Genomic DNA, 288358 nt, shown 5'->3' on the forward strand with positions numbered 1-288358 from the left:
CTAATTACATCTGCCGAATGATAAATACCTGTTCACAAGGGCCTGAAAGGGGTCTGCAACCTCAGTTCCCACACTTTGGCATCCTTGAAAGTGAACAAATGAACAGATAGAATTTGGAAGACGGTGTCCTGGGAACCGGAGAAGAGTTAGGCGTGTCACAATAATACTCTAGTGACCAACACTGCTGAGAAGTAAGGTCAGGTCAGATACAGCAGGAGTCTGTTGGACTTAACAACTAACCGTGGTGAGTGTTAGCATAGGGAGCTGTAAGAAAGGCAGAGGAAGCCAGGCCTCAGGCACACAATACAGACAGTGTAGATTTTGGGGTGCCTGAGCAAATGCTGAGGCTCCAAGGATAATTCGTGGTGCTTTGATTCCTGGGTATGAAGAAACAATGATGATATCATAACCCTCTAATCATTGTGTCTCGAAGGGAAGAAGTTTGCTTTGATCTGAGACAGGTCTGTCATGTAGTTCAGACTGGCTTCAAACTCTTGGGGGAGGTCCTGTTCAGCCTCCTAATGTTGGCATTATTGCTGGGGGGGTCCTGCTTCAGCCTCCGAATGTTGGCATTATTGCTGGGGGGGTCCTGCTTCAGCCTCCGAATGTTGGCATTATTGCTGGGGGGGGTCCTGCTTCAGCCTCCGAATGTTGGCATTATTGCTGGGGGGGAGGGGGTCCTGCTTCAGCCTCCGAATGTTGGCATTATTGCTGGTCTTAAGATTTCACAAAGTTCTTCATTTTTCTTTTTCCTGGAACTCACTTTGTAGACCAGGTTGGCCTTGAACTCACAGGAATCCTCCTTGGTGTGCTGGGATTAGAGGTGTGCACTACCACGCCCAGCTGGAAATCTCGGCATTTTGACTTAGCCTAGGTATCCTGGGCCACACGCCTAGCAGACTAGAGTTATTCGACAGGAAGTTTCCTCACCCTGAAGGGACGAAGGGAAGACTGGGTGCCTGCCGAGACGTCACCTATCTGAAACCTGAGATAACTCTGGAGGAATTACTGTCTCTGAGACTGGGCTTGTCCCGCACCCTGGGTGCTGGTGACCGAATGCAGGTCTGGCGTGTGAGAGGCTGCTCCTTTGGGGAAGCAGGACTTAGTGCTGGGGTAAGAGCTCATCAGTGTCAGGTGGGGACTTTGTCCCATCAGAGCCTAGAGCCACCTGGGATTCAAAATGCAAGTTCCTTCTTTCTGAGCATTGATTCCCAATGTGCACAAGTTCTATAAAACTCACCCAAAATTCCCCCAGCAGAAAGACCTGGGCCACTTAGGATGGTTAGAAATCGTTCTATAAGCCATCTTCAAAGTCTCAATAAATTCAACTAATTTAAAACAGGCTTAAGATATGGTAAGTTATTTTTCATTCTTCCATAGGATCAATTCCATGAGACTGATGTGCAGTGCAGATCATAGTTGGCAATCTTAAAAAGTGTTTTATAAAGGAACAAACAAGAAATTGGGTAGTTTGGGGGGGGGGTTGGTTGTTTGGTTGATTCCTGTTGTTTTCCTAGGGCTTAGGAACAAACCTTATATTTGCTAGGCAAATATTTTACCACTGCACTATGCATCTTTAGTCCTCAGCCACCTCCCCTTAAAGGAGACAGGATTTGACTCTGCTACCTACAGTGGCTGCAAATTCCTGGCCTACAGCAAGATTCCTACCTTGGCTTCCTTACTAGCTTGTTTGAAATGGGAAATTATTGGACTCTCCCCTCAAAACAGTAGTGGATTTTTTTTTTGCTGTCTATATCCTGAGAGCTTCTTTAAGCTGTGTGTGTATTTTAGAGCACAGTGTGTTATATACATCAGAGATGACTTTGAAATATACAAAGGTTCTCTTTCTCAGAAATATAAATTTTAGGCTTTATATTATTTTCAAAATGTCAGAATAACCTGCAGAAAGCAAGCATCTATCAAAACTTCAAACTATCAGCTAGAAATTCTGTTTATCTGAATTTCTCTGTTTATCTGAGACAGGCTCAGTGTAACCCAGTCTGGTATTGAACTTTGCTGTACAGGCTTAAGGTGACCTTGAACTCTTGATACCTCCCCAGAGCTGGGTTCACAGGCTTACAACTAATAGTAGTAGTGTAAACTAATAGGCTTGATTTCTTTCACTTTAATGTACATGAAATTTTCTCTATATCTTTTTGTAAAGATTTTTCTTTATTATTTTTAATGATGTGTATGTTTGTCTTTGTGTGGTTATGTGCGCATGAGTGCAGGCGCCCGTGGAGCCATCCGATACCCCAGAGGTAGAGCGGTAGGAGGCTGTGAGCTGCCTGACAGGGATGCTGGGAATCAGACATAGGTCCTGTGCAAGAGCAGTGAGTAGAAATGCTATCGTAGGCTGGTTTAGCTTTGACCCCAGGGAGCAGCAAAGGATGAATCCTGGAGCCTCCTTGCCTCTGCTGGAACACTGGATCACAGGAATTCCGGGCCAGGCCCAGACACGTGTGCTTATGACCATGGCTTTGTGAGAGGTAGAGACTGCTTTGTTCTCTTGTTCGTGCATCGTGTGGCCATTTGCTACCTTTTGTAGTTTACATTGGTTTTAGAGGTTTTTCTATGTTGAAGTATCATAAGGATTGCACTGAATCTGTACTTCACTAGTGTAATAGGAACCTTTTTTCCAGCCAGTTTGGTGTTTTATCACCATGCCTATCCTTCCACTGTGGCCTCTTGGTCCAGTCCATGAGTGTGGGATGGGACATCTTTCCATTTTCCGTGTGTGTGGATTTGGAGGTGGGATTTAGCCAGTCTGGCAAGTGTTAACTGTGTTCTTCCCACTGAGCCCTAGCTCCTTTCTGAATATTCTGTTAGAGCATAGACATAGAGCTGCTTTTCTGTGTGCTTGTTTTTAATTATTATTTAAAAGTGGTTTGTACACCATCTCATTGTATAGCTCTAGCAGGCCTTGCCTAAAACAAACTATGCAGACCAGGCTAGCCTTTAAGGTGGATGAGCTTTCCTTCCTCTGCCTTCCAAACACAGAAATGAGCCACCACGCCTGCCTGTGTGTTGATCATCTTTATTTTACAACTTTACTGAATTTATTAGTTCAGATAGGTTTTGAGTAGAGCCTTTAAGATTTTTTCTTTTTAAAAAACATAGTTAACATATGCCATCTTATATGATCTGCAGTGAAAATTAACATCTTTATTTTCAATTTGGATGGATGCCTTTTCTTCCCTCCCTTCTTCCTTCTCTCCCTTCATTTTTCCTTCCTTCCTTGTCTAATATCTTAGGCTAGGATTCCTGAACAAGTTATTTTAAATATTATTTATTTTATTGAAAATAGCTTTTTTTCATACAATATATTCTAATTATAGGCTTGCCTCCCCTAACTTCTCCCAGATCCTACTTCCCTGCCCACCCAAATCCACACCCTTTCTCACTTTCATTAGAAATCAGATAATGATGATGATAATAATAATATAATTATAATAAAAGATAAAATAAATAAAAACAAACCCAAATAGAACAAGAAACAATCAAGCAGGGGGGAAAGAGTCAAAACAAAGCACAAGAAACACATACAGCTGCTAGAACACATGTATTTGCACACACAGTGCTAGAACACGTATTTGCATACACAGTGCTAGAAGACATGTATTTGCACACACAGACAACTCATAAAAGAGATGGCTCAGTGGATAAGAGTGCTCTCCTAGAGGTCCTGATTCAATTTCTGGCAACCACATGGTGGCTCACAACTGTCTGTAATGAGATCTTGTGCCCTCTTCTGGCCTGCAGGCATATATGCAGACAGAACACTATACATAATAAATAAATAAATCTTTTTAAAAACATTAAATATAAGCAAAAGATCACAAGGTTAAAAAATATTGCCCAGATTTATGAGATTAAAAACCCTCCAAAAGTACTGCTGAGTTTGTTTCTTGTTGGCTGTCTACTGCTGGAGCCTGCTTAGGAGTGGCTTGAGTTTTACCTCCTTGGAGAAAACTGAATTTTCCTTTGCAGGTGGTTATTAACTGAATATAGCTTCTTGGTTAAGTAAGGGCACATGTCTACTTCCCTCTCAGCACTAGGACCCCATCTGGCTGAGTTCTCCCCTCCCACCATCTGTCCATAGCTGCATTCTGTTCCCCTTCATAGGGAGCTCTATCCCTCCCCTATAGCATCTTACTCTGTATCTAACCTGTGGTTATGGATTGTGTCTGCCTTACTGAAGGCCAAATAGCAAGGTCCACCTACAAGTGAGTACATACCGTATTTGTCTTTGGGGTCTGGGCTACCTCACTCAGGATGAGTTTTTTTCCTAGCTATTTCCATCTGCCTGTGAATCTCATTATTTCATTTTAACAGCTGGTTAATATTCCATTGTGTACACATACTATATTTTTATCTATCTATTGACAGACATGTAGGCCGTGTCCAATTTCTGGCTGTTATGAACATGGATAAGTGTCTGTGCAGTAGGGTGTAGATGGAGTCCTGTGGATAATGCCAAAGACTAGCGTCGCTGGTTCTCCTGAGGAACCATAACACTGATTTCCACAGTGGCTGCACAAGTTTGCACTCAACCAGCTATGCATGCGCGTCCCCTCACCTGCATGAGCTGCCATTTGTGGTGTTGATCGTGTAAGATGCAATTTCAGGGTCGTTTTGACTACATTTGCCTGATGGCTAAGGATGTTGAGCATTTAAGTGTTTCTCAGCCATTTGTTTCATCTTTTGAGAATTCTGTTTAGATCAGTATCCCATTTTTTATTGGGTTGTTTCCTTGATGTCCAATTGTTTTAGTTCTTTATATAATTTTAGTTATTAGCCCTCTGTGAGATGTGTAGCAGTTGATAAAAATCTTTCCCCCTCTGTAGGCTGCCACTCTGTTTGAAGATGGTGCCTTTTATCACACAGAAGCGTCTCTGTTTCTTGAGGTTCCATTTATTAGTTGTCGATCTTCATGCCTGTGCTAATGGTGCTCTGTTCAGGAAGTCTTCTCTGTGGCAAGGAGTCAAGGCCATTGGCCACTTTCTCATCTACCAGATTCAGGGTATCTGGCCTCATGTTGAGGTCCTTGATTGATCCATCTGGAGTTGAATTTTGTGTGAGATGATAAATATGGATCTATTTGAGCTGGTGGTGGTGGTGGCACACACTTTTAATCCCAGCATTTGGGAGGCAGAGGCATCTCTGTGAGTTCAAGGCCATCCTGGGCTACAGACGACAAGTTCTAGGACACAAAGGCTATACCAATAAACCCTGTCTTGAAAAAACAAACAAACAAAAAGGATCTACGTGCAATCATCCAGCTTGACCAGCACTATTTGTTGAAGATGCTCTTTTTCTCGCTGTGTATTTCTGGCTTCTTTATAATAAATCCAGGGGTTCACAGGTATGTAGGCTTATGTCTAAGTATTCCATTCAGTTCCAATTATGTGTCAGTTTTAATGGCAGTGTCATGCTGTTTTTATTACTATAGCTCTGTAATGCATGCAATTTAAGATTAGAGGTGGTGCTAACGACTCTAGCAGCTCTTTGATTGCTCTGGATTGTCTTTAAGTTTTTTGGTTTCTTTGTGTTTCCATCTGTCTTCGCTGGCCAGCAGGTGTTTTCCTCTTTGGTGTGTGTGTGTGTGTATGTGTATGAGTGTGCATGTCTTTGTGTCTCCCCATGCATATGGAGATCAGAGGACAACCTTGGATGTCATTCTTGCATATGCTCTCCTCTTTGAGACAAGATCTCTCACTGGAGCAAGTGCACAGAGAGCCCAGGAGTCTCTTGCATTCACTTCCCCAGCACTGAGATTCACAGTCTCCTTCCACCACTGCATCTTTCCAGTGAGGGACTGACTGAGCTATTGCCTCAGTCCCCGAAGCTTCTTTCTTTTTAAGGATGCTTTAAATTTTATTTTATTTTTTATTCATGTGTATCTATATAAATTTTATTTTCCATTCATGTGTGTGTCTATATAACATGGGTACAGGTGCCCACAGAGTCCAGAAGAGGATGTTGGATGCCATGGAGCCGGAGTTATGTTGTGAGCCACCCAATACTGGTACAAGGAACTGAACTCCGGTCCTCTGGAGAAACAGTACATGGTCTTAACCACTGAGCAATCTCTCTAGCTCCTGCAGTTTCTTATAATAAATGTTCTGTGTCTGCACTGTCCAATGTACAGCCGCTAGCCAGATGTAGCCACTTGGAGGTAGCCAATAATATGATCACCTTCAGTGCTGTATCAATCTTCAGCCAATTTGGGATTTTGTGTCTCTATGTTGCTGGGGAGCGAACTCGGAATCTCACATACAAGGTGTGTGCTCTTCCACTGAGCCATGTCTCCAACTCCTCATACAGTTTTAGAGTAAAGAAAAGAAAAAAAAAGAATGGCAATTGGTAGAAGGCAAAAAGGCTAGTAATTGCAAATCATCCTAGACCATAGAGTAAGTCTGAGGTAAGCTGGGATACATAAGGCCTTGTGTCCCCCAGAAACCCCCACCCCCTGTGATTCAAGCACTTGGGAGGTAAAATCAGTAGGATCAAGAGTTCTAGATCATATTCAGTTTCATGAGTTTAGGCTACATGAGACCTTGTCTCAAAACCCAAAAAGAAGAGGACACTATGTAAGCCACAGCCTAGGAGAGGGTATTTGCAGTACATAGCCACAAAGGTTTTGTGTTGAAGGTACATGAAGATAGTTACAGACGACCTGGTAGGAATATCATCACAACTCCTCAAATGTGCTTGACAGACAATGCCATGTGACCAAGTAACATAAAAAGGGGCTCGTATCATGGATCATCAGAGTAACAGCAATTAGCATCACACGTTAGCCTCGGGCACTTCAGATGGCTAATGTAGAGACAGGAGGCTCACACAGATGATGTGGCTGGAGGCTGGTTTGCCCGTTTTGAAAAGCAGGTGGTATCTTTTAGGTTGGATTGCTGCATGTGATTTAGTAATGTCCCTTCTGGGTTTATACATGGTTTACACACACACACACACACACACACACACACACACACACACACACGCTGCTCCCTTCTGGGTTTATACATGGAATAAACACACACATACACACTACCCACATCTTAACAGCAGTGTCAAGCAACCCTAACGTTTCAATAAAACAGATCAGGTAGGTGTGGCAGCACATCCTGTAATTTCTGTATTTGGGATGCTGAAGCAGGAAGATTTCTGCAAATTTGAGGATGCTCTGGTCTACACAGTGAGACCCTGCTTCCAGAAAACTAAAAAAGGAAAGAAAAGAACATTTCTACTCTAGTAAATTAGTGTACATCAAGGTAAATAATCAAACAACACCTGGATAAGCTTTATAAACATGAGGAAAGAAGCCGAATGATGTATAAACAATACATAGTAAATAATGCTGTGTCTATGCTAGGCTTGAAGCGTTACATTTAACATGAGAAGTAAAATTATCAGATGGAGTAAACTAAGATTGATAATGACCTCAAATAATTCAGTTCAGTGTGGTGGTCTTCCATCTTGTCTGTACATCAGAAATGCATGGGAACTTCAGAAACTAAAACTGATTCTTATACTAGAAAGAAAGAAAAGACAATTGCCATGTGATCTAACAATCCACTGTTACATTCTGGTTATACATTTTTAAAAAAAAAAGAAAAGGAAGAAGAGGAAGAAGCATAGGCTTGAAAGGTTGCATATCTGTTGACAGCAACACTGCACAGCTGTCTTAGAATACTTGTGTGTTCAGGGAGCGCTGTATAGCTCCAGAAGTGGAAGCAGCTTGTTGATGCCAGTGGATGAAGGTAAGCAGTGCCGTGCCTAAAATGGAATCTCGCTCAGCTTTGAAAGGAAGGAGGGGCTAGAGAGATGGCTGAATGGTTAAGAGTTCTTAGCTGGGCAGTGGTGGCACACACAGAGGCAGCGGATCTCTTGAATTCAGAGTCAGCCTGATCTACAGAGTGCATTCCAAGATAGCCGGGACTACACAGAGAAACCCTATCTCAAAAAACAAAAACAACAGCAAAAAGAGTTTTTGCTGCTTGCTACTCTTCCAGAGTTCAATTCCAAGCACCCATGTCAAATGGCTTATCATCCAATGCCTTCCTGACTTCTGAGGGCACCTACTATATGGGTACATACTCAAACACACACACATGCTTATAAAAAAAAATGAAAATCAAACTTTAACAAAAACTCAGACTGGGGTCATATGTAGCTCAGTGGTAGAATTCTTACATAGTATGAACACTGCCCTAAGTTCATACAGCACCACAAAAAGTAAGTATGTATGGGGTGGCAGCTGGCACACATCTGTGATCCCAGTCTCACAAAGCTGAAACTTCCATGAGGGATTTCCATACCATCCTCATTTTCCCCTCCCTCCTCTTTTCCCTTTCCTTCCTCCCACCTCCTGTCTGTCCACCTCCCCATCCACTCCTTCTCCATCTAACCCTGTCTCCATTCAGAGAGGGGCAGGCCTCCCATGAGACTGAACAAAGAGTTTGGCACATCAAGCTGAGGCAGGACCAAACTCTCCCTTCATCAAGGCTGGACCGGGTAATCCAGCGTGGTGAACAGGTTCCCAAAAGCCAGCTAAGCACCAGGAGCAGGTTCTGATCTCACAACTAGGAGGCCTTACAAAGAGACCAAGCTACACAACTGTCGTATACATGCTGAAAGCCTAGGTCGGTCCCATGCAGGCCTTCCTGACTGTTGGTCAGAGTCCACGAGCTCCCACTTTCTATTGCAAATTTCATGAGGTCTTTTTTTTTTTACAGCTGAGTAGTACTCCATTGTGTAAATGTACCACGTTTTCTTTACCCATTCCTTGGTTGAGGGGCACCTAGGTAGTTTCCACGTTCTCCCCCACAATGTGGAATACCACTGCTATGAACATAGTTGAGCAAGTGGCAGGACCCCTATTTCAAAGGAGAGGGGAAAAAAATCTGATGTTCTGTAAGCACGAATGAACCTTGAGGATTTTGAAGTAAAATAAGCCGCATATTTAAAAGTTTAATGTGTCTGAAAGGTGGCTCAGCAGGAAAATGGGCTGGCTGCCAAGTCTGATGATCCCTGGGGCCCTCATGGTGAAAGTAAAGAAATGATGGGCTCCGCATGCACACACGCACACTCATATGTGTAATTATAAGAGTGTGTGCATCCACATGTGTCCAGAGCGCTGTGTCGTAGAAATAAAAGTGAGCACAGACAGGAGTGGATATCAAGGGTGGGGAAGGTAAGAATCAGTGAGGTGGGGATTGTTTAATGGATTTAGGACTCGAGTACTGTGAAATGAAAACATTGGAGATTGGCTTCCAGAAAAGCCTGAATATAAGCATCAGTATTGGACTAAAGACTTAAATACTTAAGATGGATTTACCGCAAGATGCACGATCCTGAGGCAGCACTGCCAAACCAATGCTGACTTCATGCCTGTGGCTCTTGGCTTAGCTTTAAGAGGTCTAGAAGTGGACAGCCACTTCTCCTTGTGCTTGTGTGCACAGGGAGCTGTGCATGTTCCCAGCATCTGCCCTCTATGTAGCAATGACACAGTCTAAGCATCTTAGATATAACAGTGTGCACCAAAGAGCTGCATCTCAACACTTGGCATTTCTCTTCCTGATGCATTGGGTTTCCACTTTTCTTAGTTTTATTGTTGTTGGTGTTGAGGCTTGGACCAGGGCCTTGCCCTGACTAAGCCCAGGTATTGCCACTGAGGTATGCTCCCAGGCCCTATGTTTGGGGTTTTATTTTGTGTCTCCAAATGTGTGCTTGTGCCATGGACCATGTGTGGACATTAGAGGACATGTAGCAAGAGTTAGTTCTCTCCCACAGCATGGAACTCAGGGATCAAACTCATGTCATCAAGCTGCCAGCGAGTATCTTTACCTGCTAAGTCGTCTTGTTGGGCAAAGCATTGTTGTTGTTGTTGTTGTTGGTGGTGGTGGTGGTGGTGGTGGTGGTGTGTGTGTGTAGTAAAAGCCAGAGGATAACTTGTGGGTATTGATTTGAATTAGGATTTTAAATAAAATAGTTAGAAAATTTGTGGGGGATTAGCTAAAAATCTTTTTATTTCCCCCACATTCAATGAACAATTACAGAATCCCTATAGCCCAATGGTACCTTAACATTCCTGGTACTTCTTTTTATTAGGAATCTGTAGACTTTTCCTGCTAAGACCTCAATTTATATTTTTGAAGAACAAAAAAAATTCTGTGAAGTGTGGAATTTAAACCATCTAAGACTAAAACATACACAATGAAACAATGTATACTGTTTGTATAAAAAAGGTTAGTATTTGTTAAAAATTTTGTCCTTTTTGATTTTGGCCTAAGATGTGGTGGGATTTTTAGAACAGAGGATACTTTTGTTTTTGAGACAGGATTTCACTATGCAGCCTTGGGTGGCCTGAAACTCACTATGTAGACCAGGCTGACCTTAAACTTACAGAGATCTGCCTGCTTCTACTTCCCGAGTGCTGGGACTAGAGTTGTGCACCACCACTGCCTGGCCTAGACGTTTGTAAATGAACATTTAAACAACTATAATGTGTTTTTGAATCAATGTGTCTTAGCTGTGTGTGACTGTTGCACCTGCAATCCTAATACTCAGGAAGCTTAGCTGAAGGGCATACAAGATATGACATGAGACCCGGTCTCAGATAATGGCAGCAGCAGCAACACAAGCCTGGCATGGTGGTGTCCTTCATAGTGAGCTCTAGGCCAGCCTCAGAGACATAGTGGAGCCATCTCAAAGTCCTGAAAACAAAGCAACAAAACCACTCTTTCTCTTGAATAAGTACTTTGGACTCTTACAAACAGCAATTTTTAAAGTACTCAGTTTTTCTTTTTTTCTTTTTCAGGACATGTACTTGTAGACAACATTAAAACACCAGGATCTTAAGTGGTTGAGAATGTCTCTGCCAAGTCGACAGACAGCGATTGTTAACCCCCCTCCGCCAGAGTTCATAAACACTAAGAGAAATGGGCGGCTGACGAATCAGCTGCAGTTCCTGCAGAAAGTGGTCCTGAAGGCTCTCTGGAAGCATCAGTTTTCCTGGCCCTTCCAGCAGCCCGTGGACGCTGTGAAACTAAAGCTGCCTGTGAGCATTTTATGAGATGTTAATTTTTAATTATTCTTTATTCCTCTGTGCGTGCTCATTTCAAGATACATGTGGAAGTAAGATGATAACTTGGGGGTACCAGCTCTCTCCTTCAACCCTGGGTTCCAGGGATTGAACTCAAGTTGTCAGTGCCCATAGGAACAGTACTGTTGCCTGCTGAGTTATCTCATTGGCCCAGACCTCAGGTACTGGGAATCTAGGCAGGAGGGGAACCTTCTAGAAGTCCCAAAGCAAAGTAGAAGTGGATCAGAAAGGAGCAAACTCACTACTAAGTTAGAACAAGGTTTCCTTTCCAGCCTATGTTGTTTGCATAAAGCACCCCCATTAAGGATAGATGTTTGAAATATAGGAGAGAACAGTCACTGAGATGCAACAGCCAAGTTCACTTCCAGGCCTGCAGGTGTCAGAGCCCCTACCCCACCCACGTAACTGCACAGGGAGGGTCTCCTGTGGGAAGTTGTGGGATGGGTGGGGGCATGGAAGATGCTCTCCTAGAAGCAACTCTTGACACTTTCCTTTAATGAAACTTCTAACCCTGTTCAAGCCCTTCTCGGAGAATGTCCAGACTGATAACTTCCCTCCAGAGGTAAGCTTTGGAGGGAGCAGTTGTGAATTGTAAAGACTTATTAAAAAGCATGGGCACTTGCAAGGTAGGAAACAACGTCCAACTTTTTGCTGCTGTCCTGTGCATGCCAGGCTAGCCGGCATAGCTCCACCTTCCACCTCCCGTGGGAGAACTGAGATTACAGATGTGCTGCCTTTTTATGTGGTCCCGGGGAACGGAGTGAGAACTGATGGGTATGCAATGGGCATGTCAGGAATCCAATGCCCTCTTCTGGTCTCTGCAGGCACCAGGCACACGTGCTTCACAGACACACATGCAGGCAAAGCACCCAGACACATAAAATGTTTTAACTTAATCTTTAATATTATAAAATATGTATAATTAGACACCAGATTATTGAGCACCCTGAAGACTGTCCTAAGTGTTCTGCCCACTTTCAACATGAAACTTGATGTGTGGACACCGACATTCACACTCTAACAGCATGTCACAGCAGCTTTCTGAGAAGAGGGATCGCCAGTCTACCTCTTGAGAAGGCTTTATTTATACTACTCAGAGTCTGGCTTGTACAGCCTGTCCCACTCAGCTTTGGGCTTCACTTGAAGGTTTTAGTCATGTAGTAGCAGCGCAACCTGTGATGAAGTCCGGCGTCAGACACGTCAGTTTATAAATACTGCCCCCCATTCTCTTCTTTTTACATTTTTCAAAAATAAATGTTTTAAATCTTGCCTTTGCCAGTCTTCGAAATGTCTTCTTTGTTTGCTCACATGCGTGTATGTACATTCAGCAAGGACAACTTTGGGGAGTCATTTCTCTCACTCCACCATGTGGGTCCTGAGGCACCAAGAGGCGATCAAGCTCAGGGGCCGCATGCTTACTTAGAGCCAGCACCTCCGTGCTGCCTTTCCTCTGAAAAGTGACATTGTGACAACCAGCTTTGGTTTCCAGGACTCCAGGCTCTGGCTTCCAGGTAGTGCTAGAGATTTACAGTTTTAGGAATTGTTGAGTCAATAGTTACGTGTAATTTTACCATACTGAAGCCAAGGCCTCAGGCACACTAAACAAGTATGCCTGCCACCGAGCTACAGCTCCAATCTGTTGTTGATTTATCGTGGTGCTGAGGATGGAGCCAAGAGGCTCGTGCATGTTGATGAGCTCCCTACCACCCAGCTACGCCCTAGCCTCATTCTAACGCCATTACCTTCTTCAAACCATAGGACTATTACAGCATCATAAAAGCCCCAATGGATCTAAATACAATTAAGAAGCGACTGGAAAATAAGTATTATGTGAAGGCTTCTGAATGCATAGAAGACTTCAATACAATGTTTTCCAACTGTTATTTATACAACAAGGTATGTAAACTTGACATTATGCTGCCTAGTCTATTCTGTTATGTATACAGAGTGTATAAGTATTATGATTTCATATTCCAATTCCTGACTGGGAATACTTGATGTGTTGAGGGGAGGGGCAGTTTGAAACAAGGTTTCCATTTGCAGCTGGCCTCAAGGTCTTCGTGCCTCAGCCTCTGCAGTACTGGGATTACAGGTTTACGTAGTGTGTGAGCTCATGCAGAGGTCAGACGTGCCTCAGCCTCTGCAGTGCTGGGATTACAGGTTTACGTAGTAGTGTGTGAGCTCGTGCAGAGGTCAGAAGAGCTTTCAGGAGTCGTTCCTCCTTTGCATATTTTCAGTTAATTGTTTCTGGTTGGATTTCATAATTTTCATATTTCAATATATTTCCTTAATTTATTTTTTTCAGCCTATTGATGGTATTTTTGCCTGAATAGCTAAACTAGCCTATGCTTAAAAAAAAAAAAAACAAGGGAAGGAAGGAAGGAAACAAACCCAAAGCCAAACTGGTAGCTCACCTATAACCCAGTAACCGGGAGGCTGGGGCAGGCGGCTTTGCGAGGAACAGTATGAGACCTTGTCCCGATAAGAAAGAAAGAAGAGCAGCACCGGTGGTGGTCTGGCTCTCTGTGACAACCTGGTGTCATTTAATTTACTCTTGGTTAAATTTCCTACCTACTGCCTAAGTAGCAAAGTACGTTACAGCCTCCGTAGTGCTGAGGACTGAACCCAACCAAGTGGAGTCCCTTTCCCAGAGTTTCTGTCTTAGAAATGCTTCAGTCGGGCTGCTGCTTTCTCCTTGGCAGTGAGGTGACACCAGAGGAAAATGACAGGGAGAGCAGATTCAATTCCAGGCAGTGTGCATGCATGGTCCTTTAGTCACTCAGATGGAGAAGTGCTTTGCTCCAGGGGAGACATCTGTTATAGTGACACCGCTTTTGTGTTGCTGGATTGGTTAGATTGCATTTTTTTTTTTTGTTTTTGGCATTCAGAAATCACCCTGCTCCTTTTTAAAAGACAAGGTTTGCTAGAATTTAAGCTCTTTCCTGTTCCACTATTTCTAACTAGAGGAGATAAGTCCTAGCTCAGAGTGCTGTGGCACATTCTAGAAATAAATGTGATGCAGCAGCCACCTATGTATCTCAGCATACCTTCTAACGTGTCTTCTAGTCTGAAGATGACATTGTTCTCATGGCCCAAGCTCTAGAGAAGTTATTTGTGCAGAAATTATCTCAGATGCCACAAGAAGAACAAGTTGTGGGTGGTAAGGAAAGAATAAAGAAAGGTAAGTCAGAGTAAATAGTTGACACTGACTGTTTACGTGGAGAGTAGTGTTGTGTGTGTACGTGCAAGAGAGAGAATAGAACATAAATAAAAATAAAAATTATTAGCCTTCAAAGGACAGAGGCATGTGGAAGTCCTTGACGACCAGGTGGTTACAGTGCGAGAGTGTGCCGTCTTGCTTGTCACATGATGTCACCCAGTCACTCAGAGCTGCCGCTGCAGTGGGTGAGAGAAACACATGGTCGAGAACGACATGTTACCGAGTTTAAGATTCCTTTTCTTTCCCCTCTGTCCTGCTGCCAGCTCCCATGGATGTAGACTGAGTGCTCTTAGCCTGCTGAGCCGTCACTCCAGCTCCAGGCATTTTATTTAGTTTTTAAATCTACTCTGGATATTAATCTCCTGTGTGATAAACAGCTATCTTTCCACTTTGTTAATTATTTCCTTTGATATATAGAAGCTTTTAAATTTGAAATGATCTTGTTTGTTAGTTTCTGTTATCACTTTTTGAAGGACTGTGGTCCTATTAAGACATTGTCTGTGCCTCAGGCTGGAAGGGCTGGCCTTTCTGCCACACCTGCCTTCAACTTAACTTTTTCAAAATTGTACTTTAGAGATTTCGCTATTTGGGAGTTTTCAGCTTTAAAGACTTTTGATCTCTCGGGATTCCAGCATCTTAGACCAGATTGTCAGCAACAGTGAACTGGGCCTACTTTGCCAACGGAAGTAGAAGTGGAGAAATGGTCTTGTGTGCCTATCATGACTTTGGTTCACACTTCCCTAGATGCGCAACAGAAGACACCAGCTTCCTCAGCCAAGGATCAAGTCCCCTCCAAAGCAGCATTTAAGCGGCAAGAGATTTCTTCTGGGTTTCGTGAGCTCTCCCTCTCTCCCTTAAACATGGGGCATGAAGCTCCCCCCACCTCTGACTCACAGACTGTAGTCCAAGTAAGTTTGTGTTTGTGTGTGTCTGTCTGTGTGTGTGTGTGTGTGTGTGTGTGTGTGTGAGAGAGAGAGAGAGAGAGAGAGAGAGAATGTGTATTTACATGTGTGCAAAAGAGCGTATTATATGTGTATGTACGTGAGAGTGTGTGTGAGTGTGAGTCACAACGGTTACCTTGGAAGATAGAAAAGAGCATAAAATCCCCTGAAGCTGAAGTTTCAGGCAATTTTGAGTCTGCTGTGGATGCTGCACACCTGTCTATGCATGTTGTGGACAGAGCCCTCTAATATTAACCACAGTTTACAGGGTTTCTAAAGTAGGATCTTGACAGTCTTCCTATTATAAGCTGTCTACTCTGATCCAGATTTGGTGGTGTAGCCCTGGAGTGCTAGTGCTCACGGCTAAGGCAGGAATCACAAACTGGAGAACAGTGTGGACGGCATTTAAGTTTGAGGACAGCCTGGGCTACAGAGAAAGCCCTCTCAGAAACAAGCAAAACAAATTATCCATAGTTACACTGGTGGTTTTTGTTTTTCTTTTAATGTAGCAATTACAATTGTAGATAGTTTTTTTGTTTTGTTTGGAGGCAAGATCTCACTATTAGTGGACCTTTTCTGGAATCCTCACTCCTGGTGCCTCAAGCCCATCAACACTGTGGGCCATGCCGCCATACCTGACACACACAGCTGTGTTTTAAATTGTGTCTCCCAGCTCATTTCATGCTCTCAGAGACATTACTGGTATAGCTATGACTTTGATTTTCCATTTTTCACTAGTCTTTAAGGTTTGTGCAAGATTGTTCTTCAGATTATGGGAAGGGAACATCAGAGTTTTTGTTCTGTCTGTAAAAGGGGAATTAACTTCTACTGACATTAGTGTGTGATGCAGTTTTCTGCTTTACCAATGAGTGGTGTCTCCTTAAGGGTCACTTGTTGTTGAATTTGTTCAGATCACAAAGGGTGTGAAGAGGAGAGCAGACACCACCACTCCGACCACTTCCACAGTTAGAGCAAGCAGCAAGTCTCCTCAGACGACCAGAGAAACGAAGTCAATGAGCATTTCGGTGAAAGAGAACATACTGAAGAGTGTTTTGCCAGACTCTCAGCAACAACACAGAGTTTTAAAAACAGTCAAAGTAACTGAACAATTGAAGTACTGCAGTGAGATTCTTAAAGAAATGCTGGCCAAGAAACACTTGCCGTACGCGTGGCCCTTCTATAGTCCTGTGGATGTTGATGCTCTGGGGCTCCACAACTACTATGACATTGTCACAAGTCCCATGGATCTCGGAACTATTAAGGTAAAACACTGCCTGAGTGGGAAGAGCTTTCTTTTCTTTTCTTGATTGTAAAAGTATTTCATCATGGCAAAGAAAGCTAATCTAATGTCCAGAGAATTGTGAAGAAAAATTACATCACCAGAATTCTAGCACCTGAAGTGGATCGTTGGGATGTTAAACATCTTTTCTTATTTCCTGTGACCACCTCTATTTACAGGCCAGTGGAGAGCAAATTAGGTCCTCAGTCTTGCGCATCTCCTCAGCCCTGGTTCTCTTTAAAGCACAGTTTTGTTTCTTCATTTTTATCAATACAGTAAAGTTTGTCAACATGTTACTAAACTTTGTGTTTGCCCTCATTTCTCGTATTCTGCTGTCCCCTCACATTAGTTCAGTTAGTGTCATTCTTTAAGAGTTCATAGATAGCAAATTCAGTTCATATATAGATGAATCATGAATGATTCTTTACCTGAATATAGAATTCAGAATGATAGCCATTTTCTCTCAGCACGTGGAGAACTTTCCAGCATCTATCTGCTGTCAAGCAATTTACCTTCCTTTGTACATAATTTGCCTTCCTCTCTTTAGCTGGCTTCTCATTTATCCATCTTGTACTGGAAATTAACCCTTTCGGTCTGAAGATCCATGCCATAAGTTTTTAACAGTTATGTCCTAAAAAGCACATTTTACCTTCTCACATATGCAAGCTCAGTCCCTAAGGTTAGAGGGATGAGCTAGCAGTGGCACACACCTTTAATCCCAGTACTCAGGAGACAGGGACAGGCGGAACTCTGTGAATTCGAGGCCAGCCTGGTCCACAGAGCAAGTTCCAGGACAGCTAGGACTCCTGAGAAACCCTTTCTTGAAAAATAAACAAACAAAAAGAGGAGTACTATCTTAAATACCGTATGTTGAAATAAATAGGAGTTTATAGTTGTAGGGTGTTTCAAGTGGAGAAGGTAACCTGTAGAATGGCTAGGTAGTAAAGCAAACAATTCAGAACAGTATCTTTGTATGAGCTTGTATGTACGGAGGATGTGAGGGAAACCTGAGTCTTAAGGAAAAGCACCCATTAAACATGAGTACTACCTCATGACTTTGAGCTGTGTACACACCAGTTAGAAGGCCATTAGAGGGATGTCAGCTTTAATGTATCTCTGAAATCATTTTCAGTTGTCACTGATATGATTGGTAGAAAATTATGTTCTCGGGGATGTAGAATGCCTCAGTGGTTAAAAGCACATACTACTCTTGTAAAGGACCTGTGTTCAGTTCCCAGCAACAACACAGTGGCTTACAACTGTCTTCAACTGCAGTTTCAGAAGACCCAGTACCTTCTGGCCTCAGTGGACACCAGGCATGCACATAGCACACTGACATGCATACAAGGAAGACACCTATATACACAAAGAAAGTTTTAAAAGAAAATTAACCAGGTATGGTGGTGCACACCTTCAATCCTAACTCTTGGGAAGCAGAAAAAGGCAGATCTCTTAGTCCAAGGCCAAGCCTGGTCTACATAGTGAGTTCCAGGACATCCAAGGCTACATAGAGAAACCCTGTCTCAAACAAAAACAAAATAGTTACATCTATCCCAGGCTGTCTCATGATCCACCCTCCTCAGCCTTGTGAATGCTGGGATTACAGGCATGAACCACTACACTCCTGGAACTAGCTCTTTGAGACCAGGCTGGTCTTGAACTCACAAGATCTGCCTGCCTCTGCCTCCCAAGTGCCAAGTGCGGGGATTAAAGGTGGGCACCACCACCGCCTGGCGACCTTGCTGTTTTTTTCATTTAAAATGAACCTTGAGTAATTCCCCAGTTCATGGTCTGTGAATTACCCACTGAGGCACGCGTGTGCTCAATGGTGTGTAGGGTTTTCTTTCCAGCTTCTTCCTGTCTATAATATCTACTCTATATCCTACCTTCTTCATGCAGCAACCTGAACCTGGAACCCACATCCCTGTTACTCTTCTGTTTTTAACACCCTTGCTTTATTACTATAAAACTGCCCAGTCAAGACAGTCTGGAAGCACTGCTTGCCCATCCATTCTGCCTAGAATGCCTCTTTCATTCTCTTTTGCTGATTTCTTTTCCAAGTGTAAAATCTGAAAATAAAGCACAATGGTTGACGTTTGTTAAATAAAAAAGGTAAGTGTCCTTCTTCGTTTCCTTCCTCCCTCCCTCCTTCCATGTTAGCATATAAAGAAGCGGGTTCCTTTGTTCATTTGTTGGAACAGGGTTTCATGTAGCTCAAGCTGACTTCAAACTTGCTGCATAACTGAGAAAGACCTTAAACTCCTGATCCTCCTGATTCTACCTCCAAGAGCTGAGTTTACACACATGTGTATCATTGGCCGTGACATTGTCATGCATGTACATCTTACACTTTGTTCGTGTTTGCCACCCTGTGCCGCCCCAGGCCTTCGGTTTGCTCTTTCTGCAGCCTTTCTAGAGAGGTTCTCTACTTTCCTACTGTGCATATACATACACATGAATGGACACAAATTTAAATCTGGATTCTTGGTGTGAGAGAAAACATGATGTTTGTCTTTCTGTCTTATTTCTCTTAATCTCCAGTTCTGTCCATTTTCCTACAAAGTTTACAACTTCATTCCTCTTTAGAGTTGAGCACAGCTCCATTGTGGGTGCCACATTTCCACCAGTCACCCATGGATGGACATCTCAGGGGGTCCACACCTTGTGTGTCATGCACAGAACAGCAACATCCATGACTTCACACGTGTCATTGGGGTGTGATATAGAGGCCTTTGTGGACTTACTCACATGCTGGTCATGGTCATGTTCTCTTGTTTTTTTGAGGACACTCCATGCTGACATGGAAAGCCTATACCAATTTACATTTCCACAGCAATGTATAAGGCTCGCTACTTTGCTGCATCTCTCCCAGTGTGTGCTGTTTGTTTCCTTCTGACTGGGGTAAGATAAAAAAATCCATGTAGTTTTATTTTTACTTCCTCAGATGGATAAGGATATTGAACACTGTCAAATATTTATTGGCTATTTGGCTGTCTTCCCTTAAGAACTCTCCATTAGATTCAGTAGTCTGTTTGGGATGAAGAGAGGGTTTTGTTGTGTGTGCATATGTGTGTGGGGGGAGACACTAGCTGTCTGTCCAGTGGCCTGATGTGTGGTCAGCCAGGGTTTTCTTTCATCTCACTGGGTATCTATTTCTTCACTCTGCAGACAATTTCCTCTGCTTCATAGAGCTTTCTGATACCACACCATGCAAACTACCATTCTTGCTTCTCATGTATTAAGCTGTTGGAGTACTTCTTTCAGAATGCATTTTATGGTGGGCCCCCTACCCCACATGCTTGTGTGCACACACACAGTTTCCTTCTCTGTAAATTCATTATTGGTGTGCTAGAAAAACTATTGGTTTTTTTATGTCACTTCTGTATCCTGCTGCATTGCTTACAGTATGTATGAGGCCTGAGGTTTCCGGTGAGTCTTTTGTTGTTGTTGTTCTTAAATTGTATTTATGAATTAATACAAAACATTCCAGACCAATGCGTCTTAATCCTCCTCCTCCTCTTCATCCTGGTTAATCTGGAAGTAGCGCAGCTCATAGCTCTCTTTGCTGTTGGCGACAACACGCAACCAGTCTCGGAGATTGTTCTTCTTCAAATATTTTTTGGTGAGATATTTCAAATACCTTTTGAGAAAGGTACCTTGGCAGTGACAGTGATCTTGCTCTTGCTCTGTTCGATGGTCACAACCCCTCCGCCAAGATTCCTAGCTTTGCCGTTCACCTTGATTCTCTCCTGGAGGAACTGCTCAAAATTAGCAGTGTCCATGATCCCATCTTCTACAGGGTGGGTGCAATCAAGGGTGAACTTCAAAACCTGCTTCTTTTTTTGCCCCCCTTCACCACAAGCTTTTTCACGGGCGCCATGGCGGCATAGGAGGCAGAAAGGGAGGGGGCGCCTCCCGGTGAGTCTTGATGGGCTTTTAAGTAGAGGGCAATCTGGTCCTCCCTTCCCTACTGGTACCTATCTTGTTTTCTTCTGAGATTAAAGTGCGGTACTGAGTGTGAGTGAAAAGAGTGGGTTCCCTTGTCTCCTTCCAGATTTGGGGATTCCTCTGTTCCCTGTGTAGTAGGAAGCTGGTTGTGGGTCATCCTCTCAAGCTGTCTTCTTGGGTTTGACTGAGAGAATGGTGACCTTTGCCCAAGGCCATATGGACTCCTCCTCCTTTTCACTTTCTCTGGAGTCGCTGACCTTCCTTCCCTCCAGGTCTGTGATTGACTTCTTTCCTTTGTTTTTCTGTTTTTGTGTCTTCCTTAAGGTCCTGATCATTTTTACTAGTAAACTTTTGAAATCTTCACACAGTGTCTTTGAACTCAGCAGTTAAGGAAAGGTACACTCTTTTTGGAGATGTCTTCTTGCTGTCTACTGGTTTTGGGTGTTGTGATTTATACATCTGTTTGTTTGATATCTCGAGTTTAATTTGGTTTTTTTTTTCTTAGTGAACAGTCTGCCCTTTAGGGCTCAATTCCCCACAGCACCAGGACAGGAGAAAACAACTTTTAAACATGAGATTTAGAAGTGCAGTGAAAATTGATTAAAGATCACTAATATATCATTAATAGTCAGGAAATGGCAAAGCTAATGTAGAGTATGTTTAAAGTTAAAAACAATAATTAAATGTGAAAATAGCGAATGAATGAGGCTATGGTAGGGGCAGAGAAAGAGGAGAAGTAAAAGCAAGGATGAAGGAAAGAGGAGAAAGTACATACTAGGGGAAAATTTTTTAAATGGAAAAAATTACTCAATAACAAGAAAATAAGTTATATAATGTTAGTGGAATAGAAAATTAAGAACTTCAAGGTTTTTTTTATACATCAGGTAAAATCAGGAAAAAGAGAAAAGGGACATCTAATTTTTAAAGTGACTTTTAAAAAGGTAATGAAATCAGAGCATTATTTCTTAAAAATTAGAAAAACCATAGGGACAGATGGATGGCTAAGCAGGTAAACTTGCAGTCTGTCTTGAGAACCTGAGTTTGACTCCTGGGACACACACAGTAGAGGAGGAAACTGACTCCCACAGGCTGTCCTCTGGCCGCCACATGGGAGTCATGCATGCCGCGGTGAGCCAAAGCCAGAAGTGGTGGCTTCTTTCCTGACCATTGGAAACTGAGGTGGCTAACTGCAGGGACAGAGCAGCTGACTTTGTGACCTCTAATGGGTCTCGTGTGCTGTGTCCATCAGAGCTGCCATCACCTCAGTATTTTCCTATCTTTGAAAACCAGTGATCTCCGTTGTCAACTGCACACTTTAGTCTGCACTGAGCAGGTTCTCCTACTCTCTGGAAACTCCTGGCCCATGGGTAGCTAGCGTCCTGGCCCGAAAGTTTCTTCCAAGCACACTGAGAGAAGGAAAAGCGACCAGTGCTGAGATCTGCAAGGGCATCAGTCCCTAGCTGGAGGGGTGTGGCTACAGACACAGATTTGCCCACTGGAGCAGCGGAGGTCTTGGGCCAGATACACGGACCTCACGGCAGATAGGTGGCCCCACACGGCAGATAGGTGGCCCCACAAGCTGATCCACCCCTTGACCTTAGGCTCAGGTCTTCTCTGGACATGGCACTGCCGGGTCAGGTCTCTTGTCACTCACACTCTTGGTGTGTACTGTGCCCCTGTTGTCAGCAGCCGTTCCTAGAGTTGTCTCCCACGTTAGAGCTATGACAGATTGAATTCAAGCTCTAATGAGATCTAGGCACGGCCCTCTGAGCCATGGGACTTCTCCCACAGCAGACCCCTCCTGCCTAAAAGGTCATTCTCCCAGAAAGGGCCACAATTGGATTTGAGGCTTGTGAGAGCCGTGGGTTTATCCCGTGGATAGAACGACCAAGTATGTCTCACTGGGGCTGCCTGGCTTATCTTCTGGATGTAGCTTCTGCTTCCTCTCTGCTAACCAGGGAGCCATATTGCTGGACCCGTGTTTGTCCTTGGCTTCTTTTTGCTGTGTTGCCCATCGGTTTCTCCATAGTTTTCAGCTGCCCTATCATTCTGTTTATGATTTTCAAAAGTTTTTCCTCTCTTTGGAATTAAGTCTAATTTTTTTTATTATCTTGACACTCTACCATCTTATACAGAAGTTGAAAGTATTTTCTGTCATTTTTCTGCATTTCTCTTTATGTCTAAATTGCTTCATGTGAATTGACTTTACTTGCCTTGAATCCTTCTAATTTTTCTTTTATTAGGGGAAAATGGACAACCAAGAATATAAGGATGCACATGAATTTGCTGCAGATGTCAGATTAATGTTTATGAACTGCTACAAATACAACCCTCCAGATCATGAAGTCGTGGCAATGGGTAGAATGCTTCAGGTGAGCCTTTACTCACGGCGAATGCTCTGTGCTCTGAGCATGTCACAACAGGGACACCTCTGTCCTTAAATAGTACTAAACAGTTTACAGAGGATGTATTCAACTGTAGAGGTTTAAAATTCCTGGAGTTACAACCTTTAGTAGCGCATTTTAAAATGAAGAAGCCGACTGTGCAGAAGAAACTGATGCCTCATTAGTGAGAGAGGGCAGTCAGTTCCTTGCAGAGTCAACTGAGCACCTGGCTCGCTTTAGAAAAGGGCCCAGTCTTGAGTCATTAAAAGGTTGAATATTTACGATATGGCTTACCTAACTACCCAGCCCTTGATCTGGTTCCCTTTGTAATATGAGAGGTCAATACTGCTGAGAAATGGGGAGGAAATTTGCCAAGACAGACAGACAGACAGGAAGAAGTGTCATCTTGCATTTCTTCTGGTGTCTTAAAGAAGCCTGCCCCAGATATGCCCGTGTGTGTGCTTTTAAAATGTTCTAATTGTATTAAATCAGAAATGGAGAAAACCAAACCAGGTGGCACACGTCTACAATCCCAGCACTCTGGAGGTGGGCCGGAGGATTTCAAGTTCCAGCCTAGCTGGACATGGTGAAACTGTCTCAAAATAAACCAAAAAAAAAAAAATGAACAGGCTAATTTTCCATTATAGGATGTTTTTGAAATGCGTTTTGCCAAGATTCCTGACGAACCTGCTGAGAGCACTCACGCACATCGCCTTACGACAAGCAGTGTGAAAGCCCTCGGCAGAGAGAGCAGCAGCGCGGCCTCCTCCGAGGACTGCTCTTCTGAAGACTCCGAGGACGAGCGAGTGCAGCACCTTGCCAAGCTTCAGGAACAGGTAGTGTTCCTGTGGTCCCTGGGCTGCTGGTCCTGGACAGACGCGTAGGTTTACAGCTGCTGTATTTAAGTCGCTCACTGTCTATAACTTTAGTTACTGCCAGGCAGGTTTGCCATGTCTAATATTTCCTACTAAAATATCTATATGCTATTCAATTCTAGAGCCACGTCCTTTTTCCTCCTCTTGGAAACTGTCTTGTCTACCCTGGCTTGTAATGAACTTCTGATCTTCTGCCTCCACCTCAAGTGTTGAAATTGTTGGTGTGTACCATGATGTCTGGGAATTTTTTACAATTCTATTTACATTCCTAGTCTGAGTGATTGATTCTTATTGAAATGTATTATAGCACAATGTGGGATCTTTTATAAATGAGACCATTTGCTACTTTCTATGATAAAACTAACCATGTTCTGAGATCCTATGAAGCGTAAATCTAATTAATCTTATCAATAAAAACCAGGAGTCAAATATTGGGGTAAAACCTAAACAATCAGAGGATGAGAGGACCAGCCACCAGGGACCTTCCTCTCCCATTCCTCCAGTCCAAAAGGCTGGGATCCTGTCTCCACCCTGCCTTGTCACTTCCTGTCTCCTCTCTGTACAGACCTCCAGACCTCTATGGTTAAATAGTGGCTAGCTCTGCCCTCCTATCTCCAGGCAAACTTTATTTGTCAGAACACAAACAAAATATCCCACAACACTCATGCCTGAAGACTGGGATTGGAGAGGTGACTCAGCAGTTACAAGTTCTGGCTGTTCTCCCAGAGGGCCTGAGTTCAATTTCTAGCATATCTATATCTGGCTAATCACAACCACCTGTAACTCCAGCTCCAAAGGGACCAATACCTTTGACTTTCACAGACACTTGTATATATGTGACCACACACACACACACACAATTATTTAAAAAAAAAAACCTTTTGAAAGAAACCTTAACACCTTGAAATGCTAACTGTTCTTGGGCTGTGTTAAGTTTATCACCATACTATATCTGTCTGTCTGTCTGTCTGTCTGTCTATCTATAATGATAGCTTCAAATCTAGGAGCTTGCATGGGCAAGTGCTGTGTTGTTGAGCTATGTTTTCAGTCCTCCTGGACCAGTTTTAGATGGTAAGAGTTTAGGTTGAGCATGAGATAATGTTTGAAGTTTTATACACACCCTTCAAATTGCTGGACTTCTAAAATGAAGCAAAATCTTGGAGGAAGCAGAACATGAGCTGAATTTCACAAAGGGGGGATGGGATGACTTTGGAGTAGCATGTTTTTCTGGTGGCTTCAATGATCCATGAATGCCTAAAGGCTTTTGGTTTTTTTTTTTCCTTTTCCAGCTTAATGCTGTTCATCAGCAGCTACAAGTTCTGTCCCAAGTTCCATTACGTAAGCTAAAAAAAAAGAATGAGAAGTCTAGAAGGGCACCGAAAAGAAAAAAGGTTAATAACAGAGATGAAAATACAAAGAAAAAGCTTAAACTAATTAAACAAAAAGAAAGGCCCAAGAGCAAGTAAGTACGTTCAGCGGGAATTGGTTTTGCCCGAAGGGTAGCTTGGTAATAGATTGCGCTTTTTTAGCCTATGCAAAACCCTGGTTTCCATCCCCCTACCTAGATTAGTTGATTAGGATGAAACAAATGTATAATTCTATTACAGTCAACCAAAAAAGAAGAAACCACCTTTGAAATCTGACGATGAAGACTTCGCGAAGCCCATGAACTATGATGAGAAAAGGCAGTTGAGTCTGGACATAAACAAACTTCCTGGGGAAAAACTTGGGCGCATAGTTCATATAATACAGTCAAGGGAGCCTTCCCTGAGAAACTCCAACCCAGACGAGATCGAGATTGACTTTGAGACTCTGAAGGCATCAACACTTAGAGAATTGGAAAAGTATGTCCTCGCCTGTCTACGGAAGCGGTCACTGAAGCCCCAAGGTAAACCATGCTCTCCCGGCCACGTCCAGTCCCTTCCCAACCCTTACTGCGAGGCCCCGCCCACTCCGCCCGGCCCCGCCCCGCCCTCTCTCACGGTCGCCCCCTCCCACAGTGAAGAAGGTCGTCCGCTCTAAGGAAGAGCTCCATTCCCAGAAAAAACTGGAGCTGGAAAGGCGGTTGCTGGACGTCAACAACCAGCTGAACTGTAGGAAACGGCAAACAAAACGTCCAGCAAAAGGTAGATGGCGGTTTCCCAGTGCCCGCCGGCAACCGCTGACTGGGGGTTAATGCTCCCTGTTTTGCAGCCGAGAAGCCGCAGCCCCCGCCCACGCCGCCGCCACAGCCCGGGCTGGGGAGCGGGTCCCGCCTGAGTGACAGCAGCAGCAGCTGCGGCAGCAGCAGCAGCAGCGACAGCAACAGCTCGGGCTCCGCGAGCAGCAGCAGCGACTCGAGCTCCTCCGACAGCAGTGACTCGGAACCAGGTTAGCTGGCCCCAGGCGCCCGCCGGTGGGGGGAGTGGCCTTCCCGTAGAGTCAACGGGACCCTGCTTGGGAGGAGGACCTGTGCTTGGGTGCCGTGATCCTTATTAAAACGGGTTACTCTTTCCTTAAAAGAGATACTGCATGAAAGGCGTATAGGAGGTGACTTGCAGGTCTGACACGTCAAAGGAAGCTTACTCCCCGCAGGGCGCTACCTAGGAAATGTACTGGGTTTAAAGCAGGGAGTGTTGCGTTGCTTTAAGCACTTTTGAGATTCTGGGAACTTTATTTGGAAAATCTCAGTGTGTTCCCAGTGCACTTCGGGGCACTCCAAAGTTGTAAGGTATGTCCTGTTTGGACACCGCTCTCTGAGTTGAACTGTCGTTTTGAATTAAGCCACTCATCTCAATATTTGTAGGGCATATATTTCACTTTATCTGTTTCTTAACTATAGAGTATCATCTTTCATCTATAGGAAAATAAATTCTCTTGTACAAGGTGCCAGTTGTGTTGAACCAGGTCGCTCATGCTTCGTTTGTTTTCCATTACTAGTTCCATAGCTGGCATGTGGTCACTGCCCACTACCGTGATGCTGGCTTGGCAATGCTGATGTATTTTAACCGAACAGCAAATGCAGGATTCAGGGCACTTTCTTCCCTAAAATTTGCTTTATTGTAAATAAGATTTTTTTGTGTGAGGTTCATTCCTCCTTTTTAATTGAAAAGAACTCTACAGAAACTCCAGCTAGAGGGCGTTCTTTCTGTGTAGTCCACAGTCAAGATTCTGCTGGCTCGCAGTAACTCTGTCTTCCTTTGGTTTTGTTTCGTTTGTTTTTCTGTGGCTATAATTACTGCATCTGGTTTTCACGTTTCTGAGTACGTAGTGATGAACAAAAATTTTGTAAAATTCAAAAAGAAGTTTTACTTTGATTAGAATTTGTCATTCTGATACATTTTAAAAATCACTTAGAGCTCTTTTATTATGAGGTATTTCTTATATTTGACTTCTAAGCATAAAACAATATTGGAAAAAATCCAAGTTGCATTTAGTATTTTAAATTGTAACAATTTACAATTGTAATTTCATTGAATAAAGCATTTGTGACCTAATAAGTTACAGCACTTTGTCTTTTATTTGTAGGATAAAACTATTATTCTATTAGTTTGAATTATTTAACTTTTAAAATTCAATAAATGCTTTGTGTGTTAGAAAAAATACCATATAATAATTTTTCGATGTAGGTACTTTAATAGTTAGAATATTTTCTTTTTTTCCTTTTTAGTTTTATTTTTTGGTCCAACTCTCACTATGTAGCCTTATCTTGCTTTGTAGACCAGATTGGACTTGAACTCAGCAATCCTTCTGCATCTGTCTCCCAAATGCTGCGATTGCAGGTGTGCTGTACCATACCAACTCTTCATAGAATTTTCTAGTATGTTACTTGAAGAGAAAATGTATCACTTATATGTTCTTTAAATGGTGCAATATCTATTTTCTGACTTTAACAGAACAGCTCATTCTCAGAATTCTAATCTTAAAACATTGCTAAATTTGTATTTTATGACCAGCATTCGTGGTTGCTGTCATGTTTCTCAGAGAGCTTTTGTTTTGTTCTGTGGTGTAGGAAGCCAGGCCAGTGGTGCTGTGTGTAAGCTATGTCCTCACTGAGTTTCCTGGGTCGCTCTGGACTTATTCTGTAGCCCAGGCCGTTCTTGAACTTGCAGTAAATTTTGTAAAATGGGACAGAATTTTTGCTCTGGTTAGAATTTGTCATTCTGATAGATTTTTAAATCATTTAGAGCTTCTGTTCAGAAGTATTTCTTATATTTGACTTCTAAGCATAAAATAATACTTTAAAAAATCCAGGTTGCTTTTATGACCCCAAGTAGTGAAGTCATAGGTCTGCACTCATAGACTGACTCAGAAACTGTTTTAAAATGTACATTTTAAAAATAAAAATAGCCAATTCTCTCCCTGCCTCTGGTCCTAGAGATTGACAGTCTCTCTGATGTAGCGGGCAAGCAGTTTAAACACTGAGCTGTATATAAACCTCAGACCACCTAATGAATCTGTGACTTGTTACACTGAGATCCGTTTCTGCTCAGTGGGTGCTGTAAATTGTTTCTTGCTGTTGCTTGAGATGGAATCTCACTGTGTCGCCCAGGCTAGACTCAGACTCTCGTTATTCCTCTTGCAGCCTATCTACTTTTTGGGGGAAACCCTGTTTAACTGTATGGTAGATTATGAGTAATTTTCTTTGTAAAGGTGTGAAAAGCACAGCTGTCCTTGCACATGGCAGTCTTAGCTCTGATGACAAACACGTTGCCGACCTCCACTGTTTGGTGGAAATGGGTTATTTAACCCCCAAAAGGTGAAAATCCGGTGTATTAACAAAGACATGTAATAAGAGTGGAGCTAGGCATAGTCGCACTTCCGTGTAATCCCAGCACTGAGGAAGCTGAGGCAGGAGGGCTATGAGCTTAAGACCAGCATGGACGAGTAATGATACCTTGTCTCAAGAAAATTACACTGCAAGGATCAATAAGATTTTCTGTGATTTGTTTAGAATGGATACAGTGTACTGTGGTGATCTCAAGAGTCTAGGTAACAGAAGCAGTTTTTCTGGAAGCTTTGGTGACTTATATACTTTATTATTAAGCTAATCCTTATTTTTAATTTATGTTTTAATACTTGTCATACTGCATTTGTTAAAATTTTCTTAGCATATGTTAATTATATTTAATAATGGGTTTATTATGACATTTTCATACATGTGTATATTTTGATTACACTCAACCACCTTCTGTGTCTCCCCTTCCCACTCCTGCTCATCCCCTTCCTCTCTCCCCAATTGTCCCTTCTGTGTGTGTGTCTGAGTATATATGTACATGGATGTGCGCACAAGTGTGTGTCCATCCCATTGAGTGCCATTAAGGGTGAAACTTTACCCTCAAAAGAAAAAAAGGTATGAATCCCTCACTGGTGGTTACCCATTGGGGAAGCTGTCTCTTCCAGTAAAAGGTGGGGCCTCACAGCTCCTTCCCCTTCCACAGCAGGGGATCACTGGCTCCGTCCTGTGGCTTGACTCTAGGCAATTTTGTTTCCTTTAGTTACAATGCTTTACAGCTTGAGGTGTCTGGGCAGACTCAGCTTTCCCTTCTGATTCCTCCGCTTCTATTCCTGTTGTGTTATGGGTTGGTTCCGCTTCAGTGGTGCGCTGCTTAGGTGTGGCAGACATTTTAAAAGTAATGACCTAGTTAGGGTTTCTGTTGCTGTGATGAAACACCGTGACAAAAAGAAGTTGGGGAGGAAAGGGTTTATTTGGCTTACACTTCTATATCGCTGTTCACTATTGAAGAAAGTCAGGACAGGAACTCAAATAGGACAGGAATCTGGAGGCAGGAGCTGATGCAGGGGCTGTGGAGGGCACACTTTACTGGCTTGCTTGCCATAACTTATTCAGCCTTCTTACAGAACCTAGGACCATCAGCCCAGGGGTAGCCCCACCCATAATGGCCTGGATCCTCCCCATCAATTCTGATTAAGAAAATGCTTCACAGGTCTGCCTAAAGCCTGATTGGATAGAAATGTTTTCTCAGTTGCGGCTCTCTCCTTGCCAGCCAGCATCTCTGACCCTCGTCAGCTTGATACACAAGCACATCACTGTTCAGCCACAACCTTCCTTTCTTGTTCATCCCCAAGATCTTGCATTGATATGAACATCGCAATATAAAATATTCCAAATTTTAAAGGGTCCACAGTGTTTAAAAATTCAAATGTTTAAAAGTTTAGTCTCTTATCCAAACTTTCTTTTAAAATCCAAAGTCTTTGTAAAACTTTTCAAAAGTTTAAAGTCTCAACTGTGGGCTCCTGTAAAATAAAAAATAACTTCTCACAACTCCAGCTGTCTATTAACACAATGTATGGTGTCTCAGATCCACTAGTGACCTTCTGGGCTCCTCCAAAGGGCTGGGCTCACTTCTCTGCCTCCACCCGCTCGGCACAAAGCTTGTCCTCTAGGCCCAGGATGCTCCACTCCACTGCTGCTGTTCTTGGTGGCCACATCATGGTGCTGGCATCTCCAAAATGCTGGGGTCCCTGCTGCAGCTGGGTTGCACTTTCACCAACAGCCTTTTCTTTTCATGGTGCCAGGCCTCGACTTCTCTGCAATGGCCCCTTCAGTCCTAGGGCTTCCACTGCAGCTTGAGCTACACCTTCCAAATGGCTTCCTCTGGCCTCTCAGAGCCAAGCCTCAGCTGCTCCCCATGATTCCTTCATGCCTTCAGAACCAGTACCATTTGGGTGACTCTTGACTAATTTGACTGCCAGCACAAGAGACAACCTTGACCACCTCTGGAACACAGCTTGTGGTGCTGACTCCAAGAAAATACTCTTCAGAAAACGTTACTTCGGTAATGCTGGTCTCTTCTTATTCTCTGCTAATTTCTTAGCCCCAACTGACCAGCATCAGTTGTTCCAGTAAAGCAAAAATTTACTTCAGTGGTTCTGGTCTCTTGCTAACCACAGCTGTTTCTTCAGCCCCGGTTAACCAGAACCACATATTCCTGACTCAATACCAAATGAGCCTCATCACATCGTTAAGGGGCTCTCAAACCTCCCTTGGAGACTTGACAAGCCAGGTCTCCCTCGTCTACACTGCTCTCGGCAATCTTGTCTTCCATGCTCCACACAACAGCTCAGCAAGCTTTACGCATTCAGAAGCTTTTCTTACCCAAACTCCCATGTCATTTTTCATCATGGAGGAAAGTTGGGGCAGGAACTCAAGCAGGCAGGAACCTGGAGGCAGGAGCTGGTGCAGAGCCCGTGGAAAGGTGCTGCTTACCTTCTTGCTCCCCGTGGTTTATAGAATCAGGACCACCTGCCCAGGGATGATACCACGCACAGCAGGCTGGGCCCTCCCCATCAATCTCTCATTAAGAAAATGCTCTACAGGCCTGCAGCACAGTCTTTGGAGGGGTATTTTCTCAGCTGAGGCTCCCTCCTCTCAGGTGACTGTAGCTTGGGTCAAATTAACAAAACTAGCCAGCATAGGCGATACTACTGAAAACTTCATGAGTGTTATAAGGCGCACTAAGGCTGTTTGTTCTGAATCACCCAAAAAGCCCATTATTTGTACATTTTTAATAACATACTCATTTTTTTACCTGATTAAACAGGACTAATTACACAGTAGAGTACAGATTTCCAAGAAATGTCTTGTTGAAACATCTAGGAGATTGAGTTAACTATCATTTCAAGCAAGATATTAAATCTGTTTCAAGATAAAGACTTGCTAAAGACATCCTAAATCCTAAAATGAGGATGAGACCCTGTAGGCCAGAGGTACTTAGTTCTACATTACAATGTGGTTGGATCATTTGCATTTTCTTTTTGCCTGAAATCAACATCTGCAAACACTCATGTACAGATAAATCAAGGACATTTAAATTTATTTTTCATACTGGTCACTATATCAAGTGTCAGATTCAATACGTAGAAGAGGCTTGAAAATGAAGCTGACTCGGCACAGCCTGTGTTGGCTGCACTGGCGCTCACGGGAGCCGCTAGAACAGTTTGGAAACTCAGTGAGCGGATGTGGCACATGGAGAACATATAACCAGTTCCTTTATCCTGTGACTTAATCCAGGTATCGAGAAGAGCCCTATGGCTCAGCTCACTGATCGCAGTACTTCAGCCACACAGGTAGTGAAGGCAGGAGCATCAGACTCTCAGGGCTCCAGGACAGCCCCAGCTGCTTGAGACTCTGGCTCAACAGTTAAACAAAACCAAATAAAATAAATAATAAAAAATAAAAATAAATATAATAAAATAAATAAAATACTAGTGCTTCTGTTTGGAACCTTATAGGAAATGATCTGAGAAACTACATAAGTGTAAGCTCAGACACTTAGTGTAGAGTATTTGAAGATGTTTAATGTGGTTGATGTACAGGTAACCAAAGCATCTCCATAGTAATAACATCAGCTCTGTCTTTTGTCAGTGGTTTCTAAGTAGGAATGAAGTAACTTATCACTTCACTGTCATCGAGGTTTTCTGCAGAAGCACAGAGAATGTGATCAAGTTTCTTTCAATTAAAGTCTTTTGATTGAAAGGATTAGAAGGGTGTAAAAAGATAAAAGCCAAAGCTCCAGGCTTAATACAATAAAAATAAAATAAATAAAAACAGGTTCATACACTGAGATGTATTGAAGTTGGACCTTGCAATAATCATTTCTGTCCTGTGCATTTTTTATTTTTTTCTACACAGCTAGGTCTTCCTGGATAAATACATTATCTGTAATAGTACGTCTCAGCTTGGCAGTGTGAGAATGACTTTTTCTAATACTGTGTCTGAGTCTGAGGTGGAATAGACAAGGGAAACAGGTATGCATAGACTTAAAAATGTACCAGGGACTGGGGTGGTTTGCAGTTTAGAGCCATGGTTGCTCTTCCAGAGGACCTGGGTTTGGTTCAGAACCCACATGTGGCTCACAACACTATGTAAATTAACTGGATAGTCATCCACATGAAATAATTAAATCCTAGGACTTCAAAGGGCTATCGTGTTTGAGAATAACTATAGTTGTCTGGTCTTTGTGGCTTTCTGTTTTCTAACTAAAGTTGAAAGACTCAGTGTAAAAGGGGCAAGGTTTTATGACTGGTTTGTTTTCAGTGTTAAAGAAAACTCCAAATACTGCAAGGAAAATAGCCGAAGGCTCTTAGTGCAGGACCAGTTGTCAGGGTTTGTCTACCACTAGAATGTTGTCTTGGCAATGCCTTTGGGTAAATCCTCCCACACCTCAGGACCTGCTGTCTCTGTAGAATAAGATGGAGCTACCGCAGTGAGTTCAGTCATTTCCATGGACTGTTAGAATGGAACATGGTTTCTCTAATCTCATAAGTTTGGTAATTATTTCTTGTGTGTGTGACATCATATTCTGGTTTTGCCTTGTGATTTTGAGTTTGTATTCAACCTATTGGGGTTTTATTCCAAACCAGCTTGCTGGTGATGTTTGTTGTCTCTGGAGCACAGGCCTCAATGCTTTTATAGGTAAACAGGTACTGAATAAACCTGCTAACCAACTCTGCCAATCCAGCTATTTTATTTTAACTGTAGTAAGTTGTCTGTGTAGTTTAGAATAAGAACTTTATAATCAAAATTTTAAGTTAAGTTTTTGAGAGATATGAAATTCAAACACAACATACATCATATGCATTTGACTTGTGGTTCATGTACATTACTCAATGAGAGTTTCTTAATATAGGTATGCATTATTGTTTAGAGGCCCCAGAGAATTTTTTTGGTAATAGATACATGATCATAATTGTTGTCAACTTAATTGGTGTTTCCCAAATCTGGTAGATTGTTATTACTCATTGAAATATATTGTTAAGCTTAATAGCCAAATATTCACTGTGTTCCTGGGAGGCAGTTACTTAAGATTAGGATAAGAAGCACAGCCCTGAGCTGTAGGCGCTCATTTTTCACCTGCTTGTATTCTGTACAGCATTGAAATATCAAAAATGCTATAGTATAGTGTTAAAAATACCATATGTACTAGATAATTTTAAAATATCTAGTTAGTGTCTCCAGATCTTGAGGTACTAATTTTTATAAGCCTAAATGTTAGTTTTACATGCCATAAAACTAAGGAGAAGTTCATCAGCTTTTCTTAGCAGGACACCAGTGTGGTCTGTCATGTTCTTATTCCCGAAGGTGTCTACATTGTAGGACATTGTAGTTTAGGTGCATGATTGAGTAGCTAAGATTAACAGATATGTGTTGTTATAACATTATATTAATGATATAATATATTCATTATATTAATGAAATGTGTTTTTGTTTTTTGTTCAAAGCTGAAACTGTAGTTTCTTTAAGTGTGAAGGATCTTAGATCTCTCTATCCTCAGTGTGTTCAGTGTCTCCCAGTCACCCCTCTACCCAATCCCAACACTAAAATCAATCTTGGCTGAGTGATACTGGCTCGTGTCATTTTGAATACTTGAATTATTTAAATTAAAGCACAGCTTTGAGTGCTATTTAGCAATTTTAACAGTGTCCAGCACAAATATTTTAAGAGAGGAAAGAACAGTAACACGTCCAGTGGAAACTGACGGCATCTCAGGGGGCAGAAGGTAATTACTACATTAGAGTGTTGTAAGTGTTGACCAGCCTTGGCACACTTGGGCTTGAACCAGATACCCTTCAGGTGGTTAATGACGACTGGCTTGGAGCAATGAATGATTACCAACCAGTCTGCCGCTTCACCATGTAGCAGAGGCTGTGCCGGGGAGGATATGGCACCACACTTGGTTGTACAATAATAGAATGGAACCTTGTCTCGCCATGACAGGCAGAAAGGGCTTTTATATTTACTTCTACTGCCAAGTGTCAGCTGAACAGACATTTCTAGGGGAACGGAGGCCCTGTGAAACCCATTGCTTCCCTGGGGGGCTGTAGGTGATAGAGGACTCACCTAGGAAGCATGAACACAGCCCTGGATACCACCGCAAGCATCATACACACCAGGTGTGATGATATACCCTGCTGTCCTAATACTTAGGAGGTGGAAGCAGGAGGATGAGCAATTCAAGGTCATTCTCAGCTACAGACAACTCAACTCATTTGTTTGTATCTAGTAGAAACTGCCAAGTAGTTTTCAGATAGAGGGTTGATAATTAGGTGGATCCTAGTCTAGCAAGGGTATCAGATATGTCACTTAATAAGTTTATCCTGTATATCCTCACAGACAATAGTAACTCTTTGTTTCTCTTGGTGTGTTCTCAATGACTTAACATAAGCTCTGGATAGCTACACTGTGGCCCCTTAGTTGGTGTAATTGGTACTGTTGTCTGAAAACTTGGGCTCTGTTTTGTAACTTTCTTTTTAAATTCTCACTGAAGTTCCTTATAGTGAAAGAACACACTTAGTTTTTTCCTGAATGTAATCCAAAGTGGAATTTTTGAATAGGTATTTATTCCATCATGAACAATGAAGATTGGGGGAAATATCTTTTCCCATTCAAACCAAATTGGCCTAGTTTAAATAGGGCAAAATCTGCGGTTGTAAGAATTTCTTGGTATGAGAGATTAGTATTAAAGGCAATCTTTTGAAATGAGCCTTTTCTTTGTTTTCTTATGAGCCCCAAAAGTTTTATTTAACTTCTTTCCTTGAAAAACATTACAAAAATATATTTAGGGTGTCTGACATATTTTTGATATATGCATGCATCTTAGAACAATTTAATTAATAACATTAACTTACCTGCCAGTACATATTTTCTGTATTGAAAATACTTAAAATCTACTATGTTAGCATTTTTTAATATGCAACTTGTTATCAGCCATAGTCACTTTATAACAGAGCTCCTGAACCTGGTCTTCTGTCCACCTGAGAACTTGTGCCTTTTGATTGACGCCCTGTGACCAGGGAGTTGGGTCCCTTTGACTGACGCCCTGTGACCAGGGAGTTGGGTCCCTTTGACTGACGCCCTGTGACCAGGGAGTTGGGTCCCTTTGACTGACGCCCTGTGACCAGGGAGTTGGATCCCTTTGATTGATGCCCTGTGACCAGGGAGTTGGGTCCCTTTGATTGATGCCCTGTGACCAGGGAGTTGGGTCCCTTTGATTGATGCCCTGTGACCAGGGAGTTGGGTCCCTTTGTCTGACGCCCTGTGACCAGGGAGTTGGGTCCCTTTGTCTGACGCCCTGTGACCAGGGAGTTGGGTCCCTTTGACTGACGCCCTGTGACCAGGGAGTTGGGTCCCTTTGGCAAGTTGTCAGTGTTAGACTTCTTCATTTCTAATATGGAAAAGTTGTACTTGGTAGGTTTTTTTTTAAGCTTATAAATGTTGAAATAATTGTCTATATAAATTTTCAGAAATATTTCCTAAATTTACTGACACAAAACAGAATGATTTGCCTCCAAAAGAGAATATAAAGGTAAGCTGAGTCTTTTAACGCCAACGTTGGAAACAGTGTAGTCCTGTAACTGTGGGTGTAGTAGTAACTTCCTTTAGAACTTGGCGGGGGGGGGGGCAGTACTGGGCATGCTTGTGCCCATAAATGGTGTCACCGTTGAGGAAGCTGAGGAAGGAGGACCAAAGGTTTCAGCTAGCCTGCGTTGTATAGCAAAAGATTCAAAAAGAAAAAAATAAATCATGTTTTTACATTTAAAAAGTCACTTTTTAAAATGTTATTGATATTTATTGAGCTCTACATTTTTCTCTGCTCCCCTCCCTTCAACTGTCTCCCAAGTTCCCCATGCTCTCAATTTACTCAGGAGATCTTGTCTTTTTCTACTTCCCATGTAGATTAGATCTATGTATGTGTCTCTTAGGGTCCTCATTGTTGTCTAGGTTCTCTGGGATTGTGATTTGTAGGCTGGTTTTCCTTGTTTTATGTTTAAAAACCACCTATGAGTGAGTACATGTGATAATTGTCATTACCTCACTCAAAATGATGTTTTTTATCTCCATCCATTTGTCTGCAAAATTCAAGATGTCATTTTTTTCTGCTGTGTAGTACTCCATTGTGTAAATGTACCACATTTTTCTTATCCATTTGGTCGAGGGGCATTTAGGTTGTTTCCAGGTTCTGGCTATGACAAACAAAGCTGCTATGAACATAATTGAGCACATGTCCTTGTGGCATGATTGAGCATCCTTTGGATATATTCCCAAAAGTGGTTTTATTGACATCCAAAATGGCTATACCAGCTTGCACTCCCACCAGCAATGCAGAAGTGTTCCCTTTTCCCCACAACCTCTCCAGCATAAGTTGTCATTAGTGTTTTTGATCTTGGCCATTCTTACAGGTGTAAGATGGAATCTCAGAGTTGTTTTGATTTGCATTTCTCTGATGACTAAGGATGTTGAGCATTTCCTTAAGTGTCTTTCAGCCATTTTAGATCCCTCTATTGAAAGTACTCTGTTTAGGTCTGTACTTTATTTTTTTATTGGCTTATTTGTTCTTTTGATGACCAATTTCTTGAGTTCTTTGTATATTTTGAAGATCAGACCTCTTTCTGATGTAGGGTTGGTAAAGATCTTTTCCCATTCTGTAGGCTGTCATTTTGTCTTGTTGACTGTGTCCTTTGTTTTACAGAAGCTTTTCAGTTTTAGAAGGTCCCATTTATTGTTTCTTTCAGTGTCTTACTACTGGGGTTATATTTAGGAAGTTGTCTCCTGTACCAATGCTTTCAAGTGTACTTCCTACTTTCTCTTCTATGAGATTCAGTATGGCTGGCTTTATGTTGAGGTCTTTGATACATTTGGACTTGAGTTTTGTGCATGGTGATAGATATGGATCTATATTCATTCTTCTACATGTTGATATCCAGTTATGCCAGCACCATTTGTTAAATATGCTTTCTTTTTTCCATTTGATATTTTTTGCTTCTTTATCGAAGATCAGGTGTTTGAAGGTGTGTGGATCAATATCCGGGTCTTTTATTCAGTTCCATTGGTCCTCCTGTCTGTTCTTATGCCAATACCAGGCTGTTTTCAGTACTGTAGCTCTGTAGTAGAGTTTGAAGTCAGGGATTGTGATGCCTCCAGAAGTTCTCTTATTGTACAGGATTGTTTTGGTTATCCTGGATTTTTTTGTGTGTGTGCTTTTCCATATGAAGTTAAGTACCGTTCTTTCTGGGTCTGTGAAGAATTTTGTTGGGCACTGTGTTGTATCTGTAGATTGTTGTAAGATTGCCATAAAAAAATCAGTTTTCAATTCATCAACTAGGTGTTGAAAGTCTTCTTCTTTAAGGATGTGAACTATAAAAATGCTTGACTTCCTCTTCCTATGAGATAATAACTTATATGTCAAACAGTTATGTAGCAAGAGCGCCCACTTGTGCATCCGGCCGCCTGGCTAGCTTAGTCCTGCAATAACCACACAGAAGTTGTATTAATTAAAACACTGCTTGGCCCATTAGCTCTAACTTCTTATTGTCTAATTCTTATACCTTAATTTAACCCAATTCTATTAATCTGTGTATCGCCATGTGGCAGTGGCTTACCAGGTAAAATTCCCAGCATCTGTCTCTGGCAGCTCCATGATGACTCTCTCCAACTCTGTCGTTCTTCCTCCCAGCATTCAGTTCCATCTTCCCTGCCTACCTAAGCTCTGCCCTACCAACAGGCCAAGGCATCTTCTTTGTTCATTAATGGTAATCACAGCATGTGGAGGGGACTCCCACATCACAGTTAAAGTAGAGCAGGTTCTGGAAACTCCAGCTCAACCTCAAGATTACGGATACGGGAAAATCCTTGTGTCTTGGTGTACAAAACTGGCTGTGCAGAGCCCTGTGCAGAATTTCTAAACAAAAACTGGAGGGCGTGAGCCTTCAGGGTTCTGAAGATCTAAGGTCATAGGCCTTGAGCACGCCATTTAAACTCCCTCAGCTGAGGTCTGCTCATCCGCAGAGTCTCCCTGAGCATGTCTGTGTGACTTGGGTAATACATTTTCAAAAGGTATCATTAAAGCATCATGAGTCTGTTGCTACCTCTCGTGCGGTAAGAACTCTGAAGGATAACTTGACCTTTGTCTAGCAGATACAGTTTTCTGTGCAAGACACAGCCCCTGCTGACCCTCGGCTTGCTCAGCAGGCTACACCATGTGCAGCACCAGGGAAGCAATCACAGCAGGGGCATGGCTACGATGTGTTGGGACATCTGCAGACCACGGAGAAGACTGTGTCTGTGCAGGCTCAGTCCCTTTCAGGTAAGAACCACAAGGAAGCCCCTCAGGCTGAGGCCATACGAGAACAGCCAGGTCCAGGCTGAACCTGTCACTGAGGCACGCTGTTAGGAACTGTCTGCTTTACATACATGAGCACTCACTGTATTTATAACAATTATAGCCAATTTGTTTGGGTATATAGATGACGAAAAATCTCTTTGACTACCCAAGCTTGACATCATATTTTAACTGCCTTAGTAAATGCTGGTCTAATACCTACGTGGAAAATAGTAAGCTGCAATGTGTCGGTTAAACACAGTAGGTTTTCTGTTTTTCTTTTCCAGTCAGTCACATGTACTCCAGACTCTCCTTGTTCTCTGTGTACCCAGAGATGACCTTGAATTCCAGATTAGGAGGAGCACAGGGCTTGATTCTCTTGTTGCTTCCAATGTGAGACTCCATGCTGTTCTGTTTTGTCTTTAACTCAAATCACAGCCATCATCCTTGTGGTTAAGAAAATGGAGATCAGAGAGAAAAATTAATCAAGCACTAGGCTTGTAGCTCAATGTGAGACTATATGGTTAGCATATATGAGGTCCCTGGTTCATTTCCCAGTACAAACAAACAAACACACACACAAACCCTGAAAACCATAAATAAGAGACAATGAGGAAGACAGACTGGTGGGCCAGCTAAGGCAGGGCCAAGTGTGTCCAGAGGATTAGTGACGTCCCCGCTGAAGTCCCGGGGTAAAGCATTGTGTCCCGTCCTGGAGAAATAAGATGTCGTTCTATGTCACGGTCTCAGTGCTGTCCTAGTGGTTAGACTTGGGCTGGGGAGATGACCCAGAGGTTGAGAGCACAGAGACCGTTCTTCCAATGGTCCTGAGTTCAGTTCCCAGCAACCACATGGTGCCTCACAACCTTCTCTGGCATTCAGGCATACATGCAGACAGAGCACTTATACCTTTAAAAAATACATAAATAAATAAAATTTTCAAAAGGAGAATTTAGGCGTTTTATTCCTATGAAACTAGGAACTTTTAACAGAAACATAGCAAAAAAAAAAACCTACTTTATGGGCTAAGGGGAGTTGCACTTGCCTAGCATGCGTGAGCCTGAGGTTCAGTACCCAGTACTGGGAAAAGGAAAGAAAAGGTTTATAAAGGAGAAGTGGGTTGAGGTGAGGATATTCTCAGTAGTTAGGACCAAGAAGTCTAAATCAAGTTGCCGCGACTAAAACCAATGCCATGGCCTTGGAAGGATATGAGTTAGAAGGTGGTTTTGCAGCGGAGTGTGTAGACTTCGGGAGCATGAATGGCAAGCCGAGTGTCTAGTAGTTGGAAATGAGAGGCGTATCTAACTGGGTACACAAAAGGCAGAAATGGGCATCTGGGACTAACAGGAGTCTAATATCATTTAAGCATTGCCACAAATAATTAAGATAAATTAGATGTAATTTAGGAATCCATGAGGGTGAAGAAAGAAAGGAAAATGTATAAACTAAGAAAAGAGTGGTTAGAAACAAAATTCTCAGAGAGAAAATCTTAGTGAAAAATTAACAAATTAAAAGTTATAGTTCAGATGCCATGATGTGCCTGCAGCCTAAACTCCCAAGAGCTGCTGCAGCCAGACAGGAGCAGGCGTGAGAAGGAGCCTCCCCTGGCTACTCCACTGCAGAGCATGCAAGAAGGTGGAGGGAAAGGAGAGGCCTGAGCTGACAACAAGGGACCCTGCTTTTCCAAGCATATGTTCTTGAACTCAAAGGCTTGAATGTCTGAAGTCAGATTAGTAAGAAGTAAGCAGAATTGGGAGAGGCTGCTGTTTTGCTGGAGCATGTCTATAGACAAGTGGAGAGGGTAGCATCACCCCCGAAAAGGAGGGAAACAAGAACAGAACACAGCGCTCTTTATTCCCATTTTAAGAGAACACCCTACCTCTGTCAAGCTTTGCATGCCTGAATCTCCGGGAAGGGTAACCAGCTGTGGGCAGCACGGTGCATAAGGCATTTTCTCTGGATGTTTGAGTGTAATGTCTGCTAGCTGTGGGTGGTGGTATGCCCAAGGGAAATTGTAGATGAACAGAAATTATAAAACTATGATGTTTACTTTTCTAGAGTTTAATGTCAGTGTAAGTCATCTTTTGCTTAAAAATTACTTAAAAATTTGACTGATGACCAACTTTCTTTTTAAAGGCAAGCCTTCACTATGTAGCTCAGGCTGGCCAAGAATTCATTATGCAGAACAGGCTGGCCTTAAACTCACAGTAATCCACCAGTCTCTAACTCATCCAGAGATTAACAATTTTATTCTTGAAATTTCTTATTAAAAATGGTTTAATATTAGCTTTAACCCTCTTTGCCATCATTTCCATATGAAATGAATTTTTTCTCTCATTAAGTTGAAAATTTTTGTCATAAAAGTTGACAAAAATTATCGTTATAGTTTACCCTTTCCCCATCTCATAAACATCTCCATTAAATTCTACTCAACTTTCAAGACAAACAGTAAGCTGTCATATCAGTGTGACATCACATGGACATAAAAAGGTAAATGAGAGAAGTGGAAGAACTAATAAAAGCAGAGCCAGTAAGACAGAAGTCGGACAGACACAGGCAGAGCTGCTTAATTTCCCTGGTAGACAGCATCTGAGCTACACACTGCCATAGAAGATTCCCTGAAGACACCTGTGACTGAGCATTCCAAATGGAAGAAACAGAATGTGTGAAGGCTTATAGGACGCAATCCCCAGATTTCGTCTTTCCCTTTTTAATCAGTGGTAACAACACATCACCACGTGCTGACAAGTGGAGAATCATCCTAGAATGGCCTTCACTTTCCGCATTCACACTCCATCCTTCCTGCACTGGATCCGCTGCAGCTGAGAAGGGGATGCAGTCCTGTACTTCCAGCTCTTCTCCCCACTTCTCCATTTCCCTGTGGCTTAAGAAAATGCATGCGTAGCCGGGCGGTGGTGGTGCACGCCTTTAATCCCAGCACTTGGGAGGCAGAGGCAGGCGGATCTCTGAGTTTGGGGCCATCCTGGTCTACAGGAGCTAGTTCCAGGATGGGCTCCAAAGCTACAGAGAAATCCTGTCTCAAACAACTCCAACTCCACTTGAACCTCTCCCTTGTCTTCTTCCAGTTCCATATCCTCTTCTTCTATTTAAAAATAAAATCCACTGAGTCCAGTTACTGCTGATTAGTATAGGCTCATCCACTAGAGAGAGCATGGGCAACCATGTTCAATCAGTAGCCATACTACCAAACAGCCCCTATCCACTGCCATCTGCTCCTCAGCCAGGGGTGGGGCCTGTGAACCCCGAGTTCCCTTGCTGGGATGCTGACTGGCTTGTGCGACAGCCCTCCCCAGTGCCCCCCTCCCACTCTGCACTACCTTATCTACGGTCTTTCCCAAGGGGAGTTGAAGTAAGCACAGTCTTTAGAGTGAGCTCTCACAGTCTGAATTCTCAGCACTTTGAACAGTTATGTTTCTCTGCATTGCTGCCCACTACAAAAAGATTTCCTAACCAAGGTTGAGAGCACATATTTATGGGTGTAAACACAAATAATGACAAGACAATACAACCCATTTAACAAAATAGCAGTAGATTCTCCCCTGTGGTCTTTGGTGTCTTCAGCCATGAGCTTTTGACTAAGTTTACACTGCCAGGTATGAATTCTTCCCGTGGGGCAAACCTCAGCTGTCTAGAAGCAGTGGTCACCCCAAACAGGCACACACTATTGCCCCCGTGGGCACACTCTGCCAGGCACACTATTGCCCCCGCGGGCACACTCTGCCGGGTAGCCTGATGTGATGCTGTGTGTTGTGTCTTCACTCTCACCGGCCTGTCTAGATAGTGCCGTCTTCCACCTTCCTAGAAGCCTTTTGTGTTGGTCTGTTCCCTTTTACTCACTAGGGGTAAGGCAGGATTTTCATAACTAGCTTAACCTAATCCAGATCCACCTCTGCAGCTGAAAACAGTCCACAAACTGGAGAGCGCCATACCGAGAACAGCGCGCTCCACATCACGGTTGTCGGCCGTGATGCTATCTACTCTCCATGTTCCCAAAACAAAACCCAGCAAATAATATAGAAAGTTATAATGCATAGAAACGTAGTCATTTTATTTATTTCATCTGCGTGTGTGTGTGTGCGTGTGTCTTTCATTACTTTGTTTTCTTTTTTCTTAATCAGGATCTTATAAGTAGTTGAAGCTGACCTAGAATCATAACCCTCCTGCCTCAACCTCTTGACTGTTGGGATTAAAGGCATATGCCAGTGTATCTGCCTATTTTATTTTTATGATGTCTGACATGTAAGGAAAAAAAAATTAGACTCTAGATAAATGACCTGAAGTATTTCCACTATGCCTTTCTAAAGGGTGTGTGCTTCTAGGTGATTCCAAACAAGTCTGGAATGGCCCCCCTGTGGTGCGTACCTCTGCTGAGAACCCCGCGATGCTCGAGCCAGACTACCACGCTTATGTGCAGAAGGTAAAATGCGACTTTTTCAAATGTTGAAAGCATTTAAGATCTAATATGAATTTTATGAAAAATTTATAAACACTAAAGTAAGATTGGATCCCTAAACCTAACTTTTGCTCATGTCAAAAAAAAAATACATGTTAGCAAATGTGCCTCCCACCTGTGTAATCAGTCCTAGCCTGGAGGAAGACCATCCTTAGAGTCTGTGGAAGAGGTCCCAACCTTCATAGCACACACTGGCAGCAATTTTTTTGATATTTCTTCTAGATGTTTGGGCTACTCTATGAGTTCCTGTTCGAGGCATCTGAGACGAATTTTCAAACTGTGAAGGCACTGAATCTCTTCCCTCCTTAGAAGTACTCAGGGCACTACTTCTTAATGCTTAAGATTATCTCACAGTTCCCTCTGTGAATGTGCAGAAGAGAACCACATTGAAACCATGTACAACCTTGTTGTTTTAGTTTGCTCTTAGATAACGGAGTTTAAATTATCTGTTTTCCCCAACTGAAGTCAGAGTCCACGAAGGTCTTTCCATCCTTAACCTGCTTTATTACTAAGTAAGAAGATACCGTTTTCCTTCCAAAATGTGATTGATATCTATAAACACAGGCTGAATCGAATGTCTGTCTATTATTTTAGGATATAAAGATCAAGAACGTGGAGTCCTGGAGAAGTTTGGGCAAGCCAGTGAGGTCATCAAGTGCCCCAAAGTCCTCAGACGAGCTCTTCAACCAGTTCAGAAAAGCAGCAATAGAAAAGGAAGTGAAAGCCCGGACCCAGGAGCAGCAGATGCGGAAACACCTGGAACAGAATCCACAGGAACCGAAAGCACCTCCAGAGAATCAGAGGTCTGTGGCTGGTTGGCCTTAATAAGGCCGGGGAGACATAGAAATGGCTGTGTCAGCTCACTGCAAGTCAGTTGCCGGGTAGAACACACAACAAATTGTAGTTACAAAAAGTATATCTTATCAATAGTTCTCTAAATGGTTATGTCTGTTTTTTAAAAGACAGAAATAGCTGAGAAATCAAGCTAGTAAAGATGGAAATGTTACCAAATTCTAACAGCCTTTTTCCCCAAACTGCCTGTAGTAATAGGAGCGGCGGGACTGCGTCCCCAGCACCCCGGCCACCTGGCTAGCTTATACACCGAAATAACAACACACAAATTGTATTCATTTAAACACTGCTTGGCCCATTTCTATCTAGCCTCTTCTAGGCTAATTCTCGCACCTGGACTAGCCCATTTCCAATCATGTGTGTAGCACCCCAAGGTGCGCTTACCGGGAAGATTCTAGCCTACATCCATCCTGGGTTGGAGCTGAATCGTGTGTGTCTCTGAGAGCAGAGCTATCGCATCTCTGCCCGGGAGCAAGCGAGTCTGAGCTCACTTCCTCTTCCTCCCAGCATTCTGTTCTGTTTACTCCTCCCACCTATGTTTTAACCTATGAGGCCAAGCAGTTTCTTTATTGCTTAACCAATGAAATCAACAGATTGATATATGACACTCCCACATCTACTGCCTTCCAAGTTTTTCTGTTCTCATGTAGGAGGATAGTGCTGTGTGTGGGCCATGGCTTTCAAAACCTTTCTTTTTTTTTTGTTGTTAATATAGAATACCCATCATAACCTGTCTCAGTCACATCAGAAGTAATTCAGGGGGTGGGGGACATAGCTAAGTTAGTGCACTCTTTGTCTAATGTGCCCGAGGTCCTAGACTTGGACCCTATGTGGTAGCGTTTGCCTGGAATCTCAGCAGTGGGGAAGGGGAAGGTAGGAGGATCAGAAGTCATCCTTAGCTACAGAGATGTCACATAATAAGGTCCTGTCAAGAAAGGAAGGAAGGAAGTAGAAATGGGAGTAGCGGTGGAGAAAAGGAACTCTGACAACCTGGGACCCATTCATTTCTTTTTGTTTTCATTGTTTGATCATGTCTTTGTTTTAAAAAAAAAAAAACTTAAGGAACTTGAAACCTACTTTGAGCCCTCCTGTTTATTTAGGGAGCTCGGGAATGGATTGGCTGTAGAATCCTCATCACATCAGATGGAAACCAAGTGTCATGGAGAAGAGAGGGAAGAACAGCAGCCATCAGAAGCTCAAGACCAAAGCAAACTCTGGCTTCTCAAAGACCGGAACTTAGCAAGGGAGAAAGAGCAAGAGCGGAGGAGAAGAGAGGCAGTAAGTACACTCTGACTTTCTGAGTTAACTAGGGCAGGAGACAGCGCATTGGCGTTGCTCGTGGTCAGACACAAGTTGGACGGAGAGCGGGCAGCTTTTGGAACCACTGGGCTAACTGCGCTCTCTGTACTAGACTTCTAAAGTTTCCCTGTGACTTAAATTCCTCCTTTAAAAATGGAATAATAATTCCCATTTTGAAGTAAATTAACATGCACTGAGCACATAAGAAAATGCCTGGCATGTAAATGAAGTAATTCACCATCTACTGCTGCTGCCTTAAAAGCCTGCAGATCCCTTCAGACGTGCCATGGCTTCCCAGTCAGTGTTTCTTGGGTCTCTTTAGTTGATGGCTAGATTAAGAAATCTGGAAAGAACCAGACAGTAGTGGGGCACTCGGGAGGCAGAGGCAAGTGGATCTCTGAGTGTGGGGCCAGCCTGGACAGCCGGGACTGCACAAAGAAACCCTGTCTCGGGGGGGGGGGGGGGGAGGATTGGAAAGAAAGGAGATGACGGTAGACAACATACAACTCGGTCACATGGAGTCAGATGTCTTCAGCGGTGCGGCTCATCACCCACCTGGGTCTCTCATGCTCCGGCTTAAGTGTCAAGTGTTGTGTGACATGTCTGTTTACACCATAAGGACACTAATGACAGACCAAAGAAACCACTGCAGGCAGATCTAGCTTGGTGAATCCATGAGTCTGTCTGTAGTTTTCACAGGAGCAAGCCTGGGTGAGGGGTTATTCATAGGAGCATGGCCACTTAGAGGCATCTGTACACTTCCCATCTCCAGCAGTTATTACTGCTGCTATATCCTCAGGAGGGGACATGTCCTTCACCTGAGAGCCTCCTCTGCCCTGATCTCATGAGAGTCTCCTATGCAGGAGTAATAACCGCTCTCTACCTCCCACACCAATGTGTCATGTCCAGAGGGCAGACTTTAGCGACACTGCTGCCATTGGTGCCAGCACCAGCTTATCGCCGGAAACCGGAGTTCCCAAAACCCATGGCTGGAGGCTGGAGAGATGGCTCATTGGGCAAAGCACTTGGTGTGCAAGGATGAGTGCAGATCCCCAGAACCTACGTAAGTGCAGGGAGTCAGTGAGAGACCTGCCTCACTATGGAAGATGTATTCAATGTCAACCTCTGGCTTTCACGTCCATGTGTGCTCCCACGCAGCCACACACTCCCTAAGTCTGTAGTGTTCATTAGTATTTACTCTCTACCTTGCATGTTTGTACATTTTATTATCATATATAAATTATATGTAGTTTCATTATGAATATGTCTTGGTCATATTCACACCCCACAACCTGCTCCTGACTAAAACCCTTTCTTTCCCACTGGTCTTTTTGTCAATAGCTTCCCTTCTGTTTTCATGAAAATCTAGCTTCTCCATATTCCATCCTCTCTCTGGTGTGTTTGTTTTTCCTGTCACACATGATCTCACTCTTAATAGTTGAGGGTGCTTCATTGTAGACGGTCAGTGTGGTGGACGTTCAGGTTTCTGTGGTGACTGATTCCTTTGGGTGCGTGCCCAGGAATGGCGGAGCTGTGCATTTTTAGTTTTTTGAAGACTATCCATGCTGACATCCATAACGTCTGTACTCTGCATCCTTGAGACACGTGGCTTCTGTTTCTTGCTGATTGCTGCTCTGTATGTGGTGAGAGAAAGCTCGGTGTGGTTTTGATTCCCACAGTGGCTAAAGATGTTCTGCATTCGCTGGCCATTTGAACTCACTCTTGAACTCCCCTTTATGGCTAGATATCCGTGTTCTCATTTACATGTTGAATTATTTTTCCAAACAAAATCTTCCTTCTTCCCTCCCCACTTTCGTCTCTCACAGCTGGAACCTTAGCCTGAATTCTTTTTGAACTCCCCATGCTCTTGCCTTAGCTTCTTGAATGCTGAGACTAGAGGCCTTGGCCTCAAGCAGAAATGAATGGCATTTAACAATGTTATACAGAGATTATTTGTCAGGTGAAACCTGACCGCGACACCATCACAACAGTCACGCCCTTGTCAGCAGACATGTGTCTAAGTGAATGTCATGTGTGCACATCTGTCTACAATGAAGCATTCTCAACTATTAAGAGTGAGATCATGTGTGACAGGAAAAACAAACACACCAGAGAGAGGATGGAATATGGAGAAGCTAGATTTTCATGAAAACAGAAGGGAAGCTATTGACAAAAAGACCAGTGGGAAAGAAAGGGTTTTAGTCAGGAGCAGGTTGTGGGGTGTGAATATGACCAAGACATATTCATATATGATTATTTGAATCATATATTGTTTGTAGTGCTGCAGATCAAATTCAGGGTTTTACACCTGTTATGAATACCCTCTAGCACTGAACTTCCTCCTCTGTAGAACTTTCTACCATGATAAGCATGCTCTGTTGTCTGTTTCAGACATTTCTCCTAAGACCTGGCCTTAGTCACCTTCCAGTCCTCTTACAAGAGTCTAGCGTCCCTAACACCTCCACTCAGTCTAATGTCGTTCCTTATATCCTAAGGACTTTTCAGGAGCTTGACTAGCTTGACTAAGGACTACCTAGAACATTTAACAGTGCCCAAAGTTCACCTTATGCCCGTCTCCTTCATCAGCCCTATAGTCTTCCATCTGGGTTTGGCTGAAGTGTGATCGGGACCACAGAGAAAGGAATATCAAGTGGTGTTTTAAGTCATGATCCCTAATATTTATTAGTGGACAGATTGATTCTCTATTTGTAAGTATTCTACATGAATCTATTTTATCTCAGATAGATATGAATTTAAAATAAAATTCTACATGCAACCTTTAAAATAAAATTTTTCGAGCCAGGCAGCGGTGGCACAAGCCTTTAATCCCAGCACTTGGGAGGCAGAGGCAGACAGATCTCTGAATTCAAGACCAGCCTGGTCTACAAGAGCTAGTTCTTGGACAGGCTTCAAAGCTACAGAGAAGTCTTGTCTTGAAAAACCAAAATAAATAAATAAGAAAAGAATTTTTCATTTTTACTTAACTATAACAAAGGTTTCATTACACTTTCTTGCTGTGTTCCAGTGTGCCTGTATCTAGAGAGCATCGCATGATCCCCAGACCGGGACACTTTCTCAAGCTCCTACATGACAGGCTAAGATCAGCTTTGAGGAACTATTTAGTCTAGACAGTTGGCCTAGGACAGCTGAGCACTAAAAGGTCCTGATTTAAGTTTTGTTAGTGTTTGTTCATTTCTAAGGCAGATTTTGAGAATTTCTTGCAGTCTGTTAGAGTCAGACATGTCCCACCCTTCTCTGTGGTGCTAGAAAAATAAGTCTTTTATTATCCCTTCAGTAGGGAGGCCATAGCTCTAAATCTTGAAAACAACCACATCCAAGAAGCCAACCAGCTGGGCAACAGACTAGAGCTTTGTGTCTCACTGGTCTACTGCTGTGGGGAGGGCCGAGCCCTTTACATTACAGTGTCTGCTGTGACTTCACCTGGCCAGGAGCATGTAGAAAGTCTTGAAGGACTCCCTTGGACACACCCTAGAGCACTCCTACTGTCCTCTCTCCTGCCCCTCGCCCCTTCTCCTCCTATCATGCTTGTACTAAAATCTGTCCTAAAAGCTTCCTTAATAAACTCCAGCTTTTCTTGATGGGAGAAACTTGGGAATGTAGTAACCATGCTTCTTTTGTCTGACTTAGCATTTTCTGCACTTTACTCCTTTCCTAACGATTGCTGATATGCAAATGAGCACTGTTTCTGCACCGCCCTGCAGTCTGATCCCGTGCTTATAAATAGATCTCTGGCGGCTGGAGAGATGGCTCAGTGGTTAAGAGCATTGCCTGCTCTTCCAAATGTCCTGAGTTCAATTCCCAGCAGCCACATGGTGGCTCACAACCATCTGTACTGAAGTCTGGTGCTCTCTTCTAGCCTGCAGGCATACACGCAGACAAAATATTGTATACATAATAAATAAATATTTAATAAATAAATAAATAGATAGATCCCTGGGTTTCAGACTAGGTGCCGGAATCAATGAAAACCATAGCTTTTACATTATATGGTAGCGTTCCCACACACAGGGATTGAACTGCTAAAATTAAACATTTTAAAAGATGTGTGTGTATGTTTGTTTGTGTGTGTGTGTGTGTGTGTGTGTGTGTGTGTGTGTAGCATGTGCTCACAGAGGCCAGAGGAGCCAGTCTGCCTGGTTAGAGTTATAGGCAGTTGTGGACCACCTGACAATGGGTGCTAGAAACTGAAGTCAGGTCTTTTGTCTGAGCAGTGCATATCTTTAACCACTGAGCCATTTTCCCAGCCTGGTTAAGGCAGCTTCTGTCCCTAGTGTTGTACTGGTTACAGGGACAAGCAAGAGTTGTGCTTTCGGCTTGCATTCTTACTACTGCTTCCGTAAGTATTGAAATTCTCTTCTCGTTAGAGAATCAAACTTACTATTTTTGGTATTGTGTCATTTTATTACATCTGTATATATTAAAAGTTATACATATAGTAATTAAGCTAATTATTTAATTTTGTATGAAACATTTCTAAGTGTGAAAGTGTTTATATAAAGCTGTAATAAAGGCATGCATCTTAACTAAGAAGAATCTTCTTCTCTTGTCTGCAGATGGCGGGTACCATTGACATGACTCTTCAAAGCGACATTATGGCAATGTTTGAAAATAACTTTGATTAAAATTCAGTTTTAAATTAACTATCACCTTTAAATTAATGGTACAAATATTTACAATGCACTGGTAAAGTGATTACTTTCAACCACCAAGATACCAATCACATATTGTTTTGACTGCCCTAAAATAATTAAATATTTTTTCACTTACATTTTTAATAAATATGTTCATTTTAAATACATAATTTATAAACAGTTTTATAATTTTGATCTCTAAAAATGAATAGATTTTTATTATTCTACCGAGGACTGTCAACTATGTATTATAGCCCTGATCTAAGCAAGTCCGAAAGGGATCATCTGATTGGAAAAAATGAAGAATATATAAAAGAATATAAAAACGGGTTCTGTTGAGTTTTTAACTTTTATTTATTTATCTGAACCAGTTTGCTTGTTTGTTTGAGGCAGGGTCTCATATACCCCTCCTGCCTTACCGCTCAAGTACTGGTATTACAGGAAAGAGGTTTTTCTGTCAGAATTACCTGGAGTCTAACAAGTGATACCTTGTTTCTCTATGAATCACAATGTCAGAGACTCTACTGGTTCCATGTTTAAAATCCACACTGACTTTTGTTTTAAAGCATTCTTAGCTATGATTTGAAACAAAGTGGCAGCTTTGTGTGCACCAGCTTCTGTAGGAATGTGTTCACGTGTCTTAAAATGTGTAGTGATGGCAGTGAACATTTGCCCAATTATGGGAAGTCATAGTCTACGAATCATTTATGTTTTGTCATTTTCAAACCGGAGTCAAATCTAAACCTTGTATAGTCTCCTTTAATTTTAAACCTCTTGATGCATAACCTGATGTAGGCCCTGTTGTGATATTGTCTGAAGTAGAAATTCCACGTGTGCCCAAACTGCAGCACATGCCTGCCATAGTCCAGTGCTTGGGGCAGAGGCCCTGCTGCATGCTCCAAAGCGAGAGTGTGTGCGTGTGTGTTATTTTATTATACCCTTTGCTCATTGTTTTCATTTAAAATAATTTTCTCATACACTACATTCTGATCATAGTTTGCCTGCCCCCAACTCCTCCCAGCTCTCCACCCACACAACTTCACCCTTCTTTCTCTTGCTCATTGAAAAACAGGCAAATAAAGCAGACAAGCCAGAATATAAATAAATAGGTAAAAAAAAAAGACAAAGTAAAAGAAATACATACACACAAACCACAAAAAAATGCAAAATCAGATAAAAATACAAGCAAAAGACCAGTAAGACAAAAAAAAAAGCCCAAACAAAGCAATATCAAACCAAAATGTCTACAGAAATACCACTGGGTCATCCTACTGCTGGGCATGGCCAACCCTTGAGTGTGGTTAATATATCATGAGTCTCCATTGAAGAGAGCTAATTTTTCCTTCACAAGCAAGAAGATGTCAGTTGCAGCTAATTTCTTGGCTAGGGGTGGGACCCATGATCACTTCCTCCTGTTAGTGCTCAAACCTTGTCTGGCTTGAACCTGTGAGTATCCTGTCCATGCTGGCACATCTCTGAGTCATACGTGTGTCAGGCCCGGTGTGCTGCAAGACACCTTCTCCTTGGATTCATCCATCCCCTCTGGCTCTTACACCTTCCCACCTCCTCTTCCACATCGTTCCCTGAAGGGAGAGGTTGATGGAAACACCCCATGTGTGAGTCTCTGTGTTAGCTTCCATCTGCTGCCTGAGGAAGCTTCTCTGAGAATGGCTGAGCGAGGCACTGGTCCGTGGGTCTAGCAGAATCTATGCTCCTTTAGAAGAACAGTGGTAGCTGGGTTTCCCCTAGGACCTTGGCCTATCTTGCCTCAGGTTGTTAGTCATCCAAGCATGTCAGGCGTGAGTTCCATCTCAGGAGTGGGCCTCAAATCCAGTCAGACAATGACGTTTGCTCCCACAACATTTGCGTCACTGTTGTGACAGGGTGTCATCGGGGATGTCTTCATTGTGGATCCCTGGGTTTGTAGCTGGGTTGGTGTTTGCCTTTCTCTTCTGGTAGCAAGGATGAAAGCTCTAGTTAGGCACCAGCGCAACTTCTTCATGGTCAGTGACATGCATAGGTGTTGTCTTTATCATCAATTTGATTCCCTTCATATATGTGAGCATATGAAACGTCAGGCTGAAGTTTGCCTTCTTGTGCTCTGTAGAGCTGGATTAGTAGGTTGATTCTGCTTAAACTTTGTTTTAGTGTGGAATATTTTTCTTTATCTGTTGTGATTGGAAGTTTTGCTGGGTATAGGTATCTATAGAGATATGTAGATCTATAGATCGAAAGTTTTGTCTGGAGTGGCATCTGCCATCTTCTAGATCTTGTGGGGCATTTGTCCAGGCCCTTCTGGCTTTCAGAGTCTCCACTGTGCACTCAGTTGTTGTTCTAACGGGTCTGCTTTTGCATGTCACTCTTAATAATCTTGCTTTGTTCTGTACGTTCAGTGTTTTAATTATCATGGGGGTTTCTCTTCTGGTGCTATTTGGTGTCTCCTATGCACTTGATAGAACCTCCTTCTTTAGGTTGTGGAAGTTTCCTCTTATGATTTTGTTGAAAGTCTTTTCTGTGCCTTTGACTGTGGGTTACTTCTTCTTTCTCTATTCCTGTTATTCATAGAGTAAATCTTTTCTTAAGCTTCCATATTTTGAGGATGTTTTGTGCCTAGATATTTTTAGATTTGACATTTTTCTTTGGCTGAGGTATCCATTTCTTCTACTTTGTCTTCAACACCTGGAGAATCTCTTTGCCATGTCTTCTACGTTGTCTTCAGCACCTGGAGAGTCTCTTTGCCTTGTCTTCTACGTTGTCTTCAGCACCTGGAGAGTTTCTCTGCCTTGTCTTGCACTCTGGTGGCAAGGCTCACCTCTCAGGGTTTTGTTTGACTTCCTAAGTTTTCCCTTTTCAATTTTCCACTTGAGTTTTCTTTATGCTTCTGTTTGCACTTTCAGGTCTTGAACGGTTTTATTCGTTTCCTTCTACTGTTTGTGTCTCCATATCTTCTTTGGGGTCCTTAATAATGTTCATAATTGCTACTTTGAAGTCCTTGTCTTGTATTTCAGCTGTATTGCCTTTCTCATGTCCTGCTGGAGTAGGGTTACTGGGTTCTGCTGGAGGCATCTTGGCTTGGCCATTTGTGTTTGTGTCTAGGCATCTGGGGTTAGGGTGTTTGAGTTGCCTGTAGATGTTGATATCTGGTCTTGTTTTTGTTGAATGAGTGTTGTTCCATTCCTTGGTTTCTGCTGCCTTCTCTGGGTGTTAGGAGAGTGTGGTAGCTGTGGGTTCCCTCGTACTGAGGGAGTGCTTCTTAGGTCAGTGGGTGGCAGAGAGGAACAGAGATGGACTACTGAGAACCGCTTCAAGAAAGATCCAAGGGATCCTCTGCACATCTAGAGGTATAAATAGTATAAAGATCACTTTTCCTCTAAGCTTCATCTCAAAAGAGAGCCCCTAACATTTGATGCAGACAGTTTTGCCCAGGTACTGAAGGAGAGAACAGGGGAGAGTGTTGAAGGGAGAGAAGCAAGGCTCGAGACAGACGTGCGAGCGTGGGGGTGAGAAAGGTTTGCCAGGCCTTAACTTCAGTTCTGACATGGCCTCTCAAAATGTATTTCCTGATCCCTAACATTTTTTTTTTATTGAGAAAAGGAAAAAAAAGTATCTGCCTCCCCCCAGCCTCCCATTTCCCTCCCCCTCCTCCCACCCTTCTCCCCCTCTCCCAAACTCCTCTCCCCCTCCCTCTCCAGTCCATAGAGCAGTCAGGGTTCCCTGTCCTGTGGAAAGTCCAAGGTCCGCCCCCCTCCGTCCATGTCCAGGAAGGTGAACAGCCAAACTGGCTAGGCTCCCACACAGCCAGAACATGAAGTAGGGTCAAAACCCGGTGCCATTGTCCTTGGCTTCTCATCAGCCCTCATTGTTCGCCATGATCAGAGAGTCCAGTTTTATCCCATGCTTTTTCAGTCACAGTCCAGCTGGCCTTGGTGAGCTCCCAGTAGATCAGCCCCATTGTCTCACACACAGTTGGGGGATCCAAGAGTTTGCCATTTCTAGTGCCTGCCAGTTAAATTAACATAGTCACCACACGTAAAACCAGATGGAGTACCAAATGTCTTTTCTTTTTGGCCCAAATATTTCCTTTTTTCTTATCTTTTTGTTTTCCATTTTAGCATCTTTTATTCCCTAAAAATTGAAGCCTTCAGTGGTAGTTGGAGAGATCTGTGGTTTGCTTGAGATTTCTGTGCTGCTTCTAGGAGTAGCTCAGCACTCCAAGCTCTGCATTTATCCTGCACAGTTTCAGGAACATGTGTGGGCTCAAGAACATGCATGGGTGGATTCAAGAAACTTCCCAATAAGGTTCCTTACAACCCGGGAGCAGAGCATACTGTATGTTGTCTTGAGTTTCCCTGTGAGGCCATTGCACATTCTACAGAAATTCCTGTCATCTTTTCCTTGTTGAGCTGGAAAATGACTGGCTCTTATCTTTGACATCTTTATGATCACGGACTCATAAAACTTCTAAGCCAAAAAGAGGCAACAGGCACAGAAAAGCACTCCAGAATTAAAGATGATTCTGTGTGCAAGGGTTTTGCCCATGTGTGTTGTTTGCACCACTTGCATGCCCAGTACCATGGAGACCAGAGGAGAGAGACACATGCCCTGGAGCTGGAGTTACAGGTACCATGGAGACCAGAGAAGAGAGACTCTACATGCCCTGGAGCTGGAGTTACAGGTACCATGGAGACCAGAGGAGAGAGACTCTACATGCCCTGGAGTTGGAGTTACAGGTACCATGGAGACCAGAGAAGAGAGACTCTACATGCCCTGGAGTTGGAGTTACAGGTACCATGGAGACCAGAGAAGAGAGACTCTACATGCCCTGGAGCTGGAGTTACAGGTACCATGGAGACCAGAGGAGAGAGACTCTACATGCCCTGGAGCTGGAGTTACAGGTGGTTTAAGGGCTGTGTGTACACTGAGAACTGAAGTCAAGTCTTCAGCAAGTGCTCTTAACTGACGAGCTTCAGCAGCCCAGAATTAGATATTAGAAGAGCATCAAGAAAAATAACAAAAAAGAAATCATGGCTGAGCGCTAGTAAATGAAGAGTTCTGACCAAATGTTGTGAAAACAGTAGAGGCTCTCCAGCAGTCAGCTCAGAGTGTACTGTAGACCAAACCAAAGGGATGCTAAAACTCCTTACAAGAACACAAAGCCATACCTCAAAGAGCATAAGGGATCATTTATCCTGAGCCAGAGACAAGTGATCAAACTGCCCCAACTAAGAGTCGACCAACATGGAAGTGATGGCATGAACGCCTACAGTCACCAGACAGAACGGGCTTTAGGCTGCTTCTGTACATTGCTGTGTTAGTTTACAGTGGGAGGACCCTTTGTCGCATGTTTTAGATCTTACAGCTTCTCGGGACTGGTCTTGCTAATACATTCCAAAGGTTTTTATCTGATAGTTGAGAAGGGTGTTAGGCCAGATACACAGGTGGGCCAAAGGTAGTCCAAGATAATCTGTCTACTGATCTGCAACATCCTCCTCTACATAATAACATTCTTAGTCAATCATCCTGGTAGGAGCTTTTGAATTTCTGAAGCACCCAGAAGTCCAGCGTGCTATCCATTGAACCATACAGCCCATCTTTATCATGATGAGATTTTGACACATGTGGCTTTTTCTGAGGGCTTCGGTCCATATGACAAAAGAACAAAGCACAATGAATGCTTTCAGTTCGTATCCTTGGTCCTCCGCTCACCCAAGTCCCTGCCTGGCAAAAGACTGTCAAAACTGACTATAGTCTCTTATTTGGCGGTTATTTTAAGATACTTTTGCTTATCTTAAGCTAGTAGTAGGTTGTTCTAACAACTCCCTGGCCCACCTCTCAACTCTATTTGGTTGTATTTATTTGATATAACTCAAACTCTTATGAACTCTGCCTGCTCTGCACCCACAACGCTGAGGATGACTCAAGAAACCTTGCGACCTTGCTAACTGCAGCCACTTTCCAGTTCTCAGTGAGCTGTCATGTTGGCCACAAGTCTAAGAGTGTCCATCATTTGTTCATTGTCCCTGAAGTCAGCTAAACTTCACATCTCCCCTCCCTTCAGGAGAAACCATAGGACAACAAACACCACCACCAGTCTCTGAGTCTCTGCCACTTATTTCTTCCTGCTGCATGGAGAGCTGCAGGAGGAGTACCGAGGCTGCAGGAGGAGTACCGAGGCTGCAGGGGGAGCATCGCGGCTGCAAGGGGGAGCACTGTGGCTGCAGGGGAAGCATCGAGGCTGCACGGTAGCACCACAGCTGCAGGCACCCTGTATGTCCTCCTGCTCCTTTCTCCCAGGACGTGGCTGTAACAACTGTGGCTTCCATTGCCAGCATCCTTCCTGGGGCTAACTGCCAACATACAGATGGATTTTTCTAAAAGATGAAGTTGGGGGTGGTGTCATTTCCTTCTTTATATCGGTTCCGCACTTTCTTGGCCCATTTGTTTAAAGCTTCTTTCTTTACAGAAATTTTTAAAAACAAATTAAGACAGGGCTGGAGTCATAGCTCAGCACTGAAGTAACTAACTTACATGGACAAAGTCCAGGGTTCAAAGCCCAATACTAGCAGAACTACTTATATTTTAAGACCAAACCTTAAAATTTTAAATTTAGGGATTTGTAGGGTAGTCTATGGGAAAGATAGACTATTATGTAGAGACATTAGGGAAGTTTATGTTCTGTCCAATGAGATTATAAATCTCATTCAAATATGGACACATGGAAGACTCGATTAACTGGTTTTTACAAAAAATATGGTGATTTTGCTTTCTTCATACTTCATGATTTTACACATAAAACACAGCTTTGCTTCTGGTAAAAGACATGGCTTGTTCTGGATCCATGGGTTAGCGGTGCCCAGAGCATCTGTCTGTACCTTCCAAGGAGGATTCATCTGCTGGGCACAAGGATACCAGGTCAAACAGAGGTGGGCAATGCACAGCTATTAAAATTGTAAGGATAGCCCCAAGATTCCCGATTCTCCTGCCTGTACCTCCTGAGTGCTGACAAAACATGCATTCACAATCACACTGGGTTTTGTGCATTTTCGTACACTTAAAATCCAGACGTACCTCTGTGCTGGAATGCCGTGCTTATTAGTGCAGTTTTGTCTGTGGTCAGAGGTAGGAGGTTCTGCCTTCCTTCCTTCCTTCCTTACTTCCTTCCTTCCTTCTTCCATATAACTTGCCCTTGATGCTCACAACTCACTAAACTTCCACATGAGACTTAGGGCCTCTTTATCTGACTTGTAGTACTCAAATGAGCTGAAACACCATGAGGATTTTAAGTTAGATCAGATTAGAATTAAATTCAGAAACTTAGCAATTTTCTTTTCAGGCTTATACGTACACCCTGCCTGTAACTCTCCCCTCCCCTCCCCTTGAGGATTTCCAGTCTTAAAAGAGGCAGAGGAGTTCTCTCTGGTCTTCCACCCCCAAATCAGCTGTGTACAGAAACAGAAAGCAACTGAGATAGATACAGGAGAAATTGGAGTTCCCTATTGAGGTTCTTAGTTTCAGTATTAAAAAACAAGCCCAACCTGAAGCACCAGGACAGTTTATTAGTGTCTACCCAGAAGCCTCAGTGCAGGCAAGCTATGAGTCTGCCAGATAGGTGGATTTACACAAAAACACCTGAGCAGAGGAGAAGGTAAGCAAAGGCTGTGATCATTCACAAGTTGGGGGAGGAAGCTCGAAGCCTTAGTGAGTCCTGAATCCTGGCTGGCCAGAGGCAGAAACAGAGTCGGGGTCACCACTGACGAAGATCAAGAAATGTCTCCCACTGCAGATGAATGACAGCAACAGAAGCAGCACGAAGAGTGGGAAACAATGCGCAGCACAGGGACGGGCGCAGGACAGCAATCGGCACAGGGACGGGCGCAGGACAGCAATCGGCACAGGGACGGGCGTAGGGCAGCAATCTGCACAGGGACGGCTGTAGGACAGCAATCGGCACAAGGACAGCTGTAGGACAGCAATGGGCACAGGGACAGCCGTAGGACAGCAGTCGGCACAAGGACAGCTGTAGGACAGCAATGGGCACAGGGACAGCCGTAGGACAGCAGTCGGCACAAGGACAGCTGTAGGACAGCAATGGGCACAGGGACAGCCGTAGGAGAGCAGTCGGCACAAGGACAGCTGTAGGACAGCAATGGGCACAGGGACGGGCGCAGGACAGCAATCTGCACAGAGACGGGCGCAGGACAGCAATGGGCACAGGGACGGGCGCAGGACAGCAATGGGCACAGGGACGGGCGCAGGACAGCAATCGGCACAGGGACGGGCACAGGACAGCAATCGGCACAGGGACGGGCGTAGGACAGCAATCGGCACAGGGACAGCTGTAGGACAGCAATGGGCACAGGGACAGCCGTAGGACAGCAATCGGCACAGGGACGGGCGTAGAACAGATTTCTGTGAGTTCCAGATCTTCATGGCTAGTTCCAGGTTAGCCAAGGCTACCTAGTGAGATTCTGTTTCAAAAAGAAAGCAAACAAAAGCAAAACAAACTGTTTATTAAGGCACAGCTTCATCGTCTACAGACACTCCACGGTTCGTTGTGTGTTTGATGACAATGCAGGTTTAGTAGGTAAAGCCGCTTGCCACCCAGCCTGACTGCCTGAGTCTTAGCCCCAGGACTGAGGAAGGGGAGGTCCTACTGCCACAAGTTCTCCGACATCCACATATATGTCTACCTACTGTATACACACCATGTAATTTTTTAAAACCTGAAATACTTGCCACCCAACCTCTTACTGAGAATGTTAGAAAGTTTGCCAACCATTAATTAAAAGATCTAACACATATCTAATGAGAATCCCTGCAACCAACCAGGAATAACAAAAGTCATTTTTTGAGCAAACAACAATTTTGATTTTCTTAAAATTGAGAAAAATGACTTCTTGAAGATATCTACCTGTGTGTGTGTGTATGTGTGAGAGAGCCTGTGTGAGAGAGATTTGGTTTGATTCTTCTTTGTTTTGTGCATGCATAGGGGTGTGTGTGTGTGTTAGCTAGAGATGTGGGGATTTGGGTTGTCATTCTTTCCAGCACTAAAGTGTGTGCGAATCCTGTATGTTTTCTCATTGTGTATCTGAGCACAGCTTTTCTCATTAGTCAGTATCCTTAGGGGTGAGCTGGTCATCTGTAAGGTGTGTCAATCATGGCTGCTGCTGGTGCCATGTCTTTTTGCTCTGTTCTGAACTGTTTGCCACAGGAGAGTGTGCACTGGTGAGAATCTAAGTTTGTGAGATATTGGTTTTTGCATGTGAGGGGAGGGAAAGCTGCCACGTGTGGTTCATTGCTGACTGCAGCATCCTTCACACTGAAGATCACGTTCTGTGTGAACGGTAAGGATGACACGCCTTTGCTGAAAACAGGACACAGCAAAACCATCAAACGGCGTGGAATGCAAGCAGCACTTTGTCACAGAATGTCAGCCCTCGATGCACACTAGGGTGACCCCATTCTGTTTCCAGTTACTCCACCTAGATCACGTGGCCTCTGCCGTGGATATGCCACAAGACAATAAGATCAGGTGAGCAGATGGAAGCTTTTTGTTTTGTTTTGTTTTTGCATAGTGAAAGCAGAGTTTGCATAGATTTTTTTTTAAAAAAAGGAAAGTGAGAGAGAATTCTGAAGAGTGGGAGGGGATTAGAGGGAAGAATCTTAGTTACTTTTGTGTTAGTTACTTTTCAGTTGCTGTGATAGGCAATACAAAAGAGTTTATTGGGGACTTGCAGTTTCAGAGGCAGACAGGCATGAGACTGGAGCGGTAGCTAAGAGCTTACATCCTGACCCACAAGTATGAGGCAGAGAGACCTAATTAGAAATAACGTGGGCTTTTGAAACCTCAAAGCCCAACCCCAGTGACACACCTCCTCCAGCAAGGCCACACCTCCGCATTCTTCCCAAACAGTTCCACCAACTAAGAACAAAATATTCAAACTGAACCTATTGGGGCCATTCTCATTCAAACTACCAAATTGATCATGGAAAGGTTTTTAACAGCCAGGCTTGAAAGAGGCATCACACACTCACAACCCAATCTCTTGGTTACACCTGACTGGAATTCTGGAAAATTGAGAGTAACACACAGCCATTGCTAGCTCTTGGCCTCATGAGAGGTTAGGAGATTTGTATGGATAATGAACATGGAGAGACATTCAGCTTCTTAGATATTGAGGAAAACAAAACTGAAGCCATATATGATAATAATCTTAACTCATTGTTAGCTAAAATAATATTTTTACCATCACATGTTGGGGAGGATTAAAGGGAACTCATACACCACCAGGCCAGACTCAATGCACATAACCATTCTGTAAAATACGCTCTTTTGTAAAAGCAAATAGTTGTATATTCAACTCTCTTCAATTGTTATGTAGTACAAAGAAACCATTACAGACTAGGATATATGAACAAGAACATATAAAACACATACAAACAAGGATCCTAAGAAGAGAGGAAAAGAGAGATAAAGAAAAGACACAACCCCAGTCCTATAGATCAATGCAATAGCATGGAGTGGAGACCCCAGAAATGAAACTAAAGATCCGTGGCAAAGATGCAATCCAATAGACAGAAACTCAATAGACATGAATTCAATACACATGAACTCAGTAGACATGAACTCAGTAGACATGAACTCAATAGACGTGAACTCAGCAGACGTGAACTCAGCAGACGTGAACTCAGCAGACATGAACACAGTAGACATGAACTCAGTAGACATGAACTCAACACACATGAACTCAACACACATGAACTCAGTAGAGACAGGAAGGCTTTCCAACAAGTGCCATAGGAGAGTTTAAGATACATGAATGTCAAGTAAAACCTCACATCTTATACAAAAACTGTATAATGAACAATATTATGATGATCACAAAACTTAAAAATCTTTATGCTCCATTGGCTGGGCCACGAGTTTTTAGATTGTCATGAAAAGGATGAATAACAAATGGGAAAACTGACAAATTTGACTTTACCAAGATTAAAGCTTTTCCCCCCTGAAAAAAATACAAATAAGGAGAATGAGAGGCTACGTTGTGTTCAATAAGGGTTTGTAATAATTACGACGAACTGTCAGATGCATCTGTGAGAAAGCCTACACAACAGAGGATGAAAGTGTCTGCAGGAGAGCCCAGCACTGGTGCATGCGGGCCCCTGCTTCCACTGTGGGGAAGGAGAGCAACACTGAGTGAAGACTTGTCTAGACGCCCTGTCAAAGAAGAATGATGTGACATGTGGCCACACGGAAGAGGCCCAATACTAATCACCATTAGAGAAATGAACGCACACTAAGTTTTATCCTTTTTATTGAGCATTTAAGTCAGTATACAAAATGGTAAGTTTTCTTATGGCATATCCAGGCATATGTGTTAGCTCGTCCTAATTCGTCAGCCTCCCCAGCCACCCTCTCCCATGCTTGCCCTCTGCAGCTCCCTTCCTTACTGAAGACAGTGTCTCCTTCCACTGGGAATCAGTGTTCTCTCTGTGCCTCCGGAATGGCTGAAATTAAGAGCTCAGTACCTAGTGCTGTCAAGAATGGGACTCAGCAAAGACTCAGATTGTAGGTTAATTCCAAAATTGTATGGTCACTTTTTTTTTGAAGCAGGAATTGAACCCAGGGCTTTATGAATTCTGGTTTAGGCTGTAAGGCCTCTACCCCTTGAGCAGCCAGCCATTCTGAAAACCAGTCTGATTTATCTCAGGAAGCAAAGTTCCACCTTGGCCTGACCCTACAATCTCATTTCTGGGTGAAATGAAAAAATAAAAATGTTCACACAAAAAGCATTTTATGTAGATATAGTTATAACAGTCCTAAGTTATACAGATGGGGAAAAAGGACAGAGATGGCTCAGCAATTAAGAGTACGACTTTTCAGAGGACTTGGATTCAGTTCCTAGCAGGATGGGAGGAGGACACAGACTCATAGCCAGCTGTAACATCCCCTCCAGAAAATCCAATGCCTCTTCTGACCTCTGGACACACCTGGAGACACCACACACACACACACACACACCCTGGAAGGGAGTGGAGGGGAAGGAAGGAAGAATGGGGAAATAATGTTTCTTAACTGGGGTCTTGATAAACTATTGTGGGACCTGCACCAATGGGGGTAGGAAGAGGAAGGGAAGTTGGGGGGATTAAGGAGGAGAGAGGGTGAGGGAGGACACCTTCCTTGCTAAGGGCAGGGGAACAACCAACTGGTTGCCTGCACGTTGGTCTAAAGTGCAGTCTTTTTTCTGGTGGGGCTGGTAACTTCGAAAAAACAGTTAAGTTGAAGTTGAACAGTTAACATCTGCAAGAGACTGTCAAGGGTACCTACCTGAAGAAACAATGACCGCAGTTTAGTACAAAAGTCCCTCCCTCCCTCCGTGGTTCTGGCATCCAGAAGGCCTGAGACACTCCAGGTTGTCTGGGAACCAGGGTTTGAACCTGTTCAGAGCAGGACGCTTTCGGCGGGGCCCCCAGCATCGGCGCTAGCGAAGTGGCACGGGAGGGCGGGCGGGCGGACTGAGGACAACCCGGGCCTCGCTCGCTCTGCGCGGTCCCCGAGGCCTGGGCGCGCGGCGTGTGCTGGGCCAGGTGGACGGGCGCGCGGGGAGGGCGGCAGGCGCGGGAGGGACGCCGCAGCTCGGCTCCCGCAAGGCCGCCCCATGGCCCCGCCGCGCCCGGCCCGCCTGGTGCCCGCGCTGCGCGCCCTGCTCTATTGGTCCCTGGTGTACGGCTACTGCGGGCTGTGCGCCTCCGTCCACCTGCTCAAACTTTTGTGGAGCATCGGCAAGGCACCAGCGCAGACCTTCCGCCGGGCGGCCCGGGCACATCCGCCCGCGTGCCTCAGCGACCCCTCTCTGGGTACCCACTGCTACGTGCGGATCAAGGTGAAGGCCGGCGCGCGCCCGGAGCGCGGGGAGGGAGCCTGACGCGGGCGAGGGCCGTGGGAGCCGCGGGCTCCAAGGGCGCTGGGCTGATTCTTCCCAAATGCTTCCCGGCTATGGGGGGGGGGGGGGGACCCCAGGGAAGACAGGGGGGACAGGGCTGGGGGTTGTACAGGGGCTCAATTTATGTCTGTCCGCTTTCTCCTTATCGCGTGTGTGGGGTGGGGGCGGGAGGGAGGCTATTTCTTTGTGGAATTTCTCTAACCGGAGGATCCTCCTCCTGCCGAAGCAACTCAGAATAATTCTACCCCCCTTTCCTACTGCAAGGAGAAGCCGTCTCCTGTCATCCTTTCTGTCTTTTAGGGCTCGGATCAGCTGCAGAACAACGCTCCTGGCGATGTCCTGCTGTCTTAGGTTTGTCCAGGTTTTTTGAGATGGAGCGAACGGACAGTTCTTTGGAAAGTCATTTCTGATTTCAGATGACCTAGGCAGAAACAGAAAAGAAATGGTGTGTGTTTGTGAGCAAGGCCGATGTGAGCACTCAGGGACCCGAGGGATGGAATAAAAAGTAGGTGTCCACTTTCCTTAGTAAAGCTTCCTTCGCTCGTCATTGACAGTACTTGTCCCAACTTCGGTCACAGCCCACAGACGTTCTATTTCCTGACGCCAGGTGGTGGAGTGAAATCGTCCCTGTGACACGCACTGCACTCTGACTCACGAGCCTCTCAAAGGCAGCATACGAGGAGATATTTATGTTACTGAGTCCTGACTTTCCGTCAGCAGCTAAATTCCCCAGCAACTGGGATTCAGAAAGGCAGGAGAAGCCTGAAAGATGAAAGAATCAAATGCCGTCACGTTTGGTAAAAAAAAAAACAAAACAAAACAAGTAAAAACAGAAAAATGAACCCGACCAACGGACTTAGAACTTAGTATAATTCATCATTATAATTATCGACCTGGCAAATACCTAGTACAGTAAAGTAGTGATTAAATCCAGTCCGACGGCCATAACATCTCATTCTTCAAGATTCAACCACCACTAAAACATTTTTAAAGAGATAATAGCAAAGTCGCATGTGCTAACTTCTGACTTATGGAGAAAATGTAACCTATGGACCATCGTGAGTTCCTCAGAATGCCTTTCTTTTTCCTTAGAAGGAGAACCAAGAAATAGACACAATGGTAATTCTAGTCAGCTAGTCACTACATTCCTCTCCACCTCTGTTTATTTATTTAGCGGTGCTACAGCTGCAACCTTCCCAGCTACCTTTATGACTTGCCTGACTTGTTTGGACCTCATTTGCGGGAGGGGATTGCGGAACTGAGAACCCCAGGTCTTAAAAAAGCAGGCGCTCTACCGCTGCACCAGGGCCTCATTTTCTAAATCTGTAAACGACAGGGTTAAATGAAATGACCGGCCAGACTCTTTCACGTCAAATTCCAGGGTCCATGCTCAACTTTTGACTTCCACTATCGTTCATACTTTCAGGGATTTTGCTTCTTTTCCCTTTCTTTTCTGTTTTACTGTTCCTTGGTGTTTGCTGCTCTTGTTCCCGTTCCCTTCCTTTTCCTTGGGCTAGCTTATCTTCCACGTGCTCAGTGAAGTCTGCTGTTAGAAGCACACACGGGAGGAACAGGCAGCGAGGGGACCATATATGAAACACTCAAGATAAAGTGTGGGAAGGAGATACCTAAAAATAAGAGAAGGGGTGTGAATTACGTAACTTCTGACGGGCAAGCTAAGCAGAGTACACGAGATAGTCTTAGCAAAATTGAAATTCAGATCAGAATTATTTACATATCCTGCAGGGGATGAAACATGACACCTCACTAAGACAAAAGCTACACTGTGATGTTGCTTCAGAAGCTCAAAATACATACATTGGCCTCAAAATACATACACAGAACAAAGGAGAGGGGTATTCTAAGGGAATACCCCAAAGGTGAATTGGTCCATTTATCCTATTGTTAACTCACGTTGTTAAATTAATATTTATTTCTTAATGCTAAAATAATTCAAGTGAGAATGTTTTCAGCCTAATGGAAATTCTAAACGTCTTAGTTTGATGATGCTTGTTACCACAATCTGCGTACTTCCCACTTTCAGGATTCGGGACTGAGATTTCACTATGTTGCTGCTGGAGAAAGGGGCAGACCCCTCATGCTGCTGCTTCATGGATTTCCGGAATTCTGGTAAAGTTACCGACTAACTTCTTCTCCTTCACGTTAGCACTCAGCAGCCTGGCTTGGTTCACTTGGTGATGCTGTAAAAGAATAGGATTTTTTTCCTTAGGTTGGGAACCTGGTGTGAGGTGCCATGTATTGAGCCAGCCCAGGATAGAAGGTAGAAAGGCAAGACAGCAACAGAGGGTGAATTTGTGCTTAACCCCACGAGGTCAGGATCGCTCATGCCATAATCATGTCTAACAAGTTCTACTCTTGATACTTTACAATCAGGGTTAAATGTCATCTTGAGTTTTGCAGAGACAAACAGTCTAACTGTAGAACTTACCACAGATGACTTTCTTGTAAGGACAGATCATTTCCCAGGGTGGTGAGTGACTCCTGAAGTCCCTGAAACCACATCAATGGTTTCCCTCCTAATCTAAAAGCATAAATACATATGACCATCCTAATTATTTCAAGACAACATCTTGCTGTGTAGCCCAGGCTAGCCTTAAACTCAAACCTCTTCTCGTCCAGCCTCTAGCTGTCACACTTCCTTTTAGGGAAATTTAAAAAGTCTTCTAATGTTTCAATTTTCTGAAATTTCAAGTTATAAAACAGCTTCTGCAGAGCAGCTACTCTGGATATAATAAAATACAGCCCGGGTGAGGGAAGGAGGACTTGGCAGGAAGCCCAAGGCTTTGTTGAGAAGGCATGACCACAGGAACATATGAATGTAGGCTCTATTACAGACCTAAATGTTTTAAAGTAAAAGAGAAAATTCCTCTAGCAAAAAATTCATAGTGCTTTCTATTCTAGTCTATTTGTGTTATTAGAATAAATATGTATATGGTTAGAATAAAATACCAGAACAGAAATTTACTTCCTACAGTTCTAGAGGCCAAGATGTTCAAGATTAAGTCCTTGGGAGATTCAGTGTCTGTTAAGAGCCCAGTCCCTTTTCTCAAAATGCTGCCTGATTGCTTTGTCCTTCCAAGGGACTGATATCAATCATATCCTCATGCAGTAGAAGGATAGGGAGGGCCTAGCTAATTCTCTTGAGTGCTTAATTTAATATCATATATGAGGGATCTGACCTCATGACTCAGTTCCTCTTTAAAAGCCTCTCTCAATACTATTGGGGTTTGAAAGGAAATGGCCCCCAAAGAGAGTGGCCTTCTTGGAGGAAGTGTGTCACTGTGGGGGCGGGATTTGAGGTCTCTTTGGCTCAAGCTTCCCTCAGCATGGCTGTCAGCTGACGTCCTGCTGCCTGCGAGTCAAGCTGTAGCACACTCTCAGTTCTGCACGCCTCCCTGCTCCCCACCATGATGATAAGGGACTGGACCTCTGAAACTGTAAGCCAGTCGCCCCAATTAAATGTTTTCTTTATAAGAGCTGCTGTGGTCATGCTGTCTCTTCACAGCAATGAAAACCTAAACTAAGACAACTGCCATTTTGGCAAATTGTTTCAGTATATGAATTCAGGGGTATTTACACTGGCAATATCAGTGATGGAGGTGGGTATTTCCCATTCTCTAATGATCCTAAAGGACCTAAATAAAAACAGACATAAGTAACACCCAATTATGAAAAACAGTGTATTAAAAAGAGATAGAAGAGAATGAGGTGAGAATAAAGTGTTTTTGTTGTTGATTTTTTTGGTTTGTTCATTTGTGACAAGATCTTTCTTTGTAGCTTTGGAGCCTGCCTCAGAACTCACTCTGTAGACCAACTGGCCTCCAACTCACAGAGATCCGCCTGCCTCTGCCTCCCGAGTGCTGGGATTAAATGTGTGTGCCACCACCACCCAGCAAGAAAGTCCTTTTTGCTGGCAGAGGGGTATGACCTTCAGATGGTTCATGAACTAAATAGGTTAGGGAGTGTTTTTTAAAAAAAAGGTGTTTTCCAGGTTGACACAAAAGTAGAATATTAGCTAACATTTGAAAAGCTAAAATCTTTCTCTTACTGTCCCATGGTATCTGGAATTCTACCATTACAAATTCTTCATTTTGTTTAGAGCCTTGAAGATATTGTGTCCTGATTTTAAAGCAAACTCTGAGAGTTTATCTGGAGGTTTTACCAGGCATGCACAACTTCCCATATACCACTGACCAGAGAAAGGCCCTGCTCTATCAGAAGGCTCCACGTGGAGTGGCAAGGAAGGGCTCAGGTGTCCCACCCAGGCAGACAGATCAGCCACATCGACACTGGTAATAAATAGGGTGACAGAGTGTCACAGCCAGATTGCTTCTGCAGCCTTAAATGCGTCTTGCTCGAGGAATATTACCTTTAGACAATTTAGTCATTATTTATGGATGAGAGGGAGCCTGTGGACTATCCATAAATAGTCTATCCACAGTCTACCCATCACCCGATTTCTATAGTGCAAGAGGCCTGTAGGTATCATCCAGAGAAGATCTCTACCCACTCAGGGTTTAGTTGAATGGATAAACATGGAATTGTCTTCTTTTCCTCCATCTGGAAACAACCTAATTAAGAAGGAGAAAAACACCCAGTGTAACTGAGACATGTATAGGGAATTGCATCACAGAGTGCATGACATGACCACATACTGTTGTACATTATTCTGAAGCATGAATCAAATTTTCCCAGAATGGCAAAGGCAGGGAGTTCACTTATGGTCACAGGAATGTCCTGGTTGGGTTTTGTTGCCAGCTTAAAGAGGGGACCTCAAGTGAAGAATTGTTAAGAACAAATCGGCCTGCGGCATGCCTATGAGAGATTTTCTTAATTGCTAATTGAGGTAGGAGATCCCAGCTCATTATGGGCAATACCATAGCTAGACAGATGGGCCTGGGCTAGGTAAGAAAGCTAGCTGGTTACAAGAGAGGGAGGAGTCTTCTTCCAAGGTTCCTGCTTCAGTTCCTACACCAGCTTCCCTTGGTTATGGACTGTTACCAGAACTGTAAAGTGAAACAGACCGTTTCCTCCCCAAATTGCTTATGGTCAGAATGTTTTTTATCACCATAACAGAAAAGCAAAATAGAACAGGGATCTAAAATATCACTTAGAATATTTTTGCAGAGGTGTTGTGAGGATAGAATCAAAATGTGTAAAACCCTTCACGTGGGCCCAGTCAATACTCAAAATCTGTTCATTTGGGGACTGGGAAGATGGCTCAGTGGGTGAAGCACTCACTGCTCAAGTATGGGGGTCCAACATCCTCTCTGGTCTCTGCAGACACTCAATCACACAGACACACAAAAGTAAAGAAAATAAAAAGAAACCCTTACAATAGTTTCTAACACCTAGAGTACCATACAGTCTAATGTACTATCTATACTTACCGTTGTTACCTGAGACTGGTGAGCAGTGGCAGTATTTAATGTGTACTGTTACATGGGGACATGAAACAGCAGGGTCTTGCATCTGCTTTCTTAAATGCACAGGAAGCGTTAGAGAAGATAACAGATCTGTGGGAACTTTAGCTAAATCAGCCCAAACTAGGGCTGTTTGACAGAAGATGGTATTTCTCTCCCTCTGCCTCAATCTGCATCTCTTTTAAAAATATTTTTGAGCTGACCCAGGCAATTTCTACGAGTTGCCTCCATCTGCAGCTGCCTGGAATGCTGCCATCCCTCCCGTGCAGAGGCCAGTGTGCACGCCTCATCCTGATCTCAGCATGACGGTGGCGGCCTCAGCCTCCACGGAAAGGACAGAAAGGATGCTCCATACCTCAAAGTGTCTGGCGTGGAAAACCAGGATCCTGAATTTTTTTTAACAAAAGTAGCAGGGGAAGAGGCTGTCTTGTTGTTTGTTTCCTCTGCGATTGTCTAGAGGTGTCAGCAAAGCTAAGCATGGTGGCACATGCCTATGATTCCAGCATGGACAGGCCAAGACAAAAGGAGCCTGAGGCCAGCTGGGTCTAAGCAGTGCTAGTGCCAGGCCTGACTTCTAATAAGTTCCCATTCAGGAAACCAATAACAAAACCACTGTTTCTCTCTCTCTCTCTCTCTCTCTCTCTCTCTCTCTCTCTCTCTCTCACACACACACACACACACACACACACACACACAAATGTTTTTAGGATAAAAAGTATGAAAATAGTTTTGTTTCAGTATCATAAGGGTTGTAGTCTTTGCGGCGTGTGACAGAGGGATTATGTTTGCTTTGTTTATATGAACAACAATGCCATCTGTCACTACAGGGATTTCAATTTTCATTTGTGGCTGAAATGTGAGTCAAATTTGTTACTATTTATGAATTCCAGAAAAAAAAGATGTTTAAATTATTCTTCAGAGGCTGGTAGGAGGCTTGGTAGGTAAGGTGTTTGCTGTGTGAACATGACAGCCTGCGCCCAAGGCCCAGGACCCATGTAAAAGGCAGACACCACACACAGGATGCCAGCATGGAGGCAGACACAGGCAGGTCTCTAGTTCACTGGCTGTCCAGTTTAGACTGATCTGCAAGGATTAAGCCAGTGAGAGACCCTGTCTCAAAACAAACCAAGGTGGAGTCTGCAAAGATGGCTCATCAGTTAAGCTATTGCTGCTCTTGTAGAGGACCTGAGTTCAGTTCCCTGAAACCACATCAAAGAGACCATAGCTACCTGTAACTCCAGCTCTAAGGCACCTGAGACTCTTCTGGACTCCACAGACTCCTGTGGTCATATGCACATACCCTTCTACACAAGCACACACACACACACACACACACGTACATATCTATACATTCATGCATTTGCAACTATAACCATATAAGCGTGCACATACACACAAAAATTATTCTTCTGAAATTTGTTAATATGTTGACATCTCCCAAGCTCTCAGAATTGATTAGAATGTTCTTTTGTCCTCACACATTCATAGCAATAGTTTCATTTTTCAAAATAAATTTTAGTTAATTTATAATATTACTAGGTGTCACTGTGACAAATATATGATATTATCATATTTGGTCATGTCTGTCCTGTTAAATTCCTTTGCTCCTTGTCAAGTCTTCCCTTGTTCCCCTCCTTTCTCTAAACAATCCTGTCTTCATGTCATATATAATATATTGCTCATATATAGACATGATATAAAGAGAGGGGAGGGGAGGGAGAGAAAATAAAAACATGCAATATTTGCTTTTCTGGGAATGACTTGTTTTGCTTAGCATGATGTATTCAGTTCTATCATTTTCTCAAAAACAGGACGATTTCATTCTTCTTTATGTGTAAATAAGGCTAATATGTCCTTGAGTAGATACACCATGTTTCTGCATCCATTCATTTTTTGGTGAGCATTCCCCTTTGCATTTCACAAGAGAACCACAGAAAAGTGCATCATAGCCCCTGGAGTCAGAGTTACAGACACTTACCAGATGCCCAGGGTGGGTTCTAGGAACCAAACTGGCCCTCTGTAGGAATAGTGCTCTTAAATGCTAACTGCCAACATCATTGTTCTGTTGGATTCTTTTAGTTTTCAGACCTTTTCTTTTCAACCATAATTCCAACTGTTGAAGTTACTGAGTTATTATTGTTGTATTATTGAATAATTTGAATATTGAATATTAAAAATTGATTATTGAATAATAAATAATTGAATAATTTCAATTGTTGAAATTACTAAAAACAAAATACTGAACCCTTTTTGACTGTGGAGTAAGGTTCATTTTCAAAATGGCAAAGCCACCTGGCTCTACAGTATGAAAGTATTTTGTTTATATTACCCTGCCAAAGCATTGAGCCAGATTGTTGCCGATTCCAACAAAATTCTTAAGCTTATCTTCCTTATTATTATTTTAAAGGGTTAAGACATTTTATTTCATATAGAAATTCAATCTGGGCTGGGTGGTGGTGGCACACGCCTTTAATCCCAGCACTCGGGAGGCAGAGGCAGACGGATCTCTGTGAGTTCGAGGCCAGCCTGGCCTACAAGAGCTAGTTCCAGTACAGGCTCCAAAGCTACAGAGAAACCCTGTCTTGAAAAACAAAACAAAAGAAAATAAAAAGAAATTCTATCTGTAAAGTAACTATTCTTAGTATGGTTAGAAAATATATATCAATTTTGTATGTAATACTTCGTAGTTTCTGTAAATTCTGATCCCTTGCTCTGAGTTTCTGGAAATCGGAAGGAGATGAGTGTACCTAATGATGATGAAGGGAGGCTCTTTCTCACATGGCTCTCTTTTCCCTGTCATAACATGCAACTATATAACTTTTTTTAATAAGAGGGGTTTTTTTTGGTTATTTTTGAGATAGGGTCTTATGTAACCAGAGCTCACCATGTCACTGAGGATGACTGAACTTCCTTAAATTTTTTATTTATTCAATTTTATGTATGTAGGTATATATTAGTGAAATATGGGCTTTCAGTGTCCACAGAAGGCAGAAGTAGGCATTAGATCCTCTAGAAATGAAATTATGAATAGTGACAAGCCACCCTGTGGGTGCTGGGAATAATACCCACGTCTTCTGGACTGGCAGCCAGAGCTTTTAATCACTGAGCTAGCTTTCCAGCCCCTACATAGTTTTTTAAAGAATCATTTCTGACTCTTTTCCCCTTAGGAAGTCTTTACTGTTCTTGTTTGTTGGTTGGTTTTGAGACAGTGTCATGCTGACCAATCAGAATGGTTTTGAGACAGGGTGTCACTATGCTGACCAGTCACCAGAACGGTTTTGAGACAGGGTGTCACTATGCTGACCAATCAGAACAGTCTTGAGACAGAGTATCATTATAATGACCAATCAGAACGGCTTTGAGACAGGGTATCACTATGTTGACCAATTAGAATGATTTTGAGACAGGGTGTCATTATGCTGGCCAATCAGAACCGTTTTGAGACAAAGTGTCATTGTGCTGACCAATCAGAATTCCTGCATTAGCGCCTCAGTGCTCTGATAATGTTGCTCTTACTATTAGTCGACGTTTATTTATTTTTGTGCGTGTGCATGTATGTGACATGGCACACGCATGGAGGGAGAGGAGAAGCTGTGGGAATGGAGTTTGTTCTCAGGGTCCAGCTCAGGGAGTCAGTCAGTCTTTACCCACAGAGCTCCCCAGGTCCACGTTCTTAACGTTTCTTTTCCCCCTAGGTATTCTTGGCGCCATCAACTGAGAGAATTTAAAAGTGAGTACAGAGTCGTTGCGCTGGATTTGAGAGGATATGGAGAGTCAGACGCACCTACTCATCAAGAGAGTTATAAACTGGACTGTCTAATTGCAGACATAAAGGATATTTTAGACTCTTTAGGTAGGTTAGCCTTTTGAATATTACTTATGTGTGTTTCTGTGTCTGTGTGGGTGTATGCACACATGTGTTTGTAGGGACCTGCAGAGTCCAGAAGAGGCACTGGAATCTTTGGAAGTCACAGATGTCTGTGAGCCTGCTCTGCACACTGGGATCCACATTCTAGCCTTCTGATGGGACAATAAGCACCCCTAAGCCTAAGTCATCTCTCTAGTCCCAATTTAGCTTTTTTTTTTAAAAAGAAATCATTAATTATTTTTAAAAGATCTATTTATTATTTCTATTTTTGTGTTTATAAGGGTTTTGCTTCCATGTATGTACGTACACCATGTGCATGCCTGGTGAGGCCAGAAGAGGGCACCAGATCCCCAGGACTGGGATTAGGGTGGTTGTGAGCTGTTCTGGGGCTGGGAACAGAACCTGGGCCTTCTGCAAGAACAGCAGGTACTCTTCATTGCCCGGCCATCTCCACAGTATCATCGTTAACTCTTTCAGTACTGAATAAACTGTGAACTGGCCACGTATTTTCTCGGGAGGATGTTCTATATCTAGCTGACCTAGATATAAATTATCAATGTCCTGGCCACATAATTCTGAGTATGCAGCACACACTGTCTGTGTGAGGAACTTAAATTCCTGTACCCTGAGCATTCAGCTAAGAATGACTTTCAGACCTGTGTTTAAAAACAGACCTTGCTTATGGCTACAGCTATTGTTCAGTGATAGGCTGCCTGGTTAGCATGCCCAAGGTGCTGGGTTCCATCCCTGGTATATTGAGAACAGAGAACCACAGACCAACAGACAAACATTTCCTCTCTTTTTCAGGGAGAATAAGGGGAGGGTAATCCCTTTGGACTGGGACAAAAATAGATAAAGACATACTGTTTATCACTTAAAGAAAATTATGCTCAGAAAGTTTCTTTCTTCAGAGCATATACCTAGATATTCATTATAAGATGCAGAGGCACTTACATGGTCTCTCTTGTATCTGTCAACTACAGCAATCCCGTGTGAGAACCCCTGCCCCAAATTCTGGGAAAGACAGCCATGCCATGTATTCCTATGATCAGGGTTCTCCAGGCTTCTACAGCCTGGGTGTGGGTCCACACGGGACCCTGGGTGTGGGTCCACACGGGACCCTGGGTGTGGGTCCACATGGGACCCTGGGTGTGGGTCCACATGGGACCCTGGATGGGGGTCCACACGGGACCCGTTCGCTTCTCTGTATGAGTTGAGTTGGGCCCAAGCCAAGGAGATAGGAGCAGACGGGGTCTTCTGGTGACAGTAGAGCTGGTAAGAGGCTGAGCCCAGCCACGTGGTGCAGCTCAAGTTTTGGCTGACAGCCCACAAGGCAAAGCAAGTCACAGGGTCACCTGAACAAAAGGTCAAGTCATACAGCTACCAAAGGACCAAAGCCAGTCACACGGCCACGCCTAACATCAAAGGGGCACACAGTGTATTTCTTGTACAATACCCATCCAATCTACAGACTTCACTTTTACTAAAGCAAAACAACCATGTGCTGCCTTTCATGTGCTTATTTACGTTTATATTGAGAGGGACACATGGTTGTGGAGGTCAGACAACACCTAAGACTCAATTCTCCATCATCTCCTTCCACCACGTGGGTTTTGGGGGCCAAACTCTGGTCCTCAGGCTTGGCAGCAAGTGCCCTTCTCTGCTGAGTCATCTTGTTGGCCCAGCCCTTAGTGTGTTAAAATAACACGGGGGGGGGGGGGAATCACTAAATCAAGACGGTAAGAGTATCATGATATAATTAAATTATAGATCCGGTCAGCAATTCTAGAGGGATGGTTGGATGGAACATGAGCGCCTTCAGCAGTGGGTTTGTTGTTGTTGTTGTTATTGTTTAGTTTAGTTTTTATTTTTTCTGAATCTGACATAATTACACAGATTCTGGCATTGATTTTAAGTATATATGCTTCATTCAGATTTGCCAATAATTCAGTTAGAATAGGCTTAAATTGGTGATCACAAAGCCCTATAGCCAAATCGATAATAGAAACGAGAAGACTGTGTGTATGTGTGTGTGTGTGTGTGTGTGTGTGTGTGTGTTGGGGGGTGATGTTTGCAAGTGTGTGTGCATATGTGTGTTACTTAAGTCATGGTGAGAAATGCCAGAAAGGAATTACAGACGAGTCTTATCCATATGCACAAAGGAAAGCCTTTAGGGATCTCTCGTAATCAATACCCTAAGCCTAACTCACATCATCATTATGATTACCTTGTCGCTTAATGACAGGCTCTGCTCTGAAGAACGCATCATTAAGCAAGCCTGTCGTTATGCCGATTTCACAGTGTGCTTACACAAGGCCAGGCGGCATCCATCAGTCCTTGACTGTGGCCTTCGTACAATCAAGATTAGCAAGCAAGAAAGGTGTATGGCATTCTTGCTGGCAAACCACAACATACTGTTTTATAGTAAATGGTTAGAGGAAGGACACTCTAAAGCAGCAATAAAAAGAGTAGTATATTAATAATATGAACCATGCGCTGTATCACTAAGACAGCTAACATTGAAACTCTACCCCCAAATAATCCTATTTATGACCTACTTACGTGCGGTCTCTACCACAGCTTCCGGACACAGGTCCATAAAACCAAAACACAACTATTTCAGATTTCTTAAGAATACTTTTTTCCCCCTCTAACTCCCTCTGGCCCATCACATTTCCTTTTTTCATGTACTCCTCATTAATTCTATTTTTTTTTAAACACACTAAGTCCAATTAGCACTGACGTCTGCACATGGTGTGGGGCCCAGCGCCCAAAGCATGGGCAACCTAACAGCAGTCACAGCCCTAAAAGAAAAGTGGCCCCAGTCCCAGAAGCCATTCTTTGCCCTCAGCCAGTCCTGCTTCAGAACCCTTGCTTGCCAGTAGCTCAGGAGGGGTACAGCCCCGGGAGCCACTCTCCTTTCTACAGTAAGTTCGCTGGCCGGACAGTGCGCAGGCGCAGCAGCTGCCTCGTCGTGTCTAGAAGACGGCATTGCACGGTGCCTTTCTCCGTCCTCCCGCGTCATTCTTTCACTCCCTCTCCCTTGCTGCTTCCTGAGCTGTGGTGCGGATGGGTTGACATAAAAGTCCCACTTGGAACACTCAGTCACGTGTTCTCAGCACTCGGACTGGCATCTAATGTACAAACAAGTTTTGGAATTACTGGGCTCAGTAGCTCCTTGTTTTAGTTCTTGAAACAGTATGGCCTTGGACACCTGCTTCTGATATCCAAACATACTGGAATTATAAGTGTGGGCACATGCATGAACACACACACACACACACACACATACACTTTTTAAAGTGTATAACTTGTAGGAATATTGGGTGAGGTAAGGTAAGCATGATCTCAGGAATGTAACTCTTATGGGAGATAGCGATGTCACCACTTCATTCTTTACTGTGATGTCAGCATGCTTTTCTTGGTCCCAGGGTATAGCAAATGTGTCCTGATTGGCCATGACTGGGGAGGCATGATTGCCTGGCTGATTGCCATCTGTTACCCTGAGATGATAATGAAGCTCATTGTCATTAACTTCCCACACCCGAGCGTATTTACAGGTGAGTTCCCTATCACCACTGACGTTTTGGATTAAAAACAGCAAAGTTTGGTTAGCATAATCTTTTAATGGTGGAGTGAAGCCTGGGCATGGTGGTTCCCATCTGTAATCTCAGCCCTTGGAAGTCTGAGGCAGGAGGACAGAGAGTTCAAGGCCAGCTTGAGCTACACAGTGAGACTCTGCCTCAAAGATAGGTAATAAATAAATCAATCGCTAGATAAAGTGAACCAACTAAGCCAAGATGGCACATGATACATGATGGCAGATACATTAATTTATTTGTTTGGTTTTTCAGACAGGGCCTTACATTGTAGCCCAGGCTGACCTAAGCCCAGGTCTGACATGTGTCTCTGTGTGTGTGTGTGTGTGTGTGTGTGTGTGTGTGTGTATGTGTATGCGTGTGTGTGATTGTGAGTGGGGGGAAATCAAGCCCAGGTCTCTACAATTGCTAGTGAGGCACTCTATCACTGAACTACAAGGCCAGCCTAATACTTTGTTTTAAACTTTCCTGGGGAAAAATGTAAGAAAATTTAGCTTCTTATTTTCTTGTATAATTTCCTAATTTTTTGAACACCATTTCACTTAACTTGGAGAGGACTAAGGGAGGAAATGTTGGCAGTGCTTTGAAAGTCACACATCCTGGCAAAAAGAAATTCTCCTCTTTCCTGGGTGCTTTAGCTGTTGGACGCAAATCTATTTCTAATTCTCAACGGTTTGACCTCCTGACCTCAGGACTTCTTTATTCTCTTAAAATTATTAAAGACCTCGGGGAGACTCTGTTTACCTGTTATATCTATAAGTGGTTACTACTTAGGAACTTAAAACTGGGATAATTAAATATATTTATATATCCATTAGTTTTAAAAATTTATTGCAGATTCACATAAACACTGCAATTTGATGAAAACTAAGTAGACTATACAAAAGGACTAATACACTAAACAAGAACTAGTGAAAAGAATGTTGTTTCAAATTTTACAAATCTTTTAATTCTGGCATAACAGAAGACAGCTGGCTCTCTGCGTCTGCCTCCAGTCTGTTGTGATATGTTCCTAGAGCAGAAGAGAGAGAAGAAATCTGGGCACACACAAATTTGCCAGCACCCTGTCTTCTTTCACTGGTCCATGTCCACTCCCACTCCCAAATTCATGGCCCCCTCTTCTTTTTCCTTTTTTGATTATTTCTTTATTTAAATTTTTTCATTTTACATACGAACCCTAGTTCCCCCGCCCATTCTCTTCCCTCCCACCTCTTCCCATCCCACCCACCCACTCCTCAGAGGGGGTAAGGCCTCCCTTGGGGAGTCAAGAAAGTCGGCCATAACAAGTTGAGGCAGGACCAAGGACCCCCCCCCCCACACACACACACTTGTATCAAGGCTGAGCAAGAAAGACAAATATACTCACTCATAAATGGATTTTAGGGTGTGCGTGGGGATCTTGTTCTAAACACAAGTTTTATCGTGTTTAATAGGAAAGACTCATATTTGATGTTTCTTACAACACTACCAAGCATTTGCAGACAATATGCCTGGATTTGTTTTCCAGTTAAACTGGTCAGTTAATCAGTTAAATTGATTTCTCTTGATTTAAGTGAAAAAACTTCCACCTTCACAAAAAAAGGTAGCACAGCAGTAGTACCGTTACCATCAAACGATGTTCCTAAGACTCCCAGACACGTGAGTATAGTTACAAAATGAGAAATAAAATCACACCTCCGTAGCAAGATGGAGCTCAGTACCAGGTCGGGTAAACACTCCCCATTCCTGTGGTCAGCGCCTCCTGATTGTCTTCAGTGTCTTGCCAAGCTCTTCCCTTGCCACGCCTACCGAATCAGGCTCCTCCTCCCCATGTACACCAGCCACGCCTTCTTTCTGCTTCTTGCAGATGTCAACCCCAGGACCCATTTGGCTGTTCCTGGATGCCCGTGCTAGATTTTTGCAAAGCTGGCTCCCTCTCACCACGGAACACGAAGCCTGCCTGCCACAGGCCACATTGAGAGCCTTCTCTAGCCACCTCCCTTGATCTCCCCACCCTCTCTATCACTCTTGTTACCTTGTTCTGTTTTCCTTACGCTGTGCAGGGCTGGGGTTTGAACCCAGAGCCATGTGCACGTTAGACAAAGCGCTCTGCTAAGTATTAGCAAGGGCACAGAGAAATCACCAGACTGGACCACTCCGAGGGCAAAAAGAAAGGTTTATCGGGGACCAAACTTTCAAGGCTATCTCTGGGGTGTGTGTGTGGGGGGGGGGGGGGTGGACAGAGAGAAGAAAAAATGTCACAAACCAAGCAGGCTTTATATGACAGTGTGTGTTGGCAGGTGGTCTTTGAGCTGATTGGCCTGTTTGGATTGACGGGGAGCTGGATGCCCTTGCCCAGGGAAGTTGATCTTTGGGGGCAGATGAAGGGGGGTTCCTGGTAAACAGATCCCTGATTTCAATCTTTCGTTTCGTTTTTCAAGGCTGGGTTTCTCTGAAACTGTGGAGCCTGTCCTGGAACTCACTCTGCAGGCCAGGCTGGCCTTGAACTCACAGAGATCTGCCTGCCTCTAGAGAAGGCTCAGCCTTTAAAGGCGAGGCTCACAACCAAAAATATAACAGTCTTCTCTTTACCCAATAACAATCCTTCTGTTTACCAAGCCAAAGCCCTTCTGTGTAGGACATTGTCACCAGCACTGCCATTTTGAGGGGCACACTTTGGGCCTCACACCACCTGCACCACTGACCGTGGTGCAATTTTAAGATGTTTTCTCTGCAGAAGACCCCCCCACTTATCTGTTTGTTCCCTGATAAACCCCTGACAGTTGATTCAAAAACTGTCATTGATTGAGTAATTTTCTAGATACATGAATAAAGGTGTAGGAAATGATCCAGTTCCTATTGAAGGTCAGAAATAAAGACTTCAGTCTCAATCTGTCTAGAAGAAAACTCCTTTAAATAATGGGATACTGCATCACCATAGATTCCTAAGCAAATTGTTAGGTGTGGGATCATGACCTCGGAGGTCAAGCAGCATAGTCCCGCCTCCCTGCTGAGTGAAAGCTTCTTAGGGAGGAACTTCCTTTTTGTTTAAGGAGTACACATTTTCTATACACTGGAAATATCAACCAAAATAAAAGAGCAAGGGTGTACGGAAAACCATGCTTTCTTTAATGGGATTGCCTAAAAAGTGAAGTTGGTGTAAGACGTTCCCTCAGTAGTAACTAATTTCCAGCTCCTGGATGATGTCTAACACAGCACTTTAATTTCAGACTACATACTGCGGCACCCCGCCCAGCTGCTCAGATCTAGCTTTTATTACTTCTTCCAAATACCATGGTTCCCAGAATTTATGTTCTCGATTAATGATTTCAAGGTAAGTCAAACAAATACTTTATTATTATCATTATTATTTTTGACAAGCATTTTAATGAAAATTAATATTTAAGAATGAAATTAAAATGTTAATTATTAGATGTTTTAGTTACTTACTGTTCTATTGCCGAGAAGGGACACCATGACCAAGGCGATTTATGAAAGACAGCAATGAATTGGGGGTTTTTTTAGTTTCAGAGACTCAGTCCATTTTCATCGTGGCAGAGAGCATCGTGGTAGATAGGCAGGCAGGCATGGTGCCAGAGCGTAGCTGAGAGCTCTTATCTGTAGGAAGAGAAAAAGAGACTGGGCCTGGTATGGGCTTTGAGACCTTACAACCCACCTCATAGAGATAACCTACTCCAACAATAACAAGTTCTTAGCTCCTAATCCTTCCAAAATCAGACCCTCCAACTGGGGACCAAGATTCCAACATACGAGTCTATGGGACCATTCTCAGTTAAACCACACAGTAGGTTTAAGGACTTTCTCTCAGGCTTCCTTATCTCTGTATCTCTATGGTTGTGTTTGGACGCCAGGCTGTCAACTGCACAGGAGCTTGTATTGCTCCTGTCTAGGAGTCTTCATCTGCTTGTTTTCTCCACCAGTTAAAGAATGAAAAGGCAGGAAAAAATCTTGAACAAGAGGAATATCAAAGCCGGGCGGTGGTGGCGCACGCCTTTAATCCCAGCACTCGGGAGGCAGAGGCAGGCGGATCTCTGTGAGTTCGAGACCAGCCTGGTTTACAGAGCTAGTTCCAGGACAGGCTCCAAAAACCACAGAGAAACCCTGTCTCGAAAAACCAAAAAAAAAAAAAAATTGTCTTAAAAAAAAAAAAGAGGAATATCAGCAGAGAAATCTCAAACTCAGCTAACAAGAGCAGAGAACCAGCAGCTGAAGAAAGACATCTATTAGACATGAGGAAACACACAGTAAAACGACAATGGGGAAACCAAGAACTCAGTCTCCTTCTTGAACACTGCGGCTTTTAAGTCTCTGAAAGGTCTTCCTCCCCCGATTTAGGGTTGGTCAGTCTGAAGAAGAAAGACAGGATAGCTAATTGGCCCACAATGGTTGTGTAAGCGTGTGCTGATGTGGCCATGAACTTGTGGAGACAGTCCATCAGGGGCCTACCAGTGTGAGAAAAGTCCTCGAGGCCTTTGTTTTAAGCCGCCAGGCTTTTGTATCCAGTCGGGAAGATGAAGGAGAAGCTGGTTATACTTTTGTTACCAGCATGGCCTCTGTAAGCCTTTTAGGGAATCTGCTCAAGTCCCAGTCCTTCATTATAGGTGAGCATCTCTCCACCTCTGACAGAGAAGAAGGCACTCAAGAGAGAGAGCTTGACAGCAGCAGAAATGGAAGCCCCAGAAAGGAAGGAAACCCACACACAGAGAAATACTGGATATTGCTCCCAGGAGCTAGTGGACCATATACTCAGGTGTCTTAGGAGCTTGTGGAATGCTTCTCTGATGTCTCAAACAGTATTAGCTGTTGGGGAAATTTTTTTAAAGTAATAATAAGATGACTGGAGATAATCCCATGCATAACTTTGACAAGCGAGGGACCTTTGCTGAGGTTGAGTGAGGTTCTGGAGAATGAACCCAATTACCTCAAAGCTTTGAAAATGCTAAATACATCTAACTACTGAATGCACCACAGCCAATCAGGGCCTTTGAAAATACACAACTCTGATACCACTATCAAACCTAGCCAAATAAATAGGAACCCCTCAATGTCGTGTAATATGTGTTCAAATTGTCTGAACCAAATAATGGCCACAGGTATTGTATTTAGTTGTTATGTTGATTTGTTTTGCTTTTCTTCCCTTTTCTCTTCCCTCCCCTCTGCTTCCCTTTCCCTTCTTCCTTTTATTTTTTAAGAGATTCACTATATTTCTCAGGCTGTTTTTAAATTTTGGGGCTCAAGAAATCTTCGTCCTCCTTGGTAGCTGGGACGACAGGGTCTGGCCAACATATCCAGCTGCTATGACTTTTAAAATTGTTTCAAGTTCCTTGTTTCTTTGCTTTTCTCTTAATGGGGATGGTGGCACACACCTGTAATCCCAGCACTCAGAAGGAAAGGCTGAGGTGGGAATGTGGCGGGCAGAGGGCGGCAGAGGGCGGCAGAGGGCGGCAGAGGGCGGCAGAGGGAGTGAAGACTACCACAAATCTGAGTCCTGCCTGGTCCACACAGTGAGTGCCAGTCAGGTCAGATCCTATCTTAATAAACTAACAAGCAAACTTGAAGTTGAAGCAATTAGGTTGCTCGCCCTGAGGGAGGATGCCTAGTTGGGATTTCCTAGCTGCTTCCATATGCTGTCCCACTTGACCCTATAGCCCTGGTTTTTCCTACTTTATAGACGCTGGCTGATCTGAGGCTTAGTTATATTGGATTTTAATTTGATAGGGATTTTCAAAAGGTAGTACTATACATTTCCTTGTACATCCTCTCAGCCAAACCTGTTATATTTGGTTGTCTCCACAACTTCCTGGCACTCTGCCAAATTGATGTTGCTATTGATCATGTAGTTTTATTATTTCAGTACAGTATGCAAAATGATAATTTTCTAATTCTGTCATTCTTTCTGTTTTTATCAACTGGAACTTTTCACATCTTTTGGTGATTTTTAAATAAAAAATAAGAGGATGGATGCTCCATGCCATGAGTATATATTTGACATGCCAATAACTACCAGTCATTGTTATTTCTGAGGTCCATATTATTCCATAGAAGACAAGTGGGAGTCCCCAAATCTTGGTTCCTGTATCTCTGATATATAATCACTTAAAATGATGATAGTTGATATTTAACTTAGGAATCTGTTACTTCCTGTCCCAGTATGGAATCATCCGTCTACCTAAGAAACTGTTATTCTATCTAGTGGGAGGTGGTATTTCAGACCACAGTTTGAATGTCAAGGTGATCATTTTATGGGGTTTCTGTCAGCAGAGATTGCTTGTTCATTTTCCAGCCTCCCAGACTCGAATAATCACACAGAAACTATATTAACTGCAACACTGTTTGGCCAACAACTCAGGAGTATTTCTAGCTAACTCCTTTATCTTAAATTAACCCATTTCTATTATTCTGTGTATCATCACAAGGCTGTTCTGGCATCTTTCTCCTTTGGCAGCTGCATGGCGTCTCCTTGACTCCACCCCTCTCTCTCTCTCTCTCTCTCTCTCTCTCTCTCTCTCATGTTTCTATGTAAACAGTTGTAAATGTCAATGTTGTGAATCATCCAGAAAGGAGATCAAGAAAGGATAAGGCCATGAGGAAGGATGGAATTTAGGAGAAAGAACATGCCACTTGCAAAGAGGATATAAGTTAACTGTTTTTCTAATTTCAACTAAGTTGTGTGGTTTTTTTTTTTTGAGATAACTTAATTATAGCATTTCTCCCTTCCTTCCTCACTCCACTCCCTCTGTATGCCTCTCCCCACTCCTTGAAATGTTTGGTCTCCTTTTCACTACCATGTATGTACATACATCTATCTTGCTAACTATAACCTATTCATTCCACATAATGTTACTGTATGTTTGTGGAGCTGACCATTTGGCGCTGGACAACCATTGGTGTGCTCTTTTCTAGGGAAGAACCATTCCTCTCACTCCCAGCTCTCCTCATTTGCCTGGAGTTCTTTGAGTAGGGTGAGGTCTTGTGGGCTTTTCCCTTACCAGCTGGCACGGCCATTGGTGTCATCCTTGTTCAGCTCATGTTAAAGCAGTCACGTTGGTGAGACATTGTGTGTAGCTTCTGTGTTACTAGAAAACACAACCTCACAGCAAACTCCCTGACCCTCCGGCTCTTACAGTCTTTCTGCCTCCTCTTTGACAATGTTCCCTGAGCCTTGGATGTGGACATATTTTGTAGATGTATCCCCTGGGACTGGGCTCCATAACTCTGCATTTTGATTGGTTGTGATGTTCTGAAGTGGCCTCTGTCTGTTGCATGATGAAGCATGAAGACTGTATATACTTACCTGTGGGTATAAGGACAAACATTGATGCATTGTTGTTAGGGATTATGCTGGTTTAGTAAATTAGAAGTTGTAGATCCTCCTTCAAAAACCATGACTTCACTAGCTTAACTGAATAGTTAACTAGGTTTCCAGTTGTTGAACAGGTCTTAAGTCCGATTAGAGAGCAGTTGGTTACCACCAAGGTGTGTGTGCCATCATTGCACCCATCATGACATACCAATCCTTAATGTGGTTTCACATGCCACAGCTGGGTAGAATTGCTGGCACTTCCCTCCTTTGGACATCTGTGTGGTGCCTGCTGGGACCATGAAAGCTACATCTCAGGGAGGGAGAATTCAGTTCAGTTCAGGCTCAGGGGTCTCTGTGCCATGTTTCTGAAGTATATGGTGTCTTCTGCACTAAGGATTTATCTTCCACCTTTTGGCAACAACCAAGGGCAACAGCAAAAGCCTGAGTGATTTGGGAATCTCTTAGACTGAAAAAATGGCATCTCATGTTTGGTATTGGGATTTTTGTGAGGTGGTCTTTGGCTTTTGGAGGAAGCATTGTCAATCAAAATCTAAATATATGTGTATGTTTATATATATGCAAACGTCTATATTTACATGTATATAATACACGGGGTAACATGTATTATAGATTTTATTGTTTAGGTAAATAGTTAATAGTATGATTCTTTGCATCTTTATTGTTAATTTATTCATCTCCCTCCCCCTCCCCTGAAGAAAACCTCCTTTCCCATTTTCCTATCAGATCACCTCTAGCCTGCTATTCCCCCTCTATTGCTTCCCAGCCCCCAATCCTAACTAATCCCCCTAATGGTCCTGTTTACTTTCCTGGTTTCTTAGCTACTATATACTCACATCTGATGATTTGGAGCTAGGAGTCTCCAGTAAGAGGGAACATGTGATGTTTGTCTTTTGAGTCGGTGTTACCTCATTCATTGGGATTTTGTCTAGTTCCATCAGTTGTGTGTGTGTGTGTCTGTGTGTGTGTGTCTGTGTGTGTGTCTGTGTGTGTGTCTGTGTGTGTGTGTCTGTGTGTGTGTCTGTGTGTGTCTGTGTGTGTGTCTGTGTGTGTGTCTGTGTGTGTGTCTGTGTGCGTGTCTGTGTGTGTGTGTCTGTGTGTGTATGTGTCTGTGTGTGTATGTGTGTCTGTGTGTGTCTGTGTGTGTGTCTGTGTGTGTGTCTGTGTGTGTGTGTCTCTCTGTGTGTGTGTGTGTGTGTGGTAGGAAAGTACATAAAAATTCAATTGATAGAGGAAGTGTAAAACCTTAGTTGAAGCTCCAGGGCTTCAGAAGGTGCATTCTAACTATATAGAAGTTCACTGAAATATATAGTTTGAGACTGGGCAAGTGTTTGTTTTAGCATCTACCTTACTCTAGCCAAGAGAAGCTTTATTTGTGAGTTTATCACAGAAAGTGATTATTTTTCTTACACAGTGAGCAGTGGTAGACAATGGACCCTATTTTGTACCATGGTGTTCCATTTATTTTGTTCATCTTCTCACTCAGTAGTAGCCTAGCGATTACTCCCGGGAAACACAGAGACAGCCTACATCTTTACCTGTGGTGCTCAGAGCACTTTGTACACTACCGTGTGACTGTACTAGAACTTATTCAACAAGTCCTCAATTGATGGGGATTGAGTTTTCCTGCTTATTTTCAAATAACATGATTAATCACCTCATATATAATGGCACCTCACATTTTTGCAAGGATGTTTTTGTGTAGAAGGATTTACATTAGAAACGGCTCCATTGTTATTATTTGTGTGTGTGGTGGATGTGAAGGTGAGAGAATGACATGCCTTAGTCGGTTTTCTTCTACCAGGTGTGACTGGGACTCAGACCCTGGCTGTCAGTTGCCGTGCACTTAGAAGCGATGGTATACAATGGTGCACTCAGAAGCGATGGTATACAATGGTGCACTCAGAAGTGATGGTATACAATGGTGCACTCAGAAGCGATGGTATACAATGGTGCACTCAGAAGTGATGGTACACAATGGTGCACTCAGAAGTGATGGTATACAATGGTGCACTCAGAAGCGATGGTATACAATGGTGCACTCAGAAGTGATGGTATACAATGGTGCACTCAGAAGTGATGGTATACAATGGTGCACTCAGAAGTGATGGTATACAATGGTGCACTCAGAAGTGATGGTATACAATGGTGCACTCAGAAGTGATGGCTCCTCCTGACATGTTGCTGAATCACTGAAGCAATTCAATAGCTTTCAGTTAGGACTTTAAGAACGAGTTGCACCAAGCCGACTTGGAAACTTTAGCAAACGTGATGACTAACAGTTATTTCTTTAAACTCCATTCACTTATGAAACTGGTGGGAACGGTGGTATAAACTAAGTTGTGACATAAACTGTGTTTCTTACTCTGGCTTGAACAGCTTTGTAAGAAGGACCTTCCTGGCCACTAAGCAGTAGTTGGAATAGTAAGGAAGGCATTTTGGTAGGTGTACTACCTGGCAGGGTCTCATAGAATGTGAATAGGCACCAAGATAGCACACTGTTCAAGAGGATGATATTCACAAAGAGATTGAAAAGTTAGAATAAAAACCTAACAAAGCAGAAATGTGAAATGCATCTATAGGGAATGAAACCTTGAGATGGAGCAAAAATTAGGAGTTGTCACTTCATATAAACAACCACCATATAAACAATGAAACCTTGAGATGGAGCAAAAATTAGGAGTTGTCACTTCATATAAACAACCACCATATCTCCCATCAACCACCATATCCCCCCATTAACTACCGTACCACCTCTCCCATTTTTTTTGAGACAAAGCTGCATAAAAGCCAGGATGACCTTGACTCACTCGTACACAGAAAAGATGACGTTGGCCTCTGGTCCTCTTGACTCTACTGAAATGCTGGGGGGACAGGCTTGTGCTGGCTACTGTGCTCGGTGTAAGCAGTACTAGGGATTGAGCCACATTTCTGTGCACGCCGGCCGAGTACTCTACCAACTGAGCTACACTGTCGGCCCCCGATCCCGTTAAAGTGAGAGCTTCAGTTTAAATTCCTCTCTTTTGGCTTCAACCAGGCTCTGAAGCACCTGTTCACCAGCCGGAGCACTGGCATTGGAAGGAGAGGACGTCGGCTGACCGCGGACGATCTGGAAGCCTACATTTATGTCTTTTCGCAGCCCGGGGCACTGAGTGGCCCAATTAACCATTATCGAAACATTTTCAAGTCAGTATAATTTATCTTGGGTTAAGTAAAATAGTTCAATTTAAAGAGATAATATTTATTTTATTCTAAATTAAATGTACCTCTTATTCCCCAGATACAGTACATTCTCTCTCTCTCTCTCTCTCTCTCTCTCTCTCTCTCTCTCTCTCTCTCGTGTGTGTGTGTGTGTGTGTGTGTGTGTGTGATAGTGTTCATACTCTACAGAGCCCATGTGGCAGAGAGAAGACAACCTTGGGGGGGGGGGGTCGGTCTTCACCTTCTATCCCCTTGTTGGAAGCCGAGTCTTCGTTTTCTGCTACATAGCCCAGACTAACTGAGCCGTGAGCTTCCAGGGACTCTACGTAGAAACGCTGGGATTGCAGGTGTTATTCTACTTGTTGACCTGAACTCAGGGCCTCATACTTGTGTGGCCACCACGGAGCCATCACCCCAGCCCCAAACACAATATTCTGTTTCTCTGTGAAATAGTCCTGGCTGTCCTGGAACTCGCTTTGTAGACCAGGCTGGCCTTGAACTCACAGAGATTCGCCTGCCTCTACCTCCCAAGTACTGGAATTACAGGTGTGTACCAACACTACTGCCTTGCTCATAGAAAATTTAAAACATGAAAAAATAGAGAATAATATAATAGATCTCCCATGTGGTCATTTGTTGCGGGAGGTCCTCCCACTCCTCCAGCCTATCACCTCTGAGGTACCAGCCCATTGGGGCGTGGTTTCTCTCCCTTTAAAAAAGCGGCCACTTCCCTCTCCTCTCTCTCTTCACTTCCTGCTCCGCTGGCGACTAGACTCCTTTCCTGGTTGCGTAGAGAGCTGTCGCGTAGAGACTGACCTCACTTCCTGTTCCTCCCAGCGTTCTGTTCTGTTTACTCCTCCCACCTATCCTCTAACCAATAAAATGGGCCAGGGCAGTTCCTTTATTAGCCAATGACCTTCCTCCATCAGTCATTGCTTTTTTTATCCATAATTCTATCCACTTATTCTTTCCTTTTGAGTAGATTCATTTTTATTATATTGCAATGCTCATGTATTAATTCACTCAGGAAACATTTTTAAGAACATTTTATGTCCTTGGCTGTGAACACTCAAGGTTGAGTAAAACAAGACAAGGACGCTGAGCTCACAAATCTTGCCCCATGTAGAGAAAACAGACATGAAATAAACAATGGCCATAATGAGCCCATGTAAGTCACAAACACACAGAGAAGCTTTGAAAGGGAGAAAGAGGTGAAAAGTGAGGAGACAATGCTTGAGCAAAGAAGCCAAGTCCAGGCCAAGGCCAGGGGACTAGAAAGAGAAAAGGTGAGGACTAAGGCTGTGTGGGAAGTGGATGTAATTTTATGTAGCACAGTCAGGGTCCACATGGCAGCATGGGTCCAGGTGGCAGCATGGGTCCAGGTGGCAGCATGGGTCCACGTGGCAGCATGGGTCCACGTGGCAGCATGGGTCCACGTGGCAGAATGAGTAGGGTCCATGTGGCAGGAGCTCAGGACTGAGAGGACAAGAAGAGCATGGAAGTATTTTCAGTAACTTTAAACCAGGATTTGTGGGGTGGATTACCAACTCAAAAGAGTCAGGAAAAGGGAAAAGAAGCAGGGAGAGAGACAAGATAACCGCAACAATGGTAGCACCCAGGCATGGTGATGTAAGGTGTGCAATCCCAGCTCTGGAAGGGCTGAGGCAGGAGGATCATAAATGCAAGGACAGCCTGGGTTACCCAGTAAGACCATGTCTAAACAGACAACAATCTGAGTATCTCAGTGTCATGGTGTCTTTCTTACCACTTGAGAGAGAGGGTCTCTAAAATGTCAAGAACTCCCCACACCCAGAAAAGTGTGTTTGAAGTGGCAGTGAGAGAAAAGACGCTCTTGTATTTCTGTCCTTTCCTAAACTCTCTGCTTGTTCTCACTGTGACCGCCCACTGGGAAGACCTGTACCCAGGAGAAACTGTTATCTCCAGGAGATAGGAAGCCCACGAAAGGCAAAGCTTATGACTTTGTTCGTTTGGGTTATGTTGTTATTTTTCTTTAGAGAGTCTCACTGTGTAGCCTTGGTTGGCCCTGTACAGAATTCAGTTTTATGAAAGCTGAAGACAGTTGATTTTTTGTGTGAGTGTATGTGCAGGTTGCGTGTTCCTGAGTGCTGAAGACAGCCCGGGATGCCCCCTTAGGGCCATGCACCTTTCTTTTTGAGCTTGTTTCTTACTGCGCAGCTGGGGCTTGAGGATTAGATCAGACTGGAAAGTCAGCAGGCCCTAGGGAACCTCCTGCCCTGGCCTCTGCTGGTTATAAATGCAGCTGCCGCCTTAGGTTTTACCTGACGCTGGAGATTCAAGTCAGCTCTTGACTGGTAAACTTTTACTAGATTTTACTAGATTCCTTTGAGGGTTTGTTTGTTTGGTTGCTTGGTTGGTTTTATTTTGTTTTGTTTAGGGGTTTGTTAATTTGTTTTGAGATAGGGTCTCAACTTTGGCCCATGCTGTCCTGGAATTCACTATGTAGCCCAGGTCAGCCTTGAACTTGAGGCATTGTCCTGCCTCTTGAGTACTGAGATTGCATTCACCAACACACTCTGCATAATTGGATCAGTTTGACTGCCCAGTGTGGTGATCGACATTTTTCATTATCGCTTCCCAGGGGAGCTTTTAAAGACATTTCCCCCAAAATTACTCTGCCCCATGAAAATTCAGTATGTTTGTGTACTCTGTGCATATTCAGGTTTTATGAATAAAATGTGAGGTTCTTCTACCCTCCCAAGCCCATTTTTACCCCGTCAGTGAGAGACAGTATGTCTCCTGTGAGGGGCACTTCGCCATGCAGTGCTCGGAAGGATGTTCTCAGGTCGATGCGTTTGATCTTTCAGTTGCCTGCCTCTCAAGCACCACATGGTGACGACGCCGACACTGCTCCTGTGGGGAGAGGAAGATGCATTCATGGAGGCCGAGATGGCTGAAGTCACAAAGGTTTACGTTAAAAACTATTTCAGACTCACCGTTTTGTCAGAAGGTAGCCATTGGCTTCAGCAGGACCAACCTGACATAGTGAACAGGCTGATATGGGCATTCCTGAGGGAAGACAGGAGAAGAGAATGACCTTCTCCTGTGAAGAGCCTATAAGGGAATTGCAAAAACCTCCTAAAACTCGTTCATCAATTTACGTTTTATTAGGAAAACTCACCTGTTTTAATATGCTTGATTATAAATAAATATAGTGAAATATGGTATTGAAAAAAAATCTATGTAATTTTTTCACTATATCTGCACAGAGAAATGCCTGCCTTAAAATACACAGTTGTACAAAAAGGTAACCAAGGAAAATGGCTCAGGTTTGGCTTCTTGTTTTCTTTGTTATACTAACATGTGGTGCCTTTTGCAAACATACATGAACATGAGCTGTGCCGTAGGGCGAAAGGCAGATCTGCAATGGAAAACATTTTAATTTCATTGTTAAAACAATGTTTTCTTTACTGGTTTTTTTTTTTTTGGTCAATAAAAATCCCATCATTAAATCCTGTGTATTTATAATATATAAAGGAATTTGAATGTAAACTTAGCCAGATGAGTATTTCTGAAAATGTGTCTTAAGTTTATCTATGATGAAGGATTAAACTAATTGAAACTGGTACAAGCTACATCAACCAAGTAGGAAAATATCTTTTTACACCTTCAATGCAGTAAGAAATGAATACTATTATTCCTTTACACACTAGAATCCAAGTTTTATAGGACAAGATTTTTAATTTTTATAAATCTGATGTACATCATCTAGAATAAAGGCCTACTGCACTGTAGACTTGCAGATAATTTCTTAGTGAACAAATGCAGTCTCAAGACCCCAGTAGATCCCAAACTGTAGATGAACCAAACCCTATATGATAAACACCTTTCTCATCTTCATTAAGCCCTCACTGTTTACTGTGTCTGGTCTGAAAATCAAATTAGCATTGATCTCTTTTTCTCTCATGTTCACAGTACATTTTTTTCATCTGTCATGGAAAACAAAAAAGTTTAATTGAAAACTTTTTCAATTAAAAGCAGTTCTATGGCTTTGCTTTGGCATTTTTGGGGCCATTAGTGAGTGAAGTTAGGTCACACTGGGCAAAACACAGATCTTATTTACACAAGTGCTGCACACCAGGGCAGCCGATCTGAGAGTGGAGAGGACTGAGCCCCGTTCGGGCAGACTATCCTGGACAGAGATGACTTACATCCCTAGAAGGCAGGAAACTGAATAGTGGGAGATTTTATCACACCACTCAGACTATTGTACAACTTAAAAGATTTAAGCATTATTTCTGTGTTTTTCACTGAATATTTTTAAACCCTGGTGGACCGCAGACACCTGAGACCATGAATGAGGGGCAGGGATTAACTACTACAATACCATGTTACAATCTAATACTACACCACATCAGGCACATGCAATATGAAAGAAAGATGGTGTAATAACTCTTTCTAAGAGCCGTATACAGAATGCAATTAAAGCTGAAAGAGGGGCTAAAGAGATGGCTTGGTGGTTAAGAGCACTGGCTGCTCTCCCAGAGGACCGGGGTTCAATTCCCAGCACCCACATGGCAGCTCACAACTGTCTGTAACTCCAGTTTCAGGGGATCTGACACCTTCACACCAATGCACATAAAATAAAAATTAGTAAATTATTTTTCTAAGGAAAGAAAGCTGACAGAGTAGAAACAACATCATAGAACGGGAAGACACAGAAGAGGGCAGTGTGACTGATGTCACTGCTGTCCACTGCCTTGGGATGTCCTCTTTGGCAAAGGAGGCAGTGATTGGCACTTGACAAGTCACAGCACCTTAGAGACACTTCCTTCATGACAGACGGTCCCAGTAGTGACAAGAGAGTGTAGAGTGTCCTCGGAATTCTCATTGCCATAGCAACCTCGATGTACAATAAAAACTCAGTTTGTTTACGAACATTTTGTCGGAGCCTCATGACAAAAGTAGAAGGTAGGGAGTAAGCTCTTTCTTTGAAAGACAGTAGAGTAAGTTCTAACAGGTGACTTTGCCGATTCCCCGTGTATTAATGTTGGCACCTGGAAGTGGCCTTCCATGTAGCTCACACCTTGCTTTGGTATCCATAACATCTAATATATGTCATTAGATGGAAACTCTGGGGCCTAAATTATCATTTTAGTTCTGGGAAAAGGAATCCAAATTAGAAGTTAGCAAACATAGCAGGAACCCTCAATACGGCACTCCTGGATTCTAGAATGCCACCAGGTCTAGAAGAAAAGCCCCGTTCACACTAACTGGGCTTCCCTCTTTATGACGTCTCAAGGACAACAGTAATGAAGGGACATGTCCTGGACACTGTTGACACAGCAAAGCCGTTCTTATCTTAATCAAAGCCTTATTACTGGCCAAGTTGATGTTACAGGCTTTTTTCTTCTCATATATTATCAATTTAGAGTGTTGACTGGTTCATATTAAGTAATATTAACATTGCAAACCTCACATACCATGACCAATTCTGGCCTATTAGAATTAATGTACTCTAATTTTCCTTTCTAAATTAATTTTCTAAGTGATGGGTTTCACCATGGCATTTCACTCACATATGTCACACTTTTTCCTCATTTACCTTCCTCCTCTACTCCCATCCCTTGTGCCCCTGCTCCTTCCTGGTCCCCTTCCTTCCCTACAAGGTCCTCTGCTCTCAAGTCACAGAGTCCACTATTCTCTCTTTCCCACCTCTCCCTAAATTCCTATGTGTGTGGAAAAGTACTCCTAACACAGATGTTTAAGGGGACACTATTCACACTTCTTAGCCTAAAGAGATAGGACCATCGGCCTAACTCAATCAATCTGTAGGGACAATGGGTGAATCTCACTAGTTTTCAAAGCAGCCCATAGCAATATTACTGGCAATATCACTTAAATTTGAAAGTTGATATTAGTATTTATTCATTTAAATTAATAAATATAAATTAGTAAATGTATATGATTAGTACCAGACATTGTTATGTGAAATTTTTTTAACCATATATATCAAAACAACACACCATGATTGTTCTCTTGATGAGATTCTAATTTCCCAGTGGGTCTTTCTTCTAATTTTAGGAATTAGAAGGGAATGCATCATTTCCTATTAACCAGAAATTGGCTTTAAGGGTGCTAATCACGTGCAAACAGAAGCAGCACTCGAATGTGGGAGAAGGGATACTCATAGGCTGAGAAGCAGGCTTCATGGCTCACCTGACGGAGCGCAGACGGACCACAGACACCACCGAGTTGGAGGTGTGGGACAGCGAGTTCGCTGGGGAAGTGAACAGGTCCTTATTCCCACCCGCGGTGGCCAACCCCTTCATACAGCAGACTCACCTCAGTGCTTGGCGCTGGGCCCGCATTATCCTCCTGGGCACGGTGCTGGTACCTGTGCGTGTGTCCTGCATCGCCTTCCTCTTCCTCCTCCTCTGGCCTATGGCCACGCTCTCCACCATTAACTTGTCTACTCGACCTACCAAGCCCATGAAAGGCTGGAGGAAGCATCTGATGAAGCCGGCCCTCCGGTTCTTGTTCCGCGTGACGTTCTTTTTTGCTGGGTTCCTGGTTAAGGTCAAAGGGAAAAAGGCCACCAGAGAAGAGGCCCCCATCTTCGTCACTGCACCGCACTCCAGCTTCTTTGATGCAATCGCCGTTGTTGTGGCAGGGCTCCCTTCCGTGGTCTCTGCGAGCCACAATGTGCAGATCCCATTGGCTGGGAAATGCCTCCTGTCCACTCAGCCTGTGCTTGTGAAACGAGAAGATCAGAATTCTAGGAAGACTACCAGGAATGAAATCCTGACTCGAGTGTTATCCAAAATGAAGTGGCCACAGATTCTGATTTTCCCGGAAGGAGTGTGCACCAATCGCTCCTGTCTTATCACCTTTAAACTGGGGGCCTTCTCCCCAGGTGTCCCTGTGCAGCCGGTGCTGCTTAGGTACCCCAACACGGTGGACACGGTGACCTGGACCTGGCAGGGATTCACAGGCATCCAGGCCTTAATGCTAACTCTGAGTCAGCCCTTCACTTGGGTGGAAGTGGAGTTTATGCCTGTTTATAGCCCAAGTGAGGAAGAAAAGAAAGATCCCATCCTTTTTGCCAACTCAGTCCGAATCAACATGGCAAATGCTTTGAAACTCCCTGTGACAGATCACACTTTCGAAGACTGCAGACTGATGGTTTCTGCTGGTGCCCTTCAACTACCCATGGAAGCTGGTTTGGTGGAATTTACAACCATCAGCCGGAAATTGAAATTAGACTGGGACAATATCCACAAGCACTTGGACAAATACGCCGAGATTGCAGTCGCCTCAAACGGAGGCAGGATTGGAATTGAAGAGTTTTCGAATTATCTGAAACTCCCAATTTCAGAGCCCCTACATCAGCTGTTTTCTCTCTTTGACAGGAATCATGACGGCACCATCGACTTCCGGGAGTATGTGATAGGGTTAACAGTCCTGTGCAACCCTGCCAACACGGAGAAGATTCTGAAAATGTCGTTTAAGCTTTTTGATCTTGACGAGGACGGGTACATAACGGAACAAGAGCTAACAACTATTCTCCGGGCAGCATTCGGAGTGCCAGACCTAGATGTTTCCGTACTCTTTCAGGAGATGGCTGGCAAGGAGTCAGCTCAGGTTTCCTACGCGGCCTTCAGGAAATTTGCCCTGAAGCATCCAGTATATGCCAAGCTATTCAGTTCATACCTAGACCTCCAAGCAGCCTATGTATACAAGCAGTGAAAGTGCATCCGCAGCATTAAAAATGTTCAGGTCGTGTTGGAAAGAGGGGAAGAACTTGTAGGCAGAAACTATAATCAAAATGAAAATTATCGTTTGAGGAAAAGCGTAGACAGAAGTTTCTGTCCCCCAGTCCTGCAGCCGCTCAGTCCCAGCAAAAAATAAAAATGTTTATATTAATTATAAACTGTTTGGCTTATTAGCTCAGACTTATCATTAACTAGCACTTACAACTTAACCCATAATTCTTGTCTATGTTTAGTCACATGGCTTGGTACCTTTTCTCAGTGAGGCATTCTCATCTTGCTTCCTCTGCATCCAGCTGGTGACTGACTCTCTGCCTTTCCTCTTCACAGAATTCTCCTAGTCTGGTTGCCCCACCTATACTTCCTGCTTGGCTACTGGCCAATCGGTATTTTATTAAACCAATACGAGTGACAAATCTTTACAGTGTGCAAGAGCATAATCCCACAGATTTCCCCCTTTTTTCTTTTCAAAACAAGGCCCTAAATCTAATCTCCTTTCTTTAGTTTTTTTACCCTAAACATTATCCATAACAGAAAAGGTCAGTGGTTTTTACTCTAAGTGGCACAGATACTGTTCTTGGGAAAGAAAGGGTTTATTGACTCATGTTCTGATCACAGCCCATCACTGAGGAAAGCCAGGGCAAGCGCTCCAGCAGGCGCAGAGATGGGAACCAGGGAGAGCAGCTGCTTCCTGACTTGAGTGGCTCACGCAGCTTGCTTTCTATACAACATAGGACCACTGAGAAGGGAAGGCACCATTCACAGTGGGCTGGGACTCCCATATTAATCATAAATTCAGAGAATGTACCCCAGACTTGTCCACAGGCTGGCCTAGTGGAATAATTCTTCAGCTGCAGTTCTCGCTTCCCAAATGACCCTAACTTTGTGTCAAGATGGAAGAAACTAACCAACACAGATATTTAATTACATTTAAAATATACTTGAAGAATTATTCCAATTAGGCTTTTATAATATCTTTTATCCCCCTTAAGATAATGTTTGTTGGGCACAACGGTACATGCCTGTAGTCCCATCTACACAGAAAGTAGAGGCAGGAGCATGGCTTTGCAACTTAACAAATAGACTCGAATTTAAAAAGATTTATAACTGGCTTCTTTTGTGGGTTTCCTTTAAATTGATAATAAGTGGGCCTCAAGTTCCTGGTTTTTTTTTCATTTTTAAACTATTTTAATAAGACTAAAAACTGTAGATGGAAGACTTTTCTCTATGTTGCCCAGTCCCACGGGACTGTTTTCTCTCTACCCACCGGGTCCTGCTTGCTAGATCCTGCAGCTGCTTATGAAACAACCACTCTGAGGCCTAATATTAGTTACAGTTTTTTTGGCCAATGGCTTAGGCTTCTTACTATAAATTAACCCATTTCTACTAATCTGTGTGCTGCCATGAGGCTGTGGCTTTCCGGAGCCAGCATGTTACTCCTTCGGCAGCTGCAGGGCGACTCCTCGACTCTGCCTACTCTATCTCTGTTTGGATTTCCTGCCTGGCTTTATTCTGCTAAGCCATCGGCTGAAACAGCTTTATTCATCAATCGATAAAAGCACCACAGAGACAGACGGACATCTCACGTCAAAGAACCTCAAGAGGGGATCCTGATTTGCCAGGTATCATCTAATGGCTCCCCTGGGACTCCCTATAATTTCTGGTAACATATTTCTTGCCTTTAAAATTTTTAATTGGCAGAGAAAACATACCTAGAAGGCATTAAAGAGACTCTCTATCCTCCTGTAGAGGTATTTGCTAGAGCTATTCAATGTTGCTTTCCTCACAATATCTAGGGCATGAAATCAGTGTACATGACCACCAACAGAAGAACTGATAATGAAAACACATGTATACACGTGAAGGCATGGCAAAGAAACCACAGAAATGGCCACTCAATGGTCAGGGGGAAAGTTTTGTGCATGGAGGCAGGGGTAAGAGAGAGAGAAAAGAACAGCTACAGGCATCTGGAAGAGCCCAGAGCAGAGAGAAAAAGCAGATTGGACACGGCCAGGGTTATCTGCTAGAGAAGAGAGAATAGTTAGGGGCAAGGGGAAAACATCTTGCTTTTATGTAGAGAATGAACGGGTATCTGGGAGGTGCGAAGTCTGTATTGTATATCAGGTACTTGGGAATAGGGAACTGAGGGGGCTGAAGGCTAGCATGGATTTTGATGTGTTGATGGGTGCTGCAGGTGTGTGCCTACAGAGAACCGCACATCCCAGAGGCGAGGGGAATGACTCCTTTTGGTATACAAGGAATCTGTTTAACAACTTCCTGAGATATTCTGTCTTTAAGAGACAGAAATTTTTCTATAGGCCATCTTGAGCTAAGTCTAGGCTCAATTTTGGACCAAGTCAGTGGGCCTCCTCTTTGGGAGGTGCTTGGGGTACCCTTTGGACCTAACAATACATAAGAGAATTTTATTCAGCTGTAAAAAAATGAAATTATGTAATTTACTGGTAAATGAACGGAATTGGGAAAATATATATGGTAGTAACTCAGGTTCAGAAAATGAACACGGTTTACAAACTGCCAACATGGCATGGTTAAGGAAAAGGTTTTTATTAAAGATCTGAGGGAGAGAACAGTCAGCAGTATCGGAAGAGTCCAGAGCACAGACAGACAATAGCAGACTGAACATGGCCAGCAGATTGGACCTGGCTGTGAGAGAAGCAGGAACAGAGTGAGAACAGGAGCGAGAGCAAGAAAGAGAAAAAGGAGCATGGCCAAACAGCAGGGTTTAGCTGGTGGGAGTGGAAGCCTGAGTTGGAGACGTTTACGACCTCGAGGAGGTAAGAAGAGGTAGGATGCTAACATGGACTCCAATGTATAACAGGTAATAATAATGGAGTATGGGGCCAGCATGCTAATAGACACCAAGGATAGCCATTGTCTCTTCTGCCAGTGATAAGGGAAATGGCTCCTTTTGGCGGAGGGAAACTTGGCTTTACAAGTTCCCGAGGAATGCTGACTTTTGTTGAACCAATGTAATTTGGGGGAATGGAGTTTCCTTTGGACCTACCACATTCAAGTTTGCACGAATAAAAGCAGATCCTAGCTTGGAATCTCTAGAGTCGTGTGGGAAGCCTTTCAAGAGGGGCAAACATAGTGGTAATAGGAAAACAGAAATGGGGAAAGGGAGTAGAGACCCGTAAATAGTGGAAGGGTTAAGTCTCACGTTTTTCTTAACAGGAAACATGTATTACTCAAAGCTGAGCTTTAGTAAGGTATAACGAACATAGTAAAGCTTTTAGACACGCAAAAATTGCTTAGTCAGGAACACTCAAGGCTGCTCCTGAACCAGAAGCCAGCGACGTCACGTACTCAAGATGACCAGACACAGGCCTAGAACCCATGACGCCCACTGGACAGTCTATAGACAGAGACCAAGAGCAATGCTCTGCATATCTGGAGAGAATGTCACATCTATCTGCCTTGCAGCTGGAGACTCCCAAAATCCTGACCCTCGACCTCTGAACCCGACCTTTGCACAGGCGACCTAAGACTCACGACTGGAAAAGTCTTGTGACCCCCGTCCTTCATAGATAAAGAGGATGGAGGGCGCAATCCTCCATAAAGCATTTTAAAGAACAGAATAAAGCTCTCAGGACTTCCTCCTCCCGAGACTAGGCGGCCCTCGGAGAGCCGACATAAACAGAGCGACTGGGCCTACGCACAGCGCCCGGGTCACGTGACCGCGGGCTCCTGGTACCGCGTCCGCCGCGTTTTGGGCCCGGCTGCAAACAAGACGGGGCGGGAACTTTCCTTCTGGGGGCGGGTTCCGCGGCGAGCCAGTGAGAGCGGGAACGCCCCCCATCCCGGTCCCGCTGGGCCTGGCTCGCCGGGTTCCGTGGCCGACGATGGCCCACTGTGCAGCGGGCGGCGCGCCCCCCGCGGTGCTCCCGAGGTCCCCCGGACTCGGCAGGAAGGGGGTGCCCAGGAAGGGTCCCGGAGAGCGGCGCAAGCTGAAGGCGGTGGTGTCGGAGCAGCTCAGCCGCGACGTGCTCAGGTAGGAGGCGGGATCCGCGCAGCTCCCTCCCTCCCTCCCCGCCTCGCTCCTTTCTGAGGCACCTGTGGGGCGCTCGCTTTCTCCCCGAGGGGGCTCTGCCCGGCGTCAGGAGCCAGTCTCGAGCGTTGCGGACCGCACACCACGCCGCATTCAGAAGGAAACACACACACACACACACACACACACACACACACACACACGGAGGGGGGGTGTTGTTGAGGTCGGACTGTGTCCAGGCCCTGAAACGTAAGCCGTGTCTTTAAAAAGTTGTAAGAAAATGATACAATTAGGAAAACGAGTGTTTACTTTGAAATGAAGGGCAGAACAACAGTCAACATTCCTCTAACAGGGACCCGAGCAGGGTCACAGTTACCATTCTGTCCTAGTCTGCCATCAAGTGCCCCCCCCCCCCCCCCCCCCCCCCCCCCCCGATCTCAGGAAAAGCTTGATTCTGCCACGTGGGAAAATGACCCTGGGTAACAGCTATTCTGAAAAACTCCACTGATGTATTTAAATATCTGCTGTGCAAAGGCCTCGTCTGCCCAAGTGGCCAGGCTTGCACTGTCTCCTCTGTTTAAACCGATCAAAGTGCAACCTGGGGCTAGGACTTGAATTAAGGAAGGCAGCAGAGGTGAAACTCGATTAGCCTGAGGTGTGTCTTTTCAAGGACAGCTCTTCCTTGGGCGTTGAGTAGCCCGACCAGACAAGTGTGGCGAGTGTTTTCTCACTGGGAAGACTATTTCTCACTGGGAATGGGAACGATGTTGGTGAAGGGAACCAAATTCAGGTTCTCTGCAAGACAGTATGTGCTTCTGACCTCTGAACCATTTCTCTGGCCCTTATTCCAAAATCAATCACTTTCTTTCTTTTTTGTTGTTCTGTTTTGTTTTATAGGGGCCTCAACATTGGGCTCCATATTTTACCGAGAAAACTGAGGTTTTCTTTTCTGAATTCATAGTCTTGTTGATAAAAATAATTTAAAGAAAGACCTCAATAGGCAAGTTGTATATCTTGACAGGTGCCTGGGTCTGAGAAAACTGTCAGGCTCCCCAAAGGAGGACAAGTACCAAGTGATGTGTGGGGTTTTTCCAGAGAAGAGTGAGAAAGTCTAGAGCGTCTGGGCCAGTGTCTAAAAGAAAAGGATAGAGTCCAGCGGCGGCGGCACATGCCTCCTGCTGTCAGGAGGCAGAGGCAGGTGAATCTCTCTGAGTTTGGGCCAGCCTGGTCTACAGAGTTGAGTTTCAGGGCAGACTCCAAAGCTACAGAGAAACCCTGTCTCCAAAAACAAACAAACAAACAAGAAAATAAAAAGTAAAAGTTAGCTTTGAATTTGGACCCAGACAAGCAGACAAGCTGCTCTCTGTTGTCAGGGAGAGCCTGCCTGCCAGAGATGACCACTCTGACAGAGTTTATAGCCAATTGAACGAATTCAGTCTTGCCAGCTGGGACTACGCTTAGGGAATCTAAGCATTTAGAGCAGGGGGCTTTTAAAGAGAGAACCTGCAGCTGCAGGGATATGTAGCTAGAAGTATTCTCCATCCTGCTGGCCCCCATGGACTGGTTTTTCTCCGCCCACCTGTTCCTGAAGCCGCTTATGAAATAACCATTCTGAGGCTTATTATCAGTTACAATTGTTTAGCCAATGTCTTAGGCTTCTTACTGACTACCCATTTTTATTAATCAGTGTACTGCCACCAGGCTGTGGTTCACCAGTATGGCTACATGATGTCTCCTTGACTCCGCCTACTATCTCTATTTCTCTTTGGATTTCCACCTAGCTTTACTCTGCTAAGCCCCTGGCCTAAACAACTTTATTCATCAACCAATAAAAGCAGCACACATACAGAAGGACACCTCACATCAGAGGGAGTTTTCCACAAGCAAGCACTACAGTAGAACTTAAGTGGTTAGCTGCAGGGGGAGGTTTTCACAGTTTAGCAGAAGCTAAGTTAGCTGGGCATCTTGACTTCAGGGTCCTAGAATAGAATTGGGTAATTTTTCATGTGATTTTCTACCAAGGAGACCAAATTCTAGTTACACCTGGAATGGCCTCAGCAAGAACACAAGGTGGAGGATCTCTGCAGTGTCTTGTCCTGCCACACTGCCATCAGGCTGCTAGTGGCCACACTGAGGGATGGACTTCTGGGGAGGAAAAGTATGTCACCTCGCTAAAACTCCTTCCCTGGGAGAGGGACGGGGTGCATTCTTAGAGTGCTACCTCTTGGTCCCAGATTATCATGGTCTCTTCCTGTAGGAGTTACCTTGCTTAACTAACATATTAAGCTAATGTTGGCTCAGATACAGTCCAGTTCAGATGAGATGAAGGTATTGGGGTATATGGTTTTAAAAAGATAAGGTAATATAAGTAGATTTGACTTTGTCCTGGTCACAAACTAGTGGCTTCTGAAAGAAAGGAACCTGAGTTGAGAAAATGAGAAAATGCCTTCGTAAAGAGAAGTCAGAAATAAGTCAGCTAGGACTTAGGATAGCTGAGGGTTCCATACCGAGAGCGGGAGTGGAAAAGTTAGCAGGGTTGTTGTCTGAACACATGTGGGCGAGCTGAGGAAGGGAGGAGCAGAAAGTGGATCTTCAGGAGACTCTGTCTGGAACATCTGAAGAGATGACTTGAGGAGAGACTGGGCTAGCCACTACAGACTAAAGGTTGTGGATCTTCAGGAGGCTCTGTCTGGAACATCTGAAGAGATGACTTAAGGAGACTGGGCTAGCCACTACAGACTAAAGGTTGTGGCATCAGCAGCATCCGGTTATCCAAACCAAATTTTTCTACCTTCACTTCTATACCTAATCAGCTCTGGTTTTATTTTGTGTATGTATTTTAATTTCATCCTCTCTGTCACTGCTGACTATTGACTGGTTTCTGAAAGACCATTTGCCAGACATTCAGGCTGTTGACTCTCCTCCAGTAGAAGGGTCTGTAAAGTTCCTCACCTCCTATTCACTTTCATGTCTGCAACTGCAGAGCGAGATTCCAGGATGTGCTTTTTGCCTTTAAAAGCCCCTGCTGTGTGCCACACCCAAAGCACCCTATGGATCAGGTTGTAAAGAACAAAGCCAGAAACCCCCTTCCAGTTTCTTTTCTAACCAACTCTCACAAAGTCTTTAAAGGTCACATTTAATCCAGGTGTCTCACAGGCGGTCTTGTGTGGTGTGGTGTCTTGTCTGGGGTGGATGGGGTTGGGGTCACGGAGTGTACTTGCTGTTGAATGTATTATCCTCTTTCAATTTCCGGACCTGGTTTTCTCCTCTGTGCTTAGGGCTCCACGGGGTGAGCACGATGTTTTAGTCTTCTCGTTGTCTGTGTGCTCTCAGCATGTAGTTCACACTCAGTGCTTATGGTGACCACACTTAGGAGGAATCTGAAATGCTTTCTATAGGTTATGCTCCGATTTGAATATTTGTTGTCTCTGAAATATAAGTTAAATTTAACTGTCATTGGAGGTCCTTAAGTTGTGATTAGGCCTTGAGGGTTCCATTCTGTGGGTGAAGCTGGGTCCTTTATTAAATTATTAAATTAAGACTGAATTTGGGACTAGGGAGAACCCACATAAAAAGCTGGATGTGGTAGACATTGTAGTCTTAGTACCTGAAAGGCAGACAGGAGGCTTCTGGGGGCTTACTGGCCAGCCCACCAGTCAGTGAGCCAGCCTCTGCTTCAGCAGGCGGAAGTCGCTATTGAGGAAGATCCTTGAAGCTTTGACCTGCGCGGATGGGTGGATGCATGCACGCTGGCCCTTTTTTGGTCTTGTTTGCTGTCCTACCTTCCGCCTTGTATGGTGAAGCCCTTGCCAGATGTCAGCATCTTGAGATCAGAAGCTGCCAGCCTCTAGAACTGTGAGCCAATAAACTTGTGTGTTGTAAACACCTTGTCTGTGGTATACTGTCACCACTGTCACATCAGTGTAAGACGGACTACAGCAGGGCAGCAAAGAGAAAGATGGAAATACGCTGGGCCTCTGCTCCAGCCTGCCGGGTGAGCCGGCGAGCACTGACGTTTACTGATGTTGCTTCCTTGTTCACTTTAGAAGGGGTGGTAGGGTTGTCAGGGAAACTCAGTTTAAGTCAGTGTGAGTCAGATTTTTAACTTACAGAAAATGCAAGATACACTTGCAACTGATACAAGTGATTTTATAAAATAAAAAAATCTTTATATTTGCAATATATGTGTGTATATGTATGTATATGTTGCCTATTTTAAAAAAATGTAACAAGTACTCTGGTTAGCATCTGCTAAGAACAGGATTCCCCAGTGCTATTTGGCTACCACACGTATCTAACTTTTGTTGTTTTGAGGCAGGGTCTAATGTGGGCCAGATGAACACAGCTGAAAGAGACCTAGCATAATCCCCAACTCCTGATTCTCCGTCTTCCACCTCTGGTGTGTCTGGAATTCCAGGCATGTGAGAATCAAATCCAGGGCCTCCAGTATCCTAGGCTGATATCCTCCTCAACTGGCTACCAGTTGGAAAGCTTACTTGTTCACTTTAGGAGGGGTGGTGGGGTCATCAGAGAAGCTGGATGGGAGAGAGGAACAAATGTAGTGTATAATTTGAGTTTTCAGCTAAAATTTGAGAAAACAGTTCTTTTGTTGTTGTTAAGCTTTGAATCAATTTGATTGTAGTATATTATTGTATGTATTCTATTTTATCAGAAGATAATATGCCCAATGTATAAAAATCCAACTGTACAGCAGATGTGTGTGTCAGAGAAAATAGCCAGGTTTGGTGCTCTCCGTTATGGAGTGGGCTTGTAAGAGCATTCTCTGTAAAGTTACCTCAGTTGTCAGACTTCGTCTCCTGGGAACTTGCCGCATGAGAAGACTCCGCTCGGTGTGGGCCTCTAGAGTAGGAAGTCCCACGTCACCAGCAGCAGAGCTCAGCACGACACACTTTGTAAACATTAAGCTAGTTACCTTCGAAAAGACTCTCTGTGAAAAAAACTGACCAAGCTAAACGTGTTTGCAGAGTTTCGAAAGCTTCTGTACTCGGCGGCATTTGTCTCCTTTAATGTAAAATGGGGTCCGTGGACAAGCAAACACTGAGCCCCCTGTCTCCTGACAACAGACAGCTTTGCCCTTTGGGAATTCATTATCTTGTGATGCACGAACACAATGAGGCAGTGACAGAGATGCTGTAATAGAGGCATGGACCTAGCCTGATGGGATTGGGGAAGGAGCCATTAGCTCCATCTTAGGGGAGTTTGAGTGTCATTGGCTGCTTTCCAAGCTTTCACGGTAATGGGCCTCTTTACCCAGTCCATGATCCAACTGTGGTACTCTGGTGTGATTGCCTGTTACATCCTGCAATACAGAAGTCCTCTGAGAATCATACCTTGATGACACTGGTGATGTGGTTGGTGAGACACAGTAGTTAAGTTTGTAGAGAGCAGAAATACATAGTTAGTAAAAAGAGGCAAATAGATAGATGATGAAATTTTCTATTTTCCAGTTTATGTGCTCATGAAATCAGTGGGCTTTGCTATAAGGACATGCGTGCACTAGGGATTCAAGTGGGTTTATCTCCTGAGTGTCATTTTTGAATAATAGATTACAGCATGATTAACTCTGTTTGGTGGGGATGGGAAAGTGTGTAAATGTCACATTCTTGACACCCAAGGCTGCATTTCAGACTTGGTGATTAACAAAAGTGTGACAGTTTCTCTCAGCCACACTGTCTCCGTGGGTGGACGCACCCCTTGCGGTCCTGACTTCCTTGCTCATCTTCTCCCTCTTTCTGCTCTTCATCTGGACCTTGGGAGCTCAGTCCAGTGCTCCAGTGTGAGTCTCTGTCTCTATCTCCATCCATCGCCGGATGAAGGTTCTATGGTGATATGCAAGATATTCATCAGTGTGGCTATGGGATAAGGCCAGTTCAGGCGCCCTCTCCTCTGCTGCCCAAGGACCTAGCTGGGGACATCTCCTTGGACACCTGGGAACCCCTCTAGAGCCAAGTCTCTTGCCAACCCTAAAATGGCTCCCTTAATTAAGATATCCTCTTCCCTGCTCTCATATCCACCCTTCCTCCATCTCAACCATCCTGTTCCCCCAAGCTCTCCCAAATCCTCCCCTTCTCTCTTCTCTCTCCTCATCTCCCTGAATTATCTATTGTTATGTCTTGTTTCTTGGTGCAGACTGTATACATTTTTGGTTCTGTTTAAGCATGATTTTTGAACAGTTGATTCATTAATAGTCAGAAGCTAAGTTAACTTTCTGCTCTGTATTTCCATTATAAAACTCTAGAAGGTACATTTTAAAGGAAAATCAGTGTAAGTAGCTGTCTTAGTTATGGTTCTATTGCTGTGAAGAAACACCATGACAAAGCTGCTAGGGGAGGAAAAGATTTATTGGGCTTCTACTTCCACATTGTAGTCTCACAGAAGGAAGTCAGGACAGGAACTCACACAGGGCAGGACCGCAGAGGCAGGAGCTAATGTGGAGGCCGTGAAGGGTACTGCTTACTCCTTACTCTCCATGGCTTGTTCAGCCTCCTTTCTCACAGAACCCAAGGCCACCAGCCCAGGAATGGCATCACCCACCTTTCTCTAGTTAAGAAAATGCCTCCCAGATCTTCTCAATCGAGTTGTCTTCTTTCAGAGGACTCCAGCTTGTGTCATTGACATAAAAATAGCCAGGACAGTAGCAGAAAATAAGATGTATTAGTAGAATTAAGAAAATATTTTCAAATGTTTTTACTTTTTTTAAAAAGTGAAATCCTCTTTGTTTTGATTAAATTTTAAGAAAATCAGTCAGAACCAGTATTAAGTGTAGTGTTCTTTAAAATGAACTCAAACAAATCCAGGTTTTCTATTAAATTGTTTCTGTAAGGTTGGTTTCTCTGACCGTGATTGGCCAGCTTCACGTGAGGCGCTCCTTCGCCATCCGAGCCATCTTGCTTGGCCTCTGCTATTTACTTATGTGTTTCTAGGTTTGTAGGTTGTTTTAAACCCATTATCTGTTTTGAGGTCACTAACCCAACTGTAACCGTTTTCCCTAACAGGCTTTTAAGGGAAGAGATTCACACGGACACTGTTCTTTCTGTCGGTGGCTCTCTGTTCAAAGTGCACAGGGCAGTCCTGCTAGCCAGAGCTCCTGGCTTTTATTTCCACGTCAATGGACAGACGCCAAGTGGCTTAACAAATGAGCTTGTTCCTGTGGACAATGTTGACGCTTCAGAACTGAGAGCGTTTTTACAGTAAGCACCTCGTCTGCTTTCCTCTTACATTTGAATGTGATAAACAGTTGGCTTTTTAAAAATATTTGTGCATACTTTCCTTATGTAATCTAAGGAAAACCTATTCATTTAAACTGTTCTGTTAATATTAGTGGCTTAGTATTGGCAAAGATATACTCAAGACTGGTCCTCAGCCAGATGCTGTGTATGTTTCTGTGATCTCAGCAATAGGAGATATTACATTAGTGTTAGTTTTTATTTGCCCTCGTTAAAAGTGATGGAGAGATGGCTCAGTGGTTTAGAGCACTGACTGCTCTTGCAGAAGCCCTGTGTTCAATTCCAAGCTTGTGTACGGTGGCTCACAACCATCCTAACTCTGGTTCCAGGGGATCCAACACCTTCTTCTGACCTCCATAGGCACCAGGCACACACATGGGGTGCAGACACAAATGCACGCACAACATGCATGGACGTGAAATTATATATGTGATTATACATATATAAATGATAGGGAAGAGGCAAGTCATGGTGACACACACCTTTCGTCGCAGCACTTTGGAGGCAGAGACAGGTGGGTCTTGTGAGTTTGAGGCCACCCTGATCTACGTAGTGAATTCAAGGACAGCCGGGCTACAACAGTGGAAACCCGGTCTCAAAAGAAAGAAATGCAAGAAAAGATTGTGTTACATACCAAGATTGACTCAGAGGTGGTGTGCGGGGATGAAGAGAGCTCCGCCTCGCAGTTCCTCTCAGCTTCCGTTTCTCAGCATAAGGAAGTCAGGACAGCTTGCTCTGTACTTTGCTCCCTTTCATGGGGACCTGTGCTAGAGATTTAATAACCCTATGAATGCCAGTAGCCGTGGTGTGCTCATGATATCTGTGTTAGGGATTTAATAACCTTATGAATGCCAGTAGCCGTGGTGTGCCCATGATATCTGTGTTAGGGATTTAATAACTCTATGAATGCCAGTAGCCGTGGTGTGTCCTTGGGATCCGTGCTAGGGATTTAACTCTGTGAATGCCAGTAGCCATGGTGTGTCCTTGGGATCCACTCTAGAGATTTAATAACCCTATGAATGCCAGTAGTCATGTGTCTGTGTCATACAAGCTCTTGGAACTGGACTGTCAGATACATATCAGTACACACGTGATAGCTCAGCAGGGCTTTGCGGATAGAAAGTGCTTATATATTGGCCCCAAATTTTTTAGCAGATTACATTGAAATTTGTCATTAACATGCATCCTAAACTAAAGGGCATAGTAATAATAGAAAACATTGATTTAGATTTCCTTTTTTTTTTTTTGAAACAGGGTCTTCCAGGGCCTGTAGCCCTGACTGGCCTGGAGCTGGCTATGTAAACTAGACTGGACTTAAACTCACAGGCTGTCTGTCTCTGTCTCCTGCATGCTGAGTATTAAAGACATGTACTACCGTGCTTGGTCTGATTTAGACTATTTTTTTTTGTTGCTTTATTTTATTTTATTTTATTTTTGGTTTTTTTGAGACAGGGTTTCTCTGTAGCTTTGGAACCTGTCCTTGAACTCGCTCCAGTAGACGAGGCTGACCTCAGAACTCACAGAGATCCGCCTGCCTCTGCCTCCCGAGTGCTGGGATTAAAGGCGTGCGCCACCACCGCCCGGCTTAGACTTTTTTTAAAAATTGAAATTATGATAAAACAGAATTTTGAATTTTTGCTATATGAAGTTCACTTGTTTTTAGTGGCTATCCTTTCCCCTGCTCCGGGAAGCCCCTAAACTGCTTACTCTACAGTGTACATTGGCGTGCACTCAGGAGTATACAGGGTTTAAACTCTGACTCGGCGTCCTCTGAGAGCAGTGCTTAAGGCTCACACCAAGATCACAAAATAGCTTCGATTTCCCAAGAAGTTTTAACCTGTGTATGTTGTGAAAGAGAAAGAAAGGGGCCTTGGAGTTTTCAGTCCAACAGTGGCAGAGCCGGTGGTAGCTCAAGTGCCACAGTTAAGCTGCTGACACAGCACAGAGGTCTCCTGTCTTCTCTCTCTTTTATTAGCTGTGTTTTCTGCATTTCGGGTGGATGTTTAACCCAGGGCTTTGTTCATGTTAAGCATAAATTCTACCACCGAGGTACATGTTCCAGCTATGTTTATATTTTTATTAATTATTTATTGAGAGGCAATCTATCTGTGTTGCTCAGTCTGTCCTGAGCTCTGCTCAGGTGATCCTCTTGTCTGAGGTTACAGCGGATGCCTCTTAGCACTAACCATGGATCCTTTAAGAAAGTATTTCGGAGATCACATTGAGCTTGTAGTCTTGGTACTGTGGTGTCTGGAGTCTCTGCATTTCAGGAAAGACTGCCCCTTCCAGGGTCAGCTGACTCCTCCTCCGTGCAGCAGGTGATTTGCCTTGAGCACACCTTTGATTTGCAGACCAGCCAATCAGACCTTCTCTTCTCCACCTGGTTCTTACATTTTAGCATTCCCCTCTCCCCCACCATGTCCCAGGCCAGGGAGCAGATGGCAAGAGCACACACAGCCTTTCCTCACGTGCCTGCATTATCCAAAGCACCAGATCTTAGCCCTGCTCACGTGCCGCCTCACCCCACTCGCACAACAGAAGCCACAAGTGAGGCTTTTGTCTGTGCTTCCTTGTTCTCCTACCTCCTGACCAACTCTTGCTTTCCCATATGGTCCTATGTGGCATGTTAGTGCATGGATGCACTCACCTGTGCCTTGCCTGCAGGGGCCAGAGGAGGACATCAGTGTTTTCCTCTCGAACTCCACTTATTCACTTGAGACAAAGTTTCTTACCAAATTGGAAACTTGCTGTTTTGGCTAGGCTGGCCGGCCAGCAAACTCCCAGGATGCACCTGTTGCCACCCACTAACTTTGGTTATAGGCATTTGCAGCCATGATTGGCCTTTTATGTGTGGCCTGGGAATCTGAACTCTGGTCCTCATGCATGTGCAGCAAGTGCTCTTACCCACCAAGCCAGCTCCCTGGCCCCTCAGATCGATAACCATTAGCTCGTCCATCTTAGTTCTCATCATGCTTAGTGCTAAGTTTCTGCCTTAGCGATGTGGTTTCCTATGTGGTTTTGTCCTTTATTCTGTCTATATAGTATATAGTACTGATTTTCTTTTGTTTAACCACTCCTGAATTCCTGCAATACATTGTCATGGGCTATACTCTATAATCCTTTTATATGTTGCTGCTGTTTTGTTGAGAGTGTTTTCCTTTCCTTTCCCTTCTTCTTTTTTAAAGCAGGGTCTCTCTATGTAGCCCCAGCTGTCCTGAAACTTGCTCTATAGACATCACTGGTCCCGAACTCATTGAGATCCTCCTGCCTCTGCCTCCCAAGTGCTAGAATCAAAGGCATGCGCCACCATGCCCAGCTGCGTGTGTTTTTCTTATACTAAGAATGAACAGTGGCTTATCTATAACTTTGTCTGCTTTTATACCAGCAATACTGTCTGTACAGAATGAATTGGAACATGTTTCCCTTCTGGATTTTGGAAAAAAAATTGTGAAAGATTTCATGTTAATCTTTAAAAATTTGGTAAGGTCTAGCAATGAAGCCATCTAGTCCTGGTTTTCTGTTTGTTTGTAGGGCCTCACGCGTGTTAGACAAATGCTATGCTATCCTGGACATGGTGATACATGCCTGTAATGCCAGAACATGAGAGGTCAGACGTTCATAGGTCACCCTCTGCTACATAGCGAGTTCAAAACCAGCCTGGGGTACAAGAGACCGTGTCTCAAACAAAAAGACCAGTAAAAAGGAGTCACCTTTATTTTAATTAATATTTTATATTTTGTCTTTTAGGATTGTATATTCGTCAAACAAAAGCATAAAAAGTTATGAAGAGGAAATTCTCAAAAAAATGAAAGTGGGAAGTGTTGTGCCAGAAAAGAAGCCCGACGTTGGCTTTCAGGAGTGTGGAAATTTGTCTGATTCTTTTCTTGGGAAGTGCGAAACTCAAGAGGATTTTACTGGTGGAGGCGGCAGTTTTATTTCCAGTGGTGAGATACTTTGCTGGATTTTTATGAAACTTTATAACCATGAACTTAATTATATTCTGATGTAGTAGAGAAAAGCAGCTTGTCAAGCTGCTCCCGGTTCTGTTGTTGTTTACTGAGCGTGTAGAAAGGGTTACATACAATTCCACATTACCGCTTCTCATTCTAGTGGTCAACAACACATAAGTAAGTTGTATATATGGTCACTGTGCAAGGTACTACGGGGCGTATGGTGTTAGTGCATAGGTACTATAGCGCGTATGGTGTTAGCGCATATGGTGTTAGTGCGTAGGTACTACAGCGTGTGTGGTGTTGGCGCGTATGGTGTTGGCGCATAGGTACTATAGCGCGTATGGTGTTAGTGCGTAGGTACTACAGCATGTGTGGTATTGGCCCATAGGTACTACAGCGCGTGTGGTGTTGGCGCATAGGTATAACAGCGCGTGGTGTTGGCGCGTGCGTATGGTGTTGCATTTTGAAGACAGTGAGTGTTCTTGTGGAAATGGGTATCAGAATGCTTGCAGTTGGGAGTCAGTGAGAATTAGCTATTACTTGATGGAGAGAAGAGATTACTTAGACAGGCCAACTTTCCAAAGGGAAGCCTTAGTGCTCTGGATCATAGAGTAGACCTGCTGTTGTTCATGGAACACCTTAGTGCCAGGAATCTGCCATCAAGTCCATGCAATACTGTAAAGAGGCCTCACATTACCCTTCCTGTGCAGGGAACAACCAAACTGATTGAATCCTGGTTAAAATTCTTTCTTTTTACATTCACAATACCTAATTATGAATAAACGAACATTCTTGATTTTGAAGTAGGCCCATTCATATGTTTAGTCTCATTTAGTCTCTGTAAGCCCTAAGAAGTGGTTACAGATGGATGATTTTGTTGTTGATACCCAGAGATTATAAGGGACAAATGCCACACAGACAAGTCCGTGTCTGACAGCTGGTCGTCCTGTTGATAGAGCTGTGCAAGCCCACACCGGAGTTCTTGAAAAGGCTCATCTACCCCTCGACCCCTTTCTCCATTATGCCAGGGAAAACGTTAGGATCCCTTCTGCACGGAGTTATAGTCCTGTTAATTACTTGATGCTTTCCCCAAAGAAATGTGCACTGCCAGCTCTGTATCTTAACTCCTGAGATGTCGTTCTGGTCGCTGCTCACCACGTCTTTTAATTGTGTGCCTATTTTGTGTTCCTTCCCTGAGCCTCGTAGGCAGGGCCAGGTGAATGAGTGCGGGTTGTGTGACTGAGTTGTGTGACTTGGGCTCCTGCTTCCAGAGGAAGTTGGTGGTGGAGGTAACTTCTGTTTTGTTTTATTCTAGGGATCAGGGAGTTTACACTGTTGGGCAGGTAACACTGAGCAGTAACCCCAGCCTCCTTATGCTTTTGAGACAGTGTCTAAGTTACTTAAGCTGTCCTTGAACTCATCCCAAAGCCCATGCAGGCCTTATACTTGCCATCTTCCTGCCTTTAGCAGGGATACAGACCTGTGTGGGCCTATGCTGTCAGGCTCTGAAGTAGTACACTTTAGTTGAATCCCAAGGGGGGGAATTAACACAACAAAGCTACCTCAAGAGAGGAGTCCCTGCAGAGTAAACATGACTGGCTGTGCCTGGAAACAGGAAAAAGTGGGGCCTGTGCTTATTTGGTACCTGGGAATGGGAAGGCTTAGGGCACAGAAAGGGATGCAAGTAAAGATTATAGGAGGGTTGTTATTCACAGAGGATTGGTCCTAGGGCCTTCTCTCATCCAGGATACCAAAATCTGTTGATGCTTACATCCCTATATGAAAGGAATTGTTTTTAAATCACTTTCCTTCCTTCCTTCTTTCCTTCCTTCCTTCCTTCCTTCCTCCCTCACTCCCTCCCTCCTTCCCTCCTTCCTCTGTCCCTCCTCTCCTCCCCTCCCCTCCTCTCCCCTCCCCCCTCCTCTTCCCTCCTCTCTTTGTGGTGTTCTCTTTTCCTTTTGGTGGTGCTAGGGAATGAGTGCAGGACCTTGCTCCTGTAGGCTATTATTGCTGAAGACTGTTACTGAGCTGTACCCCCGAGAGCATTTTCATATCTCCAGCATTCAGATAATTTGATCTCTAGTCCTGCACTGCCCAGTGGTTGGAGGAGTTCAGTCTTTCTAGAGACTTCCATCTTGAGGTTATCTAGGGGCAGTGATCTAGATAGCCTAAAGTAGATAAGTCTAAAGTGCTGATTTATGGATAATAACAAAGACGCTTTTATCACTCAAAGAATTCTGAGAATCTTAGGAGCTCTCCCAGGAACTAGGGGGATTAGGACCAAGTATATATTTTATGCCCACTGCTGCAGTGTTTTCAAATTCAGTAGACTATTGGGATACACTGATGAAAGTTGTGATACTTAGTACTTAGGGTAACCATTGAAATTAACTTGATTTTCTATTTCTGTCAAGAAATCTTTTTCATATTTCCCATTAAATTATGTGGCTTACATTTTTGAAGGAATTGTAGAAATAGCATCTCCCCTTGCTTGCTTAGCTCTTCTGATGCGTGTGCAGTAGTGGATGCGTGTGCAGTACCGGGTGCGTGTGCAGTAGTGGGTGCGTGTGCAGTACCGGGTGCGTGTGCAGTAGTGGATGCGTGTGCAGTACCGGGTGCGTGTGCAGTAGTGGATGTGTGTGCAGTACCGGGTGCGTGTGCAGTAGTGGGTGCGTGTGCAGTAGTGGATGCGTGTGCAGTACCGGGTGCGTGTGCAGTAGTGGGTGCGTGTGCAGTACCGGGTGCGTGTGCAGTACCGGGTGCGTGTGCAGTAGTGGATGCGTGTGCAGTCTCGGATGCGTGTGCAGTACCGGGTGTGTGTGCAGTCTTGGATGCTTGTGCAGTAGTGGATGCGTGTGCAGTACCGGATGTGTGTGCAGTACCGGATGCGTGTGCAGTCTCGGATGCGTGTGCAGTACGGGATGGGTGTGCAGTACCGGGTGCGTGTGCAGTATTGGATGTGTGTGTAGCTTTAGATATGCATGTATTAGTTAATACACTATTCACTAAGTATTGACTGAGGATCTGCTTGTCAGGCACTGTTCTAGCTGAAATATATTTCCAGCTCTTTGTACCTTATGTTCTGGTTGGAGAACTTATTGTGGGCCAGGATTGACAGCAAACATGGTAAAGAAATGGAAACGATGGTGTATATGATAGAGAAAGGGTCTGGGAAGGATAATGGTGGCAATGTAATTTTTATATGATCATCAGGTTCAACTTCATTGAATAAGTGATGGTTGAAAATTTGTATAAGGTAGGGAGGCTAGTCATTGAGGTGTCTTGGCGAAAAGAAGCCTGAAGGTGACAATGTCCCAGGTTGGAGATAGGAGGAAAGTTCAATGTAGAAGTAAAGTCGCAGGCACTGCAGTCAGGAAGGCAGTGGGGAGTCAAGTGCTGTGGGAGCCGACTGCACAGGGCTGGAGACTGAGGTTTACTGTAGGATGTGGAGCCGACTGCACAGGGCTGGAGACTGAGGTTTACTATAGGATGTGGATGGAGCCGACTGCACAGGGCTGGAGACTGAGGTTTACTGTAGGATGTGGAGCCGACTGCACAGGGTTGGAGACTGAGGTTTACTGTAAGATGTGGAGCCGACTGCACAGGGCTGGAGACTGAGGTTTACTGTAGGATGTGGAGCCGACTGCACAGGGCTGGAGACTGAGGTTTTACTCTAGGAGAAATGAAATGAGCAATAGGAGTTTTTTAAATGTTGCTTTTTTATGTTATGTGTGTGAGGGCATTGGTTCCCCTGGAACTGGAGCCCCAAGTGGTTGTGAGCCACTGTGTTTGTGCTAGGATCTGAACCCGAGTCCTGGGAGAGCAGCATGTTCTCCACCACTGATCCCTCCAGCCCCATAGGATTATTGAACTGGTTTGATTGTGCTCTGGACGCTTTGCTAGAAATCGGTTGTGAGGATCCAGTTGGACCCGGGTGTATCAGTTGATGAGCCGCGGGCGGAGTGGCTGGGTCTGGGTCCTTCAGAGTGCACACATAGTTTTTCATTGTCGTTTCTACACTGAACTTGGTTAGTAGTAATCTGTTAAGGGACCAGTCCTCATCAGATATGCTTGTTAAGAGAAACCATTTAGATCAAGTAAATTTAGCTAAGTTTAGCTGAACAAAGAACATTTCATGAATTAGACAGCACTCAGAGCAAACTGGACAGTTTTAGAGATTGTTTTAGATAAAGAAGGAGGAGAGGCCTGGCAGGCTGGCTCGTGAAAGGAGCTCACACACAGTTGTTCCCTTCAGAAGTCAGCTTTTAGAAGGTGCTGAGACCATAGGAGTCATCATCCAGCCTGCAGTGAAAAAGCATTAAAACCAGAAGCAACACAGATAGAGTCGTAACATAAAGACTTCTCTCTGTCGTTTGGAGAGGATTCCTGAAAGGGATAACTTGGAGTCAAAGTAAAAGAGTCGCCCTGGTGAGCATGGGCAGAGCAGAGAGTCCAGAGAAATACCAAGAGCAGAGGGAAATATCAGACCTTTTACATGTTAGGGGCTGGTGGGCATGGGCAGAGCAGAGAGTCCAGAGAGATACCAAGAGCAGAGGAAAATATCAGACTTTTTACGTGTTAGGGGCTGGTGGGAAGCTTCATGCCTGTATGTTGGGGTGGGATAGCCTAATGTGAGAAAGCACGGAGGAGCTAGGCACCATGAACTCGGAGCGTTTGGCTACTGCGTTAGTAACTTTTCTGTTGCTGTGATAAGGTGTTCTGAGAAGAGCAGCTTGGAAGGAAAGGGTTTGTTTGGGATACAGCCCCTCAGTGTGAGCCATGGCAGCAGGGGCGTGGCGCCAGCCTGGGAGTCAGGAAACAGTGATTATGGTTTGTCTGCACACAGGAAGTGGGACCAGAGTATAAAACCTCAAAGCCTGCCTGTCCCCAGTCATGTCCTTCCTCCAGCAAGGCCTCGTTCCTAAAGGCTCCGTAACATTCTCAACAACACAGGAACTAGGGGCCAGGTGCTCACATACATGAGCCTGTGGGTAGAGCATTTCATATTCAAACCACGAGAGCCAGGTACTGATTAGGACACAGCACACCAGGGTGGGCAGCTTTATTTCTGACTTAGAAAGAACCACAGGGACAGACCCGTGACCTAACATGGAACATGGAGATAAAGAACCGCAGGGACAGACCCATACCCTAACATGGAACATGGAGATAAAATACAGAAGGAGCATGATCAAGTAGCTGAAGCATGATGAATAAAAACTCAGAGAGAGAAATTGGGGTTCGACCTGACTATCTGAAAACTAAAGCATCCAACCGCTGGCTCTCACCTCTACCTCAGTCTGAACTGGCGATCCTGCCTCCAGGAATCTCAGAATGAGACTGAGTGAGAGCTGTCTCCTCTTCTTTTATAATTCTCCCTAGGGCTGGGATTAAAAGCATGTACTACCTGGTTTCTGTGGCAAACTAGGGTAGCTACTGGGATTAAAGGTGTGTGTTACCACTCCCTGGTCTGTAAGGCTGACCAGTGGGGCTGTTTTACTCTGATCTTCAGGCAAGCTTTATTTATAAAATACCATTGAAATACCACTACACACAGCTACACCTTACCTCTGTAGACCTAGTCCGATCAGTCGACTGCCTGTGACCGGGTTAGGTTTGGCTGTGTTACCAAAAGCATATACTTCCGAGTTAGGCTTTACTTTACTGAGTGAGATGGCATTCATTGTATAGGATCTCAGAGTATGGAAATAATGTTGGGCCATGTTTGATTTAGTACAGTGTAACACACACATGCTGTGCTGTTTCAGATCTGTATCATATCTGTGAAATATGGTATGTCATTTATTCATTGAGTATTTTCTCTTTTATTATGTATATTTATATTTTTTTATGTCTTCATGCTATGTATGGTGCTGACTCCACAGTAAACTATTTATCTTCCTGTTGACTTCAGTTGAGTCTCTGCCCACCTACGTGACATGCCAGCCAGAGGCTCATGAGGTAGCTTGCACTAGTCATCTCTCTGTCATAGCAAAATGCCTGGGACAATTAATTTATTAAGGGAAATGATGGCAGAATGGTACTAGGGAAATGGTTCCATGGTTAAGAGCACCTCATGCAGAGGACCGAGTTTGTTTGTCAGCACACATTTTCTTAAAATAAATTTTATTTATTTTACATCTCAGCCAGAGTTTCCTCTCCCTCTTCTCCTTCCTGTCCCCTCTTTCCCTCCCACTCCCCAATCCACTCCTCCTCTATTTCTGTTTGGAAAAGGGCAGGTCTCCCGTGAGTATCAATACAACATGGCATATCAAGTTGTGGTAAATCTAACCACCTCCCCATGTGTTAAGCCTGGACAAGATGGCCCAGTATGCAGAGTAGGATCTCGAGGCCTGTAAAGGAGTCAGAGACAGCCCCTGTTCTCACTGTAAGGAGTCCCACAAGAGGACCAAGCTACACAACTATAACGTATGTTCGTTGTGTCTCTAGGTCAGTCCCATGCAGGCTCCCTGGTTGTTGGCTCAGTCTCTGTGAGCCCCTGTGAGCCCCTGTGAGCCGGAGAGTTTTCTCCTGTCCTTGACCTCTCTGGCTCCTGCGAGTCTTTCTCTTCTGCAGGGTTCCCTGGACTCCTCAGCCTGATGTTTGACTGTAGGTCTGCCTCTGTTCCCATCAGTTGCTGGATGACTGGGCACCAATCCAGTCACAGGAGATGCCAGATCAGACTACAGTGGTCTAAACTGGGCTCTTCCTTGTAGATCCCTGGGACATTCTCTTGCACCAGGTTCTTACCTGATCCCGCAGTGCCCCCTTCCCAGTAGTCACTTTTGGTACTCTCCCTCCATCTCCACCTCCACACCCGCAAACCTGGTCACTCTTGTTCCCATCCCAGCCTGCTCTCAGTCCACCTATGAATTCTCTTCTAGTTCCCCTTTCCAGGGAGATCTAGGCATCCCCCCATGAATCTCCTTTTTACCTAGCCTCCCTGTGGCTGTGGATTGTAGCATGGTTATCCTTTAACTTATAGCTGCTATTCACTTATGAGTCAGGAGATATATACCATGGATGTCTTTCCCAGTCTAGGTCACCTCTCTCGGGATGATTTTTATCTAGTGCTATCCATTTTCCTTCAAATTTCCTGGTGATCTTGTTTTTAACAACTGATTAATATTCCACTGTGTAAATGTACCACATTTTCTTTATCCATTCCTTGGTCGAGGGGCATCTAGGTTGTTTCCAGTTTCTGGCTGTTACAAATAAAGCTGCTATGAACATAGTTGAGCAAGTGTCCTTTTGGTATGATTGAGCGTCCTTTGAGTGTATGCCCAAGAGCATTATAGCTGGGACTTGTGGTAGGCTGATTACCGGTTTTCTGAGAAACTACCACACTGACTTCCAAAGTGGCTGTACAGGTTTGCATCCCCACCAGCATCCTCTCCAGCAGGAGATGTCACTTGTACTTTTGTTCTTAGCCATTCAAAGAGTAAGATGGAGTCTGAGTCATTTTGATTCACATTTCCCTTATGACTAAGGATGTTGAACATCTCCTCAAGTGTTTCTCTGCCATCTGTGATTCTTCTATTGAGAATTCTCTGTTTAGATCTGCATCCCATTTAATTGGATTATTTGCTTTGTTGATACCTAGTTTCTTGAGTTCTTATATAATTTGGAAATCAACCCTCTGTCTGATATGGGGTTGGTGAAGATCTTTTCCCATTCTGTGGGCTGCCGTTTTGTCTTGTTGATGGTGCCCTTTGCCTTACAGAGACTTTTCAATTTCACGAGTCCCATTTGTTAATTGTCACTCCCAGTGTCTGTTCAGGAAGTTGTCTCCTGTGTCAGTGCGTTTGAGATATTTTCCACTTCCTCTTCTATCAGGTTCGGTGTATCTAGATTTATACTGAGGTCTTTAATCCACTTCGACTTGAGTTTTGTGCAGGGTGATAGACATGGATCTATTTGCATTCTTCTACATGCCAGCATCTAGCAGACCAGCTATTTTTAATTGTACACTTTTGGGTTCTTGTCAAAAATCAAGTGTCCATAAGTGTGTGGATTTACATCTGGGTCTTTGATTCCATTTCATTGATCCACTTGTCTATTTTTATGTCAATACCATGTGGTTTTTATTACTGTAGCTCTGTAGTAGAGCTTGAAATCAGGGATGGTGATACCTCCAGAAGTTCTTTTATTGTACAGAATTGTTTAGTTATCCTGGATTTTTTTGTTTTCCTTATGAAGTTGAATATTATTCTTTCAAAGTCTGTAAAGAATTGAGTTGTGATTTTGATAGGGATTGCATTGAATCTGTAGATTGCTTTTGCTAAGATGGCCATTTTTACTATGTTAATTCTGCCAGTCCATGAGCCCTTCCATCTGGCCCAGGGCAAGACAATTTTAATACAGAATTCTACCAGAGTTTTAAAGAAGAACTAATGCTAGTACTTTTCAAATTATTCTGTAAAATAGAAACGGAATGAAAATTGCCAAATTCCTTCAGTGAGGCCATAGTCACCTGATACCCACACCACACAGACTCAACAAAGAAAGAGAATTACACAGACCAGCTTCACTCATGAACATTGATACAAAAATACTTAATAAAATGCTGGCAAACTAAACCCTAGAACACATCAGAACAATCATCCACCATGACCAAGTCGGCTTCATTCCAGAGATGCAGGGATGGTTCAACATAGAAAACTCTCAATGCAATCCACCATATAAAGAAACTGAATTCAATAGGTGAAACCAATCATCTCCTTAGATGCTGAAAAAGCCTTTGACAAAATCCAGCACCCCTTCATGATAAAAGTCTTGGAGAGATCAGAAATACAGGGACATACCTAAACATAATAAAAACAATATACAGCAAGCCAATCACCAACATCAAATTAAATGGAGAGAAACTCAAAGGAATTCCACTAAAATTAGGAACAAGATAAGATTGTCCACTGTCTACATACCTATTCAATATAGTACTTAAAGTTCTGGCTAGAACAATAAGGCAACTGAAGGAAATCAAGGGAACAGAAATTGGAAAGGAAGAAGTCAAAGCACCATTATTTGCAGGTGATATGATAATATATATATATATACATATACATATGTGTGTGTGTGTGACCCCCAAAACTCTACGAGGGAACTCCTACAGCTGAAATACCAGCACACAGATCTTGTGACTCACCAACAACTACCAATAACTCCAGATGTTGGTGAGCCAATGCCCGGCTTCTGTGAACACTGCACTGTACTGTATTGCACTACACACACACACACACACACACACACACACACACACACACACACTTGGGCTCATGGTTGTGGATTTCAGACCCTTACTGTGTACCTCTGGTAGACAGTGGGCTGAATGATAGAGCACACGGCTGGCAGAACAGACTGCTGACCTCATACCTGGGAAACAGAAGAGGAAAGGAAGGCCAGACTGAAAATCCGTTGACAGAGGGATGGCCTTGAATGCAAAAAGTCCTGGGTTTATGGCCAGTGCCACATAAACCAGGCATGGTGCAGTCCTGTAATCTCAGCAGACCGGAGGTAGAGGCAGGAGACTCATGAGCTGTGTGGTCGAGGACAGTGTGGCTGTGTGAGATTCTGTCTCAAGAAACAAAACAACAACAACATGGGTACGGGGAAGAGAAGCAAGGGTCTGACTCTTGATTTCAAGTGAATTTAGAGCCTCCCTCTTGTTCCCACCCCGACAGTGACTGCAGTATCCCCAGGAGAACCACCCTGTGTGCAGGCCTTTACAGAGGTCAGTCAGTCAGTGTCCAAGCTGTAGTTTAGGGGTAAGGAACGGAATATTAGAAAAGACCAATGCTGCAGAAATTTCTCTTGCTAATTCAGTTATTCATGAAGTAGGTTTGTTTGGGCATATAGTATTGATATATTTGAACCTAACTGTATTTTAAGGTATATTTATATTTAATACATATTTCAAAGTAGGAAATATAAATGATTTAAATTTCTACTTTATATTGAATTAAGGATGAAGAAAACTACTTGGAAACATTAGAAAATGAAATTTAGTGATGTTTATAATATTAAAGGAGCTACTTTTTGTCTTTTCTTTTAAAGATAACTATGACCTGGAGCCTGCGTCTGAATTAGGAGAAGATTTATTGAAACTGTATGTGAAGCAGTGTTGTCCGGACATTGGTATCTGTGTTGATGGACAGAGTTTCCGCGCTCACAGGTAAGGACGTTGGTTGGTTGAGCTGTGGTGTCGCAGCAGAGAAGAGCAGCGCTGTTCCTGTCTCAGTCCTGCAGACCACAGGGCTCCACAGTCGCCGCTCAGGTGGCGTCAGACTGGCCTTGTGCCTGCGGCTCACACTAGTGTCAGCCTCAGCAGATCTGCTCAGAGCCACATGAAGCTTAAGACTTAATCAGAAGAAAATGTTCTGCCTAAAATAGGTTTAAAATCCACTGTCACAGAAAATGTAGTTAAATGCAGGGTTTTTTTTATTTTATAGGTATTATAGTAATATAATTTCTACATGAATAGTATATGTTTTATTGAGTGCCTTGATCACGTTCCACTCTGATTTGGGGTTTCAGGCTGAACCGTCTCCAGGGGCCATCATCTCTGCCTTGGGAGTACCGCCATTGGTCTTGGGTTTTAGTCTTATCCATGTATGACAGGCACTTTATCCGCTAAGCAATCTCAGCCCAAGAAGCAGTGTTCAAGACTCAGGATCCCTTGGCAGCATGTTAGACTGCAGGACGATCTCCCAAACTCAGAGATCCCGTCGACTGGCCAGCTAACCGATAGCAGTGCCCTGACTCTTAGTTGCCATTGAATGAGACTGTTTATTCTCAGAATTTGATGTTTCCTCTCTGGAAACATGTACTTTGTAAATCATAGGTACATACATATAAATACTTTTCCTCATTTATATTAGCGTCGTTGTCATCATTGTTATTGTTGCCAAAGTTTAGCTATATAGCCCGGATGAACCTCAAACTCAAATTCTCTTACCTCAGTCTCCTGACTACTGGGGTAATAGACACTCATAACTACACTGAGCACTTTCTGAATTCTAATGAAACCTGGTTATTGTGCCAGAACACAGAACTTAATAGAGAATAGGTAACATGTTTTCCATAACCGTGCTGTGTGTGTATGTGTGTTTGTGTGTGTGCAACACTTGTACATGCAATTTTGTGTGTCTGTCGTCTGTCTTTTGTCAACACTTTTAAAACTTGACTTCATTTTGTACCCAGTTTTTTTCTTGAGGCCATATGGGCACCAGAGTTCTGCTTGTGGATTCCTAAAGCTGTTCCTGCCGCAGAGGGAAGCAGAACCCATGACTGTGACCGTTTGCAGCTTGTTGCTAGCGCTTGCATCTGGCCTCTGTGTGCACTGACTAAGAGGCCATTCAAGAGCTGGAGCTAGAACGTTAGGTTCGTGAGCCACCATGTGGGCACAGAGAACTGGACTCAGGTCCTCTGGGAGAGCAGCCAGTGCTCTTAACCCCTGAGATATGTCCATGGTTTGTACGTTATGACAGTTCTGGTTTTCATTTATGGTCTGTTTCGTCCACCTAACAGTAAGAAGGAAATTTGAATTAATAGAAAAGCAGTTTCCTAAGGATTTAAAATCTGACTTGTTCCTGCTTAGTTTTTTATATTATGATAGAAATTCTGAACCATGTTATCTTCCCAGCTAAAATTTGAACACTTAAAAAAAATTAAAAAAAATTTGAACACTTGTGTTTAGTTCATAGTAATAATCATATTCAAAGTACAAGTAGTAAGAACAGTAAGTGTGGAGTAAGAGGCCGTGCGGATTGAATCAGATCGTCACACAAAGCACACCTACGTGTGGCTGGCATATTATTACAAGGCTTTAAAGCAGATGTTAGCTGGTGTACACACTAACTATCTGGAAAAGTACGGTTCTGTCTGGTACACCTCCCCCACTGCCCGAGTAGGCAGACTACAGGTATGAGACAAGAAGAAGATGTGAGATGGTCATGTTGTAAGCCTAAGATATTTACTGTCTGGATTTTCACAGAATAAATTTGCTATCTTCTGTCATTATAGGAGTTATAATGAGTGATATAGTTATATATGTACTTAGTGAATTAATTAGAAGATTTCACAATTCTGTTCAAAAGGAAGTTATTAATATCTTAGTATTAATTACTTTGTTAATGGAACAGTGATAACTTAGATATATCTGTATTATAGAGCAAAGGGAAAGAGGTGAACCCTGGTCCCACTAGCCCTTGAGGAGGTTCTGAAGAGGACTCTCTAAAAGCAAAAAGAGGTGCTTGGTGCCTGAAGCAAACGAGGCACACAGAGTAGGGGATCTCTGCTGAGCTCTGCTCAGGTTCCCCAGGGGCCCTCTGGAAACCTTGCTGGCCACATTCAGCCGAATGCACACGCCCAGGGGATTGTTTTCCTATCGTGCTTTGCTTCTGTCTTAAGGTTGTACCTTCCACAATTCACCTGGTTTATTTCCAGTGTGTCCATCCATCCCATTTGGACTTGCCAATTTGATGACATAAATTAATGAAAACTGTATAATCCAACAATATGTAAAGATAAATAAAGTTTTATTCCAGTGATAATCTCATGTAGATGCTTTGAAAAGATGCTTAGGGAAGGGGTACTTAAAACATTGGTATTGGGTTTAGTTCAAACAGTATAAGGTGGGAAGAGAGGTTCTGAGACGAAGCCAAGCGTTGCACCCAGACAGCTCACCAGTTTAACCCCTTCATCATGTTAGAGAAATCGTGGTGTGCACATGTTTCTTTCATTCTTGCAAGAAAAGAGAGGCGTTGATTAGTGAGTCATCATTTTTAAAGAAAGTTTGCCTGATAGTGAAAGACGCGTGAGGTGCTGTGGGGACCCAGAGCCTGCGCCTGAGCTGCCTTCTCCTTGTGCACTCGTCAGGTTCAGTGTCTGTGGCGTGTGCAGCTTGTTCTGGAACCCTGATCATTTTGATTAATCAGAATTTGGCTTTATTGTATCGGCAGATAAGGACATTTGTTACACTTTACAATTCATCTGAAGAAGGCAGTCCCAAGAAAGCCGCCATCCAAAGATATTCTCTGAGATCTTTGTCAAGAAGCCTAGTGCATAATGGCAGCATCTTGGAAAGTGTTTGCCCTCTTCTGGGCTTACATTTAAATAAAGTGAAGTCTACTTTTTTCCACCACGCTCCCTTAAAGCAAGAGTGCTTAAAAGTCGTCTCCTCAAGAGCCTTTTTTGGAGTCTTACAGGCCATTGTTCTTCCTGAGATAGTGAGTCCAGTTCATCTGACATTAGGAAGTACTGAGTAGCGTTGTACTGAAGTGGCAGAAAGGGGAATTAGGGCATTTCATAGAGCTGGAAGCAGCATTGCCAGTTGAAATTAAATTTAGTCAAAAGAAGAAAATCATTTTTGACATGTTGGAAAATAAAAAGGATGCATCAGAGATTCTAATATGCCTGCCATCCGTGGCGTTGTTTCTTTAACCGGAGGCAGATGTCCTAATTAAAAAGGAATCTTCTGTAGGTTTCTATTTCAAGGTCAGAGTAATCACTTAAACCTTAGATGCTTTTAATGCTTTCTCTGGAAAGAGCTAGCACACTGAGAGAGTTCACCTCTTGTGGTGCAGACACAGATTAGATTAGATTGTAGGAGATGTGCACAGAAACTGAGAGAGACCTGGGCAGTAAGCCAGAGAACCCTGAGGGCCCTTGAGCTCTGGTGCTGATTTGACCTTGGTTGAAGGGACTGGGCTCTGTGCTCCTTAGGCTGCTGTCCCGTCTGGGGACGTTCCCATAAGGCTCTTGGGAAATGTCCAGCAGATTCACCCAGAGATTCAAAGGCACCTTAACCTCCGCTGTGCTGAGTCACTGGCGAGAATGACTTAAGTATGAGAAGGTGGCCTCAGGGTCAGTGTGGTTTAGAGTCCAGAGTGCTGGGCTGTGTCAGCGTCAAAGGGATGCCCTCTCTAGAACGTCCACATGTTAGTCGAGATACGCTATGTGCCTACGCATCTTTGTGATTGGGCTTAGCCAGTGGAGCTGTGTAGGTGGGCCATTAGAGTTCTACCATGTTATTTATGTGGAGTTTTCAGTGAATTGGGCATGGTGGTGCGTATCCAATTCCAGCACTCAAGTGATGAGGCAGGAGGGTCATCAAGTATACGCAGCCAATCCCAACCAGCCAGTTCTAGGTAAACCTGAGAAATTCAGTGAAACCTCTCTCTCAAATAATAAATAAATAAATCGCCCTGAAACAGTTGTTTGTCGAGCACTCACAGACTGATGTTCGTAAAGGAGAAGGGATGGAGCGCACGCATCTAAACTCAGTGGGTTATTGTAGTCAAAAAGCTGCCAAGGCAAAAATGACTTTGTTTGTTTGGGAGTTTTTTGTCTTATTTTGGTTTCGGTTTTTTGAGATAGGGTTTCTCTGCATAGTCCTGGCTATTTTAGAACTCACTCTATAGACCAGGCTGTCCTTGAACTCACATAGATCCACCTGCCTCTGCCTCTCTGAGTGCTGGATTCAAAGCATGCACCACCACTGCCCAGCACTGTTAACGTTGATGATTTCTGTGGACTGGGGTTGAAAGGGAACAAGAAAAGAACTGAAGACTTCATCTTACACAGTTCAGGGGAGAGGTGCTGCAAACATCTTATAGCTTAGAAATCTGGCCATTTGACTTTCCGTGCTTTAGGAAGGAATCATAAACTGTAATGCTCGTAATCTGTTCTTATAGACTCAGTCGTACCTTAGAGATTCTGCCTTTGTTATACTTTATGCTTTTCGTCTTGTTCTAGTTTGTGTGTGTGTGTTTCTTGTTTGGTTTGTTTTTTTTTTTTTTTTTTTTTGCTCTGCAGTCTTGCCTGGGATTCTCTCTGTGCACCAGACTGGCAGTCTTGCCCTCTCTTCCTGTCTTTGCCTTCCCAGTGCTCAGACTGCAAACATGTCCCCATGCCTGGCTTCTGTATTTGTAAAGTAGAATTCTTAGATCATTGATATGAACCTATGAGTCTTTTTTTTTTCCTTTCCCTGTGTGTGTGTGTTGCATTTTGTTACAAATATTCTTTCTGCAGGTACACTGACGTCAACGTTGAGTATCATCCTCTTGCTGCCCACCATATTCTTTTAAGTGCATTTATTATTAGTGTATATACACATACGTGCATGCCATGGTCTGTTGGTAGCGATCAGAGGACAGTCTGTGGGCGTAAACTCCCTCCTTTTGCCATGTTAGTCCCAGGGACTGAATTCAGGACATCTAGTTTGGCAGCAAGTGCTTTTACCCACTGAGCCATCTTGTAGGCCTTCCACCTTGTATTTTGAGACAAGGTCTCTGACAGATCTCACTGTGTAGCCCAGGCTGGCTTGGAACTCACTCTGTAGACCAGGCTGGCCTGGAATTCACAGAAACCCACCTCCCTTTCTCTTGAGTGCTGGAATTAAAGGTGTGAGCCAGTGGGCTCAATGACACACTGTATTTTTCTTTTTTTTTCTTTTTTAACTTAAAGATGTATTGCTGGGCAGTGGAAGTGCATGCCTTTAATCCCAGTACTCAGGAGGCAGAGGCGGGTAGATCTCTGTGAGTTTGAAGCCAGCCTGGTCTACAGAGTGAGTTCCTAGATAGCCAAAGCTACACAGAGAAACCCTGTCTTGAAAAACCAGAAAAAAAAAAAAAAAAAACGGAGTAATAAACAGTGTGGAGGCAACTTTAAAAAAAATGTATTTCCTAATTTTTTTTAAAGTTCTTCACCAATGTATTGTATGGAGTGTGTTTAACTGTCAAATATTAGGAAATTTTTCACTATATCTCTGTTACTGATTTCTTGTTCAACTCCATTGCAGTCCAAGAACATTCATTATTTCAGTTCAATTAAATGCAGAGACTCTTCTGCTAGCACAGAATGTGTCTGGGGAGTTCGCTCCTGTACTTGAGAGTTGTGTGTGCCTTTTGTGCTCTGAGAGAATCTGTGTCTTTGGGCAGGAGGGATGGCTCAGGAGTGGCTCACTGCCCTCGGTGGCTTAGTCCCAGGTGATCTGATGCCCCTTCTCAGGCACTGCGTTCACCTGTGCATAGACACACGCAGGCAAAGCACTCATACACGTAAAATAAAGATAAATGACATAAAACAATCTCTGCTTACTCCAAAGTTAAAAGATTTTCACCTGTTGTTTTCCTTTCTGTGGAGATGTTGTAATATTAACTTGTACCTTTAATGGAGGTTCTATTTTCCTTTGTTTTCTGTGAGTGGTGTGAGGCGTCGGGGTTCATTTCTTCAAACATTCAGTGCCCTTATTTATAAAGCTGTCTTTCCTAACACCACTGAGGAAGACACACACACTCTCTACACATACACACTATCACACACACACTCCATATACACACACACTCTACACACACGCACTCTATACACACACACACACTCTACACACGCACTCTATACACACACGCACTTTACACACACACTCTATACACACTCTACACACACTCTATACACACTATACACACACTTTATACACACACACTACATACACACACACTCTACACACACACTCTATACACACACTTTATACACACACACTACATACACACACTCTACACACACTCCACACACGCACTGTATATACACATACTACACATGCGCACACACACTACACACTCTATACACACTCCATACACACTTTGTACACACACACACACTTTTAACCTGTTGATCTAATTTAGCCTTACATCAACACCACAACATCTTGATGACTGCTGGTTTTTAGTAAGTGATGTCGTGTTGTTTGAAATTTTACTTACCATTTTTTCGTTTTCTTGGTGCTTGCTTGTTTGAGGTATGTTTCGTATGTGTGTGTGTGTGTGTTTTCACTGAAAACACTTGGCAAATCTAGAAATGAGATGAAAAGTCAAGTCAGTGGATGACTTTTGTTTTCTATTAGGTCTTTCTGAATTAGTCCATTATGTTCTATGTAAGTTTAGCATAGAAGTCTTGCATTTTATTTATTTATTTATTTGCTATATTTGTTCTTGTGTTTTTCTCTTTGCCATACTAATATAAGAGGAATCCCTCACCCCTTCACTATTATGTTGTTTTGTTTCTGGGTGATTTCTTGACATTTTACCAAAGATTTACACTGTGACCTGTGTCCTAGTTATGGTTTCTGTTGCTGTCATGAAACGCCATGACCAACGCAACTTGGGGAGGAAAGGGCTTACTTTTCTTATGTTTCCAAATCACTGTTCATCACTGAAGGAAGTTAGGACAGGAACTCAAGAAGGGCAGGAACCTGGTGGCAGGAGCTGATGTAGAGGCCATGGATGGGTACTAATTACTGGGTTGCTTCCCTAATGTGCAAAACATTCCCACACCAGTTTGGATTCAAAGGGTTATTTATTTGAGGGGGAAAAACTACACGGCAGCCAGGAAAGGAGTCTAGTTGCTAGAGTAAGAGAGAGAGAGGAGGGCTGCTGCTGCTTTTTAAAGAGAAAGAGACCACGCCCCACTGGGCTGGTATCTCAATGGCTATTGGCGAAAGGAGCAGAAGGAGCTCCCGCAGCACTTCCTGTGGCTTGTTCAGCCATCTTTATTATAGAACCCAGGACTACCCGCCCAGGCATGGTACCACTCTTTAGGCTGGGCCCTCCACCATCAATCACTCATTTAGAAAATGCCCCACAGGCCTGCCTGCAGCCCAGTCTTACAGAGGCATTCTCTCAGCTGAGGTTCTCTGTTGTCCAGTGAGTCTGGCTTGTCTTTCACTGGCATGAAACTAGCCAGCACAGGCCTGTGACTCCTGCATGGTGTAAGTTTAGCATAGACCGTTCTCTTGCTTTGGGATGGCAGGTAGACTTGATCACGTTGTCATAGTCAAGGGTGGGCTGACGTTACAAGGACAGGCTTGTTTCCTGATCTCTTTGTCCTAGAGTCTTAGAGTTTGACCTTGAGGATTCAAACTTGAATCCAGGGTTGTCTACCAAAACTCCTTTTTAATATGCCAGGTTGTCATAGTGCCTGTCAGTGAAGTCTGCCAGGATGCTGCCCTGCCTCTCCTCCTTCTAACTACTGCTCACTTGGGCGGTCTCCCTGGTGGGAAGTTCAAATGCTGAGTCTCCATCTCCTTGTCTGTCTTTTCTCTTATATATCTAACAGCCGTGGTCATAGAGATACCTTTAACTCATGCTTGTCTAGTACATGTACACAGGTGTGTGTGCAGCCATATGTGCGAGTCAGCCATTGCCGAATGCCCTTCCCTTTCCCTCTTCTCCACTCCAGCCCATCCCCCAACAGAGTGCAATCCTGTTCTGTACATCTTAGTCAGTGCACATTCTTAGACCTGTAGTAAAACCCAATGTAGATAAAAATCTGTGGATATTTAAAACTAAATAATTGATTAATATTTTTTGAGAAAACATCATGAAAATTCAAAAGGAAATCTCCCTTCTGTCACTTCCTCAGACTAGAATACAGCATGTACTGAACACAACTGTGATGATTCTAAGCCGGAGCTCAGAACCTCTGCTGCAAAGTCTTTCTTTAAAAAAAAAAAATCACAAACAGTGATTTTTACATCTTTCCCTTTTTTGTAAAATTTATTTTTGTTTTATGTGTGTGAGTGTTGGGCCTACATGTACCTGTGGGCACCATATGTGTGCCTGGTGCGCCCAGGCCATAAGAAGATGTCTGATGCCCTAGAACTGGAGCTGTGGACGGCTGTCAGCTGCCTGTCAGTTTGGGAACCCACCTTGGGTCCTCTACAAGAGCAGCTAGAGCTCTCAGCCCCTGAGCCATTTCTTCATCCCCTATCTCTTTGTTATTGATGTTCCCGAAAGTTAGGAAATACATCTTTGGTCTTCATTTCTCCATTTGTAAATGGCTTATTTTCTTAGTCCTGTAAATATAAAGAGCTTTTAAGACAACGTGTTTAAGTGATAATAAGGGCACTGTAACTGGTGTTTTACTCAACTTAATTTGTTTATTGGTTCCATATTTTGCGACAGGGTCTTATGAGGTAGTCCAAATTGATTTTGATCCTCCTGCCTCAGCTTTCCAAGTGCAGGATTATAGGTGTGTGCCGTTAAGCCTGGCTTTTGAGTTAATGTTTTAAACAAACATCGTGTTTAGATATTTAGATGTTTATAATTTGTGTTACAGGAATTATATCAGTGAATATAAACAGGACAAATAAGACTGTGTTCACATAGGCTGAAATGAGGAGTTTGATAGGAGCTCCACTTGGACAGTGTGTGAATGCTCACTTGGTTTCCTCCTTTTTCTTTAGGGCCATTTTAAGTGCCAGGTCCAGTTATTTTGCTGCCATGCTGAGTGGCTGCTGGGCTGAAAGCTCCCAAGAGTGTGTTACTCTTCAAGGGTAAGTAAGTAACATTTCTGAGGCCGCGGTACTGGACTCAGTCACCAAGGGCACACAAAGCATTCATGCTCCGTGTGTTCAGTGGAACTCAACACTGACTTTCTGAAACAGCAGTAGAGGGCGTTCAGTAATAGAGATTGGCCCTGTAACAGATACCAGAATCGAGTGCCTGAAATAACAGACCCGTGTCCTCACAGTTCAGAGTGTCAACAAAGCTGGCGTCCTCCACGCTTTCCTTAGGTGTGGACTACCACTTTCCGCATCTCACGCGGCCTTTGCTGTGTGTGTCTCTAAAAACGCTGACCCTGTCCTACCTCGGCTCCATCTCTGCCATATCTTCAGCTTGCCACGTGCTGAAGGTTGGGACGTCATCATTTGAATTTGGGGAGGACACAGTCGCTTTATAGTGGGGACATTCTGATTATGGGGTATTCTAATAGTACACTGGAAAGTTTATATCTGTGGCTAAGTGGGGTGAAAAGGTAGATTTATTGGTGACATTATCAGTGTTGAAAAGCAGCTTAGGGGACTGGAGAGACAGTGCAGTGGCTAGAGCCCTCCCTGCCCTACAAAGATCCTTGTCAGTTCCCAGCTCCCATGTTGGACAGTGCACAGATGTGTGCAACTCCAGCTCCAGGAATCTGATGTCCTTTTTTGGACTCCGTGGGCACCAGCACACAGAGACACATAAATAAAAATTTTTAAAAATCTTAAAAACAATACAAAATGACTTGAAAAATCTATATTCATACTGATGCTATCTCTTTCTTTGAAATGGATTTAAAACGTCCTCTGAGTGTTGGAAAGGTGGAGCCAGCAGGAGCCAGGTCTCTTCAGGGTGGTGGTTGTGAGGGCAGTTACTCTGTGTTAGTTTTGGAAATTGACCCAGGGCCTGCTTTATGTAGTTTAGGTATCTTTTCTTTAATTGTCAGTATATCCTAGTAAAACTGAATTCAGTGAGAATTCAGATTAAGGAATAATTCTAGTTTAATTTAGAATTCAACTTTTTAAAGCCTTTCTCTACATTTATGGTGTGTGTGCGTGTATGTATGTATGTGTCTGCATACACATACATGTACGTACCACAGCATATGTGTGGAGTTAAAGGACATCTTTTAGGAGGCTGCTCTTTGCTCCCATGGTGGGGTCAAGGACTCAAACTCAGATTGTCACCTTGCATGGCAAGGGTTTTACCTACTAATTCAACTTCCTGGCTTTCATTTAAAATGACATTTGTTTTGTTGCTAAAGGCCAAAAAACTATATTGATTAAGGGATTCCTCAGCAAAACAAGTAAACAAAACCCCAAATAAAACAAAACAAAGAAAAAAACCCACAAGAAACACATACACACAAACCAGACCCATAAAAACACAAAATTGGAAGCTAAATATCCAAGCAAAGGAACTGAGACAAAAAGTGCCCAAACAAAGCAATATCAGACAAAAAAACTATAAAATACCATTGAATTCATTTCTACTGCTGGGCGGGACCTACCCTGAGTGTGGTTAATATGCCTGGTGAGACTCTAGTGGAGAAATGAATTTTTCTTTGCATGCTGGTATCAATTGCACACAGCTTCTTGATTAGGGGTGGGAGTTCATCTTCACCTCATCTGGCTTAAACCTGTGCGGGTCCTGCGTGTGCTGTTACAGTCTCCGTAAGTTCATATGTGCATCACTCCTGTTGTCTCCTTGGAGTCATCCATCCCCTCTGGCTCTTACATCTTCCCACCTCCTCTTCCACATGGTTCCCTGAGCCCTGAAAGGAGAGGTTGATGGAGACACCCCATTTAGGGCTGAAGGTTCCAAAGTCTCACTTTCTGCACGTGGTCCATGTGTGAGTCTCTGTGTTAGCTTCCGTCTGCTGCCTGAGGAAGCTTCTCTGAGAATGGCTGAGCGAGGCACTGGTCCGTGGGTCTAGCAGAATCTATGCTCCTTTAGAAGAACAGTGGTAGCTGGTTTTCTCCTAGGACCTTGGCCTATCTTGTCTCAGGTTCTTGGCCACCCAGCATGTCAGGCATGAGTTCCATCTCTCGGAGTGGACTTCAAATCCAGTCAGACAGCTGCTGGTTATTCCCAAAGCATTTGTGCCACTGTTATGCCCACGTGTCCTATGCCTGCATTGGGTCATCACTGTAGATCACAGGGTTAGTGCCTGGGGCGATGGTTGCTTTAGTATCATGCAAAGTGCCTTCCAGTACTGTGGGCACTCATCTGTAGGGGCGGAGGCTCTAGTTAGGTGCCAGCTCAACTGTTTGTGTTCAAGTGACATAGGTAAATGTATTACTACCTGTTTGTGGAGAAGAGCCAATAGCCAGGGTAGTTTGGTGTTTCCGTGGGGCCCTTTGGCCAACAGCTCACTTAGGGTGTAATCTGTTCCTGACCCTGGAGGATTCAGTTGGTGGCAAACGATGTCTAATTGAGGCATCATCCCCCTGTTGTATCTGTTTTAAGATGTTCTGGGTTCTTCTTGGCCCTTAGTCCCTCCCAGTTTTCCTCCCCCCTCCCCACTATTAGTTCTCCCACTCCAGCCCCCACCACCCCTCTCATATCTGTGTGTTTGTTCTCTCTTCCTCAGGAAATCCCCCCTCCTTCTAGTCCCTTATTTAACGTCTTTGGTGATCTAGATTGTAACATGCTCAGGGTGATTGCTGCTGGCTCCATCCATTTGCTCCAGCTTTATAGTTTCATTTTAACAGCTGAACTTTTAACTTTATTTTATTAATATTTTTTCTTTATTTTATATACCAATCGCAGTTTCTCCTCCCTCCTTTCCTACCACCCCCAGTCCCATCTACCCTGTCCCATCCACTCCTCCTGGTCTCCATTCAGAAGGGGGCAGGCCTTCTAAGGCTTGAACAATAAATGGATCTTGTGAGACCGAAAAGCTTCCATACAGCAAAGGACACTGACCTTTGAGGAAAGAGACCATCTACAGAATGTGAGAGGGTATTTACTAATTATACATCTGACAGAAAGTTAGTATTTAGGTTATACAAAGAACTCAGAAGAGCTGAACATCAAGAAAACAATTCAGTTTTAAAATGGAATATAGAACTAAAGAGAGTCCTTAGAAGAAAACCACAAATGGCTGAGAAACACTTCAAAATGTTCAACATCCTTACCCACCAGGGAAACACAAACTAAAACCACGCTGAAATTTCCTCTTACTCTTCTCGGAATAGCCAAGATCAGTGAAAGGTGACAGCTCATGAGGGTGAGGCATAAGGGGAACACTCAGCCATTGCTGGTGGGAGCGCTAGCTTGCCAACCACTGTGGAAATCAGCGTGGCCATTCCGCAGAAGGCTGAAATAAACCCACTGAAAGACCCAGCCGCACAACTCTTGGGCGTACGACCAAGGAACTCTGCACCTTACTGTAGAGATCCTTGCCCATCCAGGTTCATTGCTGTCACGGCCACCCTCGTCCCGCAAGGATGACGCGACCACCGGAGCTCTTCTCACTGCAGTTTATTCCATGACTTTATTCACTTTCTCTCTCTCTTCTCTCCTTCCTCTCCTTTTCCTCTCTCTTTCTTCTCTCTCTCTTTTCTTTTTGACCTCTCTCCTCCTCTCTCCAGGCAAACCTCTCTCTCTGGGCAAACCTCTCCCAGCCCTTAAGTAGGCATGGGCTGCCAACCCCGAACTGCCAGGTGGGCACTGCCCATAGGTTCACGCATATGCAGGCAGCTGATGATCATTGCGTGATCATAGCATAGGTCAGGCCTTAGCCATCTCAGGAGTTGATTATACATCTCCATCAGGTGTGACACCACGCAGCTCGCTACACATTGCTGCTCTCACAGTGGTCAGAAATTGAAATGACCGAGATGTCCGGGTGATGAAAATATTGTACATTTACACAGTGGGACATTGCTCAACTGTTGAAATGAAATTCACAGGCAAATGGATGGAATGAGAAACAATCATCCTGAGTGGGTTAACCCAGACCCAGAGAGACAAACATGTATGTTTTCTCTTTATTTAGAGTACCCACAGAGGTTAGGTAGCTAGGAAGGGACCAGGGGAAAGAAGGGATTTAAGGGGATGTAGAATACGGTGTTGTAAAAGAGATAACAGGGAAATTAGAACAAGGGAATTGAAAGGGTAGGGGAGGACAAGTACACTTGGAAATATGGGGAGGGATAGCTAACACTAAAAACCTTTGAAAAAGCCAAAATAAAACCTGCCACTGTAGCCAGGCGGTGATGGCGCATGCCTTTAACCCCAGCACTCAGGAGGCAGAAGCAGGCGGATCTCTGTGAGTTCGAGGCCAGCCTGGTCTACAAGAGCTAGTTCCAGTACAGGCTCCAAAGCTACAGAGAAACCCTGTCTCAAAAAACCAAAACCAAAACAAAACAAAACCAACACCTACTACTGTAGAAGCTTCCTAATATATAGACATATATAAAAGGATTGTAAAAGGCTCATCATATGATGAAGAAGACAATATCCCAACTAGGTATCAAATGATTCCAAATAAAAACCACAGTACCATGAGTGGGCTACACATTTTTGAATCTTTGACCAGAGGAGTCCCTTAGACTCTCCCCAGACTAGTCCCTCTGTGACTTCATAGTAAGGCCTGTTCCTGAAGACCCTGCACACCAAGCACAGAACATGGGAAATGGAGCTAGTGCTCAGCTGGAAACTCCACCCCCATTGGCTGTGGTGCTAAACCTACAGCCAGGGGAGAAAACAGGCCTCAGTCTCGCCCAGCTATGAACCTTGGGAGCTGTAACGATGACCTGCCCGGAAGATCATCTACCAGTGCTATGGGAGTAACCAACCACGTTTAAAATTTAATTTAAGGCCCACTCCATGAGATGGAACTCATACCTGATATTGTTAATGAGTCTGGGACTAGACAGGTTATGAGGCTTAAGAACATGCTTTTATTGTGCTGTATTAACACAGCAATAAAATGAGTCCTGTGGCATTCTGCTGTACCTGTAGGTCGGTGCATTGCTCGGCCCTCATCAGAGAGCCTTGCTCTTGCAGTAGGTGGTGATTTACAGAGACCCCTCATCAGAGAGCCTTGCTCTTGCAGTAGGTGGTGATTTACAGAGACCCCCCACTGGGCAACATGCAGAGAGTGAGAGTCCTGGGGTACTCAGCCCTGAACGGGGTGAGGGGCAGGAAGATTTTAAGGGCCAGAATGATTCGTGATTTTGAGGAAACAGCATTTCCTAGACAGCAGAGCAGGTGCCCATCCAGACTCAGAGACTATGACAACATGCACAAGGCACACACAGGCTCTGGCCAGACAGAACCCCAGGAGAAGAGGCAATGGACAGAATCCTACCCCATCCAAGAAGTTGTTCACGAAGGACAGCTGCTGGGAGAAGGGGGTCCATTATCTTCAATGGAGTGGTCCCAGCCATACTCCAGGAGAACTTGCAAGCATAAATCATGGTTTTCAGTGGTTTTTCTCTTATGTTTTTGTTGTTGTTTTAAGAGAAAAAAGAACATGAAATTGGGGAGGAGTTGGGGGAATACAACAGAATATGATAAAAAATAAAATATACTATGTGAAATCCTCAGAAGACTAAGATAAAAACCTCAAAAACATATAACAATTTAAATTTATGTAAAAATCCATAGCTGCTAGTAATGTTTTCATTGGTTTAAGTTTTTTTAGATTTATTTTTATTTTATGTATATGAATGCTTTGTATATGTACATATTTGTATATGTATATTGTGTATACTTGTGTATGTATACATATGTGTGTATGGGTATATGTATATGAGTATACCATGTGTGTTCTGGTGCCTGTGGAGAGGGTGTCAGATCCCCTAGAATTGGAGTTAAGGATGGCTGTGAGCCTACATGTAAATACTGGGAACTGACCCAGGCCTCCTTAGCCTCTGAGCCAACTCTCCGATCTTTGTTTCGTTTTTTGTTTTTTGTTTTTTTTTATTTAGAGTTTCACTGTGTAGCCCTGGCTGGTTAAAAACTTACTACATAGGTTGTCTTGAACTCAGAGATCTGTCTGTCTTTTCCTCCCAACTACTGAGTTTTAAAGGTATGCACTACCATGCCTAGCCTCGTGACTAAATTAATATTATAATACGTGAGGTTATTAGAAGAATAAAGGTTAGAACTTCATGTTTATGGAAAAATAGAATGTATCATTGATATTAATTAAACCTTAACTGTTTGTGGATTTGAGTGTTGTTTCTTCTTGCAGCATAACCCAGGGAGAAATGAATGTTGTGATGCATTTCATGTATGGGGGGACTTTGGACTTTCCGGACAAAACTAATGTTGGGTATGTATTACTTTTTTTTTTACTTTTGGTTTTTGCTTTATTTTTTTTTAATTTATTTTTTTTAATTTATTTATTTATTAAGGATTTCTGCCTCCTCCCCGCAACCGCTTCCCATTTCCCTCACCCTCAGGAAGGTTAAACATAAAAGCTATATAGGTTCTATTTTGTTGAACTATTTTGCAGAAAGTCAATAAAATAGAAGCTTCACTTTTATTGTCTATTTTGATTGTGTTTGGAGGGATGTTTGAAAGCACATTAAATGTGAGTCTGAAAAGATGTCTCTGTGGTAAGAGTACTTGCTGATCTTGAGGAGGCTCACAGCCATCTACAGCCTGGATCCAGAAGAACCTGTGCCCTTTTCTGGCTCCAAGGGCATCAGGCACACGTATAGTATACAGATACACATGCAGGCCAAACACTCACATACACAAAAGAAGACTTTTAAAAAATATGTAGCCTTTAGAGCACTTTTAATCTGTGTGTCACTGAGGTGTGAGAGGAATTTGAGACATCTCCAAATTCTTCCTTCTTCCTTGCCACAAAGCAAATCCTGTGTCAGTGCCAACAGTTTTGACCCATGTACATAAAGCAAAAAGTTGAGTTATAATTTAGATCTTTTTTCTGGACATTCTGTATTATCGAGAAATTATTGTGTATTATACTTTGATTTTGCAGTTGAGAATTATCAGCTAACGTCTGTTTACTTCAGTCAGATACTGAACGTGGCTGACATGTATGGCCTGGAAGGATTAAGAGAAGTAGCCATCTACGTCTTGAGAAGAGACTACTGTAACTTCTTTCAGAAGGTAATGTTAAGTCTAACACATCACCCAGTCTTCATGTACCCGCTGTGCTTAAAAACGCCACCGTCTAACTAATGCAGTCTTGTTGAGAAATAACCTGAGCTGTGCTTGTGAAAATCAGAAATTAACTGTAATCGTTTTAAGCAAAGTCAGGTCGATGTGCGGATCTATTGACAGTACATAAGGGATCCTGTATAATTCAGAGATAGAGTACAGGACTCTCGGCACAGGAGAAGGAAAGCTGTTCCTGTCTTTTCCACAGGCCACACAGAGGCTTTATTGGTTCTTTCCCTTCCTCTGCCACGTCTGCATGTTTCCCTGGCTGATTTCTGGGGGTTGAACATGTTTTTGTTCTCACAAGTTGACTGTCTAAAGGGAGATCCTGTGCTATTCTCATAAGTTGGCTGTCTAAAGGGAGATCCTGTGCTATTCTCATAAGTTGACTGTCTAAAGGGAGATCCTGTGCTATTCTCATAAGTTGGCTGTCTAAAGGGAGATCCTGTGCTATTCTCATAAGTTGGCTGTCTAAAGGGAGATCCTGTGCTATTCTCATAAGTTGGCTGTCTAAAGGGAGATCCTGTGCTGTTCTCACAAGTTGGCTGTCTAAAGGGAGATCCTGCTCTGTGCATTTTGTGCTTTTGGCGTCTTTTCTTTAATAGACTTTGTGAATGTAAGTTAATCCATGTATTTATGCTTTTTCTTAATTTGTACATTTTCTATAATTCATTGAGCATGTATTTATTTAATAATGAACAAAAACAACTCTTAAAAGATTTATTTATTTTTTCTCATTAGGTACTTGATGCAATATTACCCATTGTCTGACTTCTAGTGTGATTATTTTAGTAACATTTAAATCAGTTTTTATGTTGGGCAGGACTTTTCCTATCTCCCTGAACTAAAGTCAAAGGCCATTCCCTCCCATCTTAGGTTCTGTTTAATCTCAGAAGGTGGTCATAGCTCTGCCAGGCCCCGTCTGTGGGAATTAGACCCAGAGAATGGAAGAACGGAAGATTGAACCACTCTCTACTCCACATTCTTAATTTCCTCAGTTTTGTCCATGAGAGCAGGAAAGGCTGGAGGCAGATATTACAGTGACATTAAAGCAGCAGATTTGGCAGATACAGTTTAAAGTAATAGCTGGGAAAACCGCTTTGTGTCAGTTTCTATTCTGAGCTGAGCTACATTGTAAAAGTCCTTTCTCTAAGTAATCTTTGCACACAGTTGCCTCTTAATATGTTCACGAGTATATGAGTTAAATGCTGCTTCTTGAATTGTATTTCAGTAATCTACTTAGTATTGTTTTTAATTTGACGGATCATTTGCTGACACTGTAATGAGTTTGAGGGCGGCACAGGCACACAATGGTGTGAGAACCCAGGCCTCACACGTAAGTGAAAAAGGGGGTGTTTTCCTTTATTGAAGTTCTGTGGAACACCCTCCCGTAGACTGCTGCTGTGATATTGAGATGATTCCTAAACATGGCAGCTTTTGTAGACCTTAGTATTTTTGTAATGAAGTTTTGAATGTTACCACTTTTACCTTCAGTCTTCATTAACGTATCACAGTGACTTAAATCTCATAAACTTCTAATAAAATCCCCCGTTGTGCACATTTGGATGTATGTGATGGACAGCTGGCCCCAGATCTGCTAAACCTAGGCTTACTCTTTTCAGTAATTTGCTACCCAGCATTCTGTATAGTTGGATATATTTGGACTTCCTTAGTAGGTTGTGGAAGGCTTTTCATTTTGATTTTTTTTTTACAACTAAAATATATTGTAATCAATAATCTCAACATGCCTTCCCAGATTCCACAGACAGGTTCTGTCATTTGTCTCTGGAAACCCTCTGTCATCAGCACGTCATTTCTGTTCTAATCATTTTAATAGAAATTGCTCTTGCTATATATTAAATAGTAGGTTTTGTGTTATATAGGGCTTGGTTGTTCCTAAATAAAGTTGGACTTAGATTTTTTTAATTCCTGTGATGCTTTATGGTTTCTCAGACGTCTGGTGCTTTTAGGGTGTCAAGTATGTGTATCAGGTTCCTTCTGTCATACTGATTTGCTGTCCTTTATGAGGTGGATCAGAAAGCCAGGTCATTTTATTTCAGGGAATTACCACTATATAATATATATAATGATGTAACGTCTAGTTTTAGGAAAGCCTAGAGTATCAGTTACCTTAAAGGGATCATGTTTAAGAAAAACATTAAGGGGCTGGAGAGATGACTCAATGGTTACGAGCACTGGCTGCTCTTCCAGAGGACCCGGGTTCAATTCCCAGCTCCATGTGGCAGTTCAGACACCTGTAACTCCAGCTTCAGGCATCTGCACCCTCTTCTGACCTCCACTGGCAAGACACCTATACACGAAGAGATAAAAGAACAAATAAAATTTAAAAACAAAAGCATCAATGGTCAGAGCACAATATTACATTCGGTTATTTATCTTTCTTAGTTTGTGAGACAGGATCATGTAGCCTGGGCTGCGGCTAGGACTAACTGCTTACTGTCCCCTCCGCGGTACTGGCTTTACGGGCATCCACTAGCAGGCCTGGTCTATGCAGTGCTAGGGTTTGAATCCACGGCTTCATGCATTTTAGACAAGCTCTCTTCCAGCTCAGCTACACCCCAAGCCCTGCATTCAGTTCTTAATTCCTAATGTAATACTTTAACACTTGAAAAATCAAGCTAATAACGGTTCATAGTTTAAAAGCCTGAAATCACTGCCCTGGTCAGAGGAAATGTTTGTTACACATTTGAAAGTATGCTGTACGGATAGGCTGTTGATCATCTGTAGTGTTCTGCACACTCACAGTTGCAGCTAACAGATGAGTGTCAGTTTTCTCAGATTGTTAGGTGTAAGCAAGGCTCAGTGAAACCACCTAACTAGACTGGCGCTGGGTAAGAAGACAGGTTTATGGGAACCTGTCGTTAGGGGGAGTCCAAAGCCGCCACGGCTACCGTGGGACAGGGGGTGAGGGTAGCAGGAAGGCATGGAAAGCATTTCCAGTTATAAAGGTAGCTCCGGCGAGGAGGAAGCGGTAAACTGGAACAGCATGATGGTTAGGGTAGCAGTGGAGGGGTGTGGTTTGCAGGCCTAAGAGACCTGGCAGCTCTGATGTGTGTGCATGTTAATAGGGACCAGTAGGGACCAAGGAGCTTTGATGTCCGTGCTCATGCCATACACATCCGTGATGGGTCTTGTCTCTTGCTGCCCCTCCTTAGACTTCTTCATCCTTTCTCGTGGTCCCCTTTCTATTCTGATGTCCAGCAGAAACATACATATGCACACGCTTGCACACTCACAGATGTAAATGACTTTAAAATTACATCTGCATGTGAGAGAAAGCTTGTATTACTTATTGTTCTGAGACTGAATTGTTTAATTTCACATAATAATCTCCTGAAAGTGAAATTTCAGATTTCTATCAAATTTTGAATTGTATGCATTTATTCTATAGTTTAAGTATATAAATCTGATTTTTTATGAACCAAATACTTTCAGCCTCTGTAAATTAAGAAGACTGAATATGATATTTTCTGTCAATTTTAGCCCGTTCCCAGAACATTGGCATCGGTTCTAGAATGCCTAATTATTGCTCATTCCGTTGGAGTGGAAAGTCTTTTTGCTGACTGCATGAAGTAAGTTACCTTATGCAGTGCCGCTATTATTGTGTGTCCTTTATATATGTATACATAGTATATACTCTTACTCTCCAGCGTTTGCGGGCAGTTTTAGTCTTGGTCTGTTTTTTCCACACAGTTCAGGTGCTTAACGAGTTGTATCAGTTGAGAAGTGTGGGTTTAGGTGTCACCTGAGGTGCATGGCGTCAGTTTCACTGGAGAAGAGCCAGGCTGTGTGATGTGCACACAACCAGCATGGGTTTCAGTGTGTGTTTCTGTGCATCGTGGCAGGCAGAGGAATGACCCACGAGGAGGTGAGAGTGAAGACACCATTCAGCCTCATTTAGTCAATGGACCAAACTTAGGGAGTCTAGGCCCAGGCAGTTTATCGTAAGTTGTTTAAACGCAGTACAGTTTGGAAAAGAGTTTCATTCCAGTTCCAGGTGCACAATGAGGCTTACGGTGTGACTACTTGGAAACTCCTGTACAGAGTGCACGTGCCCACGAGGGTGGGTTCTAAAGGGTCTAGAATCTGGTGTGGTCTCTGACCAAGGTAGCAGAGAGGTCAGCAGGCTATAAAGTACCGTGACCCCCCTAAGGATGGGTTCTGTTAACAAGGAGATGGAGATAAAGGTCTAAGGAGGGAGAGTCTGGGGTAGACGGTCTGGGAGGATTTGGGGAGGTCTGGCCCCACATAGAGTGAAGGTCACTGGGTCATTAACAACATCCACTCCCAGCCTATTTCCTCCTCTGAAGACACAGCCCTGTGTGATTAACATTCCTGGTTTCTCTAGTGTTTATCTATGAGTGTGATGACCTCGTGCCCTCTACATTTCTGAAAGTGAGCACAGTTAAGTCCATCTTGGATCCCAAAAGATTAAGTGAGGGTCAGTCATAATATTTGGTCTATGTGTGTATGATTGAAAACAAAATGCTGACTTTTAACTTTTTTCCTGGCTCTAACTTGGGTTGTTTAATTTTAACAGCTGGATCATAGACCATTTTGCAAGGTTTTGGTCAGAAAGAAGCTTTGCAAATGTTCCTCCTGAAATTCAGAAAACTTGTCTCAACATGCTGATCCAGTCCTTAGTGAGTATAACCTTAACAAATGCTTTTTGTGAGCCATCCGAAAGTTTATTCAGTGATTCCAATGCAGAAACAGAATGTTAATGTTTCTATAGAAGCAAGATGAGAGTCACAGTTCAGATAACTCAGGACCAAAGTGGAGATCCCAGCCCTGAGACCCTGTTCTTGTGAAGCCACTCTCCAGTGCTCAGGCAGGCTGGGCCGCTGTGAGCTCCATGTGCATTGGCCCAGCAGAACAGGAGACTCTGCACATAATACCTGACCTTTCTCAGTGGCTTAATTTTCCCAGGGATTCACTTTACCTGGGGGCAAGTTGGTTGGTTGCATTAGGCTGCTTCCCTCATGGAAAAGATACATTTGTTGTTTCTGGAATAGATGCTTACCCCGGACCTGGATTTATGTTCCTGACTCACTGTTTCTGCTAAGAGTGCTCTCCGTGAATGTTTATAGACTTCCTTGCCTGTCATCTTTGTGTTCTACACAGTACAGCAATGACTAAGAAATCCACATCACAGACATGAGAAGCTGTGGACTCAAGCATGTGAAGTCATTGGACTTACAACTCTCCCTGTTATCTGTCTGGTGGAAGAGGTGTGGCAGTGCCTTACCAGGTTGAGGTTGTGTCTCTTAAGACACAGTATGTGCTCCACAGCTCTGGATTTAAGGCACTGTTTATCTTGTAGTCGAAATTCATGTGTCCAGAAGTCAAGATGGGGAGGCGGGAATGTCCCCTCAGAATTGCTCCTCGTGACCCATTAGCAAAATTTTGCCTCTCTTCTCTGCAACTTTGGACTCTACTGATCTAGAGACCTTAATACAGAGAGAAGGATGCTTCTGTTGGGAATACTGAGCTGGCAGTTGAGACAACCCTCCTCTAGCTGGCTCGTAAATCCATATAAAGAAGTAGAAGGAGTTTGGCTGTTCAGGGGAGACTGAGCTGCCCTCTCCAGTGTGGGTAAGGAAGACTGCATCTGAACACATCTAGATGCAGCACACCCAGGTTCTATGTGTAACTCATTAGGAAATAGCAACAATTTATGCACAGTGACAATAAGGGCCCAGGGTTGTTAGCAATGGAAGTCTGGCCTATTCTGCCAGATTAGGAGCCACACAGCAGAGGCAGCTGCTGAAATCCAAAGGAACGTAGAGTCCGGAGTGGAGGGGGTGATTATAAAAACATCCTATAAAAATATAGATGAGAATGTTTTCTTTTTATACTCACATCAGTAAATGAATAAAAATCGGTAAATTCTAAAGATATTAATGTTTAGGATTATGTCAATTTAATTTAAAAGTTAGATCAAGCCTTAAAATAGTACCCAGCATACATTAGGTACTTGGTATATATTGTCAAGTAGATGGATGAATGAATGAATGAATATATACCTGAGACCACAGAGACCAAAGTAAATATGACTGGACTAAGAGAGGTGGTTTGAGCCCAGGACAGAATGGTCTCAAACGTGAGAGTAGTTTGGGCTGTGGCTGATGGGGCCCAACAGTGCTTCTTCTGGGATAGAGAAGACGAGCCTGACACAGATCAGAACGCTACTACAGGAGGTTTGACTGAATGGAATGTCCTGTAATGGTGTGGTTTTGGTTTTTCATAAGCAGTAGATGAGTTTAGTTGAAGAATAAGCCCATCATCCCCTGCTGTCCGGCTAGTACAGTGCCAAAGATCAAACACTGAGTAAATGTGTCCGACTTCCTCATCATAGTTCAAGTGACCTTCAGGTCACTTCTCAGTGATCCAGGTCTCAGTCCAAGTCTTTAGTAGAATCCAAGACTCACAGTATTGACCCATCAACTCTGTTTCTAGGAATGTATCCTATATCTCTATTTACATATGTATAAAATGTATCATATGCAAGTAGCTCATTGTTACATAACAATAAAACAATTGGAAACTGTGTATAGAAGTAGAGTATTGTTTATTTTGCCTATTTCTAGACAAGCAAGTATCTAATGCATTCAAGTCCTATTATACCCTATCCCCACTTTTCCTCCTCACCAGGTCCTCATCCCAGATTCACGTCCCTTTGTTTTGTTTTACCTGGAAACCCGCTGGGTTTACCCAGAGCTACTTGTCCTCAGGCATGGTTAGCTCACTGAAGACAGTGATTTCCTCTCTTCCAGCAGCCTGGGACTGCCAAGTGCTCCCCAGGGCAGGTTGGCATGAGCCCCACCCTCATGTATGACTGAGTATTTATGGGTCCAGCTCTGTGCAGACTTTTATGAGGACCATGACCATGTCATGCAGTGCTTTTGCTCTTTCTGCCGCCTCTTCAGTGATGCACCCTGAGCTTGGGAGTAGGTGATTTGAGTATCCAGTTGAGGGCTGAGAATAGTGAAAGCTAATACACTTTCTGTACTGACCCAGTTCTGTAGTAGGCCCTACAGTAGTGGTGAGCAAAACCAGATGTTGAACACACAGTACATATGTTCATATTCAAATAATTTTATCTGAATTAAGTGCTTTAAAGGAAAAGCATGTGTAGAAGGAATGTGATAACGGTGTAAGGATCGGGGAAGAGATTGCTTTGATTGAGTTCTCAGTAATTAAAGAATGTCCAGCATCCATGCTAAGTACTCTGGCTTCCATTGCATTGCTGTGTAAGAAACCCATCCCACGGGAAATGACTAAAAACTAGATTTGTTATTTCCAAAATGGTTGACCCTTTGCAGATATTCTCTAAGATGGCTCCCATTGCCAGCAGGAGCTGTCGGCTGAGCTGCCGCTGGGCCACTCCTCATAGTCTTTGTGGATGAAGCAAAGATAACAGATAGCTTCCTGCAATTTTGTTTTTTATGGGAAATATCCCAACAAATCAAAAGGATTTGATTTGCCTACAAAATTATAGTATTGCCGCCTAACTTCTCCAAATGCTTTTAAAATTCCAGAATCACAGGAATGCTGCCTTCCTTCTGATGGAGAGCGACCGGCTCATCATGGGCTTACCTAGAGTAAGGTGGACGGAGGCAGCATTGTCCATGGCGTCACAGCTGCAGGAAGAGTGTGTGGCATTTATTGTAGAGAACTTCTCAAGCATCATCAAGAGTGAAAATTTCACCCTGCTCCTACAGGTACTGTGTCTACTGTGTTCTCCACGCGTGTCGTCTTGGGTCTGATTTTAATTGCACAAGCGCTTTGATTACAATACTCTGTTGAGTAAATTCCACAGCAGATGGCATGTTTGCAACAGATTTGGAGCAATGGTGGACAGGACTTATTTTGGCTCACAGATGAGAAAGCAGAAGCGACAGGTTTGAGTGCCCTGGCAAGGCTTGTTGTTACTTGGGCCAGCTCTTTTCCTCTGTCACCATGGCCACATTTTAAAGTCTCAAGTTGTAAAGATGATGGTTCTCTAAAATTTATTTTCATAAGGAACTGCTTGCTCTAAAATTAGTCACTGAATAATGATGTAGTCTTTATCTCTAGGTATTACTATTAGGCTATATCAGCTCCTGAAAACTGTGTGCGTGCGTGTGTGTGTGTGTGTGTGTGTGTGTGTGTATGTGTGTGTGTTTAAGGGCATGCACATGTGTATGGGTGTGTCTGTGCACATGTCTTTTATGTATATGTGTGTATGCATGTGTGTCTTGTGTGCATGTTTGCATGTGCATGTATTGTGAGTGTGTTGGCATTGCATGGGGGGCATGCTCATGGAGTCTTTGAACAGAAAAAATGTGTTTTGAGGTGATGCTATGTATCCAGCTGTGACAGTTATACTGCTGTTAACTAGACTTTGACATTTATTGTGTATTTTACATGTACTTCATTAAATGTCAAATTCTGTGTTTTATAGTCACAAGCCATGAGCAGCACAGCTCATCTGTTGGACAAAATTTTTAAAGCAATTGAAGACAATATCACCACTGGAAATAGCTGCACCCTCCTTATGAGCCTGGACGTGCTACTGAGTTCCGAAAGCACAAAGGAAATGGTACTGAGCGGGACAGGACTCACTGAGATGTGTAATGTTGTGGATGGTTTGAGGTTTAAGTTGCACGTGCACAGGTCAGTGTAGTTAGGTACTGGACTCCTTGGGACTTGATAGTTTCTATATCTATTTGAAATATTTCCTAATATTTTTTTCAATTATGTTCGTTTTCAAATCAACTTTTTATAAAACTTAAGAATCAGGCAGTTTGGCCTCTGAGCGCAGCTTGGGACTTAGCAGTTATCTGGCACAATGTGACTTTGGTATTTTTCTCTGATAATTACAATAAACTTATATATATATATAGATATAGATATAATGCATATTAGTATTTTTAATCACTAATGTCTTTTATTTTATGGTATTAGTAATTCTTTTTTCTCAAAACAAATTTTATTTTTAAATTAGATTGAGTAGGAAAAATAAAAATTTAAATGTCACTTATTTTTAAAATGCAATTAATTGGTGACAATAGATAATTAAGAATTTTTGTCATTTTTATTCTATAAGAATAAAATATTTCATCAAATTTATTATTATTACATAGAGTATTTGACCTTGTCATGTCATAGTTGATATGAGAGGTTGTGGAAGGTATTCATATAAAACCCATTGCTGTTTAAAATCCTGTTTAAAGAGTAGATTTAGCTTCATGTTCACTATAACATCCTGCTAACGAGTAAGCCTTCATAAATAGCATGTGCTCGGTAATCTTAGAAATGTAACTGATGACATCACTGATCTAGCTTGGGAGTAAGTAGATTCAGGAAGGAATAATGACTGGTTGCTATGACAATGTGGCTCTTACCAGCTGCTGATTTGTTGCTGGAACACAGGGCTTTACGTGCAAGGTCCAAGCTGTGCGTGACAAGCTGTGGGCCTTCCTGGTTCAGTCTTTCTACGCTGTTCGTCACACGGAAGGCTGGCAGCGGATGCACATAGACGACCAGCAGAAAATCCAGGCAGGTATGTTGTTCTTCCGAGATTTATTCTCAGGTTGTGGTCTCTGTGAGAGCAGACATTGTTAAGGCGTTCTGAATTCCAGTTAATTAGCAGCTGAGAGCTTCTGTCAGTAATGGAGCACTACCCAAAACTAGTGGGGATGCGTTGGGCTGCTTTCTCTGACGTTCTTAGAAAGGAAATTAATTTTCATGTATGGAATTAGCAATTTTTCATCCTTATCTCTATTAGCTACAATATTCTAGCCAAACTTGCTAAGAAGAAAAAATCCTTGTGAAGAGCTGTGTAAAAGGATCAGTCTGTGCAGTCAGATCACCGAGCAGGCTCTCTCCCCTCTGCAAACATATTTCACTGGGAAGCTTGCCGTCTCTTTCACAAGAACCTTTCCTTGTGGTTTTGCCGAGATCAGATGGCTTTATTTTACGAGTGATTGGTTCAGGGATGCAGTGTGCGCTACTGCGGAGGGTCCCTCGGGAGCCTCACAGTGATCTCTGACATTTCCTAGGCGCTGTTTGAAACATCAGCATTCAACAAAAGATGTATATCTGTCGGAAAGTGTGTGTGGTAAAAACATGGAAATAGAATTATGAGGGTGTGGAGCTAAAATGGCTTCGTGACTATTTTTAGGTTAAAGCAGGTGCCTCCGAAATAACACTGCCGTGGCAGCAGCTCCTGCCGTGCTCCGCAGCTCCTGCCGTGGCAGCAGCTCCTGCCGTGCTCCGCAGCTCCACTTTTTTTCTTTGACATTAAAGCTCAAAGACTGTATTTTATGGAACAGACATTTAGTTCTATGAAACATGGAAGCCGTGTGTGATAAAATATATCTCAGCTGTATAAATTCCTAAGTGATATATTCACGGTGAGACGTGCTCACTAAAGCAACCTGACGTAATTTAAAGAGCAGTTTTCAAAGGTGTTTATTTTTTGTGTAATAAAAATCATAAAACCTTTAGAAATTGAACACTTTCTCCGTGTGACTTTTCTGTGCTGGATTTCAGACTAGCTTTTCCTCCACAGTCTGCAGTGTGCAGGAGCAGGGAGCTGCGTCCCTTCAGTGGGTGTCCTTCGAGCTCGCTTCTGATTGGTAGCAAACTTTGTTTTTCTCTTTTTAGAGGATTCACAGCTAAGCTGAAGCTCAGTGTTCTTTAATCTTTCACGGCACGTATTAAGAGTCTGTGTGAGTTTGCACGTCTCACAGATGTGCCCAGACCATCGTCAGTAGTGATGCAGTTAATCACCGCACGCTGCATCAGGGTGATCTAAGTTGATCTAAGTCCTGGCCTGCGCGTGGTCACTGTTTTGGGTCAGCCTTGCTCTGACGTTCTTAGTTCTTGCTGAGCTGCTGACTGGAGGAGAATTCTGTTCATCTCTCTGTGCTATTGTGCTCTCATTTGATTGCTGCAGGTCAGACTTTGGAATAGAAATCGTAGATGCTTGACAGCCATTTTACTAAAAATGAAACACATTTGAGAAATCACAGGTGTCGAAGAGCCTTTAAAGTAAAATCTCAAGCTCTGTGAACCTTGAAAATCTGCACTGAACTCTGCCCTTATCGTGTTATTTCTGTGTATTTCCTGCTGTCATTCTAGTTCTTAAGAGTGTGAGCACGCGTCTCCCAGTAATTCCACATAAACTAACCTGTAAAGTGAGTTATGTAGCTCCAGTGAGAGCGGGGTGAACTCGAGGGTCGTCCCCTGCTGTGCTCTCTGTTCTGGAGAACTGCATCTGTGCCTTCTCTGACCACTATTGTCATCAGTCTGTAAAGCCAGAAAATAGTTTTAATTTCAGCGGAGTATTTTGGGGGTATTGGATATTCTCTCATTAAATTATGTATAAAACATAGTTTTAACTTTAGAAACTAAATAAAACCAGTTATTTAAAAATTTATAGCTTGTGAAAAGTCTGGATCTTTAAGTGAATATATGTGAGTTTACATTTTTATTCATAAGCTTTAAAAACAAAATTTTCTGGACCAGAGAATAAGATTGAAGAATAGGTTCTTTATTCTGAAATGTGATGATAAATTGTCTTGTATACTAGTTTGCTTCTAAATTAAAGGTTTTTTTTTTTAAAATATCTATCAAAATCTAACATTTTGTGCTGGCATTCTATTTTTCCTGGATTTATCTGGTAATGAAAAATAATTTTCTTGTTTTTTTTCACAGCTGCATTTGACAAAGGTGATGACCGAAGACTCGGCAGGAAGCCTGTGCTCACCAGCTCCCAGGTAAACCACGGCATTTTGTCCGGGTCCCAGGGAGAGTACTGCTCAAGTTCATTTTACATTCCAGAATAAATCCCTTATTAATTAAAGCTATCTTTAAGATAGTAAGTAATTTTGAGTCTTAAAAATCAACATTTTTACATATATACATTTTAAATTATGTAAATTTCTTATATTCATTTGGTATAGGAAATATATTCCCTTTTCATTTCTTTGAAATTGTTTTTTGGCAAATAACATATTGGATCTGTTCCAGTAAGCCAGGAATTGTCTAGACATCCACGATCTTGTGTGATGTCTGCTCTCAGACTGCCTTCCAGTGAATATAACACAAGGTTCTCGAGATTCACTGTCTAAAAGTCAGAGTAACGGGACTGTACTCTGTTCTTAAAAACATTAAAATGGCAAATTTGTCCTTTTTCCTTTTTAAAAGAAATTATTTGATTTTATTATAGCCTGAAATGTATTTTTCTTCCTTCCCGATGTTATTATACAGATATCTATGCAATCAGGAAAATATCTAAGTACAAGATGATGCATATTCTGATGAAAATATGGACTCATTCATTCAGCGCTCTGACTCAGAATATAAAAACATATTGTCCTTGAAAATTAGACAAGGAGTCTTGTTTTCTTCCTTATAACCTACTAAGTAGGAACGTCTGCAGCCATGAAATACCCTGTTGGCTTCAGGCCCCACACATCTCTGGCTGGAAACTGGGACCATGTAGAGCTTGTCAGCCAGCATCCTGGGGTTGCTTTCTGGAGAGTGTGCTGTGGTCTGCTGTGCTCCATCCCTGAGCGGGGCTACACAGCCCCCTCTGGCCCAGAGTATTGGTGCATGCCTGTAGTCCCAGCCCTGGGAAGTGGAAGTAGTTGGGAGCCATCACAGATAGTGAAAACCTGCCTTAGAACAAAACAAAAAAGACAAACAGAAACATTTTGACTTCCTTCCCCCCTAATTCCCGTGATGTGAGTGTGGGAACCCTGACTCCCCTTGGCCCAGTAAGTGTGCCCTGTGATCCCAAGCCTGCCCTGACTCCCCTTAAGTGTGCCCTGTGATCCCAAGCCTGCCCTGACTCCCCTTAAGTGTGCCCTGTGATCCCGAGCCTGCCCTGACTCCCCTTAACTGTGCCCTGTGATCCCGAGCCTGCCCTGACTGTGTCTTTTTGTTTTAATGAGGACTCCCAAAAGTAAATTATTCTTAGTACAGAGGATTAAATGCTTCATGATAAAATTTCTGGCATTTGAGTTGAAGACTTTTTAGTGAAAATTTTTACAATGTCCCTCAGGTTTTACCATTCAGCTGATATCCTTAAAGCAATGCATCACGAGCTCTAGTCCAGGTCTGTCCTTTCCAGGCGTGTGGCTGTGGGTCAGCCACATGTCTGCTTTAATGCCCAGTTTCTTATCCAGCAAATGAAGGGAGGCACAGGGGCTATTTCCCAGGGTTCCCTGGTGCAGACGAAGTAGATGGGTCACATGTTAGCACGGACCCTGAGAATGGGCTTCAGAACCTCCAGTGTTAGCACGGACCCTGAGAATGGGCTTCAGAACCTCCAGTGGTTAGCACGGACCCTGAGAATGGGCTTCAGAACCCTCCAGTGTTAGCACGGACCCTGAGAATGGGCTTCAGAACCTCCAGTGTTAGCACGGACCCTGAGAATGGGCTTCAGAACCTCCAGTGTTAGCACGGACCCTGAGAATGGGCTTCAGAACCCTCCAGTGTTAGCACGGACCCTGAGAATGGGCTTCAGAAACCTCCAGTGTTAGCACGGACCCTGAGAATGGGCTTCAGAACCCTCCAGTGTTAGCACGGACCCTGAGAATGGGCTTCAGAACCCTCCAGTGTTAGCACGGACCCTGAGAATGGGCTTCAGAACCTCCAGTGTTAGCACGGACCCTGAGAATGGGCTTCAGAACCTCCAATGTTAGCACGGACCCTGAGAATGGGCTTCAGAACCTCCAGTGTTAGCACGGACCCTGAGAATGGGCTTCAGAACCTCCAGTGTTAGCACGGACCCTGAGAATGGGCTTCAGAACCTCCAGTGTTAGCACGGACCCTGAGAATGGGCTTCAGAAACCTCCAGTGTTAGCATGGACCCTGAGAATGGGCTTCAGAACCTCCAGTGTTAGCACGGACCCTGAGAATGGGCTTCAGAAACCTCCAGTGTTAGCTACTCGGCATAGCCTGAGTCTTCGGGGATTCTACTGTAATGGCACAAATTAATTAACCTTACTTATGATTAGTATTAATTAATAATGCTGTATTTCAGATTTGATTAAGATAATAAAGTTAGAAACCCAAAATTTTTATGAAAATGATTTTTAAAATGATAAAAAAATGGTTTTATGTGATCCTAAATCATAATATGAATGTAAAAGCGAGGGCTAAGTCATTCCATGGGAGATCACTGTCCTGGGATAGCATAAAGGGTGCCTTCTAAAACTGAAGCCAGGTGTCACGGTGCACACCTTAGTCCCAGCACGGGGAGGCAGAGGCAGGTGGGTCTCTGTGAGTTCCAGGCCAGCCTGGTCGAGCTACGTAGTGAGACACTGTCACAATAAATGACAGTGACAAAAAGCTAAACCAAAATTTTCTTGAAACATAAAGTGTTCTATATCAAAGACTTGTCAATTTGTAAGATTTTTCTCTTTTCTCTCTGTTTTTTGTTTTTGTTTTTTTTTTGTTTTGTTTTGTTTTTGTAGCAAAGGAGACAAGGCTCTGATGCTGTTATAAAAACAAAACCTCGGACAGAAGATAAAAAAGTGTGTCGGACATCTCTCTCTACTGCTCAGAAGATGAAATCTGATGGGTTAGGAGCATCTGGCTGTACGTCCAGCACGAACAGAAGTAGTGTAAACAAAGTGTTCAAGCACAATGACAGCACAAAAACATCTAGAGTCACAAAGGAGCTGAGAGCTGGGGGGAAAGCTGTTCCTGGCAAGTCTAAAAGTGCAGCAAAGCCTCAGACAGAGGACAATGGTAGCGCCAAGCCGGAAGATCTCTCCAAAGTCGTGGCAAGACCTGCAAGAGTGGCAGCAACTGGACAGGAGGACTCAGTGCCTGGAAAGGGAATAAGGAACCAAGAAGCGCAGACTACAGGGGCCAGGCCCAAGGTACTCACTGCAAACCTGAATGTGCAAGCCAGAGCCAAGCCTTTGAAAACACGGACAGGAAAAGATCCTTCACGCTCCACCTCTGCAGGACCCTCTAGTAGATCTACAAATTCAAGTATGGAGCTTTTGACTCCCACTGGATGTGTGGATGAGCCGAAAGAAAACGGATCAGTGGGAGATAGGTCGTCTGACGAGAAGCTGCACTTGAGTGACTCTCCAGGACAGGCATTGAATAATGGAGTAGTGTCAACTGGAGGTGGGTTAGCACTCCTGTTATGTTAGTATCTGTGTGTGTATGTGCGCGTGCGTGCGCATGTGTGATGTGTGTGTGAGAGAAGGGGGGAGCGAGGGAGCAAGCTCCCATGCCTCATATATGGTAGACAAACAATGTGTGTGTGTGTATGTGTGTGTGTGAGTGAGGGGGGAGGAGCAAGGGAGCAAGCTCCCATGCCTCATATGTGGTAGACAAACAATGTGTGTGTGTGTGTGTGTGTGTGTGTGTGTGTGTATGTGTGTGTGTGAGTGAGGGGGGGGAGCGAGGGAGCAAGCTCCCATGCCTCATATATGGTAGACAAACAATGTGTGTGTGAGTGGGGGCGGGGGGAGCGAGGGAGCAAGCTCCCATGCCTCATAGATGGTAGACAAACAATCTACATCACCAGTTCAATGCTCCAAATTTTTTTGGGATAGGTTCTCCCTAGTAGCCCAATGCTAGCCTTGAACTTTCTGTGTAATTGATGATACTTTTGGACTTCTGAGCCTCCTGTCTCTGCCTCATAGGCCCTAAGATTCAGCTCTGTCTCATGCCTGGTTTATGCGGTGCTGTAGGTGAAGCCCAGTACTTCATGTACACTAGGCAAGCACTCTGCTAACTCAGATACATACCGTAACCCTGAAATCCTCATTTTAGTAGCTCCTAATACTTGCAAGTCCCTAGAAAGCATGGTCCTGGAATGCTTTAATCACTGCTAAATGCTAACGTGTGGTTTAATTCATATGTGCAAAAAGAGAGAATATGGTCTTTCCTGTGTCTAGCCTGTATGTTTATCCAGCCTGTTACTATTTTTAATGTTCTCTTCCTCATGACTGATACCTCTAATTTATAGCTGTAAAATCTCGACCAGTTTCAAGAGTTCTCAGTGGAGTTTCCAATAAAAGAAGCCTTCATGAACAAGACTCTAACAATAGCAGCAGGTAAGACTCTATTCACCTGATGTCTCTGCTATAAACGAACTTCTAGCTGAATGATTTAAAGATTTTTCTTCACTTAAATGTATTTATGAAATGACATTTTAAACTTTATTTCATATTTATATAAAATGGTTCAATGTAGTAAAAGTTTCTTAGCTATGCTTAATGGCATGCAAAGTTATGCATTGTCTTATCATATGTGGTCTGATCTTTCAAAACTTAAAGGCTTATGAATATAGGTTTATATATTTTTAAAACAGATATGTTTCTCTTTTTTTGACAAAAGCAGTGTGGTCATATATGGCTATGGTCGCACACGGTGTTGATCAGTTCCTGTTTTGGAGGATCACTGTAATGCTAACTGCAATCATTTTCCTTAGCGTAACCAAAAAGGTGAGTGGCAAAGGACTTGCTGATCCAGCACCACAGGCAGCTCTGAAGAAAAGAGGGAACAGCAATGGGTATATAGCAACTCAGCCGCGGACCAAGAGCGCCCCTCCCACCCTGGCTCAAATTCAAGGTAAAGCTGCAGTGATCCTGTGGATTCTGGGTGCGGTCCTGTCAGTTGGACAAGCAAAGCTCTGGCCGTACCTGCAGTTACAGATAAGCAAAATGGGGCCTGGCTGTGTTACTGTACACTTGTCTATACTGCTGAGTTAAAGCTTTATGGCTTTTATATAAATATTTTAGTGTTGGGAGATTGATTGCGGTTTTCCTGTCCTCCGTGGAGAGGAACTTAAAGGTGTTGTTGACTCATCTGTATTTCTGGTCCTTTTGTGGAGCATGCCTAGGTTTCTTGAAAGTTTCCTTGGTGACTAGAGGAATTCTGTTTATGAGTTAGCACTGAAGAGTTCTTAAGGAACAGCAGGAGCTGGGCAAATGTGTGTGAAGGGGGAGTTCCTTCAGAACCTGTCACCATGCTGTTGTTTTTCAGTGTTCTAAGAAGAAAGCATACTGATTAGGTCATATAACTTGCACATGGCAGCCAGTTTTAAATATTACTTTTTTCTGGGCCTGGTGGTACATGCCCGTAGTCATTCCATCAGGGAGATAAAGCTGAAGTCATCCTTGATTGATATAGTGAGTTCAAAACCAGCCTGGACTACGTGAGACACTATCTCAAAATAGACAGGAGGGAAGGAAGGGAGGGAGGAGGAAAGAGGCTGAAGGTATATCGCGGTACATAAATGTTAGAGGGAAAGCCAAGTGTACTGAAGCACACGTAAAATCTCAGCATTAGGGAGGCAGGGGTGGATGGGTGGACCCCTGAGGCTCAGTGGCCAGCCAGCCAGCCGAAACTAAGCCCCAAGTGCTGGTCTCAAAAAGAAGGAACTGCGTGGTTCCTGGGGAGTAACCACTGAGACTGGCCTCTGGTGTGTGTGTGCACACATAGTCTAACGCAAGCTCGCGCGCGCACACACACACAACAGTTACTTTTTATGTATTAAGCACTCATTTGTAAGACCAATTTCTATAATCTGAAAAATAATCTGGATTTGCATAATGAATTAATACTAAAAGTCAATTGAAAACAAAGCAGATAAAATTATTCATATTCTAGTAACAGCTAGAAATTTAGGCATAAATGGCTCTATAGGACTGGGGGAGCTCAGTGTAGAAGGGACACCCTTCACATCCCTGGTCAGTCTCTAGGCCCCCACCCACCCTCATACACACATGGAAGTAAAGCTGACAATTGGGGTTGGCAGATTTGAGTGCCCCAAATTTCATTTCTAAGACTTTGACCAGAATGCATAAATGGAATTTTTAATAAATAATTAATAAACTTTATTCTACATTTTTCTGTAGCCCACAGTCTGGTTTTCCTTGCAGATCTGGGTTGTTAGCCCTGATAAACAACAATTATAATCCTCTAGTATAAGGTTATTCCAGTTTGAAGAAAAACTAACAATTTCCAAAAATTTGCATTTTATTTTAGGTCAGGTCTTGTTTTCAGCTATGTTTCCCCCAGAAACACACTTCAAAGAGAGGGCTTTTCTTGATGCTTTGATTAAAGAAAATCAGATTTTCTGCTGTAACACATTTACACAAATCCATTTTAGGAACAGCAATAACTTGATGAAGATTCTACTACAATGGTTTTTACTAAGATCCCTGAATAAATCCCTCTATATTTTAAATATTAATAGAAAATGTTTTTACTTTATTATTATTCATTATGCCTTGTCTGTCAATATTAGATGTTTCCCTTTGGTTGCTTTATTGATTTTATTTAACTCTAAAATGATTTGAAAACATAGGTTCCACTCAGAATTTGAGAGTACTTTGAATCTCTTTACTTCCTTAGGCCCCCATGGAGAAGCACCACACTCTGTAAAACCTCCCGTGTCTTCAAGACAGTCTGATGAAAATGTGGCAAGGCTGAGGCACAGCACAGCTGCAGATAGGCAAGTGCCTAAGAGAAAAGTTATCAAGCAAGGACATGGAACTTTGCAGAAGGTTAATGCAAAAGTGGTACCAATGCTTAAAAACCCAAGTCAGTCCAAGAAAGGTGGAACTTTGAACAATAAAGGTTCAAAACAGAAAGTGCTTCCTGGAGAAGTTATGCTGCAAACTCAAGCTCCTCAAAGACCTTCCAAAACTGAAGCAGCCCCCACCCAGAAATGCGTGCTCCCCAGTGTGAGTGACAAGAGCCATGTTTCTAAGCAGAGGCCTCACGGGTCCCTGGTTCACCTTGCTTCTGAGACCAGTGGTGCAGACACACCCCAGTCACTGTGCAGACCTCACCCACAAACGCCATTGGACAGTCAAGACAAAAAGAAACCAGAACTAGAAGGCCAGAATAGACCAAAGATGGATGAGTCAATGAAACACGAGCTGACGTCAAGACTAGCTGGCGTAGGTCAGAGTAGCACATCCGCTTACCAAGATGCGAGTCTTGCCAGTGCAAACTCGAATTGTGATAACGTCACTGCTCCGAAATCCATGATTTCAAATCCAAATGAAAACTCCATAAACTCTAACCCAGTTTGTGGTTCAGGCTCAGCAAACGCAGAGCAACTCTGTGTACTGTCAGGTAGAGAGAAACAAATAGGAAGGAAAGGCACAGACATGAAACCAAGTGTGGATTGTGTGACAGTGAAAGAAGGTCCGTGTGCTCCTGGAGAGGCAAATGGTACCCTAGACTCTGTCCAAGACGGAAGGAAAGCATCAGTTCAGAGCCTCCTACCCAGTGGCTCTACTCCAGTCAACTCAGCTGTTCCTTCCAGGTGTCTTTTGGGACAACCATCAGAAAAAAATTATAAAAACATGGAAACATCAGAAACCCCAGAGAGCCATGAAGCTCCGTTCGTGGGTCACTGGGGTCTGAGCAGCAGGGCCACACAGCAGAGAGAGAGCCCAGAATCCGACAGTGGCAGCACCACCACGTCCTCGGACGACATAAAGCCCCGCTCTGAAGACTACGATGCCGGAGGGTCTCAGGATGACGAGGGCTCAAATGACAGAGGCGTCTCCAAGTGTGGCACCATGCTGTGCCCTGACTTCCTTGGGAGGAGCAGCAGTGACACCAGCACCCCCGAGGAACTGAAGGTGTATGACACCAACCTGAGAATTGAAGTCAAAGTAAAAAGGCAGAGCGGGAGCGACCTTTTCCAGATCAACTCAACCAGTGACGACGAGACGCCTAGGAAAAAGCCAGAAATGTGGTCTCGATCCACAGTGATCCATCCCAGGGAGAAAGAAAGTATTCCACGAGGCAGTATCCCATTTGCTCAGGAAATGGACCAGGTTTCTTCATCAGCAGATGAAACAGAAGACGAAAGATCCGAAGCGGAAAATGTTGGGGAAAATTCCTCCCTGTCCAACTCAGGTACTCAGCACATTCAGGGAATAATTAACTTAGCTTTCGAAGATGGAACTGAACATGAAAGTCACGACTTTTCTGCAACTAAAAGATTTAGAAGGTCAGTGTTGCTCTCTGTAGATGAGTGTGAAGAAGTGGGGTCTGATGAAGGGGAAGTCCCTACCCCCTGCCAACCGCCTATGGATTCTCTTTCACCTTCTGATGTTTTTGATGGTGTTACTTATGAGCACCACGGAAGGACAGGCCACTCCAGATTTTCTAAAGAAAGCGAAGATACTTCTGCACATTGTAAACACAATGATAAAGACAACAGTGCATACAAAAATGAAAGCATCCTCCTGGGGCTTAGTAGCATAGACTCTTCAAGAAAAGATAAACAGAGTGTCTCAACAGACCACAGGAACGGGGTGGATGTCCCATCCAAAGGAAGCCAGCAGCCTTGTCCAGAAGATGAAGAAACAAATTACAGAAGTGAGGTGGCCAATGACTTTCAGCACCACAACACATTCCTGGATGGTGACACGAAATCTCATGAACGACCGTGTCATTTGGAGCTTCATCAGAGAGAACTCAGCTCCAACATACCAAAGATCAGCTCAGCAAAATCTCTAGACTCCCATGCGAGCCAAGTCCTGCCTCAGGAAGGTCAAGTGAGAGAGAGCCATTCCACAGCTCCCAAGAAAGCTAATAACGCTGTGTTTTCAGGTAATGTACAGAAGTAGATGTGCTAAAAATGCGTAGGAAAATAAGTTCATAGATGTCTCAAGTTGTCTGTAGCCTGGATGTTATATTTTAATTAGAATATTTAAGCTACAGTTTCAACTTTTAAATGAGAATTTAAATTTATTAATAATATGAAAATGAGCTAGCTGTCCATTATTTATTGTTTGCTTAAAATCTTAGTGAATAATTAATATGTAGTTGAAAACCTTGTTTACTGGACACAGGTAACATGCTAAATCTTACATAGAAAAAGGAACTTAGTTTGTCATTGCAGTTATCGTGTCTAATTTAATAGAAGCATTCTTCACTGTTGAAAGTTTTACTTTACATTGGGTATGTTTATGGATCTTCTGTACAGATCTAAGAGGGCTGTGCAATAACTATAGTAATATGTGCTAAAAGCACCACACTATTTTAACTAGATTAATTATTATAATTTATATGCATTTTACAGAAACTAAGACTTTCTTCAGGATCACTATAATTCTAAATTTTTCAAGCAGAAAGATTAAGTTTCTAAAAGAGGTTATATTTAGACACAGTGATGATATAGGAAAAGGCCCGTCTTATTTCACAGGCTAGGTTCTTTCTTGTCTAATTGTTTTGTGTTGATGTCTTTCTTATTTATTAATTCAGACGAATGACTTAAAATATGCACTAGTAGCTGGTTGAGTAACTATTGTGTATCCTAATTAAGAAAAGTATTGACCAGAAATTCCTATTCAGTAACTGATAAGAATGGGAGATCTTCCAAAGCTGGATTCTTTGTGTTTGTCCTGGCTCACATCCTCCCTGTGCGATATACAGATCAGCTTTAGGTTCAGCGTGTTTATCTCCCATCCCCTGAAACCAGGTTATTTCTAAGGCACCTCCAAATGACTGTCTTTTTTTCCTCCTTGAGTTTCTATTGTAGTGAAGTAGATTTGTGTGTACTTTTATGTTTGTTTAAATAATTTATGTTATTTTCTGTATTCTAAGTTTTCAAATTAAAATGTGGAAAATTATTGTTAGTTACCTTTGTTGATTTTGCTGCTAAACAGTACCCTTGAATTTTTTAACAGAAAAATAAATGCCTCAAAAATTTTGTCAATTTTGTAAAAATGTTATTTTTCCATGTTGTGTTTTTCTGAGGAGCTGATGCTGTTACATTGTGTTACTGCTGTTCTACAAGACTCTGAGGGGTCGATGTCAATTTTTACATTGTGTAGTATTATGAATCATTGCAGGAGACATAGATGCTTGTGACACACGGGCACAAACCTGCATTTATGACCACCGGCCTCCAAAAACCCTCTCTCCAGTATGTGAGATGGAGACCGCAGAAGCATTTGAGCAGAGAGCGGAGTCAGAAGCCCACGTCCTAGTCAGGGACTCTGAGGATGACCGACACTTTGCACAACAGGACTGGACTCTGCTGAAGCAGCTGCTCTCTGAACAGGACGCAGACTTCAATGTCACAAGTTCTCTTCCTGAAGACCTAAGCTTAGCGCAGTATTTAATCAACCAGACACTCCTTTTAGCTCGAGACAGCTCAAAACCTCAGGGCTCAGCACACACCGACACGTGGAACAGGGGGAGTGAACTGTCGTCCCCACTGGGCGACTCCTCAGCAGGGGACACCATGGCGACTGTTTCCTCCGAAGATTGTTCGCCTCTAGGGGAGTGGACAATCCTGGAACTGGAAACCCAGCACTGAGAGTTTCAGCACTCGGGGAAAGTTTAAACTATGCCACGCTGTATTTTTGATGCCTACATTATATTTATAATTTCATTAGCCAGAATTAACCTTCAATTTATTGAGGTAAATATAGCTTATTTATTAATAGATTATTAATAATCTCATGTCTCATGTTTTTTGAGCATGTTTTTCATAACTATTAGAGAGAATAGGAGACTTGTAGGAAAATCTTTGCTCTACTTTTCTTTCCCAGCTGATAATTTATTCATTTATTTAAGAATTTCCATGTCAGTACACAAGGATATCAACTCCTTACTTTTGATTCTGCATATGGTACCATAATAATTTAACAATAAACTTACTGTGTGAGTGTGCATTGTATAAAATTAATCTGTGAATGGCATTCAGACTCGGGCTGGGTGCTGGGGGTTGGGGAGACAGAGGCCCCCACAGCTTCCCCAACATTTCAGGACCAGGACATTGAGATGTGGTCGTACGCTAAGTTTCAACCATATTTTTAATAAACTAGGAGGAGTGGGGCTTTCTGGATATATCCAAGGCAGGCACTGGAAACAGTCTTGTCTCTGTGAACCCTAGCAGTCACTTTTATTTTGTGTGTCATGATAAGAATACTTTGGAAGTGCCCTGCACTGAGCTAGCCCCAAGTATTGATCAAGATGGGTGGGTGAGGGAGGCAGCCGGTCCTGATCTTCCGCGGGCATGGGCTTCCTGGTGTCTGCTTAGATCCTTCTTTGTGGTCAGATTTCCCTCAGTCTGTAGGTCTGTAGGAAAACAGATACACATGCTACCAGAGAGCAAATGCTTGGATCTTAGATGCCGCTGACTATGGTCCTTTCAGGTCATGGGATTTCAAACACTGTGTCTTGTAACTAACTCATGTTTCTCTAGAATATATCAGAAGTAAGGGAATCTTTTAAGTTAAAATTTTTCTAAAATAGCAAAATTTTCAAAATGACATGAGATGTGTACATATATTGAAGATAACAACCAGCTTAAATAGAATTACTTGTTCTAAAATAACAATTATGTTTTCATTTAAGTGCTAATCTCTTATACCACAAACTTAATTCTTTTTTTTTTTTTTTACTATACATTTGCCTGCATATATATGTCTGTGTGATGATATCAGATTCCCCGGAACTGGAATTCCAGACAGCTGTGAGGTACCATGTGGGTGCTGGGAATTGAACTCAGGACCTCTGGGAGAGCAGCCAGCACTCTTAACCTCTGAGCCATCTCTGCAGCAAGAATTTTTCATGCCTTACAAAAGATTTTAAGTTTTTTTACATGTATTTTGTGTGTGTTTTCGTGGGTAGACATGCACCGGTGTCACAGAACACACGTGGAGGTCACAGAACAGCTTCTGAGAGTCAGTTCTCTCCTTCTCCCACGGGAGTCCCAGGGATTGGACTCAATCAGGCTGAGCCATCCCTCCATCCCCAGGTTTACACCCTTTTCAGAAGTGGGACACCCCGTACAGATTACTTTGTAGCTGTAGCTGTTGACTCGGTTATTTAAGGGAGAGAAACAGGCATTGAGCTAACGAATATGAAGGTGAATGAAGTAAACAGTTCCTAGCGGAGGGCAGGAGAAGGAGAGAAACATTTTAATAAGTACACACGCTGTGTACTTGGAAGCCGGTGGGAACATAAAGATTAGACTGATGTCTTTAAACCGTAAAGGAAGGCTCTTACCACCAGAAGACTTATAAGTCCTGCAGCTATCTTATAGGCTCGGATCCACTGTTTCTTGAAGGCGTAAGTCACAAACAATGCCACACCAATTCGGGGTTATGATTATTAGGGTGGTATTTATTTAAAGGGGAAAAAACTTACAGATCACTGTCCCAGGCAACAGCCCTCTACGCAACCAGGAAAGGAGTCTAGTCGCAGGCGGAGCAGGAAGTGAAGAGAGAGAGGAGAGGGAAGTGGCCGCTTTTTTAAAGGGAGAGAAACCACGCCCCAATGGGCTGGTACCTCAGCGGTGATAGGCTGGAGGAGTGGGAGGACCTCCCGCAACACCTCCCCCTTTTGTTTAAATAAGAGAGTTCTAAACCTACTATGAAATTATATACAATAAGTACAAATATCCTATTCTAACTAGCTTAGGTCTTGTATAATAAATAACTTGGCCAAGTCATGAGAGAAAGTAACTACATTTATATAGTCTTCAACCCCATCGAAGATCTGAGAAGGGAAATAATGTTACCTGGGTAATTAGGAAGTTCAGTAAAACAACTTCCAAAACATGCAACAAATTACAGAGACAACTAGCTACCTGGGCAATCACCCAAAGTCACATTAGCAGCGTTGAAGCAACCAACTTTGGCTAAGGCCTAACATAACTGACATACCATTTTCTAAGGCAAGCAACTTTTCACAACTATCTTACCCTGTCTTGGCAGGATATGACAGTCCTGTTTTATCCATTGATGCATGCTCTGTATCTTTGTCAGTTGTTGAGGTATGGGCATTTCTTTGCCCAAACACCAGTTCTGCCAAAAAGAAAGGCTCCAGGTGGAGTGTCTTTGGTGTTCAACATTCTCTCGGGAATAGAGTGGTGTTGCCAGGAGCAGTTGTGTCTCATTACCACAAAACTCTGAGTTAGATTAAAGGCCATTTTCTACAGCTCTTTGAAGAAGTTGAAGATTATCTATCTATACTGAGTATAATCTCTATATATCTAAAGAACCTGATTAGTCTATTATAAATGACAAACTTAGATGACTATTAGTCTATATAATTCTCAATATCTATCTAACTTAAAGACTAAGACAATAAACGACTGTGAAACAAATGAGGACAATGACCTCCAAATATAAACAATGTACAAATTAACATTGCAGTAGGTAAATATATATCAATACACAATCATTATATAAGTATCTTAATCAGAGGTAGAAATGTACACTGCAATATGGTAAATATATACAATATATATATATATATATCAATACAATATATGTCAATACATAAAAAATGTTTTAAACAGAGGTAGAAACATGCATGCGTACAATAGTCAATATAATTTAACTTTGTATCAATATACAAGAATCTATAGCAATGTATTTGTCTAAAAACAGTAACTCACAATTACAAATCTATTATCCCATCATCCCTCTTTTTTTTCTTTCAAAATGATCCCTGAGCATATAAAATTCCTCCCCCAACCCTCAATCATATACTAATTATAATCGACCCCTAAATGATGTCCCTAAACCCAAGGGCAAGTTTTATTGGGAAAGGGGACGTCGTCCTCTAGAATTACTTCCAGCTGTCATGGGGGCGACGTTCTTTCTGGGGGATCCTGTGAAAGTGAAATGATGGTTAAATTTCAAGATCAATGTCTTTTAAAATTGTCAATAGTCTCTAAGTATTTTGTGCAGGTCTGGCCAAAATGTTGTATAAGATGTGCACCATTTCAGCTAACCAAGTTGGAACTGTCTTGTGCAGCTGGTACCAAAAGCAGGTCTTGTAGTAGCGCTATCAGTATCATGACGTCATATCAACCAGGTGGAGTTGTTGTTATGGGGCCCCATCTTCTTCCTGGAAACTTCAAATGTCACTTCAGGAAAAACTCATTGTTCATTATGAAAAACTTAAACATTAATCATATAGACATATATAGACATATATATATATTCAATGAAAGACATGATAGATATATTCAATGAAAAGTATGATAGATATGAAGAAAAGCAAAGATGTTTTCTAAACTCATATTTCTTTCTGTCCCATATCATGGCTCTTGACATGAGACAGAAACTCCAGAAACTCTGGGTTTTTCTCTTACTAACAGGCTTGGAATTGGAGAGGGACTGAGCCAGAGTCCAACTTCAAAACCAGCTTTATAAATTTAGAAATATGGTTTAATATTACTTACACAATCCATTCAGTTGTCTTGATATTTCCTATTGGGCAGGTATTTTTCCATCTGTCAGTATCCAAACATCCAGGGTCCCTTGAATTTCTCAAAGATGAGTGTTTTCCTGTGGAGATAAGAACAGAACCCTGCCCCCATTCTATGTTTTTCTTACCACCTGTATGAATATCATCATTGTGGATGAGTTGTCATTTCTCCTTTCCAAGAGGTTTCTCCTCTTCAAATCGAAACTTTATTAATTTTGATGGTATCCACAATTTTTCTTCTCCTGTGGAAACAAGAGCAAAACCCCTTCCCCAACGTAGCACATCTCCTGGCTTCCACTGAGAGGTTAGCACATCTTTGAAATAAATCGGTTGATTTAGTTCAGCAGACTTTTCCATTATCCAATGTCTTTCTGCTGCTGTCGTTCCTTTCTCATTAGCGTTAAGAAAATTCAAGGTTAATAAAGCATTATGTAATCTATTTCTGGGGGTATTTTCAGTCCCTTTCTGTTTGTTCAGCATATCCTTTATAGTACGATTTGATCTTTCTATAACTGCCTGACCTGTAGGATTATTTGGTATACCTGTAATGTGTTTTATATTATAATAATCAAAAAAGCGTTTCATTTTCTTAGATACATATGCTGGACCATTATCTGTCTTTATTTGCGCAGGTATACCCATGATGGCCATAACTTCCAATAAATGTGTGATTACTGAATCAGCCTTTTCTGAGCTCAGGGCAGTAGCCCATTGAAAACCTGAATACGTGTCTATGGTGTGGTGTACATATTTTAATTTACCAAATTCCATAAAGTGGAACACATCCATCTGCCAGATTTCATTTCTCTTAGTACCCTTTGGGTTACTCCCTGCAGGCAACGGTGTTTGATTATAGAGAGAACAAGTAGGGCATCTCTTTATAATGTCCTTAGCTTGTTGCCAAGTAATGGAAAATTCTTTCTTTAGGCCTTTACTATTGACATGATGCTTCTTATGAAATTCCGAGGCCTGCAACACACTTCCAATCAATAATTGATCAATCTCAGCATTGCCTTGGGCTAGAGGACCAGGCAGACCTGTATGGGACCGGATGTGTGTTATGTACATCGGACAAAGCCTGTTCCTGATTATGTCTTGTACCTGGATAAACAATGAAGTCAACTCTGTGTCATCTGGTATAAATTCAGCGGTTTCAATATGCAAGATAACTCTTTCTGCATATTGTGAATCTGTAACTATATTAAGAGGTTCTTTAAAATCCCTTAGCACCATAAGAATGGCATATAATTCTGCCTTCTGGACAGAATTATAAGGGCTTTGTTCCACCTTACTCAATTCATCTGACTTGTAACCTGCTTTCCCTGATTTATTTGCATCAGTATAGAATGTACGGGCTCCAGTTATTGGAGCATCACGTACAATTCTAGGAAGAATCCAAGAAGTTCTTTTTATGAGATTAAGTCTATCACTTTTGGGATAGTTGCTATTAATTTCTCCCAAAAAGTTAGCACAAGCTCTTTGCCACGGTTCATTGTCTTCCCATAACTTTTTTATTTCTTCAGTAATAAAAGGCACTATAATTTCTGCTGGGTCTATACCTGCTAGTTGACGAAGTCTCAGCTTACCTTTTATAATTAATTCAGAGACCTTTTCCACATAAGTTTTTAATTTTTTACTTGGTTTATTAGGTATAAATATCCACTCTAAAATAATATCTTCCCTCTGCATTAGAATCCCTGTAGGAGAAATTCTGGAAGGCAATATGACTAGGATGCAGCTAAGATTTGGGTTCACCCTATCCACATGTGCATCCTGTAATTTTTCCTCAATCATTGTCAGTTCCTTTTCTGCTTCAGCTGTCAGTTCTCTTGGACTATTCAAATCTTTATCACCATCTAAGGTTTTGTTTAAATGAACTATTAGATCAGGTGTTATCCCAACAGCTGGTCGTAGACTGGAAATGTCTCCTAACAATCTTTGGAAGTCATTAAGAGTCTTTAACCGGTCTCTCCTAATTTGTGCCTTTTGTGTTTTAATTTTCTCTAACCCTATTCTGTAACCTAGGTAATTAATAGAATTTCCTCTTTGAATCTTTTCAGGGGCAATTTGTAATCCCCACCTAGGCAAGACTTTCTTTACTTCTTCAAACATCCTTTCTAAAGTATCTTTATTTGAATCAGATAATAAGATGTCATCCATGTAATGATAAATGATGGACTTGGGGAATTGTTTACGAATTATTTCCAATGGCTTACTTACAAAATATTGGCACAGTGTAGGACTATTGAGCATTCCCTGTGGGAGGACAGTCCACTGATATCTCCTATTAGGCTGAGAATTATTATAAGTAGGCACTGTGGAGGCAAATTTTTCTCTATCCTTTTCTTGTAACGGTATAGTGAAAAAACAATCTTTCAAATCAATAACTATAAGAGGCCATCCTTTTGGTAACAGAGAAGGCAAAGGAATTCCAGATTGTAGTGGGCCCATAGGTTGAATTACTTTGTTGACAGCTCTTAGATCTGTCACCATTCTCCATTTACCAGATTTCTTTTTTACAACAAACACAGGAGAATTCCAAGGGCTGGTTGATTCTTCAATATGGTGAGCATCTAGTTGCTCTTGCACCAGTTGTTCCAATGCCTGTAGTTTATCTTCAGCTAGAGGCCATTGTTTGGTCCATATTGGCTTCTCAGTTAGCCATTTTAAAGGTAGGGCCGTTGGTACCTCTAAAGGTTTGGTATTTGCTGTATGTTCTTGTACAGCCTGAATGGCTGGTGACCTTTTTCCATAATACCTCATCATATCCTTCCCAGAATTATGAGTTCCTGGAAATACAGGAATGTTAATCTGGGTATTCCATTGCTGTAGCAGGTCACGGCCCCATAAATTTATGGCAATATTGGCTATATATGGCCTTAGTCTTCCTATTTGCCCTTCGGGCCCTATGCATTCAACCCATCTTGTGCTTTGTTTTACACGAGATAGGGTTCCAATTCCCAGGAACTGAACATCTACCTCTTGAAGAGGCCAATTCGGATGCCAAGATTCTGGGGTAATGATACTTACATCCGCACCTGTGTCTAATAAGCCTTCAATAAAAGTGCCATTTATACAGACTCTTAGCTTTGGTCTTTGATCATTAATAGAAGTCTGCCAAAATATACGTTTACTCTGTCCTATTGGGTTTTTTGACTCATCCTCCACACGTAATTCTTCATTTAGACCAGTATTACTTTTTACAGCAGAAATTGGAGCTTTTAATTTTCTTGGTGAGGCACGTTCTCCACTGTGACTGGGAATGACTGGGCCACTGTTGGCTTGGGGGCCTGCAAGAGGCCCCCCAAGGAGTTTCCCGATGATATCAGATTGCCCCGTCTGTCTGTTGTTGACCTACATTCGTTGGACCAATGCCTGCCTTTACCGCATCTCCTACATATACCTGAAGGCCGAGGTCTCCTATTTTTGTCATTCCCAGAAGAGATATTATTCCTAGAAATTCTTTGCCTGCAATTCCTTTGCAAATGTCCTAATTTACCACAATTAAAACACCTGGCAGTTTGATGTCTCCTCATTGCTTTGGAAATCGCTTCTCCTACCCAAGATTCATCATTATAGCTAAACGTCTCAACATTCATCGTATGCTGAATCCATTCATCCATAGGTGCTGATCTAGACTTTAAAGGCCCAATTATCTTTTTGCATTCTATGTTTGCATTCTCAAAAGCTTGAGATTCAAGAAGTATTCGTCTAGCTTCTGGGTCTGTTACCCCTATGTCCAGAGCCTTAATTAATCTTTGCAAAAAGTCAATAAAGGGTTCTCTCTGTCCCTGCCTAATTCTGGTATATGATTCAACCCTTTTTGCTGGATCTTGTATCCTATTCCAAGCATTTAAAGCTGCTTGGTGACATAGACACAGTACTTCATCGTCATAAAGAGCTTGGACCTGTGGATCAGCATATTCTCCTGCACCAAGAATTTGATCTTGGGAAACCTCAATACCTTTTGCTCTTCCTTGCTGTTCCATATGTTTGGATTCTTCTCTGAAATAAATTCCAAACATCAAGGAAGGTCCATTATCTAAAACTGCAGACACTAACTGATGGAAATCATGGGGAGTAGCTCTAGCATTAGAAGCCCAAGTCCTTATCATTTCCTTTACATATGCATTGTGCAAGCCAAAATTAACAACAGCTTGCTTAATTTCTTTCAGATCATTCATTGCTATTGGCGTCCATCTAGCTTCTCTGACTCCCTTTGAGCCTTTAGAAGTTGATGCTTTTTCAGAATTAAGTATAGGGTATGTCGCTAGAACCCTGGGTAAGCCAGTTCTAATAGCTGGTGGAGGCCTTGTATCCTGTCCTTGTGCCTCCTTACTCTGTTCACCAGCTGCAATAATTTCCCCAATCTTTTCAAATCTTTTTATCATTGTCTCTCTTAAATCCTGAATCTCCTGACCTGTATATATTTCCAGTGATTTCACTGAGGTATCAATTTTTTGGTCCCCATTCTGCACCTGTGATTCCAAAGCTTTAATTTTTTCCTTCAAAGATAACATGTCCTCCTTAAACTTTTCTTGTATATCATGTAGATTCCCATCTTGGAGGTACATTCTGTCTGTTACCTTATCAAAACTTTGTGATAAAGTCTGAACGTCAAATTCAACAGCCTGAACCCTTTCAGGTAACTTTCTAATACCCTTGGATATGGAATCAATTTTGTCTGTCATAGTATCCACTTGTTCAGATAACCTCTGATTTTCAATAATTTTAATCCTGTCAATTAGTTGTTCATTATTAGTTCGTAAAGATTCTATCATTCTTAGGAGTGCCATATTCTTCTGTTCATTATTAGTACGTAAAGATTCAATCGTTCTTAGTAGTGCCATATTCTTCCTTAATGATAGAATATGGAAAAGAAAACTGAAGGCTAGTAACAAGCAAATTAAGGTATCCCCATAATCATATAAACCTTGTATGATGTAATTCATTGTATTAGTAAATATAAATTTACTAATCCATTGTATTAGTGAAAACAAAGCAGTAAAATTTGCGTTAGAAACAAAAACTGCAATATTACCTATTATCCAGCAGGTGGCGCTGTTGCAGAGTCGCGGTGAAAACATGGTCCTGTTTCAGTGCCTTAGTAGATGTTAAAAACTGGAAAATGCAAGTTTCTCAACAAAGTAAATGTAATTAAATCAATTCCTGAGACGGAACCAGAAACCCAGAATCCAGGGGTAGAGAAGAGCAATCTGGAAGCCGCTTATGCCTCCACGTGACAGAGTCACCCTGAGGGGTTGCAGCTTTCAGCAACCACGTGCTCTGGTTCGTGCCACTTAAGAGCTGTACTTGCAAGGGAGATTTTAAAATGACTCAGAAAAGAGCAAACCACGCGGCCAGAGACTACGCGGGCCTGTGGAGTTTAAATCCACGTGGGGAGTCCAAGGCCGCTGGCGGCTGAGGAAGGGGAGGGCTCCCGCCAAGCCGAATTAGAGCCCGCCAAGCCCGCGGCTGCCAAGCTGAACTTGCGCCCGCCAAGCCCGCAGCTGCCAAGCCGAACTTGGGGCCGCCAAGCCGAACTCGCGGCTGCGAGTGGGGAAAGGAGAGGTTCTAAAACCAAACGTTGGGCGCCAAAATGAAGGCGTAAGTCACAAACAATGCCACACCAATTCGGGGTTATGATTATTAGGGTGGTATTTATTTAAAGGGGAAAAAACTTACAGATCACTGTCCCAGGCAACAGCCCTCTACGCAACCAGGAAAGGAGTCTAGTCGCAGGCGGAGCAGGAAGTGAAGAGAGAGAGGAGAGGGAAGTGGCCGCTTTTTTAAAGGGAGAGAAACCACGCCCCAATGGGCTGGTACCTCAGCGGTGATAGGCTGGAGGAGTGGGAGGACCTCCCGCAACAGTTTCTTAGTTCCACATTGCTGTTATTTCTACCATACAAAACACTTCATTTCCTCACCACGCCGCAAACAAACATTTACCAGTAGTGGGTAGCGTGGGAAGGCCTTACGTGGTAAGGAAACACGCTTCATTCCTGAGACATTTGTGGGGTTTTTCCCGAATGTGAAGTTGTTTTACATGTTCCTTTTTAATAATAAACCTCCCCAAAGTTTAGCCATTTATAATTGAAGTTGCATTTCTTTTCCATCCTCAGATCCTAAAACCTTTACCTTAAATTATTAAGACTTAACACACACTCAGTTACACACCATGTTTACAGACATCACTGGAGATGCGTTTTGCCTAAGTGGTGACCATTTAGGGAATGTGAGCATCCACTGCTGCAGCAGGACTCTAGCAACACTTGGTCATGTGTTGGAGCCATGCCCAGGCCACAGATACATACGTACCGCTAATATCCGTCGCCATTAGCCCTGTTAGAGACTGCCGAGTGCAACACACACCAACATAGCATGTCTGTAAAATGTGTATTCAATTTTACACATAGGAAATAAACTTTTTATTTATTTTTTTTTAAATTCACTGTGAGGGAGAGAGCATCCTTATCAGAGTGTGGCGTTCAGAGGAAAACTTGCAGGAGTCAATACTCTTCTTCCCATGGGTGGTGGGGCTGAATTCAAGTTGGACTTGCTCACAGGCACCTTCATCTGTTGTGTTGGTCACAGAAACTTGAAAATGGTGTATTCTGCATTTTCTCCTTATTCTGGATGATCTGACATAATTTAAGGAACCAAAGAAGCTATCATATGGTAAATCTCAGTCGGACGGATTCAGTTAGGAGATCCAGAAAGAGGTCAGAGGTCAGAACTTGTCGGTGGGACACCGGCTAAGCTGAGGCCGGAGTCTGCCGTCTGTGCCATGGCTGCGGACCTGGTGCTGCACGTAACAGGTATGTCGTTTTATGTAGTTTGCTGCAAACCACTAGGGGTACAAACTTTTTAAAGATGTTTTTGTTCATAGTTCACATGAGATTGTAAAATTCTAATCAAGAAAATGTCTTTTTTAAAATATCCAAGTATTTTTATTTTGATGTGGGTTGTTTGGGAGAAGGAGAAGCTTTTTAGAGACGATTTACATCTCTTGGATCCCTTTCTTGGAGCAGCCACATAACATCTGATACTGCTTTAAGGATGAGTTGGACTTCACTTGGTGACTGGGTGAGCTTGACACAGCAGCACTGAGGGGAGGAAGTGTAGACGGAAAGGGAGGGAAGGTGTCCAGGCCTGGGGTCTGGGGAGGTGGTGTAGACGGAAGGGAGGGAAGGTGTCCAGGCCGGGGGTCTGGGGAGGAGGTGTAGACGGAAAGGGAGGGAAGGTGTCCAGGTCTGGGGAGGAGGTGTAGACGGAAGGGAGGGAAGGTGTCCAGGCCGGGGGTCTGGGGAGGTGGTGTAGACAGAAAGAAGAGGTGAGCTGGACCTGGGTCGTCAAGTATACTGGATGATTCATTCATTTATGTCTAACTCTCAGTAGACAAAGTCTGTGTTTGCAGGAAATTAACTACCTGCAACTCACACCGGGTAATCTATCAACATTTTTAAATAAAATCTTTATTGACGAACAATTTTTGTAACATACAATTTGCCCATTTATACAGCTCACTGGTTTTTAGTGTGGCATATTCTGGAGCCATTACCACTTCCACGTTTAGAACGTCTGACTTGATGAACATGTGTAATAACCGTGATCGCGGTCACCTCCTGTTACCGTCTTCTCCACACTGCTGCTGACCCCTTCTCTCCAGCCACCTCCTCCATTGTCCTGTGTGTATGTGTCTGCATGTGTGTGCACGTGTTTACAAGTTCATGGCCAGCCTGTGCAGTGTAGCATCTCAAGTCTAAAAGCCTTGACAATGATATGTCAGGCTATGGGTGAGTGACAAGGCAGAGACGTTGGTGAGATTCTTTGGAAGGGACTGAGAGACGGGCATGGGTGCGTTGGAGACATCTAAGATAGAGCTGAGCCCACTACTAACTAGGGACAGAAACAAGTCAGCCTAGAAGATTCAGGTTTCTGACTGGATTGGCCTAGGTGGTTGATGAACCAAAAACTGAAATGGTGTAGGAAAGAAGATGGATTTAATTGAGGACATGCTGAGTTTGGGACGCCTGGGGAACATTCAAGGAGCTGGACACAAAAATACTGCTGGACATTCAAGAAAAGAGAATCCTGAGGAGACTGGAAAAAGGGATGCTCAGAAACAGAAGCAGGAAGTCATCCTGAAGAAAAGCGATGGTGTGTAGTCTTGCCACTAATGAGAGGAGGCATGTATGTCAGGGCAGACTCCCACAACCCACAAGGATTTTTGGCGCCTTTTTCTCTTGTAAAGGCAATGTTGGCGAGAAAATGATGTTGAGGTCCTTACATCATTTTAGGAGTGTGACTTACCTTTCCAGTAAATGATTAGGCAAGTCTACATCAAAAGTGTTTATAACTTCAAATCCAACCTACGCCCCCCACCCCCTGTTGGGATCTGCCCTTAAGAGTAAAGAATGTGAAAGTCTTTGTGGTGCTGTGCCTGAAATCCCAGCACTTAGAAGAAGCAGGAAGATCACAATTCAGAACCATCCTGAGCTACATAGCAAGACCCTGGCTATAATTCAATAAAGTAGAATAATCTCAAACAAAGACTTGTCTAAAAAATGTGTAATGAGCTAGACTTAACTAGCTAAGTAGGGCTGATGAGAAGGCTGAGCAGGTGGAGAGGCTTGCTGCGAAGCGAGATGAGCTGCGTTGGGTCCCGAGTACCTGCGTGGTAGAAGAGGGGAAGCAACTCCTTTGCCTCCGTGAGTTTCACACTTTGAGATTCCACTCCTAACTGGGACCAGGTGGTGTGTGTCTTTCTGCACCGGATTTGCTTCACTTACTGCGACAGCTCAGAAACACCACAAATCACAGGACTTCTTTTCAGAGGCTGTTTAATACTGCATTTTCCTGTCCATTGTCGGATGTTACAAGGCTTTAATACTGCGTTTTCCTATCCATTGTCGGATGTTGCAAGGCTTTAATACTGTGTTTTCCTATCCATTGTCGGATGTTGCAAGGCTTTAATACTGTGTTTTCCTATCCATTGTCGGATGTTGCAAGGCTTTAATACTGTGTTTTCCTATCCATTGTCAGATGTTTGCAAGGCTTTTTCTGGTAGGCAAATATTCCTTCATCCTAGCTAGGGCACATACCAAAGAAACAGTTCTGCCCCAGTCTCCCGTAGTGGATCAGGAGTGTGGGTGTACAACTCCATCTCAGAAATGCCCATCATAGTTCAGTGAAGACTCATGGGCCTGTACCCCTGGAGCTCCCTTCACAGCTACAGGCTGCTCACTGTGCTGAAGACATTAACCACTTCTGTGATGAGCAACTTATGCATCTCATGACAGCTTCGTGAGCCTGGGAAGTCGCGTGTGCTTCTGTCGTCACTGCAGAGATTTCAATGGGAGAAATGCCCACACAACAGTTCATTCCTCTGGTCTTAAGTCTTCACCTTGTCTTTCACAAAGTAGTCTGAGCCTAGGAGGGGACGCTATAGACGTGTGATTGCTTTCTTCTTTCCAGTAACAGCCCTTTGTGCTGCAGTAAAAGCTACTGGCTTTCTTGATTTCTCCATATCTGGCAACCAAAGGGTGTTCTGTCTTCGGTATGCAGTCCACAACTGTGGCAAATAGACTTTATGGTTTGTGAAGCCTCCCCGCCAGCAACACAAAGGGAGACAAACCATCCTTGATACCAGGGATTTCTATTCAATAACCTTATAGCTCCTGGGAGTGCCTTTATCATCTCCTTAACTGCTAGTTTTATAGTCCTTACAGCTGCTCTTTTTAAATCTTTTAAATCAGAATCTCAGAGGTTAATATTATGTAATGAAACCTTTGTACAGAAAGTGGCAGGATGTTCATCTAAAGGCCTCCCATCACCCATGACAAGTGAGAGTGTCTCAGATGGTTAAGGGGCTATTTAAGAATCATTCTACATGCATGAAACTATCCCATCACCTGTGTCCATTGTCTCGTCACAGGAGCAATGTGGGGTGCATGGTCGGCGACTTTACCCCTCCAGCCCCTCCATGTCATTTGATGTGAACCATCCAGCTTCCTCATCCTGCGGTTCTGTTGTCACCACGGAGCCCCTGCACATCCCCACCCCATGCTGGTCTCTCTGTGGTTTTTGTTTGTTTGTTACTTTTTTTGTTTTTCAAGACAGTGTTTCTCTGTGTACCCTTGTCTGTCCTGGAACTTGCTCTGTAGACCAGGCTGGCCTCAAACTCACAGAGATCTGCCTGCCTCTCCCTCCTGAGTGCTGGGATTAAAGCATGCACCACCACTGTGCTTCTGACCCAGCTCAGAGCCAAGGAAAAGCGAAGGTGATCTTCTGTCCCTGCAGTGCCTGCCGTGCCTGCTGTGCCTGCCGTGCCTGCCCCTGGAGCCAGCTCCCTGGTTCTGAAAGGCTCCAGGCCAACACCGTGACCTTTGCTTTTCCATCAGCCATACTCAGCTGCTAAAGGAGCTCCAAGCTGGGCAAGCAGTCTTCACTCCCCCATGTTCTTGCACAGGAGAAACATAAACTGCATTCTCTGGGGCATGGCTGCCCATCCTTGGGTCAGCTCAAACTTTTCACCTTCGCTATTTTAGCACTTGAACTCTGCAAGTAACTCCAACTGAGCACTTAACATGTCACATTTGCCTTCAAGTGACCTGGACAGACTTCTTTGCCCTTCTCTCCTATTCCGGGAGCTTTAGTGCCGTACAAAGTAAACTTACGTACCAGTCTAGGTCATTTAGGTTCCCCAAGGCCTCGCCGGCCATGAGGAAGCTCCAGAGATACAGCACGGGCTAGGAGTCCCCAGTTACCTGCTGACTCAGCCTCTCTCGCCTCACCTGTGAACATCGTGGCGTCCAGACATCTCTCATGCCCAGTTGTCTTACTACTGCCTATGTCTATATCGTCTTCCATTTGCTGGTAATTATAGAGACCTCAACCAGTGACAACTAAGTGTGCCTGAGGGCTCCTTTGAGCCTTTTCGCTCATACTGCTTCAGGCTGTGTGCTGCGTACAGACCAAGCCCATCTGTCCCTAGATGCCACTGCTTCTTAAGCCGTCTTGTGCAAGGCTTTTTCTTCTTTAGTTTCCCCCCAGCTAAAGGAGCTTAAATGCAGAGTATTTCCTGATGATCCTCCTCCCTCTCTGATAAAGGTTGGCTCTGAGGTATCTTCTACCTCACTGCTCCCTTTTCATTGACTGATTCCTTCCCTGGGTTCCAGGTTTCCGGATCAGGAAGCACTCTTCAGATCCAGCTTGTACTGGTTCCCTGGCATCCTGCCAGCTATAGGAAATGACAAGCTAGCATGTCCTCTCCATTCTCCCTTTTCCCACCTTCCCTGCCAAATCAGAGGCCAAGGCAAAAAGGAAAGCAGCATCGCTTCAACTGTGTGTCTTAATGGCCACAGCAAAGGCACACAACAGCCATCACGGCTTGCTCAGAATCCTGTCCTGTGTGTTCAGCCCTGTTTGGGAGATAGTTGTAAAACAGACCCCTTCAACATGGATGCATAAAGCGCATACCATGTAGGGAAGGCAGCCACCTGGGCATGCCCTCAAAGGAAGGTTCACTCTCAGGCAGTTCAGCCTTGGCATGTTCTGTCACCCACTGCGGGAGTATGCAACCACTTGGAGAGCTAGGAGGCACACCATACCATACCACAGGGGTAAGGATTGTATGGGTTACTCCACAGACATCTGCCCTCAGATCAGCCTCAATCACTGGTTACAGGAGCCAAGCAAACCGTTCCCCCACCTCATCTTTGGTTCTGTCCACCCCTGTCCAGGTACCAACTGTATTGCATGATTTTTCCGAGGGGAGACCTGAAGAAATTCCTCTTCGCCCAGACGGGGTACCAATGGATAACCAAAGAAACTATTCCACCCAAGTCTAGCTGCATCACCGGCAATGCTCACACACACACACACACACACACACACACACACACGCACACGCCAGTGATGACTCACAAAAGCTGCATCCTGGAGCTCCCTCCACATCTTGTTGCAACAAGCCCTGCCCTGTCTGCAGTCTCCCCCACAAGTAAATGTGGGGAGGGGCCTTGTAAGTCTTGTAACGTTCTGAGCTTCTCCTTCCAGGAGAGAATATTTCTCCAGAGGAGTAGACACTTAGGTTGACTCTATCTTGGCTATTGTGAATTACAATGTAGCAAACATGGGATACAGGTAACCTTGAGAGACAAGAGTTCACTGCCTTTAGATGTACAAAAGATTTGGGAGGATTTTCATTACTGAGATTGATTTAGGACTATAGTTGTTTTTTGTTTTTGTTTTGTTTTTTAACTCTTACTCTTTGGGAACCCACCACCCAGCTCCAAAACAAACACACAGAGACTTATTCTTACTTATGAATGCCTGGTGTTGGCTTATTCATAGCCAGCTTTTAAAAATCATCCCATCTACCTTTGGCTCCTGGACTTTTACCTTTCTCTATCTATACCTTTCTTTCTTTCTTATCCATGGCTGGTTGTGTGGCTGGGTGGCTGACCCCTGACGTCTTCTCCTTTTCTCACTCCTTCCTCTTGTCCTTCTTCTCTAGCCTAGAATTCCCCTCCTGTTTGTTCTCTGCCCATCAGCCCCATCTATTTCTCTCTCCTGCCCAGCTATTGACTGTTCAGCTCTTTATTAGATCAATCAGATTGTTTTAGGCAGGCAAAGTAACACAGCTTTACAGAGTTAAACAAATGCAATATGCCTTTGCATCATTAAACAAATATTCCCCAGCATAGGAACTCATGCATGCTAGGCAAGGCCTTTATCAAGACTGTTATTGCTGTCTGATATCTTTTTATTGTGAGACAGGACCTCACAAAGTTGCTCAGGCTAACCTTGAACTCACCACGCAGCACAGGCTAGCCTTGAACTTCTTTAAGTAACTGTAATTATAGGTCTACATCACTAGGCCTGATTTCTATTGATTTCTCTTCATTTTTGACGCTGGGTTTTACTGTTCACCTCAGTCTGACCTGTGATGCTCCATGTAGCAGGGGCAGGCCTTGAACTCATGTTCCCCCTGCTTCTGCCTCCTAAAGACTAGAGTTACCTGGTGGCATATGCCACCACTGATCTTTTTTGAGGAACATATCCCCTCTTCTTTCCACAATGCCTGCACAGTTTACATTTGCAGCAGTTCTGAATACACTTCCCCACATCCTATTCAACACTTGCCTTTTGTCTTTGATAATAAGTTGTGTCTCGTTTTGATTTGCATTTCCTTCATCATAGTGATTTTAAGCATATTTTTCCATATAAAACCTCCTCCCCCCCCCATGTTGTAGGGTGCTGCTTGTTTATCCCAGTCACCCAGAACCAAAATAACCACACAGAAACTGTATTAATCAAATCACTACTTGGCCCATTAGCTCTAGCTTCTTATTGGCTAACTCTTACATCTTAATTAACCCATTTCTATTAATCTGTGTATGGCCACATGGCTGTGGCTTACTGGCTAATGTTCTAGCATCTGTCTTCAGTGGGGCTACATGGCTTCTCTCTGACTCTACCTCTCTTTCTCCCAGCATTCAGTTTAGTTTTCCCCACCTACCTCTATTCCCTGCACAGGACCAAGACAGTTTCTTTATTTATTAACCAATCACATTCACAGCATACAGAGGGGAATCCTGTATCGCCCCCATTTCTTCTGGCAAGCTCAGAGTTGGACCCAAGGCTTTGTTTGTTCATGCTAGGCTAAGAGTCCACCATTAGGGTAAATCCCCATACTTCTTTTATTCAATGTTGAAGTATATCTATTCAGATCTTCTGCACACTTTATAATCAGGTTGTTTTCTTCCCATTTAGCCAAGTTCATTATGTACTTTGGATTTTCACTCATCGAATATCTGGTTTGCAGATATATCCTTCCACTCCAGAGGTTGTTAACGAATATCTGGTTTGCAGATATATCCTTCCACTCCATAGGTTGACTCTTCAATATCCTTCCACTCCATAGGTTGTTATCGAATATCTGGTTTGCAAATATATCCTTCCACTCAAGAGGTTGACTCTTCATTGCTCCTTGACAATCAGTGTTGTTGTTTGCTTTGTTGTGCAGAAGCTTTTAGTTAGAAGCAATCCCATGTCTCATTTTGTTTTGATGCTGGGGGAACTGCATATTAAAAAAAAAAAAAAAACTATTGCCTATGAGCAAGAGAGATGGCTCAGTTCTCAGCAGCCACACTGGAGAGCTCACAATGACCTACATACACACACACACACACACACACACACACACACACACACACGTATAAACTATTGCTTACACCAATAGAATGAAGCTTTTCTGCCCAATTTGCATCAAGAAGTTTAATATCTTACGTTTAAGACTTTAGCAGATTGTATGTTGATTATTGTGAATGAAATGAAGCTGAGGCCCAGTTTCACTCTTCCACATGTGAATACTCAGTTTCTCAGCACTGTTTATGGAAGAGATTGCCCTGTCTCTCATCATGTGTTCTTGATGCCTTTAATGAAGGTCGATGACTATACGTGTACAGACGTATTTATGAGCTCTCTGGTTAAAAGGTCTATTTTTGTGGTAGTGCCACGCTGCTTTGATTATTATAGCTTTGTTTTGTAATTTGTGATGCTCCAGCTATATTGTTTTTGCTCAAGATTACTTTGGCTTTTGGGATATTGTATAGCCATATGCAAATTTTAGCACTATCTTTTCTATTTCTTGGGAATTTGATAGAAATTGCACACTTGAGTCTGAGCTCCCTTTCAAGAATTATGTAAAAATCAGACTGGAACAATCAATCACTCTGGAGCACTGGAGTCTCTTCCAGGGGACCTAAGTTCAGTTCCTAGCACCAAAAAAGTATAAGGGAAGGAGGGAGGGAGGGAGGAAGGGAAGGAGGGAGGGAGGGAAGGAGGGAGGGATGGAGGAAAGGAAAGGCTAGGTAGGGTAGAGGGAGAGAGGAGAGAGGAGGAAAGGGGGAAGGGGAAGAAGGGATGGCTGATGCAAGGCCATCCTGGACAATATGGTGAAACCTCTTCTCACAATAAACAGGAGGAGACTGGAAAAGAAGAAGAGGCAGGAGAAGGCAAGAGCAGACCAGGGTTACAGGGTTGTCTTCCTTCTCCATCTCGTGAGGATATATGGTGTGTGCATTGTGTGTGGAGGCCCCAGGTTGAAGTGACCATCCACGATCACTTCTCCACCTATTCACTGAGGCAGGGTCTGTCAACCAAATCCAAAGCTTTAGATATGGCTGCTTGCTGGCCAGCTTGTTTTCTGGATCCCATCTCTGCCTTCTGATGTTGGGATTACAATATAAGTTAAACACCAACAAAATATGGAACAGCAAGGGCAGGTAAAGCTGGAAAATGCAGGCTTTTGAATTTGAATATGATGAGTCCCACACAAGGACTAGAGCGAGCCATCTAGGCGAACATTTAAGAGCTTTTAAACAGGCAAACACATCACATGTAGAATTGTTTAAGATGGCTCAGCTTCTAGCAGGAAAGTGTGGGACTGGTTATCACTAGTTGAAAACAGTCTCTTCTTTGAGATGTGATTAAACCTGCCTTGGTCAGGCACTGTGACTCAGGTCTGTAATCCTAGCACTTAAAATCCTGAGGCAGGAGGATTGCTATGAATTCAAGATCAGCTGGACTTCAGAGGAGGACCCTATCTCAAAAGTAAATAATCCTGGAGCCCAACAAACCACGATCTTCCTGTGTGCCCGTTCTATACTAGTTTGTGCTGCAGGGCTAGAAGAGGAATTTGACACAGCTTACCAGTGCTTGAAGGAGCTCTTCTGAAGCTGATATTATATACAGCCCTCCTGATGATATTTATGTTGGCTTTATATTGCAGGTTCTGATAGCTTTGACTCCAGCACAGCTCCATGCGACTTGCATGTCTATCATTGCACAAACTGCTTTTAATGCCCACACATCACCATTCCTCTATATAAGATATAACGAGGCTTGCCTGTCTTCTTTCACTACTGGTCTCCCCCAATCCCTAGCAAGAGCTCAATGAAAGTAATTGCAATTGAAATGCACCATCATTTAAATGCCGCATGCTTCCTTGTAAGCGTCTTCTAGAGCGATTGATGCAGCTCCACAAACTATACAAATGATCTCCCCTGTGAAATGCACAGCAGGAGCCTATGGTCAGGAGGCTGGGACCAGGCTCTGAGCTCCTGTAAGGAGCTGCAATCTAAAAACAGACGTGACTTTGGATCTAACCACAGCCCAGTCCCAGCCAACCATAAGCAGCCAGGCTGCAGCCAATCTCTGACTTCCAACTGATGAGACCATGCCCCACCAAGGCAGAGGGTGGAGCTGGAGCCAATCCTGCTATTTCTGTGCACACCCTTCACCTCTATAAATAATGCCTGCTGTTTCGGAGCGGAGCTAACTGGGCCTTTTCTGGTTCTGAGTTCTTTCCAATTCATGATTCGTTCTTAACTCAGATTTCCCTGATAAGATTCAAATGGCAAAAAAGAAAAAGTCTCCTTTAACAAATCCTAAGTCAAAATAAAGTCTCTTTATGCAATGTCATACTTGGAGTAAGTTATAGAAGACACACACTCAAGAAAACAGAATCAAATTAAACCAAAATAAATTGGAAGGAATTAATGCAGACAGTATTGGTGCCCAGTCAGTAAGAAGGGTGAGCTGGATGGCTCCACAGACAAAGGCGCTTGCTCACAAACAATGGTCTGAGTTCCATGCCAGGACCCATGGTGACAGGAGAGATCAACTCCCTCAAGTTGTCCCCTATTCTCCACAGTATGTTGTGCATGCACACACACAGTACAGCACACTCACAGACACGAGCACACACAGTACAGCACACACACAGTACAGCACACACACAGACAAGAGCACACACAGTACAGCACACACACAGACACGAGCACACACAGTACAGCACACACAGAGACACGAGCACACACAGTACAGCACACACAGTACAGCACACACACAGACACGAGCACACACAGTACAGCACACACAGTACAGCACACCCACAGACACGAGCACACATACAGACACGAGCACACATACAGACATGAGCACACATACAGACACGAGCACACACAGTACAGCACACCCACAGACACGAACACACACAGTACAGCACACACAGTACAGCACACACAGTACAGCACACACACAGACACAAGCACACATACAGACATGAGCACACACACAGTACAGCACACCCACAGTACAGCACACACACAGACACGAACACACACAGTACAGCACACACAGTACAGCACACACAGTACAGCACACACACAGACACGAGCACACATACAGACATGAGCACCCACAGTACAGCACACACACAGACACGAACACACACAGTACAGCACACACAGTACAGCACACACAGTACAGCACACACACAGACACAAGCACGCACACATTAAGTGAATATAAATTATAAAAATAACACTTTTAATTCAGTTTTTAAAGAAAAGAACTTGAAAAAATCTAAAAAGCTGATTCCTAAGGCCGCCCCATTAAAACCATGGCATTAAAAACATGCTAGAAAAAGCATAATATACTATATTAACTAGGAAGTCTTAAAAGTAACATAACTAACATCATATGGAAGGGTTTTGCACAACTGATACAAATACAGCTGAAACCCTGGAAGAAACAAATGACTTAAATACAAATTAGCAAATTGATTCAGAAAATCTACATAGATTACTAAGCTTGGAGGAAACTGAGAAATATTTTAGATGCACCCTTCAAAAACTTGAGCATGGCACACAGTGCAGTCCTAGCCCCAACTCTTGGGTGCTAAGGTAGATGATTACTTGGTCCTCGAGTTCGTCAGCCTAGTCAGCCTGGTTAGTGCTCACCAAGTTAGTGCTCATCAAGTGAGTGCCCATCAAGTTAGTACTCCTCTCAAGTTAGTGCTCACCAAGTTAGTGCCCATCAAGTTAGTGCTCACCAAGTTAGTGCTCACCAAGTTAGTGCTCACCAAGTTAGTGCCCATCAAGTTAGTGCTCACCAAGTTAGTGCTCACCAAGTTAGTGCTCACCAAGTGAGTGCCCATCATGTTAGTACTCCTCTCAAGTTAGTGCTCACCAAGTTAGTGCTCACCAAGTGAGTGCCCATCAAGTTAGTACTCCTCTCAAGTTAGTGCCCATCAAGTTAGTACTCCTCTCAAGTGAGTGCTCATCAAGTTAGTGCTCACCAAGGTCACGAAATCACTTCAGCTATGAAGAAATGCCATCACACGCAATGTAAGAAGCAAATATGGTGTAGCCATTAAAATTTAATTGAAGATAACATGGAAATTATGGAATAATGCCTGCCCTAGTCACTGTTCTATTGCTGGTAAAGGACCCCGCAACCAAGGTAACCCTTATAAGAGAAAGCATTTCACTGGGGGCTTGCTTATAGTTTCAGAGGCTTGGCCCATTGTGGTGGGGAGTGAGCATGCAGGGAGGTGCTGGAGCAGTCACTGAGAGCTGCATCCTGATCAGTAGGCAGAGGGAGGGGACACTGGCCTGGTGTGGGCCTTTGAAACCTTAAAGCCCAACCCTAATGACACACATCCTCCAACATGGCCACACCTCCTAATCTTTCTCAAATAGTGCTACTCCTGAATGACTAAACATTTAAACACATGAGCCTAGGGGGGCCATTCTTATTCAGATCACTGAAATACCACATGCTGGCAAGGCTCCAACTTTATCCAGTCATGCATTAAAATAATATATGACAATATGACATTAAGGGACACAAGGCCACTTAATGCTGGGAAGACTTCATATAGAATGTTGGTAGGCCAGATAGGAAACTCGCCTCCATGGACTCAGTCTTTACCTTGATGCAGTGACGTCAACAGACAGCCACTGGGGGTGGCATTGTAAGACGATCTTCAGTAGGAAGCATGTGCAGACCACGAGGATGTGAGCCTGTTCCTTCCCTTTTTCATGTGAGAAGCAGTCTAAGTACTTACTGTGGTGCCTGGATTTTAAGGGGGCATCCTCCACCGTGGCACAAAGCCATGGCAGTGGGAGTAGGGGCAGCTGGTCACATGGTGCCTGTAATTAGGAAACAGGAATGAATGTTGGGGCCCCATTAGTAACACCAGTGCCCTGATTGAGGCCTCAGCCATGGGATGGTTCTACCTCTTTAGTTTAACCTCCCCGGAAGAACCTTACAGACACACCTCAAGTGTGTCTCCTTAGTGACTACAGACCGTCAGACTGGCAGACATCAAAGTCATAAAATGTTGATTGATAACCTGGCTATTATAAATGTAGAATGTAGGTATATATGTTCAAGGTATCATAAGATTAGAAGACAACAAGATAAGTTGGGGGAAAATGTTTTTGTTTAACAAAAATTAAAATACTGCCTGCATAGAGCCAGATGTGGTGGTGTGAATATGGAATCCCAAAGCTATAGTCAGACGAGAGGCAGTGACGAGAGAAAACCCTGCAGCTCGCGGCCACAGGCACGTTTATCACATAACCGACTGGATCACATTAGAAAACTAATTCCCGCATCCTCGTGATCATGATTGTGATTACTGTCATTACACTACACAGGTTTATTATTAGTCAAGTCAGATAACACTTGCTTGGGAATAAATTTCACTTTAAAATCAAGCTAAAATTCTGAGCCGATTACATGAAAGCTCACCCGTGCAGTGTGTGGGATTTGTGCTTTTCACAGCCAGTGAGCTAAGTCAACCTAAGAGTCGCCACGCAGGGAAGGAGAACGTGGGGCTGCTTGGCCACAAGTGCCTGAGCCAGCGCACGTCACCACAGCAGCCTACTTGCAGCACGCCAGGTCATTTGGCTTATTGCCGTGGCAGTTTAACACCTCACCAACGCTCAAGGTGGCCTTTCTCTTTAGTTACTGTCGTCGTAACATACACTTGAAGATAATGTGGTCTTGACGTCTTCTTAGACATGATAATTAGATGAGTGGGCTCCAGACTTAATAATGCTTCTGTGTGAAGGGAAACATCACATACGGAAGAATTTTTAGGGAAAAGAATGATTGCATTTTCCAAGCACAGTTTTTAGAAAGTATGACCGGTTGTTGCTGACTCCCTTGAACTGCTCCAGGGATGGATCTGACTGGGGCATGGAAGGAGTGGAGAAAAACAAACACAGACACCAAAATGCTGGAGTCAGGTGACTGGGCTCTGTGGTGTAGAAACTGCAGCACTCAGGGAGCAGAGTGTGTTTATCATATACAGTTGGACAGAGAGGGAGGGTCACGAAGTGCAGATGAACACGGAGGTTGGTTATTACATACAGATAAACATGTAGGTAGGTTATTACACACATATAAACACAGATGTAGGTTATTACATACAGATAAACATGTAGGTAGGTTATTACACACATATAAACACAAATGTAGGTTATTACATACAGATAAACATGTAGGTAGGTTATTACACACATATAAACACAGATGTAGGTTATTATATACAGATAAACATGGAGGTACGGTTATTACATACAGATAAACACGGATGTAGGTTCTTACATACAGATAAACACTGATGTAGGTTATTACATACAGATAAACATGGAGGTATGGTTATTACATACAAATAAACACGGATGTAGGTTATAGCATACAGATAAACACGGATGTATGTTATTACATACAGATAAACACGGATGTAGGTTATTACATACAGATAAACACAGATGTAGGTTATAGCATACAGATAAACAAGGAGGTGGTTATTACATACAGATAAACACGGATGTAGGTTCTTACATACAGATAAACACGGATGTAGGTTCTTACATACAGATAAACACGGATGTAGGTTATTACATACAGATAAACAAGGAGGTGGGTTACTGCATACAGATAAACACGGATGTAGGTTATTACATACAGATAAACACGGATGTAGGTTCTTACATACAGATAAACACAGATGTAGGTTATTACATACAGATAAACACGGATGTAGGTTATTGCATACAGATAAAAATGGAGTTGGTTATTACATACAGATAAACAAAGTGTGGGGTTATTACATACAGATAAACAAGGAGGTGGGTTATTACATAAAGATAAACAGGGAGTCTTTGTTAGGTAATCTCAGTTGGAGCTGTTTCTTTAGAGAGCAGTCTTCAGGTCCTAAATTTCAGTGGGAGAGAGCTATGGAGACATTTTCTGCATATCCTGTCAACATTACGCTCAGATTCCCTGGGTGGAGGAGGTGATGGGGTCTGGGTCATTCCCATGAGGCTGAAGTTTGGAGTCTTGGACATGGGTTTGACTTACGTGAAGGTGAGATGCATCCTTGTCTGAAAATATCTCATTTTTATATTTCAATTTATTTCATTTTAATTGCCACCACAATTACATCTTTATTCATTTTGATTAACTCTCTAATCCAAGTAAAATATAAAGGTATATATACATTCTTTGACTTAATTATCAAAACTAAAATATTTATAATACGAAAACATAGGAAAGGAAATGAGTAACATTTCTAGGGCCAGGACTGTATTTGTATTCTTAATATTTAAGTATCTTCTACATATCAATCAGAAGCATGCTAACATCTAAATAAGAAATACTAGACCAAAAAATAACAAAATTATCAGAACAAGAAATAGAAATAATCAAAAATACAGTGAGCAGTAAAAGAGTTTATGTACTAGTTACTAAAGAAATGTAAAATAACCATTTCATTATTAATAAAGGTAAAATTATAAAATCTAAGGTTTACTAGAGTTTAGTAAAATTGCCTTCAAATTCATATTATACAAATGTAGACATCTACACTCTGTCTGAATGCCCTTTGGCAACAGAATGTGGACCTTAAAACTGTTATAATCAACATGGTAGTCTCACTCTTAAAAATTCAGTGAACAATTATAATAACTCATGTATTTCTAATACATACACAAATGTTTTAAAGTGCTGCACTGGGATGTGGTGAGGTTGGCAGAGTTGCTACACACATGGAGAGTGGTGTCTTTATTTCACTTTGATGTTGATTGCCAGTTCTTCTCACGTCTCAATTGGCCCAAAAATGACTTTGAAGAATCATCTCCTGTAATTTAGTGGGGCAACAAAAGAAGCCTGGGGCTGGCTGTGATACTTTTGCTCTTTTAGGTAACATCTTTTCTTTCTTTTGTAGGCGTTTGTAGGTCACCTCAAGCAAGTCTGTAATTCAAAGCAGTATCAGGCCCCATACAGATGTAAGTTCCTTTCTGTGTGCACCTGCAGGTCTGTTGCTCACCTAGAGTGTCCCTTGCACCGTGAATCTGCTCTTTTCCTTTGTCAGGTCCTCTGGTTCGTGAGCACCATTATCTCTTCTCTCTCCATTGCGGAGTTTCTCGTGTAAATCCTCACTACCAATTTAACCTCCCAACATCAACTCTTTCCCAATGTCAGTGAGAGTGGAATTCTCTGGTTGCATTTTGTATCGTTAAAGTATGTTTTATTTGTAACATTGTATTCTATTTTGGGGTTTCTTTTTATAATTGTCATTTGTTACATAGGTATGCATATATGTGCGTGTGTGCTGTCATGGTGCATAAGGGTGTCAGAGAACAACTTGTGAGAGACAGTTCTTTCCTTCTACCATTTGGGTCCCAGCACCCAGCTCAGGTTGTCAGGCTTGGAGGAAGTTGCTGTTATTTGGCTGTTAAGCCATCTGCCATCCTCTAACATTTCTTTAGAAAAATTCCAATTAGTAAATATTCTTTTTTTTTTTTTTTTTTTTTATTTTCGAGACAGGGTTTCTCCGTAGCTTTTGGTTCCTGTCCTGGAACTAGCTCTTGTAGACCAGGCTGGCCTCGAACTCACAGAGATCCACCTGCCTCTGCCTCCTGAGTTCTGGGATTAAAAGCATGCACCACCACCACGCAACTCGTTTCTTAATTATTTATTTTTATTCTACGGACATTTGTATTTTGCCTATATGTATGTCTGTGTGAGGGTATCGGATCCCCTGGAACTAAAGTTCCTGACAGTTGTGAGCTGCCATGTGGTTGCTAGGAATTGAACGTGGGTTCTCTGGAAGAGCAGCCAGGGCTCTTAACTGCTAAGCCATCCCTCCAGCCCCAAGTTATCGTTATTTTTAACTATGTGTATATATGCGTGTCTGTGTGGGGGTGGGTGCGTGTGTATAGGTGTCTGAGAGGCTGGAAAAGGATATCGAGTCCTCTGAGACTGAAGTACAAGTGGTAGTGAGCTGCAGTGGATGCTGGGAACTGAGTTCTTAGCTGCTGAGCCGCGACTCCAGGCCACCCTCTCTTTAGAAATATATATGTACATTGAGCGTATTTCCTTCTGTAAATACTCCCTTTCTTTCCTCTCCCTTCCCCTTTTACTAGTTTCCTTGTTCTGATAATGGTTTTGTTTCTACTTTCGTGTCTACATACATGACTTTATGTGTCTGTATAAAATCTAGGAACCATAAATGAGAGAAAACATCCTGTTTTTGTCTTTCCAAGCTGACCGGCTCAGTGTCACATGACCAGCTCAGCGTCACATGACCATCTTCAGCAGCATCCTTCCTGACGTAACTTACTTCTTATTATTGGTCATATACCTAGGTTGACACTATAGCTTAATAACGACCAGGGATACACAGGTATCTCTGGGATATCTTGACTTGCAATGCTTTGGGAAAATACCCAGAATGAAGCAGCTGGGTCATGTGGAAGATCCACGTTAGTGTTCTGAGGACGGCTGGACGAGTTTACATTACCAGCCTGTGTAATGGCTCCTTCTGTCCTCACCCTCACCGACACGTGCTGTTGTTTTCTTGATGACCACCGTGTTGAGTGTGTGTGTGTGTGTGTGTGTGTGTGTGTGTGTGTGTGTTGGGGGGGGAATCTCACGGTGGTTCTGCCGAGTTCTCGGCATGGCTGGAAATAACTGCTTCTACTCCATTCTTTGTGAACTGCCCGTTTCATTAGCCTAGTGACTAAGTTAATTTATTTTTATTATTGTCGTTATATATAATATTTTACATTAATATTTTGAGAATTCCCTGAGTAACTGAAGTCCTTTTTGGAAAGTCCTTGCTTAGGCTGGTGAGATGGCTCAAAGGCAATGGCACTTCCTGACCAAGCCTGGAGGTTAAGAGTTCAGTCCCCGGGCTGCTATAAGGGCTGTAGGAGGCACGGATGAGCTCAGGGCCTGGGGTTAAACACATGGGGTTATTCCTTCAAGGCAAGGAATGCATAGCCTGCTTTTTTTTAAAAAAAAAAAATTTGTTTGTTGTTTTTGTTTTGTTCGGGGGGTATTGTTTTTATTTTTGTTTTATTTTGATTTTTATGGGTTTTCCCCCCAATATAGGTTTCTCTGTGTAACTCTTGGCTGTCCTGAAACTTTCTTTATGTGCTAGACTGGCTGCGAATTCACTGAGATCCACCTGCCTCTGCTCCCAAGAGCTGGGATTAAAGACGTGCCCCACCACCACCTGGTATATAGCCTGTTATCTACCCAGAAGGCTGGGAGCAGAGGTGTTTCATAGCCTAGTGACCTTTGCACTATCTGTGTGGCAGAGATCACACTGGCTTCTCCGCCCACACTTTTCCTCAGTCAATCTGCAGGACCTATCGTGATGGAAGGTGTCACACATTCTTTTACAGAGGTTCAATGTAGTCATTCCGATCTTTATTTACGTTACTTAGTTCCTCGAGGAGATTTATGTATGCTTTTATTATGCACACGAGATGGAGTTAATTGAGAAAAGGTTTTACCAAATTGCACTGTTTAAATATGCCTAAAATAAACTACTTGGGGTCAGACTCCAGAGGTTGAAACACACAGACTAGTCATCTTGAAACAAGCTGTCTTCTTGCCTGGAGCCATCACACTGCTGGCAGTGGAGTCTGCAGAGACTGCTGCAAAAGAGGAGAGGAGAGAAAACTCCAGCGTGGTTCTCTGATGTCCACCTACATATTGAGGCATGTACACACTCACTCACACACACACACACTCACTCATACACACTCACTCACACACACTCACACACTCATACACACATACACACACACAACATACACTCACACACACACACACTAACATACACTCTCTCACACACAACAGCAATAATCTATTTTTAAAAAGAAACTACTAGCTTAGGTCCGGAGCTTGAAGTATCTTCCCCATTTCAGAGCCCCCTTGGAATTCAATTCCTCCATGTGTTGGTAGTTTTTCTTTTTGCACCTTATAGATATGCATCTGTAGAACACGCATGGCATCTAACGAAACTCACTAAGGCTGTAAGTAGCAAGGTGTATGCATTGTGGCACATGGCCATTGTCCCAGATACTCAGGAAACTAAGACAAGATGATTGCTTGAGCCTGGGAGCTCAAGATGAGGCACATAATGAGACCATGTCTCACGATAAATAAGTCAATTAAAACAGGTCTTCTGTGTAGCTCAGTAGTGGTCACCCTGGACTACTTCTCCAGCAGTAATGGTTGTTCTGTCTCTTTAAGAGACAAGCCATGCCCACTCCCTCCCCATCTGCTGAGGCAGGCAGGTCTTCCTGCTTGCAGCCTGAGTCTCTCTCTTTTCTGACTCCCTCTCGGAGGGGCAACTTTGTTCTCTCTCCTCTCTCTCTCTCTCTCTCTCTCTCTCCCTCTCCTTTTCTCCCCTTCTCCCTTCCCTTCCATAACCACTAAATAAATATCCAACCTCACTCTGCATGGTGTGCCTATCTGTCTCTCAGTCTGTCTCTCCCCTGCCGTCACCACATGACTCACCACTGGGGAACCAGCCACCTTCAGAGACCTGCCTGGGACTGGCTGCTCTCGGAACTCCCTGCCTCTGCCGGGGATCCTGCAGCATTTTTTAATAATCCATCACACCAGCTCCAGTAGAAGCAGCTACTTCACAGGCTCCATGTTAGTTTTTTGGTTTTGTGGGTGTTTTTTGTCCTTTATTCAGCTTTTCCATAAGAGACCGCCTCCCTCGGTCTGCTCCCTGCCCGCCTGCATGTGCACCAGGCACCATAAGAGACTGCCTCCCTCGGTCTGCTCCCTGCCCGCCTGCATGTGCACCAGGCACCATAAGAGACCGCCTCCCTCGGTCTGCTCCCTGCCCGCCTGCATGTGCACCAGGCACCATTAACTTCACTTTTGCTTGGCCACATTTGTCTACAAGTTACCATGAATTAATGAAGCAGGCAGTAAATGATAATTCCCGGTCAGAAACCTACCCTCTGCCTACTCCTACCTAACATCCTACACCACACTTCTAGAACAGTCCCTGCCTTTTTTTTCTGGAGCTCACCTATCCACAGAGCCATGGAGTCAGAGGAGAAAGAGGAAACTCTGATAGAACTCCGGCTGCCTCAGCAAGCACAGATGACCAGGGAAATGATGATCATATGGTGTTATCATTTATAAAAGAGGTGGTGGGGACTGGTCCCATGAGAGGCAAGAGGCATAGGTGGGTCCCATGGTGGGGGACTGAGGCCTTGGCAGGAGACAGACAGAGTCGCCATGCAGAGAGAGCTGGGGTACAGAGTTTATTTAGTGGGTCATGAAGGGGGAAGGGAAGGGGAGGAGAAAGGCAGAAGCTGCCTCTCCAGAAGTAGGGCAGGCAGAAAGAGATAGAGATAGATAAATGGGGGGAGGGGAGAAAGGAGGTGGGATAACCACTTGTCTCAGCTGAAGGGGGGGAGTGGGTGGAGCTTGTCTCTTAAACGGACAGGGTACCCAGGTGACAGCCCAGGCCAGCAGATTACAACATCAGGTTCTAGCTTGCACAGACCCTTTTTCCAAGGCAGGGGAAAGAGAGACCTTACTTACTCCTTTCCTCGTGGCCGATTCCTACACAAAGGGAGACCCGGGTAGGTTGCTGATGTGGTTCAATGTCTCTCCCATTTCAAAGCTTTTGTTGACAGACTTATGTTGATGTGTTGTTTTCATTGTGGTTGTTTTAGTGTGTGACTGGGGACTGGCTGAAGGTAGTTTCCTTGGACAAACTTAAGAATCTAGAAGAATGTCTAAACGTTCAGGAACTCACAACTGAATTTATAACTAGCCTCAGTGATCTATTACTCCAACTGATGCTGAAACAATGGATTCTCCTGAGTCAGCTAGAACCAGGAGAAAGTTAAGTCAAAGAGGACAAACAGCCAGGAAGGTAGGTGAGCGTTTCAGTCGAAAACTAAGTTCTGCTTTCTTTGTCCAAGCCGTAGTGGTACATATTCAAACTTATAAGAAAACAGAACTGCTGCCAAGGTTAAACAACCAGCTGTTATTAAATAATAGCGGCTTCATTAAACCAAGCCTGCTGTTTGCAACATAGTAAGTCATTTTAGTCTAATTTAAATATGAGAATTTATATACTGATAGAGTTTGTATCTCGTATCCTGAAGGCTTGGTCCCTAGGCAATGATGCTATTGTGAAGTGGTGTAATTTTAGAAAGAGTAGGGATCGAATGGGAGTAGGTTAGGCCATCAAAGGTGCGCCCATGAGGGGTATTTGGACCCCAGGTTCTTTCCTGTTTCTCTGCTTCTCATATGACATGTGACACCCACACACACATGTCTACACACACACCAACACGATGCAACACGTTGTCATAGGCCCAAAGCATGAATGTGGACTGAAACTGAGCCAAAACAAACTTCCTTCATACAAGTCAGCTGTCTTAGGATTTAGCTATAGAGCAGAAAGCTAACACACACACACACACACACACACATACACACACAACACACACACACAACACACACACACACAGAAAGCCGACAGCAACTGTATTAGTTTTTATATTTAGACAAACAGGTGAGAGATATTTGGAAACAGCTGCAAGGTTTTCCTTAGATTCTTTGCACAGTTGGTTCGTCCTTGTGCATGCACACAGGTGTGTATGTGTGTTATGCTTCCTTTTGAATTATAACATGAATTTAAAAAAACATCAGGCATAGGCATGGAAGCCTTGGTGGTGCACACCTTTAATCCCAGAACTTGTGAGGCAGAGGCAGGCAGATCTCTGTGAGTTTAAGGCTGTCACATCAACATAGTGGGACCCTGCCTCAAAAATAAAACCAAGAAGCCAATCAAAGATGAAGCAGCAAACACACAGAAAAAAAAAAAACATGCAGTGGACCTTCAAAATAAGAGTCCTGTGATGTCTGCAACCAAGCAACAGGATTACTGAGATAGCACACTATCATAGAGCCACTGAAGCATCAGGAAAGGTAGGGAAGAGAGTCCGCTGCTGTTTGTGCAACAGAGGCATCTCCCTGACACCAAGTTATTCCCTGCCTCTCACAACAGTCTGTCATCCTGGAACTAACATGAAAGGCTTGTGAAACATACAATCATTTTTATCAATTTTATGCTTTCAAGCTGAGATATGCCATTACAGAGTTGCCAAATATATTCTGTGTTTAATTGCTACATATCTGAAGCTGAATTATATAGGCACCTGTAAGAGCACAACTCAACAACCATGTTCTAGGAACGAGTGAATTGTAGTAACACACACGCATCCTGGGTAAAAGCCTGTTTAGAGAAGTTGGCTGGGGAACATTTCTTTCTAGAAAATACTCTCGGACAGACTAATTAACCTGGACCCAGAAGACCAAAGCTTGAAATAAAGACCAAAGCCTAAACGTAATAGAGCTAAGAATTGTAATAAAAATGAAGCCCCATGGGTACTGTGTGTCTTCCAGCTTCCATGCAGGGGAGTCTCATACACACTGTGCACAGGAGGATGAGAGGCCGTCACCATTATTTCAGTAATCAGTGTACTGTGGGGTCTCTGCAAACACCAGGGCTGGCAGAGGGACAGTCCACATAAGGCAGGAAGGAAATCTGATTCAACATGACTTAGTTACCAGTGTCAGTTCCAGAGTCTGACTCTGGGCAGTTTATTTTTTTAGGCATTTAAGTCCAGTACAATTTCAGTTACAACTTTCCTGGTAACAGTCATCTCAATTCCATGTGCACAATAAAGCTTCAAGCGTGACTACATTGAACCTCTTTTTGTTTTTGTTTTGTTTTTTTGTTTTGTTTTGTTTTTTCGAGACAGGGTTTCTCTGTGGTTTTGGAGCCTGTCCTGGAACTAGCTCTTGCAAATTACTCATGACCTCTTCCAGAAAAGAAGGGTTTCATAGCTTAAGGGTCTAGGGGGTGGATCTGGTCCAGTCTAGGTCATTGTAGAGGTCACCGAGTTACAAAGTGCAAGTGTTGACTGAGGATTGATGAAGGAAGGTCATTGGTTAATTAATAAAGAAACTGCTTGGCCTGATAGGTTAGAACATAGATGGGTGGAGTGAACAGAACAGAATGCTGGGAGGAAAAGGAAGTGAGCTCAGACGCCATTTCCTCTCCTCTCTGGGGCAGAAGCAATGAAGCTCCGACCCAGGGTGGACGTAGGCTAGAATCTTCCTGAAAAAGGGGAAGTAGCTGGTTGTGGTGATGCACTCACCGGTAGGATTTGCTGAAGGAGGCAAAGGTTCAAAATAGAGGTCAAGGGAGGAGGAGTCAGTTCAGGGGATTCAGGTGTGGCACGGATCACCAGGCTATAACTACATCCACTCCCAGGCTTCCGGGTGAAAAACAGGTATCCATGTCCTCTGTGGAGGAGACAACCCTGTGTGTTTAACATCAGGTTTTTGTAGTGCTGTGAACATAATGACCTTGTGCCCTCTCCTGGTACATCTAATATCAGACACCTCCAGAGAGGCCTCAGCAACCCGGCCTGATAAAAATCCTTGTTCTTGGTGGGCAGTTGGTGGTGCATTCCTTTAATGTCAGCACTCAGGAGGTAGAGGCAGGAGGATCTCTTGAGTTTGAGGTGTTTGTGGAGGTCTGAAAATGTGAGCCTATTTCCACGTTGACCAAAGGTCAGAGAGTTGGAACTTACCTCGAGTGCTTCTACCTTTAACACAGGTCCCACTCAGGTGTAGACCAGAGAGTTCTGCTCTCCCAAGGTTATTGTCAACAGGTGTGGCTAATAACCAGACCTTGAATTTCAGGAAGAGAAGTAGATGTGTTTCTACCTCAAAAGTCTAAGGATCCGACTAAGGGTCCAGTTCCTTAATGAGGGATGTTCCAAATGAAGGAACATCTGATTCCACCTAGGGAGAGGTTTGCCTACAGAATGTTTTGGTCTAGGATATGTGAGTGACTTGTTTTGTTCTAGAAACCCTGTCTCAAAAAACAAAAGAAAACAAAACAAAACAAAAAAAAAACAACAACAAAAAAAAACAGAATACTTCACTATGAATGTAGCCCGCGACCTTCAATTGGTATGTTCATTTCTTTGTATCATGTTAATGTAGTCTTTTGTCTTACTCCTACCTTTTGGGGTCAGGGATATTTTAAGCAGCTGGAAATTAAATGCGGGTGAATTTCAGTACTTACTGGAATTCCCTCCCGATACTATCCTGTATGTTTCTCTGCTTTATTTTCATTCGCATCTTCATATTCTTTACTATATTTCTAAATCCCCATGCCCTTACCCTGGCAAGAGGTATTTTTGTCGAGGCTGGTCACTGACAGTTATTACACAGAGAAACCCTGTCTGGAAAAGCAAAATCATCCTTGCTCTTGGGTGGGCTTTTACCTTCTAGTGAGACGTGGAAAGCTATAAACAGTAGCACACATATGTCTTATGTAGCATGTCAGAAGTGACAGCTGCTAAGGATGAACAGACATGCTAAGAGAGTCAGGGCGCTGTGGTAGGTCTTACTGTAAACAGTATACTTGAACTAGGATTTGAAGACGAGACCAGATCATAAGCTCTGATGCCATCTGGAGAGCGAGCTTTGTACAGAAAGACTGACGCAGGAGCCCTTCATCAGAACACGCCTGGTGGGTGTAAGGAAGACAGGGGACCTAAGAGGAAATCCAGAATCTATGAGTGGATGGTGACCAAGACCGCGTTTACACAGTCACTGCAGATGTAAATAATCCGGAGAAGTAATACAATGCTCTTAACCTCTGAGCTCTCTCTCTCTCCAGCCCCCGGAATATTAATCAAATCTAATTTTTTCCCTCCTTTTTTAAACACTTATCACTCTGAGCAACAACGATCAAACAACTTATTAAGCTTCGTTTAGGTCTGAAAACTGGACTCTAAAAAAGAACAAATATTTTACATAGAGAGCCATCAGTGAACATCTGGGTCTTTTTCACAACTTGGACAAAATGCGGGTCACTTAGATTTGTCGTTGCTGCCAATCAAAGAATACAAACTCCCAGATCTCTGCCTGCCTCTGCTGTGACTAAAGTCACGGGGTCAGCACGCATGCGTTCCTTAGCCCTTGGAGCAGAGCAGGGTCTGCGGCTGTGCAAAAGTCAAAGCCCAGCATGCACCGCGGCGGGGGCGGCCCTGGAGCCTGGCGAAGCTCAGTGTGGCCCGGGAGGAGCGGAGCCGGGGCCTGGCGGTCAGGTGTGCTCTGTCTCTCTGTCTATCCGGCCGTCCCTCCGGCTGTGCTGCTTCCTCGGGCTCCCTCGGGGCTGGCTGGGCGGCAGAGGGGCGAACCTGCCCTTCCTTCCCTGGGGAGGCCTGGCGGGAAAGGCGGGAAAGGGCTGCCCCGGTGTGCTTGCCCTGCCTGAGCACTGCGCATTTATGTTTTATCTCTTTATCTTCTTTATCTAAAGAATAAGGAGTAGGAGATTCCGTGAGGATCCCGTGGGTCCCAAGAGCAGAGAAGGTGATTTGTTGGAAGTTACTATGCAACCTTAAACGTAGTTAAATTGAAGACCATTCGCAATCTTGGGAAAAACAAAACAGGAGCAGGAAGAGCCCAGGCCTAGGGGACATTGAGTTTGTTTTTTACCTTGTGTGCGTGGGAACTCTGCCTTCGTGTATGTGAGCACCACGTGCTGGGAATTGAAGTCCCTTCCTACCTCTAGCCCGACCGACCGGTCCAAGTTTCATTTTCAGGAGAGGAAGCTTCGACCAAAGTGAAGTAGCTCCGGAGCGAAGAAGTTCTTGTCTTGCCAGCTAGCCTACTTTTTCCCATGGAAATACCGAGGAAACGTTGCTTTCATAGCCCTAGTTTCTGATTTCTCATCCTCAACAGTGCCCCTTTGGGAAAGTACTGACCCCGATTCTCTTCCCATAGAGTTTGTTTTCAAAACCAAGATAAAGGGTGCGAAGGGTTAAACATGTGTCTACTACTGATATACACGCGTCAATCAGAGCTCAGAATCTATCTACAAACATTGCCGTGTTGTGTGCCGCCTTGTATTGTGTATGGTGGGGGCAGGGAGGTGAATTCCCCTTCTTCACCGTGTATCAAGAGCTGGGTTAGGTCCGCCAGAAAATGTCTTGCTCTCAGAGAGCTAGTTTGTCATTCATTCATTCATGCCATAAATGAGGCCGTTATGGAGCGGCTGGGTTTAGCTCAGCAGGAGGAACTTGGGAACTGCTAACTCACCACCCAAAGTGACTTTGATTTGCATGAGCCGCTTTCTAAACTTTGCTTTGAACTACTTCCGTATTAGTTAACACGCAGAAGGTAAATTTAGTCGACATTTAGACTTGCATGGTTTAGCTGTTGAAATAAAATACACCGCTAAGCAATCTTGTTGAGAAAATACACTAAGTGTTCAATCGAGGAAGGCAAATTCTGAACAAGTCTCATGTCGTTTGGAGGGTTATTTTTTTGGAGTAGACAGGATTTTTAAGGAGCTTTGAAGAAAAAGCTGACGCTTATTATTCTAAAGATCTATTATTTGGAGGCTAGAGAAATGGCTCAGCAGTTAAGAGCACTGGCCGCTTTTCCAACAAACCTTTGTTCAATCCCAAGCACCCACATGGCAGTTCACAACCATCTGTAACTCCAGTTCCAGATCTGACACCCTCTTCTGGCCTCGGTGGCTACTAGGCACACCTATAGTACATAATCATTGATACAGGCAAAATACCCATACACAAAATAAAACAAGTCTTTTTAAAAGATCATTTTCCAATGTGCATGTGGTGTGAGTCTGCGCAGGTGTGAGCTCGTGAAGGCATCAATCAGATCCTCTTAGAGACGGAGTCATAATGGGTTTATAGCCACTGCTGTGACTTTGGTGAATCAAACTCAGGTCCTCTACAAGATTGCTTTCAACTGTTGAGCCACTTCTTCAGTCCTGAGTAAGCTATCTTTAGAACATTCCGATTTCTGTAAGTTATAGATGATGCAGAGTGTGCCCAGTGTAGTGGTTTGAATATCTGAGACCTCAAAGCCTGCCCCCTCGTGAGCACATCCTCCAACAAAGCCGTGGGTACTGTGACAAGGCCACACCTTGCTGTGAGCCTATAGGGACCCATTTTACTCAAACCACCACAGTTTGTTTTTCCATTCAAAGTGTTCTGCTCACTTTTGTCCATTTCCTTGGCCTCCTCTGCCATAATGCCCGTCAGTGAGGTTTATTTTTGAACGTGTCCTTACTTCGGGGCAGTACAGAATCCTGGCTCCTCTTAAATATTTCCTGCCTTTGTCCTGCAATCAGCTATTTCTCCAAAGAACCTAGTTTTGTAGAATTCTATAACAATCAGTTTGGTTGCTAGATATATGTGTTTCAGAGGAGATGGGATTTGCCTCCAGGATAGAACTCATAATTGCTTATAAAAAGTTAGGGACTCCAGTACACTGGTCCCCTCCCATCACAAACTGCTTGTGCTCAGGTATCACCTGGCCTTTGTCCCATGACCCTGTGAGTATGGGCTTAAGAACTGTTACCAGAAAGTGATAATGCCAAAGATATTCTGGTGTTAATACTGTGGGCAAGAACTCCTGATATTGGCAGGCTAACTCTGGTTTACAAATTGGATAAAACGGCTGTTGACCCGAGTTGTCTTCTCTCTAGGTTAGTGCTTCGGAGAAATTGCCTCTAAATATTACAAGAACTCTTAAGAGCAGACATGGTGATTCACACCTGTGATCTCTGTACTTGGAAGAGTTTGAGGCCAACCTAGGCTTGGGGGACCCTGATTTTATTTTATTTTTTTTAAAAAGACAATTAGTAAGACGTAGGATGAGAGAAGCCAAATGTGCAGCCAGACACTTCCTTTTCTGACTTTGATATTTATCTCACGTTTATTCACCCATCAAACATTTCTTCATTTCCTCGGATTGTGCTGCAGTCAGAGTCTGGGCTCGCCCAACGGCACGCCAATGGAGACTAGTGGAGGAAAGGAAAAGATAAAGTGGACAACCACCATTATTATCAGCTCATCTCTTAAGGTAAGGGGGCATTTAGACCACTGGTCTTCCATTACGAAGCTTGCAGCGCCTCATTGAAGACGGAATCCACAGTTAGGGAACAGGAAGTAAATGTGCCAAATGTAAGTTAGTTATGTATGTTCTGCCATCGCGTTCAGAACCCTACTTCCTAAGTGTGTGAAAGTTGGGAATGTTCTGGTGCCCTTTTTAGGTAGGGTGTCATTAGCTCAGGTCTCAAACTTGCTGTGGAGCAGAAGACACGGGAGTTCTGATCCTGCCTTGGCCTTCCTTCTACTGTGTGCGGTGCAGTGATTACCAGTGTGTCCTGCCATCCCGGCCCAGTGTTCTTTTATGTTTCCTTAGAGCCTCTTTTTAAAATGTCTGTTTATTTATTTGTTTATTTTTACTTTTGTGCTTACTTCATTTATTTTTCTGAGACAGGGTCTCATGTAGTGATACAAACTTCCAGCTGCTACAACTGAGATGGCCTTCAGCTCCTGATGTCCTGGTCCTCCTGCCCCTACATCCCAAGTGCTGGGCACACAGGCATGTGCTCCCGTGTGTCCTGTAGTGTATTCTGATTCTGAGTTCGCCAGTCCACTAAATACTCATTAGATCGGAGCCCCATGTCTGGTTGTCTCATCGCATTCAGAGATGTTCAGTGTTTCAAATGCGGTTTTTGATGTTATTTGCCAAAAAGATCCCAAGTAACAGATCTTTGTGATTCTTTGCTAAAAGAGTTGGTTACTGTAGACTTTTCTTATTATTTTCTTAAAATTTCACTTGCAAACATTTTATTTTTGACTCATATATTAAATATTGGGCCATTGTTTTCTCTTTTGTATTTTTGCAGAGTTGAGTGGTTTTCTTTTGTATTCTGTCCTAGTCCCATACTTCTTATATGCATATGTAGCTTAGAAATTAAGGCTATTGGTAGCCTTAATTAAGAATATTGCTAGCTAGTAAATAATTACAAAGATGAAAAAGAGTTAAAAAAAGAGCTGTTGTACTTTCAGGAAGGTTATATTTTTTATTTGTGATGTATAAACAAAATGAAACAGGTCTTTGCTGTTGTTGTTTTTTTCTGGGGGGAGTGTTTTGAGACAGGGTTTCTCTGTGTAGCTCTAGCTGTCCTGGAACTCACTCTGTAGACCAGGCTGGCCTCGAACTCACAGAGATCCTTCTGCCTCTGCCTCCTGAGTACTGGGATTAAAGTGTGCACCATCACTGCCTGGCTGATATACTCCTTTTTTTAATTTTAAAGATATGATGAGCATCTTAGGCAGTTTGGCTCTTACATACTACTGCATCTTTCCATATTTTTTTCAGTTTTTGCTAAAATTTTCAACATATTTCATCTCCTTACAGATAGAAAGCAGACCTATTTTAAGATAAGTGTCTGTTAGCCTGACTGTCTAGATCCCTTGTGGACCCATTTTTATTAGCTACTGTTTACGGTAGTTCTCTGTCATGTCAACTTACTGGTGTGTGTCTGTGTATTATAATTTATATTTTAAAAATTATACAAGTAATTTGAAGTCTTTAATATATTTAGAAGAGTATGCTCTTCTACAAAGGCCTTAATTCTATAATAGAATTAAATTGATGCTGTTTGTCAGGCAAAACAGAAAACTTCATTTTAGATGAATAATGCATCAATAGAAGTCCTAAATATTACATAAGACTTTTAAAAATTGCCTTACCGAACTGGTCACTGCAGAGCACCTGTGTAAGCTCCTGATTTGATTCCAGCACTGGAAACAAATCTCACGTTTGTAATTCAGATTTGACTGAGAGCTGTTTATCTGCTAAATTTGGCCAACCAAGCCGTATATTATCAGTTAACCTTCTGTGCCTCTAGAACTGGGAAAGCAGGCACTCGGTTTCCTTCTGTAATGGGCTTTGGGAAGCCCTGGTTGAGAAATGTTTCTCCACAGCGCTGTAGGTAGCAATCGAGCGTCCCTTTAATCCAGCTCCAGGGACTGCGGTGGTCTGAAGCTGGCTGTGTCCCTGTGAGATCTGCTCTACTTTGTCAACAGCTCTACCCAGCTTTCACTCTGCCTGTCTCGAATTGGCAGGTGCCCTTGGGGAAGAGATGGCCTAGATGCTGCGGTCATATCTTTGAATTTTTGTATAGATCTTGACCTTATAATTTCTCGCTCTCCTGCTAGCTCTTTGATGCATTTGTACAGATTTGTTTTCAAACTGTCATTTTCAAGTTTCTTCAGCAGGAGAGTTGACCTAAATTACCGAATCTGCTATTGCTGGAAGCAGTGCACAATTTAAAAACCACACAAGAAAGGGCCATGGTTGAACTCCTGGACAAAGCCTCAGTAACATAAAATACTCTATTTAGGAAAAAAAAGTAGCATATATTTTAGACTATACACTTAAATTATATTTTTCTAAAGGAAAATGTAAAGTCAGTTTAGGTAAGGTGTGTGTGCGTGCGCACACGCATGTGTGTGGTGTATGTATACATGTATGTGGGTGCAAATGGTTGTACACACCTTGCAGAGGCCACAGGAGGATGTCATGTGTCCTGCTCTTCCTTCCTTATCCTCCTAATTCTCTCACTGACTCTGGGCCTAGGCTGGTGGCCAGCAAGTCCAGTACTGGGGTTATAGACATGTGGCCATGGCTTTTTTCAGACCACTTCTAGGGACTTGAACTTGGCGTGGCCAGGAAGTGCTCTTCCCCATTGAGTTATCCCCCAGCACATGGGTAATTTTTTTTTTAATGTAAAGGCTAACAAACTTGAGTTCTAGCCAATTAGGATATATATTAACCACTTAGGTTTTAGCCCTTTGCCTGATATGATCTAGTATTTTAGGTAGATTAGTAAGAAAGGTAATTATTTTTAATGGTAATACTTAAATCATCATACAGCAGTGCTGCCTCTCTGTTTCTGGCTCACCACAGGAAATGTAAACAATGATCAGGAAGCTGGTTGTCACCTAGAGGGTATTCTGTGTGTGTGTGTGTTGGCCTCTCCACCCCTAAGAAACAACTCCAGCCTCTTCCACAGCCACACACTAGTGCACATAAGAACCCACAGCCACACACTAGTGCACATAAGAACCCACAGCCACACACTAGTGCACATAAGAACCCACAGCCACACACTAGTGCACGTAAGAACCCACTGCCACACACTAGTGCACGTAAGAACCCACTGCCACACACTAGTGCACGTAAGAACCCACTGCCACACACTAGTGCACATAAGAACCCACTGCTACACACTAGTGCACATAAGAACCCACTGCCGCACACTAGTGCACATAAGAACCCACAGCCACACACTAGTGCACATAAGAACCCACTGCCAGATCGTTTCTTAAAAAGAAGTTTCCCCAAAGCCAGTAAAAGAGCCCCTGTTCCCCCTGTTAGGAGTTCCACAAGAGGACCAAGCTACACAACTGTAACACATATGCAGAAGGCCTAGGTCAGTCCCATGCAGACGCCCTGGTTGTCAGTTCAGTCTCTGAGCCCTGATGAGCCCAGGTTAGTTGATTCTGTGGCTTTTCTTGTGGTATCCTTGACTCCTCTGGCTCCTTTCCTGGATGGAGACAGAAGAGGGAGTTGAGAGGAAGTGGGAGGTGGGGGAGATGGACTGGGAGTGGAGGATGGGGTCAGGCTGTGGCTGGGATGTAAAGTAAACAGATGAATTGCTGGGCAGTGGTGGCACATGCCTTTTGTTTGGTTGGTTTTTTAAGTTATTTATTTATTTTCATTTTATGTATATTGGTGTTTTGCCTGCATGTATGTCTGTGTAAGGGTGTTGAGTCCCCTGGAACTGGAGTTACAGACAGTTGTGAGCTGCCATGTGGGTGCTGGGACTTGAACCTAGGTCCTTTGGAAGAGCAGCCAGTGCTCTTAACCGCTGAGCCATCTCTCCAGCTCCTGGTTTTTGGTTTTTTAAGACAGAGTTTCTCAGTGTAACACTCCTTGCTGTCCTATAACTCACTCTGTAGACCAGCCTGGCCTTGAACTCAAAGAGATTCTCCTGCCTCTGCCTCTCAAGTGCTGGGATCAAAGGTGTGCACAGGTCTTTAATCCCAGCACTTGAGGTGGGGGGCAGAGGCAGGCAGCTTTCTGTGGTCAGCTTGGTCTACATGAGTTCCAGGACAGCCACAGCTACACAAAGAAACATTGTCTTGAAAAACAGAAGAAAAAGTAAAAAAAAAAAAAAAAAAAAAAAAAAAAAAAAAGAGTTTTCTGTGGTTCTTGTAGTTTTTAGCTCTGAACACTGCTCCCTGGTTTGTCTCTATCAGGAATGGTCTCACTCCTCTTTGTGTCTGGGGATAAATCTTTTTAAGTGGAACAGTGACAAAACAAACCATTGAACACTTTTTAGTCCTAGTTGTAATAAAAATCATTTAAGGCATGTCTTATGTTTGTGTTTCTGAAAATTTTTTCAAGAGTTATGAAATTGCAACTGCCCTAGAAAATCGAAGCCACAAGGTTCGGTACTCAGATACATTGGAAAGAGGATCGATTGTCTTCTCTCTGTCTGGTATGGTATATTTGCTAATTGCCTTTACTTCCTTTTAAATATGTGGATGTACATATTAATTTTTGAAATTCAGTAGCAATATAATGCTTAATATGTTATCTTTTAGAAGAGTATACGGGCTGCATTTTGCTTTTGCTGCAAAATCACGCATATGGCCAACTGTAGGACTCGTCCCTTTGGTTAAATGGGATCTGGTAGGGGATGGAAAAGTGCTTGCTTTGGGACTGAGGCGAAAATAGAAAAGTCTCCTTCTTTCTTTCTCTCTCTCTCTCTCTCTCTCTCTCTTTCTCTCTCTCTCTCTGTATATATATGTGTGTGTGTGTATGTATATATATATGTATATATAATATATATATATATTAAAGTTAACAGAGGCCAGCAGTAAACCTTGGCCAAATTTACATACCCAAACCAATATATGATGTTTTCCCATTAGTTTTATTTGCTGGAAAAAAAAATCATTGGAGAACTTTATGGGAACAAATAAACGTTCTGAAATTCTAAAATTGTGGGTGAGTCATGGGCAAAGTGCAGGACTAAATTAGGCTAAGAAGGTGTGGGAATATTGAGGTGCAGCTCCATCTGTGCTTGGGAAGCGAGACGTGACAGGGGGGTGGAGGAAGGGAGCCATCTCCGTCTGTGTCCAGCCACAGTGCAGGCTGTCCAAGGCCAGCCTGGACCACACAGTAAGACCATCTCAAAATAAGAAAGAAAGAGAAGATTCTATTAGGAGGGTTACCACTCTAGCAGAGAATTTGGATGGCAGGTGCTTTCCGAGTCATCTAGAAAGACCTTCATGCTGAAAATTACCTGGGTCCAAAATTATTCCTCTTGGCTGAATAGAAAACACTCCAGAGAGAAAGAAGTCAAGTGTTCTTGGTGACTTGATGTTTTAGTTATCATATGTATGTTTAACCCTCTGACAAGCCCCACAGAGAACTACTCTCTCCATGTCCTGGAGGACAGTGAGGATCAGAGAGGTCACGTAAAGTGCACAAATGCATTCAGTCACTGATCACACGCTGCTGTCTAGACTTACCTACACGTTCACGCCACAGCTAACCCAGGTTTCCCCTAAGACCACTGTGATGAATTGGCCCCATGCCGGACACCAGGTATCTGCTCACTGGGGTTGTTTCATTTACCTGATTCCTGAGCTTCTAGGAAGGTTTCCAACAAAAGTTTTGAAGATTTGCTTTAAACTACCTATCTCGTTGATTTTTAGCTTTTGAAAGTCAACACGGGATCTTCCAAGGTGCAGAAGGGTTAACACATGGAGTGCTTGCACGGTAGTGGGTGTGGGAAGGGCATGGCTCCTTCCTGGATGCCTGTCCCTGGCTGTTTATTGTGTCCTTTAGAATAGCCTTTCTAATAAGACAGTAAATGTTTCCAAAAGTACTTTAGTATGAAATATATTTTGAGACAAGTTCTAGCCAGGCAGTGGTAATGCACGCCTTTACTCCCAGCACTCAGGAGGCAGAGGCAAGTGGATCTCTGATGTGGGAGTGTCATATATCAATCTGTTGATTTCATTGGTTAAGCAATAAAGAAACGGCTTGGCCCTGTGGGTGGAGTAAACAGAACAAAATGCTGGGAGGAAGAGGAAGTGAGGTCAGACTCCACAGCTCTCCTCTCGGGAGCAGACACCTGAGAGAGACACCATGCCCCGCTCCCAGACAGACACACGCCATGAAGCTCCGACCCAGGATGGACTAGGCTAGAATCTTCCCGGTAAGACCGGTTCTCACAGATTATTAGAGATGGGTTGATCGGGATATCAGAATTAGCCGGTAAGGGCTAGAGCTGAAGGGCCAAGCAGTATTTAAATGAATACAGTTTGTGTGTTGTTATTTCGGGGCATAAGCTAGCCAGGCAGCTGGGGTGCCAGGGACGCAGCCCCCCGCCACTCTTATTACTACAGATCTCTGTGAATTCAAGGCCAGCCTGGTCTACAGATTGAGTTCCAGGACAGGCTCCAAAGCTACATAGAGAAATCGTATCTCGAAAAACCAAGAGAGAGAGAGAGAGGAAGAGACAAGTTGTTATTTTATAGTCCTGGCTGGTTCCGTAGTGCAGGATGGTTTTGAACTCACGATTCTCCTGTTTCAGTGTTCCATATGCTGAGATTGTACATGTGCACTACCACACCTGGATTGAAGGGTTGACTTTTAAAATAGACTTAATCTTTTAATTAAAATTAGGCATCACTTTTTATGTGCCCAGTGCCTTAGGTAGAAAAAAAAAATTACTGGGCAGTGTTTTCCCTTTAAATACTTGGAACAGTCACTCTGCTATAAAGAGCATGGCAAAGAAAGGCTCAAACCACCTTGTAATATAAAGATTATAACAACAGATTTATATGAATGTGTAAATGAGTTTGGGGTCCCTCATCTTATGGAATTCACTTTATATGACCACATTATATTCACCTTTTGTAGGAGTTGCATTTTTATTGGTGGATGCTAAGGAATGTGTATCAACGGAGGAAATATTTCTAACCAAAATTGAGACGTTTATTAACATTCACCAGAATAGTATTTTGGTTCTGTTTGCCCCACTCCATGGGCCTGAAGAATGGAATCTCATGTTCAGGATTCATCAGAGGTATGGACCAGAGCACAGCCCAGGGTTTTGTTTGTATTGTTTACACTGCTTTGTTTACTTCAGTTCTTAATGCTTGTAGGCAGTTGAGTTTTGTTTTGCTAGAAGACAAACTTTATAACCTGCCATTTGTAACCAAACAGGGCAGACAGCTGTTCCTTAGGTTAGGACTAGAGTTGATTTGGTGACAGACCTATTCTACAAAAGCAAGCCAAAGTGAGCTCTGAATTCTGGTCACACAGCCACCTCAGATCCTGTAAGGACAATGCAGGGCGTGACTGGATGAGCCTGGGACAGAGTAGAGCGCAGTCTCTCAGTCCTGCTGTCAACAGCAAATGTGAACCCCCCCCCCACTCTTTTCAGGTTTTTGGGCAGTAACTTACGAATACTTCCTGTACACAACACAGCAAATGCTGCTGACCTCATGTGCACTATAGCTAAGGTAAGTCCCGGGGGGAGAGGTACTCATACACAAATACACGTTGGCCAGAGATTTTAAGGTTTTTGTTTTTAAATACATTTTTGAGATAATTACTCCATTTCTTCCTCCCCTTGCTTCCTTAAAGCCCTCCCATGCACCCCAACTCTTTCAAGTTTATGGCCTTTTTCTTTAGTTGTTACACGTATGTGTTCCTAAATATATAAATACAACCTGTGCAGTCCCTTTAATATTACTTGTATGTGTAGGATTTCAGGCTGACCACTTAGTACTAGATAACCAGTGTGGGGCTCCCCTGGAGGCTGTATCTCCTGATGTCAGCATCCCAAGCTGCCTGCAGTGCTTCGCCTAGACTTGGCTTCTCATGCTCTCTCCCCTTCCATGTTAGCACGTCTACTGGTGTCTCTTTTATGGCGTGTTTAGACATCCATACTGATGAGACTTCATGGGTATAGCTTCTGACATTTCTAGGAGACACAGTCTCCCAGAAAACTCCCCACTGTCTCTTTAAAACGCTTTGGGACCCTTTCTGCAAGGACCCAGCCTCAGATGCAGAAGCCATCGGCCCTTGGCTCTGCATCCTCATCAAAGAGAAGTTTCCTGGATGAGGGGCGAGGCCCAAACTTATCTGTCACTAGGACAAATATTTAAAGTGTAGTTAGGGATTGTGCTGGTTTAGAGAAGTGGTGGTTGTGGGTTCTCCAAGTTCATGACTTCACTAGTCCCAGGGAGTTGGCTAGGTTCCTGGTAGCATGCATGACCTCCCTCTTGTTGACCAGGTCTTACATCCAGGTAGTTCCTGGTTCCTGCTAAGACATGAGTACATGACCGCCCTCTTGTTGACCAGGTCTTATGTCCAGTTAGTTCTTGGTTCTGCTAGTTCTTGGTTCCTGCTAAGACATGAGTGCATGACCTCCCTCTTGTTGACCAGGTCTTACGTCCAGGTAGTTCTTGGTTCTGCTAAGACATGAGTGCATGACCGCCCTCTTGTTGACCAGGTCTTATGTCCAGGTAGTTCTTGGTTCTGCTAAGACATGAGTACATGACCGCCCTCTTGTTGACCAGGTCTTATGTCCAGGTAGTTCTTGGTTCTGCTAAGACATGAGTGCATGACCGCCCTCTTGTTGACCAGGTCTTATGTCCAGGTAGTTCTTGGTTCTGCTAAGACATGAGTGCCACTACTGCACCTATGTTGTTGTCACGCTGGTCACTGTGGTCACAGGCGGCACAGCTGGGGAGGACTGTGGGTTGCTTCCGTCATTTGGAAGCTTGCATGGCATCTTCTGGGACCATGAAAGCTAGTTCCTAGAAAGTCGTCAGGTCCACTCTAGCTCTGGGCCTCAGTGCCCTGTGTCTGAAGTGTGTAGAGCCTTCAGCAATAGGGACTTACCTTCCACATGTGGAGCAGCCAAGGGCAACAGCCACAGCCTGTAATGTTCGGGAGTCTCTTGGACAACCCCTCCAGCAACTCAAAAGAGGACTTCTCATGCCGAGTGATGGGGTTTTTGTTAGATTGTTTATGGCTCTTGGAAGCATTGACAGCCCAAGTGAGAGGATCTAAAGCATGCCACAACTCCAGTAAAATGAATTTTTAAATATATGTCCTACAGAAAGACTGTTTCGGTAACCGCTGTTACATGTTTACATCTCCCTCCAGACTACCTCCAAGCCAGCCTTAGACAGCATCTGCTATAGAATGGTGACAACCAAAGCTTACATCATAGAGCAAAGCCCTGTTTGGAGAACACTCCAAAAGATAAAACTGAGTACTGATTCAGTTAGTCCAAATTCAGAGTTTTGATTGTAAGTGTTCATTTAGAAAAATATAAAAATAATTAAACTTATTAAATTATAACGTCCAAATGTCTATTAAGACGATTTATATTTAAAATAATATGTATACAATTAAACATGGTTTTATTTTGGGAGTTTGGTTGAGTGATTCCTTTAATATTCTGGAGTGTAGTTGTGTGGGACAGTGCTACTCGGGCATATATAGGCCCTTGCTATAAACACTGGAAAAGCAAAGAGAAAATAATTGGTACAGTATGTGGACAAATAAAGCATTTTGACTACATTTTTTGATGTTATAAAACAAATTAGTTTGTATCAAATCTTCTAAAGAAGTACTTAAAAAAAAAATTATTTTATGTGTATGGATGTTTTGCCTGTGTGTGTGTGTGTGTATCACATGGGTGCCTGGAAAAGCGGCAAGACCGCGCCATCCCTCCAGGCTCTGGGAGGTGAAGGCTGTGTACCACTCATCTGTATATCAGAAACTGACAAGCCCCCAACTGTATTTTTCTAGAACTAAGTTCCTGTGTTCCTGCAAATAATTTTTTGACATTGTAAAACATACTGGAAACATCATCTTATTGATATTTATTTATGAAGCAGAATTTTTACTTTATTCCAACATTTTCTTCAGAGGTAGACTTTGTTTTGATTTCAATGAGTTCTTCTACTCGAGCTAGAACACTTTCAATCAAGTCAAATGTGAAAAGAGCTGAATGCAGGACCTGAATACCAAGAAAAGAGCGTTACTATGGTCATTACTAGTCTTTTTGGGAGAGGGTCTCGTGAAGGAGCCCAGACTGGCCTCCAACTGGCAATCCTCCTGTGTCAGCAGGGTTCCAGGCCCACGTCCCCACACCCAGCAGAAATCTGTGTTATTAACGCGGTTTCTAAAGCAAAGCATAGAACAGACCTCAGACTGGATGTAGCTTAAAATTTTGGAAGTTACCTGAAGTTGCATTTCAGGAGGCATAGCAGGGATTTCTTCTCCACCTACAGTCACAGAGCAGACGCCTTTGCACGTCGAGGCTGCTGCAAGGGAAGAAAGGACCTTTCACATGCTGCCAGCTCAGCAGCCCCAGGGTCGGCACTGGGCAAATAAATGTTTTACTGCCAGACTTTATTACATCTATCTATGAACTTTGTGTGTGGGGTCACAGGACAACTTGGAGGACTTGGTTCTCTTCTTCTACTGCTTGGGCCCCAAAGATTTAACTGAGGCTTAGGGCTTGGCAGACGGCAAGCGCCTATTGGGCCATCCTGTCACCTTTCAGATTTTAATAACAATTTAATAATAATTTACAAGCTACTTTAATCATTGATAATTTTAAATTGTGTCAGTGAGGTAACACCTTACAAAATATTTGTTACCAACAAATAAAATTAAACACTAGAATTGTGCAATGTGAGCGGATTCTTTAGGAAACAGCTTTATTGGTTAAGAATCATTTTAATTACACAAATAAAGCTTTCATGGCCTCTCACTTTTGCATAAATGAACATATACTAAAATGTGATAGTTTGGGGCTGAGAGCACTTAGCACTCTAATAGCACCCACACGGAGGTTCAGAAACACCTGCTCCATTTCCAAGTGATCCACCCCCTCTTCTGACTTCCATGGGCTCATACACACGTATGATACACAAATATGCACACACACATAAAATATTTTTAAAAATATGATCATTTCAGAATTTGAATTTCAGACTTAATGGAAAATAAAACTACATGCCACTAACCTTGGCTGTTTCGTTGGCTGTTTTTAATTTCTGCTTCATAATGTGCTTTTGACATATTAAGTCCTATATGAAGTGGCTTTAAAAAATTATTTTCAATCTTTCCAAGTTCTGTCCATAATCCAGTCTGTTCAGAAGATTAAATGAACAAATTAGTTCCTTGGTTCAGCATCCAGAGGATGCCTTCTGTTAAAGCACATGCACTGCTGGGAGAGACAGCCGTGCTGGTGTTGTCAGAATACTACAACCGACACGGCAGCACACTGCTCACCACTGTGACATCCTGCCATCTCCACACCACTTTAAGAAGGCCTCCTCACTGGACTATCAGTCAGTGTGCTTGGCCACAGGTCACATTCTAGGGATTTGTTCTCTTTCCTACTCATGGAGACTTTTAAAACCGAAATAATTTGACCAAGGTAGATGGTTACTTTAGCATTATTTTGTCATATGTCCGAGAAGTTTTCATGTCAAGATCATTTACAACTGTGGTACAAAAAAGGGGACAGTAATGAAGTTTTAACTTAACCTTTTTTTTTTTTTTTTTAAAGAAAAAGGACAGATAAATACAAGAAATTGGTGGTATAAGACTCCAGGTACTCTTTACACCAGAAAATAGAGTTTACAAAGGGAATTCAGTTATCTGTAACCCTGAGAATGAGATGGAACACTTTACAGTGAGCTCATGGGAATCTTCTGTAACAACTGATAATGATGACTCCACATGCCTTTCCCTGAAATCTCTGGAGCGTTCATGCATTGCTAGCAGGGATGTTAATCTGTCCAGTCACTACAGAAATTGGTATCAAGGTTCCTCAAAAAACTACAAAAGAACATGAATCAAAGCTAGCACACGTAGTGATTCTCACACACCCAGGTTACATCCAAGCTAGGTGCCCATCAACAGAGGACAGAAAGAATGCCATGTGTACATGGCGGAGTATCAGTCACCATAGTCAAAGTGCCTTCCCAGAAGAGTGCATGAAACTGAAGTTAATCTGATGTGAAATCAGATACTCAGACAGTCCTCATATGCAGAACCCAGCTTTTTTAAAGAGAAAGACATGAAAACAGAAGAGGGACTACTTGAGAGAGGAACTAGCGGGAGAGCGGGAGGAGGCCAGAGTGTAAATGGGGTTCACAACGACAGACGTATTTTATGTGCACCTGTGAAAGTGTCATAATGAAATGCATTATTTGGCCAAATAATATATGCTAGTAAAAAGACTTTCAAAAAATCCACCTTCTGCTGGGAAATGCAGACGTCTAAAGAGAAACTAGATAGGGATTCAGATTTAATACCTATCAGTGCATTCAACATCTATGGACTCGGTAAACAAACAAGGGTGCATTTTATGATGATTAGATTGCAGAGGTCCCTTTAAATCAATGTCCAATGAAGGAGAGTGCAAGAATATGTTTCCTAGCAGGAAAATGGTAAGTTGTGGTATATCCACATAATAGAAAACTACATAAACATTTTTTTCTTGAATAAATACTGAAGCCACTTTATATTGCATAACTTCATTCTGACTTAAAGAAAAATGTGGCAACCTCACCTCCCAAGGGCATTAATTACAGGCATGAGCCATGGCATCAAGCTAAGGGCATTATTTTAATTTGTAATCCATAACATTAAAACATTAACTAATAAAAACACTCTTCAAAATTAGGCTAAAGAGAATTTCTTTTGCATGCTGTTTAGCATAATTCCATCTTTCCTGTAGTGAACTGTACTGCTTTTGGAAGCGTGTAGGCGGAAAGACGCTATGGAGGTGAAAATATACTCTGTCTTACAGGAAAGTTACCACATCTTTTTTTTTTTTTTTTTGGTTTTTCGAGACAGGGTTTCTCTGTGGTTTTGGAGCCTGTCCTGGAACTAGCTCTTGTAGACCAGGCTGGTCTCAAACTCACAGAGATCCGCCTGCCTCTGCCTCCCGAGTGCTGACCACACCTTTTTTAATTTTTAAAACACAAAAGAAGAAAGCTTAAGATTTCTTTCATCTTAAAAAAGTAGCAAGATTTTTACAGTGTTTATAAGGATTGAACTTTTGAAATCCTCACGATTGCCTGCCTTTCATTTCATATCCAAGTCACTGACTTAAGAGTTTTGAAACCTTTTGAGTTCTGTCTTAGCTATGCATTAAAACTTCACTGCAGCTGGGTGATGGTGGCGCAGGCCTTTAATCCCAGCACTCGGGAGGCAGAGGCAGGCGGATCTCTGTGAGTTCGAGGCCAGCCTGGTCTACAAGAGCTAGTTCTAGGACAGCTTCCAAAGCAACAGAGAAACCCAGTCTAGAAAACAAACAAACAATTCACTGAAGCCTACCCAACCCCACTAGACATTTTTTACAGCACAGTGAGGTAGGTTCTGAAACAGGTAGGAATCTTGCAAAGACAGAGTCAACCATAATAAAAGAAGAAATGGAGCACGCACTGGGGATGTTTGGTCCCGCAGAACATGCACTGGGGACGCTCCCCACCCCCCTACCCGCAGAGAACACACTGGGGATGCCCCCCCAAGAGCGCACTGGGGATGTCGTCCCCCCACCCCCGGAGAGCATGCACTGGGGGATGTTTGGTTCCACAGAGCACGCACAGGGGATGTGTGCCCAACCCCCCCACCCCCGCCCAGAGCACCCACTGGGGATGCCACCCCCCCCCCCCCAGCACGCACCAGGATGTGGGATGTGTGTCCCCCCACCCCCCGCAGAGCACGCACTGGGGATGTTTGGTTCCACAGAGCACGCACCGGGGATGTTTCACCACGCAGAGCATGCACTGGGGATGCCCCCCCCCCCCTCGCGCAGAGCACACACCAGGGATGTTTCATCTCATCTCGCTTTTTCACTGCGGTGCTAAGGACTGAACCCAGGACCTCACAACAGGCAGTTATTCTGCCACTGAGCTACAACACCACTCCTGGCACATTTTAATTTTGAATAACAGACATTAGAAAGGATTTGAGTGAAGAGGACAGAAGTTAAGCAACAGCACAACTATGGCTCTATTTTAGAATGATCTTGCAATTCAAAACAAGTAACCACTATCTGAAGAAACCCAACAGTAGAGAACGTGAGCTATAAAAATTAGAGACGGGAACTATTCGTCTATAAGAGTCTAAAAATGACAGGAAACTAAGTGTGGGAGAAAGCGCTGAAAACGCGCAGGGATCCCAGAGTGGGAGGACACTGGGCGAGGAGGATGTAGGAAAGTGGAGGTTGGCTCCAACTCAGGTTGGTCAGAAAAGAGAGATTATCACTCCTGGTGAATCACTTTATATTGGAAGGGATTCTGTCTCTCCCCGGGTGCCCTTCAGGCCTTTTAGTTTTCATCACTTAGCACAACTAAATGAAAAACTGGAACTAGTAGGGGTTCCTCCAAGTAAAAAGGCACAACCCCACATCACCACAGTAGCACAGTCACTATAAGCAGCCAGAAGCCGCACTTTTGCTTTAGACAGGGCCCCGCTCTGCACTTCAGGCTGGCCTGGAACTTGTGATCCTTCCTCAGTCGTCCCTGTCAGTGCCACCGCGCAGAGACGTCACACCTGGACGGAGCTGTCAGTTACTTGCTAACCACAGTGGCTAAATTTGCTTTTCCTTGTAACTGTTAGGAATGTTTCCATTACAGACAGGCTAGAAAGCGTATAAGGCACCAATGTGGCAAGTGAGAAGAGGACTTCTACTAATAATTCCCTGGTATGGAAATGCTTATAGTGGCATACAGATAAAAAACAAAACCCAATCAACAAACAAAACCAGTATTTGGTTCCTAGGGAAAAAGAAACCATTAATAAGCCAGCCCTCTCAGTCATATTCTTTCTTTCGTTATAAAATGTTCACACTAAGATGTAGCAAGGCATTACCTATGGCTGTCAGGATAGACAGCAGAGACTCTATAGAAAGTACATCTGTCCTTCCTAGTCAGTGAGAATCCCTGTGTCAAGCAAATCCCATCATCTCTTGTGTATGTTCAGCCTTCCTGACTACGGCAATGCTAAACTCACAGCTTCCCTAAGGACACCTGCTGAGGTCCAAGGCCCAGGGCTGCTTAATTTATATTGTACTTTTTTGTTTGTTTGTTTTTGCCATAGCCCCTTTAGGAGGCAAGGGTTAAGTTTAATTTCAAAAGTTCTACAAGGAGTCATAGCTAACTTGTATCATTTTCTAGACATCCACATTTGAGCCAATGATTGACCTTTCCTGAGAGAGAAGGATTGATGAGAAGGGAAACAAAGAGCACTTTTCTTCCAGCATTGTGAAGAATGGCACACAGCACCTGGCCAGGACAGCGGTCGCCTCTGTCAGTGAATGGGTGGCCAGTGAGAAGGACATATGGGAACGTCTGTGGTGATGGTAAATTTGATATACATGTCTGTGCACTTCATCTATGTAAATTTTACTTTCAAGAAAAATGCTGACATATATTTAACTCTGCCTAATGAAATATATGCTGAAATATTTGGGACAAAATATATTGATAGCTACAGTTAATGTTGAAATACACCAAAAATTACAACAATGAGAGCTGGGCAGTGGTGGCACACACCTTTACTCCCAACTAGGGAGGGAGATGGGTGGGAGTCTGAGAGCTCCAGGCCAGCCTGGTCTACAGAGCTGGTTCCAGAGCAGCCAAGGCTACACTGAGATACCCTGTCTTGAACGGCTGCTGTAAAGGTCTCTCATCGCTTCTGGACATTTCAACGTTTTTCACAATAAAACAATCACCTAGTGTAGACGAAGCCCATTGTCGAGTCTGCTAGGTCCACTCAAGGTCCTGTTGCTCCTTGGACTTCTCATCCCCAGGTGTGACTTATCCGAGTAATAAAAACCGTTGCACTTTCATGTGAAACTTAATTACTTTCATTCTGCCTATCATGTTAAAAAAGTCCAGACTGGCGTGACTCATGTGGTTACAGGTAACAGGAGAGCAGTTATTAGAACGGAGTAGGCAGGAAGGAGCCTAAAAGTAAATGTGATTTTACTGCATGACAAATCTCCCTCAAGTAGCTTTCTATTTATTGAACACTTCTAATGAAGTGCTATTAAAAAAGATCCAACTTCCTACACACCATTCAAAAGCACTATTAACATCTCAGTTTTGGGGCTAAATATGCTTCAGTTTGTCATGTCTGATGAGGTGATTTAGGATAATTTTATTTCATATAACTGATTAAAATCCTGAGCTATATACAAGCAGAAGAGACTGAGCAAGGAGTTTCATGTGTTGTGGCGCTCCACAAGGCCAGTTAACAGGTGACCAGCTGGGCTGTGGCGGTTTGACTGTAATTGGCCCCCATAAGCTCATTGGGGGAGGGGGCACATTGGGAGGTGTGGCTTTGTTGGAGGAAGTGTGTCACTGTAGAGGCGGGCTTTGAGATCTCATATATGCTCAAGCCACACCCAGCATTTCAGTTCACTTCCTGTTGCCTGCAAGAAGTAAAACTCTCAGCTCTTTCTCCAGCACCATGTCTGCCTGCATGCTGCCATGTCCCCTCCATGATAATGAATTAAACCTCTGAACTGTAAGCCACCCCATTAAATGTTTTCCTTTATAAGAGTTGCTGTGGTCATGGTGTCTCTTCACAGCAACAGAAACTCTAACTAAAACAAGGGCCTAGCAAGACTTCCTGAAAAGAGCAGAGACAGAGCAGGAAAAACAGGTTAGATGTGAGAAGCCAAGTGTGCCTGGGAGCCGACAGGAGGTGTCAGAATTGGTACCCAAGTTTCACAGCTGGGTAAGAATAATAAAGGTGGGCTTAGGACAGTGGTAAGAACAGCTCATGCATTCTTAATATACTCACAGGTTCTTTCCCAAATAATTCACTTACTTGATTGTCATTTTCATTATCTTTGATAACCAAATACCTCAATAAATTTAATGAAGCCATAATCCTGTTAATTAAAAAATAACTTGTTATCTTCAGTAGAGATTTATGTAATCAACAGCTGAAATATATAAAGCAAGTTAAAAGCTTGGAAATACCGCTGTCAACACAGCTGCCCTTGGACACTATCCCCACCCATCTGTGGAGTGGCAGCAGCTCATCGCTGTCCTGATGTGAGCTCACAAGACTAGGTGAGCATTATTTCCCCTTCACCCAGAGACAGCCCGGCCGTCCTCAAGATCATTTCTTCTCCACATCCATTCTAATACACCAAAAGTGAAAGTTTATACTCTACCTGGGAAAAAAATAGACCTGAAAAACAAAGTCCAAATACTTAATCCCTTTATGCACTGTTTTTGTAAGATTCTTAAATTTTAGTCAGAAATGCTGTGGTTTCAAATCTCTGTGTAATGCTGAGATAGAAAATCAGTCACTTGGGCTGCAGAGGTGGCTCAGAGGTTAAGAGCACTGACTGCTCTACCAGAGGTCCTGAGTTCAATTCCCAGCAACCACATGGTGGCTCACAACCATCTGTAATGAGATCTGATGCCCTTTACTGGCCTATAGGATATATGTAGGCAGAAAACTGTATACATAATAAATAAATCAATCTTTAAAAAAAAGAAAATCAGTCACTGTCCTGGAAAGAAGAGGTTTTGTTTCTATCTAAGTCACTGAGTAACTTAAATAGGAAAGGCTTACATACTTTTATGAACTAATTACAGATTCTAAAATCACAGGAAATATTTTCTTAGTTTAGGAATTTTACTCTCAGAATCCTGGTATGGTCACCTCACCTATCTGAGTTCTGCAGTAAGTCTGTTTCAGCACCCTCGGGGAGGAACAGTACCAAGTCCAACAGCGAAATCAGTTGAGGGCCTGCAAACCATTTGTTAGATGTTTTCTGAAAAGCAAAAGAAAGATTATGAAAAGTTCATGTAATAGCATGATAAATGTTGCATATTGTTACAGATTCTCTAACTCTCATTTCTATGTGCCATTCCAGACCTAGTGAAGGTCTTGCCAGCCTGAGAACCCTGGGGATCTTTTTCTATGTGGGGTTATGCATGGCCACATACAGATGAGACTCAAATTTGTATTTTTCTGAAGTATACAGCACAACTTATATTATCAGCCAAAAGAAGTAATACAGTTTAAGTTTATAGTTAACGAAATTCAGGGGGGCAGGAGCGGTGTTTTCTTTTTAAACAGGGGATTATACTTTAATATTACAGACAGAAAAATCCTGTGGGTAAACCAACACGGACATATGCCACACATGAATAAACTGGTAACTAACCCTTACCTCGGTCTGTATTCTTACCTTAAATGATGCATCAATCTGATTTTTGATATTTTGAATTACGAAGCCTTCCACACCGGAGTGATTACTTGTATTTAATAAGCACCTTTAAAGCATAATTATAACACATGAAATTATATTAAATTGCAATATAATAGTGACAAAAAAGTTTACAATTCAATTGGGCCTCACGTAACTTCTGATTATAAACTTCACAGTGGGGACAATTATCAGCGTGGCCAGTGACCTGTGAAGTTATCCTAATAGCTTTTGCTTTCACTGCCTGGTAAATCTCATGTACAACTGGGTCTTTAAAACAACTTTTTAGTGTGTGTGTACACATGTGCATAGTTCAGAGAATGGGTGTGTTGTTCTGTCAGCTGGTGTGTGTGTGCGCGTATGCACACGTAGGCCAGAGAAGGGTGAGTGTCCTGTTCTATCCGTCTCCTTTTCGAGACAGGGTCTCTGACTGAACCTAAAGCTAGGCTGGCACAGCAAGCCCCAGCAATCCTCTAACCTCCCACCCAGCACTGGAATTAAAGGCACATACAGTCATGATCAGTTTTTGTTATTGTTACATGCTCCGCCCCCCCTCCCCCAACATGGTTTCTCTGCGCAGCCCTGGCTTTCCTGGAACTCACTTTGAAAACCAGGCTGGTCAAAGACCCTCCTGTCTCCGCCTCCCAAGTGCACCACTGCCTGGCTGTCTGCCCAGTTTTTGTGTTGATTCTGGAGATCTGAACACAGGCCCCCACGCTTGTGAGAAGTGTTCTTACCACTGGGCCACCTCCTCAGCCCTCAAACAACAAATTTCTATTAAACCGTGCATATAATTTAACATGCCAAGAGTGAGCACGGGTACAACCTCAAAGCACAGAGTGCTCCCTGTGAAAGTAGGCTGCTGCTGGCTTATTCGCTGCGGGAAACCTGACGGCACTGCTAATGGCTTAGGTCTCCAGTGTCCCCAAAGGCTCATGTGCTGGTTCTCACTCAGTGGTGGTGGCATCTTTAGGAAATGGGGCCTCATGAAAGGAAACTAGGTCCCTAGGGGCATGTGCTTCAAGAAGGGACGGGGACTCTAACCCTTTCTACCCAGCTGGGCCTGTGCTCCTGGCCACGACGAGGTGAGGTGGTCCTTCTGCTGCCCTAAAGCAACAGAGCCAACTGCACAGACTGAGGCCCTGAACCTGTAATGGGAGGCTACTATGAGAAAGGGGTCTCTTGGCAGAGTACGGCAGGACAAAGTGAGAAACCTGGTATAAGATCTAAGGGCTGAGGCTGTGTGAGCTGGGCCCGACTCTGTTGTCAGAGGACTAGGACAGGCCCTGGGATGCTAGGACTCTACACTCCCTGCATCCCGACATTGCTTCAATCAGTTTGCACCTCATTGTTAGTACCCAGCCCAGGGTGAAGTGGGCTAAGATGGTAGGCTACCGTCAGTGTTGTTGGAGTACACCACCTCCTGGTGGAAGAGGGGTGGAATCTCCCGTACACTGTGCGATGGCCTTAGAAAGCCTCTATTTATTACAGAGTTTTCTAACGTTTAACTTAGTGCCTAAAACTCTACTAAAAACTCTACTGGTAAGATCTCAGAGTAACGGACTGACTGGCCTGTCAAAGTTACAGATCTCTGTGGCACCCTCAGTTCAGTTATAAACAATGGAGACCATTGAACTCTAAGGTTCTAGCAGGAGCATTATCAATCTCTGTTATTCTTTTAAGGCTGCTTGGAGTTTTTTTTTTTTAATTGTTTTTATTGCACTATACATTTTTCTCGCCTCTTTTCCTCCCCTTTCCCTTTCTGTCGTCCCCCATGACTCCCACACTCCCAGTTTACTCAGGAGATCTTGTCTTTTTCTCCTTCCTATTCAGATCCATGTTTGTCTCTCTTAGAGTAAGTTTACAATATTTCAATTAAACTAAAAATTATACACTGCTATTCATATAATAGACATTATATGTTTCCAAAATACTTGATAAGCTGATTCTTTAGCTCTTACAGATACTGAACTATATTGTACAAATATTGTACCTTTAAATAATTACATGGGCCGGGCGGTGGTGGCGCACGCCTTTAATCCCAGCACTCGGGAGGCAGAGGCAGGCGGATCTCTGTGAGTTCGAGACCAGCCTGGTCTACAAGAGCTAGTTCCAGGACAGGCTCCAAAACCACAGAGAAACCCTGTCTCGAAAAACAAAAAACAAAATAAATAAATAAATAAATAATTACATGGCATTAGTAGGTTTCAATCAGTCACACACTAGGTTATTATCCATGGGCTATGTTTTAAAAATGTCTCTTAAAAGCTCATGTGTTAAAGACTGGGTGCAGCCGACAGACTTCTGTGAACTGACTGATTAGCTGGGAGGGCTCAAGTCAACCAGCAGATCAACCCGCCAAGTGAGTCCTAACAGAACGGTCCTGCTGAGAGGTGGGGGCAGGAGGCAGGCCTGACAGGATGGCTTGTCCTTGGCCCTTCCTGTGAGGTGACCAGCTCTGCTCCATCATGGCCTCCAGACACCTCCTCCATGAGCTCTGTCTTACCACAGGCCACAGACGACACACTGAACCCAAACAAACCTTTCTTCCTAAGTTGTTGTCTCAATTACTTTGTCAGGGCAAGAGAAGTGCCTAGTTCACCAGCTTGATACATACATACCTAAATAGTGTGTTTGCCTTGAGACATACCTAAATAATGTGTGTTTGCCTTGAGACATACCTAAATAATGTGTGTTTGCCTTGAGACATACCTAAATAATGTGTGTTTGCCTTGTGAATCCAACTTGTCGATGTACAGCTGGAGCAAAGCCAAGCCCTTTTTCCTCTGGAATGAAACGAATGATAGTATTTCTAGTTATTTATTAACATTTCTCACTGTGACTCATAGCTAGTCTCCAATCATACATACCAATGTCTCAACGGGGCAAAGTGTCATGACTTTGACTAAGCCCTAGAAATAAAGAAAAAACATTTCAAATTCATATATGCTTTTGACCACAATGGAAGTTAAAGGAAACACCTGGGCTAAGGAGATGAGCTCCCCTGGCCTCACGGCTACATCTATGGCAAACTAACTGCAGTCAGCTCTGCACACAGGACAAAGTGAGGTATGACTTGGTGCGGTTTCAAAGGCAATGGTGATTTTCAGTTATGTATAGAAGAGCAAGAAAAGGCAATCAAACATGCAGAAGTGTAGCACACTCACTAAATGTAACCAAGCTTATGTAGGAGCAAAAGACATTCTTTTCTATTTAAATACTAAGAATTTTCTACACTCAGAGGGAACAAAGATCACAGGCATGCACTCCACGGGCGGAGACGGACAGGGGGAGCACAAGCCAGGAGAAGGCCGCCAATAGCTGTTTAGGTTAATTCTAGGAGCTGGGGGAAACTCAAAAAGAATAAAATTATTTTAAAGTATAAATTAATCAAAATTTAAAACTCAGTTTGGTAGTCTTGCTAGCCATATAGTCTGGCTTTTGGCACAGATGGCAAACCATTTCCATCAGCACAAAAACTCAACCGGAAGCAACAGCAGCACACGCAGAGGCTGAGAAGGAAAGGAACTGCAGGCATACGTTACCTTGGCAGAGTTCAGAACAGGCAGGGAGCTGTTTTAGAGCAGAATATATATTCTGCTTACCTGAGGCACAGCGAGAAAACTTTTGATTTCTAAGTACCGATGGAGTAGGCTGTTGTCTTCTAATCTCAGTAAGCTATTCTCCAGAAGTTCCTACAGATGAAATACACACATACATTCAAGGTGACGTTGACAGTTGCATTATTTTTAATATTTATAATATTTATAATGCTAGCAGACCGGCTGGAAAGGGTTTACCCAAGCCTGATGACCTGAGTCCCCAGAACACATACAATGGAGAGAACTGGCTCCTGCAGGTTGTCCTCTGACCTCCACAAATGCATGTACATGCGTACACACACACACACACACACACACACACACACACACACGGTAGCAAATGAATCTTACCAATCCTTTTGAGAAAATAGACTGTTCTGTTCTGAAAGAAAACATTGAAAGTTATCATTATGGTTTTCTAGTTTTTTTAGAATGGTTCCTTACTTTAGGAGAAGCAAATGAACACTGAAATACAAGGTCTGGGGCCGCACGCCCTGGCCTCAGCACTGCATGTTGCTAAGGAAGAACTTGAACCCTGTTCCTGCCTCCCAAAACTGTTCAGTGATGCCATCCGATCCTGAGATTTCATTTTACCTTTGCAGAAGTACTTCGATGTGTTCCATGTTCAGCTGCAAAAGGTGCAATGGGCTAAAATGTAAAAGAATAAAAAAAGATGTTTAGAATAGGCAATTTCCTGTCCTAACCACTGATAGACAAACCCACAAGAGACCACATGCCAGATAAGACCTCAGCACTGACCTCCAATCACAGCCCAAACATCTCTCTCTCACACACACACAGAAATTTATACACATATTATTTGGCTCAGTGGTTAAGAGTACTGCCTGCTCATCTAAAGGTCCTGAGTTCAATTCCCAGCAACCCCATGGTGGCTCACAACCATCTGTAATGAGATCTGGTGCCCTCTTCTGGCCTGCAAGCATGAACGTAGGCAGAACGCTGTATACACAATAAATAAATAAATCTTTAAAAAAAGAAGAAGAAGAAGAAGCAAAAACAAGCGGCTTCCTACTACACAGAGTGGTTGTTCCCTTAGTCAGCAGAGAGGGCAAGCCTTTATCACTAGAGGTTTAGTAATTCTGGGTCTTCTGCTTCCCCCAGCTGAGAAGTCTGCCAACAAGATCGCTCAAGGTCCCCTACCAGTGAGCAAGGTAGGAGGCCTCTCGCCCCCTTCTCTGGCTGTGTGCTGTGTAGCTCACAGACCTCCAGACACAGAATGCTGTAGCCTGTGCCTGTGGGGCTCACAAGGCCCCACTCTTCTCTCTTACAGCTCCACTGGGGGAGTCTCCCCATCCCAGGCATTTCACCTAGCACTCAACGTTGGGGGGGGGGGGTTCTGTTTCCTTTATAACCCCAATTTCAGTATGGCTGTGTTTCACCTGTCTGTCTCCATGCCTTTTATGCCCCCCACATCTCCCTGGAAGCCACACACTAACTTGTCTTTTCTCTACTGCTGGAGACACCCAAAACCTCCAGGTATCTCTAATATGCCTCTTTCCATGTACAGTGTGTTAGCATACATGTAAAGGATACTAAGTCAATCAAGAGTTTGATATTGACTCTTACCTTAAGACCATTGGAAGCTGATCAATACCGATGCCCTGAACAAACACTAGGTATGTCAGAGAGGCCACAGAGTCTGCCAACTGTCTGTCTTCTTCTTCCTCCAACTCAAGGCAACCCCATGTCCTTTTTTTCCTTCCATGATTAAGAATAATTTGGGGGACAGGGTGTCCAATTTCTGATAAAAATCCCTGTGAAATAGGTTTTTAAAAAAGTAAGCTATTGGCAAATTAACTATACTATCACCCCTTATTCTATATCCACATTCTGTATAATCCCTTATCTTTTTGAAGGTGTATAGAATTGAGATACTTGCTTTAATAATCAGTCCCACGATTAGACTGCCTCAGACACTGATGGTACTTAAGTGAGTGTGGAGGTTTGAATATGAATGCCCCATAGGTTCATATATTTAAATGCTTAGTCACCAAGGAGTGGCACTGCCTGAGAAGGAATAGGAAGCGTGGCCTTATTTAAGAAGCTGTGGCCTTACTGGAGAGAGTGTGTCAGTGGAGGTGGGCTTTGAGGTTTCCAAACCCCAAAGCAGGTCTAGCAGTGTCTCTCTCTTCCTGCTGTCCGTATGTCTAAATGTCCGTATGTCTAAACTCTCAGCCGTTTTCCCAGCACCGTGTCTGCCTGCATGTTGCCGTGCTCCCCACAATGAGGATAATGTACTGAACCTCTAAAACTGTAAGCAAGCCCCAGTAAATGCCTTCTTCCCTAAGCACTGCCGTGGTGTCTCTTCACAGCAGTAGAACACTGACTAAGACAGGGAGGAAGTCTGCTGGTCTCAGATCAGTTGGTTCTGAGTTATTCAAAAGATTGCCCTGATGGGACTGACATTCAGACTGCTTTTTTTGCTTTGTTTTATTTACTTATTTACATATTTATTTTGAAACATCAAAATAAATTTTGAGACTAAAATTAATAAAGTATCCACACAAATGAGTTTTGTTGACAGCCAGACTATCTGATTGCTAGACAGAGGGCTTTAGCGTGAGCTAGAGCAAACTACTGCAGGGGGCTGGAGGGATAGCTTAGCAGTGAGGAGCACTGGCTGCTCCTGCAGCTTGCAACCATTCATAATTCCAAGAGATCCAATACTCTCTTCTGGCCTCCTTGGCTGTTGTACACCTGTGGTGCACATAAAAAAGTCATATACTTTGTAATAAAATAAAATGAGTAACTTTACAACACAAATGAAGCTGGACATGGTGGCATGCGCCTTTAATCCTAGCACTCGGAGACAGAGACAGGTGGATCTCTGAGTTCAAGACCAGCTTGATCTACGGGAAGAGTTCTAGTACAGCCAGAGTTATGTAGTGAGACCCTGTCTCCAAAAAAACTAAAAATAAAAAGAGAGAAAGACAGGAACCATTTCAACATGAAAAAAATATAAGTGCTTCAGAGAGAGCGGTGGATGCTGGGCAGTAACAGGGCAGAAGATGAGAGGGGCAGGCTTCACAAGTGCAGACCTTCAGGGGACAGCCATGTTCTGGAGACCTCAACGCTACACTGAGATGGGGCCTGGGTGCTCTTCTAAAGGATCCAGCTCAACTCCTGGCACCCACGTGCTGGCTAACAACCAAAACCTCGTCTGGCTTCCACACAGACACATTCAGGCAAACACACACACACAATTTTAAAAAAATACTACTAAATCAATAGCAATGATTTATATTATAATGTTAAGAGGAAAAATACACAGGTGTATATATGATATAACCATTCAAGACCTTATATGTATGTGTATATATATATATATATATATATATATATATTTTCCTATTTATGAACATACTAAGTAGAAACATTTGCAAGGCTTTGGATAACGAGTTACTATTTAATTGCCATCTTGTTTATCTGTGTTCTAAAAAAGTTACACATTACCCTATTAGTAAATTATCAATTTACATGCTCATATGAAATAGATCAGAATATAGAAGGATAAAATTTAAGATTACAGCAAGTATTATAGCAGATTTGACTGGCTGTACTTACTATTATTTCAGATGCAAAACTCCAAAAAGGGTCCTTTCCAACTTCTTCAGACTGTTCAAGGAATTGCGCTGTCAGCAAAGGGCACTTCAAGCACTTGCAACAGCTAAGGCATAAGAAATAGGTAATTATGGGTCAGTATCTCAAACACAGCATTCAGGTCTAGCTTTACATGAAAGATATGCACTGCTTGACTTACTTAGGCGAAAATCATTGTCATTGTCACAGTATTAACAAGTGGGACCTCTGAAAGGTGACCAGTCCGAGGGCTCACTCTCAGGGGAAGGACTGTGCTGTTTTCAGAAGAGGAGCTCAGCTTGCTGGAATCCGCTACTCTTCCACTAGGTCCTAGCACCCCATGTTAAACTTCCTAGTCTAGAATTGTGCTACTATTTTATTATAAATCAACTCATGTTTTATTTTAGTAGCACAAATGGCCTAAGGCAAGCACCAATAATAATGTGTCTAAAACATGAATCCTGGGCTGGAGAGATGGCTTAGAGGTTAAGAGCACTGGCTACTTTTCCAAAGGTCCTGAGTTCAATTCTCAGCAACCACTTGATGGCTCACAATCACCTGTAATGAGACCTGGTGCCCTCTTCTGGCCTGCAGGCATAATGTTGTACATAATAAATAAATAAATCTAATGAAATAAAAATAGACCTCTCTAAAAAAAGCATGAATCCAATCTCATTAGTAACAGTAATGGGGAAAACACAAGAATGCCTGAGTAGGCTCCATATGCTGAGATTCAATTCCGTTTCTCAGAGATCCACCTGCCTCTCTCCCAAATGCTGGGATGAAAGGTGTAAGCCACTATTGCCCAGTTACTTTATTTTTAATCCAACTTTATTCTGTGACTAAGTCTTTTCTAGTTCTTTAAAACAGCCTTAAAAAAAAAGTTTCTTGGGCTGGAGAGATGGCTCAGTGGTTAAGAGCATTGCCTGCTCTTCCAAAGGTCCTAAGTTCAATTCCCAGCAACCACATGGTGGCTCACAACCATCCGTAATGGGGTGTGGTGCCCTCTTCTGGCCTGCAGGCATACACACAGATAGAACACTGTATACATAATAAATAAATAAAAAATATATATAAAAAAAGAAAAGTTTAAAAAAAAAAGTTTCTTAAACGACAAACAAATTGCCTCATAAAAACCAACCTTAAATGCCCTAATCCTGCAAAATAGAAAAGTAACAATGACAGTAATTTTCCAAACTAGAAAAGATATGTCCAAGATATTTTTAAATACAAATTCCATGTATAATTTACAATTTAAGATTTAACAATAGCATTAATTTCCCGAAGTAGAAAAAGATATGTCCAAGATATGTTTAAATACAAGTTCCATGTATAATTTACAATTTAAGATTTCTTAGCGGAGTCACATGAGAAAAGTTGTGAGAAATAATTTTCCCAACTAGCCCAATCTAATGAAAATATTTTGATAGGTCACAAGCATGCAAAGATTACTTAGGAATTTTATTGCGTTTTCTTTCTTCTTATGGTGTCGGTTATTTGTTTTGGAGGGTTTGTTTTGATTTTTTTTTTTTTTTGAGACAGGTTATTCTGTAACTGCAGCTCTGGCTTTCATCTCGCCATCCTCCTGCCTCAGCTCCTGAGGGCTGGAATGACAGGTGAGCACCACCTTATCCAGGTCTGTCTCCCCTTGTATAACTGCCCGTCTTCAAGTCTGGAGGCGATTCTATGCTGATGGCACGCCCTCATTTGGACCACCCTATGCCAACTAATGGACGCTGTTTAGTCAGAACCCATGGTGAGCACGTGGCTGAATCTGAGGTCGGGATAAATGCTCAACTGTCTGGTGGTCCTCTGCTGCTTTCAGATGCATTCCCCAGACAGAACAAACTCCCTGAGTTAAATACCCTTACTGCTCCCACTTTCAGATGCATTCCCCAGACAGAATCAACCCCCTGAGTTAAATACCCTTACTGCTCCCACTTTCAGCATTGCTGGCTGTGATGGGTGAAAGTAAATGAAGTGAAAGGTTTGATTTTATACTGTCAGTGCCTCCCTGCACATCCACGATAAAGGTTTGATTTTATACTGTCAGTGCCTCCCTGCACATCCACGATAAAGGTTTGATTTTATATTGTCAGTGCCTCCCTGCACATCCACGATTCACCAGGTCAACATTATGTCTGTCTGAAATTCAAAATCCAAAACAAGATTTCTATGTACCAATAAGAAACGCAGGGTAACTGAGCTACCAATTACTCACTCCACTGTGAGATGTCTTTCAAAACAGACTTACAATTTTAGTAATTCATCTTTTAACTTTTCATTTTCCTTGTTTTCTTTGTTATCAGTCGCTTCTTCCACAAAAGGTCTCATGAACTCTGTTAAGGCCTTGCAGCACTGACAAAGGCCATAATCATCTGTCTGTATTTGTTCCTTAGAGTACGGCACAGGAAGAAGAGACAGTTGACTCCAAAGAGTGGATAATGCCAATCCAACTGAGTACACCTTGTTGGGGAGCTTCTGAATAACTGCAACAGAAACAAGCGTAAGCAGCTGCACACAGGACAAGAGGAAGTCAGCATTTAGAAGGTTCTGGATCTTTAGCAGGCAGAGCCTTGCTGAGAGAAGTATCACTGGAGGCAGGCTGTGAGATGGTGTGGCCTGAGCTCACCACTCTCTCGCTATGACCAGGCACTTCTCACTACTGCCACCGTGCCTCCCCACCATGACAGACTGTACCCCTAGCCAGACCAACATTCTTCCTCTCCTGCCACCACCGCGATGGACTGTATCCACCATGTCCCCCACTGCATCCCTAACCTACATCAACAGTTCTTCCTCAGACTGCCAGGTGCCAGGCACTTGGACACAGCATTAAGAAAATCAACTAATAAAGTGTTTCTATAACTGGTTATTTTTTTCTTACTTTTGATTATAAGCACAAAATATGAATGGAAAATTACATAGCACTATAAAATGGATAAAAGTATTACAGAGCTTTTTGTGCCCTTAGAAGATTTTGAATATTTGAGAAGTATAAGGTTGGTTGACATTCAGATTTAAATGAATTTATTCTAATGTCCAGGTCCCTATCACATTCTGAAGTGTATATGATTTCTAAAATGGAAATAACTTCTTTCATGGAAAAGTGTTTGTCTTGACTGCTGAGGCATATTATTTGCCAATACTAAGCCACAAAGCTTTCTCGTTCTCCATGCCTCGTTTCACTCTCTAGACAGACCTTTCCACTCCAACCTCCCAAACCAGAAACTGTGCAACACCCTGCTGCTATTCCAGATTGCATGCTACAGGTCACAGCTGACCACTAAATATGCTTAGAGGGAAAATCCTAACTATAAACTGTGCAGAAGAGATCTAGCCAGGGACCTAGAGAGATGGCTTAGTGGTTAAGAGCACTGGCTGCTTTTCTAGAGGACCTGGGTTCCGTTCCCAGCACCCATGTGGAGGCTCACAAGCCACTCTAACTCCAGTTCAAAGGAAGTGATACCCATTTCTGGCCTTAAAGGACACCAGGCACGCAAGTAGTGTGCAGATATGCATTCAGACAAAACACTCATACATGTAAAAAATTTTTTAATTAAAAAATGAAAGCTAACTAATGAGTTGTCAAAGTACTGACTGCGTAGCACCTTCCAGGCACCTCGCAGCGTTCCCATGGCTCTGCTGGAGTAGCCTAGGGGCAGGGCAGTGACTGTCCACATTTAGGGGCAAACATCAAGCTACATATGCAAATACAATAAGAAATACTTGGATATCAAATTCTCATTACCTGTCTGTAGTGGTTGAAGTAAAAGAAGAATAGTTTGGGAAATCTGTTTTCCAGAGGGCTCTTCAATGAGTTCAAGCAAACCCAACAACAATTCCTTTGGGTTACATAACTATAAAAATATTCACAATTGAACCTGTTTAATACAAGTTGTATTTAAAGCCACATGATTACCATTTTAAAGAAGACATACTGAAAAATACAGTTACATTTGCTTATGCCCTAGAAATTGTTAAAAGGATCTTCAGAGACCGTGCCTCCTGTTGGCTGCTGTAGACGAAGGGCCCCCTTTGGTTCTTTCTGAACAGATTTGTGGTGCACCCTGACAGCCACCTCACCGCCTTGCTTTTGAGAATCCTCAGAACCAACACCCACACTGTCTGAAGGAAGTGTCTCTTCCCTAACAATCACTTGTGTGTGCGCCTCCAGTCTCTAGTTTCCACATTAGGTTTCTTCACGGGATTTTCAAACAAACTCTATTGTTGATCCCCACACTCCTCCATCCTCCCCACTCCCTTCCCTCACACCCCTTATAATCCTTTCAGCTTGCATGTCTCAAGCGACACTAAAATCTGATTCTGGGTCTAATGTGCACAAGGGTCAGCATGGCAGCAAACCGGTTCAACAACACTCACTTCGTCTGTATAATGAGAACACGTGTTAAATTAGAGGCTTATAGCCCTTTACAGGGTCTCAGACTGGATAATTCTTACATCTGGAAACTTTGGAAAATGCGAGATGGAACTGCCCACCCGTCCAGCCAAGCACCTGGGCATTGCAGAAGAGTAATTGAACAAAGCCCGACATGCAGGGCACTGCAGTGCTGCTGCTCCGATGGATGGAACCAGGTCTTCCCCGACTCACCTTCACTAGTAAGTCAAACACCAGCAGACAGTCCTTCCTTTCATCCTCTTCCCCGTTCCTCAGGAGGCAGCGGACAACAGGACCAACAAGATTCCAGCCCATGGACTTGATGACGGTCTGCAAAGCATGGCGAAGTAGACACAGTCGTCTAGAGAACTCTTGGTGCTGCCTGACTAAGGGAGCAGAGGCCAGGCCAGCGAGGCTCACATGTCTCCACTGTCCTCTGGGCTCACAGCAGCCATCACCGGCTCAAACGCTTTTAATGTTTTCACCAAGGGAGACAGAACGACCTCCACTTTCACCCAGCAACTACATCTTCCTAGGACCTAAACAGTTCCGTCACTTCTGACAAGATAGTTGATTTGCTCAGGACAAGCAGGTACTTAGCTTCCTCAGAGAATTTGCTTCTCTTGATTCAAAAGGAAGACCAGACTATCAATGCCTGTAAACTGTTCGCAGTTCTTTGGACATTCTCTAAATAAAATTCTTTGTTTCTTTCTATCTATCTATCTGAATGAAGAAAAATGAAGTCACATTATCTATCTATCTATCTATCTATCTATCTACCTATCTACCTACCTACCTATACTAGATAGATGGATAGATAGATAGATAGATAGATATGTGACTTCATTTTTATTCTCTCCCACACATAACTTTCTTTTCTTTTCTTTTTTTCTTGAGACAGGGTTTCTCTATGTAGCCCTAGCTGTCCTCGAACTCACTCTGTAAACTCAAACTCACAGAAATTTGCCTGCCTCTGCCTCCTGAGTGCTGGGATTAAAGACACACACCACCACTGCCAGGCAGTTTTCTTCTCTTTTCAAACACATGTCAAATGCTCCCCACACAAAAGTTTATCTTTACAATTAATGATTCGCATTCATCTCAGAACCAGATTTTCAAAATTAGCAATGTATCTCAGCTGTTTTCTTTCAGTCATTAGTACATACCATACACACAGCATCTAATACGCTAGGTTCTAACACATCAGAGAAAAATCTCATGTGTGTGTGAGGATCCCTACCACCAATGCTCTCAAACAGCAGTGTGTGCATGTGACGATCCCCAAAGCCTTAGAGGAATTCAAGGAGCTTTATCAAGCTGTGAAGACCCCTCACAGAGAGGAATTGTCGTCAGCTTTGCTTGGATCAGTCAGACACGTGGGTGTTTTTATCAAGCTGCAGCATAAATATTAAAGGTGCCTTTCTGACAATTATTTGCTTTGGTTGTTCTTGTTTTGAGACAAGGTCTTAAGATGCTCCCCGGGCTGGTCTTGCATTCCTAGACCCGAGTGTTCTCCCCAGTCGGCCACCCATGACACTGTGCTTTCACAGGCTCCCAACACTGTGATAGAAATACCCAAATACACTGACTCGGACGAAAGGCGGCTGTCTATCTTTTACTGTCTGAAGGTCTGAATTGAAGTACATTAGACATCTATAGTCATGTCAGTTTTTAAAAATTCACCTTTCTCTTTTCATTCAATGAAACTGATGCTTAGAATATGGTAGAAAATGTTCGAGGCCAGCCTGGTCTACAAGAGCTAGTTCCAGGACAGGAACCAAAAGCTACGGAGAAACCCTGTCTCGAAAAATTAAAAAAAAAAAAAAAAAGAAACAGAATATGGTAGAAAATGAAGTACAAATTTTAATGAACAAAATCTAAGAATTCAATTATCATTAAAAACATTCATTATTAGGCTGGGTAGTGGTGGCTCACACCTTTAATCCCAGTACTCAGGAGGCAGAGGCAGGCGGATCTCTGTGAGTTTGAGGCCAGCCTAGTCTACAAGAGCTAACTTCTAGTTCCAGGACAGACTCCAAAGCTACAGAGAAATTCTGTCTTGTTCTGTCTTGAAAAAACAAAAACCCCCAAATACCACACAGACAGACAGACAGACAGACACACACACACACACTCGTACATATACATACATTATTATTACTCTCTTTGTGTCTCTGTGTGTCGGTGTGTATGATGGGGGAGGACACACGCCATCGAGCACAGGTGGAGCTCCAGGAACAACCCTGTGGAATCTCCTTTGCTTCCACCTTTACATGGGTTCCAGAAATTGAACCCAGGCCATGGTCATCAGGTATTTTTGCCTATGAGCCATCTCCCTGCCCAGGTATCTCACTGAATATTCTTTCAGTGCTGGTTATGTCTTCTGCCCAGCACTTGTCTCTCAGAGCGCTGTAACTCACACCCCTACTTCTTTCAGATCTCCTCACAGTCCATCTCCTTCACTGTGGGTTTAGTTTCCTCTCTCTATATTACACTTCCACTCTTCCTATGTATGTAAGAATGTCACATTGTAAGCCAGGTGTGATGCCACATGCCTTTAAATTCGTAATTTAGGAGACAAAGGTAGGAGGATTTCTGTGAGTTCAAGGCCAGTTTGATCTAAATAGGAGCTCCAGGACGGCAGGACTATACAGAGAAGCCTGTTACTAACCAAAAGAACAGAATACTGGAGTTCTTCTGGGCAGAGACTATTTTGTTCATTGTTATATCTAATGCCAGTAGCAAGCACAGAACCTGTTACAAAGTAACACAGCAGGTCTTGTTGACCAAGGTAGCCAACAAAGGAGGTATACAATAAAGGCTAGATAATGCCTGTTAGCTTTTAAGTACAGTGAATTATCCTGCTTTGATGTTCTGTTTTCCTCTATTTTTTTTTTACATAGCTTGACTTTTACTAGTCAAGAATTCATGTTATGAATTAGTAACTAAGTTTTAAAATATTACTTTAAATATTAAGTACTCTTTTCCTTTCTTTTGTTTTTCTTTTTTTCTTTCCTTTTTTTTTTTTTTTTTTAGACAGGGTTTCCCTTTTAACAGCCCTGTTTGTCCTGGAACTGACTCTACAGACTAGGACACTAGGCTGGCCTTGAACTCACAGATATCTGCCCGCCTCTGCCGCCCAAATGCTGGGATTAAAGGCATGTACCACCACTTCCCAGCTCTGAATTATTGAATTAGAGTAAATTCACCTTTTAAAATCTGGCTCCTAGATAGGCAGGATAATTAGTTCCTTAATGACATCTGACTTTCCCTTCCCAGAGCCCATGGCCCTGCACAGTCCTCCATGGAGCTTAGCATCTTTCTTCCTCTTCTGTTTCTTTCCGATGCTGGCCAGAGCCCTGACATACTTTTTCTGGAACTTTGCTTTCTCTACAGTGCCAGTTCTCGCCATATGGCTGCCTGCTACCACGTGGCTGACCTCTAGGCCAGCTTAGCTTCAGCCCAGGCTTTTGTTTCTTTTCTATTCCCTGGGCAGCTGCTGAGATTACAGCTTGCTTGGCCTAGAAAGGCTTCCTCTTAAACTTTAATTCAATTATCCTTAAGCTTAAAAAGCAAAACGGCCGTAGCCTGTGCACAGCACTTTCCCAGCTCCACTTCCTTCAAGTGATCCTGTACGATAGCCAGCCAAACTCTTAATATATCTGAGTTAAAGGACTGTTTAAATGTGTATGTATGTAGTGTGTGTATGTAGTGTGTGTTATGTGTGTATGTAGCGTGTATGTATGTAGTGTATGTGTGTGTAGTATGTGTGTGTATGTGTGTAGTGTGTGTATGTATGTAGTGTGTGTGTATGTATGTAGTGTGTGTGTATGTGTGTAGTGTGTGTATGTAGTGTGTGTGTGTGTGTGTACGTGTGTGCACATATGAAGCAGCATGTGTGTGGAGGTCAGAGGACAAGTTGGAGGTTGTTGATCTCAGCAATAAACTCAAATCGCTACAATTGGTGGCAAGTGATTTTACTCATTAGCCATCTTGCCTATCCTGAATTTTAGCTAAACATTTTATAAACATCAGCTACAAGCTTACCAGGCACTGTAGAATGATGTCTTTCAGAATTTATAGACTCTAGCGTTAACTATCTCATGGTCTTTGTTAGGGAGGGAAAGAATAAATCAGTATACAGGAAGAATTAGATACAGACTTAAAAACCAGGCTGGCATCGAACTCAAAGATCCACCCGCCTCTGCCTCCCGACTCCTACCCCTGACATACCTCTGCAATGCTTTGACACTAAGCAGCACAATTGTCCCTCCTTACATGAGACGGTGACAGAACCAGAGCTTACATCTCTCCAGCTCCAAGCCCATGGCTTACCCACGTGTTCCAGTCGCTTTTCATTGGGGGCAGTTTTGCTCTTAAGTTCCCAGGGGATACTTGGCAAGGTCTAAAGACTTTTGATTGGTGTTGGTAGAGAGGGTGCTATGGGTACAACAGGTAGAGGCCAGTGCTGCTGAATGTCCTACACTGCACAGGACAGTGGCCCTGGCCAGAATAGAAGCAGGTGTTAAAGTCTACATTACAGGGTCTTAAGACAAGTCCATCTTCGTATGGCTTTTAAAAACACTAGCACAGACAGATTAGTAGTAAATCAGGACCCATCCTGAAACTGTCATCTGGCAAGAAAATCAAACTGTAATCAATGCTTGATGTGCGAGGTGATTTATGCTGTGAATATGTTTTATTGTCATTGGTTAATAAAGAAGCTGCTTTCAGTCAGTGGCTTAACAGAGTAAAGCCAGGCTGAAAGAGATATATATAGAGAGAAAGTGGAGTCAGAGAGAATCCATGTAGCTGCCACAGGAGACAGAAGCCTCTGCCAGAGCCCGCTGAAACTTTGCTGGTAGGCCACAACCTTACAGTGATGCACAGATTAACAGAGATGGGTTAGTTTAGGATATAAGAGCTAATTAGAAACACGTCTAAGCTATTGGCCAAGCAGTATTGCAAAGGATATAGTTTCTGTGTGATTATTTCAGGAGTCTGGGTGGCCAGGAAAAGAACAAGTTTCCTCCCCCCACAAGTGTTCAATGTTGTATTGAAATCTGGACCCTATTGTTGTCAGATTATAGAGTACAAAGGTGATTTTCAAGACACTAAGCCTAAACCTCACAATCTTTAAATCTATCCCATTAACTATTTAGAAACATACTAAAAATAAACCACTCAGCCACAAAATACCTGAGGACCAATATGCCATGCTCTCCTTCCTCCTCTGCCTCGCTGACACAGATGGGCCGCTAAGGGCTGGGACAATGGCTGGGGGGGGGGGGAGCAGTGTTTACAAGCAAGCCTGAGGACCTGCGTTCCGATTCCTAGAACCCCAGTAAACACTGGGCCCGGTGGTGAGCATGTGTCCTGGTGCTACTGGGCACAGCAGTGTGCGTGTGTCCTGGTGTTGCTGGGCATAGCAGTGTGCGTGAGTCCTGGTGCTGCTGGGCACAGCAGTGTGCGTGTGTCCTGGTGCTGCTGGACACAGCAGTGTGCGTGTGTCCTGGTGTTGCTGGGCACAGCAGTGTGCATGTGTCCTGGTGTTGCTGGGCACAGCAGTGTGTGTGTGTCCTGGTGTTGCTGGGCATGGCGGTACGCGAGTGTCCCGGTGTCACTATTGCAAGATGGGAGCAAAGACGGAAATCTGGGGGCGCTCGAGGGCCAGCTTATACGGCCAGAACAACAAAGGGACTCAAGATGAGGACACATCTCTGACCTCTGATATGCACCACAGCATGCCTATGCCCACACTCACGTGTACAAACATGGACACACACATGCACATCATACTCTCACCACGGCGTGCCTACGCCCACACTCACGTGTACAAACATGGACACACACATGCACATCATACTCTCACCATGGCGTGCCTATGCCTATACTCACGTGTACAAACATGGACACACACATGCACATCATACTCTCACCACGGCGTGCCTATGCCCACACTCACGTGTACAAACATGGACACACACATGCACATCATACTCCTACCCAAAAAATTTTAAAAGACGAGATCCTAGGCCTCTTTTCTGTCTCTTGTGAACTCAGAATCTCCCTTGTCCTTTATGCTTTAATGACCTAATCTTAAAGAGTAACATACAAATCTACATCTGAATATCTGCTGTCTTAAAAGATAAAAATTCTCAAGGGCAACTTTCTTGCATCTTCAACTTGGGCTGCTTTTTTTAAAAATTGAGATCACATCCTGTATTGCAGATGCAAATACTAAACAACAAAAACACAGAAAAACAAACAAACCAGCGGGGCAGTGGTGGCGCACGCCTTTAATCCCAGCACTCGGGAGGCAGAGGCAGGCGGATCTCTGTGAGTTCGAGACCAGCCTGGTCTACAAGAGCTAGTTCCAGGACAGGCTCCAAAACCACAGAGAAACCCTGTCTCGAAAAACCAAAAAAAAAAAAAACAAACCCATAAAACAAAACAGTCAGCCGTCCTTTATGGCTCACCCGCTCTCATTCCCCATAATCAACATCTCTTTTATTCTTTCCCAATTTTCTTGTAAGTCTGGGGCCACAGCTCAGGCGGTAGAGTGCTTGCCTAGCATGCACAAAGCTCTGGGCTCAGTCTCCAGCACAGTGAAAACCTGAAGTTGTGGTACACAGCTGTGATCCCAGGTGGGGGTAGTAGAACAATGAGTTCAAGGTCATCCTCAACTATGTAGCCAATTTGAGGCCATCCGGTCTCAAAAAAGAAAGAAAGAAGAAACTTTCTTTTAAGCCCAAATCCAGCACAGGAGTCAAGAGCTCCAAATATCTGAATTGTGGATGTCACATAAAAGGTGAGGTATCTTTCAGTGATTGCTTCTTATCTATATAGTGATTGTTTTTTCTTTTATCATATTGCCCTGGAGGTCTTGAACTTGTGTGCTCAAGTAGTCCTCCCCCTCAGCCTTTTAGTAGCTTAGAGTTGTAGGTGTTACAAGATGAGTTTAATGACAGTGCCTATCTGATGAGAGGCTGGAAGGCTCAATAAGGTAGCATATGGAAAACACCTGGCACAAACTTAAAGATTAGTGACTTTAGTATTGATAGCAACTAAAAGTATTGTCAGAAGTTATCCTTTGATAATGTGATTGGGAAAATCAAGAAAACTTAAAAATGCAGAGCGAGGGACCAGAGGGATGGCTCAGTCGGTAAAATACTTGCTGCACAAAATGAGAACCTGTGTTCAGATACCCAGAACCCGCACAAAAAGCTAGGGACACGGGCATGCACTGGTAGTCTAAGCACTGGGGAAGCTAGGCACACCGGCAGGCGATGGCAATCAAAGCGTTAGGGAAAGCTAGACAAACCAGCAAGCACTGGGGAAGTACAGAGGCAGATCTCTAGATGTTGGCCACCCAGCCTAGACCAGTCTATGAGCTCCAGGTTCAGTGAGAAACATTGTTTCAAAAGATGGGAAGAGATGGAGAAAGCACTCAATGTCAATTTCTAACCTTGGCACGCACTCACACAAACACGTACATACTCCCCACACACACCACAAACACACAACAAAAACCACAGTGAGTTTTAAAAACACTAGGACAGCACGGGCTAAAGACTGTCTCAAAAACAAATCCTCACAAAATTGTGTTGGGGACTATAAAAGTATGTTATAGTTGATTACAGTCTCAATAGGGAGCCTCACATGCAGGGGTGTCCTAAGTGCACAGACAGGAAGGATACAAAAGGAAGGTCACAGCTTTTGTCCCTTCCCCTTTCCTTCCTTTACGTGTACGCGGTGAGCTGCAGCTGCTGCTGCCTCCTTCACTATCATCAGAACCCGATTCCCTAAAGCTTTCATTGTGACCGAGGACCAGCAGCCCTTTCTGGCTTCTGGGGCCAGACGGGACTGCTGAGGCACCTAGCAGGGGGCAGCCACTGGGGGACTACGCTGACTCCTGAGGCACCCAGCCTCAGAGACCAGGTAATCTAAAATGCCTTGGTCATGGTGTCTCATCACAGCAGTAGAGAAGTAACTAAGAAGCTAAAGATAACTAAGCGGATTAATGAGTAACAACAATGTATCATTCCCTTCCCAACTAGAGACTGAAAAGTAGACACAAAGTGTGCTCACCTTGTTCTTTTCGTCTTGAATAATTTCCAGCAGCTGGTCTACATGCCCGTCCTCGATGCATCTTTGGCCTGCTAACTGGAAGAGGCCAAAATCCTCTTCTTTAAAATCATGCTCCTCTAGGATTTGCTGTTAAAATAGAAAAAAGTACAGATGCAAATATAGATTCGGTATGAATGAGTTCCTGATTTTGTCTCTGGGAAGAAAAAAAACCCTTAAATTCTAGAAAAAGTGCGCATAAATACATAAATATTTTAACAATTGACTTTATTTTGCCCTTGAAACAGGGTCTCATGATGAAGTTTAAGCTGACCTGGAAACTTCAGATCCTCTTGCCCCAGCCTCTGAATAGTGGTTATAAGCATGAGTCAGTATGGCTCAATGCATGATCTTAAACCTACTGTATTAAAGAAACCTATGAAAACAATCATAGGTCTAAAATTAATGGATATTGTGGCTAGAGAAATGGCTGGGTGGATAAGAGTATATGTTGCTCTTACAGAGGACCTGAGTTCAATTCCCAGCACCCAGGTGAGGTGGCTCACAACCACCTGTAACTACAGCTCCAGGTGGATCTGACACCTTGGGCTTCCATAAGCACCTGCACAGAGAGTTGAGGATTTTTTAATGTGTGTGTGTGTGTGTGTGTGTGTGTGTGTGTGTGGCAAACACACACACACACACGAGTTTAGGATTTTTTTTTTATTTTATATATATGAGTGTTTGCCTACAGTAGGTGTGTGCCTGGTGCCCATGGAAGCCAGAAGAGGGTCTGGGTGTTGGGTAATAGACCCAGGTCCTCTGTGAGAACAACTGAGCCATCTATCTAGCCCCCCTCTTTTATGAGACAGGGTCTCTCTACATAGCCCTGGCTGTCTTGAAAATCACTACGTAGATCAGGCCACCCTCAAATTCACAGAGATCCCCCTGCCTTTGCCTCCTAATTACTAGGATTAAAGGCCACACGTGTAAAAATAAAAAAATAATTTAAAAAATCCAGCCTACCTTCCTGATCTTATGCTGTTTATTTACAAATCCAAAAAAGCAGGAATTAGATAAGGCAAATAATATGAGTGACCACAGCGTAATTAAAGATAATATATGCACTTCCCATAGTTTTCGAAGGTGTTTTCAGGGAACTACTTACGCATCTTTTTATTATGCTCTGAAGTTCCTCCACAGCCATTCTGAAATGAACTAATACAAAACAAAGTTAATTGTGTGATATCATGAAAATTATGTTTCATTCTGAATTATTAGAAAATACAGTGAACACAATGTAAAGTTTTACAGCTCAAAAAAGTTCGTGTGCTAGCCTAATAAAGCATTTTTTTTTTTTTTGGTTTTTCAAGACAGGGTTTCTCTGTAGCTTTGGTGCCCGTCCCGGAACTAGCTCTTGTAGACCAGGCTGGCCTCGAACTCCCAGAGATCCACCTGCCTCAGCCTCCCGAGTGCTGGGATTACAGGCGTGCACCACCACCGCCCAGCTAATAAAGCATTTTTAAAGCCCTTATCGTATTGCCTAAAAAGCATAACTGTGAAAGAATGAAAAGAGAATAAAGAAAGAGAACCCTAGAGAGAACTTCCTAGAAGAACCTTTTTTCCAACAGGGGAAAATATTCCTTTCATGAAAAAAAAAAATCCAAACCGTAGACCTGGGACAAAAATTCTATTCATTAGGGATTTTTTTAAAATGTCCCATTGACAAAAAGTGAAGTCCAACACAATTAAGTCACCCAAAGAAGTCAAAGACTGCGATGCCCTCCACTCCTTCTCTAGAGGACCTGCCCTCCCCAGAGTAACCAACCAATCCCAGTCAGTGAGATCACCGAAGGTAAGGCCACCGCTGGTGACTGGACAGGAAAATCACACCCTACCGCGCCTATGGGCTGAGCCGAGAGGAAGCCATTTGTCCCCGTCTCCCTGTTCCTGCTGGGCAGAGCATCCAGGCTCCAGCACCTCAAGGGGCCTAGTAGGCGAGCCGCGTGCTGCGCGGATCCTGGCCAGAGAGCCGGGACCAGCCCGACCCAGCACGTCCACCTACCCGCCAGACCGCGCGCCCTCTCCACCTCCTTCCTCCACCACCTCGGCCAGCGCAGGCCGTACTCCTGGGCCCGCCCCCTCCGGCGCTCGCTCCTCCCCCTTGGCCCGCCCCCTCCGGCGCTCGCCCCGCCCTCCCTAGGCCCGCCCCCAGCCCGGTCCGGGCAATGCGTGGAGGAGGAGCCTCGAGGTCGCCGCGCAAACCCTCCCCTTGCCTTCCGACGGCGTTTCCCATGGCTGCCTCTGCTGCTCCTCACTGTTTGGGCCCGAGTGCCCGGGCCTCCAGCACCCACCGGAAGGCTGCAGGTAGGGACGCGAGCCTCTTCAGGTGTGGACCCTGAGGCCCTGGTTTGAGTACTACGCACGCGCGGAGTGCTGGCCGAGGCCGTCCCCGGGAGGGAGGGCTCCGGGTGGCCGGTGGCTCCCCACCACTTCCCTGGTGCGGTCGGGGAAAGAATCCCGCAAGAATCCCACACTCTTACGCAGGTGTTTCAGGATCTCCCCCTGCGTGGCTGGGCTGGGGACCCCTAGGGAACAAGTGGCCGAGACAGGGGTGTTCAGCTGCTTTGAACCTTGTGCCTTGGTACCGGGTCTCTGAGATTCCAGACTCCTTTTTTAAGGCAAACTGTCCATTTGGGAGACGAGAAATATTTATCCTAAAAGTACCCAGTTTAGTTTTTTTTTTTTTTGAAGCACTTGATTAAAGTAGAAAAACAACCAGTCCCCAAAGAGACAGATTTTGGTCAAGAAAAATTAAAATATAGTTAATTTACAGAAACTGTGAAATTTCCTTCCTGTTTACCCTTTTTTGCAAGTTGGAGTTGGAAATGTGAGAGAAAAGGAAACGCGGGCCACAGGTGTTGGGGTAAGACTATGCACTAAATGTGTGTTTACCCTCACTGGTCTCTTCCATTGCAGGCACTAAACAGACAAGGGTCCTCAAGCCAGAAGATGCTTCCAGAAGGTAGACCACGTGGACAACTGCATTTCACTCTCTTTTTATCTCATTAATCGAATCAGATGTTTTTGGTCCTGATGTTTTATTTTCTGGTCTTGGGAATCGAGCTTCCTTCAGGCTTCATACGTGCTAAAAAAGCACTCTGTACTGTGATGTGTTCGCCAGAACAGTTAAAAACGATCATGGATACCTGTTTTGGAGAACATACTTACGAGAAGACGTAGGAAGCACTATTAATTCTCACAGCTGTTACATCCTCCAGCTTTAAGAAAGCAAACTGGAGGCTCGGACTGAATTAACCGAGTAGTCCTTTCCCTTCTCTTCAGGTGCACACTTATTGTTGTATATGCCAGGCTCATTGGGACCTTTTGCCTCCTTCGTAACATTAAGTACGGATTTAAAAACAAACAAACCAAACCGTCTTTATTGTTGGAAACTTCTAAAATGTCAGGGTCTCTCATGTCCCAGAAGATCTCAGGACAGGAGTTGTCTGTGGAGACATTAAACGTATCTGTGGCTCTTCACCCCAAGATTTGCTAGTTCTTCTTCTAGATATTTTCCAAATACGAGATGGTCTGTATTTGGGTTATGAGAAATATCCGTATGTCGTTACAAATTGCCGTGGGTGCTGTAAGAAAAAGGCTGGCGATGGAGGAGGGGCCAGTGACTTAGATCGGCAGACCTGTGGGTTTTCTAAAAGTCTTCAGACAGTGTAAAACAGACAGTAGAGATGAGAGACTAACAGCTGGGGTGACAGTATGGACGAGGACCCTGAGGTGGGATGGTGTATGACAGTCCTAGAGGGGAGGAAGGAGGCGGAATTCTGTTCATGTAGTACCCAGCATGTCACAATGAGAAATTTAGTTTGTAAAGTGCAGAACAGCAAACTTTAAGACTGTAAAGGAATCCAAGAGCAGAATGCCTGAGACCTGCTCCATACCCCACTGTCTTAGTTAGCGTTTCCATTGCTGTGATGAAACACCGTGCCCTAAAGCAACTTGGGAGGAAAGGGTTTATTTGGCTTATACTTCTACATCACTGTTCATCACTGAAGGAAGTCAGGACAGGAACTCAAACAGGGCAGGAACCCAAGGAAGGGTGCTGCTTACTGGTGTGTTCCCCATGGCTTGCTCAGCTTGCTTTCTTAAAGAACATAGGACCGACCATAAGCCCAGGGCTGGCGCCACCCACAGTGGGCTGGACTGTTCCCCACCAATCACTAATTAAGAAAATGCCCTACAGGCCAGCATGCAGTCCAGTCTTACAGAGGCCCTTTCTTATTTGAGGCTCCCTCTCTCAGGCGACTGTAGCTTATGTCAAGTTGACACAAAACTTCCAACACAGCCATACCGATTGTCATCATTTGAGACAGAAGGAGCAACATTGACCCATGGGAAGCAGCTCTAGGTATCTGTCAGTTAGGAAGACAATAATGGCTCAGTCAGTGTGGTTGATAAAAGTCAAGCTGACATGACTTTTATTGATGGGTGGGTACAAAATGAGAAAAATAGTTTTCATGAAGCTTTTCATATCTACTATAAAGAACTGTTATCTGTGTTTATATCTTTTGTGTTTGATACAGGAGTGGTCTCTGTATGGAGTTGGAGTTAGGGATTGTACCTCAGTAGTCGAGTGCCTGCTTAGCACTGACGAGGCCCTGATCTCCATCTTTAGTGTCTCAAAATAGCAATAAGATGATCTTGATGAAGTGGTAGGAAAAATAGGTGTTTAGTTTCAAAATGCCATTTTAATGTATGCATTTTAAAATAAGAATTGTTGGCAAAACTGTCCCAGACTTCCAAGTTACAGTAGGGACACATTGCTCCAGGCAAAGTCCAGGAGTCTAAAATCTCAAAAGTTAATGAAAGTAGGAAGGACACATGAGAATATTCCCAGGTCCAGGTGTGAGAGGGAGGGAGGAGCATCGGGGACTACAGAGGTGTCTCCAGGACACTCATGACAGCAGTGACTCTCCATTCTGGGTACTCCTCCTCTTCTGGTTTATGGAGACTCTGGTGGGACCTGGGCTGTCTTAAAACAGCTCTCACGGTTGTACTGTGTGGAGCTCGCTTATCGAGATAGCCTTACCGTTACGTTCCATGTATACGGGGCCACAGAGGACTGGCAGGATCCCACTGCTCGCTGGAATAAGGTTCCTCGTATCCATATAGTTATTAAGTAAGACTTTGTAATAAAGGAAGAAACATACTGTCTTTTAAGATACAGGTTCTTTCTACGTCATCCACACTCCGAGTCTCGCTGCCTCCACCTCCCAGGTGCTGTGATTGTGGACATGGACCACCTTACCCGTCCTCCTTGTCTGTAGGTGTCTCTAAGTGCCTTCTTGTGCTCTGAGCCTGGGATTAATCCTCATGGCCAGCTTCCATCTGCACACTAATGGATAGTTTGCTTACTTTACTTTTTGGAAGGTATTGGATCAGAAGTGGCAGGGTTAAAAACTACAGACTTTATTGGCAAAATGATAGGTTAGTGGTGGCTTTGAAAGCATGGAGTGTTGCAGATAGAAGTCTTCTCAGGGGACTAACTTTCTCACTGGCATTTCAGGCGAGCGGAACTGGAAGCCGCAGTGCAGAGGAAGGTGGAGTGTGAGAGGAAGGCTGTGCGCATCGTCGAGCGGCTTCTGGAAGAAAACATCACAGAGGAATTCCTAAAGGAGTGTGTATGTATGAAGTTGACAACTTACCAGATTTTAAATACGACATCTGTCTGTAAGGACTTACCTATGTGTATGAGTGTCTTGTACATATGTTCGTGTATGTGTGTGCACTTTGAGTGTACAGTGCCCAGAGTCTGGAAGTGGTTGTCAGATCCCTTGGAACTGGTGTTGTAGGTGATTGTGATCTACCCAGCACAGAACCAAACTCAAAAACCTCGACAAGGGCAACAAATGCTCTCAACCACTGAACTGTCTCTCCAGCGCCATCATTTTTAAAAACTGTACGTATGTATGTGGGAATGCATTCCACATATGTTTAGTTACCTGTGGAGTCCAAAAGAGGGCATCGGTTCCTCTGGAGCTGGAGTTGCCAGCATTTATGAACAACCTGATGCAGATGGGTGGGAACCAAACTCAGGTCCTCCGGCAGAGCCATCTCTGGTCCCCCAGTCTAGCGTGTCTCCGTCTATGAGACTTCCCTGCACTATTGGAACCTTTAAATTTTATTTCAGTCCTTAGATCCAGAATGTATGATCCGTCTCTTAAAATTACCAACTCTGATAATAGTTCTTGCTTTATAATGACTTTAAAATGAATTAATAAAAAGTACATAGTAAGATGGCCGTAGTTACAATGTATGATTAAATACATACAACGTATGTAGTTATAACGTATGATTAAGTTTCCTTTATTACTAGTGGGGTGGGCGCACATGCCATGCCACGGCATGCGTGTGCATTCAGTTCTGTCCTGCCATGTGGGTCCCGGAGGAGAAACTCGGGCTGTCATGCTGGGCAGCAGAAACCTTTCCCCTCTGGGTCATCTTGTCTGCCCAGATGTCACCATGTGTCCAGCAGACACTCACGGAAACACTTTTTCTTCATGTGCTCCTCTAATTCTGACTTCACGGTCGTTCCGTGATCTGTTCTGTAATCTGTTGGGGATCACCCTTTCTTTCTGTTCCAGGGGATGTTTATCACACCAGCTCACTACAGCGACGTCGTGGACGAGAGGGCCATTATCAAACTCTGTGGCTATCCTTTATGTCAGAAGAAGTTAGGGGCAGTAAGTGGTCTTTTCCTAAGTGTGTTTGTTAGTTTCTACAAACATGTTGTGGAAAGAACGGGAACAAAAGCTTGAGGCCATGCACTAATAACTTGGACTGGCCGAAAGTATTAACCATAGACGACTTAATTCTCTGTGACATAAAGTTTGTGTCCCTCACTTAAATTCTTTAGTAAATTATACTTTATTTTTCTTTAGATACCGAAACAGAAATATAAAATTTCTACTAAAACCAATAAAGTCTACGATATTACTGAAAGAAAGGTAAGTCCAAAAGCTGTTTAATGTGGCAGTTAATTTTTAAATGATATTAAATAGAATTCTAAATTTTACTTTAAAATTTGTCTGTTAGACAATAACTACAGTAACAGATTGTTTCTAAAACTAAGGTACTAAGAAAATTTCTTGCTTAAGCTTTAACTAAGAACAGGATCTGGGGAGTTAGGAGTCCAGTCATTCTCAGCTGTGCAGCAGGTTTGAGGCTTCTCTGGGCCACCGCCCTCCCCCAAAAAAGATCTGAACATTTAAAAACAGAAAGTGCATGGTAGTATAAGCACGGGCAGTAAACCAGGTTAAGAAGGATGAGCCAGGGGCAGATTTATCACATCTGTGAGCCCTCAGTACATGGCGACAGGAGTCTCGTAGGTGAGCGGAGAGAGGGTGGGTCTTTGAGGAGCTGGAGGTGGCACAGTTGTCCAAAGGTGAGAACTGGCTCATCCCAGTCCGTATACAAAGTGGGTGGATAGATGTGTGTCCAGAAAGCAGGCCTCTCTCAAGACAGGATGGGAGAATATAAACTTGGACAGAAAATTAGGAAAGAAAGTGTTCATTAAAAAGTGAGAAAAACAAAGCCAGATGTGGTGGCTCACACCTTTAATCTCAGGGAAGCAGAGGCAGGGGAATCTCTGTGAGTTCGAGCCACCTGGTCTACAGAGCGAGTTCCAGGACAGCCAGGGCTCTGCAAAGAAACCCTGTCTTGAAAAGCCACAAATAATAGTAATAATAATACTGAGAAAGAGAGGAGAAAACAAGTGAAAAGTGTGAAGTTATATTTCCTACGGATTCATGGCCAGAACGTGTAGTCTGAGAGAAAGGAAGGCAAACGAAAGGGAGACTTGCATGTGCCAGGTACAAAGGGCTAGTGAACGTGTGAGAACACGCTAAAGCCAGTGTAAAGACAGTGAGTTGGTTGTACACGCTAAAGCCAGTGTAAACACGATGAGTTGTTTGTACACGCTAAAGCCAGTGTAAACACGATGAGTTGTTTGTACACGCTAAAGCTAGTGTAAACACAGTGAGTTGGTTGTACACGCTAAAGCTAGTGTAAACACAGTGAGTTGGTTGTACACGCTAAAGCCAGTGTAAACACAGTGAGTTGGTTGTACACGCTAAAGCCAGTGTAAACACGATGAGTTGGTTGTACACGCTAAAGCTAGTGTAAACACGATGAGTTGGTTGTACACGCTAAAGCTAGTGTAAACACAGTGAGTTGGTTGTACAACTCCCAAAGGAGCTGGTGGGAATAGATGATGTTACAGCCATGTTGAGAGCCCATTTTGGAATCTCAGTTTTGCACCAGGAAGTGGGGAAGGCTGTGGCTCAGAACCAGAACCTCTTACGTATTAGAGAGGCTCCTTAACGCTAAGTAAAGCCAGGAGCCCAGAAGCGTCTCACATTCTTTGTGACCAAACCTTTTTATTCTGTTACATGCCGTGAAGAAATTCCTGGGTTGTGAGTACCGGAGTATATGTATAAAAGTATTCATAGCTATATAATATAGTATAGACATATAGTGGAATAATATTCTAATTTTAAAAAGAAAGTAAATGACATAGGAACCTTGAAGACATTAAGTGAAGTAAAGCAACACAAAAGGACAAATACAAGATAACCCATTTATATGGTCCTTTGCTCTCAGTGTTTCCTTTTATTCTTTGATCTTCTCATTCATGTTTTCTGTAGGCTGTGTTTGTAAGAAGAAACATAATGAGCTAATTTTAAATGTTCCTTTCCAGTCTTTCTGCAGCAATTTTTGTTACAGAGCATCTAAGTTTTTTGAAACACAAATTCTGAAAACTCCAGTATGGGTTCGAGAGGAAGAGAGGTAATTGAATCTTTTTGTCTTGTTTGCTCCAGTGGTCGGGTAACCTTCCTGCTTTTGACGCTGGCCGAGAGCAGGCTGAGTTCTCAGCAGAGGGTCACCGTTCACACAGTTTAGCCCTGGGAAACGGCTGTATCTTAAGCATAGTTACTAAGAATTTTTAAATGGGAAACCTTACCTGTAAGTGTTTTTCTCTAATGTTGTAGTTTTGATCACAAAACTGGAGCTCGCATTCTGGCCCTTGCTTTGCCCAGGGTGAATCCTGCTCGTGTAACAATCCTGGATTAAAGTAGTGACTTTTTTCAGAAGACACTGGCTCTTGGGAATCTGGCTGAACTCACTTTACTGCTAAGATAGTGGGCTTTGTTACAATGACTGCAGTACCCTGAGCTTTAAAAAAGCCAATATAAAAGGACCTTTTTGCTAAAAAAATTTGAAGGCTTTTGCTTCAGGAAATAATTAAACACTTGTAGTATTTTACTGATGTAGAATTTAAAGAAATTTATTAGTAAAAGCAACAGTAGTTATTATCCAACTAAACTGTATAGAAACTCCAGACAAATACTTGGTGACATTAGTATCCTCCTAAATGACGCGTGTTTGAAGAGATGGCACAAGCCCTGTTGTTGTTTGTGGACAGACAGGGAAGAGGGATGCTAAGTAAATACAACGACTCAGATGTAAAGAGATGGAGTTGATGCCAGAGCTTTGCTTTAAGACAAACAGACGAAACCTTAAATTCTGTCCCTGAGTAAGATGGAAGGATACCTCTCTAGATTCTGCTAGTTCCTTGGCAGCAGTGGCAACCTTTGGTGGTGTGTTCCTCTGTAATCCCTTCCTATGCAAAGCCTGCCTGTCACCCTGTGGCATTAAACCGAATGTCATAAAGACGAAATCGGTCATTTCATCACTAGCTGTAGCTTTCTTGTTAGAGACTAAAGGCACCATCGTCCAAGGAAAATGGGCACCCACACTCTTCATCTCGCCACTGCCTTGCTCTTGACCTTGTCTCTCCAGAGCCGCTGCCGTCGATGGTTGATCCAACACCAGCAGCACCCCCCCCCCCCCGAATAACACCAGTTGGCTTAAGTTATCTTTGTCTTTTATTTCCAAAGACATATTCTCTGTTTGTTAAATTCAGCCCTCTGTCACATCCTTATACCTACTTCAAAACCATTTACCAAGCCAGACATGACTGTACGTGCCTGGAATCCCCAAATTCTGAGGAGGCAGGATGACCCATAGCGAAGGGCCTCCTTATCTACATAGTAAACCCCAGGCCAGCCTGGCCCACATGAGACACTGTGGGAAGGAAGGAAGGGAAGAGAAGGCGTTTACCAAACAAGTTTTCCTACCACCTGTTTTCCTCTGACTCAGTAACTCTTCACTGACCTTTTCCTAAGCCTCATCCTGTCTCTTCAGAATGTCTACTTTTCCTCGTAACTTGAAGCCTTGATCTATGTCACTTTTGGTTATTGAGCTTCATCTTGTTTATATAACCTTTCTTAATTTTAGTGGAGGAAAAAAGATGAAAATAGCCCTTTATTCTCCTAATCTAGACAAATGCCCTTAATTTCCAGAGTACTCACTGTACACTTAGTGCCTGACAAGACACATGCATATAGCAAGGCACATACATGCTCATGGCAAGGCACACACATGCTCATGGCAAGGCACACACATGCTCATGGCAAGGCAATACATGCACATGCATATTCATGTGTATCATGAATCTCAGCCTTGAATTTAATGGTAATTAAGATAACAGAATAAATACGTGAGTGAAATTATTTAATAACTTTGCTGAGTGTGTATGATATAAATTTCGTGACATCACCTAATGACTAACTGTAAACAGAAGAGAAAAGCTCAAGGGAGCAGGTTGGGGATTGGACATTGGCTGCCAACAGGGACCCTCTCTTGGCCAGTGTTCCACTTTCCATCTTTTCAGCTACCAGCATTAACTATAATCTAAAAATATTAGATGGACGATTCCAGAAATACTTCATAAATTCTTAATTATAAATCATTCCGAATAGCACAGTAAGAATCTCACGGCATGCGTGGTTCATCCCTTTTCCCAGTGTGATCACTGTGTCAGGCCATGTCACGTCACACCACGTCCCTCCCAGTACACAAGGTCTTTTGAGCAGACCTTGCTCTGGTATTGGTCTACAAGATGACTTGAAGAAGAAAGATTCTCAAAAGCCTAAAAGATCCATAGAGTCTAGTTCCTTTGTTGAGTGTCCTTTCACAAATGGAGCCTATCCCGTGAGCTAATGATAGACCCTGTCTGAAGTCAGGCTCCTCCCCGCTGTGCTCTGCTGACTGGTGGGCATTAGTGACAGCCGCCCCGTTGTCTAAGCAGAGCCCCCACTGTGTCTGACGCTGCTCTGTGGTACAGCCACAGCCTAGTTTCTCACGCTAGAAGCTTCGCTGTGGCTATGTTGTAGTTTAACAAATCCACTAGAGGTCACTGTTGTCACTGAGAATGGTTTTTCAATGTGTTGCTGCCTTTTAGAACAGCTGTTCTTATTGTTTAATGCAGAGATTTTTAAGTAATAAATGTAAATTTTACTATAGCAATTTAATGGTAAATTTAAAATACAAATTTTAAATCCATTCAAGTAATTAGTATCTTATGCAATTAATTATAAACTTTTTAATTAATGCATCTTGCATTATAGTCTAATACATGCATATGCCTTTAAGAACAGTCATTAAATGTCTTGTTTTTTTCTACCACTTTTATGACATGCCAATTACCTGTGTGGTTTGTCACCCACAGTTTGAAGAGCTCTGTTTTGTTCACTCTAGTTTGGGTTTTTAGTAGTTTTAGTACCACACAGCGGTCTTTGAGCACTAGACCACTGTTCCTCCCTTGTGGAAGCAGAAGTCTACATCTGTGTTTGCCCGTTCTGATGTTCGGTCAGAATGAAACTGGACAGACTTGAGCAGCCTTGTCACAGGCGCGATCTGATAGGCGTTTAGACGAACCAGCTTGCTGTTCTTTGTAAAGAGGAAGGCTGAGAGAAGATTGGGTCCAAGTTTAGATGAGAAGGAAAGCCGGGGTGTTTTAGAATGTGTTTGAGCCCTGGCATGTCAGGGAAACAAAATAATTAATCTGACCCAATTCAGTCGCTCGTACATCGCTGTGAATACTAGGATGAATTTGTTATATAATTCCCTAACTTTGTGCCTCAATAAGTTTACTACTTCTCTGATCGATGTGTTAGAGTTAGGAAGTCATTCATTATAGTGAAAAATATCTAAAATTAAAATGCATCCTGAAGTCCTGGGGAACAGTGCTTCTCCCAGGCATCTCCCCGTAGTCTGCCCGAGACGAACCACGAGGTCGTGCTGTGTTCATCTGCGTGATGTCCCACAATGTGACTGAGGAATTGCTCACCCAGCTCCTGCTCAGAAACAGACCACATACAGTTCTGATGCCAAAACAGTGTGCTTCTACATAATCTGAGCTTGAATTTATAAATCCCGTATGGTTTTATACAAGTAGAGTTTGGCAGAGCTTGGGGCAGGACTTTCTAGAATTATGAGTTAAAATCTAAAAAGGAAGGACAAGTGTTGAACAGCCGATTTTGTCTTTAAATATCACATCTGAGTGAATGGTTAATGCTGACAGAGCTAAACGCATCATGTGGCCTAGAGCTGGGGATTTTTACATATCAGTTCTCAGCAATAAACATGCATAATCTGAGGGGAGGAAGCCAAAAACCTCTGCAGAGCAACTTTTATAACCTCTCCCTGAGCAGCCACCTCTGCTTAGTGATCAGAATAAACTCCTTCTGAAAAGATTTCACTGTGTCTGAGGAGCTTTGAGGCCCCACAGGTTGACTGTTGGCAACCAGCTGTAAGTGTGTACATACACTTTGCAAGTGTTACACGCGCGTGCACGTGTGTGTGTGTGTGTGTGTGTATGAACATATCTTTTCACAGGGGTCACATATCACATATTCTTCATACCAGATATTTACATTATGGCTTATAACAGTGAAAAAATTACAGTTATCAAGTAGCAGTGAAAATAATTTTATGGTGGGGGCCACCACAACGTGAGGAACTGCACTGAAGGGTCGCAGCATTAGGAAGGCTGAGAACCACAGCACTAGAGCCAGGTGCAGTGACATACACCTGTGAGCCTAAGGTTTCTGCAGAGGGATTAGGAATTGAAGGTCATTCTCCACTACTTGTGAGTTTGAGGCTAAATCATGTCTCAATAAAAAAAATGAAAACAGTCACCTAGATTGGCTTTAATGAAAATAGGATAAATTATTTATTTTTAAAATTTTTATTCTCATACATTACATCCCAACTGCAGGTCAACCCCTCCCCCACCTCCTCTCAGCCCCTCCCCCCACCTCCTCTCTCCTCCAGATCCACTCCTCTTTCATTTCCCTTAAAAAAAAAAAAAAGCAGCCTCCCAGAGATATCACCAAACACAGCATAACTAGTTACCATAAGTCTAGATCCACGCCCTCATGTCAAGGCTGGACGAGGTCGCCCAGTAGGGGGAAAAGGGTCCCAAGAGCAGGTAAGAGTCAGAGACACTCCCACTCCTTCTCTTAGGAGCCCCACAAAACATCAAGTTCAGACACATACAGGGTCTGTAATAGTCACTTCAGCCCTGTGGTCCCCTCGGAACCCTGCTTAGTTGACTCTGTAGGCTGTGTTCTCCTGGTGTTCTCCACCCCTCTGGCTCCCACCGTCTTTCCTCCCTCTCTTGTGCAGGGTTTGCCTGGCTCTGCCTAGTATTTGTCTGTGGGTCTCTGCATCTGTTCCAGTGGTTGCTGGATGCTGCTTCTCTGATGAGTTGGGCTGGACATCGATCTATGAGTATAGCAGAGTATCATTAGGAATCATTTGACTTTTTTTCCCATTCCTATTTGTTCCTATCCTGGGTCTCTGGGCTGTCCAGCCTCTCTCTGGTTCTGGCCCTTCAGCAGTGTCATGGGTGGGTTCCTTCTCAGGGCATGGGTCTCAAGTGGGACCAGTTCCAGTCATTAGTTGGCCACTCCCACAGGTCCTGTGCCAACATTACCTCAGCGTATCTTGCAGGCAGCCCCACTGCTGGAAACTTTGCCTGGTTATGGAAGATGGCCAGTTCAGTCTCCATGACTACGAGACTTCTCTAGGGTCATTCTCGTAGAGTCGAGGGAGTTTCCACTGCACTGGGTTTCTGTATCAGCCCCCTCCATGCCCCAGATTCCAGTCATCTCTCCAGTATTCTCCATCCCTACCTGCCCCAGTCTAGCTGCAGTATTTATCCCCTCCAAGGGAGATCTGTGTGTCCTCTCTTGAGCCCTCTTTGTTATGTAGCTTCTCTGGGTCTGTGGATTGTAGCGTAATTATCCTCTATTTAACAGCTAATTTCCATATATAAGTGAGCACATACCATGCTTTTCTTCATAGGTCTGGTTACCTTACTCAGGATGATTTTTTTTCTAGCTCCACCCATTTGCCTGCACATTTCATGATGTCACTGTTTTTAACATCTGAGCAGTACTCCACTGTGTAAAGGAACCACATTTTCTTTAGTTCTTCCGTTGAGGAGCATCTGGGTGGCTTCCAGGTTCTGACTGCTATGTGTAAACCTGCAGGGAACATGACTGAGCAGGTGTGCCTGAGGTGGATGCAGTGCCCAGGTCGGGGCCCAGGAATGGAAAGCTGCATCTTGGTAGATTGAGTCCCAGTTTTCTGAGAAACCATCATAGTGATTTCCGTAGTGGCTGTACAAGTTTGCACTCCCACCAGCAATGGAGCAGTGTTTCCTTTGCTCCGGCATGAGCTGTTGCTTGTGTTTTTGATCTCAGCCATTCTGACAGGTGTAAGATTGAATCTCAGAGTTGTTTTGCTTTGCATTTTCCTGATGGCTAAGGATGTTGAACATTTCTTTATGTGCTTCTCAGCCATTTGAGATTCCTCTGCTGAGAATTCTCTATTTAGATCTGTACCCCATTTTTTAATTTAATTATTTGGATTGTTGATATCTAGTTTTTTGAGTTCTTTATATTATATATTAACCCTTTGTTGGATGTAGAATTGGTGAAAATCTTTTCCCATTCTGTAGGCTGGTGTTTTGTCCTATTGATGATGTCCTTTGCCTTGCAGAAGCTTTTCAGTTTCATGGGGTCCCATTTATTGATGTTCTTAGTGCCTGTGTTATTGGTGTTCTGTGCAGGAAGTTGTCTCCAGTGCCAATGCATTCAAGGCTATCAGTGTGTCTAGTTTTATTTGACCCATTTGGACTTGAGTTTTGTGCAGGGTGATCCATTTGCATTCTTCTACCTGCTGACTGACATCCAGTTAATCCAGCACCATTTGTGAAGATGCTTTCTTTTTTTCCCATTTGTGTATTTCTGGCTTCTTTATAAAAAAAAAATCAGGTTTCCATAGCTGTGTGGATTTACTTCTGGGTCTTCAATTCTATTTCATTGATCACCTGTCCTTTTTTGCCATACCATGTGATTTTTATTACTATTGCTCTGCAGTAAAGTTTAAAATCAGGGATGATGATTCCTCTGGATGTTCTTTTATTGTACATAATTGTTTCAGCTATTCTGGTGTTTTTGTTTTCTCACGTGAAGAAGAGAATTGCCCTTTCATGGTCTGTAAAGAATTGTGTTGGGATTTTGATAGGGCTTGCATTATCTGTAGATTGCTTTTGGTACGATGGCCATTTTTACTATGTTAATCCTATCAATCCATGAGCATGGGAGATCCTTCCATCTTCTCATATGAGTTGTGGGCTGGGATATGGTACTGAGGAGAGAGAGAGCTGTTAGGCAGGCTCTGAAGAAGTGTTGGCGGTCTATAGGGTGGGCTTAGCATGGGTACTAGGTGCCAGCATGGCCTTTCTAGATTAAAAAATTTATAATCATTTTGAAAACATGTCTTAAGTAGAGTAGTTACTAGTTTTGTGTTTTCTAAATGAGCTTCCAGAACTATCACCAGGGCAACATAAATTATGAAGAAAATATTTAGCATGAAGAGAAATAACAATTTGAACATGCACAAAGAATTTTAACTTCATCTAAGAAAGGATAGGAAAGGCAGTGTATCCTGTCTCATTCTCTGTAAAGGTGCACACAACAAAAATAAACATCTCGTTGGTCGTAGTGTGGGACCATTACTCATTTCATAGATTAGGGACCAACAAAGGCACTAAAGTCACTTAAAATACTGCCTGGTAAACCCACCGTGGTGATGCATGCCTACAATCCCAGCTTGAGGCCAGCCTGGTCTACAGAGAGAGTTCCAGGACAGCCAGAGCTATTACACAAAGAAAACCTATCTCGAAAAAACCAAACCAAACCAAAAAACAAACAATCTAGTAACAATGTTGACTGAGTCTCTCTGTAAAGTCAGAGGGAACAGAAGCAAGAACAGTAAGATTTGTAAAACACAGTCAAGAGGAGCAAACCAAGTTTCCCTCAGGTATTTTTTGGGGGTGGGGCAGGGGGCTTGTTGTTGTCTTCCTGACTCTAGAGCCGCCTGCCATGGAAGGAGCTGAATTTGAGGTAAGACCTGAATTCTAATCTCGATGATCCAAGGTTCCCCTTTCCTTACCTGTAAAAACAGCTGGCAGTTGGAGGATCATTTGAAATAGTATGTGAACCGTGGAGCCGGTCTGTAACGGTGACAGACTACAGCCGTGAACCATGGAGCCGGTCTGTAAAGGTGGGAGTGGTGACAGCTGAGCTGCAGTGGAAATGCAGTGAACAGCACACAGAACACCTATTAAACGATGACCTCATGTTCTGCGCATCCGGCTATGCCGTCCCTTCCCTTCATGATTCACCGCTACCCTTTAAGCCCAAGGTCTGGCAGTGGTTCCACCTCCAAGCTGAATCATCAGCCCCTTTACCACAATTTTAAAAACCTGTTGTTGTGGTTAGTGTTAACTCTCAGCTTAGGAGAATCTAGAATCACCTGGGAGGGGGCTTGTCCGCATGTCCCCCTGGGGGCGGGGATTAGTTTACCTTACTAGAGGTGGTGAGACCCACCCACTGTGAACCGCACCTGCACCTTCCCTGTTGGGATGATGGAGAAGGGAAGCTGTAGGACTGTAGCAGGTATCCATCCCTCTCTGCTTCCCACTAGACACAGTGGCGCTAGCTGACTGGAGCTTGCCTCTCTGACCTCCCTACAGTGATGCCTGAAACCATGGGCCAAAATGTTGGTACTTACTATGTGCTAATGTCCCTCCTGCTATCAGAAGCAGAGATTTTATTTCTTTAAAAAAACAAACAAACAGACACCGCCAGGTGAGCCTGTGGTACCAGCTGCTGAAGAGGCTGGGGCAGGAGATCAGTTGAGTCCTGAACTTAAAGACCGGTGTGATTAACATAGTGTAATCCCATTTCAAAAAAATAAATCTACAAAATGAAATTCAAACTAGCTTAAATTGTATTGATAATATAAAATGTTTCAGTTAGATTGTCCCTTGATTCAGCAGCATTTGGACCCCTGCTGCCGTCAGGGTTGTAAGCTAGAGTTTTCTCTCTGACCACAGCTTTGATCTTGTCTGCAGCCCTCAGCCGGCTGCGACCTCCTCCTGACCCTTCTGGGCTGACAGACTCTTAGCATATTTGATCTCAGACTCCACATTCGGTGGTTACAGCCTTGCCCTCAAAGACAGTTCCAAATTCTTTCTTGTTTAACTTTCTGCCCTTTCCACCTCCCAAGGTCCAGTCATTTTCCCCCTGTACTTGGATTGCTGGACATTACTGAGAAAGTTTTTAAGACCAATAACATTTTTGGGTTTTGGTTGTCTGGGGTTGTTAAACTACGTATTTTAGGGACCGTGGAACTTAAGCGTGTAGTAATAGGTACAAGATGCTTGGCTTGTGTGAAAGGGTTGGGGTTGGAATGCAGGTGGTGAGGAGGCCTGCTGGCTCGCGTCTATAATACTAGCATTTGAGAGGCTGAGGCAGGAGAAGGGTAGATTTAAGGCTAGCTGAACTTTGTAATGGTTCCAGACCAGCCTGAAACATAGTGAAACTCAAAAACAGATAGATACTTAAATACATATACTCCTAAATACCCTCCTGCCCATGTCCACCTGGCACCAAAGCCGTATCTCTGGCATTCCATGGGCCTAATCACAACTGCCCCTCATTTTCCCATTTGTGTTATCTAATCCACAGGTCTTTCTACTCACTTTCAACGTCCATCCCAACCTCCAACCTCCAGTGTGTTTTAACCCACTGTGCTCGAACACGTGGGCATGTTGGCCTCCGTCAGCGCTGGTCTCTTCCCGGGCTCTCGGTTCTCTCTTCACTGCAAATGCAATGGTCTGCTCTTTGTTATAATTTTTCTTTCTTTCTCCCTGCCTGCCTCCTTGGTTTAGTCCACTCTTCTTGCTCTTAGAATGCTTCTCTTCCCTCTACTTTAAAAAAGAAAAAGAACAATAAAAGAAATGGTTGCCACCAAAATAGTTCTTGGTGATCTCGGCAAGAGCCGTTTAAGACAAGTATTGGGTGTAGAGCCAAGCAGACAGGCTGGTGACTAGATGGCAGATGTGGAGCTGAAAATGAGTGCAGACTTTGTTTGTGTGTTCTGTCTACATGTGGGTTTATGTTCCATGTGCATGCAGTGCCCTTCAAGTCCAGTCGAGCACACAGGTTCCTTGGGTCTAGAGTTACAGATGGCTGTGAGCCCTCACATAGGTCCTCTGGAAGGGCAGTCAGTGCTCCTGTTCTTACCTCAAAGCCATCTCCCCAGCTAGAGTACAGACTTCTTTAAAGGAAGCTTACAACAAAGATGTTAGTGAAGTAGACACCTGCTTGCATGTTAAGAGGGTGGGGTTAAGCATGATTATCTGTTCTAGAAAGGTGGGCATAAAGAGTGAGGTTCATAGGTTTAACTTCAAATGTCGCTTAGCTATAAACTGTACATAAGACCAGATGAGATCGTGCCTTTCGATCTTTCCTTGATTGGCTCAGCATCATTTCTGATTTCCTGTTCATGTGTCTCTCATGCACGTCACATGTTCTTATGATGAGTCTGATTTTTTATAACAAAAATCTGTTTGACAAAAAATTACTATGAAATTTGTGCGTGATATTTATGTGAGTGATATTTCATGTGTGTGATATATAAATATGTGTGATGGGTATATATGTGTGATATGCCTTTGCGAGTGATATATTGGTATATTAGTATGATATATTATTGGTGTGATATATATATATTAGAGTGATATATCTATATTTGTATATAGAGAGTGATATATTGATATTTCAGGCACGATTGGTCTGATGAGAAGCTGAATTGACAGTACTGAGAGAGGAGATATAGGTAGGACTCCCAAGCAGGGAGAGTAAGGAGGAGGAGGAATTTAGGCTTGGGGGAAGAAAGAAAAAGAGATGCTAGGGCCATATGTGTTGGGTATCTTGCTCTATCGCTGTTTGCCTCGTCCCCTTGAACAGGATCGGAACATGAAGCTAGGCTGACAGCCAGCCTATCTCTGCTCCCCTCAGTAGGGTCACATTTAAGCACATAGCTAACCCAGCCTTTTACATGACCGCCAGGGATTTGTACCCGCCGAGGCGTTTCCCCAACCCTAGGAGCACAGCGTGTGTGCAATGGCACGTGGACTCCGTAGTCCACCGCAGCAGCATCTTCCCTGGCTTGGAATCCTGGACTGTGAGAGTAGAGATAGCGTTAGCTGAGTGCTGACTAGAATGAGCAAGCAGGGACCCATGCGTTTATTCTCTTCCTGCTCTTGACTGTGGATGTTGTGTCTCCAGTTCCTCGGTGGTGGATTGTAGCCTGGAATTATGAGCCAGTAAGTTCTTTCTTTGCTAAATTACCTTTCTTGGTACTTTATCACTGCCGGCAGAAATGAAACTGGACACCACATGTGCCTGGCAACCCGAGTTTGATTCTCAGAGTCCATGTGAAGGCAGAAGCGAAAACTGACTCCAGAGTTGCCTGTGTGTTGACTGAGCTTTCTGTCCCGACTGGTTCCACAGTTGTTCAGTCCCAGAGAAACACACAGAGGTCTACATTATTATAAACTGATTGGCCTAATAAGTCAAGCATCTTATTAATTCTTACATCTTAAACTAGGCCATTATTCTTGCCTATGTTAACCATGTGGCTTGGTACCTTTATCCATGAGGCATTCTCATATGGCTTCCTCTGTGGCTGGGTCACAGCTGTAGACTCTTTCTCTTCCCAGAATTCTCCTGTTCTCCTTGCCCCGCCTCTACTTCCTGCCTGGCTACTGACCAAATCAGCGTTTTATTAAACCAATACAAGTGGCAGATCTTTACAGGGCACAAGAGCATTGTTCCACAGCACTTCCCTCCTCTCCAATTGCTCTAGCTGTGTCCAGGATACACAGGGAATGAGTGAGGGCATAGGTCAGAAGAGTAGGAGAGGGTAGAGACAGAGCCAGCAGCAATGGAACAGTCTGTCTGTAGCTGGGGAGTTATGAATAACCATGCGAGGAGGACCAAGAACGCGGCGGCCATGACGATTCAGTGAGCAGAGGCAGTGGGGAGCTGGAGGAGTTGAGATGCTGAGGAACGACCTGCATTTAGCCTCCAATTGAAGGCTGAGGTGCGAAAGGGAAAACGCCTTCAAAAAGCTCATTCATTTTTAAGATTTAGGAATTACTCAGCTGCAGGTGGTGGCAGATGGCAGCCGCCAGTTTTACCCCGCGTACCTTCTGATGTGAAGAACTCCGGATGTGATGGGGAAGACTGCCATAGTCAGCAGTGAGCGGTTCCACACGGAGCCAAGAGTGTGACAAGCAGCTTGTCACCGCTGTGATCACTGCCGAGGGAAACACTTAGGCCTGGCATTTTAAATTGGCAGCCTTGAAATGCCAAAATTCAAATAAGTTCTAGTTTCATACGTGCATTTAGCTTGTCTTCATTGAAAGGTTGGGTTAGTATTTTTGTTGTTGCTGTTGTCGGTTTATTATTTTGTAATGATTTCGTAGTTTCACAATCCTCCCAGTGCATCCTTGTTTGGGACTTTAGTCCTAAATGGTGCCTTAGTGACTCTCTGGTGTGCTCTGGGCCTTCTTAGTGTTTCTGTTTGCTTCACATGTCTTCTTGGTGTTTAGAAGGTGCTCGTTCTTATCAGGTTTGGAAGGAGCTCAGTGGTGCAGCCTTTGCCCAATGTGCCCGCTCCCTAATTCAAGCTCACACTACAAAATTCTCTGGAAAAGGCATCTTTTTAGTCACTTCAGAGGTGCTATGGATTTTTTCTGTCCTCATGGATTTGCTGACTGTCTTGTTTGTCCGTCTTTGTATTTGCCTTCTTTTTTCTTTGAAGCTGGCCTCAAACTTGCTGTGTCACCAAAGGTGACCTTGAACTTTTGTTCTTTGATGAGACACTTTGGGGAGACACAATACACACGTCTACTCACCCCCAGTTAGGGCACCCACGACAGACCAAAATACTCATGAAGGTCAAATGTGATTTCTGACATTATGTACCAAATTGTTCATGAAATTAAGTTTAACTTACTTGGTTTGTACAGCCACTGGAGAGGTGGCTCAGTGGGGAAGAGCACTTAGCTGCTCTCACAGAGGACCATTCCCAACAACTATACAGCAGCTCACAACTGTCTGTAACTCCACCTCTAATTTACCTGACACCCTCTTCTGCCTTCTTCAGGCACTGCACACACAGGTTGCACCAACACTCAGGTCTGGTACGGTGGCCGTTAATCCCAGCTGTGGGATATAGAGTAAGACCCCCCACCCCCCAAAAAAACCATAGTACAACAATATGATTGCTATCTCAGGAGTTAGGTTGATTGGATAAGAATTGCAACATAGTCTCTGCCTTCAAGGAGCTGGTGGATCAGTGTAACTTAAACATTTACATAACAGTTCTGACAATAAGAAACAAAGTAATTGACTACCCAGATCTGACAGTGTTGGGGATTTAGAGACGAGAGTGGTCCGCTTATACTGGGTGCATGGAATTTGACCTTAATTCGCAAATGACTTTTAGGTAAAAAACAAAACACTGGATCCAGATTTTTTTGCATGTGTTTTTAGTAGTTTGCCCTTTGATTTTTTTCTTAAAGAAAGAAAAATCTTCATTCAAATTACTTCTTCAATTATGTTTCCTATGCAGTGTGGTTACAGAAAACCCTTGACTGTGTTTGATGTGTTACCTTCCGTCTCCTCTCTCTGGTTTGTTCCAGGCCCCCCGACTTCCAGCTGCTGAAGGAAGGACAAAGGTTCGTTTGCATCAGCTTGGCCGTCCTGAGTGGCCAGGTGGCGTGAGCTCCTGGACTTCCTGTGCTGCTGTGGCACAAAGAACGCATGAAGTGTTCAGCGTCTTCTTTTGTGAGGGAAAGACGATTTGTTTGATCTGTCTGATTTATTACCCAGCTGTCCCCCTGAGGACGTCTAATTGAACCTGTTGAAACAGACACAAACACAGCCTCCATCTCAGATACGGTCCCTTTGTTGGTGAGGTGGTGCACATTGTATTTGAGAAAGGTTTTTGTGGTCTTACAGGATTCTAAGATATTAATGTGTTGCTTAGTTATTTGAAGGAATATCTAGAGCTTCAGTATAAACGCGGGTTGTGAGTTTGTTTTTCCTAACCCCACCGCAAAGCTCGTAGTGTGGTGTGCTCAACAGCAGCCATCGCTCAGAACAGATCCCCCCAGCTCTCAGTTAAACGTCCCTGGTTCTCAGTCACAGGTATTCAGCACAGAGAAGAGACTTTTGTTTATCGGCGGACACCTTTATGGTTTTAACCTAGTGTAAGGTGGACACCGTAAAACCTCAAGAGAAATAACAAGACATAAACTACTAGTTTTATTCTAACTTTTTTTTGATTTGTTTCATTTTTTTGGTATTTATGTGTTTGCCCAGGAAGGTCAGGAGAGGGCATTGGATTCCCTAGAACTGAAGTTCTGGGCAGTTGTGAGCCACCTGTGGGTCCTCGGTCTCGAACCCAGGTCCAGCACGAGTGGTCTTAACTGCTGAGCATCTTCTCAGCCGGCGGTCTTGTTTCCTGCAGTTACGCTTGCCTTCTTCTCACCCAGCAGTCCTTGCCTCCCTCCTCTCTCCACACATGCTCACCCACAGGAGAGCCCCGACGTGTGCGTGAGCACAGCCTCTGGCGCACTCTTGTTTGGCCCCACGTGGACTGCAGGGCTCCTGTTTGTCTTCACTCCTTCTGAACTCCTACTCCTATTTCAGTTGAATCTGAAAAGTGAAAGATAGAATCATTCGTTGAATAATGTTGATGTACCAACTTCATTTTCTGTTTTGACCTTTGTGTTTTTTATTCCGTGGAACTTTCTGTATAATGGTCAGCTAGAGCTAGAAAATATTCTGTTTTTTCAAGCAAAAATCAAAATCATTGAACAGGATAGTGTCCTTAAAATGTTATAGTGTTTGTTTGCTGCGCTGCTTTTAAGAATTGTAAAATAGGGCTGGGTGGTGGCGGTGGTGGCTCATGCCTTTAATCTCAGCACTGAGGGAGGCAGAGGCAGGTGGATCTCTGTGATTCAAGGTCAGCCTGGTCTACAGAGTGAGTTCTAGGATAGCTAGGGCTACACAGAGAAACCCCATCTTGAAAAACAAACAAAAGAATTGTAAAAATGGTTAGCAACAGACAAAGGAAACTTGGAAAAGAATTGTATCAAACATGTATTAGGTTTGGAGAAATTACAGCCTTCTGGAGTTTATGTGAGAGAGTATAAGTAAGGCAATGTCTAAGGGATGGAAATTCCAGACTGTAACTGGGAATTCTTGTCTTCCCGTTGTAACTGGTTTTGCTTGTCTTTCCCTGTACAGTGGCCGCTCTGGAGAAGTCGTCCAGTTCTTCAGTGATGCCGTCACACCAGCAGACATTGATGGTCCTGGTGCCCGTGAGGCCCAGAGTGAAGCCACAGCTCCCAGCGCTTGGTGTGATCACACCACAGACGATGAGCAAGACTTCGTCTCTTCGCTTCTCCCCGGACACGGACCAAGGGCAGCCGACACGAGGCCACAGCCACACAGGGAGAGTAGCATAAGGAAGAAGAAAGCTGGTCAGAAAGTGACCTCCAGGCACAAAGAGCAGACGGTGGCCGATGTCACTGAGCGGCTGGGTAACTGCAGATTGGATGGTCAGGAGAAAATGGCTGCCCGTGAGCTTCCTTCCAAGAGAGAAAATACGCAGACTTCCTCACCTGGCTCTTCAGCGGCTTCCGACAGCAGACACAGTGTGTCAGAAGTCACTCTTGTAGGGATAAGCAAGAAGAGTGCTGAGCATTTCAGGGTCAAATTTGCCAAGTCTAACCAAGGGTCTGGGCCAGCCTCTGGCCCAGGGCAGGGTCCTGAGGTCGCAAAGGCAAGCTTACTTCGAGTTCTGAAGGACACCTTGACTGAGTGGAAGACAGAAGAAACGTTGAAGTTTTTGTATGGCCCAGATCTTGCCTCCGTGTGCCCGAAACTGCCTTCAGCCCCCATAGCCGATGAAGAACTCGATGAAGATGACTTAAGTTGTGACCCAGCTAGTTGTGGTCCTGCCGTGAGCCAACCCCAGAACAACTTAGATGAGACACTACCCTTTAGAGGCTCAGACACGGCCACGAAGCCACTGCCCAGTTACGAGAACTTGAAAAAAGAAACGGAAATGCTTAATCTGAGGGTCAGGGAGTTCTACAGAGGACGCTATGTTTTAAATGAGGAAACTACCAAGTCGCAGGACCCAGGAGAGGTATGTCTTCTGATGGATATTTGTAGGCTGCTCATATTAGGAGAACTCAGCAAAGCAAATCTGGGCACAAGGCTCATGCTCTTTGCCGTAGGGTAGATTGATGAGATAGTCAGATGCTCTCTGAGGTACTGTTTGGTTAGCGTGTCCGTGTGAAATGTTACAGACATGACTGGGGAGCTGGCTCATGGGAGAAGGTGCTCGCTCCCCAAGCCTCAGGAGCTGAGTTCAGACCCTGGCACCCACTGCCAGGCAAGCGAAGGGACGGAGGCAGGGGGGGCTCCAGGTGCCCTGTCACCAGTCTAGAAGAAACATCTCCACATTCAGTGAGAGGCTCTCTAGAAGCTAAGGTGGGAACTATGATAGAGTAAGACATGCAGCATTGACCTCTGGCCTCCACGTGTCCGTGAACGCACACACACAGGTGTATAAAACACACCTCGCAAACACACAGATGGAATGTCGCAGATGAGAATGCTGTGTAAAGGGACTCACTGGGAAGTAGTGGATAGAGTTCCCCTCGGGCATCTGCTAGCTTCTTAAAACTCAGTTCTTTGTGTCTCTGCTCTGTAAATGGGACTTTGCATAGCTTCCGCTGGCATTTGTTCAGAGTGTGTGACAGAGCAGCTGTGTACAAAGTCGTCATCCATGGAGGCTGAGTGTAGGGAGGACCTTGTAATGTTCCCATTGTGTAGGTGTGTTCACATGTGCTATGTGGGACGTCACAGAGCGTGGAGACAGGAGTGGGTAACAGTCAGGTGTCAGTGATTTTGCCCTAAGATTGAAAACATGCTTGGAGATTTGGGGAGGGAAGGTAGAAATAGAATAATATAGAAATTTCTCAGATCTTTACAGACTTGTGTCAAACCCTTCCCTATACTTGCAATCACAGTATCAATACAAAACATCATCCAAAACGTACATTAAGCTCGGAGGAACTCTGTTTCCTCCAGAGACTGCATAGACGTTACCATTGCTGCAGTTTTGCACGAAGGAAAAAACAGTGTCCGAAATCTGGCTCCGTTGCGGAACATTTTACAGCGTTTCCATTGGCATTCAGCAGCAAGTGTACAGATGGGTAATGTTTACAGTGAGCACCCCGTGACATCGCTGCCCAGACCAGGAAGTGCTTCCTTATGAGGAAACTAGATGCCATTAGTGTGCTCCCATCACTGCCTCTTCAGAATTACTGTTCAATAAGAGATTGCTTTTGCCAGATTTGAACAGTCTCTATTCTTTGCTGTCCAGTTTGTTTCCTAGGATACTGTTTGGTTTGTTTTTATGTGTTTGTGCTGTTGTGTGTCCCTGTAGCTCATTCTTTCATTGCTAAGGAGTATGCCCATTGTATAAGTAGTGTAGTCCCTGCGTCCCCAGGGTTGTGTGCCATGAGCTGTGTGTGACTTTCCTGGGGGAAAAGAAATGTCTCTTCACCTTGAACAGGGACCAGCAATCCAAGGAAAGTCCATCCAGGTCTGGCTTTGTAAGACCGAGCATGCAAGGATCACTGAGAGGCTGGGCAGCCTCGGCTACATCGAAAGTCCATCCACACTGGGTGATTACTGCGGCTGCTCCTGGCACTAGCACCAAGGCCCCTTGCCGCTAGGAGGCCAGAGGGAATAGTGGCTGGAATCTCTGGTATAGGCCTCCTAGGAGGGAATGTCAGAGGCCCAGCGGCCCTGACGCTAGCCCCGCCATGCACTTCATGATGGACACTGGTTATGAAGTCACCTGGGAGCACTTGTCTGCTGTCCACTGTCCGGCGAGTGCTTCCCAATGGTGCGTTGCTCAGTTCTGGGGCATCCATTGGCTCTTTGTATAGTTCCAGTTGTCTGCTAGAATTTTCAGCTGTCATTTTCCCTTGAAGATGATAACTTTATATAGCTTATACATCTCTTAACAGTAATATAATTTCACTATCTGAATTCCTGAGAGTTTGGCTTCAATGGGCTAATGCTCCTGGTTTTTATTATATTGTCTTATATTATTAGATATCAAACATTGTATATTAAAATATCGCAAAATGAGCTTAGTGATACATGCCTGTAATCTCAGTGTTTGGAAGGCTAAGGCAGGAGGATCATGAGTTGAGCCAATCTGATGCACACAGAACCTGACCTGAGATACAGGATATTGTTATCCTCTAGGATGGATCTGTTTGATTCTCATGAGATTTCTTCAGCCCCACATCACCATCACCTGATCGGGAGTTGAGCGACTTGGTGACGGCAACAGCCCTTAGGAGTCAGTCTTTCTCCTCTTCTGCCTTACTCCTAGAGTGTGTGCCTTCCACGTCTTGACCCTCCTTGTTTGGCATCCCTGATCTGTCATTTCTGTTAGAAAAACTCTGCTCAGGTGTTTGTTAGAGAAAAAAAATCACCTGTTTCAGGGTCAGTCTGTGCACTCTCCTGAGCTGCCCTCTCCAGGGGCTCAACCCCAATTCTTCACTACCTCGCTAGTTCTGCGATGCATTCAAACAGACACTAAGTGGGTTTACTTCGCCTTGTTTTTCTTTTCAACGTTCTCATTCCTAGTTCATTTGAATGATCTTTTCTGAAAACACGACTTTCCCACAAGTTCTAGCAATTGTTGATGTTAATCCTTAAGTGTACATTTATTATGTACATTTTTTTTCTTTTTTAAATTTATTTATTTATTAAGGATTTCTGCCTCGTCCCCACAACCGCTTCCCATTTCCCTCCCCCTCCCCCGATCAAGTCCCCCTCCCTCATCTGCTCGAAGAGCAATCAGGGTTCCCTGACCTGTGGGAAGCCCAAGGACTGCCCACCTCTATCCAGGTCTCGTAAGGTGAGCATTCAAACTGCCTAGGCTCCCACAAAGCCAGTACGTGCAGTAGGATCAAAAACCCACTGCAATTGTTCTTGAATTCTCAGTATTCCTCATTGTCCGCTATGTTCAGCTAGTCCGGATTTATCCCATGCTTTTTCAGACCTAGGCCAGCTGGCCTTGGTGAGATCCCAATAGAACATCCCCATTGTCTTAGTGTGTGGGTGCACCCCTTGTGGTCCTGAGTTCCTTGCTTGTGCTCCGTCTCCTTCTGCTCCTGATTTGGACCTTGAGATTTCTGTCCGGTGCTCCCGTGTGGGTCTCTGTCTCTGTCTCCTTTCATCGCCTGATGAAGGTTAATATTCCTGAGGATGCCTATGTGTTTGTCTTTGGATTCACCTTATTTAGCTTCTCTAGGAACATGAATTATAAGCTCAATGTCCTTTATTTATGGCTAGAAACCAAATATGAGTGAGTACATCCCATGTTCCTCTTTTTGGGTCTGGCTTACCTCACTCAGGATAGTGTTTTCTATTTCCATCCATTTGTATGCAAAATTCAAGAAGTCCTTGTTTTTTACTGCTGAGTAATACTCTAATATGTATATATTCCATACTTTCTTCATCCATTCTTCCGTTGAAGGGCATCTAGGTTGTTTCCAGGTTCTGGCTATTACAAACAATGCTGCCATGAACATAGTTGAGCATATACTTTTGTTGTATGATAGGGCCTCTCTTGGGTATATTCCCAAGAGTGGTATTGCTGGATCCAGGGGTAGGTTGATCCCGAATTTCCTGAGAAACCGAAACACTGCTTTCCAGAGTGGTTGCACAAGTTTGCATTCCCACCAGCAATGGGTGAGTGTACCCCTTTCTCCACAACCTCTCCAGCAAAGGCTATCATTGGTGTTTTTTATTTTAGCCATTCTGACAGGTGTAAGGTGGTATCTTAAAGTTGTCTTGATTTGCATTTGCTAAGGAAGTTGAGCATGACCTTAAGTATCTTTTGGCCATTTGAACTTCTTCTGTTGAGAATTCTCTGTTCAGCTCAGTGCCCCATTTTATAATTGGGTTGATTAGCCTTTTACGGTCTAGTTTCTTGAGTTCTTTATATATTTTGGAGATCAAACCTTTGTCAGTTGCAGGGTTGGTGAAGATCTTCTCCCAGTCAGTGGGTTGTCTTTTTGTCTTAGTGACAGTGTCCTTTGCTTTACAGAAGCTTCCATATCTATCACCATGCACAAAACTCAAATCCAAATGGATTAAAGACCTCAATATCAGTCCGAACACACTGAACCTGATAGAAGAGAAAGTGGGAAGTACTCTACAGCACATGGGCACAGGAGACCACTTCCTATGTATAACCCCAGCAGCACAGACACTAAGGGCATCATTGAATAAATGGGACTTCCTGAGGCTGAGAAGCTTCTGTAAAGCAAAGGACACTGTCACTAAGACAAAAAGACAACCCTATTATGTACATTTTTTATTATTTAGCATTTTACAGAGGAGACAAGAGGGTGGATGGGCCAGGCGGGTTCATCAATCTGACAGTGACTCGGCTGATGCTCAGGTTTAGATGTTTTAATTCTTGTCTGTTTCTATAGTAGAGGGGTCAACGTTTATGCTTAATGTTACTGCTCTGCTCGTAGAAAGAAAACAATACCTGGTTATTTTTCTGTTTGTTTTGTTTAAGAATGGATTTCAGCGTGATACCAGCTTCCCACTGATTGATTCAAGTTCCCAGAACCAGATTAGAAGACGGATTGTTCTTGAAAAATTGAGCAAAGTGTAAGTATGGATGTGTCATTCTGGCTTGGAAAGAGATTTAAATTAACTGAATGTTTTCATGAGTTTATAATTGTTTTAAAGATGATGTGAAATTTCCATTTTAAGATTGTATCTTTCCAGATACTTTTTGGTACTAAATTGTTTTTGTAGATGACACAGGACTATCATAAAGAGTTTGGAAATTGAGACTGTAGAGTAGAAAGATGAAATACCCCACTCCTTCCTAAGCCAGCAGAGTGAGAGCTGTTGAAGCCAGCCTAGGAACCTCAGCTCCGTGGTGAGCAGTCAGTAGCTATGCATTGCCCCAGCCCTGCTGCGCACTGCCCTAGCCCCTCCGCTGCCCTAGCCCCTCCGCTGCCCCAGCCCTGCTGCGCACTGCCCTAGCCCCTCCGCTGCCCTAGCCCTTCCGCTGCCCTAGCCCCTCCGCCGCGCGCTGCCCTAGCCCTTCCGCTGCCCTAGCCCTCCGCTGCCCTAGCCCCTCCGCCGCGCACTGCCCTAGCCCCTCCACTGCCCTAGCCCTTCCGCTGCCCTAGCCCCTCCGCCGCGCGCTGCCCTAGCCCTTCCGCCGCGCGCTGCCCTAGCCCTTCCGCTGCCCTAGTCCCTCCGCCGCGCACTGCCCTTGCCCCTCCGCCGCGCGCTGCCCTAGCCCCTCCACTGTGCATTGCCACAGCCTGGTTGCTGCAGCCTGTCCACGTATTCATAGGCTCCCTTCACACTCAAGAACATGAGTTCAGTCAGTTCAACCTGCACTTTGGCTTGAAGCATCCTGTGAAGGAAAGGATTGTTCTTAAATTAGCCCAGTCACAGATAACACTTAAAAGCTGCTCTTGCTTTTGTTTTTTAAAACAAAAAAGTAGCCAGACAGTGGCGACACCCTCATTTAATCCCAGCACTCGGGAGGCAGAGGCAGGTAGATCTCTTTGAGCTTGAGCCTAGCCTGGTCTAGAGTGAGTTCCAGGACAGGCTCCAAAAGCTACAGAGAAACCATGCACCAAAAAATATAAGTAAATAAATCAGTGAATCAGACAATCAATTAAAGAGTTTCCAGGTCTTTTTTTCCAGAGGTAGAAGGTCCACCTTGGACTTTTAAACCTACATTTTCTTCTTGTAGCAAGAAAACATGGCCTGTTTCAACCACTGTTTGAGGAGTTGTATACAGAGAAGTCTCACTTTTTTAGTATTTTGAAAAGAGGAAAAACATTTACTGGAAGCATAATATTTTTGAGCAGCCAAGATATAAAACACTACTGGTAATATAAGGGAGTACAGCTATCTTACTTTAAGATAATATACCTCTAAGCTACACCTGAAATCCTTTATGATTAGTTTTGGGATCTTTAGTTGGCCGGTTTGTTGGCTTGGTTCGTGGTCTTTTGGAAGGCAGTCTCACTAGCATTGGCCTGAAACTCACTATGTATAAACCAGGAAACCATCTAACTCACAGAGATCTGCTTATCTCTGTCTCTGCCCCAAGTGCTGGGATTGAGGGAGTGCCGCCATGCCTGATGTGACACTGTATCTTGATTTGGTTCAATCTAAAAATATTGACCATGAAGAAGAACTACTGTTAAGTTTACATTTTGAATAAATGTTAATATAGATTGAGCGTGTCCATATGTTAGGCTCTGCATGGATGACTTATTCTGCCTCGTGTGTGTATGTGCGCGCATGCATGTGTATGTACAGAATCTGTGTCTGTGTTCATGTCCATGCAGGTTCATATATGTGAGCATGGAGGCCGGAAGCCAACCTTGAACATTATTGAACCATTAACCTTGTTTCTTGAGCCAGGATCTCAGTGGGACCTGCAGCTTACTGACCAGGCCACAGTAGCTGGGCGCTGAGCCCAAGGAAAGACCTGTCTCCTCCCAAGGTCCTCATGCTTGTATGGGAAACATGTTACTTGCTGAGCCGTCTCCCCAGCCCTGTTGTTTTGTTTTTTTAAAAAACTAATCTTTATTTTGTCCGTTTGTGAAGTAATTCATTATCTCACCACCTATCTGATACAATGCAAGACAGTATCAAACCTAGCTTTGGTTATGCGTGTTTTGAATGCTGGGATGGGTTATCATTTTAGATTCATAGGTAGAAGATGTGGATTTCCCTGGAAATAATTTTCTGGATGGTTGAGCGTCAGGATATGTGAAAGAGGAGGCAGAAAGAATCTCAGAGGCAGAAGATTGGGAGAAGGGCTTTGAATGCCATTTTTCTGGGCTGACCTTCCTCTCCCTGTCGAAGCTGAGAACCGAACTCAGGGCTTGCTGTGCAAGCGTTCTACCCAGTCCTTCCCCTTTTAACACCAGAAAGAGTAAGTGATTAGGTAGAGTGATGTTATTGTGGTTGTATATTTAAAAAAAAAAAAACCTTTATATTTAGAAATATGAGTGAAAATAAGGGTCCAATGACATAATGTCAAGAATTTGCCTTAAAGTACTTCTGGGGTAGGGCAAGGGACAGAAAAATGAAGCAACCCTAACAGAATATTAAATGTTGGATCTGAGCCAGGGGTCCTGCACACCTGTGACCCTAGCACTTGGGAAGTGGAAGCAGCAGGATGAGGGGTTAAGGGCTGTCTTTAACTACATAGAAAGTTTGAGAGCAAGCGAGGCTACATCTCCATATGCTATATGTGATGTGTGTGTGTGTGCTCCTTTGCTTTCCTGTTATAATAAAAAAAAAAAACTCTAGAAGGAATTAAATATATTTTGTGTATAATAAGCATTGTGTACTTTTATTTCAAATGTGTTATAAGGGTATATGCATTTTTCACCTAATATCATTTTACATTTTCAAAAACAATCTGTGCTATTTTAAAGGTGTTTTTTAAGGGGGTTACTAAATGTATCTATCATATAAATCACCTACTGATATGTTTATCTCCAAGTTTTCATTAAAATGTGTCTATAGCCATCTTCTCGTGTTTGTTAGAATTGTGTTTATGTGATTATTCAGAGGGTAATTAATGCTTTAGTAGTAAAACCGTGGAGCTAAAGGTGAGGACAGGTTGGTACAGGGGTGGTGTTCAGGCATCTATACTGGCCTGCCCTTGGGGTCCTTAGCTGCAACCAGAGTGGGTTTGTGTGTCAGGGCTTTGCACGCTTTAGAGCAGACACGCACGCAACTGGAGTTAGGAGAATGCTCCTTTGACATCTCACTGGTATGTAGCTTAACCCTTGCTTCTACCTGAGTGTTGCTAGTGGCCAGGAAACCCCAGAGGCAGGATTGCCCACCGAGATGTGTTCTAGCTTTATATAATGTATAATTATTTGTTTTTTCGTTCCAGATTGCCTGGACTTTTGGGTCCTCTTCAGATTACAATAGGCGATATTTACTCGGAACTGAAAAGCCTTGTTCAGACTTTCAGGTTAGTGTGAATGTTGTAATTTTCCTTCTCTGTTATTTTAGCCATATTGGCTCCGGCACGGTCCATGGGGAGGCTAAGGCAGGAGGGTCTGTGCTTTGCCTTTGTGGGCCCACATCTGCCCCGAGGAGCACTCGGTGCTGTTTTCTCCACCCCTGGACAGTACTTGTGATTCCTGTTGAACACAGCTCCTTATTGGCTCAATTTTGACCAGTTTTTCTCTGGCTAGCTTGTAAAGTAAACTGCATTGAGGAGGGGAACTTACAGGATGGGGAGATGCTGCTGTCAGTAGAATGCTGGCCTGGGAAGCACAGTGACCTGAGTTCACTGCTGTCTTAGTTACGGCTTCTATTGCTGGGAAGAGTCCCACAGGCAACTCTTACAAAGGAAAACATTTAATTGGGTCTGACTCACAGTTCAGAAGTTTAGTCCATATTGTCATGGCGGTCAACATGGCGGCATGCAGGCAGATGCGGTGCTGGAGAGGTAGTGAGATCTTGACCCGCAGGCAGCAGAAAGAGACTGTCCAAGACCTCAAAGCCACCTCCACAGTGGCATACTTCCTTTAACAAGGCCACACCTCCTAATAGTGTCGTTCTCTGTGGTCCAAGCCATCAAACACATTGATTATATGAAGGTCATTCCTATTCAAACCACAACAAGTCTCCAAAAGCCAAATTTTTTAAAAAACGAAAAAGCTAGCAAAGTTGTGTGTGTGAGTAATCTCTGCACCAAGGAGGTGGAGACAGGCCCTGTGGCTGCCGGCAGCCAGCCATGGCAGTTGGCAAGTTCTCGGCCAGAGGGAGACCCTGCCTTAGAGATGGCAGGTGACACCTGAAACACGAAACCCAGTTGTCTTCTGACCCCACACACACGCACACACACAAAGGAAAGTTGTGTCTGAACACAAAGCAGCTCGCAGCAAATTTAGTGAAACCGTAAGTGTGCCCCAGATGAGCATCTCTGCGGTGAGCCTGTGGGTGCACGAGGCAGGCTGATCCTCAGGAAGGCTCACCTGTGAGCACCCAGTGAGGGTAGTGCGTGGTTTACTGGATCGTGGGGGACGCTTGGAGCACTGAGAACTACAGAGAGGGAACAGAGATTTTCTCCGTGGAAAGAGGAGCAGTTGAGAGTTTCCTGATTGATAAAAACATGTACATGAGGACAGTCTCTCTGGGATGTCCATATGTGAATGTCTAAAAATAAACCTGAATAATATGATTTTTCTCATTACTGATGGTTATGATTGTCGTTGTCTCAGAGACAATACAACTTAAAGATCATTGATCACAAAACTTCAGGGATGCGAGAATGGTGTTAAGATTGGCACAGACTTTTTGAATAAATGCTTTGTGAAAAAGAGGGTCCAGGCCAAATATCACAAAACTCAGGGGTGTTATTTATTTATTTATTTATTTATTTATTTATTGTATCCCTGTTCATGATGGAAACATACACTTTGCATCTTATGTCTCTACTAGAACCATACAACCAAGAGGGGAAACAGAACTGTGTAGGGGTGGTGAGTTTGGATACAAGTCCGTGGTGTGTGAATGCTGGGATTGAGGATTTGTTCCGGCCTCTCGGGGAGTGTCATAGTAACAGTCTTGCTGGTTTGTAAGGATTTGCCCCACATGTCCCTCAGGCAGTGGGCGTCTCATCGCTGTTCTGAGCAAACTGGTGATGTCACCTGAGAAGAGCTCTAGGAACATGTCCTCTCAGGGGACCCTGTAGCACACACCCAGCGTGAATGAGGCACTGGATTCCAACTCGAACACTACCAAACACCGCTTCTCCCTCTGGTCTAAGGTTGGCATTTCAGTTAAATAATAAAATGTGGTGCCTTAGTCATACTGTGCTGTTGGACAGGCAACATTTCTTACTCCTGCGGGGCTACTGATGGTCATTCGGATTGTAGTTTTAAAGTAACTAACTGTAGGGTCGCTCCGTAACTACTGTACATCCATGGAAACGTGGGTGTTTGGTGTTGGAAACCTTACTGCTGGTCTCTGGAAGCGGCACTGGTAATAATGTCTGGCTGATGCCAACCCATGAAGTCAGTTCTCATCACATGTCGGTCTTTACCAAGTTACCTAATCTCTGAAAGCGAGGGTGCTGCCGTTTCATGGTTACAGGTAAGAAGTAAAACAGCCTCTCCCAGCTCATAACCAGCCATTGGGTTTTGATCTCGAGCCTCCCGGCAGAGGGAAGGTCGTGGATCATAAATGGCAGGGCCGACGGGTTTTACAGCTGTCTGTCCATGGTTCCAAAAAGAGCCCTTGTTTGCTTTAGGTCAGTGACCACAGTACTTGATTTTCTGTCTGGCCCTTTACTTCAGGATTAGACAGTGAAACTTGTTTTAGGGGCTGGGGGTGTAGCTCAGGGCTATAGCACCTATCTAGTGTATTCAAAGCCATGGGTTCAATCCCCATGCCAAGAAATTAGCACCATGGGGTCATCAGTGCCATATTGGGGCCCGCACTGTGGTGTTGGGGTCCGCACTGCTATGTCCGCATTGCCGGGTCAGGCTCCTCACTGCTGGGTTGGGGTCCTCACCCTCTCTATTCTACCGTTCTACCGTATCTTAAATGTTCTGATATGTGTCTGTTTTCCATAAACATGAATTGGTTCTCAGCAAATCTTAACAAAGGCAGAGGAACAAGGCAACTTAGTTTAGTTGTGCTTGAGGGACTGATGCCGTGATGTCATACTGCGTCTGATTGGTTCACCAGTCGGAGCTAGACTGTGAGCTCCCTAACGGAACTCAAGAGTCAGGCCAGGTCTGTTCTCAAGTGCTGTTTCCCTCCACTTGCCTTGCGTTTTTTCTTTATTCACCTCTTCCTGTAGCTTAATTCTTCCCCAGGCAGATACTTTACTCAACAATCTCTGTCTATTCTGTGTTTAGGCCCTGAACAGGCGTTCAGATGCATAAGCCCATGTGTTCCATCGTGGACTCAGAGTTTGCTAAGAGTAGATCCTTTACTGCTATGCACACACAAACCTGAGGAAAGGACCACAGAGGTAGTTCTGCAAACTTGTGGGAGAGGTTGCTATCTCAGGAACCCTCATGAAGAACTGATATTAAAGCTGAGATATAGATAGAAGTCTGCCTTGTAGACTGGGGCTGTGGTTCCGTGGTAGAGTGTGTAGCTGGCATGCACGGGGCCCAGGTTTCTGAGAACACACAGAAAAGCCCCTGAAGTCATTTGACCTGTCTTACAGCCTCCATTCCCTGCACTGGCAGCTTTCCTGGTATCCAGTCCAAGTCAGTCTGGTTTCCTCACGCAGATCGAAGGAGCAGCTGGGGTATACTTGAGTGCTTCCAAAGGTATTCGGTTTAGACCAGTAAAGAGCCCGGCAGGATTACTAAGGATTTGTATAGAATCTACCCATCGAGCCTCGTTCTTCCGACACCTGAGCTAGCAGGACGAGAGACACATGGTTCTTCAGTCCTAGCGAACAGGTTGCGGGTATGCGGAGCCTTTGAATTGTCCATTTATTACAAACTTACCTTGTCACTTTCTCTCTCATCCCTGTTTTACAACCAGATCCCTTCCAATTTCTTTTTGCCTTATTCACGTAAGACTTCAGAATCACCCCGGTTAGTAGGGGTGGTGGTAAATGTGAGGCCGTGAAAGTGAAGCCTGGCTGGTCCGGAGGTGGCTGTTGTCAGAAAAAGAAGTAGTGTACAATAGCTTTGTTTTTGCTCTCTCTGCTTTTACAGATGCTTGAAATTTAATAACATCTGTGAAAAACAAGCCCCAACCGTAAACATTATCTTGGTAGAATTCTGTAGAATTCTGCTTCCAAGACAAACTTGATGTCGAGTAAGTTATTTTTAATAGTCTTCCATCTAAAGCCTGTGGGTCAGAGTCTGTAACTAAGTTTCCTCCCTGCCTTCAAGGAAATGTCAGGGGCTCCGAGGGAGAAAGTGCAACTCTGTAGTCTGAGTCTTTCTGTGAAGATGCCCTGCTGCTGGCAGTGGAGCGTGGAGAGATCCTCTCAGTGAACACTGACAGTGGGAAAGGTGACATAATTACTGCGTCTTTCTCTTGGCGTGACCGCCAGTGCTAGGAACCTGCAGAACCGTCATTCTGAAGCCTTTAACAGCTATAAATGTGTGGCGTGGCCCTTGGAGACCAGTCCTCCGATTAGTTAGGGTTCTGCTCAGACGGTAGGATAGCTTAAAAGCCCCCTAGGTGATTCTGGCGTGCAGAGCTGAGAGCCTTTGGTGCCTGAGTAGAGAGCTGTGCGCCACTCCACCTGCTCTGTGACCCGAGTTGGGCTGTGTCTGTCACAGCACAGAAAGGCTCCAACCGAGCTGGTCAAGATGCTTGTCTGAGCAGCTACGAATTAAAATCCTATTCTAGTCTGCCTTTAAAATCCTCTTTAAATTTTATCTGTGATGAATCAAGACTTTTTTCTAAACGTGTATAAATTTAAATTAACATGTGCTAAATACCCAGGGCCAGAAGAGGGCATTGGTTCCCTGGAACTGGAGTTACAGATGGTTGTGGATCAGCAAGTAGAACTTTCTGGTCTGCTAGTGTAATAGAAATACTGTGAGCTATTTGAATGAGAATGACCCACTGGCTCATATGTTAGAGTATTGGTCTCCAGTTGGTGGAACTGTTTAGGAAGAATTAGGAGGTATGGCCTTGCTGGAGGAGGTGTGTCACTGGGGTCGGCTCAGGCTGTTCTCTGCTGACTCCCTCTCTCCCCACTTGGGGATCAGATGTCGCTCTCAGCTCTCAGCTACTGCTCCAGTGCCGTGGGTGCCTGCTGCCTGCTCGCTGCCATGGTGGCCATGGCCTCGCCCTCTGAACTTGTCAGTAGGAAACATGGCAATAGGAAAGTGACTAAGGCAGCTCTCACTGTGCTTCCCTGGTACTTGGGACAATGTTATAAATTACACACATGCTACGTTTGCTTTTCCTGAATGACAGAGGAACTCATGAAATTGTAACTGTATGTTAACTGAGAGGTTTAACAACAAAAACCAGAATTTTAGGCCTGATGGTGCACGTCTTAATCCAAGTACTCAGAGGTAGAGGCTGTAGCCTGCTAATCTATGTAAGCTCCAGGCTAGCTCAGGGCTGCATAGTGAGACCCATTCAAAGGAGTAGCTGTATCGCACTGTTCTTGCCATTTCAGCTCTTCATGGTTATGCACTGAGCTGAGTTCCATGGTATTTCGTACAGGACGACAGTGAACAGAAAAGCCCATATCTCATGGACCTTCATCCTGCCTGAGGGCCGTATGCATGTCCTGGTGTAATGTATTAGTGTGTAGCCCTACACTCTTCTCAGTTTCCAGTATGTGAGAAAGTTTCCATCTTCGTTCATGGGAGGGGGGAACAGCAGTGAGAGGCACATCCAAGTAAGGTCAGGAGCTGTTAATGTATGAAATCATCCGACAGAACTCAGCAGGTAGAAGGACTTGCTGTGCAGGCCTCTGAACATGAGTCTGATCCCCGAAACCCACACAGAGCTGGAAAGAAATGAACCAGCTCCAGGAAGTTGTATTCCGACCTCTATATGTGCACCATGGCACACACTCAACACACACTAAAAAATACAAAATTAAGAAACCTGGAAATGGGGCTGGGTTGTTGGCTTAGTGTTAGGAGCACCCCTCTGGAGGACCTGAGTTCAATTCTTAATGCCTGTGTGGTGCCTCAAAACTATCTGTAGCTCTGGTTCCTGGTGATCTGGCGCCCCCTTCTTGCCTCTGTGGGCACTGCATGCACATATTGCACAGACACACCTGCAGGAAACACACCACACATGCTTATAAAGTAAAATTAGAGGCGAAACCTGTGAACAAGAGTGACATCGTCACTGAACGTTTAGGATGCTGGTAAGCCTGGGGAAGTGAGCGCTGGCAAGAGGAGAAAAATCTGTGTGAAGAGCCGAGAAACTGGGGGTTGGGACTAGGAAAGCCTGCCCCTGCCAGAAGGTATGTGTGTTACGTGTGTCGAGTAGATCAGAAGCAGAAACTGGAAGGCAGGGACAAGGTCCAGGCTAGAGCAGAAGGTTGGAGCCCTAGTTGTCTTGGTGCTGTAAGAGGGAGTGTCACCAGAAGGAAGTGTCTGCAGAGAAGAGCCCGGGGTACCCAGGGTTTGGAGGTTTGGGGTGGTGCCAGAAGGGAAGGGGAAACTGAGCACAGGGATCGCTCTGCTCAGCTGTGTGGGAGCCCGCTGGTGGGTGAAGGGAGAGGGATCTGGTGGCCTTTTGTACAAAGGAAAGTTCTGTGGAGCTTTCTGTACCAGTTCTTCAAAGTTTGGTTCAGTTTGCTTTTGTTGGTTTTGAGACAAGGACTATGTGTGTGTATATATCCCTACTGGACTTGTAATGGCTCTATAGATCAGGCTAGCCCCAAACGTACAGAGATTCCCTGGGCTCTGCCTCTCCAGTGTTAGTATCAGAGGTGTGCACTACCACACCCCACTTAATATTTTATATTATTGGTAGGTATTGGAGTCTGTAACTCCATTAAGTGACAGAGCTGGGCTAATATCCACATTAGCAGACTGTTTTACTGTACTGCCTTTTTATAGCTAGACTTTTTATTAATTTGGAAAAACATTCTAAACTATAGAGAAAATCCAGATTGACAAAACAAATTGATAGGTTTTTAATTTTCTAACGTTTCACTTGTAAAGACTGTAAACACTTGTTCTGGCACCTGGATAAACGGGTGGAGAGCGCCGAGATCTCTTCTCAGGCAAGGGAGAAGAGGTGATATGGGGTGTGGGAAAGAAAGGGAAGTCAGCTGAGCAGAGGGGGCAGGGACGTTCATCTGCGGAGAGAGCACCTGTACTGTGAAGTGCGTGTGTCCATCTGGTCTTTGGTTTTCTCTTCTGTGCCGTGTGTGTCCACACAGCGCTTAGTCTTGCCCATTCTTGACTGATGAAATGATGCCACACCGTGTTTGGTTCATTCAGAGTGATTATCCAGTGTATGTAAGTCTAGGCCATTCATATTGATGGTTGTTTAATACTCTAAGTATGCCACAATTTACTTTCTCTATTATAAGCAGTATTTTGTTAAAGGTTTCCATAGGTCATCATACATAAATGAAAGTACTTTAAGCCTTTATATCTAGAGAGAAGGTACTCATATATATATTCCAGATTTGAATCTGGTGAGCTAGCATTCATTTTCTATAATTATGGCATCCCTTGTTGTCTACTGCCAATCAAGCACAGGGCAAAGCTAGGGTCAGAGCAGCTTCCCTTGTTAGCTTCAGTGGGTGCTGATGTGGGCTGGGGGCATGTGTGTCTGTCTGAACAAATGTGGTCTCACTTTCCTCGTGAGTTTCATGATCCTGTTCTAATATCACCTTTGCAGTAATGTGTAAGAGCACGGCTGAGTGCTTCCTGTGGAGACCTCTGCTCTCTGTGGCTGGACTCTCAGAGCCGGGATGGTCCGGTACTGTCCATACCAAGCCCTGAATAATAGCAATAATAGCCCTGTGGAACAGAGCAGGTGTTTAGACCTGCCTCTTAGCAGGTGGTGGCGGTGCGCGCCTTTAATTCCAGCTCTGGGGAGGCAGAGGCAGGTGGATCTCTGAGTTCAAGGATAGCCTGGTCTACAGAGCGAGTTCCAGGACAGCCGGGACTGTTACACTGAGAAACCTGTCTTGAAAAACCAAAATAAAATAACTACCTCTCTGACACATTAAATCATAATTCTTATCAAGAACTAAAATTTGAAGGTAAAATCTTGATGTCTTTCAGATTATCAAACCGAAACATTATCCACAAGCCCGTGGAATGGACTTTGATCGCTGTGGTGTTGCTGACATTGTAAGTAACTCTTTCGGATTCTGTCTCTGAGGGAACAGTCACAGGTTTGCACACTGTCTTGAAGAATGTCGTTTCCATGTTTTTGGATGCTGTGTTTGCTTCTTTGTATCTCTACCATCCTAAGAAACAGTCCTCATAAATGTTATTTATCTTTTGTTAGAGAACGTCCCATATGTGGGTTATGCCACAGTCCCATACATTTCATGGTTCATGTCTGTTCTAACGCCGAGTGAGCAACACTGTCTTGCATCTGTGTTTCTACGTGTAGTCATATATCTCATTTATTGACAGTTTAGAATCTAACAGTTAAAGGCACTAACGTAAACACTTACTACACAAGTATATGTAAGACACTTGAACCCCACTCCCCTTTAAGGCGCGCCACTGGTGGTTTCTAGGCTCTTTTTCAAAAGGGCTAAAGGCATTAGCTATAGTGTTTTTCAGCATGAATTGGAAGAAATTTTTGAGATCATTATGATTGCATCTCTGTCGCTGCTGGTGCGTGTGAGGTCACTGAAGCCTAAGGCAGTTTACTTAGGGAGGCTCACAGCTCAGCTCAGGGCGGCTGCAGCCCCACACTCTCCCCCTGCCTTGACTTTGGTCTGCCGTGTGTTTTTCCCATCCCCAGGTGTGTGGGAAGGATTAGGTAGGCTTCAGTGAGCCCGAATCTGTGTCACCCAACCAGATACAACTCATATGATTCATTTAATCAGAACACAGAAAATAACTTTACTTGAATGCTCTGATATAAATTTTTAATCAGCCCTAAGAACAAATCTTTTGTTATTTCTACTATTCAGTGTTCCAGTTGAATTGGCAGTTCGGGAAAAATATCTTATTAATTTTTAAAACGTTTTTCTACTTTATTAAATGTGTAAATACCTTGGTCACTGACAGGGAAAACATCAGTAACAGTGCTTACCCACAGTATCATATGCCTGGTAATAAACGCTCATAGACAATTAATTATACTTTTGTGATTTATTATGCCAAGAGGGAAGAGTGTTTGAACTAACATGTTAGAGGATGAACATTCATCTCAGACATAGTAGGTCCTATACTACTGCCACATCTCCAAAATGTTTAGCAAGGAATAAAAAGAAGCATGAGAAGCATAATAATAAACCTACTATTAAAATTCATATAATTATTCCAGGTAAAAACAAAGCTCCGGGTTGGAAAGCTGCTTCAGTCAGCCAAATGCCCACTGAGCAAGCATAAGGACCTGGGGTTAGACCCCAGCACCCATGTGGAAGCCAGTGTGGCAGCATCTGTCCCTCCAACGTGTGAGTGGGCGGAAGACGAGCAGACCCCGAGCTCACTGCATGTGTGCATGGGGGAGATGAGCAGACCCGAGCTCACTGCACGTGTGCGTGGGGGGAGACGAGCAGACCCCGAGCTAACTGCACGTGTGCGTGGGGGAGACGAGAAGACCCCGAGCTCACTGCACGTGTGAGTGGGGGAGACGAGCAGACCCGAGCTCACTGCAAATGTGCGTGGGGGGAGAGGAGCAGACCCGAGCTCACTGCACGTGTGCGTGGGGGAGACGAGCAGACCCAAGCTCACTGGGGGAGACGAGCAGACCCGAGCTCACTGCACGTGTGCGTGGCGGAGAGGAGCAGACCCCAAGCTCACTGCACATGTGAGTGGGGGGAGATGAGCAGACCCAAGCTCACTGCACGTGTGTGTGGGGGGAGATGAGCAGACCCGAGCTCACTGCAAGTGTGAGTGGGCTGAGACGAGCAGACCCCGAGCTCACTGCACGTGTGAGTGGGCGGAGACGAGCAGACCCCGAGCTCACTGCACGTGTGAGTGGGGGGAGACGAGCAGACCCGAGCTCACTGCACGTGTGAGTGGGGGGAGAGGAGCAGACCCGAGCTCACTGCACGTGTGCGTGGGGGAGACGAGCAGACCCGAGCTCACTGCACGTGTGTGTGGGGGGAGATGAGCAGACCCGAGCTCACTGCACGTGTGCGTGGGGGAGAGGAGCAGACCCAAGCTCACTGCACGTGTGCATGGGGGAGAGGAGCAGACCCGAGCTCACTGCACGTGTGCGTGGGGGAGACGAGCAGACCCAGCTCACTGGGGGAGACGAGCAGACCCGAGCTCACTGGGGGAGACGAGCAGTCCCGAGCTCACTGGGGGAGACGAGCAGACCCGAGCTCACTGCACGTGTGAGTGGGGGAGATGAGCAGACCCGAGCTCACTGCACGTGTGAGTGGGGGAGAGGAGCAGACCCGAGCTCACTGCACGTGTGAGTGGGCGGAGATGAGCAGACCCGAGCTCACTGCACGTGTGAGTGGGGGAGAGGAGCAGACCCAAGCTCACTGCAAGTGTGAGTGGGCGGAGACGAGCAGACCCCGAGCTCACTGCACCTGTGCATGGGGGAGAGGAGCAGACCCGAGCTCACTGCACGTGTGCGTGGGGGAGACGAGCAGACCCCAAGCTCACTGGGGGAGACGAGCAGACCCGAGCTCACTGCACCTGTGCATGGGGGAGAGGAGCAGACCCCAAGCTCACTGGGGGAGACGAGCAGACCCGAGCTCACTGGGGGAGACTAGCAGTCCCGAGCTCACTGGGGGAGACGAGCAGACCCGAGCTCACTGCACGTGTGAGTGGGGGAGAGGAGCAGACCCGAGCTCACTGCACGTGTGAGTGGCGGAGACTAGCAGACCCCGAGCTCACTGCACGTGTGCGTGGGGGGAGACGAGCAGACCCCGAGCTCACTGCACGTGTGCGTGGGGGAGACGAGCAGACCCCGAGCTCACTGCACGTGTGCGTGGGGGAGACGAGCAGACCCGAACTCACTGCACGTGTGCGTGGGGGAGAGGAGCAGACCCGAGCTCACTGCACGTGTGCGTGGGGGAGACGAGCAGACGAGCTCACTGCACGTGTGCGTGGGGGGAGACGAGCAGACCCGAGCTCACTGCACGTGTGAGTGGGGGAGAGGAGCAGACCCGAGCTCACTGCACGTGTGAGTGGGGAGAGAGGAGCAGAACCGAGCTCACTGCACGTGTGCGTGGGGGAGAGGAGCAGACCCGAGCTCACTGCACGTGTGCGTGGGGGAGAGGAGCAGACCTGAGCTCACTGCACGTGTGAGTGGGGGGAGAGGAGCAGACCCGAGCTCACTGCACGTGTGAGAGGGGGAGATGAGCAGACCCGAACTCACTGCACGTGTGCGTGGGTGAGAGGAGCAGACCCGAGCTCACTGCACGTGTGCGTGGGGGAGATGAGCAGAACCAAGCTCACTGCACGTGTGAGTGGGGGGAGATGAGCAGACCCGAGCTCACTGCACGTGTGCGTGGGGGAGAGGAGCAGACCCCGAGCTAAAATCAAGCTCTGACTTCTACACACATGTATGCACGTGCTCACCAGCATGAACATGTACATGCCTCCAAACAAGACCTTAAATATACACACACAAAAATGTAAAACCTAAATTTTTTTAAGGAAACCTATGTATGTTTTTAATATAGGCACCGTGTGACAAAAAATTATTGACAACATTAGCTGTTCTTTTTTGCACAGTTTTGACCTCTGGGCTTAGGTATAACAACCCTTCGGAAAAGTAACTTCAGTGGATTCAGTTGTACACTTTTTATGTGTGTTAAGTTTCCCATATGCAGTCTTAAAATGGTAGCTAGAAGCATCCTTCGTCCTCTGTCAACTGTTCTCATGCCCTGAGCTGCAGCTTGACCCAGCCTCCCCCAGCCATTGGTTCTTTTGGTTTGTGGACAGCTTGACGGTTTCTAGACCAAGTCCTTCGGTGTGTGGACAGCTTGACGGTTTCTAGAGCAAGTCCTTCGGTGTGTGGACAGCTTGACGGTTTCTAGAGCAAGTCCTTCGGTGTGTGGACAGCTTGACGGTTTCTAGAGCAAGTCCTTCGGTGTGTGGACAGCTTGACGGTTTCTAGAGCAAGTCCTTCGGTGTGTGGACAGCTTGACCGTTTCTAGAGCAAGTCCTTCGGTGTGTGGACAGCTTGACCGTTTCTAGGGCAAGTCCTTCGGTGTGTGGACAGCTTGACCGTTTCTAGGGCAAGTCCTTTGGTGTGTGGACAGTTTGACCGTTTCTAGGGCAAGTCCTTTGGTGTGTGGACAGCTTGACCGTTTCTAGGGCAAGTCCTTCGGTGTGTGGACAGCTTGACCGTTTCTAGGGCAAATCCTCTGGCTTCTTTCAAAGTCATTGGCCACTGTAGATCGCATGTCACAAGGTACCTGGGAGTTTTGTTTTTTGCAAGGTCTCCTTGACAGTTCCCAGCCACTCCGCCTACTCTCTGCAGCATCGGGAGCCGGGGGCCTCTCTGTCCTCATCACTAGCTCCAAGACTTCCATCTCGGTAGATGTTTGTTTCTTACTTCTTTTTTCAGAAGCCCCTTGACTTTCACATTTAATCCTACGGAACCTGTGCTTAGTTGGAGGTCCTTTCATTTACAGCTCAGTCTTTTCATCACTTTTGGAATAAATATTACTAAGCATATTAGGAATAAAACTTAAATGTGTTTGCATTTTTATTTAATATGTGTTAAAGATTTTCAAAATCTCAAATGCTGATAGTTGATTGACCTATTTTAATAAGAACTGATTGAAAATGTAGTAAAATAACTGAGTAATTGCTGACATTTATTATCTGAACCCTTAGTAATAATTTTGTCCAGTTAAACGTAACCAAACTTTATTCTCACATTAGCTTCTGTTCTGGAAAAGTCTAAATATTGAAATAATACGGCTTGGATTTTCCCAAATAAATAAGCCTGGGTAAGATACCAGTCTTTGATGTATGTCTTTAAACAAAAATGTGTATAAATTAACTTTTCTGCATTTTAGAACCTATATATTCTGTTAGATAAAACCTGTTAATGTATTTATATAGTTTTGTTTGTCAATCAAATTAGGAAACAGTTTGCATCAAAGTGCATCTTCTAGCACGCAACTCCCTACACTTCTTTACCTTTCTTCTCGACCTGTCTCACTCAGAGCAGAAGATGACAATCATCTTCCTCATACTCACAGTACTGAGTGTCTTAGACAACCCAGGTGACATCATCCGCCGCCCACCACTCCTGTGCTGTTCCTTTGCCTTTGGTTTTCTTGGATTGGACCACTGTCATTCAATTCTAGTTTGTAACGCAGAATAGGACCGAGCCAGGACTGGTGAGAGATCTAGGAGAAGGCCCAGACCAAAACTGGCAGCCAAAGGAAAGGCGTCCAGAACAAATCCACTGGGCCGAGTCCCTGTACTAGGAGCGGGGATTGAGTTTCCTCAAGGAAAGTGTGCCAGGTTCCTTGAGACTTGGGCTGTCCAGGAAGGAGGTGACTGCTCACTCTCTCAGATAGAGAGACACAGGCTGTTCCTGCTCTGGCGCCCCGGTTTCTCTAATGGAAAGCTTTCAAGGCCATCTCCAGAAGTGTCTGCTTTCATTTTATTTATCCGAACTGGCTGTTTCCAGTGAACTGTGGTCTGTTTGTAGTCAGAGACCATTCGGTAGTTTATCCCTCTAAAAGCTTTGAGTATTCCCATCGTTCGGGGAGTAGCATGTAAGTCCTGGAAAATGGTATTTTAAACAAGCTCAGCTTGACCATGATCTCTAAAGGAAAACCATCAGGACACAGTCACTTTAGGGAGTCCTCACAGACGGGTACTCTGGAGAGCCACTTCCCGGGGCTTCTGGGCACTAGTGGAGAGATGTGACTGAAGCTTTTACCCTCACCCAACTGTCTTTTAAAGCTTGCCCACCACTCAGTTTCCTCATAAGATCTGTGTGCACCTTGAAAAACAGCTGGTTCATTAGCGATGTGTTGGTTCTTATTCCTCAGTCTCCCTCACCATTCCAGGTCAGCCTTGGTATCTGAGACCATAGTTAAAGACTGCTGGAAATATTTTTCTTTTTTTTTTTTTTTTTTTTTTTTTTTTTTTTTTTTTGTGGTTTTTCGAGACAGGGTTTCTCTGTGGCTTTGGAGCCTGTCCTGGAACTAGCTCTCTAGACCAGGCTGGTCTCGAACTCACAGAGATCCGCCCACCTCTGCCTCCCGAGTGCTGGGATTAAAGGCGTGCGCCACCATCGCCCGGCGGAAATATTTTTCTATATTATATTATGGAATTTCGTACTTGACTTTCTTGAGAAAAAATGCACCCATAAAATTCTCATTTTAATGTTTATATAGTTCTACATGTTAGTGTATTTGCTATATTGGGCCATGGTCAGTACTGTCTAATAACAGAACAGTTTTGTCACCCCAGACAGAAATGTCACATGACTTCAGCCTTGACTTCTCCTGCCGACACCCTCTTATCTCTTCCTATCAAATAGCCACTTATCTATTTACCTGTTGTGAATATTTCAGATCAGTGAAGTCATATAAGACACGGTGTGTCTGGCTTCTTTCACTTAACGTCCATGTAGTAGCATATAACGGCACCTTGTGTGTGGCCAAATAATGTGCCGGGCTGCAGATGTACTGCACACCTTTACTATGCATGTACTGCACGCCTTTGCTGCACCTTTACTATGCATGTACTGCACGCCTTTGCTGCACCTTTACTATGCATGTACTGCGCGCCTTTGCTGCACCTTTACTATGCATGTACTGCACGCCTTTGCTGCACCTTTACTATGCATGTACTGCGCGCCTTTGCTGCACCTTTACTGTGCATGTACTGCACACCTTTACTACGCCTTTACTATGCATGTACTGCGCGCCTTTGCTGCACCTTTACTGTGCATGTACTGCACACCTTCGCTGCGCCTCTGCTGCGCCCTTGCTATGCATGTACTGCGCGCCTCTGCTCGGTTGTCTGGTGATAGTCATCACTCTTGTTTCTGCTCCGGGGCTCCTTTGTACAGTGATGCCGTAAACATTCACAAGCACCAGCGTGCTCTCCTGTGGACATGTTCTCAGTTCGTTGGTTGGATACACTGATTATGTTTAACCTTCTGAGAAACTGCCCGACTGTTTTCTGTGGCAGCTGCACGGGTCCACGCTGTCACTGGCAGTGTGCAGGCATTTCAGAGCTGATCTTCCTAGTTCTCACCCTCGCATCACCCAGTCAACACCATGTGCAGTGCCCGCAGCCCTGTATGGCATATGCTTGTCCCCAGCAGAAGACACTATTTGGGGAGGTGAAGGAAGCATCAGGAGTAGCTAACTGACAGTAGGTCAGTAAGGGTAGACAGACTCAGGGTTGTCTTGTCCCTAGCCCCTCTGTCTCCTGCTTCCCAGCCACCAGAACTCTATTGCTCTGTCATAATGGAGTCAACTCTCTAAAACTGTGAGGAAAAAAGTAATTCCTCCATTTAATTGTCCTGTCAGGCATTTTTGTAGCAACTGCATAGGAGAAAATAACACAGAACGCTGGCCCCGGAGAAGTGGGCTGTTGCCTACCCTTCTGAGTGGCTCTTGCACTGTTTGAGCTGGTTTGCAGAAGCGGCGTGGAGGAGCTGCTAGAACGGTGAAACAAAGCTTAATAAGCAAGCATGGTTTCCTTCAGAGGGGCAGGGTGCACAGGAGTGTGGACAGTAGAGGCCAGGCATACTATGTCCTTGCAAAGGGTCTGTCTGCATCTGCACTGAGTCAGTACTCTGGGGCTGACCTGAAAAATGATGGTCTAAGGTCATGAGGAAGTTTTATTAAGACACATGACATTCAGGGTGTGGGTAGTTACTGGTGACTTTTAGCCAAGTTTAATAGTAAGAATCGGGAGCAAAAAGCTTGGGAACAGAAGGATTTCAAAACACAGTTTAGTTTGAGAAGGAGGGAGATTGAAGTTTTTAAAGAGATTAAGTCCATTGGAAAGAACCAGGCACCCAGTCAAGACAGAGAGAAAGGACGCCTTTGGGACATCTTGGGAATGGGCGAACCCCACCCATTGGCAGGTCCAGGGTACAAATTTCTCAGGAGAGAGCCAGCAGGTGCCATAACTGTACCTCGGGAATTGTTTTCCCAAGTTCAGCCACGCCGCATCGCGGCTGCCGCCTTCTCTGCTCAGAAGGACCTAGCCATGGCCTGAGCTCACGGTAGACTTTCCCACTGGTGCTGCGGCATTCAGGACGCAAGCATTTGGAGGAAGACTAGGAAACCCAGCAAGGTGTAGCCTGCCCAGACTCTGTACCTGGAGCTGTGAGGATGAACCTAGGAAGTGGCGAAGACCCCAGGATGCTTCGGCTGCCAGAGTTGTGAGATGTCACTGATGGTGCTCCTGGGTCAGAATGACCACCCTAATGTAAAAACAGACGGCCTTTATTAGAGGAGAACAGGAGACACCTCGGAGGGCGAGGGCAAGAGCAGGCAGGAACACCAGGCAGCTTTCCTGGGGCCTTTTCCTGTGTAGGTGATTGACAAGTCTGCTTGAATTAAATCGTAGCTCTGTTCTTTACCAGAAATCTACCTTAAGTACTAACCTTGGGCTTTTTTGGGTAATTTAGGTGTCATATTTCTGCCTAGGACCAGAGGTAGAATTCAGATGTCATTGTTTTAAGCAAAAATTAGTATGAGAGCAAATTTTAAAAGAATTAAAGAAAGAAATTAATCTATAAAAATAGCTTTACTTTACCAGGAGAAAGTAGCCCTTTTTTTTCTGGGCTTCAAACTTCATTTATTTATTTATTTATTTATTTATTTTTATTGAGAAAAGGAAAAAAAGTTTCAGCCTCCTCCCACCCTTCTCTCCCTCCCCCCACTCCTCTCCCCCTCCCTCTCCAGTCCAAAGAGCAGTCAGGGTTCCCTGCCCTGTGGAAAGTCCAAGGTCCTCCCCGCTCTGTCCATGTCTAGGAAGGTGAGCATCCAAACTGGCTAGGCTCCCACAAAGCCAGAACACGAAGTAGGATCAAAACCCCGTGCCATTGTCCTTGGCTTCTCATCAGCCCTCATTGTTTGCCATGTTCAGAGAGTCTGGTTTTATCCCATGCTTTTTCAGTCATAGTCCAGCTGGCCTTGGTGAGCTCCCAATAGATCAGCCCCACTGTCTCAGTGGGTGGGTGCACCCCTCGTGGTCCTGACTTCCTTGCTCATCTTCTCCCTCCTTCCATTCCTCATTGGGACCTTGGGAGCTCAGTCCAGTGTTCCAGCTTAGGGTTGGCAAGAGACTTGAACCTAGGGTGGCTCCCAGGAGCCCAAGGCGATGTCCCCAGTTAGTTCCTTGGGCAGCTGAGGATAGGGAACCTGAAATGACCTATCCTATAGCAATACTGACGAATATTTTGCATATCACCATAGAACCTTCATCTGGTGATGGATGGAGATAGAGACAGAGACCCACACCGAAAGTAGCCTTTTTGTGGTGGGCTCCCTCCACTCTGCCTTCGGTCTAATATGTAGCTGCCCTTTCATTTGGTGCTCAAGACTTTAAGGGGGCGGTGCTTCCCTCCCCCTGTACTCAGAATGGCTTTTCACTCACAAAATTAGTGTGACCTTTAATCCCAGCACTCAAGAGGCAGAGGCTGGTGGATCTCTGCGAGTTCGAGGCCAGCCTGGTCTACAGGAGCTAGTTCCAGGACAGGTTCCAAAGCTATAGAGAAACCCTGTTCTGAAAAGCCTAAATAAATAAATAAATAAGTGTGTTCCCAAGACGCAGGAGGTGGGACTTGAAACTGATTTTGTTCAGAGATCATCCTCAGCGACCCTGCTCCCCCGTAGCAGGATCTGACCAGGAAAACTGGGCAGCTCTTGTAGGCCACACCCAACAAGGCATGGGCTGGGGGGATACAGGCCAGGCCTGTTGGAGCTCACAGCACCCCATCAATGCTCCAGATGCTGAACACAGAGCTGTGGGATTTCCTGTTTGCCTTGCTGGATTTTCGTCTTGTTTTGACCCTGTTCCTCCTTTCCGAATACCATTTCGCTTGTGGGGTGAGAAGTCTGCCCTGTGCTATTTGGATATATGTAACATTTTTTATTCTAGGGGGCTCACAATTAAGAGTGTACTTTTAGTCTTAAAAACTACTTTACACTTGGACTTTTGAACAGTGTTGGAATTGTTGAGACTTTCAGGGCTCTTGGAGGGATGCCCGATGAATTTTGCATTAGGAGGTGGCCTGAGCCTTTGGGATCGGGAGATTGAATGTCACGTGAGCATCCGCACAGACTCATGTGGTGTATTCGGGGTCTCTAGCTGCTGTTGCTGTTTTGGAAACTTCAGGAAGTGGAACTCATCAGAGGAAGTAGGACACAAGAGTGCATTCTTTGGAGTATCTTGTCCCTGGTGTGTATGTGTCTGACTTTCTGTATCTCCTTTTGTTGGGATAACCACACAGAAGAGATGTTGTGTTCACCTTTGTGCAATGGACTGAAACTGTGAGCACACTGGACGGGCCTCCCTTCAGTACTCCGTTAGGGGTGAGCTCAGCAGGTGGCCCTTCCTTCAGTACTTTGTCAGGGGTGAGCGCAGCAGGTGGCCCTTTCTTCAGGACTCCCTCAGGTGTTTTGGATGGTTGTGCAGAGTAACAATTTATCAAAAACTGAAATATCCATATTCTCACTCATTATTAGATTTACACAGATTTGTAATAGTAATTTCTCATCTTCTAGGAATACCCATATGAGCAAAAAGGGAGGGGAATAGAAATAGTGTTCAAGGCCATATAAATATTGTAACACGTTAAATAGTTATATTTCCTTCGTCCTTAGAATACCTAAATATCGCTTGTCCTGGTTAATTTGCTTGCCTATACAAATCCTAGGTTTATTTCTTTTACTATGTTTATTACTGCCTTCAACATTCTGAAGATGAACTATTTTCCCCTTCACTGAGGACTGAACAAAAGTGAGATTCTTTCTATATCTTCCATACTAATTGCTGAGAGTTTGTACAAGAAATGCATATTTTTAGGTAGTTATGCAGGTACATACACACAGACACACACATACAGAGAGACAGAGAGAGAGGTCTTGAGATGGGATGGGGCTTAAACTAGCTCAGGCTAACCTGACCCTTCTGTGTCCCCCTAGGCTGGCTTTGAACTTACAGCAGCAACCGTCTTTCCTTCTTTTCCCAAAGTACTGGGTTACCAGCAGGAGCCACCATACCTAGTGTGAGCATGTATACACGCACACACAAACACACACACTAACCCTAACTCTGCTGGCTAAGAGGAAGGTATTTCTTTTAAAAATATAAGTGCCACAAATTGGTTTTGATCAGTTTTAAAAAATAGTTTTTAAAAGGGAGACAAAGTTGGAAGGTGGGGAGGTGAGTCTGGAAAGAGTTGGGGGAGGGTGAGCCAGCTTTTCTGTTGCCAGGATGAGGCACTATGACCAGGACATCATATAAAAGGAAAGGTTTATTTGGACTTCCAGTTCCAGAGGGGTAGAGTCCATCATGGTAGCAGGCAGCAGACTCTTGAGGGGAATCAGAGAGTGAACTGGGAAAGGTGTGTGTGTAACTTTGAAACCTCCAAGTCTGCCCCCAGTAACGTACTTCCTCCAAGAAGGCCATTCTCCCTAAACAAACCCACATACCACCAACCTGGAACCAGTTATTCAAACAGCTAACTCTTTGAAATTACCAGTCTGTATGTGTGTGTGTGTGGTGTGGTTTGTGTGTGTGGTGTGGTGTGTTGTGTGTGTGGTGTGGTGTGTGTGTGTGTGTGTAGTTTTGTGCCATATTTATCATATTCATTCCCCTCCCCCAACTCTTTCCATGTCCCTACTTCCCTACCTACCAACTTTGTGTCCTTTTTAAAAAACATAACTCATCAGAACCAATTTGTGGCACTTCTATTGTTAACTGCAGAGCCTCCTCTTAGCCAGCATCTGGGACATGCTCCTGTCACAGGTGCAGGAAGACAGGACGACTGGGAGTCACTTCACCCTCCTGTGTTTCTGCCGCTGTGGTAAAAGCTCTAGACGGCCCGACCTGCAGGCCTGGCGCGGGCCATAGCCTGTCTCTGCCACTGTCTCGAGTAGAAGCGCCAGGATTACAGATGGGCACTTCTGCACCCGTGTCCTACTGTGGGCTCTGTGAGCATGGGAATTCTACCCACTCAGCTCTTTCCTTAACCCCAAAATTTAGGTACTGTCCAAAAGAAAACAGCACTATTTTAAATTCCTGATCAAAACCTACTTTCTACAAAGAGTTGGTTTTTTTTTAGGATTTTCTATATCTCTAGCAATTTTATAACTTAGTCTTTTGTTCATCCATAATCTGCTGAGCATCCCCAAACCAGATGCCTTAATCCATGATAAAAATTGCCTGTGTTTGAGGCTTTTGTCTTCTCTCCCTGGCACCACAAAAAAACAAAAACAAAGATTCCTCAATAAAACAAACTAAAAAGACAGGTTCTCCAGATTCCCATCCCAGGCACCCGCAGCTCCAAGGGGGGCAGTGGTTAAGGCTGTTGGTCCTGACTGATCACAGCCTCAGCTTTAGCAGCCAGTCCCTGTTTTCCTAATGCCGTCTGCATATCTGACCAAGATCCCGAGGATGCTGGTACTGTTACCCCAGCCTTGGTGCTCGCCCCTAGAACGAAGAGTGTGGTAATCACTGTGTGGGTCCCCTGCTTGATCTCACCGACTCACACAGCCTCGGAAAGGAGAGCATTTGCCCGGGAGTAGGCATTATGAAGAAAGCTGTCTAGGGCTCACCTGCAGCTGCTATATAGACCTACCACAAACAGGATTTAGATATAAAGTTTTAAAGTTACTCCACCCCAGCCCCTTAAACAAACACACGTACACTATATCACTCCACAGTGATTTACAAAGGACCTGTTTCTTTTGAATTAGAAATATCAGTGGAAAGCATCCCTGCTTCCTTATTAATAGGTAACCCTAAACCCTTAAGTGCAAACATCATCAGGGCAGGAGCCATCTGTCAGAAGAAAAACATTTTATTTTATTTGGCTGCCCTGGTCTTCTATAATCAAAGCTTTTATCTCCGTTTCCCAGATAATGGCTCTGAAGTGGAAAGCCCATGAAGGCATGCCCCTGTGTGGTGTGCTTTCTTATCTGCCGTCTCTGGTCTCCCATCTTACATACCTACTAGTTTCTAACATTTGGTGACTATCTTTTTACCTAAGGTCAATTTTTGTGTGCATTTTGGTTTTTGAGATAACCTCCTTGTGGCCCAGGCTTCCTTACTGACCACTACTGACAGTGGTCCTCCTGCCTCAGCCTCCCAGGTACTAGGATTACATGAGGGCACCACCACATCCAGCTTACCTATGATAGAATTCATAGTATTTTAATTTACATGATTAGCTTTTAGTGAGCCTTATTTCTAGAGACAAAACTTGAACAAGACTCTTGAAGCCCTGGGATGAGCTTTGCACAGATGACTCCGTCTCGTTGGGTGTGATTTTCTTCACTGGAATGTGGGAGTCAACTGAATTCAGGTTTTAGCTGAGGTGGAACTTGTCTCACCTGCGGCAAGGACAGGCCTTGGCATCGGTCTACCAGCCTTTCTGTTTTCCCCTTCATCCCTTAGCCTGCCTCCTTCCCAGTCTCTCCCTCACACGTCTCTCTCTGACTTGAATTCACTGTTACTTGGTAAAAGGTTTACTCATCCATTCATTTCAGAAATGAAGAACTAGGATTGATGGAGTCGGGTGTTGGTCTTGGATACACAGCGCTGGGTTTGGGTGTAGTAGTACACATTACACACACACACTCATACACACACACGTGCGCGCGCACACTCACACACATAGTCATACACACTCACACACGCGCACTCTCACACACACACTCTTACACTCACACATACATACTCATACACACACACTCATATACACACACACCCATTCAATTAAAAATATGATAAACTGTACTTC

General features: G+C 43.8%; 7 protein-coding genes and 1 pseudogene across 13 annotated transcripts in view; 6 read left to right on the forward strand and 2 right to left on the reverse strand.

Moving 5' to 3' along the window:
- The first annotated feature begins 10873 nt into the window (after positions 1–10873).
- Positions 10874–50392, forward strand: Brdt (bromodomain testis associated). Its single transcript, XM_041642119.1, has 17 exons — positions 10874–11062; positions 12866–13003; positions 14174–14288; positions 15072–15235; positions 16180–16530; positions 22739–22867; positions 23527–23715; positions 25044–25216; positions 25362–25642; positions 25755–25880; positions 25948–26124; positions 36001–36062; positions 38669–38840; positions 43196–43293; positions 43924–44132; positions 45282–45459; positions 50055–50392. Exons 1-17 carry the CDS (start codon positions 10874–10876, stop codon positions 50121–50123), a joined length of 2820 nt encoding a protein of 939 aa, XP_041498053.1. The 3' UTR covers positions 50124–50392.
- LOC121441002 lies at positions 20017–20427 on the reverse strand (annotated as a pseudogene).
- Positions 50393–62618: 12226 nt separating the features above from the next.
- On the forward strand, positions 62619–89985 carry Ephx4 (epoxide hydrolase 4). 2 transcript variants are annotated; one of them, XM_041642120.1, is made up of 7 exons: positions 62620–63016; positions 65121–65206; positions 72216–72373; positions 75820–75948; positions 79197–79300; positions 86346–86494; positions 89356–89985. In XM_041642120.1, exons 1-7 carry the CDS (start codon positions 62792–62794, stop codon positions 89582–89584), a joined length of 1080 nt encoding a protein of 359 aa, XP_041498054.1. In that variant the 5' UTR covers positions 62620–62791; the 3' UTR covers positions 89585–89985. The 2 variants fall into 2 exon arrangements, with proteins under 2 accessions (XP_041498055.1, XP_041498054.1); XM_041642121.1 differs by lacking the exon at positions 75820–75948 and having other exon boundaries at positions 62619–63016.
- Positions 89986–92698: 2713 nt separating this feature from the next.
- Positions 92699–94237, forward strand: LOC121440941 (lysophosphatidylcholine acyltransferase 2B-like). The gene has a single exon (XM_041641980.1). The coding sequence runs from the start codon at positions 92699–92701 to the stop codon at positions 94235–94237; it is 1539 nt and encodes a 512-aa protein (XP_041497914.1).
- Positions 94238–98070: 3833 nt separating this feature from the next.
- Btbd8 (BTB domain containing 8) lies at positions 98071–158624 on the forward strand. Of its 2 annotated transcripts, XM_041642054.1 has the most exons (18): positions 98071–98272; positions 105286–105480; positions 109264–109460; positions 119523–119640; positions 128707–128796; positions 134991–135071; positions 135781–135877; positions 139433–139521; positions 140490–140592; positions 143491–143673; positions 144396–144533; positions 145367–145496; positions 147656–147717; positions 150424–151090; positions 151941–152028; positions 152406–152545; positions 154334–156556; positions 157801–158624. In XM_041642054.1, exons 1-18 carry the CDS (start codon positions 98124–98126, stop codon positions 158268–158270), a joined length of 5220 nt encoding a protein of 1739 aa, XP_041497988.1. In that variant the 5' UTR covers positions 98071–98123; the 3' UTR covers positions 158271–158624. The 2 variants fall into 2 exon arrangements, with proteins under 2 accessions (XP_041497988.1, XP_041497989.1); XM_041642055.1 differs by lacking the exon at positions 128707–128796.
- Positions 158625–196240: 37616 nt separating this feature from the next.
- On the forward strand, positions 196241–205648 carry CUNH1orf146 (chromosome unknown C1orf146 homolog). The gene is made up of 5 exons (XM_041641981.1): positions 196241–196309; positions 200714–200807; positions 203246–203411; positions 203772–203850; positions 205505–205648. Exons 1-5 carry the CDS (start codon positions 196241–196243, stop codon positions 205646–205648), a joined length of 552 nt encoding a protein of 183 aa, XP_041497915.1.
- Positions 205649–206212: 564 nt separating this feature from the next.
- On the reverse strand, positions 206213–236427 carry Glmn (glomulin, FKBP associated protein). Of its 4 annotated transcripts, none has more exons than XM_041642118.1 (19): positions 236344–236427; positions 235447–235496; positions 234303–234428; positions 226425–226541; positions 225564–225672; positions 224067–224301; positions 221798–221900; positions 219800–219987; positions 218807–218860; positions 218564–218594; positions 218216–218305; positions 217481–217522; positions 217323–217396; positions 214593–214677; positions 214066–214172; positions 213212–213275; positions 207382–207505; positions 206591–206670; positions 206213–206366 (listed from the first exon to the last, which is right to left on the reverse strand). In XM_041642118.1, the coding sequence occupies exons 2-19, from the start codon at positions 235483–235485 to the stop codon at positions 206250–206252; spliced, it is 1785 nt and encodes a 594-aa protein (XP_041498052.1). In that variant the 5' UTR covers positions 235486–235496; positions 236344–236427; the 3' UTR covers positions 206213–206249. The 4 variants fall into 4 exon arrangements, with proteins under 4 accessions (XP_041498052.1, XP_041498049.1, XP_041498051.1 ...); XM_041642115.1 differs by having other exon boundaries at positions 206591–206673; XM_041642117.1 differs by lacking the exon at positions 236344–236427 and adding an exon at positions 236177–236334 and having other exon boundaries at positions 206591–206673.
- Positions 236428–236507: 80 nt separating this feature from the next.
- Rpap2 (RNA polymerase II associated protein 2) overlaps positions 236508–288358 on the forward strand; it is a 71381-nt gene continuing 19530 nt past the window's right edge. The window contains exons 1-11 of one of the 2 annotated variants that reach the window (XM_041642052.1): positions 236508–236645; positions 237258–237303; positions 239863–239977; positions 240941–241039; positions 241238–241303; positions 243055–243143; positions 256336–256371; positions 257948–258854; positions 263331–263425; positions 266709–266789; positions 274528–274596. In XM_041642052.1, the coding sequence (XP_041497986.1) occupies positions 236573–236645; positions 237258–237303; positions 239863–239977; positions 240941–241039; positions 241238–241303; positions 243055–243143; positions 256336–256371; positions 257948–258854; positions 263331–263425; positions 266709–266789; positions 274528–274596 (1676 nt within the window). In that variant the 5' untranslated portion in view covers positions 236508–236572. The remainder of the gene's footprint in view (positions 236646–237257; positions 237304–239862; positions 239978–240940; positions 241040–241237; positions 241304–243054; positions 243144–256335; positions 256372–257947; positions 258855–263330; positions 263426–266708; positions 266790–274527; positions 274597–288358) is intronic. The other variant, XM_041642053.1, reaches the window with a different exon arrangement.

The sequence above is a fragment of the Microtus oregoni genome, unplaced genomic scaffold, assembly GCF_018167655.1.
Source record: "Microtus oregoni isolate MIOR12 unplaced genomic scaffold, Mior012 000072F_ref0000427, whole genome shotgun sequence".
In the NCBI taxonomy this organism is placed as follows: domain Eukaryota; kingdom Metazoa; phylum Chordata; class Mammalia; order Rodentia; family Cricetidae; genus Microtus; species Microtus oregoni.

What these genes read in the sequence shown, in the direction of transcription:
- Brdt (XM_041642119.1), top strand. Translation starts at nt 10,874, where the DNA reads ATGTCTCTGCCAAGTCGACAGACAGCGATTGTTAACCCCCCTCCGCCA. An exon ending in AAAGAAAGGCCCAAGAGCAA is followed by an intron (nt 25,217 to 25,361) that starts GTAAGTACGTTC and finishes ATTCTATTACAG; the next exon opens with TCAACCAAAAAAGAAGAAAC. An exon ending in AACAAAACGTCCAGCAAAAG is followed by an intron (nt 25,881 to 25,947) that starts GTAGATGGCGGT and finishes CCTGTTTTGCAG; the next exon opens with CCGAGAAGCCGCAGCCCCCG.
- Ephx4 (XM_041642120.1), top strand. Translation starts at nt 62,792, where the DNA reads ATGGCCCCGCCGCGCCCGGCCCGCCTGGTGCCCGCGCTGCGCGCCCTG. An exon ending in ACTGCTACGTGCGGATCAAG is followed by an intron (nt 63,017 to 65,120) that starts GTGAAGGCCGGC and finishes TCCCACTTTCAG; the next exon opens with GATTCGGGACTGAGATTTCA. An exon ending in GGATATTTTAGACTCTTTAG is followed by an intron (nt 72,374 to 75,819) that starts GTAGGTTAGCCT and finishes TCTTGGTCCCAG; the next exon opens with GGTATAGCAAATGTGTCCTG.
- LOC121440941 (XM_041641980.1), top strand. Translation starts at nt 92,699, where the DNA reads ATGGCTCACCTGACGGAGCGCAGACGGACCACAGACACCACCGAGTTG.
- Btbd8 (XM_041642054.1), top strand. Translation starts at nt 98,124, where the DNA reads ATGGCCCACTGTGCAGCGGGCGGCGCGCCCCCCGCGGTGCTCCCGAGG. An exon ending in ACATGCTGATCCAGTCCTTA is followed by an intron (nt 140,593 to 143,490) that starts GTGAGTATAACC and finishes TTAAAATTCCAG; the next exon opens with AATCACAGGAATGCTGCCTT. An exon ending in GACTCTAACAATAGCAGCAG is followed by an intron (nt 152,029 to 152,405) that starts GTAAGACTCTAT and finishes CATTTTCCTTAG; the next exon opens with CGTAACCAAAAAGGTGAGTG.
- CUNH1orf146 (XM_041641981.1), top strand. Translation starts at nt 196,241, where the DNA reads ATGGAGACTAGTGGAGGAAAGGAAAAGATAAAGTGGACAACCACCATT. An exon ending in ATGTTCAGGATTCATCAGAG is followed by an intron (nt 203,412 to 203,771) that starts GTATGGACCAGA and finishes CACTCTTTTCAG; the next exon opens with GTTTTTGGGCAGTAACTTAC. An exon ending in TCATGTGCACTATAGCTAAG is followed by an intron (nt 203,851 to 205,504) that starts GTAAGTCCCGGG and finishes ATCTCCCTCCAG; the next exon opens with ACTACCTCCAAGCCAGCCTT.
- Glmn (XM_041642115.1), bottom strand. Translation starts at nt 235,485, where the DNA reads ATGGCTGTGGAGGAACTTCAGAGCATAATAAAAAGATGC. An exon ending in CTATTTTCTCAAAAGGATTG is followed by an intron (nt 218,306 to 218,563) that starts GTAAGATTCATT and finishes TTTCATCTGTAG; the next exon opens with GAACTTCTGGAGAATAGCTT. An exon ending in TTACTGCAGAACTCAGATAG is followed by an intron (nt 213,276 to 214,065) that starts GTGAGGTGACCA and finishes TTTAATTAACAG; the next exon opens with GATTATGGCTTCATTAAATT.